Source organism: Pinus tabuliformis, chromosome 9 (assembly GCF_031772625.1).
Source record: "Pinus tabuliformis cultivar Carrire ecotype Pingquan chromosome 9, CPIR1, whole genome shotgun sequence".
Classification (NCBI taxonomy): Eukaryota; Viridiplantae; Streptophyta; class Pinopsida; order Pinales; family Pinaceae; genus Pinus; species Pinus tabuliformis.
In genome coordinates, this window is record NC_142307.1 from 1,195,513,072 (window position 1) to 1,195,801,429 (window position 288,358).

The window sequence follows — 288,358 nt, forward strand, 5'->3', positions numbered from 1 at the left end:
TCTTTTTACATTTGTACTGGTGTAGTCCTTTACCAGTACGCAGGCTGCAACCTGCAGAGAGCTACAACCCTCTCTCATTTTCTAGCTTCTCCTGGAAGGGAGCTACAACCCCCTTAGCTCTTGCACTAGCCAAGATACTAGTACGTAGGTGCTGGCCTACAGAAGGCTACAACCTTCTCTTTCTTTCAGGGACCACGTTTCATGAATTTTCAGACTGGATCCACAATTAGCATCAATCAAACATCAAGAGTTTCTGCATCAACCAATCACCTTTTCACCAATCAAAACTGAATCAAAATAAACACTTCTCTGACGACTGTACCCAGATCACAGTAACAGTAACCACACACCAAAACTGAACCCAAAACACTGCAGCAATAAACAGAAGCAGCAAGATCACAACTCAAAATATATATGCTACTTTAATGGCCTGAAACCTGTGTGCATACGCTTCTGCGTATGAAACAACCTGCGTATACGCTGTTTGCCTTCAATGAACCAGCTTATATACACGCCTTCGCTTCACTGAACCTGCGTACAGATCTATAAAGGATAATTCGCTCTTTCAGATATTCTAATTAACCTAGATTATCAGTTTTATAGATCAAGAAAGCGCCACATATAACAGATCAAAGTCATACAAAGATACTATCATTCAAGCTTAAAGATTATGATCCATCAATAGAACTTATCCTTCTCTTTGCGCTAAGGTTCCTCCTTCATTCAGATCCAGATCTGCACCATACCCAATTACCAGTATTCTAGATCTAGCACTTTATCAGATATTCAACAATAATTCTGATGATCCTTTGCCAAATGATCTCCTTCCTCTTTTATATTCTTAGGCCTTCCACAATACCACGGTCCAAAACCATAATAAACCAATGCCATAGACCTAATACTTGGGATCAACACGTCTGACGAGGTACCATGGTCCAAAACCATAGGTTCAAATACCAAGGACTAACTACCACAGACCAAAGGTAAGTTCTCCAACATATATGCGCTTTTCCTTGCATGAAATTGCGTGTATACACACACGTGCCTTTGAAACGTCTAACCCACGTGTATACGCGTCTTCGTCTAGATGAACCTGCGTATATGTCTTTTCCTTCATTCTGAAAGCCAAAACTGAGATCTGTTACCAAAGAGAGTTGCCATCAAGGACAACACCTGTGCCATAGCTCCAAACCCGTGCCATAATGCCAATAGCCAAAGGAATGTTTGGTGCTAAAACAGTTGCCAGTGTAGAAAGGACTACTGTTGAAACCACTGGCACTATAGTTTGAGGCTGTGTGGTCGACTCACTCTACCTTGACTGCACTGCTTTCTCCAATTCCTGCTCTGTTTCCTTTAGTTGCTCGTTTAACTTAAGGACCAAGTCCATAAGTTCTTCTTCATTTTTCTTCTCTATCACTTCAGCAGTCTGAGGGTGAATGAGTGGTGGCAACTTCAACTGTTTTCTAAGTGCAGCTATATCTTCATTCTTTTTCTTAATTAAGCTTTTTGTTGCCTTAACATCTTTTGGGTCATGACCCAACTCAATTACTAACTCTTCCAGTGATTTTATCCTATTATCTTTTGCCTATGAGGAGGCTTTCTCCAGCTGCAATTGGGCTGTAGTGTTGCTCAATGAATTTTGCAATCTATGAGCCATCATTGCTTTGCTGGTCAATGTTGAGTAGACCATCTCACCTGTTTGCTTGTGTAGTTCAATTTGATCAATAGGGTGGATGTCTTTAGCCATGACTTCAAAGTCAGTTTTGAGATAATCTGCCAAGGATTTTGGCTGCAGCACTGTGGGTTTTAGGAAACTCATTTGCATTTTTCCCTCTTTGATGTCAAAGGCTGACATCAATCTGGTTTGGTTTGTAGGGGCCATCTTTAAGTACTAAGCATAGGCTTGGGCCTTCATTTGCTCATTCTTTGTCTTGATTTCTTTAAACTTCCCCTTTATATCTATAATTTTCTTAGAAGAAGACCTGAGAGATGAAACTTCTATGCTCTGTTGTCTTTCTAGCTCTTGCCTATGTGAACTTGAGGGTGTCCCACCTGTTGGGAACGTTTTAAAACTATCTGTCCCTTCCTTTCTCATGCTCTCTGTAGTTTCTCCAATAAATTCCTCCTCTGAATATGGATTCAACCTTTGCCTCTTACCAAAGGGTTGATCTGGGGGTCTGCTAGAAGGGGTAGCTACATCCCTTTCTCTTTTCAAGTTCCTTTCCTCATTTAGAGGAGTTTGTAGCACTAGAGGATTTCCCATATTAGTTAGAGTTGGATGTGGCTGTGGTGGATCTAACTCTACAGATATTTCACGCTACTCTGATTTCTATGGTTGTTCTGTTGTTTCTGGTTGTTCTGATGTAGATGGACTTGGTTCCTGAGTTTGCCTCTGTGAAGGCTCTGCTGTGGGAGCACTAGATTCCTGGGCTAGCCTTTGGGAAGACTATGCATGCACCTGTATAAAGGAGTCTAGGTCAAGTCTCTTATCCAAATCTTTCATCACATTTTTAACTTCAACTTTATCACTATCTTGTTCTACCAATGTCCCTTCCCTCCATTCATTTAAATTGGCATATTGTTCTATTTCAGGAATGCTGTGATGGATGTAGGGTGATAACTTGTGTTTTATCCTTCTATCACAGATGAAACTGTGAGGGTCATAAGCCCAAGCAAAGCTCTTCTTTAAATGCATGTTCCTCTCTATGATTTCTTCTGCTTCTTGCCCTGCTTTTTTGTTGTTGTACACAAATGGGCCTAAGTCGTCTTTGATCCTTAGCTGGGCTTTCTTCTTTGCTTTCATGAAATGGATTTGATCAGAATTGATTAGTTTCCTGTAGTACTCCAGGGAAAATAATCTCATGGGGACATACTTGGGTAATTTGTAGGGAGGCAGTTCACACCCATAGACTCGAATCTCAGTATGATTCTGGTATAAGTATCAGTCACCTATCCTATACTGCTTTGACAACTGAAGGATTCTTTTGATATCATCACTGATTCTAGGGGGAGAACTTCCTGTCAACATGGTAGTTATAAGGTGGACAAACTGATCAATAAATCAATATATGAATAGGGAGAAGAGAATGAGTAATTAATAATAGAGGTCCAGAAAATCACTGACCTAGGGTTACCTTTTGTATCAAGCTTATGCACAGAGAAAGGGAATTTGTCAATTTGATAGTAAAGGAAGAGGTGATATAGGACTATAGAATACTTGAATACTCTCTCATTTTATAACCTCATGAATTGGTCATGGATTTTGTTAGCTATGAATGCAGCATAGTCATATTTGAAAGCAGGAGGCTGACCAGGGATGAAAATACTCATGAGAACTAGGGTCAATTCATCAACAAACTCACTAGTATTGAAACCCATAATGGCAACAATCATATTAACAATATCTTTGCCTATATCAGTGAAGAAACATGTTAGGTAGGGAGGGGGATCTTTGGGTATATGATCCTTATCCATGAAAGTATGGCAAATACAACTGAGTTCAAAACTAGACATTTTGGTGGATTTTTCTAGTAATTCTCCAATGGAAATGGGGGTGAAGTTCTGGCCGAGCTAAAGCTGTAACATTTAATTAATTGAATCAGCAGTAATGGTAAATAGGACTGACTGGTCAGGGGACATTACGACTCTGAGGTTAGGGTTATAATTGGCCTGGCATTGGTGGATAATGTCCAGGAAAATGTGCACAGAAGGGAATAGGTATTTTGGGAGATTTGATTCCTAAAGTCCTATGGTATCTGAATTGTTCATGTAATCGTCTCGGCATCGACAATATACTTTCAGGGGGCATTTATCAGGTTAAAGGTCCTTTATTTTGAACTCTTTATCTGCTAAGGGAAGGTAATCCAAGTCTTTATGGGGAGCATTGACTGGAGGTACATTGAGGGCCATGGGGGTTTCCATCCTAGTTCTTATGTTTTCAGGGACAAAACTGGGATTTTCAATGAAATTGTCAAAAACAGAGGTGTCTGGGAGTTTTAAACTAAGCTTAGCAACTCAAATATATTGAAAATTTTGGGTTTTAAAGCAATTTAGAGGATTTTTCAGTATATAACTGGGTTTCGAGGAGAAAGTCTAGTAAATACCTGTTTCTAGGCAACTGGAAAGGATGTTCACGTTCGTAGGATGCACATAGTGGACTGGAGCGGCGTTGAAGGGCAACGTTCAAGGTGGTTGACAGTTTGGGGATGAGCTGGTTCATTTGGATGTACTGCATGCATGCATGGAACTGTTCTGGATAAAGGACGAAGAATTGATTATAATCGTTTTTTATGCAAAGTCAATATTTTGGCAGGTTTAGTGATAAAGACAGGTGGCGTTATCTTGACGATGTGATGTTTTGTCATTGTGGGAGGCGGTAAGCAGGTTTCATTGCACCACTTATGAGAGGTTGGTGGTATTGAGGGACGGCCGCGCGATTCCACTAGTCAATTAACACATAACATCGGCGCTTTTGGGAAAACCGCTCATATCACGCGTTTAACGTCCGACCAAAAGGCCCGCGCGATATGAGCGATAGCCTTCAGATCTTATCAAACGGTGGTCAGGGGTGGGAAGTGACTAATAGTTTTTTTTTTAACAGAAACGGATATGATCTTTCATTGGCTGGGCGGCCTGAAGCCATGAAATCTGTTACAATAGGCTGGTGTATTTTCTACTTGGCTTTTCAGCCAGCAGACCCTGCCCTCTACTCTAATCACTTTCTTCTTTTTACACTTAGCAAAATGTGCTTCTACTACTAATTTCCCCAGATGGAAGATACATACAAACTGGTGAAGAAGGAGACGGAAAAACATTTCACTTTAGGGAATTGGGTCCCAAAGGGCTGTGTTATCTCTGAGAAGGGAGCCAATGTCTAGTAGGGCTGCCTTATTTGCCTCGCTGTCTACTTCTCTATTGTTTGTTCTCAAGACATGAAAAAAATTCAGATTCATAGTTTTTGTCAAGCCTTTGATCCTTGAGATTATTCTTGCAAGTTGTAGATCCGTTGAGATGGAATTGTTTGCCAGTGCTTGGATAATTACCTGGGAGTCTCCGAAAACATTAGCCTCCTTATAGCCCAGCTCTTTGAGGAATTTGGATCCTTGGTAAAGGGCCATTTCTTCTGCTTGGATGCTTGTAGTGTGGCCTAATCCCCAGGCAAATCGGTGGACAGTAGCTCCTTCTGGATTTATAATGATACCTCCGGCTCCCGCAATACCTGGGTTCCCTTTAGCAGCCCCATCAAAGAAGAGCGATGGTAGAATTTGGTTGGATAGCCAGGATTGGAATTCTTGTTCATTTTTCCTAATTTGTCAATCCTTTGGGGGAGGGGGAGAACTGTTTACTTTTGAGAATTTGAAGTTAAGAACCAAACCAAGCTCTATGTCTTGTTGGCTTAAGTTGGCATCATCCCCTTTGTCTTCCAGCCATTCTGCTAGCTGTCCTTTTGCTGCATTGGCCACTAATCTGAAATCCTGCTCTTTATTTCTAAAGATCCTTCGGTTGCTCTCTAGCCATACTTGCTAGCTGACAAATTTTGGCAAAGCGCTCCATGCAAATCTGACTATTTTATTTTTTGGAGGGGTGACCGGGGTAATTTTTCATCCAATTTGCAAATAGTTCAGGGACTGAAGAGGGAAAGTTGAACTTATGATTCCACGGGGCTAGGAGCTCCTGCCAGATAGAGGAAACGAATCTGCAATCAATCATGATATGAAGGGTAGTTTCAGGATTTTCCTTACATAAGGAGCATCTAGACGGCCCATGAAAGCCCCTTATCTGCAGCCTATCTTCAGTCAATATTTTCTGGTGGCAAAGGAGCCAGCAGAAGTGGTCCACCTTTGGGATTGAAGGAATTCTCCAGATATCATTCCAGGCAGCCGGATTGGGTGGCACATGAGGCTTCTCTAGGTATTTAGCATAGCCTTGAGAAACAGAATAACCTGAACGCTTTACTCCCCAACCTCTCACATCGTGCTTGTTTTTTAGAGTGGGAGAAAGCCCATGCAGGTGCGTGAATAGAGCGTTGAGGTCTGGGCAGAGTGGGATAGGAACAACGGGTTGTTTCCAACCAACCCACATGTTTTCCTCCCAAACCGAAAGATCCCACAGTGTTATTAAATTGGATTCTGCCATTGTTATTGGGAAAACTAGTGTCTATGCAGAGCTGCTAGTCCCACTAAGGCTGGTAGCTACCTTAGAAACAAACAAACTAAAAACTACTTTCATTTTCCTTTATGAGAAATAGATAAGAGAAGAATAAGGAGACCAACCTCTGTCTTGCGCTTGGTTCCTTGCTCGATTCCTCTCTCTTCTGGTAGGTCTTTGCCACTCGCTTCCTTGTCTACCCAGCTTCAAAGAGTACTTGTAGAATCAGAGCAACATAACACTTTTCAAGAACATAGATCTATTATCATAAACAATATAGGACTAGATGTATATTGACCACACAAATGCATAAATCATCAATCATACAAGAATATGGAGGAAAACTTGAATAGCTTTATTGATAATCAAGAAAGAGCAAAGAGGATTATAGCCGATTGTTCTGACCCAGCATCATCCTCTTCGCAAGAAAGCCCTTCTTCACCTCATGAAAAGCTTAGATCACCCAACACTATGATATTGCACCAGGAAACCAACAACACTTCCTTACAAGATACAAAATTCCACCCTCCTAGATCTCTGGGATGAGGGATCCATATATAGATGTTTGCAAGGGGAATGAGTCAGCTTTTGAGATTTGATTAGTGTCCTCTCTCTGATAGTTCTTGATTCCACTTGGAGATTTATGATCTCTTACTCATCCCTAGTCGAATGCAGAGAGGCAAGTGTCACAGGAGAAGTTTCTGGAAGATTCCATGCTTCTCCACCTTGCGGATTGACCCTGCCATTTGTCCACTCTTGCCCATCACACCCCATAGAAGGGTTTTTCAACATGCATCGCACCTACTGTGTGTATTCAGGTGGGATGCAACGCACTTTGAATATGGAGCAGGTGAAATGGTCCAGTTTTGACCAGTTTTGAGTAGTTTTTCATGGAGAACTTCTGCGAGATGCTGTAATCAGTTGACCTTGTTATTTTAGGGGTTGGAACAACACCTTTAGGGACTTAGGAGCCCTTGTTTTATGGACATTTATGCTTGGGGTTGTAGTGCCCAAAAATTTCTATAGCAGTCATCCAACGCTGTAACACAGGTTTGCGCAGAACTTCAGCCAGCGGAGGATTGTTAAGGATGCTATCGTTCCATATTTGGATACGCTTTCCATTGCTTGGAACCCAGAAAGCGTGATCACGGATCAGAGAGTTCGTTTTGTATATGAATTTGATGAAAAGAGTGTTAAATTTATTCTTGGGCTGGTCTAAGCATCGCGTTCTTGGTCCTCTGTAATATTTTCTCCATAGTGCAATTTGAACCCAGCCAGGATTTGGAGCTATGATCCTCCAAATTACTTTGGCGCCCATGGATATGTTCTGTGCATTGAGGTCTTTTAATTTCAAACCTCCATCCTGGAATGATCTGGAGAGAGTCTCCCAATTTATCAGCGAAAATCTTTTCTCGTTTTGCTTCCCTCCCTTCCATAAAAATGTTTTGATTAAGTCCTCCATCTTATTTATAATTCCTGAGGGTGCCAATAGGACTGAAAAGTTGAAAAGAGGTAAATTGCTGAGGACGGATTTTATGAGAACCGTCTTCCCTGCTAAATTTAGCCAAGAGGACCCCAAGCCTGTAATTTTTGTTTAAATTTATCTAACAGAGGCAGCTAGTCCTTGCCCAATGCCCTTGAGTGAAAGATGGGCAAGCCCAAGTACTTGAAAGAGGACCATGAAACAGAGATTGCAAATCCCAGGCAGCGAGCAATATATCTTACAGTAGAGGCGGGAATGTTCCAGCTGTATATGTGACATTTGGAGTCGTTTAGAGCACTACCTGAAATCTTACAGTATTTATCCAGGACTTCTTTGAACTTGGACGCTGAATGCATTGTTACTGTCCCCAGTAAAATGGTTTCATCCGCAAAAAGCACATGGTTGATGTTTTTGGCCCCTCTAACTATGCATAGGCCAGCTAATTCATGATCCTGTTGTTTGCGTTGAAGATAGAAGCTGAGAAAAGATGCTTGAAGTATAAAAAGGAGAGGGGACATGGGGCACCCCTGCCTCAGCCCTCTAGAGGATTTGAAGAAGTCAGCTGCCCTTCCATTTACCAGAGGGTCAATCCATGGCTCTGATATGCAGGCTCTAATCCATTTGATAAAGCTTGGGCCGAACCCCATCTTTTGCGTAACATCAAACAAAAACCTGTGTCTAACTCGGTCAAAAGCATTTGCAAGATCGAGTTTGACAACCATACCTTTCTCCTTGCGGTGGAGGCTGGAGTGGATCGCCTCTTGGACCAACACGAAGTTGTCCACCAATTGCCTGCGTTAGATAAACCTGCCTTGATTATCGGGGATGATTTTGGGGAGGATATTTTTCAGTCTGTTGGCTATCACTTTAGTTATGACTTTATATCCAATGTTACAAAAATAAATTGGGCGAAATCTGCTGAATGTATTTGCTCCTTTCTCTTTGGGGATGAGAGTGAGAAAGGCCGAGTTTGTACTGCCACCTATCTTTTGACAATCCTGAGATTTCTGTATCATTTTAAACAAATTTTTTTCCACGATCTGCCAACAAACCTAGAGGAACCTGGGTGTGAAACCATCAGGACCTGGAACTTTGTCCAGGTCCATTGAGAGCAGGGCTTCTTTAACTTCCTTTAGAGTGATTTTTTCTTCTAGAGACTTTTTCATTTTGGAGGAGATCTTGGGGGGGAATCTTGGGGGGGACAGCATCCAACCAGGCAACGTTGACATTGGCTCCAACATCTTCTCTGTACAACTGCTCAAAGTGGGCTGTTGCTGCCTTTTTTATGCTGATAAAATCCTTCAGTACTTGATTGGCTTCCTTTATCTCGCTGATGGAGTTGCGGCCTTTCCTCGCTTGGGCTTGCTTATGGAAGAATGAGGAATTTCTATCTCCAGATTTGAGCCAGAGGCTCCTAGATTTGAGCCTCCAGAATTCTTCCTCTGCCAAACAGGCCTTATGAAGACTTTGCTGAAGTTTGGCCTCCTTTTCCAGATCAGCCTTAGTAATTTCTGCTGTTTCAAAGTGCAGATGTTGTATTTCTAGCTCACTTTGGATTTTTTTCCTTTCCTCTGCCGGATTAGGTAGGGTTTTGGCCCAAGATTTTAGCATGATTTTAACTCTTCTAAGTTTTTCCTCCCATACAAAAAATGGCGATCCATTGACTAGCTTCTTCCAGCACTCTCTGATTTTTTCCATAAAGTCTTTTTCTTTGATCCATAGGGAGCTGAATTTGAGGGGATAGGACCCAAGTCCTTAGTAGTCATTAGTTCAAGGCTGATGGGTTTACGGTCTGATATGTTGTTGTGGAGGATACGCGATCTGGCTTCTAGACCAAGGAGAAGAAAGGAGATTTTCACTAGGAATCTGTCCAATCTTGCTGCTATATGCCCCAGCCCAACCCTCTTGTTTGTCCATGTGTATTTGCCGACTATTGGCTTGATATCTATCAGGTCCTAGTTTTGCATGAGGTCTTCTACCGTTTCTCTTGTCGGATCTCTGACTATACTGCCTCCTCTTTTTTCTAACGAAAGGAGGGTAAGGTTGAGGTCCCCGACTATGATAACATTTTCCAAATTTTCCTGCTCTGCCAGGCATTTGATGGAGTCTCAGCATGTTTGCTTTTCACCTGCATTGTTAGGGGCATATACATTGACCAGACTAATAATTTCCTTAGTTTCTAGATGCAACAACTTTAAAAGAATCCAATGAGTATTCAGGGATTCAGAGATAAGGGAGAACTTATTTGAATTCCAGAGCAATCCAAGTCCTCCAGATGCTCCACGGGCGGAGGTTGCATGCGCTCCATCTTTTTTCCAAAACTTTCTGCTTGCTTGGAGGAAGGTTGTATCCTCCAGCTTTGTCTCTTGGATGAGAAGAATGTCTGGGGCTTCCAACCTTATTAGGCTATTCATTGCTTCTTCTTTAGCTTTGGAGCCCATTCCCCTACAATTCCAAGAGACTATCTTCATCATTTACTTTTGCTGTGGTGAGCTCCTTTGGAGCTCTGGGTATGGTTCTTCTTTGTCTTCGGGGTTTTAGCTAGGAGTTTCTCTAGCATTGGTTGGCTGCCCTGAAGCTTTTCCTTATATGTTTCTTGCTCCCTTTTTTCTTTGGATGGCATTCGACCTCTTGTAGACCTTCTGGGGGTGGACTGGGACTCTCCTATTTCCCCTTCTTCCTCTGAGTCCTCGGACTCTTGGGTTTCCTCCTCATCTTCTGATGCCTTCCCTTTAGATCTCTCTGGTTCACTTTTAGATTTGGGCAGGGAGACTTCTTTCTCAACGTCGGTCTCCTGGGTGGTCATGTTTTTGGATCCCAGTATCTCAAATTTATTTCCTTGGATCTCTAAGGGTGCATGCTGAGCAGGGCCCAGTTGAGTGGCTCTGGGGTTAGTATTTGCAGTTTTCCTGTATGTCGTTTTGGATCTTTTAGCTCGATTCCATCCTTCTTCTTTCCCTTTTTCCTCTACCCCTTTGGACGGGAAATCTCTAGCGAAGTGTCCATATACTTGACACTTCCGACATTTGAACGACAGCTGCTCGTAGTCCAATTTCTGTACATGTGTCCAGGGACCAACCCTTATTTTGATGGCTTCTGGTAGTCTGACCTCCAGATCAACCTCCACACAGATTCTAGCATAGTCACATTGGTCCTTGTTGTTGGCCTTGTCTATGAACTTCCCAAGGGTGTTTCCGATGTGCTTCAGAGAATCCCAGTTCCAGCAATGGACTGGGAGGTTGGGGAGCCTTACCCAAACCGGGACTGTTGAAGGCACGTCTACCGCCGGATCGAAATCTGGTGTCCATTTATTTAGGTATAGCCCTTGAGGTCCCATGAAGTACAGGCCGTTTCTGAAGATTAGGTCCTTATCTTCTTTATATAAGAACTCAAATAGGAAGTATCCTCTTCCGAGGAAGTAAGACGTTACCTTATTCTTGATCAGGGGAGCCCAGTTTCTAGCAACCCAGCTCTCTGTTGTTTTTGGGGAGGGCCAGAGACCTGTAAACTCCCCGACCAGTGCACGATCTGCCAGCGACAAGGCTACTTGAATCGGCCCTTCAGGAGGTAGAGCGATCTCGGGAATGTCCTCCAGTCTTTTCACGAACTTGGCGGCTTCCACAGCTTTCTTCTTGGGTAGAGAAGCCAACAAGGCTTGAAGGCCTCAGCAGCAGATGGAGGGGGAGGGGAGGAAGGCCCATGAGGGGGGTCCGGATCCTCCATGATGAAGCAAATCCAAACCTAGCCGATTGCAGCCAGGTACCAAGCGAATGTCAATAAATCCCACAGCCCGAGGAAGAAAAATACCGCGATCCAGCTCGCAGGAGGTGGAGGGATGCAGTAGCGGGTTTGACTCCAAGGAGCCGAGGGGAGCCGAGGCGGGCACGAGCTCAGGGGCTAAGATCCGCTGGACGCGGATCTCACAGAGGCGGGGTCGAGGCGCAACAGCCAGCTCGCGCAGCTCTCTCAGCATAATCGATTGTTCAAAACACATTAAATGTTGTTTTTGGGAAGTGACTAATAGTTAATGGAGGGGGCTCGACGTTTGATTAAATACTTTAATTACATCGGGGACGATGTGATTGGTCGAAATTTGTTAATTAATCCTGATGATCAATTTACCCTTTATTTAGCATGGTGGGGGTTGGGGTTCTTAATTAGTCACATGTTGACTAATTAATCCCATTACCAAACATTATTAAGGTTATATTGCAACCATGGAGCGGGATATATAATTTATTGGGTTTGTAATAATAATACGGGTAAGGGGTAGTTTATTTTCGGGAGTTAAATAATAATATTAATTAGCGGTTAATATGATTTTGTAAGATATGAATTCATGCTAAGTTAAATTGTTTTTGAAAGCATTTTCATCATACACATTTAAGACTTAGGCTAAGTGAATATGAGGGTTTATATGGAGAATGTTTTAATTTCCCTAAGTAAAATAGGATTTTACTTAGGAAAAGCTTTATTAAGGGAATGAATGATTTTTTGGAGGCGTAAATGTTGATGAAGGGGATTTAAGTACTTTAGGTATTTCAAATTATTGGGTCGAGGGTCCCGTCCCTCCAAAAGTTAGAGAAATGCTCTGAGCCCCTCTAACTTGTTTATAGGTACCTTTAGCACTTGGGGGAAATTAGTGAATTTTTAGGGGAAAATGTAAGGAAGTTAACTAATTTGACTTTGTTTCCTTGATGTGTTGTCTCCAATGTGATTTGTGCTTTGTCCAGATGATGAAAGCAAAAGTTTTAAGCATTAAACTTAACCATTCATCACACATTTATTCTGCAACCATCATCTACTTACCCTACCTACTTAGCCTAGCATTTTTACTTCTTCATTAGGGTGCACTTAAACTGGCAAACCCTTTTCAAACTTTCTTTTCTTTTACATATTGATATCTATCTAAATCTATACTTATTACATCCAAGGGCCCAGATTAAACTGTTGAGCTCCTTTTATTCACTCTACCTATCTACTTATCTGCCAAGATTACAATGTTTGGTCAGATTTTTATTCTCTATCTCTATAACATGGAAATTAAAAACATGAAATAACCAAGATTGAACTATTTGGTTACCATGGATTGTGGCATAGGTGACAAGTTGCACACAATCTTTATTATGCATAAAGTAAATAGTAGTGGCATTTGGACTTGCACACTTCCATGGTCTTTTCTTTTTGTTTGGGTTCATTTTCTTTCATTTTTTTGACCTTTTCTTTATTCTTTCTGCCCTTTTATTCTTTTTCTATGGCATACCCTGTTTACATTTTTTAATTTTTATTTTTCAAAAATATGGAAAACCTTTGAAACAAGTAAAGGTATGAACATATTTCAGAGCTAAACCAAGTCAATCATGATATATGACACCTATTGGTATAGGGGCATAAAAAGATCGACGGCTAGGATTTAGTGCGAGCCTTTAACCATGATCAAAACAGACGTACACTCCTACCCCCGCTCTTCTGATAGATGTTGCTCCTGTGGCTTATTTTCCTGTGAGCTCCTATAACTTTGTTTATGCTCCTTCGCTGTTTTCTTCCTATCGGTTCTTCTTGGGCATAGATTACATGTGATACTTCTGATATGGCTCCTTCGATGTTTTCTTCTTTACTCCTTTGTTATCATTGTTGCTCTTTGTTCTTTCGATAACACTTACCCTTGGGCATATGTGATAACCTGCTTCTTTTGCTCTGATGACTTGCTTCTTTGATGGCTTTCGATAAACTCTTCATCTTACTCTTTGGCTTCTTGCTCTTGTTGCTTTACTGGATCTACTGCGTCATTTCCTCTTCAATTGCTGTTCAATTTACCTCCTGCTATTCAATTGCTATTCAATTTTTCAATTAACCTCCTGTTGTTCAATCCACTTGGGTCCTCCATCTTATCATATCATCATATATCAAACTTTCATCACTATGGTGAAGCCCTGGGTAATCATGTATCAATGGGAAATAAATGGGCAATCATGTATCAAAGAATTTTCCATCACAAACATTGCTATATTGAAATAAATGAAAACCTAGATTAACATCAAGAAGTAGAAATAATTAAATGTTTTTGAAAAATACAAAGAGATCAAGCATAGGAAAACTTGAGAGATGGTTTACTCCTCATTCACACTGACTGTAATAACTACTTCCAAATTGTAGGTATCTTTAAGTAATATTCAATCTCAGCTAAAACTTGAGAACATTTCTTCTTTCGCTAAGGATAATAGGATAAAATCCTTAGAATATCTAGTTATCAAAGCAGGGTATGATCCAAGCAACGTAACTGCAGTAGAAGAAATCACCAGAAAGAAGAATGCTGACATAACTTCTCTTAGAAAATAATTAAAATTGTAGTTACTAAAGATCCTCAAGCTAAGGAAATGGGAGAAGTTGAAAGTCAGAAAGAAAATATGATCATGCTCATCATGGAACAGAATGCTCAGATAAAGGAAATGGAAGCAGAGATGGACAAACTCATCAAGGAAAAAGAGAAGAATTCTCAACTTGCTTTGGTACCTCTTGATGCATTTCCTCTTTCATCAATAATTAAAACATGAATTTCTACATCCGTTATAACAGCAGGATAATCCACCTCTATAACACCCCCTACTTCAACTATATATGATTCTATCAAATTGGTCCAATCAATGGAATATGATTCAATACAAGGAGAAGAAATCAAAAAGCTGCGGGAGGATGTAAAGGTCGTATAAGAACAGAAAACCAGATATGAAAACTCTCTCTTAACAGAGATGCAGAAATTCGAGAGACTTACCCAAAGAATGCAATAGATAGATAAGGAATCTGCTATGGGTAATACCCTATCCCAGGTTAAGGAGAACATCTGGAAAAGGATAAATGAAGCCATGATAGAAATATGGCCATTTATACAGATCATATTTGATTAGAAGGAATTAATTAAGAAATATAGTGAAGCTATTGAACAAATCAAAGAGCATCTGGGTGATAAACCAAGTGAAGCTACATAGCTCATTAAGTTTCTCAATTCCAAAAACAGGCAAGAGATAAAAGAACTAGAGATCGAGGATAGGACTGAGACAATACTAGAGGTAGAAAAGCTGCTAACCAAAAGAAACTTAATCAGGCAGCTGGGAGAAAAATGTGAAGTTTTAGACATAGGTGTACAAAGGTTCTTCATTAAATTGGAAGCCCTCTAAAAAAATGGACTTCCCAGCTTACTAGTGATAAATGACAAGCTCGGTACATGGCTAGATTATAGCCAGAATTGATGACCATTTCTAAAAAGAGTACCAAGTTTATAGGTGTAAAAGGCAGCATAATAGGGAAAGAATTTCTAGTAGCATTGGCATATGATTTAGACATCTAGTATGAAATTAAGCACATCTTTATTTCTAAGCCAACTTTTGATAAATATACTGAAGTGGATGAGGTCTACAAAAAGTTACTTAAGATGTCTATTCTAAGTGAACAACGTTGGGATAAGTTGTGTGAGTTACTGGAGTAAAATATGATTTTATTTTTTCAACACAGGCCCAACAACACACCCAAATTTCGAGGGCTAGATATTCAGCAGTTCCACAAGGCTAGGGCCACAATTTGTTTTAGAGGTTCCTAAACTACATCCTGATCAGGTTTGACATGATATTTTGTAAATAAACTTATAAATACTTTTCTTTTTGAAGTATTAATGGTTGATTTTTGCATTCCATAAAGCTATTGTACTTTTTCCATTTGATGGGCTGATAAGTAATAAAAAGGACATTCTTCACAGGATTCATGTGTTGGACTATTTGGTGAAGTTCTTCTCTCACTGTCTATGTGTTTATTTCTTTGTTTCCATACTTATGTGTTCTTAAATCTGAATTATTTTATAGAAAGTTGATGAACATAATTTGTTGAATTGAAATGTTTTCTCCCTATATTAATTTAAAGAATTCTCTTTTGCTTAATTGAACCTATTTCTTTTCTTCTATTACATTTGATTTAAAATTAAAAGATCCAGTTAGTTAAGTTACCTTTCCCTATAAAACTCTTTTGAAAATTTGAGATAGATCCATGTTAAGTTTGTAGACTCCATAACCCAATAGAAGTTTCACGCATTTAATCAACCAACCAAATTTTAATATCAAACTCTGAACTCTCATAGCTATCCTAAAATAACAAATACAACAAATTTAAATTTGACAAAGAGATCCCTCTATGAGTTTAGGAAGGCTAGATCTTAAGATCCAAAGTGGTTTTGTGGTTACCTCTGTGGTTTCTTTCACAACCTCGAAAATTACAGAGTGATAACATAGTGGCAACCATACTAGGGATGAACAATTATTCATTTCATTTTTACAAGATTCACTTCTCTAGTTCATAAAACTTTATTTCAGGAAAAAGTGATGATCCAAATTTCAGAAATAAAGGATTAGAGTTTGTAAACTACGTAAAGAATCGAATGATGTCTCTCACATTTCAGATCTAGCTCCAAAAAGGGTTTACACTAGATCTCATCTTGATCCAGAACCTCCCAAAATTTTAGATGATCCTGAAAAGTTAATAAGGAAAATAAGTTTAGCTAAAATTCAAGGAAGTAATAGTCCCCATTCTAGAGAAAATTCTCTTCCAAAAAAGTTTGTTACCATACAGGATATTTAGTTTGACTTACCATTTGAACATAGTCTATTTAGGACCAAATCTGAAAGTTTTGTAGATCAAACAGTAATTGATAAATCATCACTCCAACCCTATAAATCTGTAGGTCCATCTGTTGAACTACATTTTTATCAGCAAATCCTACAAAACTTTGATAAGTTACAAGATCTTATATTAGTACTTGATCAAGTTGTACATCAAGCCTATATTCATCAATCTATTGAACTTTCTGCCCTTACTATTGCAACATCTTATTTTTCCTCCCAATTTGTTCATCCTACATCAATCAGTCCCACCCCTTCTATAATCTCCACTACTTCTCCAATAGTATCACAAGCATCAACCCAACCTATCCTAAGAAATCCTACATCTATACCTCCCATAAGACGACCTATTATTCAACCCAACATGGCTTCTCGTTATGCTCCCTTGGTCTTACCTGGGAAATTGCATCCTATGCCCTAAGATTATCAAACCAGAATTCCACATTTTTATGCCACTTGTGCTATGACTACAAAACAACATATAGATAAAATGGATGATTTCACTGATCTTCAGAAGGTGGAAGAAAATGATGTAAAGATGAGACATTTTTCCCAGAGTTTGGGTGGAGAGGTAAGAAAATGGTTTAAAAAATTAATAGCAGCTAGTATAGTTGATATTGATGCCTTTCATCAAACTTTCTTAAACAAGTGGGAAACCAAAAAGAATCATCTTCATATTCTGAATGAATATAAAAACTTAAAAAGAGGAACTAATGAGACTATGGAAGAATATTATGATAGGTTTAATAAAGTTTATAATGCAATTCCACCTTCTATTAAACCTCCCCTGGGCTTGGCCCTTATACATTTCCTTGATAGAGAGACCCTAATACCTTAGAGGAAATGCAAGCTAATGCCCTTAAAGTCGAGGCTAATTTGTTAGCCAAAAAAGAAAAATAAAAAACTAAAAGAAGGGTTACTATCAAAGAGGAACCTTCCTCCTCTTCTCCATCTGATTATAAAATAGATAGTCTACTTAGAACCATGGAGAAGATGATGGATAGGATAAGTATATCTGATAGGACTCCTCCTAGAGAAAACAAACCTACTCCCCAATTCATAAATCCAAAATTTAGAAGAAACCTAACCCTGATAAAAAAAAGGAACAAAAAGGTCCAGATCAGCAGGTTAGACCTCCTTTTCAAGTGAACTATATAGATGAGGAGGGAGAAATAACTGAAGACATGAATGATACTCAAATAAACTTAATGGGAGTAAATGACAATGATTCTACATTTCTTACTCAAGAGGAACACGACCTTTTTCTACTATCCCATGATGAAGTAGATATCGAGGAATCAGAAGAGTATAAGAAAGGTTTTGAAAATGCAATTATGGAAGTCCATTGACAATATAATATAAGGAGTAGGAAAGCACTTGATAATACTATTAAAAGGAATGCTAATAATCCCAATAAAAAGGTACATTATACACCTGCTAAGAAAAACCTTGACATTCTTGCTAAAAAGAATGTAGAGGATCCAACCCAAAATACATCTGATACTGTATTCAAAGCCACTCAAACTGATAATCCCTCTACTAGCAAGCAAAGAGATATTTCCCAAAAGGACTTGGTTGAAAAAACAAGATGCCATCAATTTCAACAAAACTCAAACATCATTCAGTATAGAACATGAATTGCAAAAGCTTAAAATATCCAATCCTCTAACACAACTTATGAAAAAAACTGCATACATATCACAAGTAATGAAAGACTTAAGTATATGAGAAGATACATATACATTCAATGTATCTAATGATCAACCAGAAGTATTGTTTGGGACTGAGGTCGATGGAAAAATCCAAGATGGAGATGTATTTCCTTTTTACATTAGCTTAAACATTCATTATAAAATTTTACATAACACAATGCTTGACTCAAGGGTCTCTTACAATCTCATGCCTAAGGTTATCATGGAAAATTGGGACTAGATATCACTAGACTATACAAGGATCTGTATTCGTTTGATTCAAGTAAAGTAAAATTCCTTGGGCTTATTAAGGATTTGTGTGTCAACTTAGTGCAAATACCAGCCAAGAGCTTGGTAATGGACATAGTTGTTGCTGACATACCCCCTAAATATGGCATGTTACTGTCTCGCTCATGGGGAGATAAACTCCAAGGAACCGTCCAAATGGATATGACCTATGCTACAATTCCACACGTTCTGGATCAATACGGATGCCATCCTTTGAGATAATGTGCCCAAGTAGTTTGCCTTCATCCATGGCAAACAAGCTCTTCTTAGGATTCAACGACACACCATATTTTCTGCACTTTTCAAAGACAATTTTCAAATGATACAAGCGTTCTTCATCTGATTTGGAAAACACGGTCAAATCATCAAGGTACACAACCAAGAAGACATCTTTCTCATTTGCGAAAGCCAAGTCCATTGCCCGCTGAAAAGTGGCACCCACATTCTTCAAACCGAAAGGCATTTTGGCGTAATGAAAGGTTCCCCATGGAGTGGTGAATGCTGTTTTGTCTCGGTCATCTTCATGGACTAAAATTTGGTTGTATCTGGAATAATCATCGAGTAGTGACATGCGAGATGCTCCAACTACTCGCTGAAGTATGTGATCCATTTTTGGCAGCGAATAATTATCCTTCAATGAAACTTTGTTGAGATTTCGAAAATCAATGCACAAACGAATCTCACCGGTCTTCTTTCGCACGGGCACCAAATTAGATATCCAATCAGAAAAATGGATGGGAACAATGATTCCTGATTTGTACAACCTATTTATCTCCTTCTCAATTGATGGCAACAATTTTGTATTAAGCCTTCTTAACTTCTGTCTGAAAGGTTTTTGATTAGGCTTAATAGGAATTGTGTGCTGAATTATATTGGTGTCATATGTTTTCAAATCAGAATAGTCCCAAGCAAACACATCGGCAAAAGATGATAAAAAACTGATATATTTGGCCTTTACCTTCGGTGGCAATGTTTTGGACAGCTTTACCATCTTTGGATTTTCAGCAGTTCCAATATTCACGTTTTCAACTCCCTTCTCTGTTGGATGCAATGTTGGTTTGCGGGCTACATCATCATGATCAAAGAGTTCTTCTAAAGGTATCAAACCTTTAGGAATCACATTATCCTTGAGCTTCAACACTTCCATTTGATTGATCTGCACATCATCTTTACCATAATCATGTTCTACATCAATTGAGGTATCTTTGAATTTACCTTTGTTTTGTAGAAAATCATTAATCTCCTCATCAGCTTGAAAAACTTGCCAATATCTCTAATTATCCGGGACTATCGGACGATGCTTCACATGGATTTCAAATTTATTGCTTGAGTTCATAGGAATCTTCAAATTACTTGCTGCCTTAGCAAGTGCATCAGCAATACTATTTTGAATACGAGGCACACACATCAAAGTGTAATCTGAAAACAACTTCAAAATGTCTAGAACAACATTCCGGTATGCCCGCATCCGAGGATGTTTTGCTTGATATTCACCTTTAACTTGCTTAATCACCAATTCGGAGTCGCCATATACAACAATCTTCTTAGCATTCAACTTTCTTAGGATCTTTAGGCCAGCAATCAAAGCCTCATACTCAGCTTCATTGTTTGAGCAATCAAAAGCAAGTTTATAAGAACATACCCGAACATTACTCGACACTTTGTTTGGAGCAGAAAAAGGACTGCGTGCCCAAATTCCAATCCCAGCACCATCATTTCCCACTGCACCATCGAAATCCATGGTCCATAGGCCATCTTCCTCTTCTTCTAAGTGCTCAAACTCTTTTTCCTCTGTTTTTGTTGCTTGCTGTCCATCATCTTTTTTTGATTGCTGAATGGTATTTACATGTTCTTGTCCTTCTCTCTTCAAAACTTCTCTAAAATTTTCTGCCATCTCTGGAATATCCTCTGCTACAATTAACTGACTATCAATATCATTGAAAATATCTGAATACAAAACAAAAGACTCTAGATCTGTATGTATATAATTAATTGGATGATTAATTGGTTTCTCCTTGCTTGTAATCATGTATTTCATTTTCTGTTCACGATAAAATTTTCTCATTTGGCCAAACATTGGAATCGTTGCATAGGAGAAATCAAGCTGCATAGTTCCTTTAATCTTTGCTCCCCAAGACCTTGAAAGAAGCATACCGAATCGGGGAGGAATGTTTGCCACAACAACATCCATCAAAATATTCTTAGCCGGAATTTGATCCAAACTGACAACCAAGTCTTTAATAAGCCCAATACATCTCACCCTGCTGGAATCAAATGAATACAGATCATGATATTTCCTTGTGATGTCCAAACCCAACTTCTCCATGATAGCTTTTGGCATAAGATTGTGGGAAGCGCCGGAATCAAACATAGCATTATGCAATACAAACTCATGCACTCTCAAACTGATATAAAAAGGAGGCACATCGATGTTTGGAGACTCACCATTCAATGCTGGTCCAAAAATCAGTTTGGGTTTATCATCTTCCACACTCACCATATCAAACATTGGATCAAAATTCAGAATTTTGGAAACCTGACCTCTATAACTATTGTTCCTCATCACCTCTGTCAAGGGAATGGATACCTTCAATTTAGAAATTTAATTTTCTAAACTAAAAGTGGAATTCTTCTCTACCTCTTTGGCTGGAACCTCTTTGTTCTCAACTTTATCTTTCGGTGCAATTGGCTGATTGACTCGTTCATTTGTTGGTGGAGATTTGTTAGGCATTGGATCAACAACTTCTTTGCCTTTATTTGGTGCAACCGGTGGCTTATTCTTAGATGCTGGACCTTCCTTTCTCTTTTGGATTGGATTGATGGGAACATTTCTATTTCTTAATGAATATTGACGTTACTGAGCGGACAAGGCATGCATATACCCTCTTTGATACTCATCTGACTCCTCTTCAAGAGCTGTGTCATTCGACAAGATAAAATCTGCGTCATGCTGTACAGCTGAATTTTCTGCATACTCATCATCTTCAGTGATAAATTTTGGCATATCATCAGGATTGAAGAAGTGATTTTCTTCTCCTATTACATGGTATTCATCATCAGATTCGGGACAAACAAAATTCTGCTGAAGGGGTGTCTTTACTTGCTGCTGTTGTGATGACGTTTCTTGTGCTCACTGCTCATGCTGTTTGATCCTGAATTGAGGTTGCTGCTGGCCACGAAAATTGGGATTCTGAATCTGCGGTTCAAGCTTATCAAGTGTCAACCTTTCAATCATATTTTCTACCTTGCAGAGCACTTGATCTGAGGTAGAGGCTTCTTATTTTATTGAGACTTTTTTCTCTGCTTTCAATCTAGCTCTCTTGTCATTCAAATTTGCCTCAACACTAACGACAATTTTCTGCATTTCTTCTAAGGTAGCTGGATCTTTCTCCCTTAATTGATAAGCCATGTCTGGATCAAAACCATCCGGGAACTTAAGCAAAGCTGATCTTATAGTTGGCTTTAAATCATCAGGAATTGCATTATAAACCACATTGAATCTAATACAATAGTCTTGAACAGACTCACCAGCATTTCTCTTGATCTTAGTATATTCAGAAGTGATTTGTAGAGGATCTTTCTTTACTTCCCAGTGTTCCAAAAATTGTCTTTTAAGCTCTTCTAATGTAGGAATACTTCTGGCCGGCAAAGCTCTGAACCATTTTCTTACCTCGCCACCGAAAGTCTGCACGAATAACCTCATGGTCACATTTTCTACATTGATCTCATGGAGATCGAAGAAATCCGTCATTTTATCCACATGTTGTTGAGCTATGATACCCTGAGGCGTGCCATCAAACAAAGGAATTTTGATCTGATAATCTACGGGCATGTCATTCAAAACTTGAGGTAGCACAAGAGGAGCAAACCGAGCAGCCATTGCTCTTGGTGGATTTGGTCTGGGGGATGTTGGAGGAGTGGGAGCAGCTGATGTGTGAGGTGTATGAGGAGGTGTATGCGGAGGTGAAGCAATTTTGGATGTAGAAGGAGTAGATGGAGGTGAATTTACAACAGACTTTTGATCAGCATTGTTAGGCTGCGGGGGAAGGGTGCAAATGAAAGGCAGCTCCGTGGGAACCCTTGAGCTAGATGGGGTTGCGACAGCTCCAAGAGTTGAAGATGTAGCTTCTAGGAAATCAATGATATTTGCAGCCTCAATATCAGTCTGGAGTTGTTTTAGAATGAAATTCTCAATGGACTTATTGGATTTTTCAATATCTAGAGCAGCGAGAAAGTCTGGATTTGGGACGATAGACTCAAGAGCGTTTTCAGACTTGGTTTTAAACAATGACAATTCAAACTTTTCATCAAAATAAAGCTCTTCAAGATACTAGAAAATTGCAGGGCAAGAATGAGATTTAAACACGGGAGTCACAGAGCTATCTTGGTGAGCAATTCTTGAAATCAAATTGGGATTGTCGTAGAAAGGGGAGGATTTGGATCTGGATTAGCTCTTGTATATCTCTTTGAAGCTAGCGTGTTATTTTCAAGAAATCAAAGGAACATAGACAACTTATTCAACCTTTCAGATTCTAAACTTATCATCCAAAGCTTAGAATTCTCAAATGTACTGGGGCGATTTACAGGTCAAGTGTCACAATTACAAGCTAGACCGGAGATTGACTGAAGCAGCGTTTATCTACTTGCGCTAATGTAAAGCAAAAGCGTTTCGAAGGCTACCTGGCATAACTTCAGGCTCCATCTGTAGCTTAGAAAACCAATGACATCAACAAGCAAACCATTTCTTCCCCAGTATGGTTGCCACTATGTTAGAGCCGAGATTTGTCTCAGGCTGAAAAGACAAGGTTCTAGGTCCACATCAAACCATGCTTAGCCTCGTAGCTAGCCCTACGAGGACAGGAGAGGGCTCTCTCCGGGTCAATCTTGGCAAAAGGTAATCGATGAGGCTCGAGATGACTAAATTTGCAACTGATCTTAGGCTAGATATTAAGTGCAGGGATTTGATTTGGTTTTTTGAGGGTTTTTTTTGAAAAAATGGGAAAGGCAAATTGGGCTCGAGGATGACGCACAGTTTCTGCAGAGTTCCGATTGGGGCAAGGAAGGCAATCATTTTGATGCTTTAAAGTGAGTGATATGGATAGATCAGACTGGTAAGGCGTTAAGGAAAGCAAGAAATTATCAAGAATTCTCCTTCAACAGATGAAAACATGAAAATTTAAACAAATTCAAAGGCAGAGCATAACAGTTATGGATTCTACCTTAATCACTCATTTGTTCAAATTAAGAAGAAGAAGAAAGAAAATGATACACATAAAACTAATGAACTTACAATTACCCAGAGAAGCACACCATCAAAACATAAAGCCACATGGATCCCAAATAGTGCTACAAAACCCTGGTCTTTCCTTTGCCAAAAATGCAGAAATGAATGTACAATAGAGTGCCAAACTTTTCCCAAGAGTCCAACCCTGAAAATGACTTAGAAATTACATGATATAGACTAACTCAACCCATTCCCTTGCCTCTAGGAGTCGAGCTCATCATTTTAGGAGATGTTTCAACCAATTCTAAACAAAGCACTAAAATCTAGGCAATCAAAACAACTTGCCTCTATAAGGTAGGAAACTGATTCATTCATTAAATTTTCACTTTTTGGTTAATGAATCCTCTAGAAAAATTACATAAGTGCCAAAATTACATCATATTTAGCTAATTACATCAAGATAGATCAAAAATAACATCACAAAGCAAAACTAGTCAAACTGGCCGAATTTCTGAGCTGGAAGGTGAAAAATTGGTCAAAAAACCTCTGTGCGCCATGCCAATTTTTGTATGTGTCACGCCACTTTGATGCTGATTTTGAGGCACTTGATGAAGTCCAAATTGAGCCCAAGTGTTCTTTTTGGAAAGCCCTACGTGTCTACTTTCCAACCCAAGTGGAATTTCTGAATTTGGTGCCCATTTTCCCCTCCAAAACCTCAATCTCCCAAGACTGCTTCCTGTGTGTGAAATTAGGGACAGAGAGGTCATTTTTAGGGTGTTTTTGACCTCCTAAGGACTCAAAACTTGCCCAAACTTCTTGGCCATGCACCAACAGTCATGATTTTTCATGAAAAATCCAAAAATATAAAGCTTTTTGCATTTGGAGCCTCCAATCATAAGTGCGCGCCACGTGGGGCGACGCACAGGGAGAAAAACCCTGTTTTTTGTACAAAAAATCACAAAAATACCAAAACTGCCCCAAATTTCTTGAAATTGGAGCTTCTTCATTAAGTGTTATGCTGGGATAAAGAGGCTTCGGCCAATATTTAAAGACGATCGAGCTCCCTTTGCCTCTTTTGCTTCCTTATTGCCTTCCTAAATTTTGCCCTCAAATTCCTGACTCGAGCCTTGCACACCATATTCCGTGCCCTATAGTGAAAAGCCACATGTCTTAGAAATGCATGGTCCTTATTGGCCTTGTCCAACAGCCTCTTTAAGTGCATGTTAACTCTCTCGAGATTGGCCTCCCGATCCTCATTAATCTCTTGCTCCAATGATGTGAGCTCAATTCTTCTCCTTTGTGCAGCTTGGCAATTCTCGCGGATGTTTTGTAGCTCCATGATTGCCTGCTGATCTTCAAGCTATTTGTTCCCCTACTCCAAGTATTTCATGGTCCACTTAGCCCTCTCCAAGTCAAGGGATAAGGCTTCGATCTCTGTTTGCTACTCCTGGATGATCTCTCTAAGTTTGGCGCTTTGTGGACCCATATCAGTATCATCATCATGAATGAGAATGAAGTCGGTCTCTCTTTCACCTGAAGGCCCCTCATCCTGCATTGGCCTCTTGCCTTTTTCCTATACCTATGATTCCGATGGAGGAAACGAGGCCCCTTCCACCCTGGGTGGAGATAACACTCGTTTTGCCGCTGCAAACAAATGTCTGGTGCCTCTCTGATATGTGATGAATACCGACACACTAGCGGTCTCATGGCGCTCATACTGATGAGAAGGTCCACCCTCATGCCTAACCTTTGATAATCCCCGTGAAGCTCTGAAGAAGTCACGAGAGATGAAATCATCCCAAGTGATGCCCTGTACTCCAAGCTGATGAACCACCAAAATCTTAATAAGAGCAAAATTATAGACACTGTTAAGTTGTTGCTGAGGGGTTTTGTGTTGTATAAAGGTGGTCACCCTCTCTATGTTTCGGCAAATAAAATACGGAATGTTCATCATCCGTACCCTGGTGAAATGCATGAGCAACCTGATGCGATAAGCATAAAGACGAGAGAACCGTCCCTCACAGCTGAAATATTTCATAATCAATCTCATTAGTGGAGCATATTCATCTTTCAGATATCGGAATGGGAACACTCTCTTGAGCTGCCTCAAGAAACTGGTTTTAATGTATGGCTCATAATGTTGTTGATCAATCTTCTGTTTCTTGTGCCATGGTTCACCAATGTTCGGTATACCGGTTGCTAATGAGACATACTTTGGTGTAAGCGTGAAGGTGACACCGGCTAAGGTAGCTTGATCTCCATGTAAGTGTAGCACAAACAGACGAGCTAGCTCATGATGAAATTGAACACTAGCCACCTTTTGACAAAACTCATAGCATGACTGATGCTGAAAACACTGCATAGCAAGAGGGAAGGCCTGCAATTCTGTAAGGGTGGTCGGTTCTTCCCTAACATGTCTGCCACTTTTATGAGGCCTCCGGGGTGCTTGTTCTTCCAAGGGCGAGTCACTTTGGGTTTCCACTTCATAGTCTGATGAATGCTCAGATGCCATGACTGCTGTGCAAAATACCTTGAAGATGCTGCTGTATATGAACTGTGCTTGGACTGCTCTTTAATAATGTATGAAATTGCTGTGTTGTAATGCAATATAGGTGGATTCTGCCACCAAGGGGAAACGACAAATACAACTAGGGAATGTTAGAAAGGGGAAAACAGTAGGGGATTAGGGAATATTGAAATAAATTTTATTAGGGAGAGGAGGAAAATCTCATGTATGGGAATAGGGCTTAGGGTTTGGGATTGTTCTATAGGGTTGGGAGATTTTAATAAGGGCTAGGGTTTTGGGGTTTTGGGATTTGAATGTAGGAAAGAAAATGTAGGATTGATGAGCTTAGTGGGTGGGGGGGGGGGGGGGTTGGAAATGATGAAACAAGGGAGAAATGGGGAAGGAGGAGAGTCCTTGGTGACAAATCAAAGATTTAAGAACCCACAACAAACTTCCTTTGAAGGCACTTTAGATGTAGGGTTTGGATTTTTGTTTCAACCTTTATCACCCATAAACCACCACCACTTATCACAAAATTTGATGCAACATCAAGAAGAAGGGCCTACCTGACAAATTCACGCAAGGAATGAGAAACTTGGACAAATTTGAAACAATTTCGGGCTTTGGACTGTATGCGCCGCGCCAAGAACCCAGTGCGCCGCACCCGTTCAGAATAACACTGGACGAAAACTCCCAGTGTGTCGCGCGCTTCCAATGCGCCGCGCCACCTGTTCTGTGCACTGCGCCGTTAGCTGCAAGCTATTTTGCCCCAAAACATACACTTGCTCACCCAATTCAGTTTGAAATTCTTTTCTTTGACCTTGGCATGCAAAATGACAATGATCTTCATGGAAAAAGCTTATAAAGACATTGAGTTGATTTTTGGTTCCTCAAAACCCATTTTTGTAATGTTTTTAAATTGGCACTTTTTCATAATTAATACAACTGTGACTTTTTGTTTCCTCGATTTTTTGGTTGAAATGATGAAATTCTTGGCAAATTTTTGCAGGAATAGCTGACATGTGATTTGGCAAAGGAAACTAGGGCTGCGCCTGAAGAATTCAAGAACTGAAAATTTTGGAAAATTATTACAAAAAACGAAATGTCGACTTGTCTTCAAAACAGAGTTTTGAAGAAAAGTCATAATCCATCCATATGACGATAAAAATCTTTGAAATAACAACTTATCAAGAACCTCCCTCTGGCCTGCTGGCTTTATTAGACTTTGTTGAAGACCAAATTGACTAACCCTAGACCTAATGACTAAAATGACTGTTATGACCTAGAAACTGAAACAGGACTGCAAATGACTTTTAAGACTTGATTTTGATGAACAGACCTGAGCCAGCAGTGCAAATCATGAGGGGGATGAATGACAAAATCCCTTCCGACATATTTATGGCATGCTCCTAACAGAATGCAACTGATCGAGCGAGATGGGACACCTAAAAATGAAATGCAAAAAGAGTTTTGATCTCTGACGGAGGGATGACCAAACCGACTCTAACATTGGCTCCAATGGGGATGGTAGCTCCTTGGAGGTGCCAAGAACGACAGATCTTTGGAAGAGCTAGGCAGTGCCTTCGTCCATTGGGCTATGGAGTCATTATTTCGACAAACAATACAAGACTCTGACTCAATTTATTTGAATGAAACTTGACTCAAAATGACTCGATAATAACACTAAAATGAATGAAAAACTGACTTGAAAAACTCAACTCAAAACTGAAAACTTTCTTTAGAATTATAGCGTTCACTTCGGGCCCCAGACTGAAGAAAAGGTCTCAGCACACACTTGGAGCGAAACTGAAATAAAATGGTATTTACAATGACAATGATGACAACAGAAATAACTCAAAAAAGGTACCGCTTGAGCAGCCAACCATTGACCGGCCCTCCTGGACAATCTTCCCCATTCATCTCCTTCAAAAGAAAGGCATTCTGACCCCGATATGCTGCAATCTTAAAAGGACCTTTCCAGAGATTTTCAAACTTACCGTGCTTGCCCTTTTCCTCATTCCTTGCATCCCACTTTAACACCACATCATCCAACTGAAATGTGTCCGCCTTTGCTTTTCTGTCATATATATTTTTAATTCTCTCCTGCAACTTGAATGTGTTTTGAAAAACATCCTCCCGTGTCTGCTGCAAGTGGATCATTTGATTTAGTCTTCTCTGCATTGGATCCTCTTCACTACCAGCCTCTTGAAGAAGTTTGACTACCGGAGCTGCAAGAGAGGTAGGGAACACTATATCAACTCCATAAACAAACTCAAAGGGGGACATACCAATGGATTTCTTCTAACTCACTCGATCTGCCCAAATTGCATGGACCAGCTTCTTATGCCAACTTTACTTAATTATTTCCAGCATCTTCTTAATGATATTAACCAAAGATTTGTTGGAAGACTCCGCCAATCCATTGCCTTGTGGATGACAGGCGGTTGAGTGTCCCAAAGTAATATGATATTTACAACAAAACTCAACCATCCCTTTTGACTTGAAAGCTATTGCGTTATCAGTGATTAACTTATTCAGGCAACCAAAACGAGACAAAATATTATTCTCAAGGAATGAAATTATTACCGCATCCGTAGCTTGCCTAGTGGGAATTGATTCGATCCATTTCGTGAAGTAATCTGTCGCTGTGAGGATCCATATATGCTGACCTGAAGAAGAAGGATGAATTTCACCAATGAAATCCAACCCCCACTACTGAAAAGGGGCACTCACCTCAATGGGCTTAAGCGGCAAAGGCTGTAATTTCTGCTTTCCCTAAAAAATCTGGCAGTTATGACAACTCTTAATAGTTTTGAACACATCAGCAAACAATGTCGGCCAATAGTATCCAGCCCTCAAGATTTTATTTGTCATTGTCTTCCAAAAAAGGTGACCGCCACAATCTCCTTTATGGAAATCCTCCATGATCTGCTTCACTTCTTCCTCCACCAAACAATTTAACAAAATGCCACTGGGATCTTTCCAATAAAGTGCATAATTCAAGATACAAAACTTAGCAGCATTTAACTTAAGAGTTCTAGCTTTGTTTCTAGCCAATCCTGGTGGCGCGGACAAATTCTAAAGGACATATATGATATCTGAATACCATGGAGAAAGAACAAACATTTCTGATACCTGAAGTGACGAACTTTCCTCATTTTCATCGGACATAGCAGCGATCAGATTTATGTCTAAGACGTGCATATTTGATTTAGCCATCAACTTCGCCAATCCCTGACCTTTAACAAGCTTTGTGGGCCTTATCTCCACATCATATTCCAGCAAAGCTGCTATCCACTTGCCACGTCTTCCTTCAGGATCTGTCTGGACCAAAACATCTTTGATAGCAGCGTTAGGAACATAAGCTAAAATATGAGAATGTAGAATGTAAACGCGAAAATCCTTTAGTGCTTTAACAAGTGCAAGGGCTTGCTTCTCAATAATATTGTATTTCAACGCAGCATCTCTTATAGTCCAACTGAAGAAAGAAATGGGTCTCTCATGCTCATCTTTTTTCTGCATTAACACAGCTGTCATAGTATGATCCGAAGCAAATGAAAACAATATAAAATCCTGAGTATAATCCGGGCTGATTAGAACCGGAGCTGAAGAAAGAGCCAATTTTACTAAATTGAACGATTTTATAGCCTCTTCCTTCCACGACACTTGGCTATCCTTCTTAAGCATGTTTGTAATCTCCCTAAGATGTTCAGCAAGATTAGGAACAAAGCGGCGCAGAAAATTCATCTTACCATTAAATGATTGAATCTTCTTCTTATTCCGGGGCAGGTCAATTTTCTGAATTGCTTCCACACGTGCTGGATGAATACGGATGCCATCCTTTGAGATAATGTGCCCAAGTAGTTTGCCTTCATCCATGGCAAGCAAGCTCTTCTTAGGATTGAACGACACACCATATTTTCTGCACTTTTCAAAGACAATTTTCAAATGATACAAGTGTTCTTCATATGATTTGGAAAACACGTCAAATCATCAAGGTACAAAACCAAGAAGACATCTTTCTCATTTGCGAAAGCCAAGTCCATTGCCTGCTGAAAAGTGGCACCCGCGTTCTTCAAACTGAAAGGCATTTTGGCGTAATGAAAGGTTCCCCACGGAGTGGTGAACGTTGTTTTGTCTCGGTCATCTTCATGGACTAAAATTTGGTTATATCCGGAATAACCATCGAGTAGTGACATGCGAGATGCTCCAACTACTCGCTGAAGTATGTGATCCATTTTTGGCAGCGGATAATTATCCTTCAATGAAACTTTGTTGAGATTTCGAAAATCAATGCACAAACGAATCTCACCGGTCTTCTTTCGCACGGGCACCAAATTAGATATCCAATTAGAAAAATGGATGGGAACAATGATTCCTGATTTGTACAACCTATTTATCTCCTTCTCAATTGATGGCAGCGATTTTGGATTAAGCCTTCTTAACTTCTGGAAAGGATTTTGATTAGGCTTAATAGGAATTGTGTGCTGAATTATATTGGTGTCATATGTTTTCAAATCAGAATGGTCCCAAGCAAACACATCGGCAAAAGATGATAACAAACTGATATATTTAGCCTTTACCTTTGGTGGCAATATTTTGGATAGCTTTACCATCTTTGGATTTTCAGCAGTTCCAATATTCACGTCTTCAACTCCCTTCTCTGTTGGCTGCAATGTTGGTTTGCGGGCTACATCATCATGATCAAAGAGTTCTTCTAAAGGTATCAAACCTTTAGGAATCACATTATCCTTGAGCTGCAACACTTCCATTTGATTGATCTACACATCATATTTACCATCATCATGTTCTACATCAATTGAGGTATCTTTGAATTTGCTTTTGTTTTGTAGAAAATCATTAATCTCCTCATCATCTTGAAAAACTTGCCAATATCTCTGATTGTCCGTGACAGTCGGACGATGCTTCACATGGATTTCAAATTTATTGCTTGAGTTCATAGGAATCTTCAAATTACTTGTTGCCTTAGCAAGTGCATCAACAATACTATTTTGAATATGAGGCACACACGTCAAAGTGTAATCTGAAAACAACTTCAAAATGTATAGAACAGCATTCCGGTATGCCCGCATCCGAGGATGTTTTGCTTGATATTCACCTTTAACTTGCTTAATCACCAATTTGGAGTTGCCATATACAACAATCCTCTTAGCATTCAGCTTTCTTAGGATCTTTAGGCCAGCAATCAAAGCCTCATACTCAGCTTCATTATTTGAGCAATCAAGAGCAAGTTTATAAGAACATACCCGAACATTACTCGACACTTTGTTTGGAGCAGAAAAAGGACTGCGTACCCAAATTCCAATCCCAGCACCATCATTTCCCACTGCGCCATCAAAATCCATGGTCCACAGGCCATCTTCCTCTTCTTCTAAGTGCTCAAACTCTTTTTCCTCTTTTTTTGCTGCGTGTTGTCCATAATCTTTTTCAGATTGCTGAACGGTATTTCCATGTTCTTGTCCTTCTCTCCTCAAAACTTCTCTGAAATTTTCTGCTATCTCTGGAATATCATCTGCTACAACTAACTGACTATCAATATCATTGAAACTAGCTGAATACAAAACAAAAGACTCTAGATTTGTATGTACATAATTAATCGGATGATTAATTGGTTTCTCCTTGCTTGTAATCATGTATTTCATTTTCTGTTCACGATACAATTTTCTCATTTGGCCAAAAACTGGAATCGTTGCATAGGAGAAATCAAGCTGCATAGTTCCTTTGATCTTTTCTCCCCAAGACCTTGAAAGAAGCATACCGAATCAGGGAGGAATGTCTGCCACAACAACATCCATCAAAATATTCTTAGCCGGAATTTGATCCAAACTGACCACCAAGTCTTTAATAAGCCCAATACATCTCACCCTGTTGGAATCAAATGAATATAGATCATGATATTTCCTTGTGATGTCCAAACCCAACTTCTCCATGACAGCTTTTGGCATAAGATTGTGGGAAGCGCTGGAATCAAACATAGCATTATGCAATACAAACTCATGCACTCTCAAACTGATATAAAAAGGAGGCACATCGTTGTCTGGAGACTCACCATTCAATGCTGGTCCAAAAATCAGTTCGAGTTTATCATCTTCCACACTCACCATATCAGACATTGGATCAAAATTCAGAATTTTGGAAACCTGACCTCTATAACTGTTGTTTCTCATCAGTTTTGTCAAGGGAATGGATACCTTCAATTTAGAAATTTCATTTTCTAAACTAAAAGTGGAAGTCTTCTCTACCTCTTTGGCTGGAACCTCTTTCTTCTCAGCTTTATCTTTCAGTACAATTGGCTGATTGACTCGTTCATTTGATGGTGGATATTTGTTAGGCATTGGATCAGCAACTCCTTTGCCTTTATTTGGTGCAATCGGTGACTCATTCTTAGATGCTGGACCTTCCTTTCTCTTTTGGATTGGATTGATGGGAACATTTCTGTTTCTTAATGAATACTAACGTTGCTGAGCGGACAAGGCATGCATATACCCTCTTTGATACTCATCCGACTCCCCTTCAAGAGCTGTGTCATTCGACAAGATAAAATCTGCATCATGTTGTACAGTTGAACTTTCTGCATACTCATCATCTTCAGTGATAAATATGGGCATATCATCAGGAGTAAAGAAGTGATTTTCTTCTCCTATTACATGGTCTTCATCATTAGATTCGGGACCAACAAAATTATGCTGAAGGGGTGTCTTTACTTGCATCTATTGTGATGTCGTTTCTTGTGCTCGCTGCTCACGTTGTTTGATCCTGAATTGAGGTTGCTGCTGGCCACAGAAATTGGGATTCTGAATCTGTGGTTCAGGCTTATCAAGTGTCAACCTTTCAATCATCTTTTCTACCTTGCAGAGCACTTGATCTGAGGTAGAGGCTTCTTCTTTTATTGAGACTTTTTTCTCTGCTTTCAATCTAGCTCTCTTGTCATTCAAATTTGCCTCAACACTAATGGCAATTTTCTGCATTTATTCTAAGGTAGCTGGATCTCTCTCCCTTAATTGATAAGCCATGTCCGGATCAAAACCATCCAGGAACTTAAGCAAAGATGATCTTATAGATGGATTTAAATCATCAGGAATTGCATTATAAACCGCATTGAATCTAATACAATAGTCTTGAACGGACTCACAAGCATTTCGCTTGATCTTGGTATATTCAGAAGTGATTTGCAGAGGATATTTCTTTACTTCCCAGCATTCCAAAAACTGTCTTTTAAGCTCTTCTAATGTAGGAATACTTCTGTCCGGCAAAGCTCTGAACCATTTTCTTACCTCGCCACCGAAAGTCTGCACGAAGAACCTCATGGTCACATTTTCTACATCGATCTCATGGAGATCGAAGAAATCCGTCATTTTATCCACATGTTGTTGAGCTGTGATACCCTGAGGCGTGCCATCAAACAAAGGAATTTTTCTCTGATAATCTGCAGCCATGTCATTCAAAACTTGAGGCAATGCAAGAGCAGCAAACCGAGCAGCCATTGCTCTTGGTGGATTTGGTCTGGGGGATGTTGGAGGAGTGGGAGCAGCTGATGTGTGAGGTGTATGAGGAGGTGTATGCGGAGGTGAAGCAATTTTGGATGTAGAAGGAGTAGATGGAGGTGAATTTACAACAGAATTTTGATCAACAATGTTTGGCTGCAGAGGAAGGGTGGGAATGAAAGGCGGCTCCGTGGGAACCCTTGAGCTAGATGGGGTTGTGACAGCTCCGAGAGTTGAAAATGTAACTTCTAGGAAATCAATGATATTTGCAGCCTCAATATCAATCTGGAGTTGTCTTAGAATGAAATTCTCAATGGACTTATTGGATTTTTCAATATCTAGAGTAACGAGAAAGTCCGGATTTGGGACAATAGACTCAAGAGTATTTTCAGACTTGGTTTTAAACAATGAAAATTCAAACTTTTAATCAAAATTAAGCTCTTCAAGATACTGGAAAATTGCAGGGCAAGAATGAGATTTAAACATGGGAGTCAGAGAGCTCTCTTGGCGAACAATTCTTGAAATCAAATTGGGATTATCGTAGAAAGGGGGAGGATTTGGATCTGGATTAGCTCTTGTATATCTCTTTGAAGCCAGCGTGTTATTTTTAAGAAATCAAAGGAACATAGACAACTTATTCAGCCTTTCAGATTCTAAAATTATCATCCAAAGCTTAGAATTCTCAAATGTACTGGGGCGATTTACAGGTCAAGTGTCACGATTACAAGCTAGACCGGAGATTGACTGAAGCAGCGTTTATCTACTTGCGCTAATGCAAAGCAAAAGCGTTTCGAAGGCTACCTGGCATAACTTCAGGCTCCGTCTGTAGCTTAGAAAACCAATGACATCAACAAGCAAACTATTTCTGCCCCAGTACGGTCGCCACTATGTTAGAGCCTAGATTTGTCTCAGGCTAAAAAGACAATGTTCTAGGTCCACATCAAACCACCCTCAGCCTCGTAGCTAGCCCTACGAGGACAGGAGAGGGTTCTCTCTCGGTCAATATCGGCAAAAGGTAATTGATGAGGCTCGAGATAACTAAATTTGCAACTGATCTTAGGCTAGGTATTAAGTTCAGGGATTTGATTTGGTTTTTTGAGGGTTTTTGTTGAAAAAATGGGAAAGGCAAATTGGGCTCGGGGGTGACGCACAGTTTCTGCAGAGTTCCGATTGGGGCAAGGAAGGAAATCATTTTGATGCTTTAAAGTGAGTGAGATGGATAGATCAGACTGGTAAGGCGCTAAGGAAAGCAAGAAATTCTCAAGAATTCTCCTTAAACAGATGAAAACATGAAAATTTAAACAAATTCAAAGGCAGAGCATAACAGTTATGGATTCTACCTTAATCACTCATTTGTTCAAATTCAGAAGAAGAAGCAAGAAAATGATACACATAAAACTAATGAACTTACAATTACCCAGAGAAGCACACCATCAAAACATAAAGCCACATGGATCCCAAATAGTGCTGCAAAACCCTGGTCTTTCCTTTGCCAAAAATGCAGAAATGAATGTACAGTAGAGTGCCAAACTTTTCCCAAGAGTCCAACCCTGAAAATGACTTAGAAATTACATGATATAGACTAACTCAACCCATTCCCTTGCCTCTAGGAGTCGAGCTCATCATTCTAGGAGATGTTTCAACCAATTCTAAACAAAGCACTAAAATCTAGGCAATCAAAACAACTTGCCTCTATAAGGTAGGAAACTGATTCATTCATTAAATTTTCACTTTTTGGTCAATGAATCCTCTAGAACAAGTAAATAAGTGCCAAAATTACATCATGTTTAGCCAATTACATCAAGATAGATCAAAAATAACATCACAAAGCAAAACTAGTCAAACTGGCCGAATTTCTGAGCTGGAAGGTGAAAAATTGGGCAAAAAACCTCTGTGCACTGCGCCACTTTGATGCTGATTTTGAGGCACTTGATGAAGTCCAAATTAAGCCCAAGTGTTCTTTTCGGAAATCCCTACCTGTCTACTTTCCAAACCAAGTGGAATTTCTGAATTTGGTGCCCATTTTCCCCTACAAAACCTCAATCTCCCAAGACTGCTTCCTGTGTGTGAAATTAGGGGCAGAGAGGTCATTTTTAGGGTGTTTTTGACCTCCTGAGGACTCAAAACTTGCCCAAACTTCTTGGCCATGCACCAACGGTCATGATTTTTCATGAAAAATCCAAAAATACAAAGTTTTTTTCATTTGGAGCCTCCAATCATAAGCGCGCGCCACGTGGCGCAGTGCATAGGGAGAAAAACCCTGTTTTTTGTACAAAAATTTACAAAAATACCAAAACTGCCCCAAATTTCTTGAAATTTGGGCTGGAGCTTCTTCATTAAGTGTTATGTTGGGCTAAAGAGGTTTCGGCCAATATCTGAAGACGATCGAGCTCCCTTTGCCTCTTTTGCTTCCTTATTGCCTTCCTCAATTTTGCCTTCAAATTCCTGATTTGGGCCTTGCACACCATATTCCGCGCCCTATAGTGAAAAGCCATTTGTCTCAGCAATGCATGGTCCTTATCAGCCTTGTCAATAGCCTCTCTAAGTGCATGTTAATTCTCTCGAGATTGGCCTCCAGATCCTCATTAATCTCTTGCTCCAATGATGTGAGCTCAATTCTTCTCCTTTGTGCAGCTTGGCGATTCTAGCGGATGTTTTGTAGCTCCATGATTGCCTGCTGATATTCAAGCTGTTTGTTCCTCTGCTCCAAGTATTTCATGGTCCACTTAGCCCTCTCTAAGTCAAGGGATAAGGCTTTGATCTCTGTTTTCTGCTCCTGGATGATCTCTCTAAGTTTGGCGCTTTGTGGACCCGTATCAGTATCATCATCATGAATGAGAATTAAGTCGGTCGCTCTTTTTCACCTGAAGGCCCCTCATCCTACATTGGCCTCTTTCCTTTGTCCTGTACCTATGATGCCGATGGAGGAAGCGAGGCCCCTTCCACCCCAGGTGGAGATAACACTTGCTTTACCGTTGGGAACAAATGTCTAGTGCCTCTCTGATATGTGATGAATACCGACACACTAGCAGTCTCATGGCGCTCATACTGATGAGAAGGTCCACCCTCATGCTTAACCTCTGATAATCCCTGTGAAGCTCTGAAGAAGTCACGAGAGATGAAATCATCCCAAGTGATGCCCTATACTCCAAGCTGATGAACCACCAAAATCTTAATAAGAGAAAAATGATAGACACTGTTAAGTTGTTGCTGAGGGGTTTTGTGCTATATAAAGGTGGTCATCTTCTCTATGTTCTGGCAAATGAAATACAGAATGTTCATCATCCGTACCCTAGTGAAATGCATGAGCAACCTGATGTGATAAGCATAAAGACGAGAGAACCGTCCCTCACAGCTGAAATATTTCATAATCAATCTCATTAGTGGAGCATATTCATCTTTCAGATATCAGAATGGGAACACTCTCTTGAGCTACCTCAAGAAACTGGTTTTAATTTATGGCTCATAATGCTGCCGGTCAATCTTCTGTTTCTTGTGCCATGGTTCACCAATGTTCGGTATACCGGTTGCTAATGAGATAGACTCTGGTGTAAGCGTGAAGGTGACACCGGCTAAGATAGCTTGATCTCCATGTAAGTGTAGCACGAACAGACGAGCTAGGTCATGATGAAATTGAACACTAGCCACCTTTTGACAAAACTCATAGCATGACTGATGCTGAAAACACTGCATAGCAAAAGGGCAGGCCTGCAATTCTGTAAGGGTGGTCAGTTCTTCCCTAACATGTCTGCCACCTTTATGAGGCCTCCGGGGTGCTTGTTCTTCCAAGGGTGAGTCACTTTGGGTTTCCACTTCATAGTTCGATGAATGCTTAGATGCCATGACTGCTGTGCAAAATACCTTGAAGATGCTGCTATATATGAACTGTGCTTGGACTGCTCTTTAATAATGTATGAAACTGCTGTGTTGTAATGTAATATAGTTGGATTCTGCCACCAAGGGGAAAAACAAATGCAACCAAGGAACGTTAGGAAGGGGAAAACAGTAGGGGATTAGGGAATATTGAAATAAATTTTATTAGGGAGAGGAGGGGAATTTCATGTATGGGAATAGGACTTAGGGTTTGGGATTGTTCTATAGGGTTGGGAGATTTTAATAAGGGCTAGGGTTTTGGGGTTTTTGGATTTGAATGTAGGAAAGAAAATGTAGGATTGATGAGCTTAGTGGAGGGGGGGGTTGGAAATGATGGAAAAAGGGAGAAATGGGGAAGGAGGAGAGTCCTTGGTGACAAATCAAAGATATAAGAACCCATAGCAAACTTCCTTTGAAGGCACTTTAGATGTAGGGTTTGGATTTTTGTTTCAACCTTTATCACCCATAAACCACCACCACTTATCACAAAATTTGACGCAACATCAAGAAGAAGGGCCTACTTGACAAATTCACGCAAGGAATGAGCAACTTGGACAAATTTGAAACAATTTCGGGCTTTGGACTGTATGCACCGCGCCAAGAACCTAGTGCACCACATGCTTCTAGTGTGCCGCGCCTGTTCAAAATAACACTGGACGAAAACTCCAAGTGCGCCGGGTGCTTCCAGTGCGTCGTGCCACCTGTTTTGTGCGCCATGCTGGTTAGCTGCAAGCTATTTCACCCCAAAACATACACTTGCTCACCCAATTCAGTTTGAAATGCTTTTCTTTGACCTTGGCATGCAAAATGACATTCATCTTCATGGAAAAAGCTTATAAAGACATTGATTTGATTTTTGGTTCCTCAAAACCCATTTTTGTAATGTTTTGAAATTGGCACTTTTTCATAATTAATACAACTGTGACTTTTTGTTTCCTCCTTGATTTTTTGGTTGAAATGATGGAATTCTTGGCAAATTTTTGTAGCAATAGCTAACATGTGATTTGGCAAAGGAGACCAGGGCTGCGCCTGAAGGATTCAAGAACTGAAAATTTTGGAAAATTATTACAAAAAACGAAATGTCGACTTGTCTTCAAAACAGAGTTTTGAAGAAAAGTCATAATCCATCCATATGACGATAAAAATCTTTGAAATAACAACTTATCAAGAACCTCCCTCTGGCTTGCTGGCTTTATTAGACTTTGTTGAAGACCAAATTGACTAACCCTAGACCTAATGACTAAAATGATTGTTATGACCTAGAAACTCAAACATGACTGCAAATGACTTTTAAGACTTGATTTTGATGAACATGCCTAAGCCAGTAGTGCAAAGCATGAGTGGGATGAATGAAAAAATCCCTTCCGACAGATTTATGGCATGCTCCTAATGGAATGCAACTGATCGAGCGAGATGGGACACCTAAAAATGAAATGCAAAAAGAGTTTTGATCTCTGATGGAGGGATGACCAGACCGACTCTAACAGTGCAAAAACTCAATGAGCAGGGGGAGCCACAATCAGTTATATTTTGTTCCTCCATTTTAAGAAGAATTTCAGAGGAATATTATTTCAAGGACTTCATAGATCAGTTAGTTTTTGCATCCATCTACTTGTTTCCTGATCAGTCATATGGAACCCAGGGTTAGTCAAGAAATCCAGAAGATATTACATCTCAGTGAGCAAGCAAAGACGGGTGACTAGTACTTGTACAATAATTACACCGAAATCAGATTATGTGTGTGTGAATTGCCACCATATAAGCTACCAAGATACCTTCTAATGAGGATTTTTTCCTTGGAGTACAATAGGAAAATGATCAATTTTGATGAAATTCATTTTGTTGCAGCCAAGAAAAAATCACAATTCAGGATAAAAATGCAGGTTGGGCCTTTTATCTGTAATTGTAGGACAACATGACATGAAGCAAACGAAATTCTAAAATAGATGAAATTTCCCCTAAGATTTACCTGGTCATATGACCCATTTCAAATAATTTCAAAGCTTAGGATGGAGTAGAAGACTACGCCATATATGCATACTTAGAGACTAGAACTTGAAAAATATATGAACCTTTCTCAGTGTGAATAAAACACTTTACAAGAGGCAGAGGAACAACTTCTGCATAGGAGCTCTTCACATACTCCTGTTCCTCAGGAAAAGACAGAGAAAATACCAAGAGAAGAGGACTCACCTTCAATCACAAAGGTCTCAGCCAAGGAGTTTAAGATTTATACAAAGAAAGCCAAGAAGAATCCTACAACATGGTTTGCAGAACAAGAAGAAGAACAAGGACCATCTACAATAGTTATAAAAGGTTCATTGTTTCAATCACATTCAGAGGATATATCTATAGGGTCCCCAACTTCATCATTTTCACAAGTCAATCCAGAAAACACTCCATCATCAAGAAATTGTCGAGAAGCAAAAAGAATTAAATATTTTTAAAAAATACAAAGAGATCAAGCAAAGAAATGAATCCCTCAAGCACAACACCTACACACAATTTTGGAAGAAAACTTCCACCACTCAGCATAGGCTCATGGCAGCGTTTAACACAGAGAAGGGAAGAATGCAGATGGAATTCTTGCAAGCACAAGTCCCCCATTCACAATAAGCAGCAGATTACAAGCAAACCAAATTTGCTTTTGAGGCAAAGGATGTCCATCCTTTGGACCAAATGGAGATGCATAGGCAATCTAGGGAGATAGTTTACTCCACATTCACATAGACTGCAATAACTGCTTCCAAATTACAGGTATCTTTAAGTAATATCCAATCTTAGCTAAAAATTGAGAATATTTCTTCTATGGCTAAGGATAATAGGATAAAATCCTTAGAAGATCTATTTATCAAAGTAGGGTATGATCCAAGAAACATAAAGGTAGTAGAGGAAATCATCAAAAACAAGAGTTCTGCCATAGCTTCTATCATAAAAAAATTAAAATTTCCAGCTACTGAAGATCCTCAAGCTAAGGAAATGGGAGAAGTTGAAATCCAGAAAGAAAATATGCTCATGCTCATCATGGAACAAAATGCTCAGATAAATGAAATGGAAGCAGAGATGGACAAACTCATCAAGGAAAAATAATAGAATTCTTAGCTCACTTTGGTACCTCTTGATGTAGTGCCTCTTGCATAATTAAAACATGCATTTCTACATCGGATACAATAACAAGAGCATCCACCTCTACAACACACCCTACTTCAACTATAGATGATTCTATCAAACATTTCCAATCAATGGAAAATATGTCAATACAAGGAGAAGAAATCAAAAAGCCGCGGGAGGATGTAAAGGTCCTACAAGAACAAAACACCAAATATGAAAACTCTCTCCTAACAGAGATGAAGAAATACCAGTGACTTACCCAAATAATGCAACAAATAGAGAGGGAAACTGCTATGGGTAATACCCTAGCCCAGGTTAAGCAGAAAATATGGAAAAGGATAAATGAAGCCATGATAGAAATCAGGCCATCTACACAGATCATATTTGAGCAGAAGGAATTAATTGAGAAATCTAGTCAAACTATTGAACAAATCAAAGAGTAGTTGGGTGATAAAACAAGTGAAGCTACAAAGCTCATTAAGTTCCTCAATTGCAAAAATAGGTAGGAGCTAGAAGATTTAACTAGAGATCAAGGACAAGACTGAGACAATACTAGAGGTAAAAAAGGTGCTAACCAAAAGAAACTTAATCAAGTAGATGGAAGAAAAATGTCAAGTTCTAGACATAGGTGTACAAAGGTTCTTCAACAAATTGGAAGTCCTCTATAAAAAGGGACTTCCCATCTTACTAGTGATAAATGAAAATCTCAATACATGGCCAGATTATAGCTAGAAATTGATGACCATTGCTATAGACAATACTAATTTTATAGGTGTAAAAGGTAGCATAACAGGGAAATCATTTCTAGAAGCACTGGCATATGATTTAGACATCCAGTATGAAACTAAGCACATCTTTATTTCTAAGCCAACTTTTTCCTAATATACTGAAGTGGATGAGGTATACAAAAATTTACTTAAGATGTCTATTCCAAGTGAACAACGTTGGGATAAATTGTGCGAGTTACTAGAGTAAAAGATGATTTTATTTTTTCAACACAGGCCCAACAGAGAAGCAGACATTCAAGGGCCAGATATTCAACAGTTCCACAAAGCTAGGGCTACCAATCTAAGAAGTTTTAATTTTCCTATATTTTGTAACAACTAGATAGAATTTGTTTTAGAAGTTCCTAAAATACATCTTGATCAGGTTTGACAAGATATTTTGTAAATAAACTTATAAATAATTTTCTTTTTGAAGTATTAAGGGTTGATCTTTGCATTCCATAAATCTATTGTACTTTTTTCATTTGATGGGTTGATCAATAATAAAAAGGACATTCTTCACAGGATTCATGTGTTGGACTATTTGGTGAAGTGATTCTCTCACTGTCTATGTGTTTATTTATTTGTTTCCATACTTATGTGTTCTTAAATCTAAATTATTTTACAGAAAGTTGATGAACAAAATTTGTTGAAAGATACACTCTAATTCTAGTTGTGGATAATTTAAATATTTTCTCCTGATATTAAGTTAAAGAATTATTAACTACTCTTTTTCTTAATTGAACCTATTTCTTTTCTTCTATTACATTTCATTTAAAACTAAAGGATATAGTTAGTTCAACTACCTTTCCCTGTGAAACTCCTTTGAAAATATGAGACAAATCCATGTTAAGTTTGTAGACTCCATAGCCCAATGAAAATTTCAGGCATTTAATCAACCAAACCAATTTTAAAATCAAACTCGAAACTTTCATAGCTAGCTAAAATCACAAATACAACAAAGTTAAATCTAACAGAGAGATCCCTCTTTGAGTTTAGGAAGGCTAGGTCCTAGGGTCCAAACTATTTTTGTGGCTACCTTTGTGGTTTCTTTCACAACCTCAGAAATTACAGAGTGATAACATAGTGGCGACCATACCGGGAATGAACAATTCTTCATTTCATTTTTACAAGATTCACTTCTATAGTTCATAAAACTTTATTTCAGGAAAAATTAATGATCCAAATTTCAAAAATAAAGGATTAGAGGTCGTAAACTATGTATATAATTGAGTGGTGTCTTTCACATTTTAGATCTGGCTCCAAAAAGGGTTTACACCAAATCTCATCCTGATCCAGAACCTCCCAAAATTTTAGATGATCCTGAAAAGTTAATGAGGATAAGATGTTTAGTTGAAAGTCAAGGAAGTAATAGTTCCCTTTCTAGGGAAAATTCTCTTCCAGAAAAGTTTTTTACCATACAGGATATTCAATTTTACCTACCATTTGAACATAGTTTATTTACAGCGAGATCTGAAAGTTTTGTAGATCAAACATTAATTTATAAATCTTTACTCCAACCCTATAAATCTGTAAGTCCATCTATTGAACTAGATTTTGACAAGAAAACCCTCCAAAACTCTGATAAGTTACAAGATCTTGTATCAGTACTTGATCAAGTTGTACATCAAGCCTATATTCAGCAATCTATTGAACTTTCTGCCCTCACTATTCCAACATCTTCTTTTTCCTCCCAATTTGTTCATCTTACATCAATCAGTCCCACCCCTTCTTTAATCTCCACTACTTCTCAAATAGTATCACAAACATCAACCCAACATATCCTAAGAACTCCTACATTTATACCTCCCATAAGACCACCTATTATTCAACCCAGCATGGCTTCTCATTATGCTCCCTTGGTCTTACCTGGGCAATTTCATCCTATGCCACAAGATTATCAAATTAGAATCCCTCAATTTGATGCCACTGGTGCTATCACTACACAATAACATATAGATAAAATGTATGATTTTGTTGATCTTCAGGAGGTCAATGAAAATGATGTAAAGGTGAGACTTTTTGCCCAGAGTTTGGGTGGAGAGGTAAGAAAATGGTTTAAAATTTTAATAGCAGCTAGTATAGATGATCTTGAAGCCTTTCATCAGACTTTCTTAAACAGGTGGGATGTAGAAATTTTGAATAATATGACACTTATTCACAGAGATTATCCCGATTATACACTATTGCGGAATACATGCATAATACATAACCTCCTCTGCGTTGATCATCAATTTTGCAGTATTAAAAACAATGAAACATCAATCGCATGCGCACATTAACATAGTATGTAACCCGGGGAAAGAATACAGCTGAAAACCCCACACTATATGTATATTATAATGATAGAGAACATGTAACAATACACAATACAATACTCCTCACAAGTACTCAGTACTATCTCCACCTGTTACACACAAATTGGCTCAGATCTGATGCCTCAAATCTCCTCCACTGTTTGCCTGCCTCCATTGCGCAATCCTACAAGAGAATCAATCACTTTGTGAAATCGAATTCCCTTGGTTATACTACGCAAGCCTCATGGGAAATCTCCATCCATGCATGTGCAAATCTCATGCACAACTATAGTCACAACTGATAGCAATCTCAACCTCTAACACCTGTCTCCACTGAACTATACATGCACTGAGTTAACTGATGTATTCTTTAGTTTCTTTATGAGTTAATAATTAGTGAATTAATTTAACGATTAATTCACATCACTCATCACTAGTCTATTTGCAGTTAGACTAAGTACAACTAGTTTAACCAAGTCAAACTGAACACAACTCCATCAACTCCACAATCAACTCCACCGAAACTCAACCACATGAGTTCTAACTGAAGTCCTGCATGAAATAGCTCAACTGAACCACAAGAAAAGTGTATTTCCTTATGACAGCTACATGTGCCACATCTGTAGCTCAAACTGAAGTGCTCCAAGAGGATAAGATAATGTTTATAGTCCAAATATTATTATGAGACAATAATATTCGACTGTTCTATTTTTAGCCTGGTAGTCTAAAAATAGAAACAACCCATATGTCGAAAAATAGAAGTCCATATATTTTTACCAACATGACCAATCATCCACAAATAGCATCCTGTAGCTCATATACCATGATCCATATGTCTAAAAATAGACATAGTCTAAAAATAGACTTTGCGCCAAAAATAGCCTGCAGGCCCACTTAGTGAAGGCGACTTCTTTCCACTAAGCTCCATCATCTTGTTGAATTTTCAACACTCCCTCTCAACAAGATATGGATTATCATCAACCCCTATCCTGCCTCGGTGGTATTTGAATTTCCTCCTGGTGAGCGCCTTTGTCAAGATATCAACATCCTGATCCTCCGTTGGAATGTATGAAAGTAACATGATTCTCCGCTACACACAATCTCTGATATGATGGTACCTGATGTCAATGTGCTTAGATCTATCATGAAATACTGGATTAGCCGAGAGTTTAATGCCACTCTGGTTATCACAGTAAATCAAAGTAGGCTCCAAGTATGAACCAAACAACCCGACCAGGATCTTCCTCATCCATATAGCCTCGCATGTAGCCAAACTTGCTGTCATATACTCGGCCTCTACTGAACTGAGTGCCACAGATCTCTGCTTCCTGCTGTACCAAGAAACTGTTGTCGACCTGATACTGAAGACCCCACTAGATGTGCTCTTTCTGTCTGTTGGGCTCCCTGCCCAATCTGCATTCGTGAAGCCACATAACTTCACCTCATCCTCCTGTCTGTACCACAATCCATATCTCGACGTGCCTTTAAGATAATGCAATACATGCTTGCCTGCCTTCCAGAAGAGCTTGTTTGGCTTAACCATAGCTTTTGAAAGCTGGTTAACAGCATAGCATATATCGGGTCGTGTATTGACCAGATACATAAGCGACCCCACCAACTGTCGATAAACAATGGCATCCACTACTTCCACCGAAGTAGCATCCTCCTTCCTCTAACCTCTAGGAAGAGGAGTATCAACAGGCTTGCAGCCATGCATGTTGAACTTCTCCAGTATCTCCCGAGCATACTTACCCTGAGAAACAAATAGTCCATCACTGCGCTGCCAGATTTCCAATCCCAGGAAATAATGAAGGAGGCCCAAGTCCTTCATCTCAAACTCCTTAGCAAGATCATCCTTGCATTAAAGTATCAACAGCTCATCACCTGTTAGAATCAAATCATCTACATAAAGTACAATGATAAGAAACTTACCGTCCACCACAATCTGGTATAGGTTAGGATCCGCCTCACTCTTGGAGAATCCAAGTCTGGTGAAATAACTATCTATCCATGTGTACCAAGCACGTGGTGCTTGTTTCAACCCATACAATGCTCTCTTGAGCCTGCACACATGCGACTCGCTGCTGAAGATCTCAAAACCTTATGGCTGATCTATGTACACCTCCTCCTCAATGACTCCGTTGAGGAACGCAGTCTTCACATCCATTTGATGAATGTGCCACCCCATCTGTGCTGAGAGAGCAAGAATCGTCAGTATGGAAGAATACCTTGCGACAGGTGCAAAGGTCTCCTCATAATCGATCCCCTCTATCTTTGAAAAGCCTCGGGCAACAAACCTTGCCATGTACTTCTCCACACTCCCATCAGCTGCCTACTTAACTTTGTAGATCCATCTCGAACCCACTAATGATTTCCCTTCCGGTATTGGGACAATCTCCCATGCACTGTTTCTGACAATCTAATCATACTCTTCCACCATGGCATCTACCCATGCAGGATCCTCCACAACTTCCTCAAAAGAGGATGGCTCAGTCACAACACATTTGCTCACAAGAGCCATGTACCTAGTGTACCGATCAGGTGACTGTCTCTGTCTACGTTGAGCTGTAGGTGGTACTACAACCTTCTCTGCATCTTGAGCCAGTCGCTCAGCTTCTGTCAAGCGCTTTCACCCTCTGATGGTTGGCACTGCATGAGTGGTCTCTTCCACTCCATGAACTTCGTCCTGTGGCTGATCCATGTCCTGAAGCTCATCCTTAGGAACTAATAGCTCCTCATCTACATGCAAGTGTGGCTCCCTCTCAAGCGAACACTTCATGGCTTTCTCCTCCTGAAATTTTATATCCCGTTGCACAACAGTCTTGCCATTGTCTGGCAAATACACACGATAGTTGTGGGGCGTATCAGTGTACCCCACAAATATCCCAACCTCTACGGTCGGCTCCAGCTTCTTCCTGGCATCCTTCGGCACATGCATGTAAACGTTAGAACCAAAAATCCTCAAATGAGAAATATCAGGTCTCTTACCAGAATAGGCCTCCTCGGGTGTACTCATGCCAAGTATCCTGTGAGGACAACGGTTCTGCACATATACTGTAGTATTGCATGCTTCCACCCACAAGTGAAGGGGTAGGCTCTGATCATGCAACATCGCCCGTGAAACACCCATGATCGTTCTATTCTTCCACTCAGCAACCCCGTTCTGCTGTGTGTTATGGGGAGCTATGAGCTCTCTTCGAATCCCTTCTGCACTGCAGAAATCCTTGAACTCGCCAGAGATGTATTCACCACCATTGTCACTCCTAAGAGCCTTCACCTTCTTCCCCGACTCCTTCTCAACCAGTGCTTTGAACTCACAGAACTTTGAGTATGTCTCGCTCTTCTTCTGCATGAAGAAGATCCAACACTTTCGAGAGAAATCATCAACAAAGATCACATAATACCTGCGCTTTGCTATCGAATCTACTGAGAAAGGTCCACACACATCTGTGTGAATTCTCTCAAGGATCGTCGTGGCATGACTATCCTTCTCGTGGAAGGTGGCTTTCACAAACTTTCCCAAATTACACTCCTTGCACTGATCTAACTGCGCAAGAGTGCCTTTAGGAAGCCCTGTAGTGATCTGCTGCAGTATCTTCAAGGCTCCATGGTGAAGGTGAACCAATCTCCTGTGCCACAGCTCGCCATCATCTTGGCTCACCAATCCTTCTACCTTGCATGCCATTGTTGCGTAGCCATCTACATGCAACTGATAAAGGTTCCTCACTCGAACCCCTATCTTCTGGGTTTCTCCAGTTGTCTTGCTGTGCAGGAAAGCCTTTCCCTCGCTGAAAACAACATCATATCCCTTGTCTTCTAACATCGCCACAGAGATAAGATTCTTCTTCAATCCTGGAACATGCATCACTTCCTTCAATACGAAGGGTTTACCAGACTCCCTCTCAAAGGAAATGGTACCGATACCGATCGCATCGTATCTACCATCATCGCCCATCTCGATGTGCACTCCAAGATCTTTCTCGTCCAGATTAGAAAACAAATCTCGATCTCCTGTCATGTGAAAAGACGCATCACTGTCCAAGAACCATACTGATCCCATCACACTTGATACCAAGCATGCGATCAATGAAAAGTCAAGCTCAAACTACGAGGCTAAGGCCTCTCCTGCTGCAGATCCAGCAGCTTGCTTATTTTTCTTCTTCTACGGACAATTAGTGGCATAGTGTCCGTGCTGGTGAAAGTGAAAGCACTTCACCTTGGACATGTCCTACTTCTTGCCTTTCACACTGGAATGAGAAGCTTTCTTGTTCTTCCCCTTCTTTGCTTTGGCAGCCAAAGTGAAATTTTCTTCATCAGTTGCCTTTGATGAAGATCCGTCCCTGGTATTTCGCCTAATCTCCTCCTGCACAAGATCTGACCAAAGTCCCTCCCATCCTGGCAATTTCTCCTGACCATTGACAGAGTCCTGATAGGAATGTCAACTCTTCGAAAGACCAAGGAGAGCCAAGCTCACCAAGTCCTCATCATCGACAGTCACCCCCACAGTTCCTAGCTCATCCTTGCACTGAGTGAACTTCATGAGATACTTGGGCATACTATCTCCTTTCTCACACTTAATGTTTCCGAGTTTATCCTTGAGCGCCAGCTTCCTATGATCGCTCTTACTTTGGAATATATCTGTCAACGCTTTCCACATCAAGTATGGAGAAGCCTTTCCATGCAGGCTGGACATAATGTGATCCTTCACGCCCTCCAATAGAATCCTTTGACACTTTGCTGTCTTCTTTTGCCAAGCATCAACTTGCGCGATATCAGTAGGCTTTGGGACCTCAGCCTCTATGAACTCTTTCAGCCCATTATCATCCAACACCACCTCCATCCTGTCCTTCCATGCAATATAGTTCGAGCTGCCCTCAAGAGCATACTCCAATCGCAATCAGTTGAAAGACATTGCAATGTTGACACCAAGAAAACACTGCTGCAAATTTGAATTCCACCAGCTCAAAACTCAACCGCCTCTGATCTAAAATTCGCGAGAACAAAGTATTTCTCGTACAAAGATTGACTGTATGGGCTTTTACCGGATATCTCACCTTCCAAAGGAAGGATGAATCCAGAGGCTACCTAGCCCGATTACAGACTCTGCCTGAAGAAATAAAATGTAAACACTTTCTAAAAAATAGATCTGATGATCAACTGCTCTGATACCATGTAGAAATTTTGAATAATATGAGACTTATTCATAGAGATTATCCCGATTATACAGTATTGTGGAATACATGCATAATACATAACCTCCTCTACGTTGATCATCAATTTTGCGGTATTAAAAACAATGAAACATCAATCGCATGCGCACATTAACATAGTATGTAACCCGGGGAAAGCATACAGCTGAAAACCCCAAACTATCTGTATATTATAATGATAGAGAACATGTAACAATACACAGTACAATACTCCTCACAAGTACTCAGTACTATCTCCACCTGTTACACACAAACTAGCTCAGATCTAATGCCTCAAATCTCCTCCACTGTTTGCCTGCCTCCACTGCGCAATCCTGCAAGAGAATCAATCACTCTGTGAAAACGAATTCCCTTGGTTATACTACGCAAGCCTCATGGGAAATCTCCATCCATGCATGTGCAAATCTCATGCACAACTATAGTCACAACTGATAGCAATCTCAACCTCTAACACCTGTCTCCACTGAACTGTACATGCACTGAGTTAACTGATGTATTCTTTAGTTGTTTTATGAGTTAATAATTAGTGAATTAATTTAACAATTAAGTCACATCACTCATCACTAGTCTATTTGCAGTTAGACTAAGTACAACTAGTTTAACCAAGTTAAACTGAACACAACTCCATCAACTCCACAATCAACTCCACCGAAACTCAACCACATGAGTTCTAACTGAAGTCCTGCATGCAATAACTCAACTGACCCACAAGAAAAGCATATTTCCTTCTGACAGCTGCATGTGCCACATCTGTAGCTCAAACTGAAGTGCTCCAAGAGGATAAGATAATGTTTATAGTCCAAATATTATTATGAGACAATAATATTTGATTGTTCTATTTTTAGCCTGGCAATCTAAAAATAGAAACCACCCATATATCTAAAAATAGAAGTACATCTATTTTTACCAATATGACCAATCATCCACAAATAGCATCTTGCAACTCATAGACCATGATCCATATGTCTAAAAATAGACATAGTCTTAAAATAGACTTTGCGCCAAAAATAGCCTGCGGGCCCACTTAGTGAAGGCGACTTCTTTCCACTAAGCTCCATCATCTTGTTGCATTCTCAACATGGGAAACCAAAAAGAATCCTCTTTAGATTTTGAATGAATATAAAAACTTAAAAAGAAGACCTAATGAGACTATGGAAGAATATTGTGATAGGTTTAATAAAGTTTATAATGCAATTCCACCTTCTATTAAACTTCCCCCAGCTTGGCCCTTATACATTTCCCTAAAGGTCCATTTCAACAAGTTAGACCTCCTTTTCAAGAGAACTATATAACTGAGGAGGGAGAAATAGTTGAAGACATGAATGATACTCAAATCAACTTAATGGGAGTAAACGACATGATTCTACATTTCTTTCTCAAGAGGAATAAGACCTTTTTCTACTATCCCATGATGAAGTAGATCCCGAGGAATCAGAAGAGTATAAGAAAGGTTTTGAAAATGAAATTATGGATATCCATAGGAAATATAATCTAAGGAGTAGAAAACACTTGATAATCCTATTAAAAGGAATGCTGATACTCCCAATAAAAAGGTCGCTAATACACCTACTAAGAAAAACCTTGACATTCTTGCTAAAAAGAATGTAGAGGCTCCAGCCCAAAAGACATCTGATACTGTATTCAAAGCCACTAAAAACTGATAATCCCTCTACTAGCCAGAAAAGAGATATTTCCCAAAAGGACTTGGTTGAAAAACAAGATGCCATCAATTTAAACAAAACTCAAACATCATTCAATATAGAACATGAATTAGCAAAGCTTAAAATATCCATTCCTCTAACAAAACTTATGAACAAAAATGCATACAAATCACAGGTAATGAAAGCCTTAAGTATAGGAGAAGATATAGATACAGTCAATGTATCTGATGATCAACCAAAAATATTGTTTGGGCCTGAAGTCAATGGAAAACTCCAAGATGGAGATGTACCTCCTTTTTACATTAGCTTAAACATTCATGATAAAATTTTACATACGCAATGCTTGACTCAAGGGCCTATCACAATCTCATGCCTAAGGTTATCATGGAAAAATTGGGACTAGATATCACTAGATGATACAGGATCTGTATTCATTTGATTCAAGTAAAGTAAAATTCCTTGGGCTTATTAAGGATTTGTGTGTCAACTTAATGAAAAGACCAACTAAGAGCTTGGTAATGGACATAGTTGTTGCTGACATACCCCCTAAATATGGCATGTTACTGTCTCGCCCATGGGGATCTAAACTCCAAGGAACCGTCCAAATGGATATGATCTATGCTACAATTCCAATGTTTGTTCAGAACATGAGACTATACAGGGAAACACTTATGAAATTTGTGGTTACCAGTCAGGATAAACCCCACAATTATCCCTTATATTAAGTCCATTCAGGCCTTGATTCTTTTATTTTGTATAATAATGGAAATATAGATGAACAAATTGCCAATGCAAAAACTGAGTTGTGTCATATTGAGGAATGCAAAATGGATATCAGAGAACATGATAAACAAGATGAACCTTTATGTAATTTAAGTTTTGATGGGGCTATTAGTAAAGAAGGATCAGGGGAAGGCGTATGGCTTTCAAATTCATGAACTCGTCACTCAGAAGGCCATTCATATAAGCTAAAATTCCGTTGTACTAACAACATAGCTAAATATGAAGCCTTAATTTTAGGGTTACAACTTTTAAAGAAGCTAGGTTCTAAGAGAATTTCAATTCATGGAGACTCTGAACTAATAATAAAACAAATTAAAGGGGAATACACTGCTAAACACCCAAGGTTGAGGGCCTATAGGAATGTTGTTTTGGATTTTCTTGCATCTCTTATTGAGTATAGTCTATTTATGGTCCCTAAAGGTCAAAACATCCTAGCTGATGGTATTGCTACTTCAACTAGTACTTGTAAAATGCCATATCGTCCTAGTCACCAATATACTATTGAAGTAAAGAAAAAACCTATTGTACCAAACAATATTAGATACTAGAAAGTTTTTGGAAATGATGCACAGATTGAAAGTTTTTTACAATCAAAAGATGAGTTTGAGTGTGCTAATATAGATACAGAAGTTGACTTAGAAGATAGTGTACATAACGGTGTGACTAAATTAGAGTTGAAAGAAATAGATCAAGAAAAAGAAGAATAAAAAATTTTACAATTGAAAGACAATGTTTTGCCTAGAGTATTAGCCCTCTTAGAGGATTTGTTTGACTTTAATGATGTAGCCAAAAAACCTAAAATCAAACCTACTGGAGCTAAAGCTGAAGAATATAACATTGGAATTGAACAAGAACCCAAGATGATTAAATTATCAAAATCTATACCCCCAATAGAAAAGCAAAAGTACATAAGCTTGTTCAAAGAGTTCATAGATGTGTTTGCATGGAGTTATGAAGATTTGAAATCCTATGACACCAACATTATACAACATAAGATTCCCTTAAAAGAAGACCACAAGCCTTTTAAGCAGAAACTAAGGAGAATCAACCCAATGCTCATGCCTTTAATTGAAAGGAGGTCAAAAGAATGTATGATGCCAAGATCATAGTGCCATTGATATTCTAAATGGGTATCAAATTTAGTTCCAACTAGGAATAAGACTGGAGAAATTAGACTTTGTATTGATTCCCAAAATCTTAATAAAGCCTCCCTGAAGGATAACTACCCTTTGCCTAAAATGGATCACATTTTTTAGAATGTGGTTGGATCTAGTAGAATTTATCTTTTAGATGTATTTTTTGGTTACAATCAAGTCCTAGTACATCTCGAAGGCCAAGAAAAGGCAACAGTTACTACACCTTGGGGCACTTTCATGTATGTAAAGATGTCTTTTGGTCTTATGAATGTTGGTGCTAATTTTCAAAGGGAAATGGACTTTACCTTTGGAGATGAAATGGGCCGATTTATAGTCATATATCTTGATGATATCATTTTTTTTGAAAACAAATGAGGAATATTTGCTCCACTTAAGAAGGGTCTTTGAAAAGTGTAGGAGATTTGGTATTTTCGTGAACCCAAAGAAAACATTGTTTGGCTTAAAGGAAGGAAAACTACTAGGACATATCATTTCAAAAGAGGGAATCAAAATAGATCCTAACAAAATTGAAGCTATATTAAAAATAAATCCCCCTATAGATGTAACGTAAGTCTAATCTTTCATCAGCCAAATAAATTTTTTGAGGAGAATTATTACTAATCTAGCAGAGCTTCTATGAAATATAACAAACATGTTGAGAAAAGATACAGAATTAAAGTGTAACATTGAGGCTAAACAATCATTTGATAAATTAAAACAAGCTTTAACCCAAGATCCTGTGTTGATCAACCCTGATTTTACAAAAGATTTTCTCATTTTCTCATTTGCTTCTGAGCATACTATTGTTGCAGTTCTCTTACAGAAAAATAATGAAGGACATGAACAACCTATTGCTTTCTTTAGTAAAGCCTTAAGAGATGCTGCATTAAAGTACAATATCATGAAAAAACAGGATTTTGCTATGGTAAAATCAATAAAAGATTTTAGAGTTTATTTCCTCCACTCACATATAATTGCCTTTGTTCCAAATGCTGTGGTAAAAGACATACTAACCCAAAATGATCATGATGGGAAAAGAGGTAAATAGATTGCCATTATCTTAGAATATGACATTGAAATCAAACCTACCAAACTCATTAAAGGTCAGGGATTAGTTAAATTGATGGTTGAATCTAATTTACATGCTTTGGATATAAATTTTCTAACTATACTCAACGGACCAGAAGAGCAGCCAACTCCACAAGTAGCAGAGGCTTTTGCTACCTATCCCTATTATGCATACCTTATTTTTGTTTGACATGATCTATAAGCTTCTCCTAGTCTGACCAAAACTGAATCTATATTTCTTAAACTCAAAGCCATGAAATTTTTCATTTTAGATAATAATTTGTATTGGAAAGATACTGGGGGAGATTTACTAAATTTCTTGTTGAAAGATGAAGCTGATAAAGTGATGCAGGAATTTCATGAAGGAGATTGTGGTGGACACCTATACTGGAAGACCACTACCAACAAGATCCTAAGAGTCGGTTTTTACTAGCAAACTTTATTGGCTGATGTCCAAAAGAAAGTCACCCCATGTCACCTATGCCAGATATTTGAAGGCAAAAGGAAGCTACTTCCTTTACCCTTAAAGCCCATATCAGCTGAAACTCCTTTTCAGCAATGGGGTCTAGATTTCATAGGAGGAATTCACCCTTCCTCCTTGGCTCAACATAAATTGATTCTTACAACCACTGATTATTTTACCAAATGGATTGAAGCTATACCTACTAGTCAAGCCTTTGATGCAGTAATCGTTAAATTCCTGGAGAATAATATTCTTTCAAGATTTGGATGTCCTAGGAAAATCATTACAGATAATGCAACAACATTCAAATCAAAGAGGATGGTCAAATTTTGCAACAAATATTAAATAAATTTGGGAGACTCTACAACCTATTACCCCCAGGGAAATGGACAAGCAAAATATTCCAACAAAAGTCTAGTTAATATTATCAAAAAATTGTTATAAGATAACAGGAAATCATGACATAAGAAGCTAGTAAACGCATTATGGGCAGACAAACTTACTACTAAGAAATCAATTGGCATGTCTCCATACCAATTAGTTTATGGGATGGATGTCATTTTTCCAACTTCATTAGGTATTGTTGTTTTGAAAACGATGCAAGAATTTCATGTGGAACCGAATGACCTACAAAGAAGAATAAATCAAACAATTCAACTGTAGCAGTCAAGAGAGGAAGTTCACAATAAGACTCAATTGGTCCAGGAAAATATTAAGAAGATATATGACACAAGGACTAAGATCGATGATTTTTAGATAGGCAACCATGTTTTGAAATGGGATTCAAGAAGATAAGAAAAGGGTAAGCGTGGAAAATTTGATAATTTATAGACAAGACCTTACATAATCCATGCTTACATGGGAAATAATGCATTTTTTCTGAAGGACATGGAGGAACATAGCTACCTGGTGGACATATTAATGGTAGAATGTTGAAACATTATGTTTTCCAGGAATAGAATCACTTGTTATCAACATCATTGTAGATACCATTTTCTTTGTACTATTTTGTTTGGGGTATCTCATGTCAGAAAGTTGAAGCCCGTGGAGAAGGCCCTGAGATTTTTGTCATTTTTTCCACCATAACTACAACAAGAAAAAAAATTAGATGCAGTAAAACACTGAAGAAGAGGATTCAAGGCTACTAGTCTACAATTCTTGACACCTCACAAGGAGAGTGTCATCCCCAGCTGGAGCCATTGTTAGGGTCCTATGATTCATAGGATCAAATGATGATTGAATGTTTTCTTTCAGTATATCCAATTGTAAATAATATTGTATATTGCAAATGATTTCCAAAAAATATATATAAATAAAAAAAAAATGAAAAGAGGGTATATATAAAAAATGGAATAGAAAAAATAAAAAAAAAATGGATGAAAAGAACCCCATAAAAAATAGAACTGAAAGTGGTGCAAATTGAAATGCCACTACGAGATAAATACTTTTATTTTCTACAATAAACTGATTGTTGTGTGTAGTTTGTTTAAAATGCCACAACTTTGAGTCATTGTTTAGGTCATACAGTGTAATCATGATCAAACAAGTTTCAATTTATGTTAATTAGATTAGAGAATAAAATTAGCCAAAGTGTGTAATCTTGGCTAAAATAGTTAGGTCTATTAAGTGAATAAATTGATCCAACAATTTAATCTGGATCAATGAATTAGTAGGGTTAGGCTGCAGTTAGATTAGATGAGTTTCCCTTTTTTTTTTAAAGAAAAGAAAATAAAACAGGGGTCAACACTTCTAAATTCACCCTTTGTCAGTCAAAATTAACCCCAGCCTAGAGGAAAATGGAAATCAAAGGGATTGAAATAAACAAAATTAATGTTTCGGGTTGTCTTATGCTTGACACAAAATATATTTTATCCAAAGTTTGAAGTTCACATTATAAAGTCACAAGCGAAAAAAAGGCTTGTCAGGGAGTGTTAACCTACGTCAAGATCGAAACCACAAATTGTCGTCGTCAATCAGATCAACGAATTTCAAGGCCTTTCGGACCCCCCCCCCCCCCCCCCCCCACCTCGTCTATCTTTATCGGCGGAGGGGGGGGGGGGGGGGTAAAAAAAGTGGTTTCCCCATCTGGCCCCACACCTCCGTTTCACCCCCTCATTCTTTCGCACCCCCCACCATACCGCGTACCCCCCCCCCCCCCCCCCCCCCCCCCATAAAAACCACCTCACCATCGTTCCTTCATGCCAACATTCCTCGCGCCTATTCTACCACTCCCTCCAAGACACATGTCCCCCTATCCCCTAACCATTAAACATTTATTATTTCTCCTAAATTATTGTTAATCCCTCTAACATCCCCTTGCATGCAACAAACACATTCCCAACCATAAAAACATCATAATTTACTGCATTTTTCCCTTCATCGTCGCTCATCTTTGCGGGTATTAAAATTCACAATTTACTCATCAGTCTGACTGAATACGAGTAGAGGGCTACCAATGTCCATATCATCTTCACCATAACCAATAGACTTTCATATTCAGGGTGTTTTTTTTTTTTTCTCAGTCAATTCCCTCCACTGCCTTATCTTTCTGTTCCTTAGATTTCTTGATATGGCTCCTAAAATTTAGACTGCCACCAGTGCTAAAAACCCCATGACCCCTCCACCCATTGACCTAGATCACCTTCCCCTGGTTGACAAATATTATAAGATCTCAGAGCCAAAGTGCGAATTTGATTTTTTCTAGTTGCATAATTGGTTCAAAGATCTTCATCTTAACCAAAGTGATGAAATCTGCCTCTGGGAATCAAATCTACTCCTCTACATGTTTCCCCAAACACACTATTTTCCTGAATTTATCCTCAAGTGCAGAGCTAACTACATACCTAATCAAAGAGCCATAATATCCTCCACTGGTGAAGTTTTGTTTGCAATTACCCCTCAGTCCATCCAACAGATAATGCACATTCCTCAAAATAGTGCATCCACTCCTTTTTCAATAGAAATCTTAAATGAACTATACCAAAAGCTAGATTTCTCCCGAAGGGCTAGGATTGTTGAGATTTTCCTCCCTGAAGATACACAATCACCTAAGAAAAACCTTCCCTATCCTTCTTCAATGTTTCCAGAAATATCCAAGCAAATCATATCAATGCTTTCATATTTATTAGGTTACTATTCTGATGAATGGGTAGATGAACCCATCTTAGGTTTTCTGTCCATATTTTCCACTGAAGAAAATCCCTTAGTTGTGTTTGATTTTAGCCAATTTCTTGCTGATAGGATCCATGAACAATTCCTTAAACTCCAAACTGAAGGAATGTTCAGATATGCTTATGTTTTAATGTACATATTTTTATTTTTCCAAGCAGACAAATTCCCATTTGCAGTGCAGAAACTCAATGAGCAGGGGGAGCCACAATCAATTATATTTTGGACCTCCATTTTAAGAAGAAATTCAGAGGAATATGCTTTCAAGGACTTCATAGATCAGTTTGTGCATCCAACTACTTGTTTGTTGATCAGTCATACAGAACCCAGGGTTAGTCAAGAAATTTAGAAGATCTTACATCTCAGTGAGAAAGCAAAGATAGGTCACTGGTACTTGTACCAGAATTATACCGAAATTAGAGTATATGGGTGTGAATTTCCACCTTATAAGCTACCCAGATACCTTCTAATGAGGATTTTTTCCTTGCAGTACATTAATCAAATGATCAATTCTGATGAAATTCATTTTGTTGCAGCCAAGAAAAAATCACGATTCAAGATAAAACACGAGTTGGGCCTTTTATCTGGAATAGCAGGATAGCAGGGTAGGAAACAGAAGAAATTCTAAAACAAATGAAATTTCCCATAAGCTTTACCTGGTCATATGACCCATTTAAAATAATTTCAAAGCTTAGGATGGAGCATAATAATACACCATATGTGCATACTTAGAGACTAGAAATTGAAAAATATATGAACCTAACTTAGTGGGAAGAAAACAATTTACAAGAGGCAGAGGAACAACTTCTGCAGAGGACCACTTCACATACTCCCGTTCCTCAGGAAAAGGCAGGGAAAAGACCAAGAGAAGAGGGCTCATCTTCAGTCACATAGGTGTCAGCCAAGGAGTTTAAGATTTATACAAAGAAAGCCAAGAATAATCCTACAACAAGGTTTGCAGAACAAGAAGAAGAACAAGGACCATCTACAATAGTTCTGAAAGGTCCATTGTTTCAATCACATTCAGAGGATATATCTAAAGGGTCCCCAACTTAATCATTTTCACGAGTCAATCCAGAAAACACTCCAACATCAGAAATTGTCCAGAAGAAAAAAGAATTAAATATTTTCGAAAAATACAAAGAGATCAAGCAAAGAAATGAAGCCCTCAAGCAACAACTACACACAGTTTTGGAAGCAAACTTCCACCACTTAGCATAGGATCATGTCAGCATTCGACATAGAAAAGGGAAGAATGTAGATGGAATTCTTGCAAACACAGGTCCCCATCTACAATCAACAACAAATTACAAGCAACCACATTTGAGTTTGAGGCAAAGGATGCCCATCCTTTGGACCAGATGGACATGCATAGGAAAAATGGAGAGATGGTTTACTCCACATTCACACAGACTGCAATAATTGCTTCCAAATTGCAGGTATCTTTAAGTAATATTCAATCTCAGCTAAAACTTGAGAATATTTCTTCTTTGGATAAGGATAATAGGATAAAATCCTTAGAAGATATAGTTATCAAAGTAGGGTATGATCCAAGCAACATAAAGGCAGTAGAAGAAATCATCAGAAAGAAGAATGCTAACATAGCTTCTCTCATAAAACAATTAAAATTGCCAGCTACTGAAGATCCTCAAGCTAAGGAAATGGGAGAAGTTGAAAGTCAGAAAGAAAATATGCTCATGCTCATCATGGAACAAAATGCTCAGATAAAGGAAATGGAAGCAGAGATGGACAAACTCATTAAGGAAAAAGAGCAGAATTTTCAACTCGCTTTGGTACCTCTTGATATAGTGCCTCTTGCATCAATAATCAAAACAAGCATTTCTAGCATCCACCTCTACAACACCCCCTACTTCAACTACAAATGATTCTATCAAACTGGTCCAATCAATGGAAAATATGTCAATACAAGGAGAAGAAATCAAAAATCTGCGGGAGGATGTAAAGGTCCTACAAGAACAGAACACTAGATATGAAAACTCTCTCCTAATAGAGATGTAGAAATCCCAGAGACTTACCCAAAGAATGCAACAGATAGAGAAGAAAACTGCTATGGGTAATACCCTAGCCCAGGTTAAGGAGAACATCTGGAAAAGGATAAATGAAGCCATGATAGAAATTTGGCCATCTATACAGGTCATATTTGAGCAGAAGGAATTAATTGAGAAATCTAGTGAAGCTATTAAACACATCAAAGAGAAGTTGGGTGATAAACCAAGTGAAGCTATAGAGCTCATTAAGTTCTGCAATTAAAAAAAAAGGCAGGAGCTAGAAGAACTATAGATCGAGGCCAGGACTGAGACATACTAAAGGTAAAAAAAGGTGCTAATCAAAAGAAACTTAATCAGGGAGTTGAAGAAAAATGTCAAGTTCTGGACATAGGTGTACATAGGTTCTTCAACAAATTGGAAGTCCTCTACAAAAAGGGACTTCCCAACTTACTAGTGATAAATGAAAAGCTCAGTACATGGCCAAATTATAGTCATAAATTGATGACCATTGTTAAAGACAATACCAAGTTTACAGGTGTAAAAGGAAACATAACAGGGAAAACATTTATAGAAGAACTGACATATGATTTAGACATCCAGTATGAAATTAAGCACATCTTTATTTCTAAGCCAACTTTTGCCAAATATACTGAAGTGGACGAGGTCTACAGAAAGTTACTTAAGATTTTATTCCAAGCGAAAAATGTTGGGATAAATTGTGTGACTTATTGGAATAAAAGATGATTTATTTTTTCAACATAGGGAAAACAACGCAACAAAAATTTGAGGGCCAAATATTCAGTGGTTCCACCAAGCTAGGGCCACCAGTCGAAGCAGTTTTAATTTTCCTATATTTTGTAACAATTAGATAGAATTTATTTTAGAAGTTCCTAAAATACATCCTGATGAGGTTTGACAGGATATTTTGTAAATAAACTTATAAATACTTCTCTTTTTGAAGTATTAAGGGTTGATTTTTGCATTCCAAAAATCTATTGTACTTTTTCCATTTGATGGGTTGATCAGTAATAAAAAGGACATTCTTCACAGGATTCATGTGTTGGACTATTTGGTGAAGTTCTTATCTCATTGTCTATGTGTTTATTCTTTGTTTCCATACCTATGTGTTCTTAAATCTAAATTATTTTGCAAAAAGAGTATGAACATGATCTGTTGAAAGATACACTCTGATCCTAGCTCTAGATAATTTAAATGTTTTCTCTTGATATTACGTTAAAGAATTATTAACTTCTCTTTTACTTAATTGAACCTATTTCTTTTCTTCTATTACATTTCATTTAAAACTAAAGGATCCAATTAGTTCAACTACCCAGCCTTGTGAAACTCCATTGAAAATATGAGACAAATCCACGTTAAGTTTGTAGACTCCATAGCCCAATGGAAGTTTCAGGAATTTAATAAACCAAACCAATTTTAAAATCAAACTATGAACTCTCATAGCTAGACTAAAATCACAAATACAACAAAGTTAAATCTGATAGAGAGATCCCACTCTGAGTTTAGGAAGGCTAGATCCTAAGCTCTAAAGTGGTTTTGTGGTTACCTTTGTGGTTTCTTTCACAACCTCGGAAATTACAGAGTGATAACAGATTGGAGTAGTGTTGTGAGGAGATTGTTTTGCAGAGTGTGGTGTATTTGGAGGTTGGAGATTTTATTTTGTTTGAGATTTGATGATACGTTGTTATAGTGCTCATGTTGAGCAGTTCTTGGTTCCAGTCTAAAACATTTTGAAACGAGAACCAAATAGAGGAGGGGAGTTGGTGGACTCAAGTGAAATCAATATAAGTGAGCAGTTTTCTCAATCCAATGGTGGTTGGATAGTTCAACAGAAACTGGGTGAGGCTCGTTGGTCATGGTGGCTTCCAACAGACCAGAATCTGTAGAGTCGATTGATAGTTCAGGAGTAACTAGGCGAGGATCGTTGATCGTGGTGGCCTTCAACAGATGGTAGTCTATAGATCCACATGAGAAAGAGTCTCCATTTGATGGTAGCCATGTATATCTCTATGTAAAGAATTTTATTGACTAATAGAATATTTGAGCAACGCAACAACAACATTTGGTTTTTTTCCCTGGAGAGGATTTTCCACCAGAAATATTTGTGTCCATTGTGTTGATTTCTTTAACGGTTTCTGGTTTATGTTTATGCTCTAATTTATGATTATGTGTTTTATTTTATGCATGGTTAAAGAATAACTAATTGGATATATTTTTTATAAGTTCCTTCACTATCTATTCACCACCCCAACTTAGTAGTCATCTAGTTTCCAACACGAATCAATATTGTCATTTTCACGGGCTAGGGCATAAATGGAAACATTTTGTTTTCGGAAGCAATATTGTCATTTTTGTGGGCCAGGGCATAAGTTCAATAACTATTTTAGTTAGTTTCTAGCTGCATCCTCACAATATCTTATCTTCCAATGCAATATCTTCTCAAAGAAACTAAGCACTTGATACTCCCTTATGTTAGAGAAACATTTCATGTTATGATACAAAAAATTTGAAATAATTTTTGAATCCAACATGTTAGAGCAAAATACTAAATCAACTTCACATTCATAACAAGCCATTAACAAGAAAATCTTATGAAAAACGATTTAGTTTATCTGATAATGGTTTGAGGTTGTTCTCAAATCACAACTAGACCAAATATTGCTTCAAAGGGAAACTAGAGCTGGTAACCTTAGAGATTGAATCACTTATGGCAATGCGGGTGAATTACATCTTGCTACAACTCTTTCAATCTCATTTGACAAGCCACCTCCAAAAGAAATCTTTTGAGGATACTCTCTTCCATTGACTATTGACAAATCATCAACATCATTATCATATCTACCATAGAGGTGGGCCATCGATGAACATGTAATCCATTGGTCTAAAGCCATCCACCTAGTTGCAAATGGAGAATCTCCACTTTGAAGCCATCCAGGGGATCATCATACCAACACTCCAATGCATCTTAAGCTTCTTCATCTAAAGTAGAAGGTAGAATTTTCGATATAGGTTGTGTTGAATATAATTTTCTACATCAAGTGGAAGGTTGATTGTCCCATCTAGTCAGGGATTGGATATTCAAATTTCATTGCAAAAAACGTCGTTATATGGGTGGGAAGTTTGAGACTCCAGATAAATTATTAAAGTTGTCTTTTCAGTTTATATTTGAAATATTTTATTAATTTTATCTAAAATAGAAAGTCAATTTTTACAGTTAATATTTGTAAATAGGTTAATTTTCCATGTTTTTTCAAAAACAAAATTACTAATTTCCATTTTTTCTGAAATTGATTAGCCCAAATTTTATAATATAAAATTATTTTATCTTAAAAATCATCAATATTTTTTGAGACTATATAAAATTATTTTTTTTAAACAGACAGGTATTTTTTTTATTCAAAATATGGGTTTATGTGGCCAAAACCACTTTTAGAACAGTTCAACAAAACTGACATCATTTTGAGCATCTATTTCCAAATCCCAATACATCCATACACTTTCTTCCTTCTAAATGCCTTAACTACTATAACAAAACATTGAAATTTTCCACTAACTCAAAAGAAGAGACCCAAGATACAAACAAAACAAAAATGCATAAAACAAGCATTAATCAAGGTTGGACTTCCCCACTTCCTCTTGTTCCTCCTTGCCCCGACTGCTCGACCCTACTCCTGCATCTCCTTCTCCTTCCAGATTTTGTAGTTGGAAGATGACATCTTCAAGCAACCCTCTAATGATTTCATGTACCTCACTAAAAATACTATCGTTGATCAATTCCAAGTTGGAGGTCAACAAATCAGTCTCCAATTTCACAATCTTCCTTTCCAATGATGCTTCCACACTTGCGAACCTTGCATTGATACGCTCAGCATTTGCTTCTCGGCCTTTTCTAGAAGCTCAACGTGATAGGTAATAAGATCGAACTTACCCTTAAGAAATTTTAACAAGAACTCAGTATCCCTCTTCCATCAGTCCAATTCATCCTCGGGAAGTTTCTCGATCTACGGCTTCCTCGACTCCATAGCTATATCCTTCCAACCCAAACTTCTTTCAAATTGACGCTCTACACTTGCCACAATATATGGATCATAGGGAGACTGAATTCTCTTATAAACACCCATGTCTTCCTTCTCCTAATTCACCTCTTCTTGTGCCATGATCGTCTGGAGATTCTCGATCTACATTCCCATTAAATAAGCTTGTTTCCCGATGGATCTACCAAACCATCGTTGTAGTAAATTCACCGATGATAGATATGTTTTCCATCATTTCACCATTAATTTGGCTGAGCAATTTACAGTTTAATTTCCTTCTTGAGATGACAGGTTCGATGCTCTCTCCATGAACTTAAGTATTACCTTATGCATGAGGACTGAGGGGATGGTCTTGGGATTTGAGGGAGCACCATGCATTGAAGGCTCGCATTCCTCGACCCATCTGTCCTACCAACCTTCACGGGATCTCACATCATCCACCCCTCAGCAAAATTGAGGGGAGAATTAATAACATTGTCCAACATTCTCTTATGATATGGGAATGTGACCTATTTCCCTCCCACCCATCTCACACTTCCCATCACCTAATGATACCCCACAATTCGCCATTTCATCAGTGCCCACATTGAGATGACACAAGATATGGAACAATTCATATTATTCAATTTTTTTCAGTTGATATTTTATCCTTGAATCAATGGAATATTTTGGATCGTTTTAATTTGCGTTATTGTTAGTTTCTACTCTTAAACCCCATGCATAATTTATTTCGGCTTGTTAATCGGGGCTAGAAAGTACCCCTCTCGCTCCTATCGCCCGTGAGACTATATCAAATTATTAAAAACAAAAATATTATTACAAAAATATCACTAAATAATTTTCATTTTAAAATCTACTTAAAAATTCAACAAACGTTCTAAACTTTGAAAAAAAAATTCCATCTATAAAATTTTCAAATTTTCCATACAACCAACTAACTTCTTCCATTAATTTTTGATTTATTACATTGACTACTTTTACCGTTTTAAAGAATGGAATTATTTTATTTACTTTGTATCACTAGTGTAATAGGCCACCTTATACTGACTTGTGTGGCCCTGAAAAAGGAGCATGTCATGCCAACATGGTTGGAATTTGGATGATTTTTTACTCGTCAAATTTTTTTTTTTAACGTTTTGCATCTTTATGCTGCCCGTGAAGAAATGTTATGTTTAAAATTTTTCCCTTCAAGAGTGATGATTTGAAAATAAATTAACCCTTCACCAATAAAGGTTTGATTAAAAAATTGTTGTTACTTTATTCAACCAGTGCTACATGTAATTAGGGCAAGTTTTATACTAATAGAATTAGGCATCAATGAAGGAAAAGGCTAATTTGTCAAAGAACAAAACTATGTCCAAGCATATATTTAATTGCGCTTCAGATGTTACATCCTAGCATGAATTCAGTGCAATGGAAATCTATAAGTTCAAACCCCCTTTACATAAGATTCAACATGGTTGGAATAGTATATTGATTCAATTTTTAAAAACAACTGGATTAGACTTGAGATCAATCATTGCAAGGGAAAATGCTATAAAAAACAAGATCTAAATCATGGAATATTATTATTAAGACTGAAAAATTACTGTCACTAAATCCTCCCAGCTTGAAACATTAATAGATTTAACAACTTCCTCATTTATTCGTAACTGTTCCATAAAGCAATGCTTATCAATGAATTTGCTATGGAAAATTTAACAACTTTATAATTTATCCTATTCATTCATAAACTAATCCATAAGACCATGCTTACTAATAAATGTGTTGTAGCAATGATTCAAGTTCTTAATAAATATATTGTATCAATGATTAAATTAGTGCACTAATTTAATGTTTAAACCCTTGATATGTTTGATGAAGATTACATGTGTTAAGAGTCGTCACATTGATACTCGTTGACAGACACTTTTCCAGTCTCACAACCTGGGCTCCTTTGGGGACTTCCACTAACATATCATGTTGCAGATGTCCAGATGTTATTTACTCCACAAAACCTTTGGTTCACTAGTTTCGGTAAGGAGTTTCGCCCTACAAGGACCGTGCCTTTGAGGTCCTTGGGCTTAAGAGCCAACTCAAACTTCCCATTTGGAAGAAGACCTGCAAGAAAGCAAAATAGAAAAATGTCAATCAGGGATGAAACGAACACATATAAAGCTTTACAAAGCTAATAAAATTTATCAAATAAGAAGTTTATCATCACTAGTGACAAAGACCCATAGCTGAAAAAGCAACTGCAACAGACATAAAAAGTGGCAGATCGAAACCCCCGAAGCTCCATATTTTCGAGTCTAGCTAGATAGTTTGGCTACATAAAAAGTGACAGATCGAAACCCCCAGAACTCCACATTTTCGAGTCTAGCTAGACAGTTTGGCTACAAGGGGTAGACTATCTGAGCACTCATAGTCTTATAGTGCCTGATCTTCTGATCGAGTTTTATTTATACATGAAGATTCAGAATAAGGCAGGGGGTCGAAATCTGTGGGGATACTTGGGAAAACTATTTGAGCACTCAGTCTTACAGTGCCCGATCTTCTGATTGAGTATTATTTATACATGAAGAGGATTTGAAGTCTATGGGGATACCTGTTCTCCATGGCTATGAATATGTCTAGCACGTCGCCACTCGAATGATCTGCTCCATATTTGAATGTGTATCTCTAACGTGGTTATTCATTTTAATTTGAAATACAAGTGATCGAACTTCCTTGAAATTTACAGCACAAATCAGATTTGTTTCGACGTTTTCATGGTACACAAGGCTCACATGGTGATGGGACTCGGTGACACTACGATAGGATGTTGCATTGTAAATGTGTTAGCTTCCTACGATTTTTTCTCAAACTTATATGACTTTGGAGCTAAGAAATGGTTTGCAGAACACAAATTTGAAGGAACCATGTTATGGAGTCCGTTGCATTAACTGATAACCGTCATAAAGGCGATAACTTTAGCCATGGAAAAACCTAGGGAAGTTTTCAACCAGCTATTAGCACATATTTTTAGAATTGTCTTTAGTCTGATTTTTTGGAGTTTTCGGTAACCGAATCTGATGGAAAATTTTGAGGTGAAATCTTGATTTGTCTTATTTAAACTAGTTTTTTGAGTGTATATATGGATTCAGCACCCTGAAATACTTGATAGGGTACTTCCATTGCAAAAGATTACCTATCAAGCTTGTAATTTCAATAGATTTCTACGGGATTTTAGAGAAAGTAGACCCGAAGAGCTTCCAAAAAATCTCACTAAAGACAACTCCCATATCTTTTCATTCGAGTTAACTTGGTTATATGGAAATTCTTATGGTGAAAAAAAGTGGGGAGATGGAATTCCAAAACCAAACAACAATCCATCACAGAAAAAAATAAATGTCACGGACGGTGATGGTTTTGATTGAAAGAAAAAACGACTATGCCACAACTTTCCTCACATTGAGTAATTTTGTCATGTCATCATACTACGAAGAAGGATAACCTTCCAAAAATATTTTGAGATCTTTCTACAAGGGATAATCGATATATATTTAGTAATAATTTCCTAGGCTTTCCTGGCATTTACACGACATTTTCTGATGGTGGAACGATACCACATTTATTGTGGACGACCATTCAACCACCACATATCTTGTCTTCCCACATTTTTTGAAATTCTCCAAACTTTGTTTATATCTCTACCTCGAATTCTAATTCTCTCAATCTTTTAATATTTCACAAACTATGAATTGTACAAGATCTTGGTGCATATGAAAAGATTTGTGCATGCTCCTTAAATTTCTATGCATTCTACCGGTATCACATGGATCAAATTCTCTATATGTCCAGAGTCACGGAGAGCCATAAAGTGTAGGTTCACCTTCTGTCATCGTCCTCCATGCACTTATGACTGATGGGAAGCTTGACGTGCAACTTCAATGTCAGCCTGCAACACATTGAAAATTTGGAATGGAGTTGTTTATAATGCGATTTTTTGGAGATTCCGGTGACGGAATCCGGCAGAAGAAATTGAGGTTAAATCTTGATTTGTTGCAGTTAAAATGGTTTTTTAACTGCATATTTGGATTCAGCACCTGGAAAACCCCTGGAACGCTTTGATTGTGCAGAAACTAGCTATCAAACTTGCAATTCCAGTAAATTGCTACCGGATTTTGAACGGAAAAACCCACCGAAAAGACTTCCAAAAAATCGCATTATAGACAACTGCATTTGGAATACCAAACACTTCCGCATCGATATGGGTGCCAGTGCAATGTCCAGTTGGTGGTGTCTTTATGTCGATTGAAATAAAGTATTAATGACATTTTCAAAAAAAGGTCAAAAAACGTCACAAGAAACCGTTACTTAAATATTTTAAACGTATTTGACAAATAAAATGGCCGTCAAATTCCAACCCGGAGACGCCAGTGTCGTATTTTCCAAATCACATCCCAATGGCCCTGAGACGCCAGTGTCGTATTTTCCAAATCACATCCCAATGGATGGATATTTGCTCCTGTTAAAATATTCAAAGCACGTTAGCCCTAAAAATACGGGTCAAATCGAATTAATTCAAATGTCATTCCCTGTGATGGGAGGTGCCGAGATTCATGGACTTCCATATTATGGATTCAACGATTGACCTTGAGAAAAGTTCAATAAAGTGGGAATAAGAAAATATTCAAAGCACGTTAGCCCTAAAAATATGGGTCAAATCGAATTAAGTCAAATGTCATTCCCTGTGATGGGAGGTGCCGAGATTCATGGACTTCCATATTATGATTCAACGATTGATCTTGAGAAAAGTTCAAGAAAGTGGGAATAAGAAATAAAGGGAAAAAGTAGTGTAGAAATTTTTGGAAAATATAATTATAATTATCAAAATTTAGGATTTTGGTGCCTAGGAGTTTTTGATGGTGTTGAATCTATTTCAATTATTAAAAAACAATTTTTTAATTTTTTTATGGATTCTAATGAAAATCTAATTTTACCAATTGTGGTCTTTATAGACAATGTCTAAAAAAAGTGGATGTTTTATTAATTTTTATTGGAGTTTCTATAATGCGACTTTTTGAGATTCCGGTGACGGAATCCGGCGGAAGAAATTGAGATGAAATCATGATTTGTTGCAGTTAAAATGGTTTTTTAACTGCATATTCGGATTCAGCACCTAAAAAAGGCTTTCATTGTGCAGAAACTAGTTATCAAACTTCGATTTCAATAAATCACTGCGGGATTTTCAAAAAAATTGCCGGAAAGGCTTTCAAAAAGTTTAAAGATACGGCATTTTTATTTTTGATTTGGTTATAAATTTTAGTAAAATTGTGATTTTTTAAAAATTTAAAAACTATTTTTTTTAATATATATAACATCTTAAATTGCTGGGACATTTCAATTGTATAAACTATATATAACTGATTTACATTTAGAATAAACTTTTATCAAATTTTAAATATAATTAACTCGGAAAAATGTTTCAAGAAAACTTAAAATATAAATTACACTTTGTCTTTAATTGGTCATAATACTCGTTTATTAAATATAATTAACTCGGAAAAATGTTTCAAGAAAACTTAAAATATAAATTACACTTTGTCTTTAATTGGTCATAATACTCGTTTAATATAATTAACTAAAAAAATGTTTCAAGAAAACTTAAAATATAAATTACACTTTGTGGTAAATTGGTCATAATACTCATTCTGCATTAAGAAAGAAGATAGATTAGGTCATTCGTATATTAAATGATAGGTAAAATTTAATGATTTTATTCGACAAATTTAAATATTATTTAATCATTAATATAGGAAAAAAAAGCATATAAATACATTTGAAATCGCATTAAGTTGAAATAAGCAACAATATATAATTGCGAACTGACATTTGGAAAAAAAGTAAGATACAAGGATGGGAACATTCCAAGAAGTTTAGAGAAAATTTGGAGGAAAGAAATTAAAAATAAGAAAGGAACAATACAAATATATAAAATGCATTGATTAAATATGATTAGGAATATTTTGATGAATGAATACATAATGATACACATATTATACACATATTTTGTTAGGGACGTTGTTTTGAAAATTTTTAATGGTGTCACAGAATAAGGACTATTGGATTTTAAGTTAGATTTGGAGAGATTGAAAGTATAATTAAAAAATAAATGCATGTGAATATTAAAAAGCAATAACAAAGAAATCACCAACTAATAAAGGCGTAGTTTAACTTATAGACGAAATAACATTTTTCACTGAAATTTGATGATACAATTTCAAGCAAGAATGTGATTTTTTTTTTTTTTTTTTCGTTTAAAATACATTTTTGAATGGATAAATGGATTCACACCCTGAAAAATCCCTAGGGAACTCGAATTATATAGGTTAAACAACTTAAACTGTTTAAAATACATTTTTGAATGGATAAATGGATTCACACCCTGAAAAATCCCTAAGGAACTCGAATTATATAGGTTAAACAACTTAAACTAAAGTTTTTAAAAATCCCTGCCAGATTTTAGTTAAAATTAACTAGAAAAAATTTCGTGAAAAAGGTCATTTTGTTTATAGTTAGACTACACCATTAATAAATGGAGACAAAGAAGAAACCAAACCATCCAAGGGGAAAAAATAACATCCCCAAATTCTGAAAGCATGTAATAAAGAGTAGTGATTGGTATGACGTACTGAAATCCTTATTCAATATATGGGCATATGGCACAACTAGTGCAACCATTATTTGTTCTCATACAACATCAACATCCATGTCCCTATTATTATGTGTTCTCTTTCTCTTCTCTCAATTAATAAATTATGAAAACATCTACAAGAATAATATTGCAAGCAAAATGCCTTCCTACATGCCATCTCCGGTTCAAGACAAGATCCACATCCCAGAAAAGCATCAAAATATGCTTCAACATGAGTCTAGATCATATCACAATCATATATAGAATGAAGTTACAACCATGTGAATATTTAGATTAGATTATTCTAAATCAAGGTACATGAACTCCACTTATGGGTTAGGTCACATTGAATCTGCTTGAAGGAATAGTAAAAGAAATGAGACTATTAACAATGCCTTATTCCTCATATGGAGGGATTCATGGCTTCAAACACTATGTGCTTTACTTTCCTTAGAGTGTGGGGATCTATCGTCATGTTTATAAAAATGGGATTTTTGTAAGAAGAGAGCATTGCGAAGAAGAGTTGTTGATTGAAATTGAAATAAGAAGTACTAATTGAAAGTATAAAATGTGTGAGTATACACATTAGCTAGAGAAGATGGTTAGTTGTGAGAAATGAATATTTTGTTGTGGTGTTTGTTGTTTTAAGTCATGTCATGTAGCGTAATTTCGATGTGAGTTTAAAAATAAGTGTTAAAAGGTTTGTCATAGTTTTTGTGGCTAATGATCTAGAAGATATGCTTTATAGTTGGAAAATTTGTAAATTGACTCTAATGTATTGAGTAATTAAAACAAAAATGCACCAAACATGTAACACACCCAACCCCTAATATGATATTTGGTTTTTGGGGTGTCATTAGACTCAATATTCAAGGTACATTATGAAAATGGGGTTATCTAAAAATACTCTTTCTTCCATCACCTCAAATCACAATTTCCATACCACAATTGTCTTCTGTTCATCGAGAGCTTTTTAATATTGTAAATTTTATCTCAATCCAAGCTACAAGCACAAAGTTGTGCCCCTTTAAGGGCCATGTCATCATTTGTACATCCTCATGGCTACCACGTGGCTTCCTTGACCATCTGTTGGTCCACATTGATCCACGTCTCCAAGCCCACATGGCATATCAAGCCTGCTATATCAATGAATTTCCATAATTCGCACTAGTCCATTCCTCAAATGTTCTAATATCCTAGTATACTTAATGCCTCAGTGCACACAATATGCCAATATGGCCGATATGGCCATGACACATTTGATATGTTGATATGGTTAATCACAGATATGAATAATATGGCCAATATTAAAATATGGCATAGGCCTTTTTCTGCTCTGGTATGGAAATATAATGGCCTAACTTATTAATATGTCGATATAGTTGTGGTTTCAACACAGAAAACTGGGGACGACAAAAATTCTATAGAGGGAAACCCCTCGTAAAACACTGATGGGTCGTTAAACTAGTGGCCCAACCATATTTCCACCTCATCGCTCTACCAACCAATCATAACTTGCGATGCGGTGCCAGATGACCTGTCCACTACCACATGGCACTCCTAATGTGTTCCATGTGTCACTTATTTTTTGCATTGTTGGAATTCCAAAAAGGTTGTATTTGGGTGACATGTGTCACCCACATGGCATGCCACATCACCAATCATGATTTCATTGTGATGTTATCCCTCCAGGGCTCCACACTTTGAATCCAATATCTTAAGAGCGTTAGTTGACAACCCCTAGTAGACAAGAATAGGTCGTCATTTGACAATTGATGCGCAAGCCACAACATATCAGAAATTTCTCCACAACGTACATTATGAAACCTCCAAGGCTTGATATCTTGGTAAGCACCTTCTTGTGACTGACATGCACTCTTAGGTTCCACTAGCCCATGTGACCAGGGGCTAAGGCTACGACCTTTCCAAACTCCAAACTTCTAATGCTCTGTCATTTTTACCAAGTAATCCCATCCTCGAAGTTTCAAGGGATTTTGTACCAAATTCATCTCCATAATTACAACAATTTTCAACCACCTTCAACTAATGCCCATCATCTTTGACCAGGTTTCCATCACACAATAGATCAATACAACCATTACCATTAGGGCTAGCTTTTCCCAGTTATGAACATACAACACATAGTATACACATTCATTGAAGATTTACCATTCAACTTTTAAGCAAGTTGGGTCAATTTCTCAGTTCACTATACTTATTCAACATAACATTGTAATGGACTTAAGCATTTTATTTGTACACATACATAATGAATCCAACACAACATTTAAACATAAATCATTAAATAATATTAAATTTCATGTACAAAGAAGGAAGATAAATTTATTTGTTCCACTTAATTTTGTTGGAAATTGAACAATGGAATGCCACTCTCCACCCAACTATAAGAAATACAAATTCAATGTCTAAGGGATGCTTCACTCAAGTTATTACACCAAAGAGAAATTCAGTGATAGAGAATGAAGGTCAATCTCCTTCACTGGTTGGGAAATAAGGATGCCATCTCTCAAGCACTAAGTTTGGACTTAATACAAAAAGATATGGCCACTAAGTTTTGCACAGCACAAAGGGAGACCCCTTCACTATAATACCCCTACGTAGTTTTGATGATGTAAATACATGTGCTTTTGACTCTTAGGATAGTGATCCAAATACTTTTGACACTTGGGTTGGTGAGCTAAACGATATATTATATAACCTGTGTGCCCATGTAGTTGCATTAGATATTGATGTGTTGTTTTTGGCTAAGTGGTCAGGGGAGACACGATGTAAATAATGTAAATTTGTACATATTTATATATATATTAATTGCATAAGGCTAGTTGTGGATCCCACTCCACAGAAAGAGTATGGGGGCACGACTCCAGGAAAAAATAAATAGTTGGGCTTGTTTTGGTGAAAAGTGCACCCCAAGACCAACATGGCTTTGGAAAGTGCCACATGGTGAGATAAGACCATACAAATAAAAAGAAGTGTAATTTTTGTCGTGATTCATTCATTCAACCATTCATGGTTGGATGGAGAGAAAAATTATTTTTGTGACTAAGGAGTTAGGAATCCTGGGGTTGGACTTTATAAGTAGCTTAGGTGTGATTATTCAGTTAATCATACCAATGGGATGCATACAAATTTTATGCGAGCTCTAGTGGCCCTAAGAGGTTGGTGGCTTCAAGGGTTTGCTGGCCCTGATTATGGCTTGGTGCCATGGGTTTTTGGTGGGGAAATTGATTCAAACATAGTCATAGAGTCCTGGTTTGGGCTTTGGCATTGACTAATGTGTTTAATTTAGTTCGGTTTTTCGACACTTGGACTTTGGAAGGTAGTAGGGCTCCTAGAGTTGCAGGCTGAGATTGTTCTAGCCAACCATAAGTTTCCCTAGAAGGTGGGCACCGCCGAGGGACTCCAGTTGCACCTTTTGGGTGTCGGTTGGGGGGCCATGAGCCTATGGCTAGAGACTAAGTTTGTTGGTGTTGGTGTGATGGCCAAGGTTTTATTGTTTGTTGTACAATTGTTGCCTAGAGTTGTTGCCTCAACCGACGAGAGTGACCTATGGTTGAGCTTATGACCCACATGGTCTTGGGCTAGGTAGAACATGGAGAGCCCGTAGGCATTCGACTAATGAAATAAGTATTTGAATTCTTGTACATAGTTGTTTATGCATGTGTTGTGTTAAATTAATGTTCTCATGTTCAAACCCTGGCTTTAAGAAATATGGCAGTTTGTTATTGATGCCAATTGTTTATGTTGTTATTTAATCATGTTGTTTTAATCAATCACGTTGCATGTGATATTTAATCATGGTGTATGTGATATTTAATGCTTTCACGACATGTAGTACTGCACTTCATGATATTTATAATTTCTAGACATAGGTTAAAATTTATGGCAGAATTAAGCATGTACTTTTCCGCAAATAATTTCAGATAAATTAATGGTGTATATGGTATTGGTTGAGTGGTGTTGCTCAACTGGGATCTGGGGGGTATCAGAGCCCAATTTCAACACTGGATCTGAATTGCACCAATTTGGAAACATTGGAAAAATTGCATATTACTTATCAACTCTTTGACAAAATTCTAGTGATAAGAATTATAAAAATTCACCTAAGGAACAAAGTACAAGTGCTAAGAAAGGCACACAAATGATTAATTTGGTTTAATTATAGGATAAAATCAGAAGACATTGATTAGTTTTACCTAAAAGAGCCCAAATTCATGTTCAAGGCATCACCACCATTAAAAATGGGGTTTAATTTCTGTTTAAATATTAATTTTTAATAAATAATTATTCTTAAATATTTATATATAAAAATATAGCCATTATAAAAAAATTGTTTATCGAAATGAGGGCAGAGTTCCAATAATGGAACCCATGTCTCCCTCGTCGAGTTTAGTTAAATGGGGTTTTATTTGTAATCATTTTAAATGAATAATCTTTATTTTCTTTTATATATGTATATATCTATATATATATCTATATATGTATATATCTATATGTATATATCTATATGTATATATATATATATATATATATATATATATATATATATATATATATATATATATATATATATATATAAAATCCATTGCATAAATTAAAAAGGGAGAATGTGAATGGATATGATTTGAGTGGTAATCCATTGGAGTGTAATTTTTACGGGCTCACATCTATCTCTTAATGATTGGTCGGTCTTGCGTGTGGTTTGTGGGGTCGGTTTCATTACATTTTAAATTTTCAATTTAATTGTTGTATTATGTAGCCTCATAAGGCATGCAATAGAGAGATAAAGGTGGTAGGCCCCAAACACACACATATATAACACATTTTTAACATGTGTGGTGTCGTCGGAATCAAAGGCCTTCAGGATAAAAGGGAGATGAAAGGTCACAGGTTGCATGTGAGGAGGAAAATGAAGGAAAATAATGAAAAATAAAGAAAATAGAGACCTCACTCATAAAATGGCTTCTAAGGATGAGTCGGTAACCTTTTTCTAGTTTAGTTTTCAATCTTTCTCATTATTCTCTCTCTCTCATACTCTTGGAGACTTAGAGTTTTCTTGGAACACTCTTGGTGGGTGTGGCATACTTGGATTCTTGGAGTAAGAAGGAAAATGAAGAGCAAGAAAGCGCAATAAGGCATCAGGGTCAACAGCTACATCATATTTGCTTGTAGGTACCGAGTTGAATGCATGTTTCCTTCACTAGTTTGGCATGCATGTGGTTTCTTGGTTGTGATATGTCATTAGCATGGAGGATTGCTTGGATTGATAGTGGATGATCAGGTGCTCATGTCCTAAGTGTCGTAAAATGCTCAAAATTTAAAGTGCTTAGAACTGGTTCAAAGTTGAATGACTGGAAAGTGCTCGTCTTCCCGATTCCGGCACCGCAAACGGTTCGAAAAACGGTCGTCGTATGAGGAAGTTATGGCAAAAAGAAGAATTTGTCCATAACATTAGAAATTTTAATTTTTCAAAAAAAAATAAAAAAGGAATATTCCATCGGGCACGAAATCCAAGGCAACCACCAAACATTAAATGTAACTGCAGTTAAGTTGGCGGAATTTTGGCAGGAGCGCCAAATTTGGCGGACCCGCCATAATTGGCGGAGCTATCTGGAGTTAACTAAAGTTAGCTGGAGTTTTTCTAGGGGCAAACTGGAGAAACTTTAAATGGCCATAAATTTGGCTAGGAAAGTCGGTTTTGGACGATTTATTTATTTATTTATTTATTTATTTTTTTTTTTTTTTTTCAGTATTTTCGACCTTCTGAAGCCATTGGTGCAGGTCTTACAGCCTTCTGAGGTCATTTGCAGAGGTTTTGGAGCCGTGAAAGTTCTAGGAGTCACTAGAGCCCAGTTTTGTGAAGACTGTATAGGGTTGCAGGTATCCATTGGAGGTGATCCAATAGTCAATCCTGAAGGATTCAAGTGTTCTGAATCCATTTTTATCATCTATTTCTCCTGTAGATGCTTCTATTCAGCTGTATTTTCAATTTGAGCATTTAATAAAAACAAGGACAAGCCCGGTTCGGAGCTTTGGACCCAGCAGACGTAGCCCTGGAGGGGGTGAACTGCTTTATCAACTTGTTTTGCATTTGTGGTTGATTTATTTTGCAGATCAAATTCGTTTTAATGTGTTAAACAGTAAAAGGAAATAACTCTGCTATGCTTAAATGGGTCATGAACAACTGAAAATTTCATGTGTTTTCTTTCTGCAAGACATGGAAATCTTTTAAACATGTTTAATTCTGAATTGAATACCTTGCAAACAAATTTCAAGTAGTTTCAAATTCAGATCAAGTTGGTATCAGAGCTCAGGGTTTTTGTGCAAAGATCTTCTAACTGTCTTGCAAAGTATTGATGCTTACCAGGTTGAAACTTAAAAGAGGGGAAGGACAGTTGACTAGAGAACGAGAGAATCCTCAGTCAAGGAAGGCCAGAGAGCCATCACCTCCATCTTCAATTTCACCCTCAAGAGTCTCAGTAGAAGCTTCAAGGATGTCTGAACATGAAGGAGAAATTCCTACAGAGACAGATCCAAGAGAAGAAGAAAGAGTCTTCAAAAAGGCTTTCTTGGACCTCACTGAAATGGTGAGGATATTGTACCAAGAAAGAAATGAGAAATTGGCTGGAGAAGGGTCCAAACATCCACATGAAGGAGAGGGCTCTTCAGGAGGTAAGAAGGATGATGATCATTCCAAGAAAGGACATGGAGGAAATGGTGATCCACCACCCCCATCTTCACCTTCTTCCTCTTCATCCTCGTCTTCTTCTGTTCATAAGCATAGATCCTCTGGAAAAAGTCCTTTTTTGAAGCTTGATGTAAAATTTGAATTACCTATGTTTAATGGTGAAGTGAATGCAGAAAAGTTTGACAACTGGATTAGGCAGTTGGAAGTTTACTTGAGGATCCAGAATATGCATGATGATGCCACAAAGATTCAGTTGGCTTCTTTGAGAATGAATGGAGCAGCATTGGTCTGGTGGGAGGCCAAGACTAAAGAGGAGATCAAGAAATTTGGTAAGGTCACCTTAACATGGCCTGAATTTCTGTTAGCCATTAAAAAATAGTTTTATCCTCTTGCTCACATGTAGAAAGCCATTATGAATTGGCAAAATTTCAGACAGCTTAAGGGTCAGAGTGTCCAAGATTACACCCAAGAATTCAGGAGAAGAGCTCTCTTGTTAGGGGTAGATTTACAGACCCAAGAAACCTTGCTGAAATATATTGGTGGCTTGCATAGCTACCTTAGACACACCATCTTGATGTTTAACCCTACTAGCCTGGACGAGGTTTGTGTCCAAGCTACCCATTTAGAGGCAAGGGGAAAAAACACATTTGAAGAGGGTAGAAACAAGCCCCCCAAGGGGAAAAACAAAGAGAAAACCTCCAAGGGAAAGGGCAAAAAGAATGCATCTGTCAAACAAGAGAGTGAGAAAGTGATTTGTAAACACTGTTCTAAACCAGGCCATGAGGAGAAAAACTGTTGGAAATTATATCCTGAAAAAAGACCTCAATTTAACAAATCCAAAGGGAAACAGAAAACAACTGCTACTACATCTACACCACAAGATTTAGGGGAAGATTCAGGTGATGAAACCAAAATTGCAGCCATGGGTTTGAAAAACTTGAAGGGAAAAGAAATTGAAACTCAAGCCAGCACTAGTACCTCAAACTGCCATGTACAAGCTCCTAATGAGGAAGAAAGAATTGAACTGTTTCATGTGAGGGTGATTTCAAAACATACTAAAATTGACACACTTTTTGATAGTGGGTCACAAGCAAACCTTATATCAGAGGACTTGGTCAAGCAGCTTAAACTTGAGACCGTTCCACATCCGAAGCCATATCCACTTGGACGGATTTGCAAGGATGCAAATTTACAACTTTCAAGAAAGTTCACATTGCGCTTTGCAATTACTGCACATTTTATTGACACAGTTGAACTTGATGTGGTACCTTTTGATATAACAGGAATTGTTTTGGGAATTCCTTACTTGTTTGACAGGAAAGCTATCTTTCATCGCCATGAAAACAAATATCATCTGTTCAAAGATGGCAAGGAGTTCATTGTTAGAGCTCATCGCAAGAAGACAAATATAGCAATGGTGAATGCAGGACAGGTAAAAAGGCTGGTCAATTCAAGTAAGAATTTTGTTCTTCTTATGATTAAGCCCAAGGTTGATGTGAATCATGAGTCATTTGACAATTGTGATCCAAAACTTAAATCAGATCTGTATGATGTAGTTGATGCTTATCATGAGATGTTTCAGGAGCCTACAGGTTTGCCTCCTAAGAGGGAGATTCAGCATGAAATCCATTTGCATCCAGATTGTCCTCTTCCGAACATAGGCATGTACCGCATGTCTATTATGGAGAATGCTGAAATAAAGAAGCAAATCAAGGACTTGTTGGACAAGGGTTTTATAAGGCCAAGTACTTCACCATGTGGGTCACCGATTATATTGATTCCAAAGAAAGATGGCACTTGGCGTATGTGTGTTGATTTCAGGGCCTTGAACAAGATAACGACAAACAATCGTTACCCACTCCCAAGGATAGATGATTTGCTAGACCAGCTGAAAGATGCTCGATATTTCACTAAGCTAGACTTGCGCAGTGGATATCATCAAGTAAGAATTGAAGAAAGTGACATTTGGAAGACAGCCTTTAAAACCAAACAAGGACTCTTTGAGTGGCTTGTGATGCCGTTTGGTTTGTGCAATGCACCTGCAACTTTCATGCGGGTAATGGATGATGTCTTGCGTCCTTTTCTTGATGATTTCGTTATTGTCTACTTAGATGACATCTTAATTTTCAGCAAGTCTAGAGAAGATCATGTCATGCATGTTAGAAAAGTACTTGATGTTTTGAAGAAGAATCAGTTATTTCTTAAAATGTCAAAATGTGAATTTGGAAAGACTTCTTTGGTTTATTTGGGACACATAGTAGGAGGAGGTGCTTTGAGAATTGATCCTGCTAAGATTGAGGCTATTGTGAAGTGGCCTACTCCCAAATCCATAACAGAGGTAAGAAGTTTTTTGGGTGCAGCTCAATATTGGAGGAAGTTTATCTCTAACTTCTCTTCTATAGCAGCTCCTATGCATGCAGTGACAAGTGTGAAGCATGCTTTCCAATGGGGAGGCAAGCAGCAAAAAACTTTCGAATCTTTAAAAGAGAAGATTAGTTCAGCTCCAGTACTTGCATTACCAGATTTGAGACAGCCATTTGAGATACAAACTGATGCTAGTGATTATGCTATGGGTGCAGTTCTTCTACAGCATGGTAAGCGTATTGCTTTTCATTCTGAAACTTTTAATGGTGTTGTTGTAAATTATCCTACATATGATAAGGAGTTGTATGCGTTGGTACAAAGCATCAAAAAGTGGAAACACTACTTGATGGGCAAAGAAACTGTTATACATACCGACCATCAGCCCTTACAGTACTTGCAATCACAAAGCAAGTTACAACAGTCACGACACTTCAGATGGATGGGCTTCTTGCAACAGTTCCATTTGGTAATAAGGTATAAGAAAGGTACTTTGAATAAGGTTGCTGATATGCTTTCAAGGCCTATTATTGGTGTTGTTACTTTACTTAAGAATGCTTCCATTGTACATGATAGTTACATAGAACAATATGCATCTGATGATGACTTTAAAGATGTGTATGCTAACTTGAGTAAAGGGAATCATGTAGAGGAAAATGACTATCACATGCATAACAATTTGCTGTTTCATTTGGGCAAGTTGTGTATACCACGGGGGGAGAGGATAAATGTCATAAGAGAAGCTCATTCTTCTCTTATTGCTGGCCATTTTGGTGTGAGCAAAACAGTTGCACATCTACAGAGGTATTGCTATTGGCCTCGCATGGTAGATTTTGTTTCAAGGTTCATAAGAGGTTTTTTATTATGTGCTACAAGCAAGCCTAACAACAGGAAGCTTGGTTTGTATACTCCTTTGCCGGTACCTTCTAGACCATGGGAGAGCATCTCTATGAATTTTGTAAGAGGTTTGCCAAAATCTCGAAAGCAGCATGATTATTTATATGTAGTAGTTGATCGTTTCAGCAAAATGTGTATACTTATGCCTTGTAAGAAAACTATAACTGCTGAACAAACTGCTGAATTATTTTTTCATCATGTATGGATTCACTTTGGTTTGCCTACTTCCATTATTAGTGACATGGATTCCAGATTTGTGGGGAATTTTTGGTCCAACCTATGGGAGATGATGGACACAAAGTTGAAGAGAAGTACTGCTTTCCATCTGTGAACAGAACCATTGTGCACCTCTTGAGAGGTTATTGCAGCAAGCATCCCAAGCTTTGGGATGAACATTTGCACTACATACAACATGCTTACAATCGTGCCAAGCACTCTTCCACAAACACCTCACTGTTTGAAGCTTGTTTTGGTTACTTGCCAAAATCACCTCTTGATTTCATTCTTGAGAAAGATGTTGCCATTGAGGGACATAGTGACATTGACAAAGCTCGTTCATTCATTGAAAGAATTCAGAAAATACATCAGCAAATTCAAGAACAGCTTGAGAAGAGTCAAGGCAAGTACAAGGAAAGACACGACAAGCATAGAGTCGATCACAAGTTTCAAGAAGGAGATGAGGTATGGCTGTACATTAGTAAGGAAAGGATGCAAGGAGAAGGTAAAAAGCTGAATCCTATTCGTTATGGTCCATTCAAAATCCTCAAGAAGGTTGGAAATAATGCTTTTCAATTAGATTTGCCTTCCTACATGCAAATGTATTCTATTATCAATGTGGAGAACTTACGTTTGTATGAACCTCCTTTGATTGCTGATCATGAAAGTGTTGTTCAGCTGCCATCTATAAAAGATTTCTCACCAGAATTCTTAGATGAGCTGAAAGAAGATACAATCCTTGACAGAAGGACACGCACTTCAAGAAGGGGCAGTGTAGATTATGTTCGGGTTGGTTTCAAAGGCAGCAAACCGAACAAGGCAAAGTGGATGGAGGTGGACAGAGTGAGAGAGCTGTACCCTCACCTCTTTAACAGGTAGTTGAAGGCTTTTGGGGTCCAAAAGCTTCCCAATGGGGAGGCGTGATCAGGTGCTCATGTTCTAAGTGTCGTAAAATGCTCAAAATTTAAAGTGATTAGAACTGGTTCAAAGTTGAATGACTGGAAAGTGCTCGTCTTCCCTATTCCGGCGCCGCAAACGGTTCGAAAAACGGTCACCGTATGAGGAATTTATGGCAAAAAGAAGAATTTGTCCATAACATTAAAAAAATTAATTTTTCAAAAAAAAATTAAAAAAGGAATATTCCGCTGGGCATGAAATCTGAGGCAACCACCAAACATTAAATGTAACTGCAGTTAAGTTGGCAGAATTTTGGCAGGAGCGCCAAATTTGGCGGACCCGCCATAATTGGCGGAGCTATCTGGAGTTAACTAAAGTTAGCTGGAGTTTTTCTAGGGGCAAACTGGAGAAACTTTAATTGGCCATAACTTTGGCTAGGAAAGTCGGTTTTAGACGATTTTTTTTTTTTTTTTTTGGTATTTTCGACCTTCTGAAGCCATTTTTGCAGGTCTTACAACCATCTGAGGTCATTTGCAGAGGTTTTGGATTCGTGAAAGTTCTAGGAGCCACTAGGGCCCAGTTTTGTGAAGACTGTATAGGGTTGCAGGTATCCATTGGAGGTGATCCAATAGTCAATCTTGAAGGATTCAAGTGTTCTGAATCCATTTTTATCATCTATTTCTCCTGTAGATGCTTCTATTCAGCTGTATTTTCAATTTGAGCATTTAATAAAAACAAGGACAAGCCCGGTTGGGAGCTTTGGACCCAACAGACGTAGCCCTGGAGGGGGTGAACTGCTTTATCAACTTGTTTTGCATTTGTGGTTGATTTATTTTGTAGATCAAATTCATTTTAATGTGTTAAACAGTAAAAGGAAATAACTCTGCTATGCTTAAATGGGTCATGAACAGCTGAAAATTTCATGTGTTTTCTTTCTGCAAGACATGGAAATCTTTTAAACATGTTTAATTCTGAATTGAATACCTTGCAAACAAATTTCAAGCAGTTTCAAATTCAGATCAATGGATTTCCTAGCCTTTCCATTTCTTGGATAACCATGGTGATTGTGGGCTTACTTTCATTTTTTGTTTTTGGTTGGTTCTCATGTTTCCTTAGCTTGGGTTGAGTTACTAGTTCCTGGAGCCTTAGTGGGACAAACGCTCTAGAGCCCTGTAACAACTTGGGTTGAGTTACTAGTCCTGTAGCCTTGGTTGGAAAAATGATCTGGAGTTCTTGGTGGGTTGAGTTACTAGTCCTCAAGCCTTGGTTGGACAAACAATTTGGAGCCTAACGATAATTGTGGGTTAGTTACTAGTCCTACAGCCTTGGTTGGAAAAAATGCTCTAGAGCCCTGGATGGTTGGGATAGAGACCGATCCGATGATGGTTTTTTGATGTTTGACCATGAGGTGGAATCACTGTTTGATGGATTGATGTGGATGGCCTCTCGAAGCCCTATATGGTTTTTGATTGATGTGTTTTATGAGGTCCCACATTCATGCTTGGAATATGGCACAAGGGTGAATGGATGAAGAGAGATTTGCCTCAACCATTCTACGGTCGGGTGGAATGTGGAAGTCCCATACCAGGTTTAGATTTTGCATCATTAATGAAAGGTTATTTATCCTGGTATTTCTATGAGTATTATGGTGGATTATATGCGGTGTATATGGTTGTGGTTTCATTGATATTTATGTCCCTATTATGCTGGTTATGTATATGTGTTAAAATTGGCAATTAGGGCAAAACTTCATGTGGGTCATCTTATTCATGGCTAATAATATTTTTATTAGATTCCTCTCATCAAGAGGTGTAGGATTGATATAAATATCATCCGATTCCGATAAGTATTCATGGAGATATGAATTTATTTTGATTATGGAATTATTATCAAGCCAACCTACAACTCATGTAGGCTCAGACGCCCAACAGTCGCATCTATTCAAACACCATCATTGTGTATAAATACAGGAGGACTTTTCCTCATTTGGACTCACTCATCTCATCACATATTTCTCTCTCTACTACGCAGAAAAGAGTCTCTTCTCTACTGCGCAGAAAAGGGTCTCTCCCTCACACATGTGAAGCCAGAAGCTGCTGAAACTGAAGCTGCAACTGCAGAAGTAAAGATTGGCCTACGTGGACTAGAATATATCATCATCTGAACTGCACTGTAGGTTCATCTGAACCCCCTCTAAAGGCTACAAATTTTGGTGGTGGAATCAAGTCAATCTGACGGACGGTTTGCAAGATATCGACTTCCCTAGTTTGAAGTTGGAAGCTGCCGAAACTAAAACTGCAACTACAGAAGTAAAGTTTGACCTGCATGGACTAGAAGATCTCCTCATCTGAACTACTCTATAGGTTAATTTGAACCTCCTCTAGAAGCCGCAACTTTTTGTGGTGGAATCAAGCCGATCCGACAATCGGTTTATGAGATATCGTCTGCCCTAGTTTGATGATGAAGCCAAGTCTAATGCTGATGCTGCTGATCTAGGGTTTGCTACTGCTGATATGAATCAGATTTATTGTACTATTTCTCTTTGCTGAATTATTGAAGATAAAAGAATATTTGATCAAAGGTTTTCCCCACACATTGTGGGGTTTGTCCTTGGCTAGCCGCCACATCTTTTGTCTCTTGTCTTGGCTTGTTTTCTGTCAATCGTTTAATGTTCTATCTGCACTTTACTTTATGTACATGTGATTGCTAATCTATGGAATATAATAAGGAAAAGAAGTAAATTGTTATAAGCATAGAACATACCATAAATTGACAATATGTTTTATGATAGCATCCATGTGTGGCTCTCATCATGTTTTTACTTGTAAATGAATGATCAATGTATCTATGACCTAATGGATGGAATGGCAATTGATGTGTTGAGGCATCAATGGTTGTTAGCAAATCTCAGCTAAGTATGAGACCCCTATGCTCAAAACTGTTAATTACACCTGCAGATTACACATTTGTAATATGTTTGAAGAAATGATTGGAATATGTCACGAGGGTGAATGACTGAAGAGAGGTTTGGCTCAACCATTCTACAGTCAAGTGGAACATGCAAGTCCCATCCCGGGATTGGATTTTGCATCGTTAATGATAAGTTATTTCTCCTGGTATTTCTATGAGTATAATGGTGGATTATATGTGGTGTATATGGTTGTGGTTTCATTGATATTTCTATCCCTATTATGTTGGTTATGTATATGTTTTATGACAACATTCATGTGTGGCTCTCATCATGTTTTTACTTGTAATTTAATGATCAATGTATCTATGACCTAATGTGTGGAATGGTAGTTGATGTGTTGAGGCATCAATGGTTCTTGGTGATTCTCAGCTAAGTATGAGACCCCTATGCTCAGAACGAGTATTTACTTTAGTATTGTCATTTCCATGTTATTTTACTGATCAGAAGAGATGGTTCAATTCTAGGCAGTGACTTGGGATCTGGGCTTGAAAAAGTGACCCAAATCCCAGAGTTGCTAGCATAGCACTGAAATTTTTGGTCTTTGGTCATTGGCAGACAAGCCTGTGAGAGCGAGTTTGCGTTTCTGGTCACCCTCATGCATATAGCATGGGAGCAACTGAGGCTTAAGTTGTCCAAAAGTTCAGTGGGATCCCAAGGTAAGTTTTCTAAAGTATTGGATTGGTTCCTGAAATTCCTGTAGCTGATTATTAATGTCTGTATGGTGTGTTTCCGTCAGTTCCACTTCCTTAACATGTTGAGAATGCAACAAGATGATGGAGCTTAGTGGAAAGGAGTCGCCTTCACTAAGTGGGCCCACAGGCAAATTATGGTGCAAAGTCTATTTTTAGACATATGGATCATGGTCTATGAGTTGCAGGATGTTGTTTATGGATGATTGGTCATGTTGGGAAAAATAGATGGACTTCTATTTCTGGTTCACAACGGAGTGATCAAAGTCTATTTTTAGACTGCCAGGCTAAAAATAGAAAAGTCAAATATTATTGTCTCATAATAATATTTAGACTATAAACTTTATCTTATCCTCTTGGAGCACTTCAGTTTGAGCTACAAATGTGGCATATGCAGCTGTCAGAAGGAAATACGCTTTTCTTGTGGGTCAGTTGAGCTATTGCATGCAGGACTTCAATTAGAACTCATGTGGTTGAGTTTGGTGGAGTTGATTGTGGAGTTGATGGAGTTGTGTTCAGTTTGACTTGGTTAAACTAGTTGTAATTAGTCTAACTGCAAATAGACTAGTGATGAGTTGTGTGAATTAATTATTAACTCATAAAGAAACTAAAGAATACATCAGTTAACTCAGTTGCATGTCAGTGAATGTACAGTTCAGTGGAGACAAGTGTTAGAGGTTGAGATTGCTATCAATTGTGACTATAGTTGTGCATGAGATCTTGCACAATCAATGGATTGAGTATGCCCATGAGGATTGCGCAGTATATGCCCAGTGAAATAGCCCGTGCTCACGTGATTTTCAGTGTGAGTGATTTTCTCTTGGTATTGTGCAATAGAGGCAGGCAAAGCAGCGGTGGAGATTTGAACCTATAACTTGTTCGGATCTGAGCTAGTTTTGTGTGTAACAGGTGGAGATAGTGCTGGATACTTGAGAGGAGTATTGTACTATGTATTGTTACATGTTCTCAATCATTAATATATAGATAGTGTGGGGTTTTCAGCTGTAAGCTTTCCCCGGGTGACATACTGTGTTAATGTGTGCATGCGATTGTTGTTTCATTGTTTTTAATGCTGCTAAATTGATGATCAACGTAGAGGAGATTATGTATTGTGCATGTATTCCACAATAGTGTATAATCAGGATAATCTTTGTGAATAAGTGTTTATTATTCAAAATTTCTACATGGTATCAGAGCTGTTGATCATCAGATCTACTATTCAGGAAGTGTTTACATTCTATTTCTTCAGGCAGAGTCTGTAATCGGGCCAGGTAGTCTCTGGATTCATCCTTCCCTTTGAAGGTGAGATATCCAGTAAAAGCCCATACAGTCAATCTCTGTGTGAGAAATACTTTGTTCTCACGAATCTTAAATCAGAGGCGGTTGAGTTTGGAGCTGGTGGAATTCGAATTTGCAGCAGTGTTTTCTTGGTATCAACGTGGCAATGTCTTTCAACGGATTGCGATTGGAGTATGCTCTTGAGGGCAGCTCAAACTATATTGCATGGAAGGACAGGATGGAGGCAGTGTTGGATGATAATGGGCTGAAGGATTTCATATAGGCTGATGTCCCAAAGCCTACTGATGCTACTCAAGTTGATGCTTGGCAAAAGAAGACAACAAAGTGTTGAAGGATTCTGTTGGAGGGCGTGAAGGATCACATTGTGTCTAGCCTGCATGGAAAGGCTTCTCGATACTTGATGTGGAAACCATTGATAGATCTATTCCAAAGCAAGAGCGATCAGAGGAAGTTGGCGCTCAAGGATAAACTCAGAAACATCAAATGTGATAAGGGAGACAGTATGCCCAAGTATCTCACAAAGTTCACTCAGTGCAGGGATGAGCTGGGAAGTGTGGGGGTGACTGTCGATGATGAGGACTTGGTGAGCTTTGCTCTCCTTGGTCTTCCGAAGAGTTGGAATTCCTATCAGGACTTTGTCAATGGTCAGGAGAAATTTCCAGGATGGGAGAGACTTTGGTAAGATCTTGTGCAGGAGGAGATCAGGCGGAATACCAGGGACGGATCTTCATCAAAGGGACCTGATGAAGAAAATTGCGCTTTGGCTACCAAAGCAAAGAAAGGGAAGAGCAAGAAAGCTTCTCAGTCTGGTGCGAAAGGCAAGAAGCAGGACATGTCCAAGGTGAAGCGTTTTCACTGTCACCAGCACGGACATTATGCCACTAATTGTCCGCAGAATAAGAAGAACAAGCAAGATGATGGATCTGCAGCAGGAGAGGCTCTAGCCTTGCAGTTTGAGCTTGATTTTTCATTGATCGCATGCTTGGTTTCAAGTGTGATGGGATTGGTGTGGTTCTTGGACAGTGGTGCGTCTTTTCAAATGACAGGAGATCGAGATTTGTTTTCTGATCTGGAGGACAAAGATCTTAGTGCACATCGAGATGGGCGATGATGGTAGATACAGTGTGACCGGTATCGGTACCATTTCCTTTGAGAGGGAGTCTGGTAAACCCTTTGTATTGAAGGAAGTGATGCATGTTCCAAGATTGAAGAAGAATCTTATCTCTGTGGCGATGTTAGAAGACAAGGGATATGATGTTGTTTTCAGCAAGGGAAAGGCCTTCCTACGCAGCAAGACAACTGGAGAAACCCGGAAGATAGGGGTTCGAGTGAGGAACCTTTATCAATTGCATGTAGATGGATGCGCAGCAATGGCATGCAAGGCAGAAGGATTGGTGAGCCGGGATGATGGCGAGCTGTGGCACAGGAGATTGGGTCACCTTCGCCATGGAGCCTTGAAGATACTGTAGCAGATCACTACGGGGCTTCCTAAAGGAACTCTTGCGTAGTCAGATCAGTGCAAGGGGTGTACTTTGGGAAAGTTTGTGAAAGCCACCTTTCACGAGAAGGATAGTCGTGCCACGATGATCCTTGAGAGAATTCACAAAAACGTGCGTGGACCTTTCTTAGTAGCTTCGACAGCAAAACACAGGTATTATGTGATCTTTGTTGATGATTTCTCTCGTAAGTGCTGGATCTTTTTCATGCAGAAGAAGAATGAGATATACTCAAAGTTCTATGAGTTCAAAGCACTGGTTGAGAAGGAGTCGAGGAAGAAGGTGAAGGCTCTTAGGAGCAATAATGGTGGTGAATACATCTCTGGTGAGTTCAAGGATTTCTGCAGTGCAGAAGGGATTCGAAGAGAGCTCATAGCTCCCCATAACCCATAGCAGAACGGGGTTGTTGAGCGGAAGAACAGAACGATCGTGGGTGCTACACGGGCAATGTTGCATGATCAGGGCCTACCCCTTCACTTGTGGGTGGAAGCATGCAATACAACAATTTATGTGTAGAACCGTTGTCCTCATAGGATACTTGGCATGAGTACACCTGAGGAGGCTTATTCTGGTAAGAAGCCTGATCTTTCTCGTTTGAGGATTTTTGGTGCTAACATTTACATGCATGTGATGAAGGATGCCAGGAAGAAGTTGGAGTCGACCGCAGAGGTTGGCATATTTGTGGGGCACACTGATATGCCCCACAACTATCGTGTGTATTTGCTAGACAGTGGTAAAACTGTTGTGCGATGGGATATAAACTTTCAGGAGGAGAAAGTCATAAAGTGTTCACTTGAGAGGGAGCCACACTTGCATGCAGATGAGGAGCTATTAGTTCCTAAGGATGAGCTTCAGGACGTGCATTAGCCACAGGACGAGGTTCATGGAGTGGAAGAGACCACTCATGCAGCGCCAACCATCAGAGGGGGAAAGCGCTTGACAGAAGCTGAGCGACTGGCTCAAGATGCAGAGAAAGTTGTAGGACCACCTACAGCCCAACGCAGGCAGAGACAGTCACCTGATCGTACACTGGATACATGGCTCTTATGAGAAAATGTGTTGTGACTGAGCCATCCTCTTTCGAGGAAGTTGTGGAGGATCCCGCATGGGTAGACGCCATGGTGGAAGAGTATGATTCGATTGTCAGAAACAGTGCATGGGAGATTGTTCCTAGACCGGAAGGGAAATCAGTGGTGGGTTCGATATGGATCTACAAAGTTAAGCAGGCAGCTGACGGGAGTGTGGAGAAGTACAAGGCAAGATTTGTTGCCCGACGCTTTTCACAGATAGAGGGGATCGATTATGAGGAGACCTTTGCACCTATCGCAAGATATTCTTCCATACAGACGATTGTTGCTCTCTTAGTGCAGATGGGATGGAACATTCATCAGATGGATGTGAAGGCTGTGTTCCTCAATGGAGTCATTGAGGAGGAGGTGTACATAGAACAGCCCGAAGGGTTTGAGATCTTTAGCAGCGAGTTGCATGTGTGTAGGCTCAAGAGAGCGCTGTATGGGTTGAAACAAGCACCACGTGCTTGGTACACACGGATAGACAGTTATTTCACTGGACTTGGATTCTCCAAGAGTGAGGCGGATCCTAACCTATACCAGATTGTGGTGGAGGGTAAGTTGCTTATCATTGTACTTTATGAAGATGATTTGATTCTAACGGGTGATGAGCTGTTGATACTTTCATGTAAGGATGATCTTGCTAAGGAGTTTGAGATGAAGGACTTGGGCCTCCTTCATTATTTCCTGGAATTGGAAATTTGGCAGTGCAGTGATGGACTATTTGTTTCTTAGGGTAAGTATGCTCGGGAGATACTGGAGAAGTTCAACATGCATGGCTGCAAGCCTGTTGATACTCCTCTTCCTGGAGGTTGGAGGAATGAGGATGCCACTTCAGCAGAAGAAGTGGATGCCATTGTTTATCGAACGTTGTTGGGGTCGCTTATGTATTTGGTCAATACACAACCCGATATATGCTATGCTGTTAACCATCTTTCACAAGCTATGGTTAAGCCTACCAAGCTCTTCTGGAAGGCAGGCAAGCATGTATTGCATTATTTGAGAGGCACATCGGGATATGGATTGTGGTACAAATAGGAGGATGAGGTGAAGCTATGTGGCTTCACGGATGCAGATTGGGCAGGGAGCCCAATGGACAGAAAGAGCACATCAGGAGGGATCTTCAGTATCGGGTCGATAGCAGTTTCTTGGTACAACAGTAAGCAGAGATCCATGGCACTCAGTTCAGCAGAGGCCAAGTATATGGCAGCAAGTTTGGCTGCATGCGAGGCTAAATGGATGAGGAAGATTATGGTCGGTTTGTTCGGTTCTCACTTGGAGCCTACTATGATTTACTATGATAACCAGAGTTGCATTAAACTCTCGGTTAATCCTGTATTTCATGATAGATCTAATCACATTGACATCAGGTACCATCATATCAGAGATTGTGTGCAGTGGAGAATCATGTTACTTTCATACATTCCAACAGAGGATCAGGATGCTGATATCTTGACGAAAGTGCTCACCAGGAGAAAATTTGAATACCACCGAGGCAGGATAGGGGTTGCTGATAATCCATATCTTGTTGATAGGGATTGTTGAGAATGCAACAAGATGATGGAGCTTAGCGGAAAGCAGTTTCCTTCACTAAGTGGACCCGCAGGCAAATTATGGCACAAAGTCTATTTTTAGACATATGGATCATGGTCTATGAGTTGCAGGATGTTGTTTATGGATGATTGGTCATGTTGGGAAAAATAGATGGACTTCTATTTCTGGTTCACAACGGAGTGATCAAAGTCTATTTTTAGACTACCAGGCTAAAAATAGAAAAGTCAAATATTATTGTCTCATAATAATATTTAGACTATAAACTTTATCTTATCCTCTTGGAGCACTTCAATTTAAGCTACAGATGTGGCACATGCAGCTGTCAAAAGGAAATACGCTTTTCTTGTGGGTCAGTTGAGCTATTGCATGCAAGACTTCAGTTAGAACTCATGTGGTTGAGTTTGGTGGAGTTGATTGTGGAGTTGATGGAGTTGTGTTTAGTTTGACTTGGTTAAACTAGTTGTAATTAGTCTAACTGCAAATAGACTAGTGATGAGTTGTGTGAATTAATTATTAACTCATAAAGCAACTAAAGAATACATCAGTTAACTCAGTTGCATGTCAGTGCATGTACAGTTCAGTGGAGACAGGTGTTAGAGGTTGAGATTGCTATTAGTTGTGACTATAGTTGTGCATGAGATCTTGCACAATCAATGGATTGAGTATGCCCATGAGGATTGCGTAGTATATGCCCAGTGAAATAGCCTGTGCTCACGTGATTTTCAGTGTGAGTGATTTTCACTTGGTATTGTGCAATAGAGGCAGGCAAAGCAACGGTGGAGATTTGAACCTGTGACTTGTTCGGATCTGAGCTAGTTTTGTGTGTAACAGGTGGAGATAGTGTTGGATACTTGAGAGGAGTATTGTACTATGTATTGTTACATGTTCTCAATCATTAATATACAGATAGTGTGGGGTTTTCAGCTGTAAGATTTCCCCGGGTTACATACTGTGTTAATGTGTGCATGTGATTGATGTTTCATTGTTTTTAATGCTGCTAAATTGATTATCAACATAGAGGAGATTACGTATTGTGCATGTATTCCGCAATAGTGTATAATCAGGATAATCTCTGTGAATAAGTGTTTATTATTCAAAATTTCTACATAACATGATTTAGGAGGTTGAATCATATCATAGTGGCCTCTCGTCGCATGTTTATCCCAACTAGATGGTTGCTTGGGTAGATGTGGGAGGAGGGTGTTACAAAGTGGTATCAGAGCATGGTTCACCCCTTGAACTGGATGGGCTATGTGTTGGTCATGCATGCATGTTAGTTGCATGTGTGTCTCTCACCCTTGCATTCCATGTGCTTGTTGCATTTGCATGATGTTGTTCATGGTTGTAGTGATGTCGTCAAGTGAAACTTGATGTTTTGTTGAGGAATGCATCGTCGTGAGTGTATGATTGGTTACATGTTGATTTATGTCGCTTACATGTATCGTTGTAGTATGCTTGGTTACATTCTTTGTTGATTACTTACATTCTTGTTTGCTTGGTTGCATGTACCATTCTTACAGGTTTGATTTCAAGTATTGTTCATTCATTTTTGATCATACATGTTTATGCATATGTGTGGATGGTTATGCATCGCTTATGCATGTTCATGTTTGCATGTGGTCAAGTGTACAGTGATGTAGTGGTGGTTGTCATGCATGAGGTCGTGGTGTGTTGTTGTTGAGGTCATGCATTGATGATTGGACCCTAGCTAGAATGACGGTTGCATGGTCATATGCTTATGTTTTATATTTTGATATGATGTCATGATTATGTTATACATGTATCACGTTGATTTGTTGATCTTGTAGACAAGGTATCCTCCCCGAGCTATACTAAGGTACGTTGGTTTATTGTGCTTTGGTGTAGCTAACATGATACACCTTGCAGGAAGAAATATCAAATGGCTAAGAAGATGGCTAACTACAAAGACTCTCCCTATGAATCCAAAGAGCAGTATGGTGTTGGGAACTCTTTTGATTTGGCAGTTACACTGAGAATCTTAAAGGAAGTAATAAGGAGTTGTAAGGTCGATAATGACAAAATCATGCAGGCACAAGAGAAACAAGCAAAGGTAAATGCAGTAATACTTCAAATTTTGTCAGATTTTCAGTGACGGGAACAACGTCAGATCAGCTATGAGAAGGAGGATAGAACCTGTTAGCGCTTGAAATTTCACCTCAGGCTGAGAAAGGCAAACTCCAAGGCAACATCAAACCACTTAGCCTCGTAGCTAGCCCTACGGGGCAGGAGAGGGCTCTCTCCGGTATATCTCGACAAAGATCTTCAAAGGGTGGAGATAACCAATAAATAACACTGATTTTAGGCTAGTAAACTGATAAAAGGTTTGATTTTTAGATTTTTAGGATTTTGGTGGAAAATCGGGGAAAGGCAATTTTGGGTGCGGGGATTGGACACAGTTTTCGCAGGGGGCTCTTTGGGGCAAGATAGGAGACTGTATTGATGCCTTTGAAAGAGTTGGATGGATGAGAATGACTGGTGAGGAGCTAAGGAGAGCAAGCAATCACCTTGAATTCCCCTTAAACAGATGAAAACATTGATATTAAGCAAACTTAAAAGCAGAGCATGGCAATCATGAATTCTACTTTAACACTTCATTTGCCTAATTTGCAGAAGGAAAAGTAAGAAGATGATTCACATAACAAACTTACAAGTACAAAGAGAAACACACCATCAATACATGTAACCACAGGAATCCCAAAAAGGACTGCAAAACCCTGGTCTTTCTTCCTTTGCCAAAATTGCAGAGATACAATGAGTAATACAATCTAAGCTTATCCCTCAAGAGTCCAACCATGAAAATGACCAAGAAAGTACATAATATAGGCAATCTAAAATATTTCCTTGCCTCTAGGAGTCGAGCTCACTATCCTAGGAGCTGTTTCAACCAATTCCAAACTGAGCACTAGAATCTAGGCAGTCAAAACAACTTGCCTCTATAAGCTAGGAAACCAATTCATTCATTAAATTTTTGCCTATTTCATGAATGAATCTTATAGAAGAGATAAATAAGTGTCAAAGTATCATAAAATTACATCATTTACATCAAGGAGGATCAAAACCCACTCCAAAAAGTCAAACCTAGTCAAAACTGCGTTTTGCTGAGCTGTAGGTGCATTTCTGTGAAAATAGCCTGATGCGTAGCGCCCTGAATCTCAACGCGTAACACGCCTTTGGGCCTGATTTTGAGGCACTTCCCGGAGTCCAAATGAGGCAAAAGTGGGCTTGTTGGAAAGGTCTGGATGTCTACTTTGCAACCCAAGTGGAATTTCTGAATTTGGTGACCATTTGCCCCTCCCAAATTGCAATCTTCCAAGACTGCTTCCTGTGTGTCAAAAAGGTGGCAGAAAGTCATTTTTTGCTTGTTTTTTGACCTTCTGGAGGCTCAAAACTTGATGGAATCTCTTGGGAATTGCTGAGAAAGTGTATTTTTGCATGAAAAGTCCAAAAATGATTAGTTTTCATGAAATGGAGTTGCCCATCTTCAGGGTAGCGCGCGGCGCGCTACGCGTTGAGGGCAAAAACCTGTGTTTGGCACAAAAAAATCACAATTGACAAAATTTTCTCCAAATTTCTTGAAATTTGGGCTGGGAGTCCCCAATCAAGTACCATGCTCATTAAAAAAGGCTTTGGCCAAAATTTGGAGTGGATCGGGCCTTTCCGTCGTTTTAGTGCCTTGGCCAACCTCCTTGGATCTGGCAATTGTATTTTTGACATTTCTCTAAAACCATGACACCTGTGCAAAAAGTGAAGGAAGTTTTTCTTCTGTGGCATGTTGTGGACAAAAACCTCTCTCAGTTTTCCAAAATTCATCTTTTATTTCTCTTAAACATCTTTTGAGTGAAACTTATCCCGATGTGTGAAACAAGGAATTTTGTCGAAATGAAGCGAAATGAAGGGGATAGGGGGCTTCTAAATTCTTGAGGAAATTTTGGGGAGTAGGAAGGGATGTTAGGAAGTAGGGGAAAGTGGAATCTCAGAGATTGAGTGAGGGGAAGGGGTCCAAAAGGGAAAAACACAGGCCCAACCTAGAAAATTGCCAGGTTGTAGCAAGAAACTAGGGTTTGTGCGAAAAATGAGGAATTTGGCGGATCTAAGGGATGGGAAGCATTTAATAAGGTACTTTAAGGATAAGGGAAGGTGTATGAACATCAGGATACAAGTTTTTCCGATGATTTGATCGTCCAAGAGAAATTGCCTTCAAAACCCTAGGAGAGGGAAATGACCTTACCTAGGCGCAACTAAAGCATGAACAAGGTGTAAAATGACTCATTAGACACTGAGATGATAATGAAAACCCTGTGAATGATGATAGACTCAGCTGAATAGTGACATAGATTTGCATTTGGGAAACTTTGAAAAGAGTGAGAGCAAACCCTAGACCTAATGCCTAGTGACCAAATTTTGCTTGAAGACTCACTGAAATGACAAAATTTGACCTTGACACTTCAAAATCACTTTGTAAGAGCACGTTTGATCACTAGAGGAAGGCTGGAAAGACTGACACTAACAGAACCAATGAGTCATATGGTAGTTAGTCACATGGTTGTCACAAATATAGATGACACAAATAGGGATGAAATATTGGTGGACACTCTAGATAGGAGACATAATAGACACAGGTATGATTCTAGTTGTGATTCAGATAGGCATCATGATCGTCATCGTCATCATCCTTACAAGAGCAGTGATAGGGGATATTTTCTAGATGAGTTTAATAAAAAAAAGCAACCAAAAATTGATAGATAGATGAAGAAACCACATGATGTAGAGGCATGGTTGCTTGGCATGAGGAAATTCTTCAGGTTGCGTGACTATTCATAAAACATGAAAGCTAGAGTGGCTATATTCAGTCTCAAAGGTAAAGAAGCCATTTGGTGGGAAGATGTGAAGAATGTCATATGTATTCATAAGGAAGATTTGACTTGGAGTGAGTTCGAGCGGCTATTCAAGAAGAAGTATTTGTCATAAAGATACTCTGATGACATGGCGAAGGAATTTTATGAGCTAAAGATGGGATCTATGACAGATGATGAGTACACTAGAAAGTTCTTAGAGTTACCGAGGTATGTGCCTTATCTCACAGAGGAAAAGGCCACGATTCAAAGGTTCATTAGTGGTTTACCGGTTGCATTTAAAGATATAATTGAGTTCGATGAGCCTAGATCATTTGAGGAGTACATTCAGAAGCTAAGGCATTGCTATGAACAATTGAAGCGCAGAATCGAGACTAAGCCATACTAGAGAGGTAATGCAAATAAAAAATGCAAATGGGACATAAAGAGAGCAAGGCCTTAGGATATAGGTAACAAGGAGAATTTCGCACCACCTAAGAGGTTCAATGCATCAGACAGAGGATAGGGACACTGATCTAGAACAGAATAAGGAGCTCGTTCATTGTTAGACTTGTGGAGGAGATCATCACAGGTGAGACTATCCACAGTACCAGAGTGGTAGGTATAAGATATAAAGTGCACAAGAGGCACAAACTATTGGAGATGTTGTTCAGAGTATTCCATGATCTATGCAACATTGGATAAAAAGCAGGCAGACCACCAGTCATCTATCATTGAAATGGACAGTAAATATTTGCAATCAAGTTATTTCTATTTTAATTGACCCTAGATCTAATTATAAATATGTTAATCCTAACTTGGTGGATAAGTGTGGTTTGAGCAAGGAATTGCATGCAGAGTCTTGGTTCGTGTAGTTGGCTACAAGTACAAAGAAACAAGTTCATCATTAGGTAAGAGCTTGTGCATTTGACTTGAATGGTATGCCTAGCGCAACACATTTGAATGTATTACCATTGGATTCATACATTATTTTGTTGAGAATGGATTGGTTGTATCTTCATAGAAACAAGGTGGATTTTTATGATAAATTCGTTGAGTGTTTTGATGAAAATGGAGAACCAAGAGTCTTACAAGGTAAGAAGAAAACTGCATCAGTTAGGATGGTGACATCTATGCAAGAAAAATGTAGCCGCCCGAAAGGGTGTAAGTTATCCGCAATGCAAATTTCTACTGATAAGGGTAAGGAAGTTGAGGATATAAATTTGTTGAGTAGGTACCCATTTTTACAATAGTTCAAGAATGTATTTCTTGAGGACATTATAGATTTTCCACCTTATAGGGAGGTAGACTTTTCTATTCAGTTAGTGCTAGGGGAAACTCCAACATCAAAAGTGCCTTACAAGATGAGCACACCTAGGTTGGTTAAGTTAAATTTGCAACTGAAGGAAATGTTGGACAAGGGGTACATTAGGCCAAGTGTATCACTATGGGGTGCACCAGTATTGTTTGTGAAGAAGAAAGATGGAACACTAAGATTATGCATTGACTACAGGTAGTTGAACAAAGTGACCATTAAGAACATGTTTCTATTACCGAGGATTGATGACTTGTTTGATCAGTTGAAGGGAGTAGTAGCGGTCTCAAAGATTGATTTGAGATCTGGATATCATCAGGTATGCATCAAATAGGAAGACATTTACAAGACCACTTTCTAGACCAAGTACAGGCATTATGAGTTTCTCATTGTTCCATTTGGCTTAACTAATGCTCCAACTACATTTATCTATTTGATGAATAGTGTGTTTTGTCCATATTTGGATAAGTTTTTTATTGTGTTCATTGATGATATACTAGTATATTATAAAAATGAGGAAGAGCATGCCGAACATTTAGCAACAGTGTTGCGGTTGTTGAAAGAGCATCAGTTGTATGCTAAGCTTAGCAAGCTTAGTTTCTTTCAAACTGAGGTACAATACTTGGGGCATGTTGTATCCAAGGCGAGCATTGCAGTAGATCCAGAGAAGATAAGAGCCATCATGGAGAGGGTAGCTCTAAAGAGTGTGGATGAGGTGATATCTTTCATGGGTTTGGTAGGCTACTATAGGAGATTCATCAGGAACTTCTCACAGATTGCTTATCCTATCACATCATTGCAAAGGAAAGGTAAGAAGTTCGAATGGAATGAGGAGTGTAAGGCTAGATTTTAGCAACTCAAGTAGTTGTTGACACATGCACTAGTGCTATAGATTGTAGATCCAGACAAAGAATTTGTGGTGTTCATAGATGCTTGCAAGAGAGGAATTGGTGGAGTCCTTATGCAGGATGGATAGGTGGTATGTTATGAGTCCCCAAAACTAAACGAGCACGAGAAAAACTATCCAACACATAAGTTGGAGTTAGCAACGATCATACATGCATTGAAGATGTGGAGACACTATCTTCTTGGTAGGAGATTTGTACTTATGAGTGATCATATTGGATTGAGGTATTTGTTTGACCAACTGAATCTGAACGCCAGGAAGGCTATATGGTTGGCCATGATCAATGAGTTTGATTTTGAGATCTGATATATCAAAGGTAAAGAGAAAAAAGTGGCTAATGATCTTAGCAGGGGAATATAGGTAAATTACTTAGCAACTATGAGCTCCTATGGGACAGATTTACAAGGTAGGATCTTGCAGGTAGGTTAGTAGGATGTTAGATATATGGATATTGTGTACAGGTTGCAACAGAGCATAGGTACAGGTACATGTACATGTGATAGTACAAGTTCAGGTACAGGTGATGGTACAGGTATAGGTGCAGGTGCACAAGATATGGATTATTGTCTTACGGAAGATGGAATGGTCAGGTCTTGAGACAAGTTATATGTGCCAAATAGCAATGATCTCAAGAAGGTTATCTTGAGCGAGTTTCATGTGAAACCATATTCAGGTCACCCAGGTTATCAGAAGACATTAACTGCAGTGAAGAAATTTTATTATTGGCTGAATTTGAAGAGGGATGTAACAGAGTTTGTGGCTAGATGGTTTGATTTTCCCCGAGTGAAAGAAGAATGTAAGAATCCAAGTGGATTGCTACAAACAATTGCGATTCCAAAATGGAAATGGGAGGTCATTTCCATGGGCTTCATCACAAGGTTACCAATGACAATGAGACAACATGATTCCATCATGGTTATTATGGACAGGTTGACAAAGGTTGCACACTTCATTCTGGTTAAGTCTACATTCTCAGCTAGCGATGTAGCACAGGTATTCATCAAAGATGTGGTCAGATTGCATGGTGTTCCAAAGAAGATTGTGTTAGACAGGGATGTGAAGTTCACTTCCAAGTTTTGGAAGGAATTGTTTGCAGGTTTGGGCACAAATTTGGCCTTCAATACGACTTATCATCCACAGACAGATGGACAAATAAAGAGGGTCAACAAGATATTGGAGGACATGTTGAGGATGTATGTGATGCATCAACAACGAAAATGGGAAGAGTATCTCCCCTTGGTAGAGTTCACGTACAACAATGGGTATCAGGAATCATTGAGAATGAGTCCTTTTGAGGCATTGTATGGGCAGAGTTGTAACACTCCCATTAGTTGGAGTGATCTGGTTAGCAGGGTGTTGATTGGACCAGATATGTTGGTAGACATGGAACAAGAAATGTAGGTTATAAAGAGGAATATAAAGGGAGCATATGATAGGCAGAAGAGCTATGCAGATTAGAAAAGGTTCTTCAAGGAGTTCCAGGTTGGGGAACATGTGTACTTGCGCATCAAACCAAAGAAGAGTTGATTGTGTATTGGATCATGTGCCAAGATGGCACCACAATTTTGTGGACCCTTCAATATCATTGAGAGGATTGGGCCAGTAGCCTAACAACTTGCACTTCCTCCGATAGTGAAAGTCCACGATGTATTCCATGTATCTTTGCTTAAGAAGTATGTTAAGGATGTTGATCATGTGATTGACTGGTCTATATTGTAGGGGGAACCAGATGGAGAATTCCAACCGGAGCCTCAATGTATATTATAGAAAAAGGTGTTGATGCTATGGAACCAAGAAATCAAGCAAGTTAAAGTGAAGTGGAAGTACTTTGGGCCCAATAAAGATACATGGTAGATGGCAGATCATATGCGGGCTATGTCTCCTTCATTGTTTTCCAATTGAGGAAAAGCAGTTTTCGCTTGATGTTTTGGTATATGATTTGGTATGTGTTTTGGTATATGTTTTGATGATGTTGGTTTATGTACATATGTATATGGACGCAAATACTGCCACAAACTCTGTTATAAATCTCCACTATGTGGTATGTTATTAGGATGTCATGTTATTATGTTGGTTTGCTTTTCTGTAGGATGATCATTGTAAATACTACATTGAGCTAAGTTTTGAGGCTCCATTGGCAGTACATGTTTTTATACAACATTTTTGTGGTTATAGGTGTTGTTGAACACTGAGGAGGGTGTTCCCCCAAGGGGGAGGGTTCTATAACAACCCTGGTGAAAATTTCGTGCAATAACAGTAAATAAAGGCAAAATAATAACCACGGATAATGGGGCGCTTATTGCAAGCTGAATGTTGGGCAGAATCCTAGTGATGGGTATCACTTGTGATTATTTATGACTAAGGAAATTGGCAAAGGCAATGGATAAGGCTTGGGAAAGGCAAAATAAAAATTTTGGCACAATTATTTATGAAAATAATGGAAATTAGGAGAAAAGGGTGGTGAAAGGTCACAGGTTGCATGTGAGGAAGAAAATGAAGGAAAATAATGGAAAATGAAGAAAATAGAGGCCTCATTCATAAAAAGGCTTTTGAGGATCAGTTGGTAACCCTTTGTGAGTTCAGTTTTGGAGCTCTCTCATTATTCTCTCTCTCTCTCTCACTCTTGGAGACTAAGAGTTTTCTTGGAGCACTCTTGGTGGGTGTGGCATACTTGGATTCTTGGAGTAAGAAGGCAAAGGAAGAGCAGGAAAGCACAAGAAGGAATTAGGATTAACAACTACATCATATTTTCGTGCAAGTACTAAGTTGCATGTATGTTTCCTTCACTAGTTCCATATGCATGTGGTTTCTTGGTTGTGATCTTTCATTGGCATGGAGGATTGCCTGGATTGAGAGTGGATTTCCTAGCCTTTCCATTTATTGCATAGCCATGGTGATTGTGGGTTTACTTTCATTTTTTGTTTCGGTTGTTTCTCATGTTTCCTTAGCCTAGGTTAAGTTATTATTTCCTGGAGCCTTGACCCTCTGGATCCATGTAACAACTTGGTTTGAGTTACTAGTCCCATAGCCTTGGTTGAAGAAAAACTCTGGAGCCCTTGGTGGGTTGACTTACTAGTCCTGGAGCCTTGGTTGGACAAACACTTTGGAGCCCGGCGAGAGTTGTGGGTTGAGTTACTAGTCCTGGAACCTTGGTTGAAACAAATGCTCTGGAGCCCTGGATGGCTGGGATAGAGATTGATCCGATGATGGTTTTGTGATGTCCAACCATGAGGTGGAATCATTGTTTCATTGGTTGAGGTGGATGGCCTCTAGAAGCCCTGGATAATTTTTTATTGATGTGTTCTATGAGATCCCATATTCATGCTTGGAATATGGCACGAGGGTGAATGACTGAAGAAAGATTTGGCTCAGCCATTCTACGGTCAGGTGGAACATGCAAGTCCCATCCTAGCTTTGGATTTTGCATCGTTAATGAAAGGTTATTTCTCTTCGTATTTCTATGAGTATTATGGTGGATTAGATGCGGTGTATATGGTTGTGGTTTCATTGATATTTTTGTCCCCATTATGTTAGCTATGTATATGTTTTAGGAAAGTAGTCATGTGTGACTCTCATCATGTTTTTACTTCTAATTGAATGATCAAAGTATCTATGACCTAATGGATGGAATGGCAGTTGATTTGTTGAGCATCAATGGTTCTTAACAATTCTTAGCTAAGTATGAGACCCCTATGCTCAGACTTGTTAATTACACCTACAGATTACACATTTGCAATATGTTTGACGAAATGTTTGTCGTGCCTAGTAGGGGTCCAGTCAAGGTCTTGAACAAGTATTTACTTTAGTACTTTCATTTCCATACTATTTTACTGATCTGAAGAGATTGTTCAATTCTGGGTAGTGACCTAGGCTCTAGGCCTGAAAAAGTGGCCCAAATCTTGGAGTTACTGGCATAGCCTTGATAGTTTTGGTCTTTGGTCACTGGCAAGCAAATCTATGGGAGAAACTTTGGATTTATGGTCACCCTCATGCTTCTAACATGGGATCAATTGAGGCTTAAGTTGTCTAAAATTTAAGTGGGACCCCAAGGTAAGTTGTCTAAAGTATTAGATTGGTTCCTGAAGGTCCTGTAGCTAATGATTAATGTCTGTATGGTGTGTTTCCATCTGTTCCACTTCCTTAATGTGACTTAGGAGGTCGAATCATATCATAGTGACCTCTTGTCGCATGTTTACCATGATTAGCTGGTTTCTTGGGTAGATGTGGGAGGAGGGTGTTACATATATATATATATATATATATATATACTATATATATATATATATATATATATATATATATATATTTGGACATTTGGGGGATTTTGGTAAAAAATAAGTTAGCATGTCGGCCACAAGGAGAAAGAAGCGCGAAAATCTAGTTTGCCTCCAATAAAGAACTAGGGAAAACCTGAGCCAAGCAGAGAATCACAAGGAGTAGGAGAAAGAGTTTGTATGAAAAAGTACAATTAGTTACCATATGGGAGTAATGGGCTTGAACTAAGTGTGGATACAGTGATAGGGCTATGATAGGAAATAGAAATTGCTTTTTCCAGCTATGGAGGAATTAAAGAAAATCACTTGAACTTTAGAGGGCCATAATTTTCAACCTATAAATCAAAATTTGGCATATGGTCAGTCGTTCGAGAGGTAATTTTGAGAAAATTGTAACTATCCACCCAGAAATTAGAATTAAAGCTTAAATTTATGGAAAATTTTAAAGAAAAGCTATAGGAGTTTTAGATGTAAAAATGGCCTAGTGGGATGCAAACTTTCAAAGGGAACATCTTTTAGCTCGAGCATCAAAATAAGGAAAATAAATAGCAAGTAGAAAGTTATCGATAGGGAGCACATTCTCGTAAACCCAAGATTATGAACTTAGTGAGAAATTTGGGCAAAACTTGTAGGAAATCTATAGGTAAATTTTCAAAAAAAAAAAATAAAAAATAAAAAAAATAAATAAATAAATAACAAATAAATAAATAAATAAATAAAAATAAAAATAAAAATAAATAAATAAATAAATAAATAAATAAATAATAATAATAATAAATAAATAAATAATGGAAGATAGGAGTCCAGAAGATGCCCAAGGGCCTTATCATGAAAAGGAAGCGATCAGTACTATGAACATAAGCATGAGTAATGTTGAAACAAAATTTAATGGTCATGAAGTGGACCAACCTGAGGGTAGGGATTTGGAAGAAATTTTGAAGAGTTTCAAATTGGAAGTGCTCAATGAAAAAGATGATAATGAGAAGCTGATATAGGAGCAAAAACAGATTAACAACCAAATTTTGCAAAGTTTAAATGAAATTTTAGAGAGAATTGAGCCAACAAACTGATTCCAGGCTAACAAATGAAAATTATGTTGGGTTTAAGGAGAGAGGGGTTGGAATTTCAAGGCATTCAAGGAGTGATTCTCATTGGCACTATTGCTCAACAAGGAGGACAAGCAAAATGGCTTACTCTATTTTTGAATTTGACAGTCTCCCTAGAGTCTCCCCAGTTAAGAGGACAAGGAGAGAAAATGACAAGGAAAATCTACAAGGGGAGTTGAAGAAAATCAAAGCTCCCACATTTAATGGAGAGAATAGGAAAGGAGAATAGGTTGAGGCCTGGTTGCTGGAGATGAGAAAATATCTTCAGTTGTATAATTAATCGTCTAACGTGGAGGCCAGAATCACCATATACCATTTGAAGGGCAAGGCCAACCTATCGCGAGAGAAACTTAAAGTAGTGAAGCATCAATATGAAACGAAAATCACATGGAAGAAATTCAAAGAATATTTCTAAAGAAAATATTTATTAGAATAATATTATGAACAGAGAATGTAAGAATTCTTCGAACTTTAGTTGGGAGGCATGAACGTGGAGGAGTATGGTTAGAAATTCACTAAGCTATTGAGATATGTTTATTTCATCAGAGATGAAAAGGTTAAAATAAAAAGATACATCAGTGGACAACCACCCTTTTATGCTGGTAAGCTGAAATATGATGAACCTAAAACCATAGAGGAAACCATGAGAGAGGAAAAGCAAATTTATGAACATACTAAAAATAGAATAGCCTTGCAGAGATCTTGGGGCCGCAAGAAGAAGAATTTTACGGAGCAGAGGAAAAAGGGTTTAAACCCTGACCATTTAAGAACAATTCCCAGGTAGGTAGCCAACAATACCAGCTTTTAAGGAGCCACAAGGGGGTGATTATTCAAGAAAGAAGCTTCAACTCCCACCTATTAAACGCTGGGGTTAAAAAAGGGATCATAGGTACAAATATTGTCCTCAAAAGGTAGAAAATATTAGGATTGTGCAAAATATACAATCAGAACCTATTATGGAATATTTGGACAGGGGTGTGCCAGAATTTATGAGTGTTTGATAAAAGTCAAGCAGAGCACAAAGCTCATATGATTGAGGTTGAAGGTAAGCTTAATAATCATCCCATAACTATTTTTATTGACTCAGGGGCTAGTCATAGTTATATTGACTTGAAATTGGTTGAAAACCTTGATTTAAAAAATAAAACTAATCATTCCAAAGCATGGTTAGTACAACTAGCTATAGGTGTGAAGAAGAGAATTACATAACAGTCAAAGAATGCCCAAGTGATATGAATGGGCTAAATACAAAATACGATTTAAATGTAAATTCGTTGGGGTCTTATGATTGTCTAAATGGCATGGACTGCTGGAGAAGCACCATGCAATCCTTGATTGCTACAACAAATCTTATATTTGTATTGATGACGAGGGATGGCCAAGATAGTTCTAAGGAATTCATAGGCATATTTCTATTAGATAAATATTGGCTATGTAGTTAAAGAAGAGTTTTAAGAGAGGATGTTAGATCCTTACAACTCATATGTGTAGGTTTTAACCTTGTACAGGGTTAAAACCTACATTTGGTATCAGAGTTGTTTTGGCTTCAAGGGGAAACCTTTGCTGCTAAGGGGTTTTGCTCGGGCATGTGGTAGACCCTATTCAGTGGGAGGTCTGTGGGATTGATTATTGCAGTGAAAGAAGATGGTGAGCAGTGGAAAGATAGAGATCGATAAATTTAATGGTCAGATTTTTGAGTTGTGAAAGCTCAAGATGGAGGATGTGATGGTAGATAAAGATAAGTGGATCGCAGTATTTCTAGGTACTAAACCAACAACAATGTCAGCAGAAGACTGGGCGAAGCTAGATCGAAAGGAAAAGATCATAATACGATTGTGTATCTCAGATTCAATATTGTTGAATGTATCAGGGGAAGGTACAATGAAGGATTTGTGGGTCAAGTTAGAGAATTTGTACCAATCTAAGTCTCTGGTGAACAAATTGTTCCTGCGGAAAAAGTTGTGTAATGCGAGGATGAAGGATGGAGACTCGATGACAAAGAATCTAAATGACTTTAATATTGTGGTAAGCCAGTTGTTATCTATTGATATAAAACTTTCATATGAAGATAAGTGCATCAATTTGTTGTGTTCTCTACCAAATTCATGGGATAGTCTAGGTGTTTCTATAGGTAGCAATACAATTACCTTGAAGTTTGGTGAAATAGTCTCATCTTTGTTGTCGTATGAGATGAGACGAAAAAATATGGAGAGCCAGAATGGAGATGCCTTGTCTGTACGATGACGGTACCAGAATAGAAACAAAAATATGGAGAGCCAGAATAGAGATGTCTTCTCTATACAAGGACGGTCCCAGAATAGAAACAAAAATATGTCATTGAGTGGGAGATCTAAATATAGATGGAGATAAAAATCTCCAGGAAAACCTATAAAGGTATGTTGGAAATGGGGAAAGGAAGGGCACTTCAAAAATGAATGTAGATATAAAGCTCCTGAGAAAGGAAAGGGATTTGATGATGCTCCTTCTGTAGAGGCAAAATCCACCTCAGATGAAGGTGGGGATGTGTACTTGGATTCTTCTTCAAGTACACAGGTAGATCATGAGGCATGGTTGATTGACTCAAGTGCATCCTTTCACTTCACTCCCCTTAGGGAGTGGTTCTACGAGTATGAGAAATTTGATGGTGGTGATGTCTTCTTATGGGATGATAGGAAGGCTAGAATCATCGAACACAAAAAAGTCAAGCTGAAGTTGCAAGGTGGGAGGATTAGAACATCTCTGGGTGTTCTGCATATTCCTACATTGGCCAAAAATCTGATTTTTGTAAGAAATATGGATGATGCAAGTGTAAAAATAGTGCTCAAGAAAGATAATTGCAAGATGGTTCAGGGAGCATTGGTATTGATGCAGGGAGTTCGGATTGGATCTTTGTACAAGCTTCTGGGTAGTATTTTTATTGATGGGTGCAACAGTTTTGTGGTTCCTGAAACTAGAGCAGAAAATCTAGTGGCCTTTGGAGAAAAGACCATGCTATGGCATCAAAGGCTTGAACATATTGGAGTGAAGGGCCTTCGAATACTTCATGGTAACGGTATGGTAGAAGGTATGTCTAATTGATCTTTGGATTTCGATTTCTGTGAACATTGTGTATATGGGAAGCAGAATCAGGTGAGTTTCCCCTCTGGTGCTAAGAGGGTGAAAGGGATATTAGAGCTTATGCACAGTGATGTGTTTGGACCTGTGTCGATTCCATCACTAGGTAAGTTTGTTTACTATGTATCATTTATAGATGGATTCTCAAGGAATACATTGATATATTTCCTCATGAAGAAATATGAAGTCTTTGACAGGTTTAAATAATTTAAGGCTATGGTGGAAAACTAGATAGAGAAAAATATAAAGGTGTTGAGAACAGATAATGGTGGAGAGTTCTGCAAGAAAGAATTTGAAGAGTTCTATAAGAAGTGTGGCATAGTACGATAGAAGACTACTCCCTAAACACCTTAGCAAAATGGATTTGTTGAAATAATGAACAAGATGTTTATGGAAAAGGAAAGAAGCATGCTCAGTGGTGTCAGGTTAGGACAATAATTCTGGGTAGAGGGGGCGGAGATTGCATGTTACCTGGTTAATATATCACCTTCATTAGCGTTGGAGGATAAGACTACACATGACGTATGGACTGGTAAGAAACCATCTCTTTCACATTTGAGGGCATTTGTCTATGATGCATATGTACATGTTCCAAAGGAGAAAAGAACCAAGTTGGATAGTAAATTTGAAAGGTGCATCTTTATTGGGTATAAGGATGATTTAAAAGGTTATAAGATTTGGAACCCAAAAACAAGGAATATTGTGTACAACCAAGTTGTGGAGTTTAGAGAGGTGAAACGTGTTATTAAACATGAAGTCCTACCAAAGGAACCTGAGAAGATAGAGTTTGAGCTAAAGGAGGAACAATCAGACTCTAAAACAGAACAAGAATTAGAAGATGAAGAGCACCAAACTCCAACTATGAGCAGATTAGTTCAAGAAAGAAGGCGACTAGAAAGGTATATTCCATCTATTTTCTGTTAAAATTTTGCTTTATCTCTTACTGATGATGATCTAATAACTGTCTGGGAGGAAGTAGATTCAGAGGATGAAAAATTTGAAAAGAGGCCATGGTTGATGAAATGACATCTTTGGAAAAAAATGAAGTTTGGGATTTGGTGGAGTTGCCGGTTGGAAGGAAAACCATTGGAAGCAAATGGGTGTTTAAGAAGAAGATGAACACAAAAGGCAAGGTGGAGAAATACAAAGCTCAGTTGGTAGCAAAAGGTTATTCCCAGGTGTCGAGAATTGATTTTGGTGATATTTTTTCTCTTGTTGCCAAGGTAGCTTCCATTAGATTACTTTTTTTTGTTGCTGCTGCTTTTGATTTTGAGATAGAACAAATGGATGTGAAGAAAACATTTTTTCACGGGGATATGGAAGAAGAGATCTACACGAAGCAACCTAAAGGATTTGAAATGAAGGGAAAAAAATGACTAGTATGCACACTAAAAAAGTCTTGTATGGGTTAAAACAATCACCAAGTATATGGTATTAGAAATTTGATACATATATAGGGAATTGGCTTCACCAGAAGCAAAGCGGATCATTTTGTGTATTTAAATTAATTGGTGATCGTGTTATTTATCTAGTCTTGTATGTGGATGATATGTTGCTAATTGGAAATGACAAATAAATTATCCAGGATTTGAAGACCCAATCATCCTCCAAATTTGACATGAAGGATTTGTTGAAGAATCTAGGGAAATTCTGTGTATTTTGATTCTTCTTGACTTGATAACAATTTGTGGCGTCTTTTTACTTTTCTTATTAGCTTAATCTTCTTCTTCTTATTAATTCATGTGTGTGTACTTCATCAAACTACTATCAAAAACATAAGAATAAGAACACAAGACATTGGCTCTCTGCCAGGGCCAAAACCTCTCATCTCTTGAGAGGAAACCCCTTTAGTAAGTTTCTCTTATTGAAGCTTCTTATTGATCAATGCCAAACCCTAGACCCCTGACTAGAATATCCTCCAAGCACAAGTCAAGTCCTTCCTCCTTCCTGCACTTCGTTTCCCCAACACTTTGTCATTTTTCCTTCTCGCACTTTGTTCCCTGGCACTTCGTCCTCCTTCTTCAAGTACTTCGTTCTTCTTTCAACTTGTTGATAGTCCTTAGTATACTAGCTCTAGAAGAGACTCCAATATTTGATCCTTAGTGAGATCCTTCACCAAGAGGATACCTTCTTTCTCTTGACCCAATCAAGCTTCTTCTTGATGTATAGTGTAGACTTGATATAGTGGTACTGCAACCCTAGTTTCTCACACGTGTGGGAGGTTTCCCTTATGATTTTAGCTCCTTTCTCATTCACTTGAGAGACCTCTTCTTCTCTTGAGTATGAGGCCATATAGGCCTAAGTTACTAGCCCAAACAAGGAGGAATATATAACTATGATATTTCTGTTGTTATGTCCGCAAACTTCCCTTCTTTTCTCGCATGTGTGACTGTGTTTCTTCCTTAGAACAACCCTATAAACTTCAAGTTGTGTCTCTCCTTCTTCGCTGCACTAGAGGCTCCTTGTACTTTGACTTTATTTACCATTTTTTGGTGTTTCTTCTTCGTTGATTTCAAAGGTAGATTGTGTTATCCTTAGAGGAGTGGACAACCTCTATATATAGAGAATTGTCCCTCCTTTAGGCCGACTTGAGGCCAACTAGAGGAAAGTAGGCCAACTTGACATATCTAATTCGGATTGCTTCTTTGTAGGTGTCGTTGCATGGAGGAGTCTTTTTTACTTTGCTTGGAGGTATTCTCTTGACTCTAATACATAAAAATACATGTAACATGCCCTTAAAGTCTTCAACATTTTCTTTTGACCATTTGACTTACCTATAACACTTTAACATGTGCTATACCTATTTAAATGAGCAAGAAACCCATTAACATATATTATAAAAATAATATTTCTTTTCTTGAATAAATACAAATATAAAAAGTATATGTATGAAGACAGAACCTAGTTACATTTCCTTCAACAGGATCTTAGTGCTGCAAACTATATTTTGGGCAAGGAAATTAAATGAGGTTAGGAAAAAAGGAATATCTAGTTAAACCAAAGGAAGTATGTCAAGACAATACTGCAAAGGTTTAATATGCAGGATAGTAAACCGATGAAGGTTCCTATTCCTGTAGGTATAAAATTATATGCTGAAAAATATCCCAAGACACAAGAAGAGGAAAAGGACATGTATTGTGTTCCATATGCAAGTGCAGTCGGTAGTTTGATGTATGCAATGGTCTGTACTATACTAGACATTGCACATGCAATGGGAGTATTGAGAAAATTTATGTCGAAACCAATAAAGGAGCATTTGACAACAGTGAAGCGAGTTTTCAAGTATTTGCATGGCACTAGTGATTATGGTCTGTGCTACCAAGGAAGACCAAGATTGGATAAATATTTTGACATCCATGACTTTGTTGATGCAAACTAGGCTAGAGATATGGATCAGAGAAGATCTATAAGTGGGTATGTGTTTAACCTATTTGGAGGTGGAGTTAGTTGGATGAGAAAAAGGAAGTCTCTAGTGGGTCTTTCAACTACAGAGGCTTAATACATGGCAGCCACTCATGCAAGCAAGGAAGAAGTTTGGTTGGAGAGATTGTGTTCAAGTATGGGGCTCGTACAACGAGCTATAATGAGAGGCTGCGATAGCCAAAATTCAATTTTCTTGGCAAATAACCATGCTTATCATTCAAAGACAAAGCACATTGATTTTTAGTATCACTTTGTGAGGGATATGGTTGAGGACAAAATGGTGTTGCTCATAAAGGTGGACACTTTGAAGAATGATGCAGATGCATTGACAAAGTCAGTGAGCATGAGAAGTTTTCTTGGTGTAAAGAAACAATGGGTGTTGCAGGGCTGGACAATAGATTAAGCTCTCTTGTGACCTCCTGTGTGGAAAAGAAAACAAGTGGGAGAATGCTGGGTGTGTGTTAAATTCTTTCCATGACTAGTCGCAAGTGTAGGGGAGGCGATAGCCTACCCTATTCATTGCACCGAGCACAACAGGGGGTGCGTTGCCCCCCGAGTTGGGGGGTTTCAGGGGGGAGGTATCCCCCTGCATAAAGTTTTTGGCAGCGCCCTGGGAATTTTTTTTTGTACCCTATATTAGGTGGGCGGACCTACCTATGGTTTTGTGCATGGTTTTTGCACTTGGTTTTCTACCCATGGTATTTTGTAGATCCAGTAAGTGTTAGAAAATTATATATTATGGAGAAATGGAACACATAAAATATTGCAGAAATATAAACACAGAAAACACACAAAACAAGAGAGACACATATATACGTGGTTCACCCAGTTTGGGCTACGTCCACACCGAACAGCCAGTCCTTCCTTTATATTATCCAACAAAATGAAGACACACAACCTACAACAAATCCGCTGTAATATCCTCTGTTTTCTCTCACAGTCTCACCTCTCTGTTTCTCGCTCACAGAATAAACATCTATATCTCAGCCTCAAATACAAAATGCCCTCATACAAGAGAGGGGTTTCCTTCTAGGGCAAAAAACCCTAAACTAAACATAAGTTCTACCGTCAGATCATCTACCTAATGAACGGTCCAGATTAACTAGAAATTACTATACTTTTACAAGGCAATTTTACATTTGTTTTTAGCTTCGGGGGCGCTGCCCCTGAGCCCCCGCCGGGGGACCGCTGGCCCCCAAACCCCCCAACCGGGGGGGATCGGCCCCCCCGTACCCCCGCGGGGGGGACAAGTCCCCCCCGCACCCCTCCGCATGGAGGGGTGTACAAACTTCCTGGGGTATACATCCGGCTGAAACAAAGACCTCTGAATAATCATGCTCCACACACAACAATTTCCCACTTGGAGAATGATTGTAGAAACCCCACCACTGCTTCATTTGCTAGACAATGACTCCTCTTTGGACCTGGATGTTTCTCATCTTCATCGTCATCCTTGAAGACCAATTGAAACTGAGCATATTCTCAGTTTCTCCCTGGTTACAACTTTTGTTAGCATATCTACAGGATTCTGGCTAGTGTGTATCTTTTCCAGCTTCAACTCTCCATCTTCCAACACTGATCGTATGAAATGTTACTTGAGCTGTATGTGTTTAGTCCTGGAATGAAATGCTGAGTTCTTTGCAAGATGAATGGCACTTTGGCTATCACTGTATAACGTGCCCTTATCATGCTCCTTACCCAATTCACCCATAAACCTTTGTAACCAAATCATTTCTTTACTAGCCTCTGTAGCAGCAACATACTCTGCTTCTGTTGTTGAAAGTGCAACAACACTTTGGATTTTTGAAACCCAACTAACAGCTGTTCCTCCAACAGTAAATACATATCCTGTAGTGCTCCTCCTGTTATCTCTGTCACTTGCCATATCTGCATCAACGTATCCCTGTAGAGAAATGTTTGCACCACCAAAGCATAATGCTTGATTTGTGGTACCTTTCAAATATCTGAGAATCCATTTCACTGCCATCCAATGTTCCTTTCCGGGATTGTTCATGTACCTGCTTACAACTCCCACTGCATGTGCAATATCAGGCCTTGTGCAGACCATTGCATACATTAAGCTTCTAACTGCTGATGCATATGGAACTTAGACATATAATCCATGTCTTCTTGGGTCTTTGGGCACATTTCCTTGATAAGTTTGAAATGGCTAGCAAAAGGTGCACTAACTGGTTTTGCATTGTGCATGTTAAATCTTTTCAACACCTTTTGTATGTACTCATTCTGAGACAATGTTAATTTACGATTTTTCCTGTCTCTAGTTATTCTCATACCAAGGATTTGTTTTGCAGCTCCCAAATCCTTCATTGCAAATGAATTTGCCAATTTTCTTTTGAGCACATGTATTTCCTGCATGTTAGATCCTGCAACAAGCATGTCATTTACATACAATAACAATATAATATAGCTGCCATCATTTTGCGTTTTCAAATAAACACAATGATCAGAGTGACATCTAGTATAACCTTGTTCAGACATAAACTTGTCAAATTTTAGATACCACTGCCTTGGAGCCTGTTTTAAGCCATACAAGCTCTTCTTCAACCTGCACACTAGTTTCTCATTCCCTTTCACCTCATATCCTTGTGGCTGCTGCATATATATCTCTTCCTCTAAATCCCCATGGAGAAAGGCTGCCTTTACATCTAATTGCTCAAGATGCAAATCTTCAGCTGCTACAAGACTTTAAATAGTTTTGATTGAAGTCATTTTAACAACAGGAGAAAATATTTCATCAAAATCAATACCTTTCTTCTATGCAAACCCCTTCACCACAAGTCTAGCTTTGTACCTATGTTTTCCTCCATCTTCTTCCTTCAGCCGGTAAACCCATTTATTCTTCAATGTAGTTTTTCCTGCAGGCAACCTGACTAAGTCCCAAGTCCAGTTATGCATTAAGGAGTCCATCTCTTCTTCCATGTCTACCTCCCACTTCTTCCTGCTTTCAACCAGCATTGCTTCTTCATAACATTCGGGTTCACCAAAATTAGTCAACAATAAATAATATAATGAAGGAGAGTATCGTTCAGGGGGTCTACTTATCCTGGTAGATCTTCTAACACCACTTTCAGGTGTTTGGGGTGCATGTTGCTATTGTGGTGGTTGTTGTTGCTGATTATTATTATTTTCAAGCACCTTTACATTTTCAGTGATTTCATCAAGAACTGCGTATTCCTTGTTTTCTTTTTCTTGTTTCTTTTCCTGCAACTGATTCTTATACAAGACCTTTTCATTGAATATTACATCTCTGCTCCTAATGATTTTGTGATTTTCATAATCATATAAGCGATAACCAAAATCATTAACACCATATCCAATAAAGGTACATTTCTTTGACTTTGCCTCAAGCTTTGTTCTATTTTCTTTATCAATATGGACAAAGGCCTCACAACCAAAAGGCTTTAAAAAAGAGTAGTTTACCTTTTTACCTGTCCATGCTTCCTCCGGAACACCACCATCCAAGGAACTTGAAGGCCCTCTGTTTATTAGATAAACAACAGTATCTACAGCATCTGCCCAAAACTGTAAAGGCAATCCTGCATGCAATCTCATGCACCTTGCACGCTCCATGATTGTTCTATTCATCCTTTTTGACACACTATTTTCTTGTGGTGTTCTTGGAACTGTCTTCTCTCTGTGAATTCCATGCTCTGAACAGTACCTATCAAACTCTTTGCTGCAATATTCACCTCCATTGTCTGATCTACGACACTTCAATTTCTTTCCTGTCTCAATCTCAACCAAAGCTTTCCATTTCTTGAAAGTATCAAATACATCAGATTTATTCTTAATACAATAAATCCAAGTTTTTCTAGTTGCATCATCAATAAAAGTAACATAATAACGAGAGCCATCGAGAGATGATACCTGAGCAGGTCCCCATACATCTGTATGCACAAGCTCTAATTTTTCATTCTTCTTTTCTTTCCCAATTCTGAGAAATCTGACTCTCTTCTGTTTTCCATAAATGCAATTCTCACAGAAGTCCAAATCAACATTCTTCAAACCCGGAAACAAATTCCTTGAGTGAAGAATCTTCATCCCCTTTTCACTCATGTGTCCGAGCCTATGATGCCATAATGCTGCATCTACTCCTTTGGAAGTTAAAGCATTAACAGAGTTAGAAATACCATTGCATAAATACAATGTACCAACCTTTTCGCCTTTTGCTATTACCAGGGCTCCTTTGGTTACCTTCCAAGTTTTATCTGTGAAAGTTGTCACACAACCTTCACCGCCTAACTGCCCTGTTGAAATCAGATTTTTCTTTAGATCTGGAACATGCCTTACCTCCTTTAGTAGCCATTGGTTTCCATTCTGTTGTTTTACAAGAACCTTACCCATTCCAACGATTTTACAGGGTTTATCATCACCCATACGAACTTTTCCAAAATCTCCTTGAACATAGTCATGAAAGTATTTCTTATCAAGTGTGGCACGGAATGAAGCCCCTGAATCTACCACCCAGGAATCAGTAATATTTTCGAAAGAAAGAATCGAAGCATCTTGTAACACCTCACCTGTCACATTTGCTTCATGATTGTTTTCTTGTTGTGCATCTCCTTCTTTTCCCTTCCAAGATCTACAGTCTTTCTTTAGGTGTCCTTTCTTTCCACATTTCCAGCACACTATCCCCGATCTGGACTTGGATCTGCCTTTCCTTGATTTACTGCGATATCCTGAGCTCTTTCCTCTTTCCATTTTTCTTCCTCTAGACTTTGCACTCAAAGCATTTCCCGATGTCTCACCGGAGCTTTTCCGTCGCATTTCCTCGCTACGGATAGCACCGACAACATCATCAATATTTAAAGTACTAGATCCAGAAACGGAGTTACTAATGGCCATTACCAAACCATTCCAACTTTCTGGTAATGAGCACAAGAATAACAGAGCTCTAACTTCATCATCAAAGTTTACCCCTACAGAACTTAACTGACTTGTAACTGTATTAAAATCATTTAAATGGTTTGCAACAGATCCACCTTCCAACATATTCATATTAAATAACCGTTTCATAAGAAATACCTTGTTTGAGGCCGAGGGTTTTTCATATAGTTTCGACAATGTCCACATCAAACCCTCTGTCGTGGTTTCCTTTGAAATGTTGAAGGCGACTAACGCAGCAAGGCACAACCGTATTGTTCCGAGTGCCTTTCTATCGAGAGGGTTCCATTCTTCGTCTTTCATACCCGTCGGCATCTTTGTTTTTCCGCCCAATGGTCGGTATAGATCTTTCTGATACAGATAATCTTCCATCTGCATCTTCCACAGCGAGAAGTTTTGGCCGTTAAATTTCTCAACCCTAAACTTACCATCTTTCGCCATTGCTCCCACTCAAACCAGGAACCCTTATTTCCTGCGAGTTTATCAGCCAAATAGACCTTCGGCTTTGATACCAGTTGTTAGAAAATTATATATTACGGAGCAATGGAACACATAAAATATTGCAGAAATATAAACACAGAAAACACACAAAACAAGAGAGACACAGATATACGTGGTTCACCCAGTTTGGGCTACGTCCACCCCGAACAGCCAGTCCTTCCTTTCTATTATCCAGCAAAATGAAGAGACACAACCTACAACAAATCCGTTGTAATATCCTCTATTTTCTCTCACAGTCTCACCTCTCTGTTTCTCGCTCACAGAATACACATCTATATCTCAGCCTCAAATAAAAAATGCCCTCATACAAGAGAGGGGTTTCCTTCTAGGGAAAAAAAACCTAAACTAAACATAAGTTCTACCGTCAGATCATCTGCCTAATGAATGGTCCAGATTAACTAGAAATTACTATACTTTTACAAGGCAATTTTACATTTGTTTTTAGCTTCGGGGGCGCTGCCCCTGAGCCCCCGTCGGGGGACCGCTGGCCCCCGAACCCCCCAACAGGGGGGGATCGGTCCCCCCGGACCGCCGTGAGGGGGACAAGTCCCCCCCGCACTCCCCCACGTGGAGGGGTGTACAAACTTCCTGGGGTATACATCCGGCTGAAACAAAGACCTCTAAACAATCATGCTCCACACACAACAGTAAGAGGAACTACAATTATGTTCTAATCCAGGGTTAATAGATTGGGGCTTATGAATGCTTCAACATGTATATATATATATATATTGTAACATTGAAAGGAACATAATGAAAAATCAATTTGGTAGTCCTGATTTTGGGATCTAGAGGAAAAGATATGTGTATTTGTTTTGTGTTTCTTGCCATTGTATATTTTTTTTGTAAGAATTTGTTTGAAGGTAATTTCTGTACAGGGTTAAAACCTAAAATATGAAGGAAATGGATATGGAAAAAAAATTGATTTAGAAAACTACTAAGTGCTACAACAATTTGTTGATGTTTTTGCATAGATATCATATTACCTCTAAGGAGGGATATTGATTTTTCTATTGATCTAGTGCCAAGTTTGGTTATAGTGTCTAAGATACCATATAGAATGAGTACCCCTGAACTTAAAGAATTGTATATGCAGTTGGAACAATTATTGAAGAAAGGTTATATACACCTCAGTGTATCACGGTGGAGCTTCTCCGGTTCATTTTGTTAAAAATAAAGATGATACACAGTATCTGTGTATTGATTTTTGGTAATTAAATAAAGTTACTATTAAAAATAAACACCCATTTCCGAGAATTGATGATCTGTTCGATGAGCTCCGTACAATTTTTTTTTATTTCTAAAATTGATTTAAGATTGAAATATCACAACTTGAGAATCAAAGAATAAGGTATTAGTAAAAAATCATTCTGAACTAATTAGAGACACTATGAGTTCGTAGTGGTGCCTTTCGGATTATCTAAAGCACTGGGGATTTTTATGTGTTTAATGAATGGTGTCTTCAAAGAGTATCTTCATAAATTTGTCATTGTTTTTCTCGATGATAGTCTGATATATTTTAAATTTGAGGAGGATAATCAACAACATTTGAGATTCTTACAAGTACTCAAGGAGCATCAAATGTTAATATGAGTAAGTGCTCATTTTACTAGAAGCAAATCCATTACTTGGGTCACATTATTTCAGAAGATGGAAGAGTTGTGGCCCCTAAGAAAATTAATGCTATCATAGAATGGCCATTATCGAACAATGTTACTGAAGTAAGGTCTTTTATGGGCCTAGATGGGTATTACCAGAGATTCATTGAAGGGTTTTCCGATATAGAAAATCTGATTACTTCAATGCAAAAGAAAGGTGTAAAGTTTGAATGGTCACTTGAGTGTGAAGCGTATTTTCAACATCTAAAAGATTTACTAACTAGAGGTCCAATATTAAAAATTTCCATTCCGAATGTAGATTTTCTGGTATGTACTCATGCATGCAAAGAAGGATTGGGAGGTGTGTTCATGCAAAATGGGTAAGTAATTTGCTACGAGTCGAGAAAATTAAAAGAGCACGAGAAAAATAATGCTGCCCATGATTTGGAGATTGTAGCTATTATTCATGCACTTAAAATGTAGAGAAATTATCTCATGGGTCGAAAATTTAAATTACAAATTGATCATTATTGGCTATGACATTTATTTGAACAACCAAATATAAATGCCTAGAAAATCAGGTGGCTAGAATTGCTGGCTGAATATGATTTCAAAATGAAAAACATTAAGGGAAAATAAAATCTGGTGGCTCATGCACTTATTTGGAGAGTGCACATTATGCATGCCATGACAATCAACAATTTCAAGATAGATTTAATGAGCAAAATTTTGCAATCTGGAAATTCAAATCAACAATATGTATAAATTGAAAATAACCTACGACAAAACAATGCACATCTAAGGTACAAAAATTACGAGATGGGAAGGGACAAAATTATTTTATTTAAAGGCTGAGTCTATGTACTAAATGTACCAACAATAAAGGAAATAATTTTTTAGGAAATGCACAAGGTACCATATGCTGGTCATCTACGGTACCAGAAAGCTCTTAAAACAAATAAGTAGCAATTTTTTTGGTTGGGTTTAAAGAAGGAAGTGGCTAATTACATAGTTGGTTGTCTAGAATTCCAAAAGGTTAAGGATAAGCAATAGCAACCAACTCGTTTGTTTCAACCAATTCCCATTCCTGAGTGGAAGTGGGAGGTAGTATCAATTGATTTTATTACTCTTTTTTCTAGAACAACAAGAGGGAATGACTCTATAATGGTGGTGGTGGACAAACTCACCAAGGCTACCCTTTTTATTCCAGTAAATTCTATATATAAAATGACTAATATTGCAGATATTTACATGCAAGAAATTACCAAACTTCATAGGGTGCCTAAGGCAATAATTTCATATATAGATCCAAGACACTGGTCTACGATGATTTATCTGTCAACGAAGTCGAAACCCCACAGACTGTCGAGGCACTTCAGCTCGAGCTGATGATTATGTCAGATCCTCGCTGTCCTGAGGTTGGTTTCACTTATAGTCAGCAAATTTTTGAAACACTCAAGGCTCCGCATCACTCTCTACTTTGCATTGAAGATCAACCAAACATCAAGATTTCGATTCCTCCACTCAAACTACACGACCCCATCGCTCATGCATTGGAGGAATCTTACACAACAAGAACACATGCACAACGTAAGTGGTCTACCTCTCTCATGTTTACTCGCATGTCACAGTCAAGAGAATTCATGCACTCAACATCTACATGCAATGTAGCACAACACCATGGAAACTCCACAGAATGCATGTCATGCGCTTTCACTCATTTTCGTTATGTGGACGCTTTTAAACTCGAAGTGTGTTTGTCTTCATTGTTACATTTTTCTTGTTTGTTGGTTTGCAAAACTGTCTTGTTCGTGAACCATGCCTTCACCAACATGGATCAACCAATGCGCCAATGGCTGGATTGGAAGTATCACTTCACGTGAGATGGCCCATGCACCGTTAGCTTAGGAGTAGGAGTAGTGTTTTCTTTCAGTCGATTTGCTTGCATGCTTGTTTGCTTGCTTGCTTTGTTGGTTTGTTTTTTTGCTTGCTTGTTTTATTACTCACTTTGCTTTCACTTTTTCTTCTACTTCTACTTTGCTTTGTTGTTTATTTTCTTGTTTTGTTTGTAGGTTAGATTCGCATGAAACCATGTATGACTCTTGAAACAAGCTGGGTAAAGGACAAGAGGACTTGTACAACTATCAAAATTTGGTTATCTATTGTACATTATCTTATGTAAGAACTTGTTTTCCTCAGTCTATGATACATCAATGGAAATTACGTACTGTTCAAAGTAAACCTTGGTGAAAACACAACGCTTGCGCACTAACTAGTATCAACTACTCTAGTCAGTTGTTTTTGGGTTAAACCTTGTCAGCCTAGTCAAGTAGAGTAAGGTGAGGGGGAAAACCTTAACATGCACGTTAGAGGTATAATAAACTACTTCTCTATAGGAACAACCTCTTCCACTATCAATAAGTCAGGATCCCTCTTCCGCCTCTGAAATGAATAAGTGCTATGGACAGTTACGAAGATGAAAAATGAAAAAACTAAAAAGTTAAAAAGTTTGAAAAAAATGAAAAATGAATAAGGCGAAAGAAGAGAAAGGCTTCCTGGGTAGAGAGGTGATGCAAGTGACTATGCCAGGGTACTGACTAGGCTTGCTGGCAGCAGATCCATGCTTGTGTTCCTATGTGACTACATCGGGGTACTGTTTAGGCCTGCTAGCAGCGGACCAATACCAAAGATGAAACTATGACTCTGACGACTATATTGCTTATGCTCCAATATATCCCTCAACCCCAATCGAAAAAATTGTGTTCACTTGGCTTGGAATGTGTGTCAATCGACCAAGAGCATGGAAAATGCTACATCCTACAATCAAGCAAGTGTGGAAACCAAGATGAAATGAGAACTGAACAATACTTCTGGAGTTGTTAGACTTGTTTTTCATGAACAAGGTCCATTCAGAGAGCTGGAGTTCCACTAGTGTGTCGCAAAGTGTTGTATTGGCTACAACCACCCTCCAAAATTTTGCCTTAGTTTCATTTTGGAGCCTCCCTACCAACCTTTCATAGAAACATGTCTTGTTTCGTCAAGTACACAAGCTTCAATGATTTTCTTGTAGAGAGACAACCTATCGATCGAACCTCGATGCATTCCCCTCACAGGTTGTTTGTCTAGACTTGGTCCAGCAGCAAGTTGAGCAACTCCTTCAAGAATTTGTGCAAATATGGAGGGAAACCATCCTTCCCTCCAGAAATTACGAAATCCTGGCTGGCAGCCTGTTGGGCCCCAGAATTGCACAATTCTGCTAAGCAAGCTTCACTCAGAAAATTGCGTAATCCTTCCCAGCTCAGCTGCTCAGCCCAGAATTTGCGCAAATCTAGGCAGAAGTCAGCTGCTCAGCCCTGAATTTGCACAAATTTGGGTATCAGTCAGGTGCTCTGCCTAGAAATTGTGTAAACCTCCTGAGCAGTTAGCCCAACTCCTAGCCAAAAATGTGCATTTTCTCCCAGTAGTTGAGAAACCTCTTTCATGTGCAGCTGAGTTGACCAGTTCCCTCTGGGACTAAGCAAAAAAGACTTGCATGCATGGGCTACTTCTCCCAAGGCAACATGCAGAGGCATCCCTTGTTTTAGGGATCTATTTTTGGCAGTTGGAGGTTACATGCAACGATCATTTCAGAAACCTCCCACCAAGTGTCGTTTTCCCTAGATTTGTGGCATGTGTGTCACAACCTCAATTTTATCAAAACTCATCAACTGGACCCTATAGAGCTCATTCCTCACATCAACCTTGCAACTATGACATCCCACATCGCACCAAGGAGCTATAGGCACATTCAGCTTAGTTGTTTTGGGGTAAACCCACTTTCCATATCTTGTGTTTCATGTCTGGCACTTTTTGTGTTTCGGAGCACTGTCTACTTGATTTTAGTGAGCGCTTGCTATGGTTTTGATACATACTAGCTTTTACTAGCACTGTTTCAGTTTTCATTAATATCTTACTGTTGTTGCATGCATGAAACTGTTTTTCACGAGCAGTCGCCAATTCGGCGACTCGCCTCACCCACATGCATGTTCTTCCATTTTCTGAATTTTTCATTCACCATTTGCATGCATGATCATTCTCTTATGCTTACACTCAATATCTCCATGCATTCGCTTTCACATTTGTGTTCAATTTCCCGTTGACGAGTCTGGGTAGCCTCAGCTCAGACTCTGCCTCACCAAGACAACATTGCGCAATCCTAGGAGGGAAGGCTTTGTCTTCCTCTCTACAAATGTGCATTTCTACCTAGGAGCTGTTCTCCAAGCTTGATTTGCGCAAATCTGTGGGACAATGACTACTGGCTCAGAGAATTGCGCGTTGCAGTCATTGAGCCTGCAACCATTGCCAGCTGAGATTGTGCATTTCCTAATTCCAACAGTCAGCAGCCAGACTGAACTATGCATTGCATAGTTCCAGTAGTCATTTAGCCTCTCAGTAGCCCAGACTATGCCTTGCATAGTTTTGGCACTCAATCTCCTGACCTCTCGGCGGAAATTGCATGATTTTCATGATCAATCACATAGGTACGTTGCAAGTCAGTTCTCAAGTTCGTTTTGGTTTTTGACTAACAAATTTATTGCCATGAGTGTTTCCATGTCTCCAGGTATCATAGGTGTTCATCTACCTCTCAGTAGCACATGTACAATGGTTTCCAGGAGAGTAGAGTTGAAGACACCGTTCATAGCACACTTGGGGATGTAGTCGATCAAGTGTCTATGAGCTTGCCTACTCACGAAGATATCAAGAAGTTCATAGGAAAGGACATCAAGATGTGATGTTCGTAGCATCACAATGAGAAGCATCATGAATGGCAGTTGAAGGCATCATACCGGATGCAACAAATGCAAGAGGAAGGTTGTTGACAACACGAAGGTGGAACAAAGTTACAAGCTCAAGCGGATCCACTGATGATGAAAGTAACTTTGGAGACTCGGGATATGAGGTGACAGAGCGACATGAAGATAGCACAAAGACAAAGAATGAAACAAAGAAGTTTCATGTGCTAAAGCAGCAACTCAAGGAAGAACATGAGCTGCACATACAAGCGAATGAGTTGCAGTAGGAACATGAACAACAAGGGATGCAACATGCACTCACGGATGAAACTGCACATGCATAATTTATAGATCCATCCCAAAAATTGGCATGGAGCAGACATGGTGAGCAGTGTTGTTAATCGCATGCAAGGGATTCAGCAGCATGCATGTCATTATGCGCACACATGTGATCCAACCATTCAACACACTCACCAAGGCGAAGACAAGAAGTAAGTCCAACCGGAGTTGAGCATGTAATTGATAGTTGATGTGCATGACCACCAGCACACATTGGAAGATCAGCACAGACACTATGCATCAGTGTGTTTCCGGTTTGTCCGCACCTAAGAAGAGTAGACGAGTTAGATGAAGGAGCCACACCAATGCACCCGGATGCAATGGAAGCAAGAGTTCTCTTTAGCAAGATGTCACCATGGACTGCATGCACACCATCACAGACGACTAAGCTTGGTATCAGCTCACCAACTTCACCATCATAACCATGTCAAAGAGTTGGTCTCACCACAACGGACCAAGTGTCAGTGATGTCATGCATGGCTTCCTCAAGCCATTTTGTCTCACATGAGCACATGTGCATTGTAATGTAGCGTCTTGTCAAGTTGAAGTTCAAGTGTCGATAGTTGGATGTAACAATCATAGAGTAGATGAAGATTAATGAGGGTAGATGAACTGTCACAAAGGGGAATGTCAAGGGTCACCCCACCCTTTGCTATAAATAGAACCTCATAACTTATTGTAAAGTCTTTTGGTTAGCCAAGCTTCGATAGGAGTATCTTAGAGAAATCTTGGACAGTATTGTAACGAACCTTGGCTTCTCCACTGTGCAGAGCTAGTACATCTCTTTGGAGGAGCAGGTTGTTGTGGCTGTAACGTTCCGTTGTCAGAACTAGTGGTTAGACATGGATGTATTGTATGTCTGGAACTTACACTTAATATAACAGAGCCACCACGTTTCATGCATATGTTGTATTGTATTCTATACTATCTGGTCTACTCTAAATGATATATGTATTTGTTTGCTTACACATGCATGTATGGACTATTCTGTATAAGTATGTATGAATCTTTCTGAAATTTTTTGTTGGTTTAACCATCACTTTGGACTGCTTGCTAACTTGCTTTCTAGCTTGTGATGCATCTTCACTTGTGAGTTCCCTTCCAGGCCGTGTACTATTAAAGGTTTCCAAGGGGCGTACTCACCTCACCTTCAGTGTGTTAGAACCTCTCAAGAACCTTCCTTGGCTTGCTGCAGCTGTCACACCCTTGCTACCAATAGGGACATCTTACTTGCCTCTGTGCGAAATCCTGGTCAAGGAATTACCGTACGACCCACTGCTGGGACTCCTACACCAAATGGTCTGAAGTCTAATTAGGACTTCTTACCGGGGAGATCCCCTTACATGTTGGCGGGTCCAACACCATCAACACATACAATAATGGGTATCAGACATCCTTGAAAGTGAGCTTGTTTGAGTCCTTGTATGGTAGAAAATGTCATACTCTTGTGAGTTGTAGTAACCTAGTGGATGGAATCATAGTTGGTCCAGAGTTGCTGAAGGATATGGAGGAACAGGTGGCTAAAATCAAATTAAATTTGAAAGGTTCCCAGGATAGGCTAAAAAGATATGCGAACAAGAACAAGAGAAACGGGGAATTTAAAGTTAGTGAACACATATTTTTGAAAGTGAAGTTGAAGAAGAGCTCAATAAAATTGGACAATTATGCGAAGTTGGTAGCTAGATATTGTGGGCCATTTAAGGTCATAGAGAGGATCAACCTAGTTGCATATAAGCTTTCATTGCCTGCATATTTTCATATTCATGATGTCTTTGGTGTTTCATTGCTTAATAAATATGTTCCTAGCACTAATCATGTTATTGATTGGAAAATGTTTCAAGTGGAACCCAAGGGAGACTTCTAGGTTCAACCGATGCAGATTTTGGACAACAAGGTAAAAGTGTTTCAGAATCGAGTCATCAGTATGGTAAAGGTGTAGTGGATTGTGCTTAGTCTTGAGGATGCGACTTGGGCTTAAGAATAGACCATGATAGTAGAATCCCGTTACCTTTTTTACTAATAAGGCTTGAATATATTTGTATATGTGATGCACCGAGGAAAATGCATAAAATAAGGGTGGGAGGAATGTAATACCCCTACATGTTTTTGATGATGTAAATACATGTGATTTTGAATCTTAGGCTAGTGAGCCGAATGATATATTATCTCTCTTCCATGCCGATGTAGTTGTATTAGATATTGACGTGTTTGTTTTGTTTAAGTGGCTGGGGGAGCCACAATGTAAATAATGTAAATTTGTACACACACACACACACACACACACACACACACACATATAATAAGGCTAGCTATGAAGCCCACTCCACTAAAAGAGTATGGGGGGCATAATTACAAGAAAAAAGCAATGGTTGGGCTTGTTTTGGTGAAAAATGCACCCCTGAGCCCACATGGATTTGGAAAGTGCCACATGGTGAAATAAGGCCATGCACTAGATAAAAATAAGTGTATTTTTTTGTTGTGATTCATTCATTCAATCATTCACGCTTGGATGGAGAGAAAAATTATTCTGGTGACTAAAGAGTCAGGTTGTCCTTGAGTTGGACTATAGAACTGACTTTGGTGTGGTTACTCTGTTAACCATACCAATGTAATGCACCTGGATTTTATGTGAGCCCTAGTGGCTACAAGAGCTTAGTGTCTTCGAAGGTTTGTTGGCCCTAATTATGGCTTGGTACCATGAAGTTCTAGTAGGGAACTCGGTTTAGAGATAGTCAGAGAGTCTTGGTTTGGGATCTGGCACCAACTAAGGGGTTTTTTTTAGTTTAGATGTTCAACACTTGGAAACAGGAAGGTAGCAGGGATCCTGGATTTGCAAGCTAAGGCTATTCTAGCCATTTGTAAGTCACCCTAGAAGGTGGGAACTACCAAAATAACTCAAGGCATGCCACTTGGGTGTTGATCAGGGGAACATGATCCTGTGGCTGGAGACTGAGGTTATTGGTGTTGGTGCCATGGCCAAGGTTTTATTGTTTTTTGTATAACTATTTCTTAGATTTGTTGCTTCAACTCAGGGGTGACATGTGGTTGATATTATGAACCACACAGTCTAAGGCTGGGTGAAATGTGGAGATCCCATAGTTAGTCGAATCCTTATTATCGGATAAGTATTCAAATTCTTGTACATAGTTGTTTATGCATATGTTGTTTTAAATTAATGCTCTTATGTTCAAACGCTAGCTTCAAGAAATCTGACACTATGTTGTTGATGTCAATTATTTCCATTATTTTATTTAATCACACCATATGCGATATTTAATGCTTGCACGACATGTAGTATTTCACTTCATGATATTTATAATTGCTAAGCACAGGTTAAAATTTATGGTAGAATTAAGCATGTATGCTTTCATAGATAATTCAAAATAAATTAATGGTGTATGCAATACTGGTTGAGTGGTTTTTTCTGACTGGGGATCAGACATTACATTCACCAATTTCTATGGTTCTCTTAGTGATCCTCCCTATTTACAATGCTTCATGTGCATATACACATCAAGATAATAGAGTTCTTATCTGCAACCCAACTCAAGAAGAGGGATTATACCAATGGTTTCCACATCAATCACCAATCACACATGGATTATGTAGTCTAGTTTTTGAAAACACAGGTTTATGGGTTACAAATTCACAAATATCTAGGTTACACACAATTTGGGTCTCTCCTCTCAATGCCAATACTCTCTCTTTAATTCTAAAGCTCAAAACTAACAACATTCTCCACCACGAGCATTGCTTCACATAACATGGATTTTGATCTGTAAATTGTCATGGATATTCCACTCGACAATTAGTCAAAATAGATATGATCAAAGTATATTCAAAAATATGAAATTCTACACTATTACAATTTTATTTCCTTAAGAAGTTTGGATTTGTAGATTACTTCTAATAGCGCATGCATGTAAATTAAAAACTACGCAGAAAATAGAGAATGGACAAATAAAATCTCACAAACACATTTGACACAAGATATGACTTATAAAACCTTTTTGGGAGAAAAACCCAACTGGAACGTGAGGCCACTCTACTCTCTTCCTTTCAATGGGAATATAGCTAAAACTACAAAGAATTATGGTCTATGGCCTGTGCGCTACTGCAATGCACAAACCCTCTCTGTGTTCTCTATCTCCTATCCTTCTTGGCTATTTTTGCTCAACTATGGAACAAGTACACTTGAAAGAATTTAACCCATTTTCCTCCTAGTGGCCTAGTTATAACACAACCCGATAGCCTACTAGTGGTTAGGTTTGATTACCTCAACTCTTAAACAGAGTTACAATATAGAATATTCTAGAGTTTTCTACATCATAATCACGTGGCTAGCCCATTTTTCATGAATAATGGGGGTTGACGTGGCATCTTCTTGAATTATGGTGGTGAAAATAGGAAGGTCAACTTCTTAGTGGCATAAATTTTTCATAATGACTCCTATAGAAGTGATTATTATGTCGTTGGAAAAGTCTCTATGTATAGAATAGGAAAAAAGGTGTTATTCTAAAGCGACAAAGTTTTACCCCCAAAAAATGTCGTTTGATGCCTCAAATTTCTTTCAGAAGGTTTCAAATTTGCCAAACCGGTGCTCGTAGATAAAATTTGTCTTGAGAGTTGATTACTCCACTTTTTCCACTTTGAAAGCATCGAGATGGATGAATCTGGATCTCACCTCCACATTTTGGGAGGATTTAGGTCCCTAAAAAATTCTACTGAATGAGGTGAGGAAATTTTTCCTCCACCTTCTCTTTGGTGTACTATTTAGCTTTGCCTAGAAGTTGTCCTTTCAACCCAATATGCCAAAAGTCATGCTGCCCCTGTCTTGTAGTTTTGTACCTATTTTTCAAACTATATCTTCTGTCAAATTTTCCTGAGCATATGGTTCCAAATCCTCCCTAGAAGGTAGGATCTGTTCCTCTTCCTAATCTAGCATGGAAGGCTCACAAAGTTTCAGATTCTCTACATTAACTAAGTAAATGCACATGTATGGTTTTAAATTGAGTTGATAGGAATTATCACCAACCTTTTCTAGTATATTGAAGCGACCATACCTCAGAGACTTAATTTTCTTACGAGGCCCCTGTAGTCTCTCCTTGTTCAACTGTAATGATACTCTTTCTCCCACCTTGAACGATTTCTTTGTTCTATGTTGATCATGCCTTGCCTTATATTTCTCTTGTGACTTTGCAATGTCTCTTGTACCTATATATGAATATGCCTGATCATCTCTATAAATTTTTCATCCCTCAAGGCATCTCCTGTAAGATTTTCCCTCACTCCTCCTTACTGCCCATATGCAATGTCTAAATGTGAAGGCGATAAATATCCCAAAAAGTTTAAAATGGGGACTTGCCTATAGAATTGTGGATTGCTCTATTGTAATAATGTTGTAGATATACATTTTCATCCTAGGTCCTCAGATGCTTCTAGTTGTATCCCCACAAAAGTTGCACCAAAGGCCTGTTGACTACTTATTTATGCCTATTTGTCTGCAGATGAAATCTTGTGGATATCTTCAACTTTGTGTCCATGTTCTCACACAATGTAGTCTAGAATGCATTGAGAAAACTTGTGTCCCTATCTAAAATGATGCTCCTTGGTATCCCAAAGTGCACCAAAATCTATCCAATTAACAAGTTTTTTGCTTCTTTCCCACTAATGTTATCTTTACAGGTAATCAGAATACACATCTTGTTAAACCTTATCAACTACCACAAACAGATAGTCATATCCCTTCCTGGTTGTTACTAAACCTCCCATAAAGTCCACATAAATGTTTTCCCAAGGCTGAGTGGGTACAGGTAAGGGATGATATAGATGATGTTTCTGGTTGCTAAGCTTGGTCGTACAACAAAGCATGCATCCTCTTATGAACCTAACTACTTTCTCTTGTATCTTGGGCTAGTACACATACCTTTGCAAGTTGGACATGGTCTTCCCTACACCAAAGTGCCCTGCAACCTTAGAGGTGTGAGTCTTTCTAATTTGTTGTAATCACTCACCTTTATGAACACATAGCTTATCCAGCCTATAGATTAACCCATATGGAAGATGGTAGTCAATGGTGTTTTCACCATTTTGCACATGAATTTGACTCTGCAACTACTGAAACACCTCCTCAAAGTCCTCATCTTCTTAATATGCCTCTCTGTATGCATCATGTGTGAATGGCTGCATGTGCATAAGAGTTCCCAAAGTTGTGATATTCAGTTTGTGTGGACTTGAAAGCATGCCAACGAACTTGTTTGTGTCACCCTTCTAATACTTAATCACTAAATGAAATTGTTTTAGAAACCCAATCCATTTGTAATGCATGGTATATTGTGGCTTGCATGTACTATAGTGACTGGTTATTTGTGTGGATTATTGTCTCCTTTCCCATTATATAGTGCTTCCACTTCTTTAGAACTTACACTAGGGAATAAATCTCCTTTTCATAGGTAGGTTAGTTAATAACTTCCCATGAAATACTTCAAAATGGTATCATACATGCGTCCTCCCTCCATCAAGGCTGCTCCCATAACATACCCACTAGTATCTGTCCCCACTTCAAAGCATTGTTGCAAGTTTGGTAATGCCAGAACTAGTGCTTGATTGATATTCTTCTTTAGCTCTCCTTTGCTGACCATTTCCTCACTGGAAATTCTTGCCTCTTTCTTTTATGGCGTGGAGCAGTGTTGCTACTGCTAAAAATGAGGCTATGAATTTCCTTAGGTATTGTGTTTCCCCAATTGAACTCCTAACCTCAGAAACATTAATAGGAACCAACCATTTCATGATTTCCTCCATATTGGTAGGATCTATCTTTAAGTCTCCTCTACCTATTACATTCCCCAGATACACCAAAGACTTCTTTGGAAACTCACACTTCTTGATAATTGCTAGCAATTGGTGCTTCTTTAATGTCTCCACCACCCGCGTCAAATGTGAGATGTGCTCCTCCTAGGTAGCATTATATTACAATATATCATCCAAATAAACAACAACAAATAAATATATAAAAGAGAACAATACATCATTCATTAATCTCATAAACGTAGCCGGTGCATTGCTTAGACCAAATGGCATGACTAACCACTCGTACAAACCTTGTCTAGTTTTGAAGGCAATATTCTAGGTATCTTATTCTCTGACTCAAAACTAGTGATATCCATACTTTATGTCTAGCTTGGTGAAGTATTTTGGATGTTGTAATTAATCCAATAGATCATCTATCTTGGGCAGAGGGTACTTGTTCTTGAGTGTGATTTTGTTCAATGCCTTGTAATCTATACACATCCACCAAGTCCCATCCATCTTTGGAACAATGATGGTGGGTGACCCACATGGTGTTGTACTCAGTCAAATGACAACCTATTCCAGTAGTTGTTGCAATTGTTTCTTCACCTCACTTTCTTTTATAACAATTCCCTTATACAACATGATTCTTTGCAATGGGGAGTTCAATAATAGTTGGATCTCGTGCTTCACTTCCCTCTTTTTTGGTAACCCTTTAAAACATCCATGTATTCATATAACAACTCTTCCCATTATTGTTTCTATTTCTTAGTACACTCCTCTAGGGATGCCTTACATCTCACTGACTCTTCTACACACTGATTTTATCTTAAATAAAACAAAACATAATTCTCTGGAATTGATCATTTTCTTGGCTTCACTAGCACTTTCAAGGCAAAACTTTTGACTTTCCTCTATACGCATTGATGATGAACTATTTTCCATCCTTAACAAGATGATACTAGTTGGATCTCCACATGAATATTGTATCTCGCATATACATGTAGGGACTCCCAAACACAACTCCAGGTACATCAAGGGGAACCACATCTAGTTCTACTTCATCAAAAAAATCATCACTAATGACAAATATATGTTTGCAATGTTTTATTACCTTTAGCTCTAGATCCTTATTTACCTAATCCAATGGATATGGGCTTGGATGATCACGAACTTCCAACCCTAGCTACTTGACTAGATTTGTTGCAATTAGAGTCACCTTCAATCCTGAGTCAAACAAAGCACCAATCATGGTATTCTTGACCCATATCTTTATATGGAAGAGTTTGGTCATTTATTTTTCTTATTTTTGTTGAAGGCTACTTAGATCCACCTCCTTCTATAGTGATATACAAATGATCATCTCATCCACTTCCGAGTTGCTTTCAACTTGGTTTCTTGAACCAGTGGCCATGAGATTCTTCTTCATATTGTATTTCTTTTTATTCTTCAGGTTAAGATTTAGATGAAAATTCCAACACTTCTCCTCTATATGTTCATCAATGTTGCAGTGGTTTTAGTGGTTTCTAGGACGTTTGCACTGATATGTCATGGTTTCCATCTTTATATTTTTTCCCCTTATTTGCTTGTTCTTCCCCTCCTTAGAAGAATTTTGTTGCTCCTTCTTCTTTGATCCATTTGATTTGCCTTTCCTCAGGCCTATTTTTCCTAGGTATTGTGCATGTACACAAGCTTCGTCCACTGATCTAGTCTTGAACATCATCACTTTCTCCCACATATGGTGGTGCAGACCCCCAAGTATTTAAGGATTACAGCTGGGTTCTTTGGGGAGATACCTAAAATTATAACCATCTTTCTGAATTCTGTGGTATACTCATACACACTTTTCCTCTGCTTTTTCCTGAAGTAGTGCCACCGGATCCATTGGTCCTCTTCATACCCAATAGGGTAAAACTTTGACTTTATGAGGGTTTTGAATTCCTCCCACTTAGTCATTGGGGGTTCTCCCTCCAAGATCAATCTCTCTATTAGGGTCCTATAATTTATAGGATAAATTGATGATTATATGTTGATTTTCTATTATGAGATGTTGTAAATAATTATTTCATTTTGCAAATTATTTTCAAAAGTTAAAAAAAAGAAGAAGAAGAGAAAACTGAAAAAATATGATAAAAAGAAAAAGAGGAAAAAAAAAAAGAAAAAATAAATAGGGGATTAAAAATATATATGTGAAAAATAAAAGAAAGAAAGTAAAAATTAGAAAAATAAAAAAATTAGGCCCTTGTAGTGAAAAAAAAAATAAAATTTGCTTTTAAATTTCCAAAAATGTCAAATTTATAAAGTTATAAACCTTGGTTATTATGTTTTATTTTATTATTATGTATTTGGTATGTAATAAAACGATAAGATTGATTTGTCGTATGTGACTAAATATTGCGCTGGAGTCAACGACTTGGATTAACTCCGCCAAGATCTATGACGGAGGGATGATTTAGTTAACACGGGGGGGAAGTGGTTTCCAATGAAACCCCTTGGGGTAACGTGGCATCGCCTGGGGAATTTCAGGGGGATGCCCTCTTGATAACGTTTAACGCCTCCACCCCCCGAAATACCTCTACTCCATATCCCTGTTGGCATTATGATACATATGTTGTACTTGATGGAAACCCACTCATCTCAGATAATAAATTATAGTGTAGAGAAAAGTTCACGCACTTGTATGCAGAGAAAAGTTTATTTCATGTAGAGAAAAGTTCACACACTTTTATGCAGAGAAAAGTTTATTTCATGTAGAGAAAAGTTCATGCACTTTTATGCAGAGAAAAGTTTATTTCATGTAGAGAAAAAGTTCACGCACTTTCATGTGAGGAAAAGCGCGTATATGTTGGAGAACTTACCTTTGGTCCATGGTAGTTAGCCCTTGGTATTTGAACCTATGAGGAAAAGCGCGTATATGTTGGAGAAGTTACGTTTGGTCCATGGTAGTTAGTCCTTGGTATTTGAACCTATGAGGAAAAGCGCGTATATGTTGGAGAACTTACCTTTGGTCCATGGTAGTTAGTCCTTGGTATTTGAACCTATGGTTTTGGACCATGGTACTTCGTCAAAAGTGTTGATCTCACGTACTTTCATGGTTGGTTCATGGTATTAGTCCAACAGTTTTTTGATCCTATGGTTTTGGCCCGTGGTATTGTGAAAGGCCTAAGCCTATATAAAGCAAAGGAGATCACTTGGCTAATTCATCCTTGCAAATCGGATATCTTAAGATCTGAAATATTGGGTTATTGTTTTAAAAGTTTGATCTATGAAAGTGAAGTTGAAAGCGAATCTGTGAAGGGTGATCTCTCGAGCGTTGCAGCTGCGGAAGTGCGGAGGCGCCACAGAAGGCACAGTGCGGAGGCGCCACAGAAGGCGCAGTGCGAAGACACCACAGAGGCGCCACAGAAGGCGCAGTGTGGAGGCGCCACAGAAGACGCACTGCGGAGACGCCACAGAGGTGACACAGAAGGCGCAGTGCGGAGGCGCCACAGAAGACGCAGTGCGGAGACACCACAGAGGCGCCATAGAAGGCGCAGTGCGGAGACGCCATAGAAGGCGCAGTGCGGAGACGCCACAGAGGCGCCACAGAAGGCGCAGTGCGGAGACGCCACAGAAGGCGCAGTGCGGAGGCACCACAGAAGGCGCAGTGCGGAGACGCCACAGAAGGCGCAGTGCGGAGACGCCATAGAAGGCGCAGTGCAGAGGCGCCACAGAAGGCGCAGTGTGGAGGCGCCACAGAAGGCGCAGGTGCGGTGGTCGCGGCGCCACAGAAGGCGCAGTTTGAAAATTTATGAAAAGTGGTCCTTGAAAGAAAAGAAGTAGGGGGTTGTAGCTCCCTTCCAGGAGAGACTGGAAAACGAGAGAGAGTTGTAGCTCTCTGCAGGTTGTAGCCTACGTACTGGTAAAGGACTGCACCAGTACAAAACCATTGTAAAAGGAGTTTCTAATTTGAAAGAAGATAGAGACATATTGCAGCAGGTGGTTTTCACCCACATTGGGTTTCCACCTTACATCTTGTGTTCTTTGGTGTGACTATCTGTTTTCTTTGTTCATGCTCATTATTTTATGGTACTGACATGCAAAAATAATTCAAGGAATAAATAAGGAAGATTTATTAAAAGAAATTGATAATACTGATTCACCCCCCCCCCTCTCAGTATTATTTCCAACAATTGGTATCAGAGCAGGTCCTTCAGAGAAGCTTGATCGCTTGAAGGAAGATCATTCATCATGAGCAACTATGAGAGGGAAGCATCAATCAGGCCACCAATTTTTGATGGGAAAAACTTCAATTATTGGAAGGGAGGTCCATCAGACAGAAGAGAAGCTGATTTCAAGGTGTCGTGCAAAGAAGATTATTATGAAGCAAGTCACGTGCCAGAAGAAGAATCAAATTTTGTCAGAAATCTTCAAAGGGGTTCTGGAAGATTCAGAGGTAAGTTACCTTTTAAATGCTTTGCTTGTGGAAGAGTAGGTCATTATGCTGCAAAATGTCCTTATAAGGATAAAGGAAAGGAACCTTCTAGATGGAACAAGAAACAAAGGGCAAATAAGAAAAGTTACTACACTCATGAAGATAGTGATGGTCTATCAAATAGTGATGAAGATGAACGAGGTAATGACTATAAACTGTTAATGGCATTTGAAGATGATGATTATATGGATGCTATAGATGTGGATAGCCTTTATGAAGAAATTACTAGACTCAAGAGATGTGTAGAAGAAAAGAATATGATCATTGATACTCTACAATTTCAAATTGATGAAAAGGAAAAACATCTTGAAAAATTAGAAGGTGAAATTGTTGGTCTTAGAAAAGAAATTGAGAAAACAAAAGCTATTAATCTTAAGTTTGTCAAAGGATCTGAAACTTTGGATGAGATTATCAATGTACAACGTTCTCCACTAAACAAGACAGGTCTGGGCTATAATGGAGGAACTTCTCAAGCATCCACCTCAAAAAGTTATCTTGATGCAGCAAGAAGGAATGAGCAAAAGCACAATGAAGACCATCAGGTAAAGCAGGGACGAATTGCAAACAGAGACTATCAGGGGCAATCCATCTTAAGGATGAACAAAAGCTACAACCAGCCACAGGTAAAATCTTCTCTATTTGGTTCAAGAATGGATGACAATAGAAATTACAATCATTTGGCCGGAAGATTTGATAACCGCAGAAGTTTCTTCAATGGACAATGCTTTTCTTGCCATAACTTTGGTCACAAGGTAGCTCAATGTGTTGCATATAAAACAATCATGACTAGAGAAGCTCAAAAACAAAGAAGTATGATCGAGATTACAAAAAGGACCTATAACAACTTTTCGGTTCTTGAAAATGAAGTTGAATGTTCTATTTGCAATAATTTTGGTCATGAAGATTCTGAATGCAGGAGCAGGTTTCAACAGACAAAGGAACAAGCATCAAACACCAAAACATGGATAATAAAGGAACCACAAACAGAAAGATGTGGGATAGCATTTTATGCAGAGGGACAGGAAAATCTATGGTACATTGACAGTGGATGTTCGAAGCATATGACAGGTGATAAAGAAAAACTTGAGTCATTTTCTGCTCTTGAAAAAGGAAAGAAAGTTTCTTTTGGAAATGATACTCCTGCAACTAGAAAAGGAAAAGGCATTGCTCAGTTAAAAGAAAAGGTCAAGGCTGGAAATGTTTTGTATGTTGATGGATTGAAACATAATCTTCTAAGTGTCAGCCAGATGTGTGATCAAGGAACCGAGGTGATATTTAGATCAAACGGATGTCGTGTTCATGATCTTGATACAGGTGAAACAGTGATCAAAGGTAGAAGAACTCCAAATAATCTATACATATTTGAAGAAGGACAACAACAATGCTATCTAAGCAAGGATGATGAACACTAGTTATGGCATCGGAGGTTGGGGCATCTAAGCTTTTCACAATTAAGGAAAGCATGCAAATATCAAGCAGTTCGCGACCTTCCAGATATCAAAATTCCAGACAACACCATATGCAAATCATGTCAGTTTGGAAAGCAAACCAGAACTAACTTTCCAGAGAAGGAAGGATCAGCTAGCATGCCTCTTGAGCTAGTACATACAGATACATGTGGTCCATTTAGGAAAAGGACACCTCGAGGAGAAGAATACTTGATATTATTCATTGACGATTTCTCCAGGTTTGTCTGGTTAGGACTTATGAAGCACAAAGATGAAGCATTCGAAAAATTCAAATCCTTCAAAGCCTTGGTTGAAAATGAATCAGGATACAAAATTAAGTGCCTCAGATCCGACAGAGGTGGGGAGTTTACCTCAAATGAATTTTTCGATTTCTGTGAAGAACATTGGATAAGAAGAGAATTCTCTACAGCTAGAACTTTTCAGCAAAATGGAGTTGTGGAAAGAATGAACAGAACAGTCCAACAAATGGCTCGTGCTATGCTTGATGAGTCGGGAACTCCCGCAACTTTTTGGGGTGAAGTTGCACATGCTGCGGTTGTTATTCTCAACAAAACAAATGTCCAGGTGAACAGCACTCAAACCCCTCATGAGCTCTGGTGTGGTGAGACTCCTTCGGTAAAGCACTTAAAAATCTTTGGGAGCAAATGTTATATTAAGAACACTGATGAGCAACTTGTCAAACTTGAACCTAGAGCAGATGAAGGCATTCTTCTTGGTTACTCTCCACATAGCAAAGCATAAAAATGCTACAATAAAAGACTTGGCAGAATTGTTGACAGCATTGATGTAGTGGTTGATGAGAAGGGATACATTCCTAGGCAAGTACATCATGAAGACATCTAAGAAGATGAAGGCTACCCTCAAAGACAGAATGATGAAGAAGAAGAACCTCAAGAAGAACCAGAGGAGCAGACAAGAATAGAAGAAAAGACTCCATCCAGATATGTTCAGAAGAATCATCCAGAATCTCAGATTGTGGGACAGAAAGAAGCAGGTGTACAAACAAGACGAACAGTTGCAGAAGCTTCAAGCTATTTGGCATTACTCTACTCCACTGAACCACAAAATGTGAAAGAGGCATGCAAAGATGAATGTTGGGTGAAAGCAATGGATGAAGAACTTGAGCAGATCGAAAAGAACAACACTTGGGAGCTGGTTCCTAGACCAAAGGATAAGAATGTTATCGGAACAAAATGGGTCTTCAAAAATAAATTGAATGAAAATGGAGAAGTAATTAGAAACAAGGCCAGACTTGTTTGTAAAGGGTATGCGCAACAAGAATGAATAGACTTTGAAGAAACCTTTGCTCTGGTTGCAAGACTTGAGGCCATCAGAATGTTCCTTGCTCTCTCAAGCTTTCAAAACTTCAAAGTATTTCAAATGGACATGAAATCAACCTTTCTGAATGGAGACTTGGAAGAAGAAGTATACATCGAGCAGCCAGATGGGTTCATTCTTGGAAATGATCCAAATCTTGTATGCAGATTGAAAAAGGCTCTCTATGGTCTCAAACAAGCTCCAAGGGCTTGGTACTATCGTTTGGACAAATATCTTCATCAACAAGGTTTTTTAAAAGGATCAGCAGATAGCAATCTTTATATAAAAGTTGAAAATAACAAATTGCTAATACTTGTTGTGTATGTAGATGACATTATCTTTGGCAGCAATGAAGAAGCTATGAGTCAAAGCTTTGCCTTGGTGATGCAGAAAGAATTCGAAATGTCCTTGCTGGGAGAATTGACATATTTTCTTGGTTTGCAAATCCAACAAAAAGAAGGAGGGATCTTTTTGTCTCAAACCAAGTATCTCAAACAGATTTTGAAGAAATATGGCATGGAAGATGCAAAACCAGTATGTACACCTATGGTCACAGGATGTAGCCTCAATGCAAATGATGAATCTGTAGCAGTGCATCAACCAACCTACAGATCTATGATTGGAAGTTTACTTTATTTGACAGGTACCCGACCGGATATCATGCATGCAGTTGGAATAGTTGGAAGATTTCAGGCAAATCCAAAGGAAACTCATCATCAGGTAGTAAAGAGAATCTTCAAATATCTTCAAGGGACTCAAAACTATGGCTTATGGTATCCTAGAGATATAGATCTCACACTTCATGCTTATACAGATGTAGATTGGGCCGGAAGCGTGGATGACAGGAAAAGCACAAGTGGTGGTGCATTCTTTACGGGTTCCAGATTAGTATCTTGGTTCAGCAAGAAACAGAGTTCGATTGCCTTGTCTACAGCTGAAGTAGAATATGTTGCTGCTGCATCTTGCTGCACTCAACTCCTTTGGATGATGCAGACCTTGCAGGATTTTCAAATCACTTGTACACCACCCATCTCCATCTTATGTGATAATACAAGTGCAATCAGAATTTCAAAGAACCCAGTCATGCATTCAAAAACCAAGCATATACCAATTAAGTATCACTTTCTCCGGGAACAAGTGCTTGAACAAAAGGTCAAGTTGGAGTATGTTCCTTCTAAGGAATAGGTTGCTGATATACTCACCAAACCATTGCCTAGGGAGACCTTTGAATACCTCAGGCAAAAGCTGGGGGTTGTTCATGCATCATCTTGTTATTGAATCTCTTCTGATTGTTGGTTGTACTCAAGGTTCATCTGAAGTATATGCGTACATGTGCTGCGTTGCGGATTGGTCAAAGATCAAATGGCACAGGTTCAGGGGGAGCATATCATGCATTGTTGGCATTATGGAGGAAGTACAGAATGAGATCATGGATGCTGGTCTGAATATTTTTGCAATACGTCTCTATCTCTTTCATGGTCATGGATTATGGTTCTTCTTTGAAGATCTGGTTTATAGTCAGGGGGAGCATGTTCTTAGGGGGAGCATAACCCTTTGCCCTTGATGTCAAAGGGGGAGAGTGATTGGTTGTTGTTGCCATCAAGTCCAAGGGGGGAGATTGTTGGCATTATGATACATATGTTGTACTTGATGGCAACCCACTCATCTCAGATAATAAATTATAGTGTAGAGAAAAGTTCACGCACTTATATGCAGAGAAAAGTTTATTTCATGTAGAGAAAAGTTCACACACTTTTATGCAGAGAAAAGTTTATTTCATGTAGAGAAAAGTTCACGCACTTTTATGCAGAGAAAAGTTTATTTCATGTAGAGAAAAAATTCACGCACTTTCATGTGAGGAAAAGCGCGTATATGTTGGAGAACTTACCTTTGGTCCATGGTAGTTAGCCCTTGGTATTTGAACCTATGAGGAAAAGCGCGTATATGTTGGAGAACTTACCTTTGGTCCATGGTAGTTAGTCCTTGGTATTTGAACCTATGAGGAAAAGCGCGTATATGTTGGAGAACTTACCTTTGGTCCATGGTAGTTAGTCCTTGGTATTTGAACCTATGGTTTTGGACCATGGTACTTCGTCAAAAGTGTTGATCTCACGTGCTTTCATGGTTTGTTCATGGTATTAGTCCAACATTTTTTTGATCCTATGGTTTTGGCCCGTGGTATTGTGAAAGGCCTAAGCCTATATAAAGCAAAGGAGATCACTTGGCTAATTCATCCTTGCAAATCGAATATCTTAAGATCTGAAATATTGGGTTATTGTTTTAAAAGTTTGATCTATGAAAGTGAAGTTGAAAGCGAATCTGTGAAGGGTGATCTCTCGAGCGTTGCAGCTGCGGAAGTGCGGAGGCGCCATAGAAGGCACAGTGCGGAGGCGCCACAGAAGGCGCAGTGCGAAGACGCCACAGAAGGCACAGTGCGGAGGTGCCACAGAAGACGCAGTGCGGAGACGCCATAGAGGCGCCACAGAAGGCGCAGTGCGGAGGCGCCACAGAAGACGTAGTGCGGAGACGCCACAGAAGGCGCAGTGCGGAGACGCCACAGAGGCGCCACAGAAGGCGCAGTGCGGAGACGCCACAGAAGGCGCAGTGCGGAGACGCCACAGAGGTGCCACAGAAGGCGCAGTGCGGAGGCGCCATAGAAGGCGCAGTGTGGAGGCGCCACAGAAGGCGCAGTGCGGAGACGCCACAGAGGCGCCACAGAAGGTGCAGTGCGGAGACGCCACAGAAGGCGTAGTGCAGAGGCGCCACAGAAGGCGTAGTGCGGAGGCACCACAGAAGGCGCAGGTGCGGTGGTCGCAGCGCCACAAAAGGCGCAGTTTGAAAATTTATGAAAAGTGGTCCTTGAAAGAAAAGAAGTAGGGGGTTGTAGCTCCCTTCTAAGAGAGACTGGAAAACGAGAGAGAGTTGTAGCTCTCTGCAGGTTGCAGCCTGCGTACTGGTAAAGGACTGCACCAGTACAAAACCATTGTAAAAGGAGTTTCTAATTTGAAAGAAGATAGAGACATATTGTAGCAGGTGGTTTTCACCCACATTGGGTTTCCACCTTACATCTTGTGTTCTTTGGTGTGACTATCTGTTTCTTTGTTCATGATCATTATTTTATGGTACTGACATGCAAAAATAATTCAAGGAATAAATCAGGAAGATTTATTAAAAGAACTTGATAATACTGATTCACCCCCCCCTCTCAGTATTATTTCCAACAATCCCACCAAGGGCCCGTCACCTTCACCATTTGTCATCTCCTCAACCACTCATCTCCCACCAAAAACCTGTCAAAAACCTTCATCAAGTGCTTTAGATGTTTTTTATCAGATTTAGAAAAAATAGTTATGTCATCAAGATAAATGACTAAAAATTTATTTACCTAACCCACAAAAGCTACATCCATAGCTCTCTGAAAGGTTGCTCCAGCATTGTTTAAGCCAAATGGCATTCTAGCATACATGAATGTACCCCAGGGTGTAGTAAAGGTTGTCTTCTCTCTGTCTGTTGTATCAAAATTTACCTTATTATAGCCTGAAAAACCATCAAGCATAGAAAATCTTTGTGATCCTGAAACCATTTGAAGTAACTGATCCATTTTGGGCAAAGTATAGTTATCCTTTAATGATGCTTTGTTCAAATTTCTAAAGTCCACACCGAGTCTAATTTCTCCATTCTTCTTTCTAACAGGAACTAAATTTGCAACCCAATTAGATTATCTAAGAGGGAGAATGATATGGGCATCTAGCATTTTCTTAATTTCCTTTTCTACATTTGATAAAAGAGCCGTATTGATCCTCCTAAGTTTCTGTTGATAAGGAAGTGCTTCTGGTTTTAAAGGAATCTTATGCTGTATTAATGAAGTACCATAGGTTTTTAGATCAGCATAGGTCCATGTAAAAACATCCTTATAATTTTGAAGTAACTTAAGATATTGAGCTTTGATCTCAGGATCTAGAGATGCAAAGATTTTGATGTTTTTAATGTCATCATTTGTTCCAATATTAATTTCTTCTATGTCATCTTGTGAAGAAATGGACTGAGGGTTTTGGAGGACATCATTTTGATCAAATAATTTTTCTAAAGGAATGAGGCCTTTGGGAATAAAATTGTTAGACAATTGAATAATGTCATGATCAACAATTTTTGAATTGAAATTTGAAGTATCATTTTCATTTATTTTCGTTATATCTTCATCAATTTGTAGAACTGAAAATTCATCTATAACTTGCAAAAAAGATTTCAAATGTTCATCATCTTCAAATATCTACCAATGTTTTAGATTGTTTGGGATGGATGGTCTGTACTTGACTTGTATTTGATAGAGTACATTGGTCCGATCAAGAATTTTAAATGAACTAGCAGAAACAGCTAAGGCACCTGCATGAATATTCTAATTTCTTGGAATATAAGTCAAATTAAAAGCATCAAAGAAGTTTTCAACTGAATCCCAAACTTCATTTCGATAAGACCTAAGTCTAGGATGCTTAGTCTGGCAAATATTTCTCACCTATTTGACAATAAGTCCTGAATCAATAAAAACACTTAAGTTTTGAACCTCTAAGCTTTTGGCTAATTGCAGTCCCAAAAGGAAAGCTTCATATTTAGCCACATTATTTGTAACTTTTAAATCAAGTTTGCATGATTGGGTGATATTTTCTTTTTCTGGTGAAATTAAAACTACCCCAACTCTTGCTCCATCTTTTGTACAAGAACCATCAAAAAATAGTTTCCATACATCAATTTGATTTGGTACAAGACTTTCAATTATGTCTTCTAGTTTAACTTGAGTTTCATGAATTTGGTTTGAAGAGAGTTGAAAGCAACCAAAATCCTGATCAATTGCATAAATGGGATGGTTCCTTGGCTAGTCTGTTTTGCAAATAGTGTGCACAAATCTTACCTCTCTATATAACCTTAAATGTTCTCCCCCATAAACTGGAATAGTGTCATAAGACATATCGATCTGAAGAGTTCCCCCTAATTTGGCACAACAAGACCTAGAAAGGAGCATTCCAAATTTGGGAGGAATATCTGTGACAACTATATCAAGCACTACACTTTTCACTAGAATTTGGGCAAGGGTGACTACTAAATCCTTAATCAATCCTAAGCAGGGCACCCTTTTAGAACCAAAGGTGTATAAGTCATGATAAGATCTAGTTATGTCAATTTTCAAATGGTCCATGATAGTTTTTGGCATGAGGTTATGTGATGCTCCAGAATCAAGCATACAATTATATAACATGGAATCATTTGTCTTAAGAGTTACATAGAAAGGAGGCACTATTTCATCTATCATATCTGAGCTAGGACCAAAGACAACTGCTGGTTTTTCATCTTGCAGACTAATGATATCACTTTCAGCATCAACCGAGGTGTTTTGTATCCATTTGGAGACTTGATTTTTATACCCAGGGTTTTTGGAAAGTTCTGAAAGTGGAATTGGGATTTTAACTCTTTCTAACTCTTTTTCAACATTAAATGTAGTCAAAGAATTTTTATCATTTTGAGCAGTATCAGTTGACTGATTTAATGGTCGAATAACAGTTGTTTGAGTTTCAACAGCTTTGGTATGAGGTTCAATTATTGGAGTCTCCTTAGGAGGTCTTCTAGGGTCGGGTCTAGGCCTAAGATCATATCTCTTGTTCAACTCTACAATTAAAAATTCAAAGAAGGCATGGTATTTAGAAACCTGTGAGGATTCTTGATCTTCTTGAACTTGATTTTGTTGTGAGAGAAGAATAATAACTGTTTGATTAGAAGAAGTATCCATGTTATTGATATCTACAGTAATAGTCATAGCATTTTCATCAGGTTGCTGGTCACCTATCAGTAAAGGAGTGGGAACTTGCTGATCATTACTAGGTCTCTGAAGAATTTGTAATTGTGGATTCCTTTTATACTGACCTTGATTTTGATTTTGGGGTCTAGTAACTGTTTGTTGAACTGTCCTAGGTTGAGTCTCAATCTTGGAAATTCTATTAGATAGATTTCTAAGAAGAGAATTTATTTCATCTATTTTAGAATCTTCAGTTTTAGTCTTAGAAGAACTAGAGGAACTAGAGGCTTCTTGAATATATTTGAGTTTTCTTTGGGCCTTTTCCTCTTTAGCTTTCAAGGAAGTCGAAGCAACCCTATTTTCTTCCACCTCTATAGCATTTGTTTTCATATCTTCAAGAGTTCTTGAAGTTCTCTCTCTTAGCATTACAAAAAATCATCCTCAAAGGCTTTAGAAAACCTAGACTTAGCTGCTGCTACAGGGGGTTTACAATCAGGGGACATCTTATGATAAAGTTTATTGAACCTTTTGATAAGATCTGATACAGGTTCACCAAAGTTTCTTTTAATTTCTTCAAACTCAGCCAAAAAGTAAAAAGGATCTTTCTTTACACCCCATTGATTTTTAAATATGTTTGTAAGCTCTTCCCAATTTCTAATGGAATTTACAGGTAACTGCCTAAACCAGATTCTTACATTTCCTTCAAGTGACTATAAAAACAATCTCATGTAAAAAATTTCTTGTTCAATATTCATGTTGTCTACAAAGTCTACAAAAGCTTGAAGATGGTCCTCAGCTGATGGACCAGTTTCTCCATTATACCTGGGAAAGTTTTTCAAGTACCCAGTTGGGAATGTATCGAGGTTAGCAGGTAAGACTAAAGCTGCATATCTAGCCTATACAATAGGTTAGAATTCCATATTAGAAGGTGGTGTATGAGGTGTTTGTGTGGATGAAGAAGAGGTAGAAGAAGGTAATTGAGGGGGTGTGTGACTATGTGGAGGTGAAGAAGGAGGGGATCTCCTGAATAACTTTAAAGGAGTCTTAAGAACTAAATTTGGGACTTGTGAATGAATACCCTCTTTTGTTTCAAAGAGTGGATTTGAATATATAGAGAGGGTCTCTTCAGGTAGCTCAGAAGTAAAAGCTTTAGGTTGTTTAGTATTGGAAGGAAATGAATAAGTGGTAGGGGATATGAAATCTGTGGGTTTTTATTCAGGTAAATGAACAACCAAGTTAGACTCAGTTTTAGGTGATCCTGGTGGTAGTTTGGGTTCTTGATGCATTTCAAAAGAATGAATGAGGAAAGATGAATCTAAATCAACTCCCTTATCTAATAGTTTAGAAACCCTAGGAGGTATTTGTGTCAAATCAGGATTGGATGCAATATTACTAAAAGAATCAAATGATACTGACTCTTCAGACTGGAAGGCTGAACAGGAAGAAGAATATGTTTGATGTCTCCTTTTAGAACTAGCTTTTATCATAATTTTTTCAGGATCTGGTAGAGGATTAACTAAGTCAGATACCGAATGAGATCTGGTGTGCTTAAAAGGAGTTACTTTGGGCTAGTGGAGTCGCCAAGTGAAGGATTTTAACCTTTTTAGACCTTTAATCACCTTAAAGGAATAGAATGAATATCGTTTCCCCAAGAAAACTTAATGGAATTCGAATCCCTGGCAACGACGCCAGATTGATGTTGTACCTCTGAGTTGATAATTGCCAGCTATCAAGCCAGAGCATCTAAGATAATTGTTTTGGGGTTTTTGTTTTAATTTGGAGGACCAATGAATGAAGCAGATGTAACACTGTAATGCCTAACCTTTTGAATAATATTAATATCAAAGCAAATGGCTGCTATAAAATTTCACACAGTGAAATAGCTTGTATAGTAATGAGCAGAAACAAAAAAATAATATGATTATCACAATCTTCAAATAGAAAATTAAATAATCATAAGTATGAAAACCTCTGACCTACGTTCAGAATGTTCAAGAGAATATATTATGCTTACAAAATATGTTGATGATTTATTGATTCAGAGGGAAGTAATTAAACAGACAGTTCATTAATCCATTCTCTTTATAGATTGAAACACAATTATTCCTACCTGGTTATCTCTGTAAGACATAAGAATATGAATAAAAACATAATGATTGTTACTGGAAAAACTTACAGGAAACACAAACTGTGTAAAACAGAATTCAGAATCCTTTGCTTTGTATTAATGTTCCAGAAAATTCAAGTACATCAAGTGTTTAGAAATGCTTCATCAAGGGTGCAGCCTTTCTTCAAGGATGCCACTCTTCTTCAAGGGTGCAACCTTACTTCAAGAGTGCAACCTTTCTTCAATGGTCAACCCATAATAACTCATGAAGAGAGCTATTTATACAAAAATAGAACTAAGAAAATATCCTAAACTATTTTTACAAAAATATATTATTATGAAATCAAAATAAAGACTGCTAGTTGATCTAGCGCTATTTTGATGTTGTGTTGTTGGTGACTATCACTGAAAAAAATTGAAAATTGTTGGAGCTGGCTGATTGTTCCTCCAAAAGTTGAATGTTCTTTGATTTTCATGCTGGATGTCATTTCACTTATGACCTTTCATCTGTTTTTCTTTATCTACCTCCTCTATTTTAACATTTACTGTGCAAATTGTTTGTTTAAACATTTATTGTGTAAATGTTTCCTTCTGCTCTGTCTTTGGTTTAAACCTAATTTCTGTTTGTACAGGAAAATAATTTGAATTCATTTCTCGAGAATCTGGAACAAACAGGTTTTTAAATCAGTATCAAACTGTTTATCTGAACTTCTAGCCTTCTGCTAATCACCTACAAAATACTACAATTGTCAAGAAAAACACAGGCTAACAGGGAGGGCCGCAATGGCTTTAGGGAACAGGATAGTGTATGGATAGAGTCCTAGCAATGTTTGGAAGGTAATCAGAGGCCCAATTTGGTTACAAAGGCTCAGGGTGGTGCAGGCAGGGTTAACCAAGTTTCACTGAAAAACGAGCGAAAAGAGTGAAAATGAGGTTTTTTGCATTTAAATGGTTAACAATTAACTTTGGTGCGAAAATTCATAATTGTGAACAATGAGTGGTTTTGGCCTATGCGGGTAGGTGCTTTCGTTGCTCATCGCACCACTTTTGGTCGTGGGCTAGTTTTTCTCTAATGGCACGCAAGTTAACGTAGAGCTGCCACGCAACCACAAGGGGCCTAAGCAAAACCACAAATCTCACATGCTCTCAGGCAGGTAAAGGTCAGAGATCGGGAGCACGTGATATAGATGCGCATCATTAGATCTGGGGGTGAAATATCTAACGGCTATCGCGCGATAAAGCTGCATGGAGGGCAATTGGTGGAGATTAGCGGGGGCTGGGGAATATTCACAAATGATTTGTAATTAACTTATTAAATAAAGCGGTGATTAAACATATCGCGATGGGTTTAGGAGTGGGACCAGAGTTAACCGCGACGGGGTTTATTTAACCCTACAAAGGGTGGTGGGTTAAATGGGTTTAGTCAGGAAAAAATGAATTTGTGGAGTTTTGTTAAGTAATGCGGGTTTTAATAAAACTTTTAGGATAAAGGGTTTTAAGGGTTAAAAGGGTTTTTGTCGGGAAAACATGAAGGTAGAGTTAAAGATAAATAAAGCGGAGGGAGGAATAAAAAAATAGGACAAGGGGGGTTTTATGGGTTTTTAGGGAATTTACAAGAGGAAAGTGATTTTTTCAAAGGGGAATGGGTTTCACACTAGGAAAAAGGGGTTTCTGGGTAGGAAATGAATTTTAGAGGGTAATTTGCTAGGAAAATGTGTGAAACTAAAGGGCAAAGATGAGAATGAAAGGAAAAGGGTATTTTAACAAGAAATTATGGGATAATGGGGAAATTAGTATGTAGTGGGGGATGAAATGAAATGAGAGGAAGTTAATCAAATCAACCAGTGAACATCCCTTTCACTTTCATAACTACTCTTGCACACTGAAACACGTGATCAAGCATGATAAATATGCTTATGATTCAATCAACTTTGTACTTCTGTGACCTTTCTTCTACCTACCCTTTACTTATCCTAACATTTTTTCTTCTCTTAATTGGGTGCATTTAGGCTAGCAGACCATTTTCTTTCCTTTTTCTTTTGAAAATAAAACTATCTAATTCTAACCTTATAACATCCAAGGGCTCAAATTAAATTGATGAGCTCCTTATTATTCTCAACCTAACTACTGATCTGCCAATATTAAACAGTTTGGCTAGATCTTTATTCTCTAACTATAAACATGAAATTTAAAGCATGAACTAGTCAAGATTAAACTATTTGACTATCATGGGTTGTGGCATTTATGACAAGCTGCACACAACCATTATTTTGCATAATAAAGTAAAAAGTAGTGGCACTTGGACTTCCACACTTTCATGATTTGTTTTTTGCTTTTTTCTTTTCTCTCTAACCTAACATTTTATTTTTGCCTTCATTTTTTAGGGCATCTATTCTAACATTTTCTTTGATATGGACATATTTATCAAAATATTTCCTCACATTTTTATTTAGTATTCTTTTTCTCCATATCCTAGCTTAACATTTTTTTGAAAAATATTTTCATTTTTTGGACTAATTTATTCTAACTTATCAAAACCAAAAAATGCTACAACACCACTGCAGGAACTCTTAGTCAAAAAAGGACTCCTATCAGTATGACATAAACTCATGCATGATGATAATGAACATCCCACTAACATGGCATAAAAGGGATTTCAACGCAATCATACATGGCGACACATGAGTGTCTCATCAACATAACAACAGAGGGATCTCAAATAGAACATGATGAATCATGACAACAAGTACATCCCAAGAATCATTCCACGTCACATCAAACAGGAATCATGGGACAAGTAAGAAAATAAGATCCCACATCAAACATCAAACAAGGATCTGTGTGGCACAATGCATCTCATAGAAAAAATAAGTACATGAATGCACTACATATACCTGACATCCTGGGGCCATCTGAAGAAAAGGATGTCAAACTGCTGAAGTTGGCCATACCATCAATTGTGCTGCGTCGAATCTCATGGAATGACTGCTCACACGTTGAATGCTCACACCTGTACTCCACTTTGGAAAGTGGCCGAAAAAAGAAATGAGCAAATGGAAAATCTGAATGTACGATCAGATTTGTGGCATCGAATAGTGCAAAATCGACTGTCAAATTTCTAAATTTTGAGAAAGTGAACAGCTGGGGCTTAAGGAATCTTTTAGATTCCCCTAGATTCCTTAAAGATTCCCTCCTTCGGGTCATTTGAAGATCTGCTACTCAGATCAAGAAACTGACTGCACCATCAAGTTTGTGTCGCTGAGAGGTGTAAGATCGACATAAAATTTGTCCAATTTGGGCACTGCAAAAATTTCACCCTCTTGAGAATTTCGCTCAATCATGGTTCCACCTGTAATAAATTAATTAAAAAATTATGCCTCGATTTTGGTGCGTGATCTTGGCTCCTCCATGCTGGGCACACTGAACAAATGATAGGTTCATATATAAATGTTTGGGCAGACTTTTCAAAAATGTCGTTTAGGTGGATTGGTTAGAAATTTCGAGTAATAAGGAGGAGGTCGGGTGGTCAAACCTCGACCCCTCCATATTAACACACATTTTGTTTCTTAAAAACCGCAAAATATAATTTTTGTTGGGGTTTGGGTCTGCATTGGGCGGCCTGCCCCATAACCTTCGCAGATACGTTGGATGGTGTATTTAATGGTTTGTTGTGTTAATGTTTGGGCGTCGTACAAAATGGTGGTTGGTACATGGGTTATGGAGGAGTATTGGTGTGGGTGCCCGAGTTGTGGGTCGACCATTTCATCCGAGCGGGTTCAAGCCCCACTGCCCATGGCTTAACACATGTCAAATGGGTGTGGCGTGGGCCAAGTCCAACAGAGGTTGGGGTGTGGGAGGGTTCGGCGGGGTAATGGTTGCCGACCTGATTTACAATTAAATTTGATTTGGTGGTTGGTTGGGGGTCAGCGGGGATCATGGCCCGTCGACCCAAAATTTATTTAAAATTTGTTTTGTAATATAGTTTGGGGATAGCGGGGGTGGTGGCCCGCCACCTCATTTATATATATATTTTTTATTAAATAGAACATATTTTTCAAATTTGTCTAATATATGGGATATTAGACAAATTAACAATCCAACAAATTCACCCACTTTCAGGAGCTAGGTTTCATGCCTCGGGGTCAGTCAAATTGTAGGACACTTAAACCTGGCCCAAAGTCCAACTATGACCAAAACTTTGACTGATTCGTTCTCCCTCATACGAGCTCAGATTGACGAACCGTTGACACCACTGCGATAACATTCTGATCACTTTTAGTTTTGAGATTTCATAAGCCCTATTTGTCTTGTGTGTGTCCCTAGAGCCTCCTAGATCAATCCTCCCCATTGAGGAGCTTTTGGTCCTCCAAAAGCATGAAAAATAATTTACAACTTCTTTGTACCTTGTCTGCATCACAAGCATCCTAAAAGGTCCTGCTTCCATCTCCTTCACCTTTGTTCTTTGGAACCTTAAGCAATGAGCCGACACTTGCAACCTCTAGTACATTGTTTTGCAAATAACATGCTTGACTTTCATGACCAACTAATGACCCAAGCATCCCACACTTTAGGTTTTAATCCCGTATAGAAATTACCTGCATACAAATTCTAAAACACATAAAATAAACAATGTGAGAGCATAACACATAAAACACATATACACAGAGATTTTTCCCTGGATCCCAAAACCGGGACTACCAGCTTGATTTTTCATTATATTCCTTTCAATGTTACAATACATATTTATACATGCCAAAGCATCCAATACCATGGAATGAAAACCATTGCATCCAAAACCATGGACATAAAACCATAGGTAGGTTCGCCCAACCTAATATAGTGTTCAAAAAAAAAATCCTGGGGCGCTACCCCAGACCTTGTAGAGGGGGGCTACCCCCCTCCCCTTGTGACCCCCCCACTACACAATCGGCACAAAAAAGTGGGGGCTCCAGCCCCCCTCTAACCCCCCGGTTCACTATGTAGGTTAGTCGTGGAAAGAATATAACACAACCCAACACACACTTACCACGAGTTCATAACACATACTCGATGGTCAAGTTTACATCAAAATGGAAACAATACCCCAGCTACGAAAACAAGGCCAACATATCATTGTTGCTTCAACAAGTGATGGAAAACACATCATCATTGCAACACATGATTTACAAAAATAAGGCCAAACATTATTGTTTCCTTGACAAGTGATGGAAACACGACATCACTTTCACAGCTTATCATGGAACTCAAAATAAGACCAGACATCAATGTTGCTTAACAAGTGATGGAAACACGTCATCACTTTTACATTTTGAAATGCAACAAACGATTTACAAAAGCATGACCATGATAAGCTAACATATTTAGAAAACATTTCTCACTTATCAAGGTGAATGGGTTGCCTCCTTGTGGCTTATTCATTGGTCGAACAACCATTTCATTTGGTTCATGCACCGACACTTTGTCTTTAAGGCGTTGCTCTTGATGGAACCTCCAACAAGTGGCTCTTTGATGGCCATTTCTTTTGCAATTACTGCAATAGGTCTTCTTCCTCTAGATCTACTTAACATGCTTCTTTACCTGCCGTTGAGGGGGTCTTTCATGCCTACTCCTTTTGGGTGCTGCTATTCTTTTCCAACACTTAGAAAATGTATGGTTATGTAATCCACAAAAGGTACATGTTTTTTGATGCCATGTTTTATGTCCATCATTAACAACATGATTATAATCGAAATGAACATTCGAATGTCGAGAGTGGTTATACCTTTCCTTGTTGTTTTTGGTGTAAGTATGGAGATGAGAGCTTTCCTGAGCTCTTTCCCTGCCATGGGCACTACCATGGGACGATGGGGATGTGTTCCCATCATTCTCTTTCCTCGACGATTTCAACGATGTCTCGGAAGAATCTGACACCTTTGAGCATTCTCCCTCGATGTATCTCAAGCCTGCAAATTGAGGTCTATGCACAACCTCCAATGCTTGAGTTATGCCTTGGGTATTAACACCAAGTTCTTTTTCCTCATTGTGCCTCGTCTTGGTAAGGAGCCTCATGTTTGTCCCTGTAATTTGGATCTCCAAATCTCCAATAGAAATCATACTATGTGAAGATGAAACTGAAAGGAAATCAACATCTTTTACCTCCTCTGTCGATTTGGAAAGAACTGATGAGGGTTTCTCATCATCTGTTGTTGGTAGTTCACTAGTTGTCTCGTCGCATTCCCCAACTTCCTTATGACATATCCAAGTCCTATCTGACGAGGTAATTCCTCCACTTTGATGGGGTTGACAATGCCTTGGCCATTAATTCCCAAGCCTTTTCCTTCATACCCCATTTTCTTCAACAGTTTGGAGCCAATTCTTTTGGTATAATTTTCAGAAACAACAAAATCATCATCAGGACACATACATGAATTCATAGAATTACATTTTACCTCACATGGGTCACGCTACAAATTTTCCAAGGCCTCACCCTTTTCTTGCAGCGGTCCTAGAAAACTATGTTTCTCCCCTTTCTCTTTATGTAGAAGCATCTTCAATTCTGCGTTCTCTATTTGAAGATTCTGGTTTTTGTGCTTCAGTTCTTCCAGGGCCTCTTCCATGGCTTGCAACTGAAGTTGTAATCGCTCCTTTTCCTCTGTATCTTTTTGTAGAGTTTCATACATTATTTCCACCCTTTGGGAAATTTTGAGCATGGTCTCATACATCACCTTTTCATCCTCTGTCACTACACATTCCATTGTTCATGCTTGCAATTCACATCCACACAAAGACCGCTCTGATATCAAACTTGATCCGAGTTGACTGAACTCCCAAATTTAACCAAGATCTTTTGCTTTCATGATGTAATTAGAATTGTAATTAAAATGTCATAAAGGAGCATAAATGTATGTTGTAAAGAAGAAGGAACGTGACAATCATCGGCAACATAAAATAACAAGACATTGATAACGAAGTTCGTCCAGGAGGGACTACCTCTCCGGGTCCTGATGTCAAGATGGTGTAGGCGACTGCATTAAGTGCTATCAATAATGATGATGTACATAAGAGGTGACATCACTATAATACAAGGAAAATTCCCTCACACAAGAGTGGCTCCAAAGAGATGTTATGTTGCAGGAACTCTCAGTCAAAAAAGGACTCCTATCAGTATGACATAAACTCATGCATGATGATAATGAACATCCCGCCAACATGGCATAAAAGGGATTTCAACACAATCATACATGGCGACACATGAGTATCCCATAAACATAACGACAAAGGGATCTCAAATAGAACATGACAAATCATGACGACAAGTACATCCCACGAATGATTCCGCGTCACATCAAGCAAGAATCATGGGAGAAATAAGAAAACAAGATCCCACATCAAACATCAAACGGGGATCTGTGCGGCACAATGCATCTCATAGCAAAAAGAAGTGCATGAACACACTACATATACATCACATCCTAGGGCCATATGAAGAAAAGGATGTCAAACTGCTGAAGTTGGCCGTACCATCAATCTCGCTGCATCAAATCTCATGGAATGACTGCTCACACGTTGAATCTTGACACCTGCACTCCACTTTGGAAAGTGGCCGAAAAAGGAAATGAGCAAATGGAAAATCTGAATGTACCATCAGATTTGCGGCATCGAATAGTGCAAAATCGATTGTCAAGTTTCTAAATTATGAGAAAGTGAACATCTGGGGCTTAAGGAATCTTTTAGATTCCCCTTAGATTCCTTAAAGATTCCCTCCTCTAGGTCATCTAAAGATCTGCGACTCAGATTAGGAAACTGACCGCGCCATCAGGTTCGTGTCACTGAGAGGTGTAAGATCGACATAAAATTTGTCCAATTTTGACATTGCAAAAATTTCACCCTCTTGAGAATTTCGCTCAATCATGGTTCCACTTGCAAAAAATTAATTAAAAAATTATGGCTCGATTTCCATGCGCGCTCTTGGCTCCTCCATGTTGGGCGCACTCAACAAATGATAGGTTCATATATAAATGTTTGGCGGACTTTTCAAAAACGTTGTTTAGGTGGATTGGTTAGAAATACCGAGTAATAAGGAGGAGGTTGGGTGGTCAAAACTCGTCCCCTCCATATTAATACACCTTTTATTTTTTAAAAACCAAAAAATATATTTTTTTGTTGGGGTTCGGGTCCGCATTGGGTGGCTCACCCCATAACCTCCACAGATACATTAGATGGCGTATTTAATGGTTTTTTGTGTTAATGTTTGGGTGTTGTATAAAATGGTGGTTGGTACATGGGTTATGGAGGAGTATTGTTGTGGGTGCCCAAGTGGTGGGCGGGTTCGAACCCCACTGCCCATGGCTTAACACATGTCAAGTGGATGTGGCGTGGGCCAGGTCCACCAGAGGTGGCCCGCCCCACCATCACATAATACATTTCCATTGGTTTTGGTTGGGGTGTGGGAGGGTTCGGCGAGGTAATGGCCGCCAACCCGATTTACAATTAAAATCTGATTTGGTGGTTGGTTGGGGGTCGGTGAGGGTCATGGCCCATCAACCCAAAATTTATTTAAAATTTGTTTTGTAATATAGTTTGGGGGTGGCGGCTCGCCACCTCATATATATATATATATATCTATATATATATATATATATATATATATATATATATATATATATATATATATATATATATATATATATATATATATATATATATATATATTATTAAATATAACATATTTTTCAAATTTGTCTAATATAGGGGATATTAGACAAATTAACGATCCAACAAATTTGCCCACTTTCAGGAGCTAGGTTTCATACCTCGGGGTTAGTCAAATTGTAGGACACTTAAACCTGGCCCACAGTCCAACTATGGCCAAAACTTTGATTGGCTCATTCTCCCTCATATGATCTCGGATTGACGAACTGTTTGCACCACTGCAATCAGGACGACAAGATCTACAATCTGGTCCTAGTTCAATAACATTCTGATAACTTTTATTTTTGAGCTTTCATAAGCCCTCTTTGTCCTATGTGTGTCTCTGGAGCCTCCTAGATCATTGAAACTGTATAAAAAACCAGTAGAGGCCATCATTCGTTCATTTCAGCACAACATTGATCCTGCAGGACAAAATTCAAGTTGTCACCAACTGCCAACCTTCAACCACAACTTCCTTTACCATAGTCGAAAAAGTTCACCCGGGTAATCGTGTTCTTCAAATTTCTTCCTATCAAGCCTTTTTTTGAGATTTTTCTTCCGCCTCCTGTATTTCTTTTCCCAAGATTTCAACCTGTAAAGGAAAGGGAAAGGTTACAGAGCCAAATCCCATCATTCCCCCTGTCCCAGATTTTGAAAAATCTCCTTTGATAGACACCCTATATAAAATTACCGAGACCCAGTCTGAATTTGACATTTACAAACTTCATAACTAGGCAAAACAAAATTCATGGATAAAAGTGATGACCTTATCATTTGGGAATCCTCTCTCCCTTAGTTGTCTTCCCTAAAACTCACTTTTTCCTTGAATTTTCTTTCTGGTGCCATCTCCTATATTTACCAAGCCAAAACGATGTCATTTCCCATAATAATGAAGCCATTTTCTCCATTTCCCCTGAAAGTATCTTCCAGGCCCTGCAAATTGAATACCAGGCCTCCCATCATCCTTTCTTAGTTGATGTCCTGATGGAATTATATAAAAAATTGACTTTCCCTCAGAGAGCACAAATTTTTGAATGTTTCCTTCCATAAAATGCTGAATTACTCCGGACCAATCCCCCACATCCAGTCTCAATCTTCCCATAATTGTCCAAATAGTAATTTCTCTGCTAACCTTAGTGTTTGGGTATCATAATGATCAGTGGGTAGATGAGATAGTTCTAGGATTTTTATCAATTTTTGTAGTTGGAAAAAAACCATCAATTCTTTTCAACTACAGTTAGTTTCTATCTAATTCAATCCATGATCAGTTTGTAAATTTCAAAGCAGAAGGTTTTTTTAAGTATCAACCAGTTTTGGTTTACCTTATGCTATTTTATCAGTTAGATAAGTTCAGATTTCCTTTACAAAAGACAGATAATGAAGGCAATCCTTGGTCAGTGATTCAATAGACTTCTCTGGTTAGAAATAACTCAGAGGAGTATTCTTATACTGATTTTGTTGATAAATTTATATATACCTCACTATGTTTGCTTAGCAGTGATCTGATCCCAAGGATTTCACCAGAGATAAAGAAGTTTTTGCACTTGTCAGAGTAATCTAAAGTTTGAGATTGGTATTTATACCAATATTACACTGAAATTAGAGTATATGGATTAGAGCTACCTCCTTACAGGTTGCCAGTGTTTTTACCAGTCATAATATTTGCATTAGAATACACTAAGAAAATGCTAAAAATGGATGAGTTGTATTTTGTCTCCTATAGAAAGAAAGCGCGGTTCAAGCTAAAGGTTCATATAGGTCCCTATATTGTCAACTCCAGAGCTGCAACAAAGGAGGTGGAAACTATTTTAAGTCAAATTAAATTCAAGACTAATTTTTCTTGGTCTTATGATCCTGTAGGCATCATCTGAAAGCTTAGATTGGAGCATAAAAGTACTTCCTATGATCATAGACCAAGGCCCAAAATTGAACAGTATGCTAACCAAGAGGAATGGAGAGAGGGAACTTTGCAAGAAGCTCAAGAAAATTTGGTTAATAAATCATCCATGCAAACACCTATTCCCAAGGTGAAGGAGGCCAAAAGGGGGAGAGAGTACATGTCCAGTTTTGATTATGAAACACAAGTGAAAAATTTGTTGTTTTTAAAAGGAAAGAGAAGGACCCAAGCACTACTAAAAAATCAGACCCTCAAGTTGATCCTCCGGTGAATACTATCTTATATGAATCTATAGAAGAAAGAGATACACAACAGTAGGCCACAATAGTTTTATTAGGAACTCCTGTCACTCCTCTTCCTCAAATAGAAGAAACAGTTCAGTCACCTACTGTAGAAACAACAGTCCAGTCTCCAATATCATCTAGTTCTCAAATTTCCACTTAGCAGAGCATATTTTCAAGGTACAGGGAGATAAAGTTGAAGAATGAAGCTTTGAAAGCTTCAACCTACTCAGAATTTTGGAAGCAGATAGCTAAAACACAACACAAATTGCTCTCTGCATTCGAATCAGAAAAAGGACAGTTCCAGATGGTCTTCATGGAACCTTTAGTGCCAACTCGCAGGAGTGTTGAATACTACAAAGCCTCCATTTTCTCAATTGATACCAAGAATATACATGAAATCGATCAAATAGATTTACACAAGCAATCAGGGGATCTGATATTTCAACAATTACCAGTTCGACCATGGATTCTTCCAAACTACAGTCATCTTTGAACAACGTGCATTCCTAGTTGAAGATTGAGAAGATGTCCTCATTTGCTAAATATAACATAATCAAATCTCTAGAAGATTTGATAATAAAACTTGGACATGACCCTGCTGATATCAAGGCAGCATAAGATCTCATAAAGAACAAAGATGCATATATTCAAGCATTAAGGGAGAAACCGAAGCTACCCTCCATAGAACATCCTCAAGCTAAAGAAGTTGATAATACAAAAATGGGGAAGGAAAAATTGTTTACCATAGTTGTTGAGAAAAATGCACATATACAAAAGATGGAGCAAGACATGGAAGCATTGTTAAAAGAAAAAGAACAGTGGGAAGCAATAGGAGCATCTACATCAGTCACATGTACATCAACAGAAACTTCAACAAAGGCAACATCTTCAGTTTCTACAGTAGAGCTTCCCAGAGCTTTGGAATAATTTTCATCAGTTCAGGCCAAGAAAGAGAAATTATCAGTAGCATTAACTCGGATGGAGGAGAATAAAATTAAACTGACAATGCATATTTGACATAAATGCAGAAAAACTACAAGCAAATTCAAAAATATGAGGACTAGTATTTTGTCATTCAAATGTTGGAAGAGGCCAAGAACATCATTTGGCAGAATATAAATTCCAATATAATAGATATTTTGCCTTCAATTAAAATAACTTTTGAGTAGGAGGAACTCATACAAAGAGTTAAGAAAACAATATAGGACACTAAAGTAGATTTGGAGCACAGACCTGAAGAGGCACAAAATATTATCAAAATTTTAAACTCCAAAACCAAGGATGAACTAGAAGACCTGAACATTCCAGATAGGAAAACAACAGTGAGGGAACTTAAGAGGGTCTTAACAAAAAATAACTTGATGATACAACTGGAGAACAAATGAAAATACCTTGAGTTGCAAGTCAAGAGGTTCAACAAAAAATTCACACTACTGTAGGAAAAGGTTTACCTACTCTGAGAAATTCTAATGGAAAATTGATTCCATTAGAAAACTACCAGGAACAACTGTGTAACATAGCTACTGATGCTTCAAAGTTTGTAAAGGCCAAAGGAGTTATAAGTGGAGAAGCATTCATACAGGGCATACAGTTTGATTTGAATATTCAACATGAAATCCATCACCTTTTTTTCAATAAGCCAACTTTTGACACTTACACCGAAGTGGATGAAAGGTTCAGAAACATGGTAAACTTTTCTATCCCAAGTGAAGAAAGGTGGGACCGGTTGCTAGAATTGATCGAGTAAAGGATAACTGAAGCCCACAAATTTTGGCAGCAGAGGAACAACATTTGCAGCAAAATAGCCATAGTCATCAATAGATTCCTTCAAAGCCTCAACAAAGCAGTGAATTTTAGCATATTTTCCCTATTTTTCTTCTTCTATTTTCTGAAATATCTGTGTCTCTAACAAATATTATCTTGTAAATATATTTTATTTTGAAGTCCGATGTGAGATGTAATATTTTTTCTATAAATATTTAGAAATAGGACTTAGAAAAGGTTGGAACTTGTATGAAGAAAGAAGACATTTTGATGTAAGTTGTGCATGTATTGAAGTGATAAATTTCAATAATATAGAAAGTTTGTTCTAGGGTTCCCGTGTCAAGAAATTGGTGACGTTCCTTCTCATGTGAAATTGTTATTTTTTTAGTTTCCCATATGTTTTTGTGTCTCTATTGTTTCAAGAAGATAAAGGGTCGAATTTGTTTAAGTACACTTTTCTCTAGCTTGTAAACAATATTAATGTTTTCAATCTGATGTTAAGTATAGAATTCATCTTAGCATGCTCTATATTTAATTGAATCTAAATCGTATTCACCCTATTCACCCCACCAAATACTTTTAGAGATCCAAAATCTTTCATATCCCTCCTTGTTACAGCTTCTCTATCATTTTTGTATTTGATCACCTGAAGACTTGTGACTCCATGCCCAATGGGTTTTCCCTGCAATTTTCAACCAAATCTTTGAAATACCAACCTCAAAACTCAATAAATAGCCTAATACCTTAAGAAAACATCTAAATCAGATAGATATATCCCTCTCTGAAGCTGGAAGGGTTAGATCCCAGTTTTGCAAGTGGTTTTTTGGTTACCACTGGGTTTCTCTCCACAAACTAGGGAAATTACGGAGTGATAACACTCTCAGTATGGCCTTCCCACCAAGTTAGGCATGGCCCTCTAATTTCGGTTGCACAATGAAATCTTATACTCTTCCTCAATTTGGTCGACACTGAAATACAGTTCCAGTTGTTGCAACCAGCGATTTAACTTCAAAGCACCGAGAATAGCTTGATATAGACCTTCTCTTCCATTTTCAACAGGGACAGTGAATTATTCACAACACTGAAACTAGGTTGATTTTTTTCAGGTCCTTTCTTTGACTAGTTCTCCTTTTCTTCCTGGTATCCTGATATTCCCTCTGATTTTTCTTATGGATTAGAACCCCCATCTTCTTTGAATATCCTAATCAGATTTCTCAGTGTTGCCATCTTCTTTGAATATACTAATCTTGTATCTGCAGCTTGTTTTTCCAACTGCAAAAACCTCTCCTCTGCAGGATCACGAGGGTTATTCATAGATTCATCAACCATGATTAGGGTTTTATGACTTTCCCCCAAGCCAATCTATATCCCCTACAAATTTCCACAATATACTCAAACCTGCTCTTATACCAATATAATCTATAAACTGCTATGGAGATTCCACTAGACAGTTCGCCCTAGTAGATCAAATAAAATTATACTAAAAAATATGAAATTCTACATTATTACAGTTTTATTTCCTTTCAATTTTAGGATTTGTAGATTAGTGTTAATAGTCCATGCATTTGAATTAAAAATTATGCTAAAACTAGAGAATGCCATATGACCTAGGAAACCCTTTTGGGAGAAAAACCCAACAGCAAGGTGAGGCCACTTTGCTCTCTTTCTGTGAATGGAAATATGGTTGCGACCACAAATATATATGGCGTATGGCTTCTGGGATACTACAATCCATAAATATTCTCTGTATTCTCTATCTCCTATCCATCTTGGCTATTTGTTCTCAACAATGGAACAAATCCACTCGAAAGAATGGAACTTCTTTTCCTCCTAATGGCCCTGTTATAACACAACCCAATAGCCTACTAGTGATTAGGTTGGACTACCTCAACTCTTAACCAAAGTTACAATATAGACTCTTCTATAGTCTTCGACGTCATAATCACATGGCTAACCCCTTTCCAATGAATAATAAGGGCTGACATGGTGGTTGGAAAATGAAAAGTGGCAGCTATTAATTCAATTTTATTTAACCTTAATACTTGCTTATGGAATTTATTATTCTTTTTGTGTTTATTTATTAGATCTTCTTCATCAAACAAATATCCAGAGAAAATAATAAATGCAGTGAACACATAAATTAGGCTCCAAGCCAGGGAAAACCCCATAAAATCTTCTCTTCTTATAGAATTTGCTTCAAATGAGACAACAAAGACTAAAACCCTAGACTAATTTATCCTCCAAAACCAAGTCATCACTTCACTATATCACAATTCAATCTTAAACTAACCAGCTTCTAGCTGCAACTTTGACCTTGCAATTTCATCCAGCAACTTCGTCTTGCACCTTAGACCTGCAAAAACCATAATCCAACAATGAAACAATTCTTCATGGGACCTTCCTTTGAGCAAGACAACATATTCCAAGGTCCACGAAGTCAAAACGAGATACTCTCTCTTATAACACTCGTTCCTGCAACTTGATCTTCTTGCAATTTGGACCTGTAGTTTCGACCTCTTTTGTAGCTGCAGAAACCTTAGTTCTTTGCACATGTGGGAGAGATAGAGCCCAAAAAAAAATTCCTTGACTTCTTGTCTTCTAGACCTTCACTCTTCCTTCCTTGCCTCTATTAGCCTTAAATCAAACCTTTTCTTGAGAGATCGAACTTGTGGTGGAGTTCCAAATGAGGTCAAACTGCACCTTTATATAGTGTTTTCAAGGGGTTGAATTCTCTCATTTAGGACGACTTGAAGCTTCCAGGGCCTACTTGTACTTTGGAGGTTTCCAGGAATTTCTAGAATCAAAACAAATTCTTTTATAAGAAATTTTTTCCTAGGAGGGTCTTATAAACATGATGTTGACTTTCTTGACTCGACAATAAATCCTATGACTTAACAAACCCTAGAAGCATGAAGAACATACTTTTATCTAGAATACCATCAATAAAGAGAATGAAATCCATGCTTTTAAATAATAACTTTTTATTTTCTTCTTTTCTTTGTTACATAGGATACATATTGAAATGAGTATGACAACAATTATGAAGACCAAAACTAGTTACATGTACAACACTACCTCTTAACTAGGGAGGTATTCATAATTGTACCACTAGTACAATGTCATTCTCAAACTGAAGAGTTCTCGTAAGAAGATTCAAATTGATAATCCAAATTATAAGCATAAAAAATATAACCAACACTATCACTTCAATCATTTTCTTCCATGCTAGGATATTTGATGAGCCAATGAGCTTATTGCTTTCCTTGCAAAAAGAAACCATATGCCTTGTAGATTTAGACCCAGAGTATAAATATGATATTTACTTTATGATCAAGAGTCTTCCATTTTATGATGATGCCTCCAACTATCTTGAGGTTTTCAAGATATTCAAAGGGAATTGAATGATGGCTTTCAAAAGTGATGACACCAAAATCCTTTGATGCTTCCTTTAGGGAGGTCTTCCAATGAGTCTTCAACTAGATCCTTTGCTCAAGAGAGAATAAAAGCATTCCTGTAGTCTTCTTCTTCAAGATTTATTCTGATGAAAGCCTTCTTCTAGATCAATAGGTCTTCCTTTTTCCCTCATCAAACCCTTCTTGTGTCCACAAGATGATCCTTCCAATTGCCTTCTTGTTCACATTAGCTCTGATACCATGTTGGAAAATGCAAAGTGACAACTATTAATTCAATTTTCCTTAACCTTAATACTTTCTTTTGAACTTTGTTATTATTATTGTGTTTATTTATTATATCATCTTCCTAAAGCAAATATCAAGAGAAAAATAATAAATAAAATGGACACAAAAATTGGGCTCCAAGCCAGGGCGAAACCTCTATAAGGGGAAAACCCAAAAATTCTCCTCTTCTTATAGAATCTACTTCAAATGAGACAACAAACACCCAAACCCTAGATCAAGTCCTCCCCCATGTACCAAGTCATCTCTTCACTATATCACAACTCAATCATGTACTAACAAACTTCTAATTGCAACTTAGAAACTACAATTTTTTCCAACAACTTCGTCATGTACCTTCGATCTGTATAAAATCGAGCAACAAAAGAGTTCTTCAAGGGACCTTCCTTTGTGTAAGACAATATCTTCCAAGGTCAATGAAGTCAAAACAAGATACTCTCTCTTCCAAAAACTCATTCCTGCAACTTGATCTTCCTGCAATTCGAACTTGCAATTTTGGCTTCTTTTGTAGCTGCAAAAACCCTAGTTCTTTGCACATGTGAGAGAGATAGAGCTCAAAAAAAAAAAATCCTTGACTTCTTTCCTCCTAGACCTTTTTTCCTCCTCCCTTGCCTCCATTAACCTGATATCAAACCTTTTATTGAGAGATCGAACTTGTGGTGAAGTGAGTTCCAAATGAGGTCAAACTTCTCCTTTAGATAACCTTTTCAAGGGGTCGAAATCCCTCCTTTAGGCTGACTTGAAGCTACCAAGGCCGACTTGTACTTTGGAGGTTTCTAGGAATTTCTAGACTCGAAATAAATTATTTTACAAGATATATTTTTCTCGAAAGGGTCTTATAAACATGATGTTGACTTTCTTGACTGATGACAATAAATCTTGTGACCAAACAAACCCTAGAAGCATGAAGAACATGCTTTTACCTAGAAGACCATCAATAAAGAGCGTGAAACCATGCTTTTAAATAATAACTTTTTATTTTCTTCTTATTTTTGTTACATAAGATACATATTGGTATGAGTATGACAACAATTATGAAAATCAAAACGAGTTACATTTCCACTAGTGGCATCCTCTCGAATTATGGTGGTGAAAACAAGAAAGTCAACTTCTAAGTGGCATAACTTTCGCATATGGACTTCGATTGACGTGATTCTTACGATGTTGCAAAAGGTATTCATGTGTAGAATTGGAAAAAAGGGTGATATGATAAATAATAAAAAATTTACCCCCAAAAAACATCATGTGATTCCTAAAATGCTCTCAAAAGGTTTCTGGCCCCAATTTGCCAAACTAGGTCCCGCCAATAAAATTGGTCCTGAGAGTTGATTCCTATAATTTTTCCACTCTAAAAAAGTTGAGGTTGATTGAAAAAAATATAATGATCCAATATAGATCACACCTCCCTATTTTAGGAGGCTTTTTGTCCCCAAAATCTTCTACTGAATGAGGTGAGGAAATTTTTCCTCCACCTTTTCTTTGGTGTACCATTTAGATTTGCCTGGAAGTTGTCCTTTCAGCCTAATATGCCAAAGGTCACGTTGCCCCTGTCTTGTATTTTTATACCTCTTATGAAAAAATATATCCTTTTTCAACTTTTCATGAGCATCTCATGTCAAATCCTCCACAAAAGGTAGGATTTGTTCCTCTTCCTATGCTAGCATGGAAGGCTCATAGAGTTTCTGATTCTCTACATTCACAACTGAGTAAATGCGCATGTATGGTGGTAAACTGAGTCAATATGAATTATCACCCACATTTTCTAGTGTCTTGAAGGGACCATACCTCAAAGCCTTGATTTTCTTACCAAGCCCCTATAGCCTCTGCTTGTTCAATTGTAGCCATAATTCGTCTCCCACATTGAATGATTTCTTTATTCTATGTTGATCATGCTTGGCCTTATATTTCTCTTGTGACTTTTGTAGTGTGTCTTGTACCTATATATGAATCTACCCGATCTTCTCTATAAAATTTTCAGCCCTCCTCCTTACTACCCATATGCAATGTATAAAGGTGAAGGCGACAAATATCCAAAACAAGTTTAAAATGGGGACTTTCTGTAGAAGTGTGGACTTCTCTATTGTAAGAATTATATAGATATATATATATATATATATATATATATATATATATATATATATATATATATATATATCATTCTTACAATAGAGAAGTCCTATATATATATACCATATTTTCGTCCCAGGTCTTTGAATGCTTCTAGTTGTATCCCCTCAAATGCTGCACCAAAGTTATGTTGAGTACTTTTGTCTAATCATATGTTTGTAGATGGAATGTTGTGGATCTCTTGAACTTTGTGTCCATCTTATCCCAGAATGTAGTCCATAATGCACTAAGAAATCTTGTGACCCTATTTGAAACAATTCTCCTTAGTATCCAAAGTGCACCCAGACCTGTCCAAAGAACAAGTTTACTGCTTCTTTTCCACTTATGGTCATTTTACAAGGCATTAGAACACACATCTTGTTGAACATGTCAACTACCACGAATAGGCAGTCATGTGCCTTCCTAGTTGTTGCTAAACCTACCAAAAGGTCGATGGAAATGATTTCCCAATAATGAGTGGGTACAGGTAAGAGATGATATAGACATTGTTTCATTTTGCTAGGATTTCTGGTACAACAATGCATGCATCCTCTTATGAACCTAGCTACCCACTCTTGTATCTTGGGCCAATACACATACCTTTGTATGTTGGCCATGGTGTTCCCTAAACCAAAGTTCCCTACAACATTGGAAGTGTTAGCCTCCCTAATCAACTATAATTTCTCACCTTTAGGAACACATAACTTATCTAATATGTAGAGTAACCTACCTTTGATATGGCACTCAATGGTGTTATCGTCACCGTGCACATGAGTCTTACTCTACAACTGTTGAAAGACCTCCTTGAAGTCCTCATCCTATGAATATGCCTCTATATATGCATCATGGGTGCATGGATCCATGTGCATAAGAGTTCCCAAATCTATGATATTTGGTGTGGGTGGTATTTAAAGCATGTCAGCCAACTTGTTTATGCTACCCTTCTTGTACTTAATCACTAAATGAAAATGTTGTAGAAACCCAATACGTTTGTAATGCATGGTTCGTTGTAGCTTACTCTGGGCCTGCAGATATTGTAGCAGTTGGTGATCTATGTGGATTACTGTCTCCTTTACCATCAAATTGTGCTTCCAATTCTTCACAACTTGCACTAGGACATAGAGCTCTTTGTTTTAGGTAGGGTAGTTAAGAACTTCCCCATGAAATAATTTAGAATGGTAACATATAGGCCTTACTCCCTACATCAACATTGTGATAACCCCAGACTTGAAACTTTTATTATGAATTTGTATATATGGTTAAGTGTGATTGTGTTCTTACTTTAGAAGACTTATATGAAAATACTTTATCAATATGATAAGCAAGTAAAAGGTGAATGTAAATTTTATATTTATAATATATTCAATCAAATAAATATTTGGAAATTGATGCTTTAGTTACACTTGGCTAAAAGAGTTATGTCTACAAGTTAAATTGTTGTTATTGATTACCACTCATTAAGTCCTAGGAATTTAATCTAAATTATTAAATTATAAATTATCATGGGAGTAATTGATCATTAACTTCCCTAAAAGACATGAAGTTGTCTTGGAAAGTGGGGAAGTGGAGGTCATAAATAAGCTAGTAACTACTTGCCACCTGTTGGGTGAGGTGGAGGTAGTTACCAACTACCAACTAAATGGTAGAGAGTGTAATCCACTTTTGGTCCCTTGTTGAGAGTAGGAATCACGCAAAGGCAATATGGTGACAAAGAAAAAAAGGACAAAGTGAAGGAGATTGAAAACTGGAAGACAAAATGGGGGGGGGGGGTGTACTTTTGAAAAGTGTCGCAGGCTAGTAGGAGCTAGTGAATTATTGTAATAATTTCAAGGCTTAAACATTTCAAATCGGTGTCCTAACTTTTTCCTATCAAAACATTTCCTTATGAATTGTGATAGTAAATAAAGCATGCACTTAAGTCTGTGTAGATGTATATTTTAACATCTAGAATTAAAATGTTATGTACAACTAGTTGTATATGAAATATTTTGGTAAAGCATAGAAAGTAAATATATGTAAAACAATTATGTAGTATAGAAAATAGCGTGAGGTAAGTTTCTGCAAAAAATGCTTCTGTAAATTTTAGATATTTTATTTGAATTTTACACGTTCATTACAGGTACATAAAATTTTAGCTTGTTAGATAATTGGACAGAGAGAAGAATTTAGAGAAGCATAAATATGTGTGTGTATATAATGTCAATATAGTATAATATTATTGTAATATACAATAGTGTTTAGACTTGAAGAATTCTGGATTTAATAAGATAATCCATGACTACGTACGTATATATGTAATTATATGTATAAATATTTTCATCTACATGTTGAATGAGAACATGAGTAGAAGCATTCCAAGATTTGAAAAAACAAATAAAACAAGTAAATGAATAATATTTACAGGAGGATGATATTATACTACTATGAACCTATCATAAATGTCGTGTATTCAATTGGAAAATATCACTGATATCAATGAATGCTAAGTAACATATAGAAAGTCTTGAAGACTGAACAATCAAAATCTAAATAGGAAAATAAGAGAGGAATACAACTATAAAATTAAGAACTGGAAAATATTGTTAAATGAAAGATATAAAAATAGCCAGACATTTGAAAAACATAAACATATTTTGTATACTAATAAGGAGAAATAACTGCCATAATGGTAGTAAATATCGAAAATGACCTCAGTACATGTCAAATGATAATATTTTTGGGTCTAATAAAACCTTTAATTTACAATAGATGTCCAGTCTTATAAACCTATAGTTTTAATCCTCTAGAAAGGAAAACCAAATTATGAAACCCAAACAAATTGAAAATAGATGGCAGGAAGACTATTTTTGATCTCGAACTTAATAGTCACAAACAAGAAGACATGGGATGAAGGTATAGAAATATTAGACCTGGTAAGACAGTTGAATGTTTTGTAAATATTGATAAACATTGAAGCAAAAAGGCTTGGGAGTTTGGTAATATAATTACATGCATTCAGATGAGAGGAAGAATAATATGTGTTAATATGTATGAGTAAGAGTGCTACTTATGAAAAAAGGTGAAAATTGAGAGAAAATAGTACCTGAATTACCTCGAAATTAACACTTGTCCTGTTGGAAAATGTAACTAGCTCTAGTCTTCATAATTGTCATTGTACTCATGTCAATATGCATATCTTATGTTACAAGAAAAAGAATAAAGAAAAATATTATTTTTTTAAGCATGTGTTTCATGCTTCATTTTATTGGTCAACTAGGTCAAGCATGCATTCATGCTCCTAGTGTTTGTCATGTCAAAATAATATTTTTCTTGAGTCAAGAGAGTCCTTATCAATTGTATAAGACCCTATTAGGCAATTTGTAACATGTAAAGTATATAAATTATGAGTCTATAAAGTATTATGAACCTCCAAGCACAAGTTGACCCTACTAGTAACAAGTCAGCCTAGAAGAGGCTATTTGACCACAAGAGAAGCATATATATAGAAGGGACTTAAATCTATTTGAGACGCACATCTGCATTTTGATCTCAAGAAATAAAAAGGAAGACAAGAAGGAGTGATGACATAAAAGAAGGAATCATCTCAAGAAGAACACCAAAATATGATTTTGTGACTATCTTTCTCTCACATGTGCGAAGGATCTAGGGTTTCTAGTGCTACGACAAGGCCAAAATTACAGACCTAATTGTAGGTCTGAAATTTTGTTGCAGGAAGGATAAGACTTGAATCCAAAAGTATCTAAGAAAAGACACAAGATATAACAAAGGAAGGAGACCTAAAATCTAACCTCTTCTACCCACATGAGTGGTGCTAGGGTTTATGCAAAAGGGCCTAAAGTTGCAGTACAAGGTTGCAGATCCAATCTAGAGGCCAAAGTTGAATCTTGAAGCAATTTGAAGGGAATTTGATCCTTGTTAGCTCAATTGATATTTATCTATTTGGAGAATATTATTGGAGGGATAAATTGGTGCTTGGAGGAGGACTTGGTCTAAGGTTTTGGGTCTTGGTTTCTCATTTGAAGCAGATTCTATAACAAGAGAATAAATTCTTTCTAGGTTTCCCCTTGAAGGGGTTTTTCCCTGGCTTGGAGCCTAATTCTTGTGTCCATTTTCTTTATCATTTTTACTCTTGATAATTGTTTGATGAAAGGATCTAATAAAGAAGCATAAAGAAGATAACTAAAGTTCACAAGAAATTGTTAAGGTTAAGGAGACTTGAATTAATAAACCCTACTGCATTCTCCAACATGGTATTAGAGCTAAGGTGAAGAAAGAGAAGGCAACTAGAATATCATCTTGTTGATATAAGAAGGAATTTCTCATCATGGGGATTCGTTTGCAAAAGGACACATGGAAAGAAGAATAGTACCTATTGAATATCGCTATATCAAGCTATCATTAAAGACATCATCATCTTAAGAAGGATCAAGCTCTCACTGAAGGAAGGAAGGATAATATTTTGTTGAAGATTCTCTAGTGCATCATCTTGAAGAAAAAGAAGCATCAAGGAATATTGGGATCATTATTATCTCATCTGAAGACACTATTGTTGAAGGAGAGAAACAAGCTAGTTGGATCAACAAACTTACTAGCATGGAAGAGGAGGATTGACTTAGTACTCAGAAAATCAAGTCATGGAATATGTCCTTGGTGAAGTGGTTGTACTAGACAAAGAGAATACTCAAGAGTTAGCAAAATACAAGAAGGGAGAAGTGAGGGCATAAATTATCCTTGTTGAATCTATTAAGGATAACCTTGTTCCCTTTGTTTCTAATTTGAATACATCCAAGGGTGTGTATGATAAGTTGGTAAAGTTGTACTCTATAACTACATCAGGTCAAAACATTTCCTTGAGGAATCACCTATATATAACAAGGAAGTCAAAGGATGAAGACATGGAAACTTCAAAAATAAGTGACTCATTGCAAGGGCTTGGGGAAATTGTTTCTGATTTTGAAATGACTATTTGTGTACTAAATGCTTCGCCACCTGATTGTATTAATTTTGCAATCAGTATATACTCTTAGAAAGATACTACACCTTTTGATGATTATGGGCTCAATGTATCTTGGAAGAATCTAAGATCAAGGAAAATTATGACATTGAATCAAATGAAATGTCTCAATCCTTTATTGCAATGTCCAAGAAGAAGAAGAAAGGGAAGTTTGGAAATTCCAAAGGAAATCCAAACATGTCCAAGATTCAATCCTTTGGATTCAATGAGTATGGACACTTTAAGAGGGATTCTCCAAACAATATGAACAACAAAAGAAAGGAAAGAAGTGAATCTCACATAGTTGAAGAAAAGGGAGAACCTGAGAAGAAGCCAAAAGGAGAAGATCCCAAGGATATTTACTATTGAAGGAAGCTCCATCCTAGCAGGTCATTTATGCAATTTGTCTATATCTCATTAAGTATAAAGTAGAGTAGCATGCATTATTTCATTCTTCGGAAGAGTCTTAGTTTTTATAAAAGCATGAAATCATAAATAGAAAAATATGATAGTAGAGAAATTAGAGTCCACACAATAAATTTGCTTTGGGAAGTATCACCTAGCTTAAACATAATGAGAATATTGGGACCACATTGCATATTATAGTTCATCCAAACATTTTCTAACATAATGTTAGAGGTAGTCATTTTGCTAAGATAGATCATCAAGGTCCTATAAGAACCATAATTTTGGCAGGTTATTGGAATAAGCATTATGACAGGTATATATCCCATCTATTATGGAAATAATACTCGAAGGGTGAAGGAATGTAAATGGTCAAGTTGCAATCTTTCTTGGGAAAATAAAAATATCTTCAACATGTATAAGAAGCAGCCTCATTCAAGAAAGGATCACTAGATGGTTAGATGGATGCAAAGGTATGCATATTTTAAGTAACTCTTATCTAGGGTAGCCTGGTAGGGTTCATATCTACATGAATCATGAAAGAAGAGTTGGTTATGAATGTGCTAGGTAAGTCTTCAATGTGATTACTTGATGCTTGAAAGAAGAAAATTGACATGCTTTAGAGTGGCTAGAGATCAAGATTATTTCACAAGATAACATGATAATATTGATCAACATTAAGTATAGTCTCCAGAATAAAGAAAGGGAGTTAACAATGATAACTCCAAGGAAGATATTGTAGCTTGGTAATCAAGTTCGATCCATGGGCACCAAGATTAAGATGAATGCATGGAGAAATATTCGAGATGGATCACGCGAAAGGATGTTGATATAAGAAGAAAGTAGAATCCAAAGAGGATGTCATAATGAGGTAATTATGATATTAATGTTTTGGTATTGGTTATTTGGTTAACATATAGTTTTGCTACCTAGAAGGATATTACAAAAATGCTTGATCATAGTTGAGGCAAGTTTAAATGTTGGTGTTAAACTCAATTCAAAAATCATATGGAATGAGTGAATGATTTTAGTAATACCTAAAGTATTATGTAGTCAATATGTTTATATTATCATATTGGGATTGATAGGAAGAGTATAAGAAGATAACTTGATGTTCACTTTCATGTTTGGAGGGATCTATGATTAACTATATTTTGATAGGATCAATATAATGCCTTCATTAATGATATCTAAAGGAAAGTGATATGAAAGGTTGATGGTTTGAATCTTGTCACAACATTAAAGGAAGAAGATGGCTCCACAACATCTAGGAATAAAGAAGCTGAATATGATTAGATACAAAGGAAAGAAGGATCCATGCAACTATTACTTAAAAATCTCCATGAAAAACTGGTAGCTAATACACTTATGAAGACAAGCTAGAAACCTTTCAGTTATGACTTCCCAATTGAAAGAAAGTGAAAGAATTTCCTCTGTGATTTAGAGGGATTAAGAAGTCTCCTTGAATAATTGAATATGCGAAAGAATATATTCCATAATCAAGTGGGAATGAGATATCCTCCCTAGTTGAGAGGGAGTGATGATGGACATTTCATTCTATTCTATCATGTGTCATGCATTGTTGGCTTGAGGGGGCTTGGACCCAGGTTCATGGTTAGTTGCGCTAACCAACAAACCCTACACTACCGGCCCTTTTTGCAACAACCCGCTTAGCGCAGGCTACAGTCTCACCCGAGGCAGTGTTGGGGGATGCTAGAACGAGGTTTTTGCATCCAGAAGGCTATGTGATGTGGGGTTGAGGTGTTTCTTCAGTTTAAGGCCTGATATGACCTTCACGAACCCTTATCCTCAAAATCCCCAAACTTAAAGTAATTTCCAATTAAACAGAGTTATGAGCTTCACCTAAGGGTATAATCATATATAAAATAACATATAACAGTAGATCCAGATCTTCACGGTGTAATTAAGACAATAATACAGATAAATAGGATTCAACTGATTATAAATACAGAAAACACATAAGTATACAATTCCGAAACAGAATTTCCTCAAATACTCTTTATTATTCCATATCTTCAATACATATACTTTCAGACCTTGTGCACATAACTGTAGGGGCCTACACACTCAGTTTTGGACTTCCTAATGTCTCCACACACATAGTAGCAAGAGCCTTCCCCTTCGCCAAAATAAAAAGGATTACAGACTCTAAAGAAAAGTATCCTTCATGACCTCACATATTTTCTTCTACATTTAGACAAGCTAAGACACCCCTTTATATAGTTTTTCCTATTACAATACCATGGTCCACAAACTATGGGTAGAGCTCAAAACAATACAAAAAATAAGGGGCTTTGACCTTCGTAAAACCCCTTGACTCCTATTGACCTACGCATTGTGCGCTCCGCTCCTTAAAATGTGAAGGCTTTTACAAAACTTAGTCAAAATTTGGACCTAGGGGACCCTGTCCCAATAGGCCCCCAACACAAAGATATGACTTGTCGTCGAGTCACTCCGCTGGTACGCTCTGTATCTTAGATTTCAAGCTGATGAATGAAGACTTCATTGGTTGAAGCGCCTCCATGCATTGGGTTGTTTCCTATCGAACTTCTTCGACCAAATTTTCTGTAGTTAGTCCTTCTGCTGTTAAGTTGATTTTCCGTTGCATTTTCAGCATACTTTTGAGCTTGCCTTTCATAGTCTATGAGAGCGTCCCTGCCTCTTCTTCCCAAGGCTACAACTACATAGTGATAATATGCATATTCTTCCATATCTCCTCGATCTATGCTTGTAGGGATGTCCCTTCTTTCAACTAGGTGAACCATTGCACAAGTGCTAAGGTGCATTTCATTGCCTTGATCTCATCATACTGCAGTTTCTTATCCCGAAGGGCTACTTAAATATTTTTCACCTATGGGTCCTCATGTAGTGAGGCCCACATTTCTAGTGTTTCTTCGAATAGTTGGCTACAGTCCTAGACTGCAGCGTTGAGCTTTTCCATGTTTGTTCTGATGGAATCCTCACACTACTCTTGGATCTCAGGTAGTGTGGTGGGTTGTAGCTTCAATTGAAGCTCAGTAATTTTCATTTGCAGATCAAAACGAACCTTATCGACTTGCTCCTTCGACTCTTTGAATACATCTACCAGCTGCTACACTTTTTCTTCTAAAGCGGCCTCAAACAAAATTTGGAGCTCTAGAAGCTCACTGCATACTATGGAAATGTCATGCTCCAGTTGCGTCCTTCACACAGCTACCTCATCACAATCTTGGAGAGATTTGTGCTTTTCATTGTACATATGCTGACTAGTGATCTTTGCATCTTTGATCACCATGAGAGCCTATTTCTCTCACACCTTAATTTCATCTGCTACACCCTGGTGTAGCTCGTGCAATGTGTGCAGAGAGAGTGTCGCGAGGTTAATATTCACATTCTTAAGTGGTTGCGCACTCTCCCTATCTTCGACATTATGCAAGTGTAAAGATCCATCAGGTAGGGGTACATCGCAGAGCTCCCAAGTGAGTACCAACTGCACACTTCCTGATGTAATTGGTTCCACACTCGCTTGAGATTGGCTCACTTGAACCTAGCTCGCCTGAACCTGCAATTCTTTGAGGCCCTTTTAGACCTTTTCCAGCATGTTTTTGTACTATTCCTTAATTTTTCCCCAAATCTCTTCTGTCACAACTCGGACGATGTCTCCAATTTCATCGAGGTGCCCCTCATTAAGGACCATGGCCTCCACGCCAGCGGACTTATCAGATTTCTGCTTTTTACGGCCCCTCCCACACTAGTCTTCTTTTGTCACTTGAGAATAAATGGAGAATAAACATCCTCCAGGTCTACATAGGGGTCTTCGCCACCCTTATTAGGTTCTTCTATGTGTTATTTGTCTTCTTCCTCGTGCTCTAGTTTCTACACAGTATTACTTTCTACATCGATGGTCACCTTCTTTTGGCACATCTTTACTAGTACCTGTTGTGCCTTCTACAAATTCTATTGGAATGAGTCAATTAGTCGGCCACTGAAGGACTAGTTGGCTGATATCTTCTTTGGTGACTATAAATGACAACGTCCTCCATGTCTTTGTCAAATCACGCCTCGCGTGGATATACAAATGGTGGAAATCGGCCTTGTGATGCACCAATATTCCTTGACTCGATGATAATCTTGGCTTCTGACTGATCACCGTTTTCAAATCCATTTCGAATAACATCCAGAACATCTTATTTTTTGTAATGTGGGCAGGGTCCTTTGTTGCCCACAACGAGGCAAATCTAGCAGCCTCGCACAACTCAGAATCCTTAGTGGGGAATTGTGAATCATCTAATGTCCTCCAAGCTATTAGCACAATCAATAATAAGAGCCATGTGTAGTGGAATGCTTTTCCCTTCTCCTACGCTTCGCGAAAATCTTAGAGGAATTCTTAGCATAGATAGCCTGCCCAATTGAATTGAACCCCCTTGTTGCACTACGCATCCAAGGATACTACTGGTGTCAACACTTCATCTGCACAACACTTCCTCATGATCTTTCCTTCTAATATCTATGCAGAAAACCACACATATTCATCTGTGATTGAACTGATGGCATATCACCTATACTTCTTGATCAACCTGAAGTTACTCTTCATCTGGTCTTCCAAGCTTTTCTCAAGTGACTTCGCCAAAAAACTCATCTGCAAGGTTTGCGCCTTGATAGGGCAACGTTGTGATTCTTCGTATCAACATGTCATCAATTGGGATGGTATCTCCTAGCCATAGGCACCCATCATGAACCAGCACCAACAACTGCCGCACACAAAGTGTTATTGTTGCTTTGGACAAAATGTGGGACATACAACATGTTCAACAATCATGTGTGTTAGCGCTTGAAATTTCACCTCAGGCTGAGAAAGGTAAACTTCAAGGCAACATCAAACCACTTAGCCTCATAGCTAGCCCTATGGGGCAGGAGAGGGCTCTCCCAGGTCTATCTCGGTAGGGATCTTCAACGGGCGAGATAACCAATGAGGAAAAACTAGTTTAGGCTAGTAAGCTGATAAAAGGTTTGATTTGGGATTTTTAGGGTTTTGGTGGAAAGTTGGGGAAAGGCAATTTTGGGTGTGGGGATTGGACACAGTTTTTGCAGGGGGTTCTTTGGGGCAAGGTAGGAGACTGTATTGATGCCTTTGAATTAAGTGAATGGATAGGAATGACCGGTGAGGAGCTAAAGAGAGCAAGAAACCTTCAAGGGTTCTCTTTAGACAGATGAAAACATAAATATTAAGCAAACTTAAAAGCAGAGCATGGCAATCATGAATTCTACTTTAACACTTCATTTGCCTAATTTGCAGAAGGAAAATTAAGAAGATGAATCACATAAAAAACTTACAAGTACAAAGAGAAACAAACCATCAATACATGTAACCACAGGAATCCCAAAAAGGACTGCAAAACCCTGGGCTTTCTTCCTTTGCCAAAATTGCAGAGATACAATGAGTAATACAATAGAAGCTTTCTCCCTCAAGAGTCCAACCATGAAAATGACCAAGAAAGTACATAATATAGGCAATCTAACATCTTTCCTTGCCTCTAGGGGTCGAGCTCACTATCCTAGGAGTTGTTTCAACCAATTCTAAACTGAGCACTGAAAACTAGGCAGTCAAAACAACTTGCCTCTATAAGCTAGGAAACCAATTCATTCATTAAATTTTTGCTATTTCATGAATGAATCTTCTAGAATAGGTAAATAAGTGTCATGTCAACATGAAAATACATTAATTACATCAAAGAGGGTGAAAAAACCCATCACAAGTCAAAACTGGTCAAAGTTGGGCGAATTCCTGAGCTGTAGATGAAAAATTGGCAAACTTTCCCAACAGGTCGCGCCCTGATCCTGAATAGGTCGCGCTACTTTGGAGCTGCTTTTGAGGCACTTCCAAGTGTCCAAATGAGGCAAAAGTTGGTTTTTTGGAAATTTCTGGATGTCTACTTTCCAACCCAAGTGGAATTTCTGAATTTGGTGGCCATTTGCCCCTCCAAAATGGCAATCTCCCAAAACTGCTTCCTGTGTGTCAAAAAGGTGGCAGAAAGTCATTTTTTGCTTGTTTTTTGACTTTCTGGAGGCCCAAAACTTGGTGAAATTTCTTGGAAATTGCTGAGCAGGTGTATCTTTGCATGAAAAATCCAAAAATGCTGAGTTTTCCCAAAAAGGAGTTGCCCAACGAAAAGTTCGCGCGCGGCGCGCGACTCGTAGGTGGAGAAAACCTGTTTTTTGCCAAAAAAAATCACAAATGACCAAAAATGCTCAAAATTTTTTGAAATTTGTGCTGAAGTTAAGTCATTTAGTATCATGCTCCTTCAAGGAAGCCTCAGCCAAGATGTGGAGGGGATCAGGCCTTTTCCTTCATTTTAGTGCCTTGGTCAACCTCCTTGGATCTGGCAATTGTATTTTTGACATTTCTCTAAAACCATGACACCTGTGCAAAAAGTGAAGGAGGTTTTTCTTCCTTGGCCTGTTGTGGAAAAAAATTCTCTCAGTTTTCCAAAATTCATCTTTGATTGCTCTGAAACAGCTTTTGAGTGAAACTGATCCCGATGTGTGAAACAAGGAATTTCGTGGAAATGAAGCGAAATGAAGGGGATAGGGGGCTTCTAAATTCTTGGGGAAATTTTTGGGAGTGGGGAGGGATGTTAGGAAGCAGGGGAAAGTGGAATTGCAGAGATTGAGCAAGGGGAAGGGGTCCAAAAGGGAAAAACACAGGCCAAACCTAGAAAATTGCCAAGTTGTAGCTAGAAACTAGGGTTTGTGCGAAAATGAGGAATTTGGCGGATCTAAGGGATGGGAAGCATTTAATAAGGTACTTTAAGGATAGGGGAAGGTGTATGAACATCAAGATACAAGTTTTGCTAATGATTTGACCATCCAAGAGAAATTAGCTTTCAAAACCCTAGGAGAGGGAAATGACCTTGCCTAGGTGCAACTGAAGCATGAACAAGATGTAAAATGACTCATTAGACACTGACATAATAATGAAAACCCTATGAATGATGATAAACTCAGCTGAATGGTGACATGGACCAACATTTGGACAACTTTTAGAAGGAGTGAAAGAAAACCCTAGACCTAATGCCTAGTGACCAAATTTTGCTTGAAAACTCTTTGAAATGACAAAATTTAACCTTGACACTCTGAGACCACTTTGTAAGAGCATATTTGATCACTGGAGGAAGGCTAGAAAGACTGACACTAACATTGGCTCCACTGGGGATGGTAGCTCCTTGGAGGTGCCAAGAACCGCAGATCTCTGTAAGAGCTAGACAGTGCCTTTATCCATTGGGCGATGGAGTCATTATTTCGGCAAACGACACAAGACTTTGACTCATTTATTGACTGAAACCTGACTCAAGCCGACACAATTATGAAACCTACATGACTGAAAACTGACTCACAAATGACTCATGACTAACTTAACTAAAACAAGAACTTACAAAGCTTATTGAAGAGCAACAGTCCATCAAGATTTGAAATCATGATGACAACCACCTGTGTTTCTTACAAGACAATATACATCAAACTATATCAAAATGCCAATGCAACCAATCAAGAAGATGGCTTCTTGACTGATTCTTCCTATCAGAACTTCTGGTCAACAATACAAACCTATCACTGGGCATCCAAAAACATAGTTGACCATGGCTGCAACAACACACTGTAATAAACACTTTCACTTCTGGCTGCAACAAACTTGCTAGAGGATCGTAAAAAACATGAATATTTGCCATTGCCACCTCCTACTGAAAGATCAAGGTGTCCTTTGTTTCAAATTCTGATCTGCCTTCATCATGTGCTTCAGTAAAAGTATGCTCATGAGCTTCAAAAAACTCTAAACAAATGGATGGGCAGATCTCTTCTTGGAAAAGCATTTCAGCACATGAAACATATGAAGAATCTGAAAGGTAATCCTGTATGCTATGATCTTCGGTAGTCTGACAATATGGTAGGTCATCTTCATATGATATGACAGCCGGATTATCATCTTTGTGAAGGAAAACATTATCTGTTTGCTGATCTACAAGACAATCATCTTCTTCAACAGAGGAATAAGTTTCCCCAACACTTTCCTGACTATGTGTGCATTGCAAATCTGCTGTAGCTTCGGCTGTAACAAGACCTTTCAAAAGATGATCTATCTCCTCTTCAGACAAAGGAGACAATGCCTTTTGTTCTTTTCTGCTTAAACAGTAATTATCTTCATATGATAGGGCACTCAAACTATCATTTATTACTGAGCTATTGAAAGGAGATTCATCACTTACTTGTACAAAGATCTCACCTTGTTGTTCATGAACATCTGAATCCAAAACTCTGTCTATGATCTCAACAGTAGAGCTCTCTTTGATGGGCTTTAGCACAAGATATTCCTGGTCATCATAATCTAAATGTTGTTCTGAAGTAGTTGTCCTAACATTATCACATTCTGCAATCTGGTCTTCTTCTGTGGGCAGATCTGAAACAAGCTCTTCTCTTTCATCATATTCCACTATATGACCATCTTCAGCCTGCTGATCTTGATTCTGCTGCAAAATGTCCTGATCATCTTGATGGGAATTCTCTAAGTTTTCTTTATGCTGCTGAAATGGATTTTCGTACAGGGCCTCCATGATCTCAACGTCCATAAAATTATCATCTTCATAATATTTTTCAAGGCTTTCAATAAAAGTTGAAGCATGTTTGCAACAGTCATGAACTAAATTTAATGATGGATAAGATGCTTGATATCTTTCAATAAACAAGGCATGAAAATCCTTTAAACAGTAAATACAGGCCTGCGGCAAATTTTCATACCAGGATTGAGTTGCACCTTCCAGATTGGCCAGGAATATCTTCATCAAGCAATCTTCAGGAAAATCCACCTTCAACTTGCGAATATGCATATGAAATCTAACTAGATGTAAAGTAGCATCCTTCTTACCATCATCATTAAATATAGGCAGATTCCTTGACCAATCTACCTTTGGAATTTTATTTGGAAAACCAGGGATGTGATCTCGGCTCAAGGGAGCATATCTTCTTGTGATTCGGTCCATCTTGAAAATCTCACAGCTACTGATCTCTCTGCAGTGAAGTCACCATGAAGCATTGATCTCTGGAGTTTTTAGTGAAGGAGTCGCTAGTGAATGATTTCACCCTTGTCAGTGTCTGATCGTTGTCCACTATCAACAATCAGATCTGAACTTGATACATGTACTGGGGTAAAATGCAAATGAAGTGTTGTATTCACAAGCTCACGGAGATGGACTGAAGCAGCGTTTATCTACTTCCGCTTATGCAAAGCAAAAGCGTTTCGAAGGCTACCTGGCATAACTTCAGGTTCCGTCTAAGACTTATGAAACCAACACTTCAATCAACAAACAATTTGTCCTCCCCAGTATGGTCGCCAATATGTTAGCGCTTGAAATTTCACCTCAGGCTGAGAAAGGTAAACTTCAAGGCAACATCAAACCACTTAGCCTCGTAGCTAGCCCTACGGGGCAGGAGAGGGCTCTCTCCGGTCTATCTCGGTAGGGATCTTCAACAGGCGAGATAACCAATGAGGAAACACTGATTTTAGGCTAGTAAACTGATAAAAGGTTTGATTTGGGATTTTTAGGGTTTTGGTGGAAAGTTGGGGAAAGGCAATTTTGGGTGCGGGGATTGGACACAGTTTTTGCAGGGGGTTCTTTGGGGCAAGGTAGGAGACTGTACTGATGCCTTTGAATTAAGTGAATGGATAGGAATGACCGGTGAGGAGCTAAAGAGAGCAAGAAACCTTCAAGGGTTCTCTTTAGATAGATGAAAACATAAATATTAAGCAAACTTAAAAGCAGAGCATGGCAATCATGAATTCTACTTTAACACTTCATTTGCCTAATTTGCAGAAGGAAAAGTAAGAAGATGAATCACATAACAAACTTACAAGTACAAAGAGAAACACACCATCAATACATGTAACCACAGGAATCCCAAAAAGGACTGCAAAACCCTGGTATTTCTTCCTTTGCCAAAATTGCAGAGATACAATGAGTAATACAATAGAAGCTTTCTCCCTCAAGAGTCCAGCCATGAAAATGACCAAGAAAGTACATAATATAGGCAATCTAACATCTTTCCTTGCCTCTAGGGGTCGAGCTCACTATCCTAGGAGTTGTTTCAACCAATTCTAAACTGAGCACTGAAAACTAGGCAGTCAAAACAACTTGCCTCTATAAGCTAGGAAACCAATTCATTCATTAAATTTTTGCTATTTCATGAATGAATCTTCTAGAATAGGTAAATAAGTGTCATGTCAACATGAAAATACATTAATTACATCAAAGAGGGTGAAAAATCCCATCACAAGTCAAAACTGGTCAAAGTTGGGCGAATTCCTGAGCTGTAGATGAAAAATTGGCAAACTTTCCCAACAGGTCGCGCCTTGATCCTGAACAGGTCGTGCTACTTTGGAGCTACTTTTGAGGCACTTCTAGGTGTCTAAATGAGGAAAAAGTGGGCTTGTTGGAAAGGTCTGGATGTCTACTTTCCAACCCAAGTGGAATTTCTAAATTTGGTGGCCATTTGCCCCTCCCAAATTGAAATCTCCCAAGACTGCTTCCTGTGTGTCAAAAAGGTGGCAGAAAGTCATTTTTTGCTTGTTTTTTTACTTTCTGGAGGCCCAAAACTTGGTGAAATTTCTTGGAAATTTCTGAGAAGGTGTATCTTTGCATGAAAAATCCAAAAATGCTGAGTTTTCCCAAAAAGAAGTTGCCCAACGAAAAGGTCGCGCGCCGCAAGGTCGCGCGCGGCGCGCGACCTATTGGTGGAGAAAACCTGTTTTTTGCCAAAAAAAATCACAAATGACCAAAAATGCTCAAAATTTTTTGAAATTTGTGCTGAAGTTAATTCATTTAGTATCATGCTCCTTCAAGGAAGCCTCAGCCAAGATGTGGAGGGGATCGGGCCTTTTCCTTCGTTTTAGTGCCTTGGCCAACCTCCTTGGATCTGGGAATTGTATTTTTGACATTTCTCTAAAACCATGACACCTGTGCAAAAAGTGAAGGAGGCTTTTCTTCCTTGGCCTGTTGTAGACAAAAACCTCTCTCAGTTTTCCAAAATTCATCTTTGATTTCTCTGAAACATCTTTTGAGTGAAATTGATCTCGATGTGTGAAACAAGGAATTTCGTGGAAACGAAGCGAAATGAAGGGGATAGGGGGCTTATAAATTCTTGGGGAAATTTTTGGGAGTGGGGAGGGATGTTAGGAAGCATGGGAAAGTGGAATCTCAGAGATTGAGCGTGGGGAAGGGGTCCAAAAGGGAAAAACACAGGCCAAACCTAGAAAATTGCCAGGTTGTAGCTAGAAACTAGGGTTTGTGCGAAAATGAGGAATTTGGCGGATCTAAGGGATGGGAAGCATTTAATAAGGTACTTTAAGGATAGGGGAAGGTGTATGAACATCAGGATACAAGTTTTGCTAATGATTTGACCATCCAAGAGAAATTAGCTTTCAAAACCCTAGGAGAGGGAAATGACCTTGCCTAGGTGCAACTGAAGCATGAACAAGATGTAAAATGACTCATTAGACACTGACATAATAATGAAAACCCTATGAATGATGATAAACTCAGCTGAATGGTGACATGGACCAACATTTGGACAACTTTTAGAAGGAGTGAAAGCAAACCCTAGACCTAATGCCTAGTGACCAAATTTTGCTTGAAAACTCTTTGAAATGACAAAATTTAACCTTGACACTCTGAGACCACTTTGTAAGAGCATATTTGATCACTGGAGGAAGGCTGGAAAGACTAAAACTAACAATGTGCGTGCAATACCGGCCACCCATTTCATTGGTTGAAGTCTTGTGAGGCCCACCTCCTCATAGTACACCGCCTTCACATACTTGTTGGGTTCTACCTATGGAAATTTCTCACAGTCGCTCAAATCCCAATCTTCCATGCGGAGCTGGGGTACCCTTGCCAATAATTCACCTTCAATAGGAACTTCCTCCGATAGAAATGGTGTGAATATCTTAAAGTTGATAGTGTCTAGATCCTTAGCCACTTTTGAGGTTGGCTTCCACTGTGACATATACAATGACAATCGAGAAATTAGCTATGCTACTTCTGCATTGATATCCTCAAGCCCTTCATTCAACTCTTATTCATCCAAGTCTTGTAGCTCCATTGGTTGTTTCTTTTTTACCATTTTCTCTTTCATTCTCATCTCTGTGGGGATTTATCATGGCGACTGTCTTACTGGTGCCTTTTATGGTTTCTTCTGCTTTTTATCTCCTTCCATGAAGGTAGTAGGCTTTGGCCTCGAAAACCTGGGCATTGTAGTGTGAACTAGCTGTGTTGCAGTCATGATGTTCCCTGCTCCTCTTTTCAAAAAATCTTGTTTAACTTCCTCCCAACTCAGGTAACCAAACATGCAAAAACACACTCAGCTCTTTAAGTGCAAAAACTCACGGCAAACTCTCAAGAATCAAAGTGTCCAAATGTGGAGTGGGGTGCGATATTTATAACCCATTTCAAATTCACATTGTGCATTCCCCCTTAGATCTTCCTCGTAAATGTGAATTTGGCAGTAGATATTTATAGATATGCTCCTTAAAATCATTTCCCTTTTTACTTTTAATGGAAAAATAGTTGTCAAATCAATTGTAGTTGTTTCAATGGTCACTTTAGGGGCAGGCTGCGCAGGACCCCTCCTTATGGTGCAGCTACGTCGTCGCAGCTTCCACCTACGCCATCTTCCTAATCATCGCGCAAGCCTCCTTGTTCGATTGAATTTTTCCTTAGCATAGTAGTTTATAGTCTTGTGCTCTATTTCAATTGCCAGAAGCACTAATACTTTCATGTTGTCATGTAGTCATTGCGCAGGGGCAGGATTGTCCCTGTAGACTTTCAATATGCTCCCATTAATCCCGCCAGGAAACACTTCCCCATGTAGCTTCGCGAGCTGAACTGCGCCACCATCCGAAATATCCTTAATCACGTACAGTCCTAGCCAATGCATCTGAAACTTCCCTGGAAATTTAGTAAACTTGCTATCATACATAAGGACCAAATATCCATTCTTAAATGCACGCTACTTAATGTGACGATCATGCCACACATTTTCTCTAGCTTTCTACACATGCTCATGAAAGCCATCCAAAAATAAGTCTTCCTCTAACGCAAGAAGTTGAGCTAGGCGTTCCCCCATTACGTCGTGATCTTCCATCTCAATTACTGTTGCGAACCTAAGGTTGGGCACTATATATTCCATTGGTGCCATTGCTTCTTGTCCATAAACTAGTCGAAATGGTGTTTTCCCAGTCAATTTCTTATAGGTCGTCATATATCCCATAGAACCGCTGGTATGCGCACATCCCAATCAATCCTATTAACATTGCAGACCTTTGTTAGGGAATTCTCCAAGATCTTGTTGAAAGCTTTGATAGTTCCTTTCACCTGGGGATGATACGGTGTACTCTTATGATGGTACATCTGTAATTCTTATGTTAAAGCTGCAATTGTCTCATTCAAGAAGTGTCAACCTTTTTCACTCAGAATATTTGAGCATTTAAACCTTGACATAATAAATTTCAATATAAACTTTGCAACAGTTTCTGCAATGCAATTCTTTACAGGCTATGCCTCGGCCCACTTTGTTAAGTAATCTGTCGTAGTGATAATATAACATGCTCCTATCTTCTTCCCTGGCAGGTGAATAGGTCCAATGAAGTCAATTGCCCATTTATCAAATGCTTGTAGCGTGACTTGTGGATTTAGCGACAGTTCATCCCTTCACAATGGCCTCCCGGTCCTTTGACACACATCGCACACACTACAATACTCCTTAGAATCTTTATTTACAGTAGGCCACCATAATCATGTTCGTAGAATACTCTGTCTTTCATATTCATGCACATATCAGCATAGAACTTCATTCAATCCCATCTTATATAAGTGTCCTGCAATCATGGAAAAATATGCAGCCCTGACAACTAATTCCTTCTTTTACTGCGTCGTATAACCTTCAAGAGTTATGTCGGTAGATAAAAATGAATAATGTTTGCAAAGTGCTCATCCGCAACTCTGACAGTAAAGAGTTGTGCTTCAGGTAGCCCTTGATCAATATTAGTGGGCTCTTCACCATTCTCAATCCGAGAGAGGTGATCCGATCCAACATTCAATCTCCCAGGCTTAACTATCACTTCAAAATCATACTGTTGGAAAAGAAGCAACCATCTATAAATTCCCCCCCCCCCCAACATAGGCTTATTGACCAGGCACTTCAAAGAAGAATGATCTGTGTACATTTTAAAGTGTGCACCTAGCAGGTACTGCCTGAATTTTTGTAGTACATAAACCATGTCCAATCCTTCTCTTTGTGGTTGAATAGTTCTTCTCTACCTTAGATATTTTTTGACTGGTGAAGGAAATCAAGTGATCAATATCTCCTGATCCTGGTTAACTTAAGATAGATCCCAATGCTATACAATATGCATCCACATGCACATGAAATTTCTTCTTCCAATCTAGTAATACTAGGATTGGTGGCGTAACCGTCTTTTCCTTAAGAATTTCCAAGCTCTTCTAACAGTCGTCATCCCAGCAGAACGTAGCATCCTTCTTTAAAAAATTCTCCATGGGCGCAGTGATCTGCACATACACCTTGATAAACTTCTTGTAGTACCTTCTATGACCCAAAGTCGCACGTAGCTGCTTTATGTTCATAGGGGGGGATCCAAATTGATAATTACAACAATCTTAGTAGGGTCTACCATCCATCCCTGCTTATAGACAACCTGTCCCAAAAGTATTCCATAAGGTACACAAAAAATGCATTTCTTCAAATTCAAGGAAATCTGATACTTTCTACATGTGTCAAACATCAGGTGCAGACTATAGACCTGCTTCTTGACTAGCCCAAACACTATCCAATCGTCGAAGCAGACTTCCAAAAATTTATGAATGAATTCCTTGAACATTGTGACTACCACCCTTGAAAAACATCGCAGGAGCATTTTCTAGTTCGAAAGGCATGACTGTATATTGAAAAGACCCCCATTCTGTAGCAAAGGTAGTCTTGCTTCTATCTTTTGGCGTAATCTTAATTTGGTGATATCGTGAAAACCCATCTGTGAATAAATAAGCTTCCTTCCCACCAACATTTTCTAGAATTTCATCTATAAAAGGCATAGGAAATGGATCATGTACACATGCATCATTTAACTTCCGCAGATCTACGCAGATCCTAATATAACCCTTTGTTTTCTTGTCCTAGACCACCATATCACTAACCCATTCTAATCCTTCTACGGGCTCAATTATTCCTGCCACGAGAATCTTATCGAGTTCTTCTCTTACCTTTTCCTTGTATTTGGGATTCAACCAATATGGGCACTACTTAACCAGCTTCGCATATGGTTTTAGATTGATCTTCATCATAGCCAAATCTCCTACTATCCCCTTCAAGTAAGAGAACTTAGTTGAAAATAAATCCTGATATTCGTGTAATAATTCAACGACCTTATCCTCTATGTCTTCATGCCAATAGTCGCCAATGTTTGCGAATTTCGGTTCTACTTCTAAGCCAACATTTACCTATTTTGTGCACACCGATTATGAGATATCAGGGATCTTCGCATCAGGTCCCACAACTTCGCACAGTCCCTCTGAATCAAGGATATTAATATTTTACAAATCCTCATTGCCTTCTTACGTAGTAACATTGTAACATTCCAAATAATTTTGTATCTGCATACTCTAGTCAAGTTGTATCCAAGTGATAGGCTCTATGGGTGTTAGGAATATTGCTACTTTAATCTCCTAAAGCGCTTCATCAATGCATTCGAACCTCTCTTAAAAAATGAATGTTTGCAAGAAACTCTCCATCATTTCATCCCAATCAGCAGTCCCATGTCACATCTCCGTCTCTAAATACCAGTTCCTTAGGATAACATCCAAGGTATGAATAAATATATGCACCCATTCTAGTTGAGGTACCTCATCCCACACCTTAGTTTATCGAGCCATATGTTCATGCAAATCATCCTTTCTTGTGTACTTTTCAGTGTGTTGGGTGTTTGCGTAGCCAAATCTTAATCGCATCATTCTACGATATTCCTTCTAGTGAAGAAAATTATCTTTGTGCGTACCCCACCATCTTGCAGGCATTGCTCTCAACACTAGATCTAAGGTCTAGAACCGATGCTCCTCTAATACGTCCCTTTCAAAATGGTCAAGAAATATATTGACATCATCCAAGCCATCATAATAAGGCAACTTATGTACCTCAGTATATATACAATGTAGTGACTTTATAAGCCGATTACATCAAAACATAGAGACCTCATGCAACTGATTATGCTAGTTTTCTAACTCTTCATCTGAATCTACTTGGTAGAAAATGTCCTTCTCCCAGCTGATCCTTCCATCTGCAATGGGATTGATCCAATCTTCATTTCACGTAGTTAGCTTATATATGTGCTCAATGTATTTGTCTTCATAATAATCATGGACTAGTTTTGTGTATCACGCACCTTCTGATGGATCCAAAGGAACAATCACTCAGAGATCATTATTCTTAAATACCATGCTTCACTTCTTTAAATTAATGATTACGTTCATGTCAAAGGCCCAATCAATCCCAAGCAACACCGGGTATGGATTACTGTCATCTACTATCTCAATAACTTCAAAATCTGCCACTGCACTTGCGCCTTCAATATCTACAGTTACTCCATGCAAGTGACCCATTGGAATTATCTTTTGCTGGTTCGCCATGCGTAGTTTGTTGGAAATAATACTGAGAGGGGGGGGGGTGAATCAGTATTATCAGATCAGTAAAACCTTTCCAATTTCATACTCAGAAACATATACGCTACTTCAATTAAGTGAACCCGTGTGTACACGCTACTGTGTCTAAAGCAACTAGCGTATATCCAGAGATCTTATAATTCAGTTATCTTAATCTTCAGTAAATGCATCAGAACATTATTAAGCATATTAACAGTAAACAGGTGCAGTATAACAGAACAGAACATCACACAAGAGCCACACACATGAACACCATGATATAAGTTGGAAACCGAATGTGGGTGAAAACCACCTGCTGCAATTCGTCTCTTTCTTCTTTAATAAGAAACTTCTTTTACAATGTACTGGTGCAGTCCTTTACCAGTACGCAGGCTACAACCTGCAGAGGGCTACAACCCTCTCTCGTTTTCCAACTACTTTTGGAAGGGAGCTACAACCCCCTCAGCTCTTGTACTAGCCGATCTATTTACTAGTACGTAGGTGCTGACCCTACAACCTTCAGGGACCACGTTTCATCAATTTTCAGACTGGATCCAAGAGTACAAAACAAACATTACTGCAATACAATCATCAACTTATACTTGCATCATAATTCATTAAACAACCCAATACTGAATCACTGAAACCCTGTCATCAAGAACACAGAACCCAAACCAGAGCCCAGAACTCTGCAACAACCACCAAAATTAGCAGCAACCTGAAATATCAAATCTTATTATGCATACGCTACTTCACTGTACCAAAACCGCGTGTATACGCGCTTTCTCCAAAGGCAACCCGCGTGCAGATCTAGAAATAATTACTTATGTCTTCGCTGTCAGATCCGACCCTTGCCAAGTGTCCCGAACAGATAAACAGTAATACCAGATCTTCTCACTTTGTCAGACACACCTTACTTCCTTCCACTTGCCTAATGATCTTCTCCTTATATAGCCTTAGGCCCTTTACAATACCACGGTCCAAAACCATAGTAACCCAATACCATCAGCTTCAAAACTAGGGATCAACACGTTCGTCGAGACATCAAGGTCCAAAACCATAGGCACAACTTCCAAGGAATAACCGTCGTGGACCAAAGATAAGTTTTCCACATACACGCGCTTTTACTGAAGCCAACCAGCGTGTACATGCGACTTGATATATAGAGAACCTGCGTATACGCGACTTGGTATATAGTGAACCTGCTTGTATACGCGACTTGGGCTTAACGAACCTGCGTATATGAACTTTCTTGGCATGCTGTACTAAGATCTGTCCTCTGATTAAGTTGCCATCACCTGTACCAACCTCTGAGCACCTGTACCAACCTCTGAGTGAGTTGCCATCAAGGACAACACTTGAATCATAATGCCAACATAGTTAAATTGGTGACCATTGTAACTTAGGCTTCCCCATATGTTCCCAAGTTTTCTTTGGAATTACGTTAGAATCAGAGCCCAAGTCTAGGATTACTTGGTCCATTTTGAAATCACCAATTTGCGTTGTCAACCGCATCTCCCTACCAGTTCTCTTCTTGCTTCGGTTCACCTTATTGACTGTGCATTGTTCTGGTAATGACTTATCCTTGCTGGCATAGTTATATATCAGATCTTGTAGTCCTTCAACTTCCTTCTAATCCCAAAATAATTTCATGCAGGTCTAGAGAAACGATTTTAACACCATGGGATCTGAATCCTGCATCGCAGTAACTTCTTTAGATTTCTCCTTTCATGGGACTAAAGAAATTTGATTCTTAGACGTAGAAGCACCCAGATCCATAAAAAAAATTCTTGCCTCCATGAATGTCTCTTTTCTTTATGTAAATCAAACCTAACATTGTTCTCACCAACTCTTCAAAACCAGAGATCCAATACTGATTGTTTGCCTTCAGACCTTGTCTTCACCAATGGCTATACTGCTTCACGTGACTATGTTGATATTGGGTCATCTTCGCGCAGCTCGGATGTCATCATCTGAATATTTTGTGTCCTCTGTTGGTTCTTCTTCTATTGCATCTTCTCTATTAATACTGAGCAACCTTCTATAACATGATCAAATTGTCGACATTATTGACAAGAAGGGTGAGTTGGATTCTAATAGTCACACACAAAGTGTCTCGGTTCTCCATAATTGTAGCAAATGATCTGGCCCCGACCTCTTCCAGCTCCTTCTCCTTGTCCTCTTCCCCATCCTTGGAATCCTCCATGAGCCGCAGGTGAGCCTTGATCATTCTGCGCACGGTTTTCAGCCTGCATTCTATACATCGGAGTCCTCTCCATCATCAATTCATAGATTCGACAATTCCTTTCATCATGACCAGCTAATTTACAAAAGTTACAAAAGAGTTTCTTTGGAGACTATACAAACTTTTTTAATATAGAACAATTATCTGTTGAATGATATCCTAACACTTGGGAGATGTTACGCCAGACACTTGCACCGATACTTGATCCACCGGAAGATTTTGGCTTTAGCAGGTTGGGACCCCTCGCATCTATATAATCTCGGAATACAGGACACTGATCTTTATGATGAGCTTTAGTCTTGCACTTTGTGCACCAAACTTTAGAATGGGTTTCCAATTTAACCTCCTTTCCCTTCTTCAAATCTTGCAACTCCATATGCAGGCTTGCTAACTGCGACTAGATCCGTTGAAATCCTATATATGTGTCTTGGATTGGCGAATATTCTAGCTTCATCATGATCTCCAATGCTTCAGCCTGAGACCCAATATTCTGCTGAGATAACGACAATCTTAAGTGAGGTAATAACATAGCTATGTACTAGTCCCTATGTTGTTCATCTGAAATCTAAAGATTAGCTTGGCTCAGTAAACACTTCAGTTGTTGATCTATATCCCATGCAGACTCGTTAACCCTCTGCTTGATCTCATTTATTTTTGTCATACATTGACCTTGCGTCTTCGGCTTCCTAAATTATGCATTCATCGCATCCTTCGTGTCAGCTAACGAAGTAGCCAAATGAGTCGTACTATATCTGATATACCAAGTAAGCACTATGTCTTGTAGCGCTACAATGAGTTGTGCTTTCTTCATGTCATCATCGTTGACCTATTTCACTTTCCACACAACTTCTTTGACGAACAAAAAATAATCAGAGTCCTCTATCCCTGACCCCTAAATATAGGCATTTTCATTCTATTCTCCATACTGAATAGTGGAGGTGGAGGTGGAGGTGGAGGCAGAGGTGTATGAGGTGGAGGTGGAGTGGATGGATGTGGAATTCCATAAGTATCCTGATCTAGTAACTACGTCGCACCTCTAAGCGTACTAGGGCTACTTCTTTCTTCTTCACTTTCAAACTCTCTCAATAAAGGACTATATTCACTCCCGACAAATTTTTCTAGATATACTCTGAATCGCTTTCCACTCTACGTAGATCTAGTCTGACCTCTCTTAAACATTAATGTAAAGGCATAGCCCATTTTTCGCACAACAACATTTTAATCCAGGCCTTTAGCGATTTCAGGTACTTACCTCTCGGGCCTTTGAAGAATAGATGTTTAGCTTCTCTATGAGACACGGATGTATCAATTGCGAATACAGTGATGAAACCACCCAAGATACTATCAATCCAGTAGTCAACAACCCTTACAACCTTATAATCATATCCTTCAAGATGTTTGACTAATTCTGGAATCCACACAATAGGATTGACGTGCTTCCAAGTAGGTTCACTATCATCTAATTTGGACAACCACTCATGCAATTTGCAAGGGAACATAGAAAATAAAACTTTGTGCACTTCTGTAGAGATATATCTATAACCACTTTTCTTCTGACAAACAGGGATTCTAATTCTCCTGAGCTGCAAACTCATGCAACTTCCAATCTATCCACCTCTCGATTTATTTCTTATTTGGTATCCAGAGATGCCACATTACACATCCCTCAGATAGATGTCGGTCCCGACAACAGAACCATTTTTTGGCTTGACGGGGCTTGGACCCAGGTTCAGAGTTAGTTGCACTAACTAGCGAACCCTACACTACCGGCCCTTTTGGGAACAACCTGCTTATCGCAGGCTACAGTCTCACCTGAAAAAGTATTGGGGGATGCTAGAACCAGGTTTCTACATCTAGAAGGCTATGTGATGTGGGGTTGAGGCATTTCTTCAACTTAAGGCTTGATCTGACATTCGCGAACCCTTATCCTAAAAATCCCCAAACTTAAATTAATTTCCAACTAAACATAGTTATGAGCTTCACCTAAGGGTCTAATCATGCATAAAATAACATATAACATTAAATCCAGATCTTTGTGGTGTAATTAAGACAATAATACAGATAAATGGCATTCAACTGAGCATAAATATAGAAAAAACATAAGTTTATAGTTTGAACACAGAATTGCCACAAATACTCTTTATTATTCCATATCTTCAATACATATACTTTCAGACCCTGCGCACACAGCTAGGGACTTACCAAGGTCTCTGCACACACAGCAACATAAGCCTTCCCCTTCACCCAAATACAGAATATTACAGACTCTAAAGACAAGTATCCTTTATGACCTCACATATTTTCTTCTATATTTAGACAAGCTAAGACACCCCTTTATATACTTTTTTCAATTACAATACCATGTTCTACAAACCATGGGCAGAGCTCAAAACAATACAAAAACTAAGGGGCTTTGACCTTCCTAAAACCCCTTGACTCCTAGTGACCTGTGCGCTGCACGAGCCTCTCCTTAAAATACAGAAGCTTTTACAAAACTTAGTCAAAATCATGCACTAGGCCAAGATGAACAATTGTATGTCTTAGTGAAGGCCATGATAGGGAGAATGGAGGATTAGATAAGCATATTAGATTTCCTTGAGGATATAAAATCTAAGATAGGAAGTGGATCGACACTCTTTGAGGATTGGACAAGTATCCAAGATAAGAGTGGTCGAAGAGGGCCAATATTCCTTGAGGATTGGGAATCCAAGATAAGAATAGTCCTAAAAGGACATACCTAGTGAAAATGTGAATGGGGTATGTACCTTAAAGAGGTAGTGTGGTATCTCACATAAATACTCCCAATGTTATGTTCTGATATAAGAAGAGCTTTCCAGGTTAAGGCCTTACTATGTTGACAATGTTGGTCATGATGTTGATGCTCAAAGATGGCTTACCAATCCAACTTGTCTTATGAGAACTTTTTAGTTCGAGAATATCCTGGTACTGATTGTACCATTATGAATACCTCCCTAGTTAAGAGGGAGTGATAGAAAATGTTACTAGTTTCAATCTTCATAATTTTCATTGTACTCATGCCAATATGTATATCTTATGTTACGAGAAAAATAAGAAAGAAAAATATTATCTTTTAAGCATGGTTTTCATGCTTCATTTTATTGGTCATCTAGGTCAAGCATGCATTTCTTTCTCCTAGGGTTTGTCATGTCAAAAGAATATTTTTCTTGAGTCAAGAGAGTCCTTGTTAGTTGTATAAGACCCTATTTGGAAATATGTAACATGTAAATAATATAAATTATGAGTCTAGAAATTCTTATGAACCTCCAAGCATAAGTCGGGCCTGCCAGTAACAAATCAGCCTAGAAGAGGCTATTCAACCAGAAGAGAAGCATATATATACAAGGGAATTCAACCTATTTGAGACACACATCTACAATTCGATCTCAAGGAAGAAAAAGGAAGACAAGAAGGATCAAATACCTAGAAGAAGGAAGCATCTCAAGAATAACACCAAAATATTATTTTATGAATATCTTTCTCTCACACATGTGAAGGATATAGGGTTTTTAGTGTTGCTACAAGGCCGAAATTACAAACCTAATTACAACTCCAAAATTTTATTCCAAGAAGGACAAGACTTGGAGCCCAAAGTCTATAAGAAAAGAAGCAAGCTATAATGAAGGAAGGAGACCTAAAATATGACCTCTTCTACCCACACAAGTGATACTAGGGTTTCTACAGAAAGGTTGAAAGTTGTAGTACGAGATTGCATATCTGAGCTAGAAGTCGAAGTTGAAGCTTGAGGCAGGTTGAAGGCAATTTGATCCTTGTTGACTTGGTAGATCTTTCATATATTTGGAGAATATTCTTATAGGGTTGAATTTTTTTTGGAGGACTTGGTCTAGGGTTTTAGGTCTTGGTTTTCTCATTTGAAGCATATTCTATAAGAAGAGGAGATTATTGCTCTATAATATTTGAACTGTATACATACAGGCAAATATTTGAAACATAGGTTATATGTAATACAACTCTAAGTGCTAAATTTGTAAGAGTAAGGTTTTTCTCCATGCCTAGAACACATTAAAACCTTACTGACAAAGAACTTGAAGGAATCCATAGCCAAAGAACAAATGTTAATGAACCAAATAAAAACCCTGCGCTCAAATGAATATACCAATGTTAAAATTTGTCGAATAAAGATTATATAGGAGTTAAAAGGGAAAAAATTGTAATTTGGTTCAAGAATAAATAATTGCATAAAACAAAGAAGCCTTACCTTGAATTAGAAACCCCGGAAGTCGAGGAATAAATTTCGGGTTTAATTTTTGAGACCTGAGAATCAAAGTTGTGGAATCGGAAGAAGTCTCATAGCTTGCAGAGCTCTGTCTATGCAATTCGAAAATGAATTAATGAATTGTGGGAATGAAGACCTAGGGTAGTCATTGAAATAAAAATAATACCCCTAATCAACTAACACCATATAGTCGTTGATGATAGGGTTGAGTTCATCATCAAGTTAACACAATAATAAATCAACTCATTGAATTTTGTTAATTAGCCAAGTTTTTGAATGTTCTTGAAGGCCTTTGTGGTAATATACCACATGTAAGACTCGTGCTAACATTGTATAATCTGATCTGAATGGTTGGAATGTATAGATTTAGTAAGGAATAAATATATGTGGTGATAACATATGTTCACACACAATGTTATTCATACATTATATATGTATCGTTATCGAACTAACCCAAAACAAAATGAAGACATGAGTTTAAAGGTATACAAACACAATTTTAGAAAAGGAAACAAAGTAAGAAAGGAAACAATCTCAAGGGTATTATTAAAATAATAAAGGAATTTTGGAGAGAGGTTTAAATTACATATATATTATATGTTTAAAATGGTATATATAAGGCGTTAGGGAAACAATTTTCATTTTGTAATATAAAAAAATATGACCTTTTAAAGTACATTGTTTTAGAAATCATTCTTAAGTTCATGAATCTTGAAAGTGTTCCATTTTCTTCATGGATTTGAATGGTGTGTTTCCAGGAAATAAATGATATTCTAAAGAGGTGCGAAGCAGAGACAACTCAGACAAGGGAGTGTATTATGAGGGAGAAGGAGAAACTAAAGGTTGGCACATTATCATAATCGTGACTGAAATAATTTTGGTATTTGTATTTGCTGACTCAGTAGATATTCTGGAGTTCCTGTTGTTGTTTTATTGGAGCATTCCAATTGTTTTGCGTTGTCGAGTTCTCAAGCAGACCGAATGCTTCAGGAGGAAAAACAAAATTCTAAGCAATTCTGGAGTTCCTATTGTTGTTTTATTAGAGCATTCCAATTGTTTGGCTTTATCGAGTTTTCAGGAAGAAAAACAAAATTATGAGCAAAGAATTTCAAAAGTACAAGAATATTTGTCCCACTGTTTACAAGAAGTTCGAATGGAACATGAATCATTAGTAAGTTTTTCTTTCAAGGTTGTGAGTGGTCACTGATAATTTTAAATACTACTTGAAACATTGTGTGCTGATTTAAATATTTGCACAGCTAGGGCTGGTTGAATGAAGCCTGTGAGCTGTTGGGAAAAATAGTTAGGATGTGTCCTGATGATTATACTTGTACCATCTTTATAGATGAATTTTGTAAGAAAACTAGGTATTTACATAGCATACATTTCTATGGAACTGAACTAGGAGTTTTTGTTTTCAACAGTAAGCTAATTGAAGTTTATTGTTTTCAGTAGTAAGCTAATTTAACTTTATAAAATCTCCAGATATATGATTCCTTCTAACAAAGCCCTGCAACTGCAACAAAATTATTGTTTTTAGTAGTAAGCTAACAAAAATTATTAATTGAAGTTTATAAAATCTCCAAATTTATGATTCCTTCTAATAAAGTCCTGAAAAAAAACTGCAACAAAGAAGAAGACATGTAGATTACCTATGAAGGCATTGATAGTAGTGGGCACAGTGTAAATCAATTGGTGCACAGTGGGTAGTCCTGCAACTGCAACAAAATTGCAACAAAGAAGAAGATAAGTAGATTACCTATGAAGGCATTGATAGCAATGGGCACAGTGTAAATCATTTGGTGAAAATTAGGCATATTGTAAGCTTAAGGCTGTTGAAATTGTGTGGACTTGATATCGATTACCTTGATTTCTTGTTCGTAGAGGAACAAAAAACTAAGAACCCCAGCCGTGTCTAGTTGGATCTGTTCTGGTGCTCTTTCTAGAGCAAAAGTCCCTTGCAGGCTATGGTACACAACACAACATTACCTTGCCTTCAGATGTGCCTTTCCTAAGTAAAATTCCCTTGCAAGCTACAGTACACAACAGAACATTACCTTGCCTTTAGATGTGTCGTTGAAACACCACACAACGTATGGTCATCTGGTTTTCGACACCGCAACAACATGCATTCACCGCAGTGTATGATCGTCTGGTTTTCAACACCGCAACAACAACCTGGAAACCTCGATCACATTTAATGACTTTATCTCAACTCTCCTATAATAACACAGTGTTTCATCATTTCATAGCATTTATTACACAAAACTATTGCCAACATTAGTTGGACACTTTTGAAAAAGTAATGAAATAAAGGAATATAACCTATGGTTTTGGCCTCCCTGCCTCAGGAAGAGGCCAAATAAGATGGTGAAAATGATTTTAGTAGGAAAAATATATCAAGAGCGGAAAAACTTTGGATTATTCAAAATTGTAACCAGGTCAAACTAATATTAGTACTCGCATTATGATTACTATAGTCCCTTCCTTGTCTGTGGCAAGGACTAGAAAAGATAATTTATGGTGTTTTCATTAGGAACAATATATGGTTAGAATACAATATCTAACTATACAAAATGAAAAAAAAAAAATCACGAAGTCAAGTGTTCATGGTTGTAAATTTTATTAGAACAAAAAGGAAATTAGTGATACAAAGTATACAGTGTCTCTTGAAAAATATATTCATGTAATAATGTAAAAGGATTAGGATTGGAGATAATCAAACTCATAAACGAACAAGATTTAATAGGTAAAGGAAGAACATAGAGATAAGGTAATTTCTTATCATAATGACTCAATGAAATTGTATGTGAAGTTGTGATTGGAAAGAATTGGTATTTGTAAATGAAAGACATAGAAGACAAAAAATATGCATATTTAAAAAAAATAGTGCGTTAATGAGGTTCATTACAAAGATCGCTCCCATAACATACCCACTTGCATCTATCTCCACTTCAAAGGGTTGTTGAAAATTTGGTAATGCCATAATTGGTTCCTAACTAATCTTCTTCTTTATCTCCTCAAAATCCCTCTGTTGGCCCTTTCTCCACTGGAAATTTTTGCAACTTTATGTTATGGCATGGAGCGATGTTGTTACCGCTAAAGCTAAGGATATTAATTTCCTCAAGCACTGTGTTGCCCCAACGAAACTCCTAATCTTAGAAACATTAGTAGGCACTAAAAATTTCATGATGACCTCCATCTTGGAAGGATCAATCCTCAACTCTCCTCCACCTATCACATACCCCAGATATACTAAAGATTGTTGTGAAAACTCACACTTCTTGATATTTTCTTGTAGTTGGTGCTTCTTTAATGTCTCCAACACTTGCATCAAATGTTATATGTTCTCCTTCCAAGTAGCACAATATACCAGTATATCATCCAAATAAATAATAACACGTGAATTTAAAAAAGAGCGTAGTACATCATTCATCAATCTCATAAACGTAGTTAATGCCTTGCATAGGACAAATGGCATGAATAACCACTCATACAAACCTTTCCTAGTTTTGTTCCAAGTGTCTTCTTCTTTGACTTAAACCTAGTGATCATACTTTAAGTCCATCTTGGTGAAGTATTTTGGTTGTTGTAATTGATCAAATACGTCATCTATCATGGGCAGGGGGTACCTGTTCTTGAGTGTGATTCTGTTTAGTGCCCTGTAATCTATGCACATCCACAAAGTCCCATCCTTATTTGGCGCAATGATGATGGGTTACCCACATGGCGATGTGCTTGGTCAAATGACACCCTATTCTAGTGGTTGTTGCAATTGTTTCTTCACCTCACTTGCTTGTATAACATACTAAATATACAAGCCAATGTTTAGGAATGTAGATTTTGGCAATAACTAGATCTCATGCTCCACTTCCCTCTTAGGTATTAACCCTTTAGGCTCCTGGAACACATCCTTGTATGCCTGTAGAAACTCTTCCATTTGTTGTTTCTATTTTTTAGTACACCCCTCCAAGGATGCCTTGCCTCTTTTTGACTCTTGACTGGTTTTCCCTTAAAAACAACAAAACATACTTCCTGATGGAGCTAATCAATTTCTTGGCTTGGTTGGCACTTACAAACCAAATTTTTTTATTTTCCTCTATCTTCGTTGATGGTGAATTATTTTCCCTAGTTAACAAGCTAGTACTGGTTGGCTCTCTACATGAATATTGCATCTCACATGAACATATAGGGATTCATAAACAAAACTCCACATACATCAAAAGGAACCACATCTAGTTTTAGTTCATCAATAAAATGAGCACTGATGGCAAATCTAATTTTGCATTGTTTTGTTACCTTCATCTCGACATCCTTAGTTAACCATCCCAATGGATATGGTCTTGGATGATCACGAAATTACAACCCCAACTACTTGACCAGCTCTATTGCAATGAGATTCACCTGCTATCTTGAGTCAAACAAAGCATCAATATTGGTCTTCTTGACCTGTATCTTTATATTGAAGAATTTGGTAATTTATTTCTCTTCCTATTTCTAAAGTCTACTTGTAATCACCTCCTTCTGCACTGATGTATAGATGATCTTCTCATACACATATGAGTTTTTTTCAACTTGGTTGCTTGATTCAATGGCCATGAGATTATTCTTCTTATTGTCTTTTTCTTTTCTTTGGGTTAAGCTCTATATGCAACTTCCAACACTTCTCCTCTGTATGGTCGTCAATGTTGTAGTAGTTGCATTAGTTGTTGGGATCTTTTCAATGATGTGTCTTGGTTGTCACATTTTTTACTTTCCCTCTCTTTGCTTCTTCTTCCCCTCCTTAGAAGCATTATGTTGCTCCTTCTGCTTTGATCTACTTGATTTCCCTTTCTCCTGGCCTATGTTTTCTAGGTATTGTGCTTGTACACAAGTCTCATCCACTAATATGGGCTTGAAAAACATCACTTGCTCCTAGAGATGGAAATGTAGACCCCTCAAATATTTGAGGATTACATCTGGGTTCTTTAGTGAGATACCCAACATTATAGCCATCTTTCTAAAATTTGCAGTATACTCCTGCACACTTTGCCACTGCTTTTGCCTGAAGTAGTGCCACCAGATCCATTATTCCTCTTCATACCCATAGGGGTTTTGAATTTATCCCACTTAGTCACTAGAGGTTCTCCTTCCAACCTCATGATCTTAGTGTGGCTTTCCCACCAAGTCAGGGCATGGCCCTCTAATTTCTGTCGTGCAAATGACATATTTTGTTCTTCCTGAATTTGATGGTCATTGAAATACACTTCTAATTATCGCAACCATTGGTTTAGCTTCAAAGTGTCATTCTCTTCATGGTATGACTTGATATTGACCTTTTCTTCCATTTTTAATAGGTACTATGAATGATACACAACACTCGAATTGGTTTGATATTTTTTAGGTCCTTTCTTCAACTGTTTCTCCTTTTCTTCCTGATCTCTTGATTTCCTGATATCTTGATCTCTCGTCTGATTTATCCTCTGCATTAGAACCCCCATTTTCTTAGACTATCCCAAGCTTATTGCTCAGGGTCGTCATAAGGATATTTACATTGAAATTTTATATCGGAGACTTGTTGTTCCAACTGTAAAAACCTCTCCTCTACAAGATCAAGAGGGTTATTCACATATTAGTTGGCCATGATTAGGGTTTTACGAATTTTGGCCCAACCAATCTAGATACCCTACAAATCTCCACAATATACCAAAAGAAACCTTCTCTGATACCTATATGATCCATAAAATTCCATCGATATTCCAATGGACAATTCATCACAACATATCTCATAAAATTATATTAAAAATACGAAATTCTACACTATTATACTTTTATTTCCTGTAGATTTATGGATCTATAGATTATTATTAATATTGCATGCATACAAATTAAAAATTATGTAGAAAATAGAGCACGATGAAATAAAATCTCACAAACACATTTGACACATGATATGACCTGGGAAACATTTCGGGAGAAAGGCCCAGTTGGAAAGTGAGGCTGCTCCGCTCTCTTTCTCTGAATTGAAATATGGTTGCGACTACAAAAAATTATGGCTTGTGGCCCGTGGGCTACTATAATATACAAATACTCTCTGTGTTATTTATCTCCTATCCCTCTTGGTTATTTTTACTCAACTATGGAACAAATGAACTTGAAAGAATGGAACCCCTTTTCTTCCTAGTGGCTAGATTATAACACAACTCAATAGAGTACTAGTGGTTAGGTTTGACTACCTCAACTCTTAACCAGAGTTACAATATAGAATCTTCTAGAGTATTCTACATCATAATAATTTGGATAGGCCCTTTTCCATGAATAATGGGGGCTGACATGGCATCCTCTCAAATTATGGTGGTGAAAATAGGAAGGTCAACTTATGAGTGACATACTTTTCGCTTACAGATTTTGGTTCTCGCAATTCTTACACCATTAGAAAGGTCTATATGATTTGATAGTAAAAGATGGTGCTACGATAAAGTGACAGAGTTTTACCCCCAAAAAATGTTGTTTTATGCCTCAAAATTCTCCTACAAGGTTTTAGACCCCAATTTGCCAAACTGGGTCCTGCTAGTAAAAATGCTCCTGAGAACTAATTCCTCCACTTTTTACACTCTAAAAGCATTGAGATGGATGAAAAATAATATAGTGATCCAATCAGAATCACACCTCCCCATTTTGGGAGGCTTTTGGTTCCCAAAATATTCTACTAAATTAGGTGAGTAAATTTTTCCTCCACCTTCTCTTTAGTGTACCTTTTAGCTTTTCCTGGAAGTTGTCCTTTAAACCCAATATGCCAAAGGTCATGCTGCCCTTGTCTTATAGTTTTGGACCTCTTCTACAAAACTATATCTTCTATCAGCTCTTTCTGAGCATCTGGTTCCAAATCCTCCACATAAAGTAGAATTTTTTCCTCTTCCTGATCTAACATAGAAGGCTCATAGAGTTTCAGATTGTCTACATTCATGACTGAGTAATTGTGCATGTATCATGGTAAAATTGATTCGATAGGCATTATCACCCACCTTTTCTAGTATCTCGAAGGGGCTATACCTCAAAGACTTGATTTTCTTACCAAACCCCTATAGCCCCTCCTTGTTAAACTATAGACATACTATGTCTCCCACCTTGAATGGTTTCTTTATTCTATGATGATCAGGCCTAGCCTTATATTTCTCTTGTGACTTTTATAGTGTCCCTTATACCTATATATGGATTTTCCTGTTCTTCTTTATAATGTTTTCAATCCTCAAGGAATCTCCTGTAAGATCTTCCCTCACTCCTCCTTGTTGCTCATATGCAATGTCTAAAGGTGAAGGTGAAAAATATCCAAAACAAGTTTCAAATGGGGACTTTCCTATAGAAGTGTGGACTTCTCTATTTGTAAGAATGTTGTATATATACCTATTGATGGTGTTGGATACCACTAACATACAGGGGATTTCCCTGATATGAGGTCCCAATTAGTCACACCTTTTGGTGTAGGATTCCCATCCGGAATACAGACCGACTTCCATTTAATTAAAGATATGCCTTGGCTTAAGCAGTTAGCATGAGAGAGAAGAGCACATGTGATTTTGAATGAGCAAGAGAGGGTTCCTTGTGGAAGGTTCAATTTTCAATGTATCGAGTTTCTTTCACTATGAGAGAGATAAAGTGAGTCTCTAAAAGAAAATTAATAATACTAATCTAATGGATGAGGAAGAATCATTGAACATAAAGCGAAATAGTTCACATAAATGGCACAATCGTTAAATCATTACAACACATTTCAAATAAGTTGACACCAAAGTCACTAAAATAGTTCAATTACTCTAGTACATGTGAAAGCCAACATGAATTGAAAACATTAGAATAACAGTCTTAAAACATCCACAATCCATGCATGAAAATGTGTTTACCATAAGAATTCAAGTATTAAGAAAAAGTTCTAAGATACATAAGAACAATGAACACCACTAGCTCCAATAGTGGAATGTTAGAGCCACTACTTTCTCCCCAAAAGTACTATCTCTATCTCTCTTATTCCTATCGGAGAAACCAAGGTTAAAATTCCTTTGCATGAGTAATGCAGATCCTTTTATAACTTGAGGCATAACTTTCCATATCATCATGGCTCTAGACTTTCCAACTTCTAATGACCTTTGGACTTATAAGACCTTTGGACTTCCAAATAACTTTTGGAATTACATATGACTTATGATATTATATTTATTTTGGATTTCTATACATGGCTCTTTTTTCCATACATGACTCTTGGACTTCCACTTATTTGTATTTGTTGATTCCCATCAATAGGTATATCTTGAAGTTAATTTTTATATCCTCCAACCTTAAAACTATCATTTTCTAATATTAATTCACATTTTTGGTTATAATACGCTGTGTAAGAAGAGTAAAAGGTGTTTTTCATAGTATGTGGCTTTATGTGATTAAAGTGCAGGAAAAAGGAAGCAATTTTTAGGTATTTACTATGTAGGGGCTTAATGAAGAAAACTAAGAGGGAATCTAGGGAGGCTTGTCCACCTCCTTAAATCTCTAACTTGGCTTGATATCACCAAATCATCACTCACAATCTCGAACTCACTGATAATTGAGTAATTCCAAGTGCATGAGAAGCTCAAGGAGGACAAGATCCACAATTTTTGTGATCGAGGAGGGAATCACTATTTTCAAGGGAGCTGCTATCAGCTACCCTTTTGTATAACTAAATGAGTTGAAAGGATCATTAGGATTCAAATTTTTGAGTCAGCTAGGAGTAGCTATTGAGCCCAGGGCTTGACATTATCATTGTTAAATTTCATGTGATGTATGAGACTACTATTTTCTCATAATGAGAATTTGGTTATCAAGTTGCATTTGAGCTAGTTTTAGAGGGCTGAAACCCTTGGGTTTGGGCCCAAACCAGAGGCTTTTCTCCTTCTTATGTATTTCTTTATTGTACTTAGTTTAAATCATTTCATGTTTTTCTTCCATTACAATAGATTTTAAGCTATAAAAACATGTGATTACAAGCTTCCCTACCACCTCTCTTGTGGGAGAATGGTTGGAAGAATTTACAATATTAGTCTAAAAACATTTTGTCTATGATTTCTTGGAAATAAATAGATGTTAAATTCCTTATTAATATTTAATTTCCACAACTTAGGAGTTAGTTCAGTGATCAGAATAGTGTTGTGGCATAGGATAGATGTTATTCAAATTCACCTCATCTTTTCCATCATGGTTTATATCACTAAGTTAATGATCAATAGATGCATGCATATGTTTAGTTTCAGGGTTGTGTTGATATACATGGGAGGGAACCTCTTTCATCTCCACTTGGAATTCTCCTTATTCTCCTTCCACCCTCCAACTCTGCTCCCAAAAATTTGTTTCCACAGTCACTCTGTTTAGACAATTAATGACACTATGGGAATTCATCTTGGTGCAAGACAGACCTTTGAAAGGGTTTGGGCTTGGATAGGAGGCTTCCCAAAACTTAATTCACCCCCTCCTACCTTCATCCACCTCTTCATGCCTTCACGACACCATATCCACCCTAAAATGGCTCTCAGAACCCCTCTTGTAGCAATACAAAACCTCCTGTAGCAGCACCTGTAGCGAGTCTGTAGCACCATTTTCCTCCACCTTTTATGCTCCCAACTTCAGCCTTTACTAAGTCAAGATGAATAATGAACCCAAATTATGATTTTATTATCAACAGAAGCTCCTAGACCACTCCAACCACCTCTTTCCCTCACTCTAAAACATAGTATAATTAACATTTTTCATGCACAAGCATGATACAAGTTAGATTTATGATTTTCAAGCAAATGTGAAGTAGACCAATTATACATGAAAATAGGTTATTGATTTGATTAATTATGAAAGATAGTGTATCTTTACTTCTCCAGGTATATTATCCATTTCTCTTTCATGTAATGTTAATTAGAATCTACAAGTTGAACATATGGCATTTCATTTTCATAGCTAAGAATCAGTTTTCAATTGTGCTTTCACTATAGTTGAGTTTGAGGAATGGTATCTGAACACCTTGATATAATGTCATGATTGAGGGTGGAATGAGTAGAACCTAACCTATTTTTCATTAAGAACTGTCATCTCTAAGTTTTTACGAACCCCAGGTTGATAATTTGAGTTGAGGAGCCCCGGGGAGTTGTAACACTCTTGCTGCTGATCTGGAATTTAACCAGGACAAAGAATTAAAGGTATTACAGACTCATGTGCATGGATGTGCCTATATTATTTTATGCAACGGATCGATAAGATTGCGAAATACATAGACACTGAAGCAGTTTAGAGAAAACATAACAGGCAAACATGTAAACACAACAAGTTTAATAAGGAGTTCACCCAATACTCTTGGGCTACGTCTCCCGGTCCAACCTTCAGTGGTGGCCTCTCTATTATGTTTTCAAAGCAGAGTTTCTTTACAACAGTGAGCTTAATTTGAGTCTCACTCAATAGATATGAATCAGTAGGATTTGAGTACACAGACTCTCCTTACTGGTACTTGACCTCTACTGGTCATAGTAGTATGAGCCTAATCTAAAACTCATACATGACAGGCCTATGCCAAGGAGCTCGCTTGAACCTCTCAATATTTCTCTAGAGTACACAGACTCTCTGACTCTCTCTGGCTCTGTCTGGCTCGATGTTGCCCTTAGGTCAGCTCGACTTCTTCTCTCTGCTCTTAACTAACTCTCCTTCCTGCTTTTTTGCTTCTCTGCTTCTCTGCTTCTCTGCTTCTCTACTTCTCTGCTTTTCTGCTTCTCTAATTCTCTACTTCTTTGCTTTTCTGTCAGTTCATTTCCACTTCCTGACGTTCTGGTTTTCTTGCCTCTATCCGTTCGAACTCCCATGTTCTGCGTAATCATCACTGTGTAATGCTTCACAGGGAGGTGGCCACCTATTCTACAATGGGTGAGTGTGTTAAGTTCCTTGGACACATTTGAACGGTTGTTATTTCCATTTGCTCCAAGATGCCCGCAAAACACAAATCTTCTGCCAACTCATCATCCACGTCGGACTTCAAATCTCGTGTAATCTTGCTTTACAACCTTGTCAAATCCGGTCATTTATCGGGACACGCCTACGTCGTCGATCTCGGCCCCCCAGATCCTACGGTCATCGTTCATATCGGGTGGGTAAGTAGCATGACATTTACCCATCCAATGTGAGTGGTTTTCTCTCTCCTCCACTGGTCGCGTGTAACTCAATGTGTGGCATCGGGTGGGACTTGACCAAAACTGCTTACCGCCTCGAGGCCTTCCGATATCCTATCGGTTTTTCGGAATTAATGGAACTGAATTTGTTACTTTTCCGCATTACATAGCCATTTCAGGTCTGGGCATTTCAGGGCTTTCCTTCACTAAGGGGGATTCCACGTAATTAGCGCTTTAGTGCTAATCGCATATCAGAAATTACCCCTGTTTCTTGAATTAGCCTCTGGTTTTGCCAATTTGTGCTAGCACGCGTTACCATGGGCCAACGGTCTGCATGCTCGACCGAGGGTCCTCGTTGCTCAAAAATTTTATTTTTAAGCATCAATCAAGTGAGGGTATTGATTCCTCACTTGCCCAATTTCTATCCATTTCGCATTGCTTGGCTTTAAACCTTTGAGTCCAATCCTCAGGTACTCAACATCCCCTCTGCGCGTAGTTCTCACCTTCCTATCCAGAACTATATCTTCCTGCAATTCATTAAGATATTCAAGTAACAAATCATCAATAGAATGCAACTGACTCTGCTCTTCGGGATCTTCAATCAATGAAGGTTCAAATAGTCTCAAGTTGTCTGCATTAACAACTGAGTAGATGTGCATGTAAGCTGGTAAATCAAGGCGAAAAGCATTCTCACCAATTTTCTCAAGTATCTTGAAAGGTCCATACCTTATTGGCTTCAGCTTCTTACCTTCACCTTTCATTCTGTCTTTGCTGATGTATAGCCAGACTTGATCACCAACTTGGAAACTATGCTCCATCCGATGCTTGTCATACCTTACCTTGTACTTGTATTGGCTCTTTTCCAACTGTTCTTGTACTGCCTGGTGAATCTCTTGGATTTGTTTGATGAACTTAGTTGCCTTGTCCACATCACTGTGTCCATCAACCGCTATGTCTTTACCAAAGACAAAATCCAAGGGAGACCTTGGTGTGAAACCAAAACAGGTCTTAAAAGGAGATCTCTGTGTAGAAGAATGTTTAGCTTGGTTGTAAGCATGCTACACATAACATAAATGTTCATCCCAAAGCCTAGGATGCTTGCTGCAATAGCCTCTGAGCAACTGGATCATTGTCCTGTTGACTACTTCTGTTTGGCCATCTATTTGCGGATGAAAAGTTGTGCTCTTCTTCAGCCTGGTGTCCATCAATTCCCACAAACTTGACCAAAATTTCCCAACAAATCGGGTATCTCGATCAGATATAATGGAAGTGGGTAATCAAAAATGAACCCATACATGCTGAAAGAACAACTTTGTAGTTTGTTCATCTGTAATCTGTTTGTTACAAAGTATTAAAATACACATTTTGCTGAACCTATCCACAACAACATATAAATAGTCACGACCTTTTCTAGATTTAGGCAGTCCTCCAACAAAGTCCATGGAAACATTTTCCCAAGGATGAGAAGGAATTGGTAGTGGAGTGTACAAACCTAGTTTTCTGTTGTTGGGCTTGCTTTTAGCACACATGGTACACCCTCTTACATATCTAGAAACTGTCTCATTCATTTTTGGCCAATAACAGAATCTTTGTAGTTGTGCAACTATTTTACTTACACCAAAGTGACTGATATTAGAGAAGTGTGTGCCTCTCGAATTACCTTTACTCTTTCTGTTTGAGGAATGCATAACTTTCCCAAATGATACAAGAGTTGCTCCTTAACATGATAATCCAATTCTTCTACTTGTTTGTCATGACTTAAAGTTGCATATATATCTTTAAAATCTATATCTTGAGCATATTGTTCAATGTAGCTTTCATGCAATACTGAATTATGATTAAGTATAGTGGATGCATTTATGATTGGTCTGGACAATAGATCTACAACTTTATTATGTATGCCCTTTTTATATCTGATGACAAGATGAAACTATTGTCGAAAACCCATCCACCTATAGTGTCTTGATTGTTGCAACTTATTTTGTGAGTGTAAATATTGAAGTGGCTGATGGTCAGTATGTATAACTGTCTCTTTGCCCATTAAATATTGTTTCCACTTTTTCACACTCTGTACTAATGCATACAAATGTTTATCATATGTGGGATGATTAACTGCTGCAGAATTAAATGTCTCAAAATGATAACATATGGGTTTATCGTGCTGCATCAACACTACTCCCATGGCATATTCACTGGCATCCATTTCAATCTCAAATGGTCTTTGAAGATCGGGTAGTGCTAGTACTGGTGCTATACTAATCTTTTCTTTCAAGGTGTCGAAGGCTTTCTGTTGTTTGCCTCCCCACTAAAACACCTTGTTCAATCTTGTTAAAGCATGTAAGGGAGCTGCAATTAAGGAAAAGTTAGAAATAAACTTTCTCCAATACCGTGTTGCTCCTAAGAAGCTTCTAACTTCTGTAGCAGATTTGGGTTTAGGCCAGTTTACAATGACTGCAACCTTAGAGGGATCTATCTTCAATTCACCACCCCCTACAATATGACCCAAATAATTCAAAGATGTTTTTCCAAATTCACATTTTGAGAGCTTAACATAAAGATTTTCTTTCTTCAAAACATCTAGAGTCTACTTAATATGCTTTAAATGTTCTTCCCATGTTTTACTGAATATACAAACGTCATCCAAATATACAATGACAAAATCATCAAGAAAAGGTCTGAGTACATCATTCATTACTCTCATTAAAGTAGCAGGAGCATTAGTTAAGCCAAAAGGCATAACCAACCACTCATACAATCCCTGCTTTGCTTTGAAAGCAGTATTCCATGCATCTTTCTCTGCAACTTTGACCTGATGATAGCCACTATGTAAGTCCAACTTGGAAAAATAAGCAGCTTCCTTTAATTGATCCAATAGATCATCTATGCGAGGAAGGGGATGACAATTTTTTATCGTTATCTTATTCAGTGCTCGGTAATCAATGCACATTCTCCATGAGCCATATTTCTTTCTCACCAAGACAATTGGAGACCCACATGGTGATGTGCTAGGTCTGATGAACCCCTTGTCAAGTAACTCCTGTACCTGCTTCTTGATTTCTGCATTCTCTAAAGCAGACAACCTTTTATACCTGTGGCTACGATTGTTGTTTCATCTCTTGAGTCTAACCCCAAATCCTTTTGAATAGCTGCAACAGTCTTCTTCTTCTTGCCCTCATACTTCTTGGGTTTCAGCTCTAGATGCAGAATCCAGTAGTGTTCATCATCATGCCCATCCTTCTTACAGTGAGTGCATGAAGACTTGGTCTTTTGTACAGTATTGGCCTTCCTCTCTTTCCATTTCTGTTTTCTTTTCTCCTGATTCTTGCTTGCAGTGGGTTTTGATGATCCCCCAACTTATGGGTTCACATTCTTTCCTCTAGCCTCTAGATGTGTAGCTTGAACATATACCTCATCTATGCTAGTGGGATTAAACATGAGAATTGTGTGTCTTAAGTGGTTGTGTAGACCACCTATATACTTCAACAGAGTTTTAGGTGAGTCTAAAGAAATTCCTAGAATCAAAGCTCTTTTCCTAAATTCTTGAGTGTAACTTTGTACTCTTTGCCCTTTCAATTGGCAAAGAGTTTGCTAGCTCATCATGGCTTGCTACATATAGGCTAGTGGATAGAATTTCTTTTTAATTGCAGAAACAGTTTTTGCTCCAGAAAGAAAGAATCTTACCATGCTTCTTCATGTTAGCTTGTGTCCTGCCTTCCCACCATACCAAGGTAGTGCCTCCAAGGCATAGGCTGGCCAGCTGAATCTTACTAATGTCTGAATCAATGCTCTTCACTCTACAATAAACATCAATCTGTCTAATCCAATTATCCATCTTCTCTACATTCAACTCTCCATAATATATTGGCAAATCAAATTTAACATCTAATTTAATCAAAGATGTCTTCTTTTTGTTTTCAAGGCTACTAGGAGGAGTGGGAAGTTTTTCTTCTTTCCCTTTGCCTTTAGAGTGGTCATGGAGGAGAGATTCTTCTGCTCCTTTATCTCTTTTGGAGTTTGATGCATCTTCCTCTCTACCTTTCTTAAATTCTCTATAAATTTCCTATACCATGGCTCTCATGGTCATGAAACTATCCATGAACTGAGGGTCTGATTCCAGGGGACTTTCTTCTAACATTATCCTCTTAGGATAGACTCTTCCAATTTCAGGGTTAGTTTCAACCAACTCTCCTTTTCCTAATTTAAGCTTTGATCTAGTTAGCATTCAACAACAAAATCCAGCACAATCTTGTCTAACCTTAGTAACCTAGAGCTCTGATACCACTTGATCTGGAATTTATCTAGGAAAAAGAATTAAAGGTATTACAAACTCATGTGCATGGATGTGCCTATGTTATTTTATGCAACGGATTGATAATATTACGAAATACACAAACACTGAAGCAGTTTAGAGAAAACATAACAGGCAAACATGTAAACACAACAAGTTTAATAAGGAGTTCACCTAATACTCCTAGGCTACGTCTCCCGGTCCAGCCTTCAGTGGTGGCCTCTCTATTATGTTTTCAAAGCAGAGTTTCTTTACAACAGTGAGCTCAATTTAAGTCTCACTCAACAAATATGAATCAATAGGATTTGAGTACACAAACTCTCCTTACTGGTACTTGACCTCTACTGGTCACAGTAGTATGAGCCCAATCTAAAACTCATACATGACAGGCCTATGCCAAGGAGCTCGCTTGAACCTCTCAATATTTCTCTAGAGTACACAGACTCTCTGACTCTCTCTAGCTCTTTTTGGCTCGATGTTGCCCTCACGTCAACTCGGCTTCTTCTCTCTGCTCTTAACTAACTCTCCTTCCTGCTTCTCTGCTTATCTGTCGGTTCATTTCCACTTCCCGACGTTCTAGTTTTCCTACCTCTATCCGTTTGAACTCCACTGTTCTGCGTCATCATCACTGTGTAATGCTTCACAGGGAGGTGGCCACCTGTTCTACAATGGGTGAGTGTGTCAGGTTCCTTGGACACATTTGAACAGTCGTTATTTCCATTTGCTCCAAGATGCTGGAAAAACACAAATCTTCCGCCAACTCATCATCCACGTCGGACTTCAAATCCCATGTAATCTTGCTTTACAACCTTGTCAAATCTGGTCATTTATTGGGACGTGCCTTTGCCGTTGATTTTGGCCCCCCATATCCTACGGTTGTCGTTCATATTAGGTGGGTAAGTAGCATGACGTTTACCTGTCCGATGTGAGCGGTTTTCTCTCTCCTCCACCGGACACATGTCACTCAGTGTGTGGCATCAAGCGAGACTCGACCAAAATTGCTTACCACCTCGAGGCCTTCTGATATCCTGCCAGTTTTGCAGAATCCACGAAACCAAATTTGTTACTTTTCCACACTACATAGCCATTTTGGGTCTGGGCATTTTGGGGCTTTCCTTCATGGAGGGTGACGCCCTGCGATACATGATTAGCGCTTTAGTGCTAATCGCATATTAGAAACTACCCCCATTTCTTGAATTAGCCTCTAGTTTTTCCAATTTGCGCCAGTGCACGTTACCATGGGCCAATGGTCTGTGCGCTCAACTAAGGGTCCTCGTTGCTCCGCACTGATCACAATTGCAACTGTCACGAGGATTCCTTCTGATAGCTTGATCTTTCTAATACTTGAATCTGTTTGGCATAATTTGAACGAGTTTATGGAAACTTAGAGAGTGTTTAGGATCCAATTCGGATCAGCTACAATAACAGGGCTCACCAATATTTACAATAATTACATGATTACATCATAAATTCCATATCATCATGTGATGAGGACATGAAAATTCACTTTCATTGATGATTGGGACTCATAGTGACTAATGACTTGGGTTTTCTTCAATCGGTGACATGAATGCCACTTGTGTCTTTGCTTTTGCATCCAACTTTCGATTGTTGATGTCTTCACCCTCCAAAGGGTCTTTGATCTTATGGAGTCTTTAGGGTGCTTTGATCATCAAGACTTCAATGTGTTATTTTTTCTTTAATGTTTCCTTTTTCTTCCTTCTTTGCTCAATCTTCTTCATTCATGCTTTCCATGTTGTTCCTGAAATACCTGTAATTTCTATGACACATGGAAAGCAACCATCAACCTAAAAAATCTCCTATTCTAACATGTTTCAACCAAAATTTTTGTTTATGTCTTAATAGTGCACTTGCGAGGAGAAAGGAGAGTTTCTGGGTGCAAGGGTGCACTTTGAAAGGCTGAAGGGTTGATGAGAGGGAGCTTCAAAGCTTCGGGATGCACTCATGTGCTAAAGAGAAGAGAGAGGAACTCAAGAGAGAGCGAAGGGCGCATGTCCAAAGGATGAAGAATGAGACTTTAGGCTTCCCAAGTGTGTTGTGCGCTCAAGGGAGACAAGGAGGGAATAGGGTGCAGAGCTGAAGGCTTAAGGGAAAAAATTTAGGGCTTCAGGGTGCACTCATGTACTCAAGAAGGCAGGGGAGGGTGCATGGCACAATGTTGAAGGATGAAAGATGAAGTTTTAGGGCTTCAGAGTGTGCTCATGTGCTCAAAAGGTCCAAGGAGTGTGTAGGTCACATTGTTGAAGGTTGAAGGGCTCATCTTCGAGCCTTTTGGTGTGATCATGTGCTCAAGGAGGGCATAATCCTTCAACTCAGAGAAGTGTGATCAAAGGAAGACTTAGTTCTTTAGCACGTGGTTTAGAACAAGAAAGGGGGAAGATGATTTAGGAGTGCGCTATGCGCTCTTGGAGGGCACAGGGTGCACTTTCAAACAATGAAGGATTCTTGATCGAGTCTTAAGAGTGCACTCATGCACTCGTTTTCTTAATGGGTTTGCTTTACAACCAAAATTTTTCAAAAGTCTGGAAATTAGAATAAGGGGTGAACACAATGAGTTTTAAACATGAAATCATGTGCGACACATAGAAACTCATTTCACTAGTTTCAATCCCACTTCTTCACCCCTTTGAGCATCACCCGATGCAATGAGTGCTAAGTGAACTATTCAAAAATCATGAGAAATTAGTCAGTTATGACTACCTCTCATGGAAACAGTCATACATGAATGACTTACTTAACCTAGTTGAATCCCAAAATGATATCTAATATAATGCACTGCGTAAACCCCCTAATACTTACATAGAAACTCATTAAGAAAATTTAGAAAAGCTTGAGTAATGATAAATAGACATCAAAATGACATTTTACAAACATCCCCCAAGTACAAAAAACAAAGTGTGTGCAATTGTGACCAAAAGTGTCATTTTACAGCAAGCAAAGGTGTTATGACCATGAAATACACTAACTATATCCTAAATAATGCGACAACACATCACGATGATAAAGAAAACTTGGAGCATATAGAGTGACTTGAAGTGACACTTGATGACCAAGGCGACACTAGATATGATAGTGAAGTAGGCTCCAAAATTTGAATGTTGTGAAAATTTGGAGGGTGTTGTAGCAGCAACAACACTTGGCGACACACTGGGTGAGCTTCAATTTCTTTGTTTAGGAATGGTTTTTTAGTTAAAAGGTATTCATAAATTATATTTCCTTGACTTCCCCCTTTTAACTTGGTTATATACATAGTACCTCACTCTCTTTCACTTGGTTCATCACACAAAATATATGCCATATCACAATTGTTTCAATCCAGGAAATGGTAATATGCGCAGTGAGTTTATGATATCCAGAGTATGAGTTTTCATCTCTAGGGTTGCTTCGCTGAAAACAAGCTTGTACAGTACCCTAGTGAAGTCACTTTAGGATAAAAAAATGTTTCTTTGTCGCCAGCAAGCCTGGACAGTACCCCAATGAAGTCACTTGCTTCACCTCCCTGTGTAGGAATCCTTTATTTTCTTTCACGCTTTATTTATTTATTTAATAGGACTGTGCTTCGACACTTATTATTTTAATAGGTGGAAGAGGGATCCAAACTTTTTGAGATCAGGAGGTTTCCCCTTCAGATAAGTATCTTTAGAACATCTAATATTGGTTTTCTCACTTTAGATTTTCCCAAGTTGAGGAATTTGGATACTATAATAGGTGTAGATATAATAGGTTCCCTCAAGGCTTTTCTTTTGGTTGTATCATATTTTCCATTTGGACCTAGCTTAACCTATGGCATCTTCCCAAACAAAGAATAATAACAAATAGATAGCCAAGCGTTGTGGTTGTCACATTTCTTCTTTATTCCACCATGAAGTCCTTCTGAGCCATGAACTTTTCACACAAGGTCTTATTTATGTACAATGAACAAGATAGAAAACAAGACAAGACTTGACTAACGTGACACACATATGAATGACACTGGTGAAAAAGAAAATAAAAGGACAAACTATAGAGGAAGTGCAACTGAGAGCTACTATTGGAAATAGTGCTTCAAATCTCAAACATTTACGTGAAGGGGGTCAATCCTCCCATCTAAATATTTTAGCTTGAAGGTATTACGACCAAGCTTCTCTTTAATGGTGAATGGACCGATCCATAGAGGTTAGAACTTCATGTGTTTTCCTTTCTCTTTGTGGGATTTATCCCACTTCAGTACTAAGTCACCCACATTGAAAATTTTAGTCCCTATGGATTTCTTGTCGAGCCAACACTCACCATGGTTTTGATGTATGACAAATATTTCTTTGTCTTTGAGCCTTTATTCCTAAAGTTTGAGAAAGGTATCTATCCTACTTTGAACTAGAAGGCAAGGTCTAACATGGGACTCTTGGGAGAGTTGCAAGGAAAGGAGATACAGGTTTGGGGGGAAGATAACTTCTTTACCATAAACCAAAAGGTATGGTGATATTTTGAGGGAAGGATTAGGAGTTACACGGTCAACCCATGATGCATTTGTCAAAGCATTGTGCCAGTTCCTTTACTCAAAGAAAATGGTTTTCTTGATTATGCAGATAATATTTGTATTTGTTGATTCACCCTATGGGTAATAGTTGGATGCATGCTTTAATAAAATACCATTTTCCAATGCGAATTCATAAAGTCTCAACGAATAAAAATAGATCATATTATAAAATACAAGAGATGTTGGAATGCCAAACCTAGTTATAATATTTTACTTGAAGAAGTGGATGACTTCTTGGTCGTTTAGCTGTCTTAAGGGAATTGTTATTGTGCACCAAGTAAAATAATATATCATTTTTAGAATGTATCGGTGTTGCTTCGACAAATATGCGAATATTTCTTCGATAACATCTAGCCCACACTATTGGAATGGTTCCTTGACTAAAATTGGTAGCAGTGGGGCGGATGACTTCTGGTGTCGACTAACGCATCTCTAAAAATCTGAGCACTTTCGGACATAAGCGTGAGCATATTTGAATAAAGTGGGCCAATAATAACCAACCCTCATTACTTTATGCGTTGTTGTATCACCTGCATAGTGACCACCTGTCAGTCTATCATGTAAATATTTTGTTTACATGATAGGTACATTGGCGAGGTGTCGTACTCTAGAAATTAGCGTATGTCCAAATACCATGGCATTGTTGATTTTATCTGGGGAACATGTTCAATATTATACATCTCTATTTCCTACTCCCAACCTGAAATATCTTGCTTGGGAGCATCTATTTCTTTGATTGCAAGTTGACAAAGACCATGATCCTTAATGGTATGAACTGTTTTAAACTTGAGAGATCATATTCTTGTAAGCAGCTCATCCAATTTTCCCTCTTCTCACCTAGATCTTGTTGCAAGAAAAGTTTTTTGACCGCTGGATGAGGCACAAATATGATAGTGTGAGTTTTAAGAAGATCGGTCCTAAATTATTTTACTTCCTTATATACAACATATACATGTTTATCAATGGCAAGATAATTCATCTTTTACCCCTGTAAGCCAACACTCATGAAAGAGATAGGTCATTCATTTCCTTCAAAATCCTTTTGAGTCAGTACGACCACAATAGATGAATTTGAAGAAAAAGTATAAAGCAAGAAATCTTTGCCATAATCGGGACTAAATAATGCAAGTGCATTGGTGATAGCCTATTTAATTTGAGCGAAAGCATCCTTTTACCATTTTTCCCATTTATAAGTCACATCTTTCTTAACCATCTCTTGTAATGGTTTAATTATTTGAGCATAGTTAGAGATGAACTTTCATAGCAAATTAATCTTCCCTAAGAAAGATTTCATAGCCTTCTTATTTACTGGGAATATGATCTAAGTAATAGATTTGACCCTTTCGGGATCAATTGTAATTCCACTCTTTGTAATGATGTGTCCTAAGAGAGTTTCTTCTGACACACCAAATATGATTTTCTTTGAATTGAGAGAAATCCCATATTTGCGACACTACTCAAATATTTGCTTCAGATGGTGTACATGATCTGATATTCTTTTGGAGAAATGGGTAACATCATCCAAATAAACAACTACACTTTGGCCAATCAGGCTACGGAAAGTGATGTCCATCACTCTTTGAAATGTAGCACCAGCATTGATAAGCTCGAATGGCATACGCTTAAAGGTGAATGTTCCCCACTTGGTCCTGAAGGTAGTTTTAAGACGATCTGGTTTTGCTACTAGCACTTGATTGTAACTAGAAAAAACATCTAGTAGCGAGAACATCTCAGACCCATATACTATTTGGAGGATTTGTTCCATGGATGGCACTGGGTAATTATATTTATCAAACTCCCGGTTGACATTACGAAAATCAACACATAACCTTATCTCACCGAACTTCTTTCTGATTAGGACCAAATTCAAAACCCAAGTGGAATGTCTAACTTTGAAAATGATCCAAGCATCCATCAATTTCCTCAATTCCTTTTGGATTAGGGGTTCCATGATAGGATGGAATTTCCTTAACTTTTGTTGAAAAGGTTTCACCCCTTCTCTGATGGGAATGACATGCTAGATAATATGAGTATCATATGTCTTTAATTCATCATATTTCCATGCAAACACATCACGGTACTGTTTAAATAAGTGGATGAATGATTTTTGTTCTTGTGGAGAACAACATGTACCGATGTTTACATACTTTATATCTTCTCGAGTTCCCAGATTGACTTGCTCAGATGACAACTTTGAGCTCTAAGTCTTAGTATTGACTAGTCCTCTAAATCATTTTTTCAAGTCATATAATTTTTCCAAGGACACTACACCTTTAGGCATAGTATTACCTTTCATTGCATTAGATGCCTCTTGCAAATCCTTGTCGTGCTCATTCTCTTTTATGAAAACATCTTTAAACAAGTCTGCATTCACCATAAAATGTAGTATTTGTTGGTTGTCATTGAAAAAATGAAAATTAGTGACATTATCAGGCACAAATGGTTTATATATAATCTCTATATAAAAACCATTCGTCAATGGTGACATTCTAGCGGATGCATTTGCTAATGCATCTGTTGTAGCATTTCTAAGCCTAGGAACATAAATGATATTAAAATTTGTAAAATAATTAATCAATCACCACATATCCTACTGGTAGTTCTTAAGTTTGATGAAACATAGTGGATAGTGTCCCGTACCTGACGAGTGACTATTTCTGAGTCACCAATTACCTTAAGCAACTCTACCTTCAAATTTATGTCTTTCTTTAGTCCAAGCACGAGTGCTTCATATTTTGCAATATTATTCGTACACTCGAACTCCAAAGGTAATCGTAGGATGTGCTTCTTATTGCATAGGTCTACGAGTATGCCATCAACTCCAGAGCCATCCAGTGTCTTTGAACCATCAAAGTATAAAGTCAAAATACCATTAGCTACTAAACTGCTTCCTATACTATTAATATTATTATTATGTACATCTATGTTACAGGATTCATTAGGATCAATCGGAGTATAAGCGATGAGCTCCGAATTTGTATCAGGTGGGATTGGTGATGGTTGTGCTTGATAACACCTATGATTAGTTTCCAAGAAATAATTTCCATAAACTAAATCAGCAAAAGCAGCAAGCTCATTATGACCCTCATGTGGTGTCACAGTGTATTTCATGTATGATTCACTCTCTACTAAAATTTGGTTGTTTATGCCCTTATATGGAAGCTATAAATGTGACCAATCTGTAAAAAAAATACCCTTCTAATTTACTAGACCAGTCTTTACTCAGGAGTACTCCATAGGATTTTGGAATGTCCACAATTACAATATTTATACATTGGTGTACTCGGTGATAATATGATAATCAAATAAGAACATTCTTGAGTTCACCGATAGCTTAGACAAGGGATTTGTCTAGCTGAATTATTCGTGCATCAGTTTTATCCCATCTAGCATTAAATTTCTTAGCGACGGATAATGGAATTACATTAACAGATGCACCCGAATCAACTAAATAATTATGGACATTGAAATTAAAAATTTCAAAGGCTAACAAAAATGGAGGGAAAATATTGTTAACATCTAATGTTACAGTGTTAACTACAAATTCAAGAGTTCTAGAAGATTTACCAGACACCTTTAAATATGATAAGTCTTTATCACTTGATGAAGGCTGTGAAAAGGCTTGGACAAGTAGTTCATGTTGGCTTGTTATCTTCGTGAGCTAAAAAATGGAAATGTTAGCACAAACTCGCTTAAAATATTCAATAATATGATAATCAATCATTTCACTTTTAGTAGACAGTGCTGAAGTGTCTGGAGGAGTGGCTTTGTTTGACACTTCCAAAGTAATGGATTTGTTTTTTCTACTGGAGGAAGTGTTCTTAGAAGCAGTATTAATTCCACACTTACTTTGTGCATTCTGAGCAGGATGATTCGGTGGTGATATCATTATGTTAGATCTAAGACTTTTGTGATCCATAATGTAGAAATAAGTCTTTCGGATTAATCACATTGTTAGGATTTGGTCGACGTTTCGAACCAACTAATGTGGTTCATCCTCAGGACAAGGTGAGAAATCCATTGATCAGAAGGAATAAATAGTAAGGATGCAACATTGCCTAGAGTTAGCTGTTAAAAATTAGTTGTTGGTGAATTAGTTAGTAGGTAAAGAAAATAATTATTTTGGAATTAGTGGTAAGGAGTTAATTTATTAAAATATTCTATATTTAGTTAAAAATAGTTGTTAAGGAATAATTAAATATAAAATATTGTATTTCAATATTATCGATTTATGTAAAGTAATTATTTAGTAATAGTTTATATCATCTTATTTGTTATGGGTTGACTTATTCATATTAGAAAACTAGCTGTTAGGAATTTAAAATATTTAATTCCAATATAATTCAATAATTATTAATAATATCAATTACTATATTAAGATTATTTAATAATAATATTAGGTTTATATTATCTGATAGAGGGACACTTAAATCCCTCAAAAAGGTAGCCATGATAAATTAAAACAAACCAGAGTCAAAGGTTAACTAAAAAAATAATACTAGATATTTTATATTGTTATGCAAACAGATTTAAAAAAATAGGGATCAAGACAAAAACTATTGTTAAAAAAAATAGATAAATTTTGATAATAATAAATATAAAAATAGAGATCAAGGCAGAAACTAGAAGAAAATAAACCAAAAAGAAAAGAGGAGGAGAAAGGATAAAAAAAGGATGATGAGTTATGATGAGAGAGTTGGAATCTAGCTCTTACTCAATTTCCAACCATCATCCCTATGAAGATTTATGGCATGCCTTTAGATCTCAATCGCCTCCCTAATGTTCCTGTGGTAGAAATGATCTATATTAGCGATAACTTTGGATTCTTCAATGCAGACATGGTGCTTCGATTTTTCTGCATGTTCAGCTAAGGCTGATGAGTAGGAGTGATTCTGTTTAATGTATGTTGCATGCTCATTCATCCTTTCTTTAATAGATATACATGTTTCTCCAATGTAGGGGATACCACGGGAGTAGGGAACAAGGTAGACCCATTTTGAGTCTTTAGGGTCAATAGGGTCTTTAACAGAACTAAGAGAATTCTTAATGGTATTGAGAGGATTGAATGTAGAAGAGACATTAATCATCTTAAGGATATGGGAAATCCTGTCTATGGTTCCTTGGATATACGGAAGATGAACCTTAGAGATAGGTTCGTCACAAGTAGGTTTAACTCTAAGCACTTTGTAGGCTTTGAGATCTGCTATACCCATTATTTCTGAAAACTTCAAGAAGATTGGATTTCTCCTATTCAAGGTGGCTATCATCAGAGATTCTTAGAGCACGGGTAGCAAGAGTGCTGAGAACCCCAAATTTCTGAGCCAGGAAATGATGAGAACTGGCATGGAGATACTATTCTGTGTGAGTCTTTTTCTGAAAGACTTGGTGACAAATGGAACCATCATCCATCCTCGAAAGGAGAATGTCGAGAAAGGGAAGGCGACCATCCACCTCAACTTCCATCGTGAACTTGATGGAGTCAGATAGAGAATTAAGGTGGTTAAGAAACAGGTCGAGTTTCTCCCGACCATGAGGCCAGATGACACAGGTATCATCAACAAACCTATTCCACTTTTTAGGGCGAAATTGAGCAGTGGCTAAGGCCCTGGTCTCAAAATCTTCCATAAACAAGTTAGCGATGATAGGGGAAAGAGGGGAGCCCATCGCAACACCGCAAGTTTTCTCATAGAACTCACCTTGGAAACTAAAGAAAGTTGAGGTGAGGCAGAGGCCAACTAACTTGGCAGTGTCTTTGTCAATTATGCGATTTATGATATCAATGGCTTATTGTATGGGGATTTTGGTGTATAAGGAAACAACGTAAAAACTAACCAACAAATCTCTTGGTTCCAATTTGATATCTCTCCACTCTTGAACAAAGGAAGTAGAGTCTTTAACAAAAGAATCAGTGCACCCAACAAGAGGTTTAAGCTTCTAAGCTAAGAATTTAGCAAGAAGATAGGTAGGACCGCATATCATGTTGACAATAGGTCACAAGGGGGCCCCAGATTTATGAAACTTCGGTAGGCCATAGATTCTAGGGGTAAGGGGATTTCTCTCAATGAGCTTCTGGGAAAGAGGATTAAGAGATGGATCTGACTTAATAGCGGCTGCTACCTCCTTAGAAACAATCATTTGGCCCTCATTTTCCATCAAATTTTGCTTATTAAAATACACCTAATTTCCATCATTTTCAACCACATATTGGTAGAACATCAAATAAAAAGTAAAGGTTCGACATGGAAGGAATTTTTAACCCAACATCAGATTGAAGAACAAAGAGAAGAGAAGAAATTTGAACCAATACAAAAGACAAGAAGCATAATGAATTCTCCCTTGAACATGAGGACTAGGTCCAAGAAACAACAAGACAGTATCATGATTGAGAAGGAAAAATATTTTCTGATGCAGGAGTATCTGGACTTAGCTAGCAATGTGAAAGTTTGTTCACATGTTGTGGCTAAACAAGTTGAATTTCACTGACCTGAGGGATCAAAAGTCACTTTTTACTAATAGGGTTGGGTCTCTCAAGAAATGAGTTGTATTTCATTATTGTAATAATTAGAAATTGTCTTATTTTAGATCCAAAGATAAGCTGTTAGCATATGTGTGTGATAGATCTGCAAAATAGAGATTTCATTGTTAGATTGTTAAAATATAAGATTGAGTTGTTAAGCATGGGATTCCATTGATAAAAAGGAGAAAAATTTAATGTAGAAGGATTGGCAGAGATGAGAGAGAATTGAGTGAAGCAAGATTCAAGTGATAGAGCGAGGATTTCCATATGGAAACATGGGTCTTTTAAATCATTGTAATCGAGCCAAAGGGCCGAGACTCTGTAACATTGATAGTATTGATAAATTGATGCCGTGTGGGATTTTATATATCTATATATATATATATAGATATATATATATATATATATATATATATATATATATATATATATATATATATATATATATATATATATATATATATATATATATATATATATATATATATATATATATATATATATGTATATATATATATATATATCGATTCTGTGTGAACTTTCATTTTACTTCTGTTTATTTGTATTCGGGATAGAGTCAAATATTTCTCTATTTTTATGATTTGTGATATAAAACTCAGAGTTCAACGGGACTCGCAGTCCTTAGTGTTAATAACAGTGTTGAAGCCTGCTTAAATCCCAGCCATTGATCTAAGTTCCAACCAATGGTGCGAAACCCCGCTGACCATTGGATCATCCCATATCGCATTGCATATTTGTTTACAAAGGGGAGGACCTCAAGCCTTGAGCATTGGAAACCTGCGATATGTGATGGAAGATATGACCATTGACTATATTGCAATGCAACGTTTAAGATGTATGAACTAAGTCCTAATCACTGCCATTGCGATTTCGATATAACATGGAACGTCAAATCAAAGGTGAGGTGATCTACAGTGTACCATCGAGCGGCTCTATTAAATAAAGAAAAGATTTGTTGTCGGTGTTAGTGTCATTATTTGCATACTCCATCAGGGATCAAATCTGCTCTTTACATTGTCATTTTAGGGGTCCCATACTGAAAATTTTGCATCATTCCATTAGGTAATGTCAAACTGATCCTTTGATGGTTGTCTTCTCTTCAAAAATTCCAATTTTCCCTCATAGAGTATACTTTTTGACCTTCTTCAGGTTGTCTTCATTTATGGTTTCATGGTCAATCTGCAGTCATCATTTCATTAGGTCATAGGGCATGATTTCATTAGGTCTTAGGGTTTCATCACCAAGGTCAAGAGCCTGATTTTAAAGTGTAAATAAAGGGCAGCAAGGGCATGAGGATGATCGATAAATCAAGCATGATGGCTTATAGGTCATAGCCACTGAATAAGTATCTTTTCACCTAATGTAATTTTCACCTCAAAAACATGTTTTTGAGGTGAAAACGGAGTATTTTAAGTTTATTTGTACTTCATATGTAATTTTAATTCATTATGTGTAATGATTGATCTCAACTGCAATAGAGCATCTCTCTTTGTTGTAAGACAAAGAAACACTACAAAAATCAAGTCAAATTGAGCATTTATCCACCTGCAAAGACACAAAGAGGAAAAAGGCATTAAAACAGAGTTTTGAAGAAGGACAAGAAACATTAGAAAAGTGGGTTTTTCAAGTGAAAAATCAAAATCTACTCCTATTTAAGCCCTCACATTTCATTTTCAAAATTCATTATCTTCATTTGCCAAGCAAGGAATCAAAGAGTGAGAAAAAAGGGCAAGCTTGAGTGAGTTTGAGTGAAGGAAACTTGGTGTTTCGCTTTTGGAAGACTGGCGCTACGCTTCTGGGTGAGACAGGTTGGCGCTGCTCTTTTGGAGACCAACGTCATGCTTTTGACCTAGTGCTATGCTTTTGACCGATTTTCCCAGTGCAAATTTACACAGGCACTACGCTTTTGGCCTGGCGCTACGCTTCTGAGCGTTGGCACTGCGCTTTTGGCAAGAGAGCCTAAAAACCCCCAAACCCTCAACGAAACTCCAAAATTTCTCTTGCCCTCCATCATACAAGTAAGTGGACATCCCTAACCTTGGTTTTGATTTGCAAATCTAAATTATAAGCATCATTTTCCATGTTTAATAATAAACCCTAAAATCTCCCTAATGATGCCTAAACCCTAAATCCTCATTGTTCATCCTAGCATCTAATCCTACAGCTCTACATTCTCCTATCCCTATTCCCCTATCACTTTACCCCTTTTTCCCTTTACCCCTATTCCATATCATTCCCATTAATTTTTCCCTCTTCCCCAAGAGAAAAATTCTCAAGCAAATAAGCCCTCCCTCTCATTTCCTACTCCTCCATTCATTTCACAGTCACAAACTCATCTCACATCCCCTCATTCCTAAAAACACTTTCACTCATTCCCTTCATACACCTCAACCTTGCAAACATGGACCAAGAAGACCGAGACTATGAGGAGGAGAACACAGGCAATGATACTTCAGCAGATAGAGCCAGACAACCAAGAAAACCACACAAGGGAGGTAGGATTATCAGAGAAGAGCCATCAAACCTTAGGGAATTGCAAGCCTCTGAGTTGGATGTCACATGTTTCAGATACCTTGGATGCTATGAATTCTGTGAACAGGTAGAGAGAGTTCAATATCACCCGGAGATCACTAGACTTTTTGCATCCCATATTCAGGATAACAGGGTGACTCTTGTTGGTGTAACTTTCACCATTTCATCTTCCATCATTTAGATGCCACCAGGAGTCCTAATGTAGGGGCAAAGTGGTTCAAGGGCCAGGACCTAGATGAGTATTACTATGAGCCTTATATCAAACCCCGATATAGAAATGAGGTGAAGAGACTATTTCCTTTTAGATTTCTTGAGAACAAGTATGTCCCCATGATGAAAATCATCATGAAGTATTTCACTTGTGAGGGAAGATTCTCCAGGCTGTACACTTATCACATCAGGCTCCTCATGCATTTTACGAGGGTGAGGATGTTAAACCTCCCTTACTACTTGTTCAGGAGTATTGAGAAGATGGCTTATATTGTCCAAAGGAAGCCATACCCTCAGCAGATGAGCAGTCTTTATCATTACTCCCTAATCAAGGTCATTGTGCTTCATCATCTCAGTCTCCTTAACATCTCTTGGGAGACCTTTATTTCTCATGATATCTTCAAGGGTCCTCAAATTCCTCCACCAGTGTCTCAAGAAGCAGGAGGACCTTCTAACCAAGTGAAAACAAATGAGGAGGCCAAGGAGACAAGAACTACTAAGGTGCCCATTTACATGACATATCAGAGGGGCACAAGGAAACTATCTGCAGCTGATAGGCAAGTGTTTTCTCCACGAGATGTGGAAGGGACCTTGCCTTATTCATTAGCCCATAGGCAAATGCTAGCTCCACAGGATGTGGAAGGGGATTTGCCTTCTTCATTGACATAGCAGGTATAGGTGTAGCAGCTGCACAAAGGGAAGGAAAATATATTAGAGCAAAGTCTTGATGATGAGGAGGAAAGGGATTTTGACTTGACTAAGCATGATGAGCCGAAGCAGTGTTATACTCGTCATGGAGTTGAAATCATTGACTTAGAGGCTCAGGACGAAGAAACCATCAAAGACATCATCATATGGGAAAGGGAAGCTTAGGTACAAGCTTTGGCAGGGGCCAAATATGTCATTACATACTTGGAGTAAGAAAGCAAACAATTGAGTGACAAACAAGTCTTCATGGAGCTAGAAATGCTCAAGTTGAAACGACAAAGTGGCAAAGAGACACAAGTCACTTTGACTCCTATTGAGCAGGAGAATGAAGATGATAGGGAAACTTGGCTTGAAAGAGTCAACTTGCACCTTTAGAAGCTACTACAAAAGGCCAACATAGACAATCAGATGATCAGACACATGGCCTATCATTACAGGACCCGAAACAAGATTTGCAATATGAGGGTCAAGAGAATGAAAACTAGGCTAAGGCGGGCCTTGAAAGGCAAAAAGGAGGATGATAAACTTGGGATGCTAGTTGAAGCTTCCTTGTCTCATCATATCACATGATGATGGTGCTTCTCACCAATTTTGGGTAAATTTGGAGCAAACTTTGTCATTTGCAAATTTTGAATTTAATACACAGAAAAACTGCCTAGAAGCGGCGTTTCACTTTTCCTAGGGGCACCCAATGAAGGAAGAGTTTGAATTTTTGGATTCAGAGCAATGAGGACATTCACTCTGGCAAGTTTCAAAGTTTTTGGGGCAAAACTAGTCCACCAAAAGGTCAAAAACACCCTAAAAATTACTTTTCTGCCACTTTTTGGACACACAGAAGCTGTCTTGGGAGAATCACGTTTTGAGGGGTCAACTGAGATTTAAATTTAGCAATTCTAGGTTTTTTGGAAATTAGACTTGAACACCTTTCCAATGAGCTATCATGGGCTCAATTTTGACCCCGAGAAGGCCTCCAAACGGTACCTGAAAGTTGCACTACGCTTTTGGCCAGTGGCGCTGCGCTTTTGGAAGTTTTGCTCAGGGTTGTTATTTTTCTAGTTTTTTTTACTGTAATCATGGATTCTCTCTCATGGTGGATGATTTACCATTTTAAATGATGACTTGGCATGTAATTCTAATAGATAAATAGTAATAGAGGGTGGATTCATTGCTTTAGGAGTTAGTTTGAGCTCAATGAATCAATTTTTCACTTTTAAAGGCAAGTTGTTGATGATGCCTATATTCTTGTTTCTTGTTTAGTATTAGTTAGATTAGCTCCTCATCTTAGGGATTCAACCCCTGAGGATGGGAGGAGGTTGAAATCATGTCTATATCTTCTTCTTCTTTCTCATTATAAAGGGTTGGACTCAGCTGGATGCTCAGACCTTGATTGTACACCTTTTGTAAGCAGTTTGGCAGGAGATTAATAAGAATTGCAGCTATTTTTATGGGATCCATGTGGTATGAGTTTTAGTACAGTTTCTTCTTATGTGATCATATTTTAATGTGTTTTATGTATTCCATTCATCATTTCATTGCTTCTAGTTGAATGTTTTCAAGTTGATAGGTAGAATTCATTATATCAGTGCTTTGCCTTGGGAAACCATTCATCATTTCATGTTTTCTACACTCTAGGAATGATCCATGGTTTTCACATGCCCTTATTAGCTTCTCACCAGTCTAAAACATCTCATCCCATCAAACCCTAGAGTGATAAATCCTATGCCTACCTTGCCCCATTGAACACCTTGCAATTCTGACCTAGTTTCCTAGACCTAAACTGTCTAGCTCCTCCTGATCCGGCAAAACCCCTTCAAGATCCAATCAAAACTTTGTGCTACTATACCTAGTCTAAAATCCCTTTCCTGATCCAGTCATCTTGGCTAAGATCCTTACGAAGAGAGCCCTCTACCGGCCTAGTAGGGCTAGCTACTTGGCTATGCGTGGTTTGTGGTTACCCTGGCATTGCCTTTCTTCAACCTGAGGTTCAATCCAAGTGATAACAGTCAGGATTATATTAAGGAAATCAAAGCAAAGAAGCATAAGGCCTAATTATAAAGGGAAAGTAAAATGTGGGGCTGATTTTTGAGATTTCTTGAAACAATTGATTCCTGCGTCATTTGTGGTATCAGAGCACAGAGAGATTAAGGTTGATTGCAATAAACATGCCATCGAGGACAAAATGGTAAGTAAGATGAAAGCCAAATTTATGCCTAAATATTATTAGTTAAATATTTTTAAACAGTTGCATAATTTAAGGCAAAAAGGAATGTATGTTAAAGAATATACAAAAGAGTTTTATATATTGAGTATTAGAGCAGGACATGCAGAAGATGACATGGAGAAGGTAGCCAGATATATCAATGGCTTACGATGTGACATACAAGACAAGATCATCTTGTTAAGTCTGAAGACTATTGAGGATGCCTATCAAGCAAGTTTGAAGGTAGAGGAGAAGATGTTGAGAAAATAGAATCAGAGGAATAGAGGAAGAAGCTCAGTAAGAGGTAGAGGAACTACCAAACCAAGGGGACAGCAACATCAGCATGAAGCAGGCAGTTCAAGTAGAAAACCACCACAGAGAGGGGATTTTAATAGAGTAAGATTTATGCCCAAAGGAAGGGGACGAGAAAGAGATATTCGGTGCTACACATGTGGAGAATGGGGACATGTGTCATGGGACTGTCCTCATAATAAACCAGCAAGTCAGAGGAATGTGAATATGGCTGAGGCAAAGCTAGAAACACCTCCACTTATGGAAAAGGAAGAACCCCCTGAAGTAGGAGAATCCATGTTTTTGAGAAGGACATTGCTTAAGACAAAGAAAGAGATTGAAGAACCAACACAGAGGGATAATTTATTTAGAACTTCCTGTAAATCAAAAGGTAAGTGCTGTAAAGTAATAATTGATAATGGAAGCATTGATAACCTTGTTTCTACAGAGATGGTAGACAAGATCGGACTAGCAAATACAGTGCATCCTACTCCTTACAAAGTGTCATGGTTGCAGAAAGGACATTAGATTATTGTGACAGAACAATGCAAGGTTGAAATACATATTGGTACGTATAAGGATGTAATATTATGCGATGTAATGCCAATGGATGTGTTATCACTTAGAACTAAAAATTGATACATGTAATTTTCTATCCTAGCTCGATGACAAAGGTCTGTGTTAGTTTAATTTCAAATTTTTTATTTTTAATTTTCTTCCCGTAGGTTTTGGAGTTTTTAAAAGAGTTTTTAACTCAAGTTGTTCTCAACTCCTATTGGTTCCCCTCTACCCATCATTGTTCTATAGCCACCTCTTGTCTTATGTGAGTCACCGTGTCTTTCCGTAATTTCGCAGCGCTATTCCAATTCGCCAGTTTCGCAGCGCAATCATAACTAGGCAGTTTCGCAGTGCTTCATGATTAGCCAGTTTCGCAGCGCATCATCAAAATTTAAACTGACCGTGCTGCGAAATCATGGATTCGTACTTTTCACAACAAATCTTTCCCGAAATATCAAATCCATTAGGTGAGTCATAGACCATGTCCTCTCATGTCAGCTCATGCACCTCTCTTTACCACTCATTGCTATCACCACCACTAGATCTGTTGATATGCACAAGTTATTACTCCCAAGAAATTTTATCGTGCATAAACCATAATGATGGCCGTAAGTCCTGCATGAATGACAAATCTGCAAGATTGTATCTTGAAAGGTTTTGAATGGAAGAATTTAAAATTCAAGTGAATGTTTAATATTCAAGCGAGGCTGATAATCAAGCGAGGCTGAATTCAAAAAAGAAGCTGAATCACAATTCCAACCGGAGCTGGTAGTCTTTGTGTGCGAAGATTTGGAAGAATCCATGGAGAAAAAAGAGCACAGATCCGGTAAACCTCTAAGGACTGAACCTGAAGGCATGGATATAACGCTAAGAAATGAAGAGGTGAAGAAAGCGTTTAAAAAGGCCGGGTGCTGGAACTTTTGCAAAAAGTTACAAGGAGGACATGCACAGGTAACTAAGGAATTTGCACTTAACTTCACGGGTTTGAATTCAAAGGTAGCTATGTTAGAAGTGCAGGTTTCTCCAGAAGTGATATCTGTTGTGACAGAGATCCCAAGAGGACAAGAGGAATGGTTCAAAAATTTCAAATTTGACATGAATCTTTGCAATGAGTTTTTGAAGGATGATTATGTAAATGAAGATTTAAGTAGGGGAGTGCCCAGGAATTATGTCAAAGAACATTATGCTCTCTTACTCACCTGCATACAAAAATATTTGACTTGTGAAGGAAGGTATAACAAGGTTTATTCTTACCATTTCAAACTACTCTTGCATTTCACCGGGAAGGTCTCCATAGACTTACCGTTTTATCTTTTCCGTAGTTTGAGTAAGATGTGTGATAAGGTACAGCTGAGGAAAGAGGATTCTGAAACCTCTTTGTTTCATCATGGTTTGATCAAATTACTGGTTTTAGATGCGCTTCAAAAGATAGACAGGGATTGGAATGCATTCATTTTTATGGCTGGTTTCAAAATCCAGACTGGCCTCACTCCCCAACCTGCCAGGGATTTTACAATAGCTTAGCTTCAAACAGAAGCAAGAGCTAAAAGAATTACAAAGTCACAAGTAAGATCACAAGTAAGAAAACCAGTGAAGCCACTCATCATCCAAGATCAAGCTCAGCAATCAACTAAGGAAAAGGCTCAGGGTAAAAAGAATGTACCTGAAACAAGCACATCTGAAGCAGTTTCAAGGGTAAGAACAAGAAGTCAAATAAATAAGGAAAAAGGTAAAGCTATAGCAGTTGAAGAAAGTCCAATGTCCAAGGCAAGTTTAAATGATTTATTGCAGGCTATTGAAATTGAGCAGTCTCTACCAGTTCAAATGGAATTGATGCAGTCAGAACAGGAAAGCACCAAGAAATCCAAGGCCTCAAAAAGGCTTAGATTTGATGAGCCAGCTGAAGAGTTCGTTTTTAAACCAAGAAGACCTATGACAAGGAGATTCCAGCAGGTACAGGAAGCACTTCCAAGAACAGAGGAAACAGGGGAAGAGATACAAAAAGATACGGGCAAAACAGTCATTGCATCTCAAGAAGATAATATAGCAGCCATACAGAGACAATTGGAATCAGCTAAGTATGAAATTGCTAAATTGAGGAAAGCCGCTAGAAAACATGCAGTGATACATGCAAAATATTATAAAACCCTATGGGAAGGGAATGTAGCTGTAGAAGCTCAGTTGAATTCAGTGGTAGATGGTCATTCACAGTTTCATACATGGACAGTACCAGCAATCAAAGAAGCCAAGTACATCAGAAGGATCAATATGCAACTGAGAGCTGAGAATAGGGCTATGAGGAAACAAATTGAAGATCTGAAGGCACAACTAAGTCAGCTACCTGCTAAATGAGTTTCCATGTCAAGTAAGATTTTGTTTTAAAATTTTGACAAATTCGCTTGATTTAATCTTCCTGAGGAAATATAAATCCCTGTTCGACATGTGGAAAGTTTAAGGGAGCTTTTGGCAATCAAATACTCGGTTAATAAAGGTCTCGGGTCAAAAAGCAAGTTGTTTTAAATAATTCAGCAGTTTCGTAGCGCGCTACGAAACTGCTGTAGGTGATGATTTTTGCGAAATTCAAGCAGTTTGAATCATGAACGGGAATTTTGAAAGGAAAACGTCTAAAGGGTATGCAAGACATCATCTGGAGCTGTCAACAGTCAATCAGGTCAAGACAGGTGGGTGCTTAAAAAGGTTGAAGAGTCAAATCCAATTTTAAATTTTTGGTGTAAAGCCCCTTTATCACTGTTCAAGATATATCAAATGGGTTGCCTGCAAGAAACTATGGCTTGCACACATGTTCATGGACAAAGCTTACCACACATCAAGAACGTGGCAGTTTTCCACATTTTGGGTAATTAAAGGCTAAAAGACATGCTTCTGTGCATTCGAATATAATGGGGAAAACTGAAGCCGAGAAGCAAGGGTAGTCTCCTAATATTTCTGAGCAGTTAAAAAGATTCAGCATCCAAGGTCAACATGGAGCATTAAACATCCATCACAGCCACCGCCAGAAGGGAACCAGATGTCAGAGAACGAAATCATCTTAATTAAAGCCATCATGCATGTAATATGGAGTTAGAGTCATAGTTGATTTAGATCTCTTAAAAAACTCCAGTCAGCACTTTGTTGTATTTATTAGTTAGTTAAATGGTTGATAGGTGTCATTAGAAGTAGTTTTTGAATTCCCCTCATGCTGGAGGAGGAATCTCGATCAGTTAGAATAAGAGTTCTATATATAGCTGAAACAGCAATGTAATCAGGGTTGGAAATTTTATGAACAAAGCTTGTATTTGGCTTATGTAAAGACTCACTTTCAGTAATATAATTTTGGTTTTACTTCTCAGGATTCATGAAGGATTTTTCATATTCAGAATGTGTGATGTTGTCTTCTTCTTAGTTTTGTTTACAGTGGTATGGATGTATAATCACTCAGAATTCACTGAATGTGCTCTAATTTCCTGTATGCATCTATAAACTGTGTGGTTCCTTATGAGTATATATTCTGAATATTCAAATGTTGAATGCCCTGACTTCCATGTAAGGTCAAGATCTTTGTTGTATTGAAGTGTTGTTGACTCCATAGGCCCAATGGATAGTTGTTTAGTATGTTTCCAGCATTCATATTTGTTATAGTTGTTTCACAAGAGTTAGCCATCTTATCTTAATCAAAATCATTAACCCATCTAGAGAGAGCCCTCTCAGGTTGAGGAGGCTAAGCCTCAGCCTAAAGTAGGTTTGAAATAGTTACTTGAAGTCTTCCTGGTCTGCAGCCTTCCAGGGCTTGATTTTGAGATAACAGGATGTATGCTATGTACTGTTGGGAAGACCGTGGTAGTTTGATCGGAAAGTTATTCATGATGGGAGGAGAAATAGTTATACTCTGGAGAAAGATGGAAATAAACATACATTGCTACCATCGAAGGATGACGCTGAAAAAGGAGCACCTAGAAATAGTGTTATGCTGATGAGCGAAACGGGGCTATTGCAAGAGATTGGAAAAGGTGAAGAAATGCATTTTGCTGTCATAGGGAGGCTGATGGTAATCTTAACTTCCAAAAACTTAGATGATTTACCTGAAGAAATCAAAACTTTATTAAATGATTTCACCGATATTATTGTGGATGAGTTTCAAAATTCATTGCCACCGATTAGGAGTATTAGTCATCATATTGATCGTTTGCCAAATAAAGCAGTGTACAGATTAACTCCTCAAGGGAATGGAGAAGTTGAAGACAAGTGCAAGAACTGATGGATAAGGTACTAATCAGAGAGAGTCTTAGTCCATGTGCTATACTAACAGTACTTAGTCCAAAGAAAGGAGGTGAATGGCGTATGTGCATAGATTCCAGAGCCATAAACAAGATCACAATCAAGTATAGATTTCCTTTGCCACGCATGGATGATTTAATGGATTGTTTGAGTGGGTCAAAGCATTTTACTAAAATAGATCTGAAGAGTGGATATCATCAAATAAGAATTTGAGAAGGAGATGAATGGAAGACTGCATTTAAAACAAACAAGGGGTTGTATGAGTGGTTAGTGATGCCTTTTGGAATCACTAATGCACCTAGCATGTTCATGAGATTGATGAATGAAGTCTTGAAGGAATATGCAGGCAAGTTTGTTATTGTTTATCTTGATGATATTCTAGTTTTAGTAAAAGTAAGGAAGAACATCTAGAGCATCTTAAATTGGTTTTAAGATCTCTACAGAAAGAGAAACTACTAATAAATCTGAAGAAATTTAGTTTCATGAAGGAAGAATTAATTTACTTGGGATTTGTAGTTTCTAAAGAGGGATTGAAAATGGATCAGGAGAAAGTCCAAGCAATTTGCAATTGGCCTATTCCCAGAAATATATTTGAGGTAAGAAGCTTCCATGGTCTTGCAAGTTTTTATATGAAGTTTATCAGAGGCTTTAGTCAGATTTGTGCACCAATTCTTGAAACAATTAAGGAGACCAATCAGTCGTTCAAGTGGACAAAAGCAGCAGACAGGAATTTTAAATTGTTGAAGAGGAAAATCATAGAGGAACCGATTTTAGCTTTCCCTGATTTTGAAAAAGTATTTCAAGTTGAAACAAATGCTAACAGAGTTGCATTTGGCGCAGTTCTAAGTCAGGAAAAAATACCGATAACATACTTCAGTGAGAAATTGAATGAAGAAAAGAAGAAGTATTCTTCTTACGATAAAGAGTTTTACGCTATTGGGAAAGCCTTGAAAAAATGGAGACATTATGTGTTGCCAAAGGAATTCATATTGTATTCGGACAATCATGCATTACAGTTCATAAATAACCAGCCGAAATTGAGCCAGAAAGATGCCAAGTGGGTAGAATTTTTGCAGAGCTTTACTTTTGTGATAAAGCACACAAGTGGTAAGTTGAATAAATTCATTGATGTGTTCAGCAGGGTAAGTTTTATTGTGCAATAATTCAAAGTTGGTGTTGTAGGATTTGAAGAAATGATTGAAATGTACAAATATGATGCAGATTTCAAAGATATCTATATAGCAATTCAAAATCCAATAGTTCATAACAGAATTCAATGGTTAGATTATCTCATCCAAGGAGGTTTATTGTTTAAAGGCAACAAGTTGTGTATTCCCAAATGTTCTATGAGGGAAAACATAATAAAGGAGAAACATAGTGGAGGATTATCTAGTCACTTTGGACAAGATAAAACCTTTGCTCAGGTGAATGGTTATTATTATTGGCCAAAAATGAAAACTAATGTTAAGAGATTTTTTGAGAAGTGCAGGATATGTCAGCATGCTAAAGGGAGAAGCCAGAATATAGGATTGTATCAGCCATTATCAATACCATACCAACCGTGGGATGCAGTTAGCATGGATTTTGTTTTGGGATTACTAAAAACTCAAAGAGGAAATGATTCCATTTATGTTGTGGTAGATAGATTTTCCAAGATGGCAAGATTACATGGATTGCCTGTAAGTAGTATGTCTGATAGAGATACAAAGTTTGTAGGACATTTCTAGAGTACTCTTTAGAAGAAACTAGGAGCTAAATTCAGTTTCAGTTCAGCATACCACCCTCAAACAAATGGATAGACCAAAGTAGTAAATAGGAGCTTGGGAAGCATATTGAGAAGTTTAGTGTATCAAAATCCTAAGAACTGGGATTTAGCACTAGCTCAGGCTGAATTTGCTTATAATGACACTCCAAACTGAAGTACTAGAATGAGTCCATTTCAGATTGTTTTTGGAATGAATCCAAGAGGTGTGTATGAGCTCAGAAATATGGGTAAACAGGAGACAAGAAGTGCAAAAGCTGAAGAGTTTGCAGAACAGATGCAAAGACTTCAAGAAGATGTCAAAGTCAGATTGCAGGAAAGCAGTGGTAAATACAAACAAAGAGTGGATATGAAAAGAAGAGAGAAAGAATTCCAAGTGGGAGATTTAGTGATGGTTTATTTGAGAAAATAAATATTTCCTGCTAAGACTTACAATAAACTGAAAATGAAAAAGATATGACCATGTAAAATTGTAAGAAAGTTTTCAGCTAATGCATATTAAATTGAATTGCCATAAGGGATTGGAATATCACCTATTTTCAATATTACAGATTAGTATCCATATAAAGGGGCAGAGACAGAGCTACAGGAGGAAACTACAGAAGATGAAGTTCAAACTTTGAACTGGGAAGAACAAATGCCAAAGGCCATTAATAAAGAAGTGGAACTTGTTTTGGAGAAAAGAGTATCCAAAAGAACCAAAGGACAGACTTATTTTCAATATCTAGTCAAATGGAAAGGACAGCCAGTGGAGGATGCTAGCTGGTTAACAACAATCAAGTTGCAGAAGTATGGGGTAAGCCTTGAAAGTCTGAGGGTTGATTTCTTTCTTCCCCGGGAGTCTGATGCAGGAGCATCTAGACTTAGCCAGCAATGTGAAAGTTTGTTCACATGTTGTATCTAAACAAGTTGAATTTCACTTACCTGAGGGGTCAAAAGTCAGTTTTTACCGAGAGGGTTGGGTCTCTCAAGAAATGAGTTGTATTTCATTATTGTAATAAGTAGAAATTGTCTTATTTTAGATCCAAAGATAAGTTGTTAGCATAGGTGTGTGATAGAGCTAGAAAATAGAGATTTTATTGTTAGATTGTTAAAATAGAAGATTGAGTTGTTAAGCACAGTTAGAGTGGGATTCGATTGATAAAAAGGAGAAAAATGTAATGTAGAATGATTGGCAGAGATGAGAGAGAATTGAGTGAAGCAAGAGTCAAGCAATAGAGCAAGGATTTCCATATGGAAACAAGGGTCTTTTAAATCGTTGTAATCAAGCCAAAGGGCCGAGACTCTGTAACATTGATAGTATTGATAAATTGATGTAGTGTGGGATTATATATATACATATATATATATATATATATGTAGATATATATCGATTATGTGTGAACTTTCATTTTACATTCTGTTTATTTGTATTCGGGACAGAGTCAAATATTTCTCTGTTTTTATGACTTGTGATAAAAAACTCAAAGTTCAACGGGACTCGTAGTCCTTAGTGTTAATAACAGTGTTGAATCCTGCTTAAATCCTAGTCATTGATCTAAGTTCCAACCAAAGGTGCGAAACCCCACCAACCGTTGGATCATCCCATATCGCATCACATATTTGTTTACAAAGGGGAGGACATCAGGCCTTGAGGAATTGCGATGTACGATCACCGATATATTGCATCGCAATAAAGCATTGGTGTGTGATAGGACCTCAGGCCGTAAGACAGTGTGACATGCAATTTCGATCCATCGCATCGCAATATTTCAGTTGAAAAAGGAATGGGCCTTGAGCATTGGAAACCTACAATATACGATGGAAGATGCGACCATTGACTATATTGCATCACAACGTTTCATATGTATGAACTGAGTCCTAAGCACTACCATTGCGATTGCGATATAACGTGGACCGTTAGATCAAAGGTTAGGTGATCTATGGTGTACCACCGAGTGGCTCTGTTAAATAAAGAAAAGATCTATTGTCTAGATTATATTACGGAAATCAAAGTAGAGAAGCGGAAGGCCTAATTATAAAGGGAAAGGAAAATGTGGGGCCGATTGTTGAGATTTCTTGAAACAATTGATTCCTGTGTCATTTTCTATCTATTCCTAGGAGGCCTGGAGGAAAAGCCAAGAAGAAATAAGTGTTAAGGGAAAGGAACCTGAAGTGCAAATTGTTGAACCTTCTCCCACTTCAAAAGAAATTGACGAAATCCTTGAGAGAATGTAAAAGGAAATATATGAGGAACCTTAGGAGAGGGATTTATAGTTTGACAATGTTGAGGTAGGAGCTATCTCATCACACTCATTTTTCAAAGATACAAAATAAGAGGAAAGAGAGTTGCACCTCAAGAAAATCAAAGAGTTAACAAGGAGTTTGAAGATAGCAAAATTTTAGAAAGACATTTGGAAAAGGAAAACAAGATGTACAGGAAAAACAGCAAAAAGATAATCAAAGACAATAAAGAGTTCACCGAAAAGGTTAACAAAATTGAAACTAAAAGGTCCCTCATAGCTTAACAGGCTTTTAGATGGTTGAAAGAGAAAAACACATGACAATATAAGTATGAAAGGCAGAAAGTCAAGACCATAATCTACAAGGAAGGGAAGTGTGAAGGCATTGATTATCTTTTACAGGTTGCTCAGGCAAAGGCTTTAGGACCAAAGTTAACAGATACATCAGCACTCAAAAGGTCAAAAAGGAGAAAGCAAGCATGAGGACATGCTTGCACATTAGCAAGGGGGAGATGTTGGCCCTCATTTTCCATCAAATTTTGCTTATTAAAATACACCTAATTTCCATAATTTTCAACTGCATACCATCCATATACACTTCATTTGACCAATTTATACATATTCAGGTATATAAATTATGTTTTTCACTTTTTAGATATTTTTGTAAAAATTGGGTTTTTAGTCTATTTTTGGACACAACTGAAAATTCCCGTAATGGCTCCATTGGAGTCATACTTGCAGGACACCTAGGCACAATATGAGCATAGATATAGAAAGCTTGGTAACCAAGAATGGACATGTACCTATTGTTTCGGTCAAATCGAGCTAAAATAGGCCCGGTCAACTCTGGTCAAACATGACCTGCTGTTCAGAAAATCCCTAAGAAATAGGCCAAATTTAGTATGTTTTGGGATTTTCCAAATTTTGTGTAACTGAATGGATGGATTCTACCAAGATATATGATATTAGGATAGATATGATTGTTAGATACATTTTATTCAAGTTTGTTTATTATTTTTCTATTTAAGCCAAGACTATTGAAGGCTTGGGTATGTAGAATTTTACGTAATCTGATTTTGAGACTCTTTGAAGACTGAAAGATAATTGAAGAGCCTGTTTTATTTCATTTTTTGTTCATGCTTGAGTGAGTAACTTATTATTCTGTAGATGAGATCTCTTCAAGTGTTCAAATCAAGGGTGGAGGGCCCCCACACCAAGCTAAGTGCACTTCTTGGTTAATTTAGCATAATTTTTATAAACTAGTTTTTGCTTCAGATTTCTTTAGATGTATGAAGATTTATTATGATTGTTGAACGAATCTTGATTTAATTCTAATCTGCATATGAAGGGAAAAACAAGAATTCAAGTCAATTTCTCCTTCTATTTGATTATGAGCTATAATTGAAATCCATTATCATTTCCTTGTTGAGTTATTTCTAAATTCTAGTTTCAATGCAATAGTAATAATGATGGAATAAGATTGTGAGGAATGAAAATCTGGACCTCCTTAGTTAGGAGCCACTTCTCTCTATATTTTGTGCATCATAAACTATTGTTAATCAGTTAATTTTTGTTTCTCTTCATGAAAGTAATATTGTAGGAAAGGATAACCTGGATCTCCTTAGTTAGGAGCCTATTTCCTCATTTATTGTATATTGAATCAGAAACTATTAAGTTAGATTTTATATTTTTAATATGCACTTCCATCAATATTTATATTTCATCTTCTAAAATTGACTGCAACTAAAATCCTTATACATTGGACATGCTTCTAAGCTTACAAGCCCGGATTGATAATTAAATACTTGTGTTAATTTTTCTAATAAATTGACCAAACACAGACTTAATGGGATTCTTCTTAAGCTTGATGTAACTCCCATTGTTGGATAGATGATCTAACATTTTGTGGACATAACATTCTTAGAAATTTCTCCTTCAATTTTTGTCTCATCACCTCATATTCATAAATGGGCCCTTTGCTCCTCAAACTATATCGATCATTCTATTTCTGAGGAGGGGCTTCGCTTTGTAGTGGTGCTTCAACACTCTTCTTGTCAGCATTGAAAATACAATCAAAAACATTATCTTCGTGTCCAACACTTCTACTTTCTTCCGCTGTTGCAGGTTCATTTGTTTCTTCTACCTTCCTAGATTGCTCATCTACTAATAAAGTATTAACAATGTGTGTGGCTAGAACATTCATGTCGTGGTTCCACTATGGGCATGTTTTCTCTGAATTTCATTCTTGGTGGAAAGAACAATAGTTATCCATGCCCATACTTTCAATATTAAACACAACATTCGAACTCTGGGTAGATTTAGTCAATTGATTTTTGTCGTTTTTATCTGAAATGGAAACACTTGGGAGGCTTAATATTGGTTGAAGTCTCGCTTGAACTTCTCTTTACTTATGAGACTTCATTAGTGAGTGCTTTTAATGTCTTGGTCAAGCTTTCAATATCTGCATAATCCTTTTCTTTATCCTTACTCGAAGAATGATGGGACTTATTTCCAGTGACCTTGGAATTCTTAGATTCATCATCGTTAGTAATGACTCCAATAACACGCACGTCTTTCTCCATGGTGATTGATTTTGAAAATTTTAGATCCAATGTCTCCTTTGAAACTCGTTTAAAAAAAGAGGAAATATTTTTGGGCAAGACAATTGTATAATAATCGATAGTGATAGAATCATGAGGCTGTGTGCCCGAGGTAAACCTGTTCAATATGTCGTTGAATTTTTTATTGAAGTCTTTGAATTTTTCCTTTCCCCCCATCTTGATGTTCTCGAGCTATTTTAATAACATGGCAGGAGTCTTGTCATCAACGAATTTCTCCAAAAATAATTTCTTAAAATCCCTCCAACCATGGACTGAATTAATAGGCAGACTATTGTACCATGTTGTTTCTCTACCTTCTAATGTAAAAGGAAAAAGACTACAAGCAACATCTTCGCACCGTACCTTTAATATCCATAGATGCATGTAGAAATTGTTGATATGATCTTTCGTTGTAGTATTTTTGTTTGGATCAAACATTGATAACAACTTCTCTCGATGTGTGGGCATTTTATGAAGGTTATCTATAAGAGAAATAGGCCCTTGGACCATCCAATCTAGGTCCTGATTAGCCATGTCTTCTTCTATATGTTCCTCCTCCTTTTCAGAATCTATCAAGCCTTCTCCTTCACTGTTTAAACCGTCGTTAAACTGAAAATCATCTCTCGATTGTTCTTCGCCATAAAGAACAATGTCTTCTTCATACTCTTCATGAATGGGTGAAGTGGTTATTGATAAAATGTGTCTTCTGAAGATTCGAATAAATCCTCAAGGGTGGAAAAATCCAAATCTTCTACTGATGAAATTAATGCACCGACATGAGTTGTTTCTTTCTTCTTAGGATGATGTGGAGGATTATGAGCAACAAGGAGTAAACTGATATATTTTCCAACCAACGAGTTATAGGTTGAATCGCCTAGAGTTGCTCGTAGGTAACCTCATAATCCAACTTTGGACCAAGGTGAGAAGACCCTCCTACTTCGATAATAGGAGTTGGAATGGTTCTCAAAATGTTACTGCCCTGTCCAAAATATGAATGATTAGGACGTGTAGAGTTATCAACCATAAAAAATTGGTTACCCTCCTTCTAGCACCAGGATTTTGACGGTGTTCGATACAATCAACATATAGGGGACCTCCTTGATATGAGGTCCCAATTAGACCTCACACCATTTTGTGTAGGATTCCAATATGGAATATGATCCATTATCATTTACTTAAATATATATCTTGGCTTAAGTAGTTAGCATGAGAGAGAATTGCACATGTTCTTTTGAATAAGTAAGAGAGTGTGCCTTGTGGAATGTTCAATTGTTGATGTATCAAGGTTCTTTCACTGCGAGATAGAGAAAGTGAGTCTCTAAAAGAAAAGTAATAGTACTAATTTAATGGAGAAACATTCACATATAAGGAAGAACCATTGAATATCAAGCGAAATTGTTAACATAGATGCCACGATCGTTAAATAATTAGAACACATTTCCAATAATTTGAGAACCAAAGTCACCAAAATAATTTAATTAATGTAGTACATTAGAAAGCCAACATGAATCGCAAACATTAGAATAATAGTATTAAAACCTCCACAATCCATGCATGAAAATGTGTTGTCCAAAAGGCTTCAAGTATTAAGCAAAAGTTCCAAGATACATAAGTGCAATGAATACCACTAGCTCCAATTGTGGAGTGTTAGAGCCACTATTTGCTCCCCAAAAGTATTATCTCTATCTCTCTAATGCCTATGGGAGAAACCAAGGTTAAAATTCCTTTGCATGAGTAATGAGGATCCTTTTATAACTTGAGGCATGACTTCCCATATCCTCATGATTATTTACTTTCCAAATTCTAATGACCTTTGGACTTCTAATACCTTTGGAATTCCAATCGAGTTTTGGAATTACATATGAATCTTGGTATTACATGATTTTTGGAATTCTATACATGGTTATTTCATCCATACAAGACTCTTGGACATCAACTTCTTTGTCTTTACAATAATTACATGATTACATCATAACTTCCACATCATCATGTGATGAGGACATGATAAGTTATTATCATTGATGACTAGAACTCATAGTGACAGATGACATGGTCTTTCTTCAATGGATGACATGGCTACTATTGAGAATTCAATAGGGAAATGAACATGATAATTCTCTTTAACTTGATAATTGTTTGTGTTACATTTAACCTTATTAGCTTTGTTCCTTATTATTATATTGTGAGATACATCAAACAACTACCAAAACAATAAGAATAGTGACACAGTATATAGGTTGAAAGCCAAGGCCAAAACCCCTTCTCTTGAGGGGAAAACCCTTAAATATCTTGTCCTCTTATAGATCTTTGAAGATATGCATCCATTCTAACATACCATGCCCTTGGTTCTTACTTGAGGCCATATAATGCTTTCTTTAATCTGTAAACATATGCCTTTCTATCTTTAACTTCAAACCCCAAGGGTTGTTCTATATAGACTTCTTCATCTATTGTGCCATTCAGAAATTTAGACTTGACATCCATTTGGTGGATGTTCCATCCCATTGATGCTTCCAGAGAGACTAATGATCAAAATGTTGTATATCTTTTTGTTGGAGAAACTTTATCTTCATAGTCAATGCCTTCAAGTTGAGAGAAGTGCCTAGCCACAAATATTGCTTTATACTTATCTATACTTCCATCAATCGCATCTTTGATCTTATAGACCCATTTGGAAGTAACCACGGATTTATATTTGGGCCTAGGTATGATCTCCCAAACTCTATTCTTCATTATAGATTGATATTATTCATTCACGGCATCCTTCCATTCTTGATTGTTTACAACCTCTTCAAAAGTGGATGGTTCCACTTATATTAGTTTTGTCATGTATGCAGCATTCCCAGAATATCTTTTGGTTTTCTAAATGATCCTTTCACTACCTCATCACATTCTACATCAAGTAGAGTATATTTTAACCAATTTGGACTTTTTCTTTCTCAGGGATAACCACAGGTTGAACAAACTCACTAGGACCTTCTTCTTCATGGTGTGATTCTTCTTCTCCCTTATCCACTTCCTCCTCAAATACGGGAATTTCTTCATCATCAGAGTCTATGGAAAGTTCCTTTGATTTCTTGAAAGCTATGATTTCGTCAAATATGACAGCATGACTGACTTCTATGTGATTTCCATCTTTCATGTAGATCTTATAATATTTTGATGAGTTGTTGTACTCAAAAAATGTTCCCTTCATTCCTGAAGGATCCAACTACTTTATTTTGTCCTTGGGTATGTGGATATATACAAGACACCCAAATATCCATAGACGATCCACAGATGGCTCCTTTCTAGTGAACACTTCTTCTAGAGTTTTGTTGTCTAGATATCTGTGGGGACTTCAATTCTGAATGGAGACAATGGTCCTTGTGGCTTCTCCCCCATAGGAACTTAAGAAGATATTGATCGTGTAACATTTATTTTAAAATTTCTTCAATGGATCTATTCTTCCGTTCTGCAGCTCTATTTTGATCGGGATTGTATGGGATTATCAACTCCATCTTAATCCCAAACTCCTTACAAAATGCTAAAATCTCTTTGGATGTATATTCTCCTCTATTATCAAATATTAATATCTTGATTCCTTTTCCTGTAAGGTTCTCCACTTCATCCTTGAATTCTTGAAATTTTGAAAATACTTCATCCTTGGTTTTCATTAAGTAAACCTAGGTTTTTCTTGAAATATCATCAATGAATGTGATGTAATATTGATGACCTCCACGAGAATTAGGAGTCATAGGGCCACATACATTGGAATGAATGAAATCCAATATTTCTTTTGACCCTGAAGCACTGCTTCCAAATGGTCTCTTGGTATTCTTTCCCATTGCATGTCCCTTACAAACTCCTTCATGATCTTCCTTTAGATTCATAATTTCATCTACTATGGAACTTAGAGTTTGAAGGATTTGAAATGTAGATGACCAAATATTCTATGGGAGAGTTCACATGGGCTAATTTCAATGTGAACTAAGGCCTGGGCCACATGAGAGATTAGTCTATAAAGTATTCCTTCTCCAATTCCAATGAATTTAGCTTGATATATACTTGATTCTTTACTCCATACAACGACCTTACCATCAATGAAAGCCACTCTATCACCCTTTTATTCTAGACTTGAAATGGAAAGTAAATTCTTGTGCAAACCTGGGACAAATAGAATGTTGTTGAGGTGAACGTTGCTTCCATCTTCTAGATTTATGGAGTTTGCTCCAATACCTTTCATGGGATAGCTCTTGTTATCAACAAGTTCCATGAAAAAGTGTATTTTCCTTTTGATAAGGTCTTCAATTTATTGGAGTGGCCAGTCATGTGCCTTGATGCACCACTATCAATTACAAAAATGTCTTCATCTTGGAATGTTCTAGAGAGAGCCGAGAAGAGACCATCCTTTTCTTTGATTGATACCTTCTTTGTATAAAATAAGAAACTCCATGCTTGCTTGATACGTTTCTTGAGATGGCTTGCAATATTCTTGTTGAACTTCTTCATTGTAGAGGAGATCTTCATGATGCCCTTAGATGACCTTAGCTCTAATACCATGTTGAGATTTCAATAGGGAAGTGAATATGATAATTATCTTTAACTTGATAATTGTTTTTTTTTTACCTTTTACCTTATTATTATATTTTGAGATACATCAAACAACTACCTAAACAATAAGAATAGTGACATAGAATATAGGCTGCAAGGCAGGGCCAAAACCCCTCCTCTTGAGGGGAAAACCCTTAAATCTCTTCTCTTATTACGGATCCTTCAATTGACAAATACCATGACCTAGAAACTTAGACAAATACCCTCCAATATTAAGATCAACTCGGCCTCCTTTTGCATTATCTTCGACCTCCTATTTCTGATCCGAAATTCTGTCTCCCAACAACTGTTGCTTCTCATCAATAAGACTTCGATCTTCTTCGTATGGCCTCCTTTCCTCTTCTCTTGCCTTTACTTGAATCCTAGGGCTAGTGAGACACCCTAATACCCCTTCACTTTAACTCTTTTATCTCTTGTCTCCAATATCAAACCAAATATGTCGCTAGTGAAAAAACCTAGCTTCAACTTTCACGTGGGAGAGAGAGAGAGACTTAACCCAAGCACTTTGACTTCCTTTTCTTCCTCTTCATCCTTCTTCTTCGACCTATTTATCCTTCTTCTTCGCATAGAAAAGTATGTGAGTGTGTGTGTCTAATGGAGGATGATTTCCTCTCTATATATAGGCTTCTCCAAGGGTAGACATGACTCTTCATGTAGGCTGACTTGGTAGCTTCTAGGCCGACTTGATCTTGGAGGGAATTTCAACACTTTAAAGACAATTTTTTTTCCTTTACATGATACAATGTGCCCATAGGGTCTTCAATATATGACAATGAACCTTAAACCCTAGAAGCACTCAATGGGTGCTTGATCTATAAAAAAAAAAGGACTTGAGCATGAAACCCATGCTTCAGTAATAATTTCTTTTCATTTTATATTTTACAAGAATACATTTCATACTTATGAAGACTGAACCTAGTTACACATTTTCAATAGCTACCACTCATGTATTTTCTCTGGCATGCAACTTCCAATCATTTGATGTCTTCACCCTCCAAAGGGTATTTGACATTATGGAGTCTTCAGGGTGCTTCAATCGTCCAGACTTCAATGTGTTCTTTTTTATTTAATGCTTCATGTGGCTGCCTTATTTACCCAATATTATTCATGCATGCTTGCCATATTGTTCCTAAAATACATGTAATTGTGATCACTCATGGCAAGCGACCATCAACCTGAAAATATCCTATTCTAACACGTTTCATGCATATTTATGTTCATGTATTAATAGTGCACTTAGGAGGACAAAGGAGATATTCTAGGTGCAAGGGTGTACTTTGAAATGTTGAAGGGTTGATAGGAGGGAGATTCAGAATGCACTCATGCACTCAAGAGGAGAGAGGAACTTAAGGGAGAGCTAAGGGCACATGTACGAAGGATGAAGGATGAGGCTTTGGGCTTCCCAAGTGCATTGTGTGCTCAAGGGAGACAAGGAGGGCACATGGTGCAGAGCCAAAGGCTAAAGGGAAAGGAATCATAGTTTTAGGGTACGCTCATGCACTCAAGAAGGCAAAGGGAGGGAACAAGGTGCAGTTTTAAAGGACTAAGGAGGGTGCAAGGGGAATTGTTGAAGGATAAATGGGTTAGCTTCGGGTCTTCAGGGTGCGCTCATGCGCTCAAGGACGGTGTTTTCCTTCGAGTCAAAGAAGTGCGCTCAAAGGAAGACTTGGTTCTTTAGGCTACAGTTCGAAACAAGGAAGGAGAAAGATGCTTTAGCAATACTCTATGCTCTCTTAGAGGGTGCAAGTCGCACTTCTTAACAATGAAGGATTCCCAATAAAGTATTAAGAGTGTGCTCATGCGCTCCTTGCATTAATAAATTCGCTTTGCAAACAAAATTTATATAAGTCTGGAAAATAAAACAAGGGGTGAACATAATGATTTTTAGACATGAAATCATGTGTGATGCATACCAAATCATCAAGAAAACTTAGAAAAGATTTAGAAATGATAAATATACATCAAAAAACCACTTTAAACACATCCCCTAAGTACAACAAACAAATTGTGTGCAATTGCGAACAAAAGTGTCGTTTTACAACAAGCAAAGGTGTTACGACCATGAAATGTGCTAACGATATTCTAATCAATGCAATGACACATCAAGATAATAAATAACACTTAGAACATATATAATGACTTGAATTTACACTTGACAATTGAGGTGATGCTAGATAAGACAGTGAAGCAAGCTCCAAAATTTGAATGTAGTGAAATTTTGGAGGGTGTTGTAGTAGCGAAAACAATACCATAATTTTGTCCCAAGTATTCAAATGCTTTTGGTTGTATCCCCTTGGAATCTGCACCAAATTCTTGTTGACTAATTTTATCTTCCCATATGTCTGTGTATGAAATGTTGTAGATCTCTTCAGCTTTGTGTCCATGTTCTCCCACAATTTAGTCCATAATGAATTGAGAAATATTGTGTCCCTGTTTCCAACGATGCTCCTTGGTATAAAAAATTGCACCTAAACCTATCCAAAGAACAATTTTGTTACTTCTTAACCACTGATGGTATTTTTCTAGGGGCATCAAAAACACACATCTTGCTGAACCTATCACAAACAAGTCCCTTCTTGGTTGTTGGTAAACCTCCCACAAAGTCCATGGAAATTCTCTCCCAAGGACGAGTGGGTACAAATAAGGGATTATATACACTCTATTTTCTATTGCTAGGATTTTTGTTACAACAAATCATGCATCCTCTTATGAACCTAGCTACCTTCTCTTACATCTTGGGCCAATACACATACCTCTGCAAATTGGCCACAATATTCCCTACACCAAAGTGCCCTACAATCTTGGAGGTGTGAGCCTTTATAATCAATTGCAATCACTCACCTTTATGAACCCATATCTTATCCAACTTGTAGTGTAACCCATCCTAGATATGGCATTCAATGGTGTTATCGCAATCATACACATGACTCTATCACTGCAAGTGTTGAAACACCTCCTTGAAGTGATCATCCCCTAAGTATGCCTCTTTGTATGCATCATGGGTTAATGGCTCCTTATGCATAAGAGTTCCCAAAGTTGTGATATTTGATGTGTGTGTCCTTGAAAGCATGTCAGCAAAACTTTTTTTGTTGCCCTTCTTGTAATTTATCACTAAATGAAATTGTTATAGAAACCCCATCCATTTTTAATGCCTGGTATTGGAGGTATTGTAGCAACTAGTGATCTATTACCATCTCCTTTCCCATCATATAGTGCTTCCACCTATTCACAGTTTACACCAGGGAATAGAGCTCCTTATCGTAGTATGGTAGTTAATAACTTCACCATGGAATACCTCATAACCATATGTTTCAGGGAAAACTAGTGTCAATTTGAACTGCTAGTCCCACTAAGATGGGAAGCTATCTTAGAAACAAACAATGAAAGCCTTTTGAGAGTTCCTTTAAGTGTGATAGATTAGAGGGAAGAAAAGAGGACCAACATGGATCTTTGGCTTTGATCCTAGCTTGATTTCTCCTTCCCTTGATAGAATTTGCCACTTTTCTCCTACTTGTCCCGCTTCAAAGAGTACCTGTAGAGTCAAAGTAATAGAAAACCATCAAATCATCTCCATCTAAAACATCATAAACAATGCAAAATCAGAAACACATTGACCATACAATTGCATTCATAAACAATAAGATTCATAAAACATGATTATATGGAGGAAAACTCAAAAAAAATTATTAATAGTGAAGAAAGGATTACAACCCATCTGTCTGATCCAGCATCATCCTCCCAGTGTAGAAGCCCTCTTCACCTCATGAACAAGAAAATCACCCAACAATGCAATGTCTCTTCTCACAGATAAACCAATAGCACTTATAGATGTCTTGCAAGGGTGCGAGTCAGCTCTGGGTTTTTGATTAGTGTCATTCCACTGATAGTTCTTGGTTCCACTTGGAGATTTCATTGATCTCTTACTCATCCCTGGGCGAATTCAGAGAGGCAAGTGTCACAAGAGAAGTTTCTGGAAGATTCCATGATCATCCACTTGGCAAACTGTCTCTGCCATTTGTCTATTTTCACTCATCGCACCCCACAGAAGGCCATTTCAGTATGCATTGCACCTGGTCAGTGTGGCAGCCAGTATGCATCGCACCTTGAGCATGGAGCAGTCAGTATGGTCCAGTTTTGGCTAGTTCTTAGTAGTTTTTCAGGTGGAACTTCTGGGAAATGATGTAATCAGTTGACCATGATCCTTTAGGTTATGAAACAATACTTTTAGGGACTAAAGAGCCCTTAGTTTATGGACATATGAGTTTGGGGTTGCAGTGCCCAAATATGTCTATAACAGCTGCTCCCTAAAGCATGAGGTCATAAATCTTCTGATGTCGGGTGAAATGCTTTATCATGAGGATCCGAGATAATCGAACTGGAAGGTGACCTGCATAAGATACAATACAATACATCATCATCATATTATTTTCATGATCTAGCTAAGGCGGGCATTCCCATGCTCAGCTTTATAAATTCATTTTCATGTACATAGGACAGACAATTGTCCACTGTTGCAGACTGGTGATTCTTCGCATAAGGAGTCATCTTCTTTTGCTTAGATGACTATCTGTGTAGATTTTGTGCACATTTGATGTCTTTATGTCCCTGAATATATCACAGCCCGGATGGATGAAACTAGATTCGAGGTCTTCAAACTCGTTCAATCTTCGCCCGATTGTACAAGTCGATCCATGTGAAAATATGTTCTGAAGTCAAACATGGAAAGACATCGCCTGATTACCATCCAATAATGTAAGTTGTTAATAGATGCGAGAGGAATCACCGATAATGATGATGAACCTCAAGGTACTACAGTACAATTCATGTGGTTTGAATATATGAGTCGATGTCGAACACCACCCAAAATCTTTCAATCGAAGGTCATTGATGTAAACCTGTCGCAGGAAGTGAGAAAATTGCCATTGAGGCATGTAAGATTCAAAGTACTGAAAGGGTTGTTTCTAAGTCAACTTCTTGGATAATGAGCTGATGTCGACAAGAAGTGACTTGTCGTAGGAGGGACTTGATGTATCCCACATCTACGACGCGAAACTAAGCAAATGATTTGTTAGGAGGTGAAAATGATCTGATGATTAAGGTTTAGGAATGGCGGTCATGAAAAATGAAGGGTGGAGGTATTGCAGTGGATGAGGCGTTTGCTGGATGGTGAATTCTCTAAATGACTTCTCTTGAACATATTGGTGACATTGATATGGACTGGTAATGTTAACCCCATGGATGGTACGGAGGACCAATGGTGATAGTGAACGAAAAAACCCAACCCAACTCAATCATGGTGATGGAGTGAAAGTGTCATGTTCAAGAGTGACTTGCTACCAATAAAATTCTTCAAGTTTTCTTCCCTTTCTCCCCAGTCATTGCTAACCAGTACCTCTTTATTTTTGTCAAGATTGAGGAGGATAACATATGCTTGGTCTATAATTTTCCTTTCGGGAAAACCTGTCACTCTGTTTTTAGCAAGCCTAGCGTCAGTGAGACTCATTCTTGTCTGGGTGGACAAGTTTGTCGCTATTTTTTTAACAAGTTTAACGAAAAAGATAACTCGGTCCTTTTCATGTTTAGAGAGATGTTTAGAGAGTTTGAAAAGGGATGTAAATGAAACTCCAACAATCCTTTTTCGTGGCATAATCCCTTAAGTCCGAAAAAGTATAAAATAATACGAAAGGGATGACTTCTCGATTGTTTTAACAAGCCGAAAAAGACAAGCGCTTGATATTTTTGTTTGATAATCCCTCAGATCCAAAAATATTAAAATATATGGGAGGGATGGCGTTCCCTTTACTTTAAAAAGCTGGAAAGGCCAATGGCTCGAGAATATTTTTATATTTAACAAGTCTAAAAAGAGTTTAAAAGGGACTCGTTTTTTAGGAATGAGTGGTATTTTCGGGTAGCAACCAGTTCCAGGTAAGTTTGGAACTTCTCAAAACATGGCAGTGTGAAGAGGGTGGCAATCAAAATCACTTGTCGCAGCTGTTCCTCAAAAGGGTAAACAATCAGGTGGAAGCGTATGGTCAGCCAAATGAATGTAGGTGACGGTAGGAACACAACCAAGGTTCAAAAAGGCTGATAGCAAAGCGATCACAAAGGTTATTTACCAAAGGTGTTTCATTTTTTAATGAGCTTGAACTAGGAGAAACTATGCTCAGTAGCAGGTTTATTTTTTAACGAGCTTGAACCTTACGGGAACATTTCTCTTACCAGTCGTTTGAAAATGTCTCTTGTTAGATTTATTTTTTAATGAGCTTGAACACTACTATAACATGTGCTCATGGCCTTTTTATGCAGGCTAGAATGGCCGAACTACGAGGCTAAAGGGTTGAGAACCTACAAACTAATAAAATCAAAGGTCATATTTCACTTGCATACAAAGGTTTGCATGCCCCCAGGTGTTTCAATAAAAGGAGAGTTTCGAGGTTACCAAATGGAAGTCCCTGCGGTTAGGTAGGATTGTTTCTGTCGGCAGACAAAAACTCTTCCTTTGCTTTGTCCATCTAAATAGACAAAGGTGAATGGTGTGAGTTCCAAATCACATAACATACAAGGAAATAGGTGTTTCAGACTAATCACATAACCTAGACGGGAATGTTTCTTCAGTCCAATCATTATGACCTTTCAAGAAAATCTCTCTTTTCCTCTGGGTTCGCCTACCAAAGCAGACTAGGGTGCATGCCCCCTAAACTTCATCACACTCACTGAACTACTCGTTGTAATTAGGTGGATGGAATGAAGGTTGAAGAGACATTTTTTACGCGAAGAGACCATTTAGGGATGATGGTTGATTCATAGTTGTGTTTGAACCAGGAAATGAAAGCTGGTCGATAAGTTGCACCAGTCTGCCTTCATGTGGAAAACACATCACTCGAAAGAATGTGGAAACAATAGCTTCCATGCTATATATATAGTCACGTCCAAGGAGTAGATTGTAATCTAGTGGCCCTTGGACTACCATCACATTCAAATGAACGGTTTTCTTTCAGAAAGTCATTGGTAACTTTGGAAGGATCCCTAATGGTTGACTAGTTCCCTTGTTGAAGCCTGACAATTTTTTTTTTCAGGCAAAAGCGACGGCGAACCAAGTGCTTTCCAAGCAGTTGAGCAAAGGATACTCACCGAAGCCCCTTCATCTATGATAGTGCCAGACATGATCATTTTTTAAACTTGTACTATGATTCGGAATGGTACATTAGATGGAAGGCGGGGTTTTGCTAGTTGATTCCAATCAAAGAAAACGAGTAGACTGCTCGGAGGAGGTACTGGATAAATGTCCGGATAAATATCATGAACTAGGTGGTCTCTTCCTGTTGTAAAGGAATGGGTGGATTGCCCCCAAGTTCATTAGACTCTATCGACAAAAAGAATTTGAACGGTGTCGTTCTCATTCTCTTTGGAAACTGTATCATCCGAAGGTGAGCCTTCTGAAGGCAAGACTGGGTCAACTACCATCTCGACCAATTGAATTTGGTCCGGTGTGGACTCAGAAGGTTCACTTTCAATGATAGGCGATTTGATCGAAAATTGAGTTATGTCAATCGGGTTTTCAAATAGTGAAGGACTTGGTAAAAGTTTCCTGTATCCAGATAAGTCGTTGCAGTGAAGCAGAACGGTTATCCAAAATGCTTTTGGCTTTGTCCAGAAAAGGACAACAATGAATAGTATGATCACCAGCACATAACCTACATGGAAATATGACTTTTCCTTTCTGTCTATTGACTTCGTTTTCACTAGTTGATGGTGTGCTATCAACCTGACTGTTAGAAGTTGATGACACCGAATGGTGCAAACGGGGAGACCATTCTCTCAAGATCCGCGGGATGCAAGGGAAATCTCGATGGTAATGGCTCCCCTCGCAAATTGCACATGGAGATTTTGGTTTGGAAATTTTAGTGTGCAGATTTTCACCGAATGATTCATCGTTGCCCCCTTGTTTAGCTAGCTTCTTCTTCTTCTCCTTCCTTTTCTTTTTCTTCTCAACTACTTGGTTTTTAGTGTCACTAGTTTCACCAAGAGAAGAGGAAGAAGGGGAAGGAGAAACAAAAAAGGTAGAAGGTGAAGGGGTAACTTCAGTATCATCTGGTTTCTGATTAGATTGTTGAGGAATTTCGGTGTTTTTAACAACAGAGGTCAAGAAAAGCCATACCGGCAAGCCGATTGTGATTCCTGGAAGGGACAATGTAGCCATATATGGAGAACCAATATCCCCCCAAGAGGAGAAAGGACTAGGATTCCCTCCAAGAGGGATTCCTTAATTGGTGGATTCCATTATCTCAACCTCAGATCAATGAAGGAACAGGGATGTTATTCTAATTTAAATAAATTTTAAGACACTTTGACGTAACTTGCTTTTTCAATTTTTAAGAGTCGAGAAAAAGCTAAAGGTGACTCTAGTCGCCTTCGATTTTTAATGAGCCTGAAGTGACAAGTGCTCAGATGGACCTTTTCTTTTAAGGAGTCAAAAAGGAATGAAAGTGACTACTCTAGAAATCTAGACAAAGGGATTACCAAACCGATCGCAAAACTGCAAAATGCACCTTGGTGATAAATGGTAGAGAAATTACCAAGGGCTTATGTACGGCAGTTAATATTCTCAAATGTTGTGTTCAATGCATTACGATCGATAGGGCGACAGACATGGCTTCCTAAAGATAAAGGATATCAACCTATTGTGGTCTCCCAATATATACTCGACGGTACGAGGAGCACAAGTCCATACTAGCACTTGTCGTATCAAAGAGGAGGAATCACCCAACCTTCGATGAAAACGATAGTTACCAGGTTTTACGACGCCGGAACACATCTCTAGCCTAGACTTCTAGATGTGTTACGATAGGTTCCAAAGCGTTTTTATGTTCATTGAGATTTATTTTAGAGTTGATCTTGCTTAGAAGTTTGTCTTTCAAGGTTCACCGTGTGATGTAGATGTAAAATTCCTAAATATGCAATCTAAAATTATAAACAATCGTTTATTTTCTTTTAGCAATGAAAATCCTAGCTACAAAGGAAAGAAGATTATGATTTTTCTTTCAGTAGAGAGTATGGAGCACACAATAAATGCACTTTCCTAAATCAAATTTCGCATGCAATCAAAATGCAAATGCACATGCATGTATTTGTTTTCCACTTCCTTAATGTGTGAATGCCAAAAAGGAAAGCTAAGTACAGATCTGAACTATTTTCTTTTAAAGCGACATTTCTAACAATTTCTTTTCAAAACGAAAGGAAGACTAAGACGACACTTTTCGATTTTGAATTGAAAATTGTTTTCGACACTTCAAATACTAATAACTCAAATCAAGCACAATGACAAAAGTACAATCAACTATCTAGAAGAAGAAGACTTTACGACACTCTTCTTTTGATTCGAAATGACAATTACGACACTTGCATCAAAAATGACAATTCGATTAAGCTACTTTCGACAAAGGAAGACTGTAAATGATTCACAAATACACAAAAACATTTACAATTCCTAACTAATGGAGGCAAAAAAATGTTCCAGCAAGAAGATACTAATCATGAACAACAAAACTACTTAATAGAGCTGAAAACAAGGAGAAAAAAACAACTTTCAAAAAGAGATAGCAGTATCACTCAATCATCGCAGCTGCAACACAGGGAAACAGGGATGCATCTCACCTGCAACACAGGGAGGTGCGATGCATACAGGTTGCCTAGTTATAGACAATGCGATGGACCAGGGAGCGAAACTGAGCTTGGTTTTTGCTCAAAATTTGCAGCTAAGTTCAGTGATTTAGGCTGAGTTATGATGGACAGTAAAAACAAAGTATAGGGGTAAGATCTTATGAGGTTCTGAGCTACCACAAGGGCACTTAGAATGCTTGTAAGTCAGATGTTCAGTTCATAAACCAACCCGGAGATTGACTGAAGTAGCATTCATCTACTTCGCAATTGCATAGTGAAGGCGTTTCTAAGACTAGCTGGCCAACTTCAGGCTCTATCTATAGTTTATAAAGCAAACAATAAACAAACAAAATGAACTATTCAATCCCCAGCGGAGTCACCATTTTGTTTCGGGGAAAAATAGTGTCGATTCGAACTGCTAGTCCCACTAAGATGGGTAGCTATCTTAGAAACAAACAATGAAAGCCTTTCGACAGTTCCTTTAAGTGTGATAGATTAGAAGGAAGAAAAGAGGACCAACCTGGATCTTCCACTTTGATCCTAGCTTGATTTTTCCTTCCCTTGATAGGATTTGCCACTTTTCTCCTACTTGTCCCGCTTCAAAGAGTACCTGTAGATTCAAAGTAACAGAAAACCATCAAAGCATCTCCATATAAAACATCATAAGCAATGCGGAATCAGAAACACATTGACCATACAATTGCATTCATAAACAATAAGATTCATAAACACACGATTATATGGAGGAAAACTCAAAGAAATTTATTAATAGTGAAAGAGAGGATTACAACCCTGTTGTCTGATCCAGAATCATCCTCCCAGTGTATAATCCCTCTTCACCTCATGAACAAGCAAATCACCTAACAATGCAATGTCTCTTCTCACAGATAAACCAACAGCACTTCCTTACAAAATACAAAATTCCAGCCTCTAGATCTCTCAGATGAGGGATCCATTTATAGATGTCTTGCAAGGGTGTGAGTCAGCTCTGGGTTTTTGATTAGTGTCATTCCACTGATAGTTCTTGGTTCCACTTGGAGATTTCATTGATCTCTTACTCATCCCTTGGCGAATTCAGAGAGGCAAGTGTCACAAGAGAAGTTTCTGGAAGATTCCATGATCATCCACTTAGCAAACTGTCTCTGCCATTTGTCTATTCTCACTCATCGCACCCCACAGAAGGCCATTTCAGTATGCATCACACCTGTCCAGTGTGGCAGCCAATATGCATCGTACCTTGACCATGGAGCAGTCAGTATGGTCCAGTTTTGGCTAGTTCTTAGTAGTTTTTCAGGTGGAACTTCTGGGAAATGATGTAATCAGTTGACCATGATCCTTTAGGTTATGAAACAACACTTTTAGGGACTAAAGATCCCTTAGTTTATGGACATATGACTTTGGGGTTGCAGTGCCCAAATATGTCTATAACAGCGTAGCATACATGCCTTCCTCCCTGCAACAAGATCACTCCCATAGCATACCTTCTCGCATATGTCTCTCGTTCAAAGGGTTGTTGTAATTTTGGTATTGCCAGAACTCATGCTTGAATGAGCTTCTTCTTTAGCTCCTCAAAATCCCATTGTTTACCCTTTCCCCACTGGAAACTCTTGCCACTTGTTGCTATGGTGTGGAGCGGTGTTGTTATCGCTAAAAATGAGGCTATGAATTTCCCCAGGCATTGTGTTGCTCCAATGAAACTCCTAACCTTTGAAACATTAGTAGGCACCAACCATTTCATGGTGTCCTCCATCTTGGTAGGATCTATATTCAACTCTCATCCACCTATAACATACCCCATATACACCAAATATTGTTGTGCAAACTCACACTCCTTAAGGTTTTCTAGCAACTGGTGCTTCTTTAATGTCTCCAGCACCTGCATCAAACATGACATGTGCTCCTCCCAGGTAGCACTATTTACCAATATATCATTCAAAAAATAATAAAAAATGAATTTATAAAATGGTGCAGTACATCATTCATCAATCTCATAAATGTAGTTAGTGCATTGCATAGGCCAAATGGCATGGCTAACCACTCATACAAACCTTTCTTGCTTTGAAGGTGGTCTTCCAAGTATATTCTTCTCTAACTTGAGCCTGATGATATCCAAGCTTTAATTCCAACTTGGTGAAGTATTTTTCTTGATATAATTGATCTAGTAGATCATCCATCTTGGCCAGTGGGTCTGTTCTTGAGTGTGATTTTTTTCAACGCCCTGTAATCTATATACATATGCCAAGTCCCATCCATCTTTGGAAAAATGATGATTGGTGAACCACATGGTGATGTACTCAATCGAAAAATGCCTTGTTCTAGTAGTTGTTGCACTTGTTTCTTCACCTAACTTGATTCTATAACAAACTACCTATACAACCCAATGTTTGGCAATGGGGAGTCTGATAATAACTAGACCTCATGCTCCACTTCCCTCTTAGGTGGTAACCCATTAGGCTCTCGGAACACATCCTTGTATGCCTATAGAAAATCTCCCAGTTGTTGTTTCTATCTCTTAGTACATCCCTCCATGGATGCCTTGTCTCTTACTGACCCTTCTACAGATTGATTTTCTCTTAAAAATAACAAAACATACTTCTTGTTATAACTCTTCAATTTCTTGCCTTGGTTGGCACTTACTAACAAAAAATTGTACTTGTCTCTATGTGGGTTGATGGTGAATGATTTTCCATCCTTGACGAACCAATACTGGTTGTCTCTTTTCATGAATATAACATCTGACATGTACATGCAGGGACTCCCAAACACAACTCCACATACATCAAGGGGAACCACATATAGTTATACTTCATCAATAAAATCAACATTAATGACAAATCTAATTTTTCAGTATTTTGTTACCTTTAGATCTACATCCTTATTTACCCATCCTAATCGATATGGGCTTGGATGATCATGAAATTCCAGCCCAACTTCTTGAACATATCTCCTGCAATGATATTTGCCTGTGATTCTAAGTTAAACAAAGCATCAACCTTGGTCTTCTTGATCCGGACTTAAATAGGAACACAACAAATTACAGAGATCACCATAAACACAGATATGCAGCGGATATAATACTTCATTTCATTAATATAAAATACTGAAATATGCTTACAAACAGTAATGGAAATAAACTAGCTAGGGCGATGGTAGCTTATCCCTGAGAAGAGATGTGGTGGCTACATGCCTCTGAACTGTTACAATGAGGCTCGAAGGCCTATTTATTGTTGAGAAACAATGAAAAACCCTTAACATTCCAAAACCTAACCCTAGAAGATGAAACGCCAAACTGTGGGCCCCGTTTGGGTAAATTGGTACACCAACTTCCCGGGGTCGTAACTTTGGCATATGATCTCCGTTTGATGCGTACAATAGCTCGTTAGAAAGATCTATCCGAGCACTACCACTTTTGGAGGCAACATGGGTCCATGGACCCATGTTGCCCCAGATTTCCCAAAAAACGTCGTTTAGGGCCTCAAAACGGCTCCGGAAGTTCAGGACCCAAAAAACTGCTAAAAATAGTAAGTTGTGCTACAATTGAGGAAACTGAAAATGGTGAGATAAACAATGGTGGGGGTCCAAGTGGACTTGGCAGGTGGCCACCAATATCCACCTGGATCATTCCTCCCCCCTTAGGAAGCAATGGTCCCCATTGCGTTGAGTTCCTCCATGAGATGAGGAAACTTTTGTTGAACTTGTTCCCTGGTGAGCCACTTGCCCTGGTGAAGGAGTTGGCCTGCTTTGACAACTCGATATAGTTGGATATTATGTTGGCGAGTGTTCTTGATCTGTGTGTCCATGATCCGATCAGTTGCAGCTTGTTCCATGCAATCTGGATTTAATTCTGTGGGTGTGAGTTGTTCTGCAATGTCGGATGTGTCTAGCAATGGTGGAAAGTATGGCCGAAGGCGGTCCACATTGAACACTGGGTGCAGGCCAAGGAATGGGGGAATGCTGAGCTCAAATGCATTGTCTCCCATAGCCTTAGTAATGGTGTAAGGACCATATCGGAGTGGTCTCAGTTTCCGAGAGGCTCCAGTAAGGCGTTCCTTTTGCAAATGCAACCAGACTTTGTCGCCCACCTGAAACTTGTGTGGCACCCGATGTTGATCATGTCGCTGCTTGTACTTGGAATTTGTTTTCTCGAGAATTTCATGGACCTGCTGGAAAATATGTTGGATGCGCTCAATGAAGCTGGTGGCCTTATCTGTTTCGGACTGGACATGAGCTGAATTTATGTGAGTAGCTGTAAGTGGCATGGCCACATCAATGGGGCATTGTGGTTGGAATCCCAAACCCACCTGAAAAGGGCTATGGCCAGTGGAGCTGTGAAGAGCTCGGTTGTAGTTGTGTTGAACATAGGGGAGGCTCTCGTCCATGTGCGTGGATGCTTTGAGTTATACATGCGCAAAATGTGCACAATCATCCTATCGACAACCTCTGTTTGGCCATCAGTTTGAGGATGGAAGGCTGTGGACTTCGTGAGTTTGGTGTCCAGCATTGACCAGAGACTGGACCAAAATGTGCTGAGGAACCGACTGTCCCGATCTGAGATGATAGACTGTGGGATCCCAAAGTGCACCCACACTCGTTCAAAGAAGAGTTTAGCAGTGGCTTCTGCTGTGATATTCTTCTTGCAGGCCGCCATAATGGCCATCTTCGAGAACCTATTGACGACCACAAAAACACAGTCATTTCCATGCTTAGTGGAAGGAAGGCCTGACATGTAATCCATGGAGATGGATTCCCAAGGACGACTCAGGGTAGGCAACGGGGTATAGAGGCCGTGCTTCTTGATGGTCGGTTTGGCAATGGCACAGGCAGTACATGATCTGATGTACTTCCCAACATCCTATCGAAGATTCGGCCAATAGAAATAATTTTGCAGTACTGCCACTGCTTTCTCGACCCTGAAATGCCCAGCAGCCTAACTGTAGTGTGCTTCCCAAATCATCTTGGCACGCTCGCTTGAAGGAACACAAAGGTGACCCAAGTGGCATAACAGGGCATCCTGGAGGTGAAAATCTGGAACATGTGACCCTCCAAGAGTGTCTGGTATGTGTGGCTGAATTCTGCGTCACTTTTATAGAGAAGTGGCCAGTCAGAAGTCTCGTGCCCACAAGAGTTGAGCACGGTGGTTAACGCCATGATCGATGGTCGACTGAGGCAATCTGCAACATTATTGGTGCCACCCTTCTTATACTTGATATTCAAGTGGAACTGTTGCAGGTATGTAGACCACTTCTGATGGCGATCATTCTGCAATTTCCCTTGGGTCTGTATGAATTGCAGGGGTCGGTGGTTTTTGTGGATGACCGTTTCCTTCCCCAAAATGTAATGCTTCCATTGTCGCTAGGCCTGCACAATGGAATACATCTCTTTATCATAAGTGGGGTACTCCCGGACTGTGTCTGAAAGTGTTTCACTATGATATGCCACTGGATGTCCATGGTGAGTAAGGACTGCCCCAATAGCATAGTCAGAGGCGTCTGTCTCGACCTCAAATGGTTGTTGTAAATCTGGTAACGCAAGCACTGGTGCCGTGCAGAGGCGATCCTTCAACTTTATGAATGCCTTTTGTTGAGATTCAGACCAAAATAATTTTGCTTTCGCCCCTCCCTTGGTGACTTGACTCAAGGGCCAAGTAATATGAGAAAAACCCAACACGAACCTGCGGTAGAAGTTGGCAAGACCCAGAAATCTGCAAAGCTCTGTTAGAGTGGTTGGAGATGGCATTTCCCGAATGACTTTCATCTTGGCTGGATCCACATGCACCCCCTGTTCATCAATGATGTATCCCAGATACTGAACTTGGGTCATGCCAAAAGTGCATTTCTCCAAATTGGCACATAACTTGTGTTGCCGCAATGTTTGGAGAACCTGTCGGATGTGGTGGAGGTGCTCTTCCCAACTCTGGCTGAAGATCAGAATGTCATCCAAGTATACTACTACAAATGAGTTGGTGAATGGCCGCAACATGTCATCCATTAGCCTCATGAAGGTTATAGGAGCATTCGTCAATCCGAAAGGCATAACCAACCATTCGAAAAGGTCCTCCTTGTATTTGAAGGCAGTTTTCCACACATCAGAGGGTTCGATTGGTACCTGGTGATATTCTGACTTCAAATCGATCTTGCTGAAATATTTCGCCCCCTTTAGTTGGTCCATGAGGTCATCAATCTGAGGGATTGGGTACCTATTACGGACAGTGATCTTGTTCAGCGCCCGATAGTCAATACAGAGTCTCCACGTCCCATCCTTCTTCTGTACCAACACGATAGAGCTTCCACAAGGCGATAAACTCGGACGGATGTGACCTTTCTGCAGGAGCTCCTGAATTTGCCTCTTGATTTCATCGTTCTCTAGAACATAGCGCCGATAAATTGGTCCATTGGGTAGCGGTGCACCTGGGGTCAGATCGATGGAGTGCTTGACCTAACAATGCAGAGGAACCCCTGCGGGGGAGGTGAAGATGTCCTCGTACTCTTCCACGACCTTGTCCATCTGTAGTTGTCGTGCAGAGGGGCCCTGTCTGGAGACCGCGGCCACCATCTTCTTCTTTCCTTGAGGGCGTATCATCAGGAAAACAAATTTCTTGCCTTTGGAAATGAGCTTACTACATTGTTTTGCAGTAATCAAAGATATGGCGGTAGGTGGTGCTACCTCTAGTATCATGTACAACTTATTTCCCAATGTAATAATAACAGCACGGGGCCTTGATTCATACACAGCATGTCGCTTCCACAATTATGGTTGTCCTAATAATACATCACAAACTTCAAGGGGATAAATGTCACACAATACCTCATCCGTGAAGGGCTTTATGTTGTGTGGAAGGCGACACTGCTGGCTCACGCGAAGATCTCGTCCTTGGTGAAGCCACCCAATGGTGTACGGTTGTAGATACGCTGTGGTCGGTAAGCCCAACCGCTTCACGACCTCTGCCGAAATGAGGTTCTTTTGGCTCCCGCTATCAACAATGAACTGTATCGGGGAGCCCTTTACCCACATCTGGGAGTGGAAGAGACGCTCCTCCTCCTCTGGATCTTCGGGTTCATTTTTCTAGATCTTTGCAGTAGCGACGGTGGCGTTGGGATCCGCATCAATGATCTGCTTCCCTTTGTCATTCCCCTTATCGGGTTCTGACTCAGAGTCAGAACATGCATCTGATTCTAAAACCTTTAGCTCAGCCACCAGTGACTGCTTGGCCCGACACTCACTTGTGTTGTGAGTGGAGCTCTTATGGAACTCACACCATTTTCCCGTGTCCTTTTTCGGCTTCGTGGCGCTGTTCTTTGCTTGTAGCTTCGGCGGGTTGTCTTGGGCTGCCCTGCCTTGGCTTTGTCCTTTGTTCTATGGTTTAGGGGCACCTTTCCCCTACTTTGGATTTGCAGATCCAAAGTCTCGCTTCTTTTGTTTAAACTTATGCTCGACCTTGACGGCATATCGTTATGTTGTGCCGAGCGAGGAGATGTTCAGGAATTGTATTTCTTCCTGGATGTACTTGTGCAGGCAGCCACGGTATTTGAGTATCAAATGTTGCTCCAAATCCTTGATACCCAACTTTTTGTGAAGGGTATGGAAAAGATTGGTGAACTCTGGCACGTCTTGGTCCCTTCCCTGACGCAGCGTGGTCCACTTTATGTATTCGTACTCATAGCTTCCGACAGGGTAGTAATGCTCCTTGATGGCATCCCGGAATGAATTCCAGGTGGGTGTAGCTGAAAATAGTGAGCCAGTACTTTCATCCTTCTGCTCACAGTAGGTTTCCCACCAGTCCTTGACGTGGGGGGCTGCTTTGAGAAGAGTGAAAACAATCTTTTCCCGACTCGAAAATTCATGAACAGAAAAATAACCCTCTAGCAGATTTAACCATTTATCTACGGCATCTGCGTCTATCTGACCCTCGAATATGGGGATTTCAAAATTAACTTGTACCTTAAAGGGCGTGGCGTTTCCAGAGTATCTGCTAGAAGCCGATGCGTCGCTTCTGGGTAGCCGCTGAAGGATCTGGGCAAAGTTGTCCATCATTGCATTCCGTTGTCGCTCGAGGGCTTCTTCGAGCAAGATTTTGATAGGATCTCCTACCCCCTCATCTTTCTTCTCATCCGCCATGGGAGGCCGTCGGGATTTGCGAGGCTGGTCTTGCAAAGGTTCGACCAGTTCAAGCCCTAAATCCTTATATCCCGACCTTGTTGGGGACATGCAAAGAAAAACAGAGAAAAAAGCAGACCGCTCTGATACCACTGATCCGGACTTAAACAGGAACGCAACAAATTACAGAGATCACCATAAACACAGATATGCAGCGGAAATAATACTTCATTTCATTAATGTAAAATACTGAAATATGCTTACAAACAGTAATGGAAATAAACTAGCTATGGCGATGGTAGCTTATCTCTGAGAAGAGATGTGGTGGCTACATGCCTCTGAGCTGTGTTACAATGAGGCTCAAAGGCCTATTTATTGTTGAGAAACAATGAAAAACCCTTAACATTCCAAAACCTAACATTAGAAGATGAAACGCCAAACTGTGGGCCCCGTTTGGGTAAATTGGTACACCAACTTCCCAGGGTCGTAACTTTGGCATATGATCTCTGTTTGACGCGTACAATAGCTCGTTAGAAAGATCTATCCGAGCACTACCACTTTGGGAGTCAACATGATCCATGGACCCCTGTTGCCCCAGATTTCCCAAAAAACGTCGTTTAGGGCCTCAAAACGGCTCTGGAAGTTCAGGACCCGAAAAACTGCTAAAAATAGTAAGTTGTGCTACAATTAAGGAAACTGAAAATGCTGAGATAAAAAATGGTGGGGGTCCAGGTGGACTTGGCAGGTGGCCACCAATATCCACCTGGATCACTTCTTGACCTGTATATTTGTATGGAAGAGTTTGGTAATTTATTTTTCTTCCTGTTGTTGAAGGCTACTTATGTTCACCTCCTTCTGCATTGATGTACAAATGATCTTCTCAGCCACATCTGATTTTCTTTCAACTTGGTTGCTTGAATCAGTGGCCATGAGATTCTTCTTCTTATTGTCTTTATTTTTCTTCTTCGAGTTAAGATTTGGATGCAACTACCAACACTTCTCCTCTATATGGTTGTCAATGTTGCAGTGGTTGTAGTGGTTACTGGGATATTTTCACTGATGTTTTGTGGCTATTGTATTTCTATCTTTTCCCCCTTTCTGCTTCTTCTTCCCGTCCTTAGAAGCATTATGTGTCTCCTTCTATTTTGATCCAATTGATTTCCCTTTCTCCAGGATGATATTTTATAGGTATTGTGCATGTACACAAGCCTTAAGGTTTTCTCCCCATAATCTCAAGGTCTCTATGTGGCTTTCCCACCAAGTCACGGCATGGCCCTTTAATTTCAGTCACGAAAATGAAATCTTTTATTCTTCCTAAATCTGATGGACATTAAAGTACACTTCTACTTGTTGCATCCATTGATTTAGCTTCAAAGCATCAATCTTGCTATGGTGTGGCTTGATATTGACATTCACTTCCATTCTGAATAGGGAATGTGAATGATTTGTGACACTTGAACTGGGTTGATCTTTTTCAGGTCCTTTATTCCACTAGTTCTCATTTTCTTCTTTATCTCATGATCTCTTGGTCTCTCCTTTGATTTGTCCTCTGCATTAGAGCCCCCATCTTCTTTGAATATCCGAAGCTTATTGCTCAGGGATTCCATGAGGAGATTTACATTGTAACGCAAAACCTATCCTCTATAGGATCACAAGGGTTATTCATAGACTCATCCTCCATTATTAGGTTTTTATGAATTTTTTCCCGACCGATCTAAATCCCCTGCAAATATCCATAAAATACCGAAAAGAATCCTACTTTGGTACCAACATGATTCATAAATTGTTGTGGATATTCCATTAGATAATTCATCATAACATATCTAATAAAATTATATTCAAAAATATGAAATTCTACACTTATAGTTTATTTCCTTTAGATTTATGGATTAGTATATTACTGTAAATAGTGCATGCATGTGAATTACTTTTTTTGCAGAAAATAAAGAATGAAAAAATAAAGGCTTACAAACACATTTGACACACGATATGACCTGGGAAACCCTTTCGGGATAAAAGCCCAGTTGGAAAGTGAGGTTGCTCTGCTCTCTTTTGTCTGAATGGAAATATGGCTACGACTACAAAGAATTATGGCTTGTGGCCTACGGGCTACTAAAATTGATACATCCTCTTTATTTTCTCTATATCCTATCCCTCTTTGATATTTTTCTTAGCTATGTAACAAATTCACTCAAAAGAATGGAACCCCTTTTCCTCCTAGTGGTACGACTATAACACAACCTTATAGCATATTAGTGGTTATATTCGACTACCTCAACTCTTAACCAAAATTACAATATAGAATCTTCTAGAATATTTTGCATCATAATCACGTGGCTAGCCCATTTTCCATGAATAATGGGAGCTGATGTGGCATCCTCTCGAATTATGGTGGTGAAAATAGGAAGCTCAACTTCTGAGTGACATAACTTTCACATACAGACTCTGATTGATGTGATTCTTATGCCGTTGGAAAGTTATTTGTGTGTAGAATAAGTTAAAAAGGTGTAGTGCCAAAGAAACAAAGTTTTACCCCCCAAAAAATGTCATATTATACATAAAAATTCTCCCAGAAGGTTTTAGACCCCAATTTTCCAAACTGGGTCTCACTGGTAAAAATGGTCCTGAGATTTGATTCCTTCACTTTTTCCACTCTAAAAGCATCGAGATGGATGAAAAACAATATAATGGTATAATCTGGATTAGGTTTTGGGTTTTTTTCTCAAGCTAAAGTCAACAGGACTATCGTGAGGTATGTAACCGTTGCTTGGGTGACTCTAATACCTCCTCCCTAATCCCCTCATAACTGCTTTTGGAAGTTGTTAGCTCAACAAGAACATCATGGGGTAAGAAAATTAAATTTATGGAAGATTGGAAACTTTTCAATATCCCTTATAGAGTTCCTAAGCAAGCTATCCTTCCAGACATCAATATATGTGTAGGTTTGTCCTTCTTCTTGTGTTTTAGCAGTTTAAAATTAAATCATCAAAATATTTATGTTAAATAGTCTTGGTGATATATCCATGCTATATTTCTAACATTATCATCCTTTAATTACATTACAAAACTTGGGGATTAGAAAAAGGGATGTTACATTTCCCTCCCCATTAAAGGAACATTGTCCTCGATGTTCACACCCTCTTAGGTGTTATCTTCAACATTATTTCACTATTTCAAGTGTTTTTGTATTCATTGCAACAATTTACGGATTGTTATCTTTTAGCTGCACCATCATCCTTGATGTGTCCTCATCTGCATTTGCAACAAGATCCTCTTCATCCATTCTTCCCTCTTGTTGCACATCAGCATAATTTTCTTTTTCTTTTCCTTTCCATCTACTTCAACAATTATGCTTTCTTCATGATTTTGTTGTCAGGAAATTTAATTATGTTTTAAATTTTGATAAATTAAATTATCCATCCAGGTTCGTAAACTTACAAGTGCACGACACAATATATGCAAGGATTCAATTCTAGTTCTATCAAATGTAAATTGTCATGAAATGAAATTCTATGAAAGAAAGTAATTTGACATGAAATGAAATATTAATCTATGAAAGTGACAGAAATATATGCAAGGAAATCTAAACTAGGAAACCGATAGAAATCTTAATCTAGGAAAGGAATGCAAGTTTAATCTAGGAAAACAATTGAAAATTAATCTAGGAAAGCAATGGAATTTAATTTAGGAAAGCATTGGAAATTTAATCTAAGAAAACATTGGAAAATTAATCTATGAAAGCATGTAAATATTATCTATGAAAACATGGAAACTTAATCTATGAAAGCTTGTAACTATGATCTATGAAAGCATAGAAACTTAATATATTAAAGCATGGAAACTTAATTTATGAAAGCATGAAAAATTGGTCTATGAAAAACGAGTAAATTTAATCTATGAAAGCTTGTAAATTTATTCTAAAAAGCATCTTAAATATATTTCTATAAAATCATATAAACTTATTCCAGAAAGCATGTAAATCTAGTCTCTGAAAACAATTAAAATCTACTCTATGAAAGCCATTGAAATCTAGCCTATGAACAAAGAAAGGAAAGATTGTGCATGCTTGGTAAATGGGGCCCTCCAATGCTTCAATAAGCACACTAGAAGTTGAAAATTAGAACTTCATCATATATTAAGTGAAATAATATTAGAGCAATGAGTCCAAAGGAATGAAGTATAGCTACAAAGATATATCTTCAAGTATTATGATTACAAATTCTAAATTTATTCTCCCTTCATTCTCACTCAATGGAGAAAGAAATCCTATTTATACATGAGTTTTTTTGAGAAAGGATAAACAACTAATAAATTCAGATTCACTTTTCTCTCAAGTAGGTAACCAATTTGTTAAAATTATGAGATCATTATCTCTACAAATTCTCTCACAACTCTCTAATAGCTTTTATAGGAGACACTTATCAAAACTTCCATGATTCTTCTCCATGAAATGTGCTTGAATAATGATCATAGCTCTTCCTCAAATCTTCAAGAATTTGAAGAGGAAATTCGAATTTGAGGCTTAGTGGCCAAATATGACTTTGTTGGAATCTTCAAATATGCCTACAAACATCATAAAACTCATCCAACTTTTAGATATAAGTGAATACATGTTATTTTTTTAATATTTAACCATAAATTCACTCAAAATACTAAAATAAATGCTTTGGAAAATAATAAATCTAAACCCATGTATGATCATGAAAATGGTCTTAATGTAATAGTTATGGAGCTATGTGATATGGTAAATATTGAAGGAAAGTGGAAGACAAGAGAGTAAAAAAGATGAAATTTTGGAGAGTCAACATTCCCCCCCAATTGAAGATGTTGCATGTCCTCATGCAACTTTGCATTGATTCTCATGGATTGAAGTCATCCCATTTTTTGCAGTCTCTTTTCTATAGCCTTGAGGAGTGAAAGATTGGTCAACAAGTCATTTTGTGACTTGAGATATTTCTACAATCCTTGCATCTTTTGAAAAATATTCTTCAATTGTTTCTTTTTCTAAAGATATTGCTATTGTGGAGAATCTTATTTCTCTAAAATATATCTAAGTGGAAACTCTTGTGGTTCATTCTTGTGTGGCAACCACAAGTATTGCAAGTGTTGGTTCTTTTCTGACAATAGCTTTATTTTATTCCTATTCTTGCCGCAACAAAGAATACTTGAAAAAGCATTCAAAATGAAGACCTATTCATATACATATCAACCAATCCATGCTCATAATATGAATCATTTCAAAACATATATATCTTTGAACCAAAGAGAAACAACAGTCAGCTGGGAAAAACATGTTGGTCAACAATATAAGAGGTTATGGAATATGGAATTGACAAATGGTAATGAATATCGCCCCCCCACCCAACTGATGGTGTTTTCTATCATTTGAAAATGTGGAAAGAAATGTCACATGGGAAAATTTCCAAATGCATGTCTTTTAGCATGCAAGGAATTAATGATTAAAGATTGGAAAACAGCATTCCTTCACCTACCTGAAAAGTCAATAAGTTATGCATCTGTGAAATCTTGGTTGTTATTATTGGATCGTGGAATGTAAAGTGAAATAATTTGATATGCTTCTTCTTTTCTCTTGGTTGTATGAATAGTGGATGAAATTTGACATTGGAACCTTTGTGCTTTTTTAATGTTGGAACTAAGCTACTACTATCAAACTCTGAAACTGAATCTTGATTTATTGGGACGCTGCTGCAAGATGTTGTAATCATATAATCTTCATTCTTATCCGTATCGTGGCATAATTCTTATCTATGTGAATAAATTTGGTTGATGTCGAACATAGAAAGAAATTGTTGGATTGACAACCTTTAATGAATGTTGTTAACCAACACGTGACTACTCACCATTAATGTCAATGAGAGTCAATATTCCCAAATACATCTTACTAGGTCTTAATAAATGATTTTTAGTCGAGTCACCTAGAAGATTCGATAAACAGGGGAAATTGATGTATTCTCATTGTTTAATGGAGAGAAAACTTGACATTAAGGCATGTAAGCCTCAAGGTACTAAAAAGATCTCTAGACTCGAACCCAGATAATGTGTTGAGTCATTGGGTCAAGACTTGTTAGAAGGGAGGCCTTGATGAATCCCCCATTATCTAATGTGAGCATAAAGTAATGATTTAGAGGACCATAGATGAAATATTTGCACTATTAATCAAGCTTTATTTGGAAAAAGGAAGAGGAATATGAGGAAAATAAAAATTGTAAGTGAGTTGAAATACTTTATTCATGGGTTTGGGATGAATGAAAGTGAGTTAGAAAAGTATAAAACTTGCCAAGGGAAAATGCTTATGAAATCGTGATCTGGTAGAATGAAGATGAAACTATGGACTTCAACATGGATGGATTGTTAAGCTTAGAGAGAGGAAAATGAATGAGTAGCAATGGCATGACAGATGTGATCTGACATGGAATAAGCTTTACTTCTTCACAATTCCATTGAAACATGCTTCTTCTTAAAATAATTTGATCTTCAGAAATCACTTGTTCATAGATTAATCTTCTTTGATCATCCTAGAACCTACAAAAACCTAGCACTAATATGCAATAAAATATAATATTATCAAGGGAGAGAAGTGATCATTCTCTCTCATCTGATATATATGTAAAAAATTTACAAATAGTGCTAATAAAACAAATCCAAGGAAGATAAATAAAAATGAAATGCACTTTTTTGCCTGTCGGGAAGTGATGCATCTTCGACTACCTGTTAGTGTTTCGTTGATAACTTTTTCATTTAATGTTTGATTGGAGTGATTCAAAAACCATATTAAAGAAAATTCATATTCTAAACATGTTTTAATGATCTTATGATTTTTCAAAGTCTAATTGCTTTAAAAAATGACTAATTTTTTTATAGTTTCAAATGCTGATGAAAATGGAGCCATGATGTGAATCTCGTCAAGACATTTCGAACAATGCTCTAATCACCTGAAATAGACTTCGTATGAGAAAGTTCTGGCCATCTAAAATTTTGGGAAGCAATGAAAAAAATGTTGTGTAGGGGTGACATGTGGCAACATGCAATGAAAAAATGTTGTGTAGGGGTGACATGTGGCAACACGCAATGAAAAAAATGTTGTGTAGGGGTGCCATGTGGAAACACCAAAGAGTTCCATATGGATTGTAAGGACATTGACTAGGTAGATGACTAAGATGTTGATGTGGTAGCTGGGGTAGCAAGATGACGTGGTAGGTTACTGAAGTGGCAAGGTGACATAGTAGAGTGATGTGGCAAGCTGATTTGGCAGTGTGAAATGGCAAGGTGATGTGGCATTGTTAGCGTGGACCAATTATGGTTTGTCACATGGGCTGCCACATGGTAGCCTTATTTTGCCCAAAAATATTTCGCCACAATGTAATAAACTTTACAATATTTGAAATCTCAACCTCCACTCAATAAATCCCAAATCTTACCATTACACCAATAACATTACATGTGTTATAGAATGAAAAATAAGTGTTTTTAAATTTTAAAAATTTGACAACAAGAATGGATCAGTCATGTGGATGGATCCCGAGATTCTCATCCAAATAATAGAGCATAACATTCATTGCAGCACACCTGTGAATCATTTTTATGCCACATGGAAATTTTATTTTAAATCAAACTCTTATTTTTTTTCCCTAAAAACGAATTTGTAAACCATGCATTATACAATTTGAAGTTTAGCAATTAAGACAACACTCAAATCTCTAAGAGAATTTGTGTCACGGGTTTATGAATATATTTTTATATTGCTGGGAAAGAATCTCAGAGGACAAGGGGTGCGATCTCTTTGGTGAACAATTGCTTACTCTATGTGGGGCCTTTGATTTAGTCATTTGCAATGGCTTGACTAGATGGGAAAAGTCTGGTAATTTCACTTGCAATACTTACAATGGAGCAAGTGTAGTATATTATGTGATTTTATCGCATGGTTTGTGTGAGAAAATGGAGGAAGTCTTGATTGGAGATCAGCTGTGGGACTTAAAATCAGATCACAAGACAATTTATTTATGTTTCTCTTAGACAGGAAAGAAACAATTAGAGTCAAAAATTCAACATGTCCAGCAAAACCTCCCACATGGCAGAATTCTATTGACCCCAGAAAATTGTAATACCTCCAAAATGATGCTAGAGAGGCTCTTCAAGAAGGAGAAAATCACAATTCACAACCTTCATAGTCATGAATAAACACATTTAATTCAATGCGCACTTGCAAAGTGAAAAAGAGAAAAAAATAAGAAGTCTGAAACAAATTTCTTTCCAATTAATGCTTGGTTTTACAAGGAATGCAAAAAGGCAAGGAGAATGTGGAAATAGTCAAACAAGGATAACATAAATCTCAAAGCTTACAAGTAGTTATTAAGCAAGAAAAAGACCGATTTCATGGTTTCAAGGAGGGAAGAACTAATCTTCCTTGGGAAAAATAATCCCGAATTATTTTGGAGGGAGCTCCAACCGAAAAAGATACAAACTGGAAATATTATTACAGCTTCTAAATGGTTTGACTATGCAAGACAACTCTATGAGTAGGATCCCAAGGGTGACCCTCCCCCCTTGGTCAACACTGATACTGAACTCTTCACGATGTAAGAGGTAGAGATGGGTATCAAGAAGTTGGGTGTTGGAAAAGCAAAAGACTTAGCTGAACTCCAAGCAGAATATCTAAAGTGGGGCTCAAAAATTATTGCACCTCACATTACAACAATTTTCAACAACATCATACAACAGGAGCTCCCCACAGAGTGGAAAACTAGTATGGAAATACCTCTTTTCAAGAGCGGTGACATCAATAACCCCTCCAATTATAGGACCATCATGATAAACCCTTTGTTTGCAAAGCTATTTGGAAGCATGCTAGAAAACAAAATTAGCAAGTGGGAAAAAGAAAGAGATAAGCGTGCTAAATTGCATTTAGACCTAAAAATTCCATAGTTGGATCACTGTATAACTTTAAGGCACATCATTGAAAAAGTTTGGGAGAAAAAGGAAGAAGTCTTTTGTTGCTTTGTTGATTTCAGAAAAGTGTTTAACTCGGTTCCTAGGGATAAACTTTGGCACAGAATGGAGGAACTTGGGGTTCCTAAAAATTTGAGAGCAATTGTGCATAGGCTGTATGAAGAGGTGAAAGTCAAAATTAGAACTCAATGGACATTTCTGAAAGTTTTAGAAGCGATATTGAGGCAAGCAAGGTTGCCCACTATCTCCTACCCTTTTTGGTTTATATATCGACAAGCTTGAGAAGTGGTTAAATTCGCAGGGGGTGATGGTATCTATTTGGGAAAGTTTGTTATAAGGCTTCCTTTGTATGCAGATGACCTTATTCTGCTTGCGAAATTGGCTCTTGGTTTGCAAGAGCACTTACTATCCCTTGAGCATTTTTGTGGAAGTGTGGGGATGCAAGTCAATATCAACAAAACGAAAGTAGTGGTTTTCTCTAAGAAAAGAAAACATAACCAACATAAGTTCTACTTTGAAGGCAACATTCTGGAAGAAGTTGTGGATTACAAATATCTCGGAATTGACTTCAACAAAAATCTAAGATGGAATGGTTGTAGAAAGAAAATAACTTTGGGGGGTTGGAAAGCGTTTTATGCTTTTCAAAATAGGTGTAGAGAGGCAGAGTTATGGGACTGGAAAACTACTCAAACTCTTTTATGGGACTGGAAAACTACTCAAACTATATCCCTATAGTCGATACAGATTCTTATTGTTCCTTGTTTCTTGTTAACCGGAACAATATTCGATACCCAATCCGTTAACGGGATTGGATAAATGAAACCTGCTTTCAACGGCTTTTCGACTTCTGCTTTAATCGCAGCCGCTTTCCGAGGGTGAATCTGACGCAACCGTTGACGGACGGGTTTAGCATCCGGGTAGGTCTTTATTTCATGAACAACAATGGCAGGATCGATTCCCGGCATTTCCTCGTAAGACCAGGCAAACACATCGCGGAATTCTTGGAATAGGGCCTTGTAAGTTTGGATTTCATCTTCTGTACATGAGGCACCTATATGAATGTTTTCCTCAATTCCGGGCTTCATGAAATGTCAATGGGAATAGTGCAAGAAATATTCCCTAAATTCAACTCTGAATCAGAATGTTTCGTTGGATTCTGAGCGTCTTTGACATATTCAGCGGTAAAAATAGATGAAAAATCATTTTTAAAAGCATCATCCTCAGGTAAAAACGAAGATCTATGATGAAGATATTCCCATGGTAGATCGTCTACACTTAGGATTTCGCGAAGTTGCTCGTCAGATGACACGACTTCAGGAAATGCTATCCGTTCTGAGGTTGATGTGAAGAGTGATTCTTCACTGACCACATTCATTTGGTCGATTTGGGTTGAACGCGATTCGGTAAAAGACATGACGGCTTCATAAGCAATTTCATATGGACTCAAAGGCATAGCATCACCGAATGAGTCTATCTCAGATTCAGATGGGACAATCCAAGGATCGTCGTAAATAATGGTGTCTGATGTAATCATATGAATTGATGCAAATGAAGGGTCTGCATTGATTGGAGGGAAAGGAAAAGTTCCCAGTAAATCGGAATCTTTAACTAAACCTACGCCAACGTCCCTATAAGGGATTGTCGTCTTACCGACATGCTGGATACTCTCTGAAGAGGCTGGGTCGGATGAAAAGTATGTCAGCTGATCAATTGTCACGATCTTACCGTTATGCGGAAACTTTATTACTCTGAAGACCGATGAAACGACTGTTGTCATAGCATATGACCAACTTCGACCCAAAAGAAGGTTGTAGTCTAGAGGGGCATCAACCACCTCCACATCCAGACTAACGGTTTTACCTTCTACCCCTATAGGTAATTCCTGTAGAATACCAAACGGACGGAAGCCACGGCCATCAAAGCCTTAAGGATGGTCGGGGATTGGTTCAGCGAAGGAGAACCAAGCGATCTCCAACACTGAATCGACATAATACACGTAGAAGCTCCCTCATCAATCACAGTCCGATGAATACGCATGTTTTTGACTATCACTGGAATCTGGAAAGCCATTTGATGGGGTAGACACGGTGTACTATTTTCTAGATCGAAGATTATCAGATTTGGGTCCTGAACATCAACAGCTCCGATAGCCGACAAAGGTAATTTTCGTTGTGCTGGGCATGATTGCAGCACTTCTAAAGCTGACATTGCTGAGGGTGAAACAGCTAAGTCCTCAACAATGTTGTAATTATGGGCCGCTCTCGCATGTGGATTGAAAGCAGACCTTCGAAGTACACCCTTGGCGGGCGGTTTGATTACTAAGTCTGGGTTAGGTTTTTCGATCTGTAGTGGATCGGAACCAGGAGCTGAGGTTGATGGATTAGAATGAGAAGATTCTGCTTCCTTACCATCAACAGGACTCTTACTACCATAATCTTGCGACCGAGTCGCAATCCTCACATGAGACATCATCAAAATGGGTTCTTCACTGGCAGTCGAGGAAGAACCTATCATCTTACTCTCCTGCTTTGGAAATGGATCTTTTAACACAGCAGGAGTGGGAGAACCTTTGACTATTTTCACAACCTCGGCCCGATGAGGGCAATCTCTTGTAAAATGATCCTCTTCACAAATAAGACAAGGATATCGAGGTTTGCGCTTTTCATCATTGGTTTCCGACTTTTCTGTTTTCTCCTTCGGAGCCTTGTCTGCTTTAGCCTTCTTCTTTCCTTTCTTCTTTCCACCGTTTTTTGATTTGGCCGTAGATGACTCTACAGCGTGAATATCGGCGGAAAGTTCAGGAGAAGACTCTCCTGTCAGGGAATCAGGCAAAGTGATGATAGGAGTAGTAGAATTCTTGGATGACTTCTTCTTGCTCTTTGTGTTCACCGTACCAATCATACCATCAGCGGCATGAGATCCCGAAGGAGCAGCAGCGATTTGATTCGATTTTGGAAGATCTGGGATCTTCTCGTGTAACGTACCTGACTGAGTATAAACTAAGTCAAGGTACTGCGCCTGAGCAATGACTTGCTCCTCAGCAACTACTCCGGCCTTAGCTACATCTTCAGTAATCTTCGGTAATAATGATTTAACAAACCATTCAGCTAAGATTTGGTCCGGAATAAAAACTTTCACTAACCTCCTTCGACGTCTCCACTCATGAATGTGATCAGAAATATACGTGGACGTCGATTGTTTTAGTGAAGTTAATAACTCCGTGCCGTTATCGTATCTGACCGGCAACTGAAAGTGAGTTAAGAACGAGGTAGCTAACTGGCTAAAATTGTAAAAAGAGGCCCGTGGCAACTCAATGTACCACTTGGCCGCGAGACCGATGAGTGTACGCTGGAAAAGACGTAAGCGGATCGAATCATCCGAGATAGAATTTGAAGCACACCAGAGGTGGTAAGTCATCACATGATTGGACGGATCCTCTCCAGACTTACCTTCGAACTTGGGTATATCACTGGGCAACTTATTTGGCATTGGCGGCCAGAACGGAAGATATTGAATTGGATCATTCGTTAGGCGCGTCAAGTCTGGTAAATCCAAAGTTGCGATAAACGGTAATTGCCGGTTAGGATCTCTAAAACTCTGGGTCACAAGACCAGTCCCAGGAGGAGGATATCCAGGATAACTAGGAACAGGAGTCGCATTAGGGATATTATACCCTCCTGGAAAACCAGGATTAACCGGACCGTACTGGGGTTGCTGAGGTTGTTGATAAGTGTACCCAGGATACGGTTGATACTGGTAAACCGACTGCTGGACAGCTTGCCCATATTGGTACTGTCCCTGGTACGGTTGATGAACAAATTGAGGTTGAGTAGTGACAACCGTACTTATACCAGGCTGACCTGTAGGCATCTGGACCGTGGTTTGAATCGTAGATCCAGACAACGGTAAAGATGTCTGAGGAGTGGTTACAGAGACAGTAGAAACCGGAGCTGTCGATACTCCAGAAGTAAGTGCGGAAGATGTTGCGGTAGTTGCAGCAGCCGTTTGAGATGGAGTACTAGGTGCAATTGGCGACTGAGTAACTATCGAAGTTACAGAAGTTTGAACATTTGACTGGACAGGTTGCGGTTGCTGGGGTGGACCAGAAACTACGGGTTGTCCAGCTTGAGGTACCAACTGTATACTTGGCTGCAACACCTGTTGACCCTGTGATGGATCCCACACTATCATTCCGGGGTATTGACCCGTAACAGGTTGAGGATACTGAGATCCATAACCGGATTGAGGATAGGATTGATAATTGAAAGGTACAGTTCCCATACCTTGAACATATGACTGACCTTGAGGTGGTTGATAACCTTGACTCGAGTATTGACCTTGAGGTTGATAACCTTAGGGTAAATACTGATACTGGGGTTGACCTTGACCTTGAGGTTGATACCCTTGAGGTTGATACCCTTGGGGTTGATATCCTTGAGGTAAACATTGATACTGAGGTTGACCTTGGGGTACATATTGAGGCTGGGGTTGACCTTGAGGCATGTATTGCACCATAGGTACATACTGCCCTTGAGGTTGCCCCCCAGACACAATTTGCATACCTTGAGGTTGCCCCCCAGGGGTTAATTGGGGCTGCCCCCCAAGCGGTAATTGACCACCTTGAGGTTGAGAAACGGGAACTGAACCTGACATCATGTAAATGTCTCCTACACCCAATGGTTTATTACCATTGTTTCCAGCTAATAACCCTTGATCGACGGGTTGAGGAGATGCCCCCGCAAAGATACCAGAAGGACCGCCGTGTAAGAAAGATTCAGGAGTTTGAGTAAACACGGACGACTGACCAGACATATTTACAGGAGTATAAATACCTCCGGGTGGAAAAGGAGTACGAGGTGTAGAAAAACATATCCCTGAGTTGTCTAAATAATTGGTTAACGAAAGGTACCAAGTAGTACTTCTAGGAGGACTGTAAAAGATAGATTCACGCTCCCTGAGCTCAATAGTAAGTTGATCTTCAAGGTTAGAGACGCCTATTTCTTCCTCTGGAGCAAGTTCTTCAATAGCAATCAAACCAGTAGGAAGATTTTCGGTGATAACTCGTTCTACTCTTGGTGAATCTGGAACACTAGAAGTCGGAGTAACAGGTTCAGATATTTCAGGTTCTTCGCCTATATCACTAGTAGACGAAAAACTACCAGCAAGCTCAGAAACTGTAACAGCTTCGGGATTATAACCTGTCTCTAGACTTTGGTAATCTGGATGGACCACCAAGGAAGATTCTCCTTCTTCAGGTGAACCTACTCTACTGCCACTAGGAGGAGTTACAAGGACCTTCAATCCTTCGTACTGACCCGGGACGTCTTCAGGAGATCCACCCCGTGATCTACGGAGTTTCCTCAACAAATCTATTCCGGTAACAATCTCAGGTGACTTGCCCCGAAGTCTACGGGACTGTCTCAGTAATTCCGCCACAGCTAAAAACTTTTAACTACTACACACGAAAACAAAGTAAAATCTCAAATCAAACCACCTAGAGTCACTAAAGAACCAAACAAATTTGAATCACACGCCTAAAGAATCTAGGGCGTCAAACCAAGCACAAACAGTAGCCTTCCAGACCGAAAACGCTAGTTGGAGATGAAACCCAACATCGCCGGATTCAGTACAGAAGTGGCGGGTGGAACAGTTACCCCGGCAACCTGCTTAATGAATAAACCGGCACAAGTTCCTCCACTTTAACCGTCTCGAGTGAAGTGAACCCCCCGGAAAATCCAAGTGAGTCTAGCCGACGTCTGCTCCAGGTACAGTGGGATCTTCCCTCCACCGTCACCTCGGTAGAATCCTAAAGATAATGGTCACTAAGGTTACCAACCGCAACAAATGCACCTGGGGGAACAGTCTACACTCCGACAGCACGCAAGGGCAGAGTATCAAGCTCAATCCCCTTGCCGGCTCCTTGACAATAATCCAAGGTTTACCGACAAGTGACCCCTGGCTCCTCGACAATGGTTAATCCGAGGTTTACCGTTTGTAATACGTGCGTGTCTGGCGTCCTTCCCAACGAGGGAGGATTGATCCCCTCACTGGTTCGGACACGAGCTCGTGCTTCTCCTTTAAGAGGAGCTTTCCCAGAGTACAAATGAGACAATTGGATTTATTCTATCACAAGATAAGCTACTTGTTTGGTTTTGTTGTCTTGGAGAGTTAATTACTCTCCTACTCCAAGACACTAGCCTGATCTAAATTGGTGTTTCAGAGCCCTAGTAAATAAAAGTTACTAAGTTGATTTTACTTTAAGCGTTAATTTTATGGTTTTTTCTTAAAGACAAAAGGTAGCGGAAATGAAACCAATGGTGTGTAGACTCGACTCAAACCACTACAAAGATGCACCTAAGATGATTTACGCTACTTTTCTCTTTCAATGAAACTCCTAACTAAGAGAGTTGGAAAATGCAAATCTTAAAGAAAACAACTTTCTTAGTAAAGACAATCAATGAAACAATTCTCTTTATCTTTCCAAGCATACAAACATGACCACTCCTTACGTGCACGAAAATTTCTTTCTCTTTCAAAATACCTCAAAGCTACTTGAAACAAAACTTTTCAAAGGAGATGTTTTTGTATTTTCTCTTATTTAATAAAGCATACAAATCTATTTTAACGAAAATCAATCTCAAAATCTATAAAATCTATGAAAAATTGACTCACAAGCAAATCAAAAAGAAATTTACTCCAAAGCAAAACTAACGAGGCAAAAGCCTACAAAGATGATTCTAGGTTGTTTTACTTGACCACAATCAAGCCAAGGACCAGCTAATGCAGAATCAAAAGACCAGTCAAAACAAAACTCAAATCTTTTTGTTCTTTTTGTAAAATGGAATTCAATACTCAATCAACAAGTACTTCGAAATTTACCAAAGAGACAACTCAAAGGTAGGTTGCTCTCACAGGTAGACTTTATGACAGGTCCGACTCCTAAGAAAGTTGACAAAACCAGAGAGATCTAAAGCTTGACAACTTCTACCGCCAAAGTCACTACAGGACCTATTCAAAAATCAAACCCTAGGGCTTAAACTTCTATGAAATCCACTAAAACACTCAATGCTATCGAAACAAGTTCAGGTGAAGATCTTTGACAAGAGACTAATGGATCTAGGCAGTAAAAACTAAGAAAAAGCAAAATCTAAGAGGAAAAATGTAAAAAATGGAAATTTCTTAATTTTTAGCAGGGTACGCAGGCAACCTGTTAAGACAGGTGCGGGCCCGCTCTGTGCACACAGCAACAGTGCGTACAGGTACGCACTATGCAATACTCAGAGGGTGCGTACTACTGAAAAAACCAAGAAAAACTAAATTCAATCTAACCCTAAGCTAACCCACCCAAATACAAAGTCACAGAGCCAAAAACCAGAAAATAAATGACTTTTCTCAGATCAAAGTTGCATACAAAGGAAAAAACTTTCTCATCAAGTGAGTCCCCAGCGGAGTCGCCATTTTGTCAGGCGGAAAGAGTCGATAGTGCGGACACAACCAACCTCCCTAGGAGCCTAAGACTCTCTAGTGACAAACAAGACAAACAAGAGCAATCCTTCTCTAAACATGCATTTACTATATAAGAAATCAAGTGTTTAGATCCTACCTGTAATCCAACGCTGTTGTAGCAGTCCAGCCTCGCTGATCCGGATGAGCTCCTCCTTCACTTCGAAACCTGCATTCACTAACAATCAAACGATTAAATAGCACTTGATAATCTCATAAAATAAAACATGTTTAACACATAGACCAAGGAGTACATGAAACAACTCATAAATAACAAGTTATTGAGAAGAATGGACTCATTTGCATTAATAGGAAACAAAAGGAACAATTACAACCTGAGCCTTGGTGTTGTGCAAGTCCCTCCCAGGGTCCATCAAGAGTTCTCCTTTACTTTGACAAAGCTCACCCACTTCCAAATAGAACAAGCAAAGATGGCAATCTCTCCTCACAAGCTTCTAAATGGGAGTCCTAATTCCAGCAGCATCTACCCTTAGAAATGTTTAGCTTCCAACCTCTCCTCCTTCTGGCCCAATGCCTGTATTTATAGTGTTCAAGAGGAAGTTAATCAGGTCCACCATCAATGGGATAATCCCCTCTTTGGATGGGATAGCTCCCTTATTGATGGGATAAGTTCCTCTTTGGTAGGGGTACATGAACCATCTGGAGGCACTTCATACACGTCAAACATACTTCTAGAAGCCTCTAGAAATGACCACAAGTAACTTTTTTGGAGTAAAACTTGCGCCTTTTGACCTTTACAGGGGTATGCACCTGCCCCTTTACATACAGAGCGTACAAGTACGCAGTTTTTGTGAACATTAGGTGCGTATACGCAGGTAAGGCCGAGAGAATCTGCGTACCCAGAGATAAACACATTTACAAAGACTTTCTCTCTTTTTGGAGTTTGACATGGAGAGCAGAGGCATAAGACTTGCCCAGGAGGATAGCATGCCTGTTGATAGAGCCATACTAACTGTCAATAGCCATGGTGACATTTTTTAATGTAACAGATTGCCCCCTAAAGTGCGAAGCCTGTAGTAGATTAGGGTTTTGTATTATCTAGGAAGGGTGAAGCGCTTTATCATTTCAAGGATTATCTCGTGGAGAGCCTGGTCAGAACCTACAATTTTCAACACAAAATACATGTATAAGATTATATCATCGCTGAGGTAGGCATTCCCATACTCAGATCAAAACTTTAACTAACAGACTAACTACTCTGATACAGGAATGATCTTGCAGTACATCATAATCATAGACTTTTGTAGACACAGTATGGGTGCAGCCATCTGTTTATGATTAGTCTACTTAGATAATGAATACAAAACTCCTCGCAGCCTGGATGGTGGAAACTAGATCCAGGGTCTTCATTTCTACTTCCCGAATTGGTACGATTCTAACCATGCGAATAAATGAGTTGATGTCGAACATGGTAGAAACCACTTGATTACCAGTTGATGATGTAAACTGTTAACAAGTGTGAGAGAAACCACCAGTAATGTCAATGGTTCTCAAAGTACCCAGTACAATCCATGAGATGTGAATGAATGAGTTGATGTCGAACATTTCACGGAATCCTTCGATCGAAAGTCAATGATGTAAACTGACGTCAAAGGCGAGAAACCTGCCATTGATGCATGCAGACTTCAAGGTACTGACGATTTCTAAGTCATCTCTCTAGATAATGTGCTGATGTCGATAGAAAGCGACCCGTTGCAGGCAAGCCCACAACACGAAATCATTGTTCAAGTTGAAGAAATGTTGCTGTAAGGACTGACTCAGGGATGGTCAAATGGATGACAAGTATTTTGCAGATGAAAGTTTTGCTTGCAGACCTCTTGAACACATAACGACACAACAGATGGCTTGGTGACGAATGACTCAAAGTTAATCCCCGGAACCCGGCTGAAGGATTTCAATGTGGTTTGATCAACTGTGAGGTAAAGGATTTCCCAACCCAGGTGAATGAAAAGTGTCGTGTTCAAGAGTGGTAATAAGGTTTCTTCTGAGACAAAGGATAACAAATAGGCTCATTCTTCTCTCTTTTCCCCCACCATTTCTGGCAAGTACCTCTTTATTTTTTAACAAGCTTGAGGAGGATAACATATGCTTGATTATAAGCTCATCCTTCGGATGAGTCCAACCTAGTTTTGATTCGAACCCTAGGAAGGAGTGGTTCGTTCCTGTTTGTAATTGAACAGGTCCTTTACTGTGAAATTTTAACGAGCCCAGTATAGGAGAAACTCGGCGTTTTTCAATTTTAGAGAGTCTGAAAAACTTAAGAAAACTCCAGGTTGACCTTTTTCGTAAATTTGTGTCCCCCAAGCCCGAAAAAGTATAAAATAATACCTGGGAGAACCGCTTGATCTTGCGACCAAGGAGTACTTTCATGATTAGTGTCTCTGACCTGAAAAGTAAAAAGCGATCAAGGACACGTCGTTTTATCTCCGTATCGAGTTTGAAACGACAAAAACCCGGCAATCTTTTCCTGATTTTACGGTCAGAAAAGAGCTATAAGGGGACCGTCTTTTAATTATGTTTTAACGAGTGTAAAAGAAACGCTCGACAATCTTTTCATGTTTTAGGAGTCAGAAAAGAGCTTAAAAGATGACTCTGACGTGAAAAATGATAATTTACCCTAAAGTCCCTTTGTCCTGCACAGAAACAACACATTACTCATACCTGTTTAAGATGGGAAAAAATACATCGAAAGTATCCTTTCATGGTGAAAAATAAACAAATTTAGCATTTATTTATCCAAAAAACCTATAAAAAGACTTTTTACCATGTCATTTTACCATTTTACTGTTGAGGTTGAGAAAAGGGCTTTTGACAAGAAAACTTCCTGTGGTCGTTGCGGAGAATCCGACCGTCAGAATCGAACGCCGTTTCACCAGGTATTCTACAACACCCCTCTCTTAATTTCCATCCGTTTAGAATTCATTTTTAAGCTTTTATTTGATTTTTTAGGGGTCTTGGGGTTTCAAGATGCGCACTTCGGGGTACGCAGGTCATGCACTGCTGACCTGCGTACCCCGATATTTTCTCAATGGGAAAATTACGGGGTGTACGCACCCAGCCTTAAGGGCAGCTGCGTCCAGGCGCTCTGTTCCTAAAGGCCGGGGTGCGTACCCCGCAAAACGCAAATTGAAACCCTCATACCTCCAAAATAGACCAAAATTTTTAAATTTTATGGATCCTAACTGATGTTTTATGATGTGTAGGGAGCACATCATGCTTGATTGGCGCGAAAGAGAGTATGAGGACATTGATTTAGCCGCAATCAATCATCAACCCTCCATTGATGCTTTGAAGGCATGCGGACTATACAAATACTGGGCCATAGCTGGCATGAGGGCACAGGTGCCATTCTTAGAGTGGCTGGTCGAAAGGTGGAACGTCCAGGAACAATGCTTTTACATCGGAGAGCACCAGCTCGAGATAGAGCCCTCTGATATATATTTTCTCACTGGTTTGCCCAACAGGGGCGAGCAACTGACTCTCTCCGGGACTAGGCCGGGTGGCCAATCCCTTGCTAGCCTCCGGCTAGAGTGGTGCAACAATCAGAACCAGGAGAAAGGGATAGAAATCAAATATATATCCTTGCCTGAACTTATGGTAATTGCATTTACAGTTACCAGACTCTGCGGCGCAGCTGCCTTGCACATTGCCACTGGGTCCCAAATGCGGCTAGCGATAGATTGCTACCAAGGCACCATTTTCAACTGGTGCGAAGCTGTGTTGGCCAACATGAAGGCCCAACTAACTAGGGTAAAGACTGGGAAACTAAAGACCTTTGGGTATGGGCCTTTGGTTGTGAGCTTTGCCCTAGAGAGAGTTCCTATGTTGATCCCTCAGCAGCTTACTGTTCCAGTTGGGGCTCCTCGGGAGCCTAAGTTGACGAGATGGGTTACAGTGATGGCCCGGCATCCTGATGAGGGCACGACAGTGGTTCGATTTCCTGATGGTTACTTTCACTGGCTAGAGGGCCAGGTCTTTGCTATTCAAGACTTTCCTTATGCCGGAATGGATTTTCGGAATGATCCGGACATGGTTCTTCCACGGGGAGAACAGTGGGACGACAGAGGTATTTCATTTTTCACAAGTTTTTAAATTATGTATTTTTTTTTGTTTTTTATATATATCGTCTCAAACTGACAGTAAAAATGTTCAAAATGCAGATGTAGGCCCACGGCGTCCAGCCAATCTCCGGGCTTTTGAGAGGAGACATCCAGCTGTACCGGCACCGGCCCCACAAGATGCGGCCGCAGAGACGCTAGCTGAGTTGGAGCAGGATCTAGAGCGTCTGACGGTAGACATACCAGAGACGACCATAGATGATATTCCTATCAGACTGCAGCGTTACGTAGTCGCAGTCCCGGGGCCTTTTAGGAGATTTCTATGTAGGGTAGCCCATGCAGTGGTGTCTTACAGGGAGCATCACCAGTGACTGGATGGTCACCTTTTGTAGTCACATGTGACATTTTGACTTTTTTGTACTTATCATTTTGCCGATCATAAGGTGTTTTAAACCTATGATCGAAGACGATGTATATTTTTTGACACACTCCTATCTATATATATATCATTATTACCGGCTCATTTTGTTTAACATATGTGATGAAATGTTTTTAAATTTACTTGCATGATTATCGTAAATGTCTGTCCAACATTCGAGAAGCAATTGCATCTGCTAATGTATTCAAAGACCTTGGAATATGCTGATATTCAATGTAATCAAATTCACGTTCCAAGAGGCGCACTCTCAAAAACAATCTTAATAACACAGGATTTCTAATGGCATATACTCTATTAAGATGTAATACAACGAGTTCAGAATCTAACCTCACTATCAAACGTCGAATTCCAAATGAAATAGATTCAGACAATAATTCAACCACTGCACTGTATTCTGCAATGTTGTTCGTCGTTTGACCGAGGCTCACCCCATGCATAGAAACTAACTCGTCAGAGGGCGAATAGATAACCCAAGCTGTGGAAGAGATATTCCGTGTACTACGACAAGCACCATTGGCAAATCCAATGTACGTTTGGAGAGGCGTCGACATCTGCAATATCAAGAGTAAAACCAAGATAAGCCAGAATAACGACGAAAAACACACTTTCTAAGCTAAGCACACTATCTAAACTAACAAACATACTAGCTAGAAAGAAAACCTAACCTAACTAAAAATTCTCCATACCCACCATTTAAGCATAATACCTCTTTAGGTAAAGTCCATTTCTGGGTTTACCCAAAGAGTCCCCATCAAAATCTACCAGCTCATAGGCCCCTTTTGCTAGCTTTCGCTTTACAATGTAGGGTCCATGCCACATAGGAACGAATTTTCCAGCACATAGCTTATCGTTAGCTTGATCATATAATAGTACTAGGTCTCCCTCCGAAAAACTTCGAGGGGTCACATTTCTATCATACTGAGCTTTCATTTGCTTCGCGTGAGTCTCGATTGCTAATGCAGTGTCACGTCGAGTCTCATCTAACTGAGCTAAGTATAATAAACGTTTCTCCTCTTCGGAAGTAGCTAGGAGTAATTCGACAGCCATTTGAAGTGATGGGATTTCGCATTCAATGGGTAATACAGCTTCCAAGCCATAAACTAGCTGGAAAGGAGTGAACCCTGTTGAAGTTTTCACTGAAGTTCGGTATGCCCATAGCGCTGAAAATAACATGTTGTGCCAATTCGACCGATGAATACCAATGATTCGTCGGATCATGATAACCAAAACTTTGTTGATAGACTCAACCAAACCGTTGGCTTGCGGATAATAAGGAGTAGAGCTATCGTGGCGCAAACCAAGCTGGCTTGTAAGCTCAGTCATCATGATGTTTCGAAAATGGCTCCCATGGTCAGTGATGATTGCTTGTGGGACACCAAACCTAGTTATAATGTGATTGAATACGAAAACTGCAGCTGTTTTGCCGCTTGCGTCGAATGTAGGCATTGCCTCGGCCCATTTAGTAAAATAATCAACCGCGAGGATGATATACGCATGCCCCCGGCCGAGTGAGGGTTACAAGTAATAAAATCGATACCCCATTTGGCGAAAGGACCAACGGCAATTATAGGATGGAGAGGAGCAGGTGGTGCGCGCATCTTGCGATCAAACACTTGACAGTTGTGGCACTTTCGGACCGCAATGATACAATCTTTAAACATGGACGGCCAGAAATAGCCAGCGCGCAACACCTTCTGAGCTGTGGCATACCCAGACATATGACCACCACATGCTCCAGAGTGACAATCATTCAAAACCCTCTCAGCCTCTTCGTGAGTTAAACAACGTCGAAAAACTAAGTCTGCCCCCCGGCGATAAAGTGTATCTCCAATAATTTTGTATTGCTGGGATTGAAACCGAATTTTTCGACGTTCTGACTTTGAAGCTTCAGGCCGAAAGGTTTGGGTTTGGAGATAGATGATTATATCCCCGTACCACGGATCTAAAGTACTGATAAGAAACAAAGATTCGTCCGCAATGGACTCCTCTGCCACAGTTTCTGTGTCAGCACGCGGGAAATCACACATCAGTTCCGCAAAAACTAAGGATTTCTTAGACTTGGACTTCTCGAACTCCAAGTCGAACTCTTGCAGGATAACGATCCATTTAGAGTACTTGCCCCCTAGCAGTTGTTTTGTCAAAATATAAATCATAGGGTTGCAATCCGAAATAACTGTAGTTTTACGGAGAAGAATGTAGTGACGAAAACGCTGGACAGCTTGAACGGCTGCCAGGGCCAATTTCTCCACATGCGAATATTTTAGCTCAGTGGGGTTTAATGTCCTACTAAGATAATATATCACATGTTCCGCTCCGAATTCATCTTCTTGAACTAACACCATTCCAATAGTGGAATGCGAAGCTGCGAGGTATAAGAAGTAGTCCTGGTTGTAGTTGGGAGGATGCAACAACGGTGCATGGGTCAACGCGTGCTTAAGTGCATCAAAAGATTGTTGGGCAATCTCATCCCAAAAGAATTGAGCGTTCTGTTTCAACAACCGTGTAAAACCTTTAGTGACCTCGGCGTAATTTGGAATGAATCGGCGTAAAAAGTTTGCTTTCCCTTGCAAACTTTGGAGTTGGCGCAAACTCGAAGGAGGAGGCAATTTGATGATAGCTTCGACCTTCGAGGGATTGACGCGAATGCCGGCTTTTGAAACAACAAATCCCAGCATCGACCCGTTTCTATACAGAATACACACTTGTGGGGATTCAACCGAATACGATAATGCCTACACCTCATAAATATTGCTCGTAAGTGGACAAGGTGATCAGCTCGATGTAAAGAATGAGCAGGCAAATCATCGAGGTACGGTTGCACAATGTGCTTGATGTCATGAAATGCGTAAGACATCGCCCGTTGAAAAGTGGCTCTGGCATTCTTAAGTCCGAAAGGTAATTTGCAGTAAGCAAATGTCCCCCATGGACAGATGAATGCCGTTTTTGGTTGATCGTCAGGTAGAATATTGATTTGATTATAGCCCGAAAAACCATCCATAAAGGAAAACATTTCACTTCCGGCACAATCATCAATTATTTGATCGATATAAGGCGTAGGATAGTTGTCTTTTGGACAAGCTCGATTTATATCCCTATAGTCGATACAGATTCTTATTGTTCCTTGTTTCTTGTTAACCGGAACAATATTCGATACCCAATCCGTTAACGGGATTGGATAAATGAAACCTGCTTTCAACGGCTTTTCGACTTCTGCTTTAATCGCAGCCGCTTTCCGAGGGTGAATCTGACGCAACCGTTGACGGACGGGTTTAGCGTCCGGGTAGGTCTTTATTTCATGAACAACAATGGCAGGATCCATTCCGGCATTTCCTCGTAAGACCAGGCAAACACATCGCGGAATTCTTGGAATAGGGCCTTGTAAGTTTGGATTTCATCTTCTGTACATGAGGCACCTATATGAATGTTTTCCTCAATTCCGGGCTTCACTGAAATGTCAATGGGAATAGTGCGAGAAATATTCCCTAAATTCAACTCTGAATCAGAATGTTTCGTTGGATTCTGAGCGTCTTTGACATATTCAGCGGCAAAAATAGATGAAAAATCATTTTCAAAAGCATCATCCTCAGGTAAAAACGAAGATCTATGATGAAGATCTTGCCATGGTAGATCGTCTACACTTAGGATTTCGCGAAGTTGCTCGTCAGATGACACGACTTCGGGAAATGCTAGCCATTCTGAGGTTGATGTGAAGAGTGATTCTTCACTGACCACATTCATTTGGTCGATTTTGGTTGAACGCAAGTCGGTAAAAGACATGACGGCTTCATAAGCAATTTCATATGGACTCAAAGGCATAGCATCACCGAATGAGTCTATCTCAGATTCAGATGGGACAATCCAAGGATCGTCGTAAATAATGGTGTCTGATGTAATCATATGAATTGATGCAAATGAAGGGTCTGCGTTGATTGGAGGGAAAGGAAAAGTTCCCAGTAAATCGGAATCTTTAACTAAACCTACGCCAACGTCCCTATAAGGGATTGTCGTCTTACCGACATGCTGGATACTCTCTAAAGAGGCTGGGTCGGATGAAAAGTATGTCAGCTGATCAATTGTCACGATCTTACCGTTATGCGGAAACTTTATTACTCTGAAGACCGATGAAACGACTGTTGTCATAGCATATGACCAACTTCGACCCAAAAGAAGGTTGTAGTCTAGAGGGGCATCAACCACCTCCACATCCAGACTAACGGTTTTACCTTCTACCCCTATAGGTAATTCCTGTAGAATACCAAACGGACGGAAGCCACGGCCATCAAAGGCCTTAAGGATGGTCGGGGATTGGTTCAGCGAAGGAGAACCAAGCGATCTCCAACACTGAATCGACATAATACACGTAGAAGCTCCCTCATCAATCACAGTCCGATGAATAGGCCTGTTTTTGACTATCACTGGAATCTGGAAAGCCATTTGATGGGGTAGACACGGTGTACTATTTTCTAGATCGAAGATTATCAGATTTGGGTCCTGAACATCAACAGCTCCGACAGCCGACAAAAGTAATTTTCGTTGTGCTGGGCATGATTGCAGCACTTCTAAAGCCGACATTGCTGAGGGTGAAACAGCTAAGTCCTCAACAATGTTGTAATTCTGGGCCGCTCTCGCATGTGGATTGAAAGCAGACCTTCGAAGTACACCCTTGGCGGGCGGTTTGATTACTAAGTCTGGGTTAGGTTTTTCGATCTGTAGTGGATCGGAACCAGGAGCTGAGGTTGATGGATTAGAATGAGAAGATTCTGCTTCCTTACCATCAAGAGGACTCTTACTACCATAATCTTGCGATCGAGTCGCAATCCTCACATGAGACATCATCAAAATGGGTTCTTCACTGGCAGTCGAGGAAGAACCTATCATCTTACTCTCCTGCTTTGGAAATGGATCTTTTAACACAGCAGGAGTGGGAGAACCTTTGACTATTTTCACAACCTCGGCCCGATGAGGGCAATCTCTTGTAAAATGATCCTCTTCACAAATAAGACAAGGATATCGAGGTTTGCGCTTTTCATCATTGGTTTCCGACTTTTCTGTTTTCTCCTTCGGAGCCTTGTCTGCTTTAGCCTTCTTCTTTCCTTTCTTCTTTCCACCGTTTTTTTATTTGGCCGTAGATGACTCTACAGCGTGAATATCGGCGGAAAGTTCAGGAGAAGACTCTCCTGTCGGGGAATCAGGCAAAGTGATGATAGGAGTAGTAGAATTCTTGGATGACTTCTTCTTGCTCTTTGTGTTCACCGTACCAATCATACCATCAGCGGCATGAGATCCCGAAGGAGCAGCAGCGATTTGATTCGATTTTGGAAGATCTGGGATCTTCTCGTGTAACGTACCTGACTGAGTATAAACTAAGTCAAGGTACTGCGCCTGAGCAATGACTTGCTCCTCAGTAACTACTCCGGCCTTAGCTACATCTTCAGTAATCTTCGATAATAATGATTTAACAAACCATTCAGCTAAGATTTGGTCCGGAATAAAAACTTTCACTAACCTCCTTCGACGTCTCCACTCATGAATGTGATCAGAAATATACGTGGACGTCGATTGTTTTAGTGAAGTTAATAACTCCGTGCCGTTATCGTATCTGACCAGCAACTGAAAGTGAGTTAAGAACGAGGTAGCTAACTGGCTAAAATTGTAAAAAGAGGCCCGTGGCAACTCAATGTACCACTTGGCCGCGAGACCGATGAGTGTACGCTGGAAAAGACGTAAGCGGATCGAATCATCCGAGATAGAATTTGAAGCACACCAGAGGTGGTAAGTCATCACATGATTGGACAGATCCTCTCCAGACTTACCTTCGAACTTGGGTATATCACTGGGCAACTTATTTCGCATTGGCGGCCAGAACGGAAGATATTGAATTGGATCATTCGTTAGGCGCGTCAAGTCTGGTAAATCCAAAGTTGCGATAAACGGTAATTGCTGGTTAGGATCTCTAAAACTCTAGGTCACAAGACCAGTCCCAGGAGGAGGATATCCAGGATAACTAGGAACAAGAGTCGCATTAGGGATATTATACCCTCCTGGAAAACCAGGATTAACCGGACCGTACTGGGGTTGCTGAGGTTGTTGATAAGTGTACCCAGGATACGGTTGATACCGGTAAACCGGCTGCTGGACAGCTTGCCCATATTGGTACTGTCCCTGGTACGGTTGATGAACAAATTGAGGTTGAGTAGTGACAACCGTACTTATACCAGGCTGACCTGTAGGCATCTGGACCGTGGTTTGAATCGTAGATCCAGACAACGGTAAAGATGTCTGAGGAGTGGTTACAGAGACAGTAGAAACCGGAGCTGTCGATACTCCAGAAGTAAGTGCGGCAGATGTTGCGGTAGTTGCAGCAGCCGTTTGAGATGGAGTACTAGGTGCAATTGGCGGCTGAGTAACTATCAAAGTTACAGAAGTTTGAACATTTGACTGGACAGGTTGCGGTTGCTGGGGTGGACCAGAAACTACGGGTTGTCCAGCTTGAGGTACGAACTGTATACTTGGCTGCAACACCTGTTGACCCTGTGATGGATCCCACACTATCATTCCGGGGTATTGACCCGTAACAGGTTGAGGATACTAAGATCCATAACCGGATTGAGGATAGGATTGATAATTGAAAGGTACAGTTCCCATACCTTGAACATATGACTGACCTTGAGGTGGTTGATAACCTTGACTCGAGTATTGACCTTGAGGTTGATAACCTTAGGGTAAATACTGATACTGGGGTTGACCTTGACCTTGAGGTTGATACCCTTGAGGTTGATACCCTTGGGGTTGATATCCTTGAGGTAAATATTGATACTGAGGTTGACCTTGGGGTACATATTGAGGCTGGGGTTGACCTTGAGGCATGCATTGCACCATAGGTACATACTGCCCTTGAGGCTGCCCCCCAGACACAATTTGCGTACCTTGAGGTTGCCCCCCAGGGGTTAATTGGGGCTGCCCCCCAGGCGGTAATTGACCACCTTGAGGTTGAGAAACGGGAACTGAACCTGACATCATGTAAATGTCTCCTACACCCAATGGTTTATTACCATTGTTTCCAGCTAATAACCCTTGATCGACGGGTTGAGGAGATGCCCCCGCAAAGATACCAGAAGGACCGCCATGTAAGAAAGATTCAGGAGTTTGAGTAAACACGGATGACTGACCAGACATATTTACAGGAGTATAAATACCTCCTGGTGGAAAAGGAGTACGAGGTGTAGAAAAACCTATCCCTGAGTTGTCTAAATAATTGGTTAACGAAAGGTACCAAGTAGTACTTCTAGGAGGACTGTAAAAGATAGATTCACGCTCCCTGAGCTCAATAGTAAGTTGATCTTCAAGGTTAGAGACGCCTATTTCTTCCTCTGGAGCAAGTTCTTCAATAGCAATCAAACCAGTAGGAAGATTTTCGGTGATAACTCGTTCTACTCTTGGTGAATCTGGAACACTAGAAGTCGGAGTAACAGGTTCAGATATTTCAGGTTCTTCGCCTATATCACTAGTAGACGAAAAACTACCAGCAAGCTCAGAAACTGTAACAGCTTCGGGATTATAACCTGTCTCTAGACTTTGGTAATCTGGATGGACCACCAAGGAAGATTCTCCTTCTTCAGGTGAACCTACTCTACTGCCACTAGGAGGAGTTACAAGGACCTTCAATCCTTCGTACTGACCTGGGACGTCTTCAGGAGATCCACCCCGTGATCTACGGAGTTTCCTCAACAAATCTGTTCCGGTAACAATCTCAGGTGACTTGCCCCGAAGTCTACGGGACTGTCTCGGTAATTCCGCCACAGATAAAAACTTTTAACCACTACACACGAAAACAAAGTAAAATCTCAAATCAAACCACCTAGAGTCACTAAAGAACCAAACAAATTTGAATCACACGCCTAAAGAATCTAGGGCGTCAAACCAAGCACAAACAGTAGCCTTCCAGACCGAAAACGCTAGTTGGAGATGAAACCCAACATCGCCGGATTCAGTACAGAAGTGGCGGGTGGAACAGTTACCCCGGCAACCTGCTTAATGAATAGACCGGCACAAGTTCCTCCACTTTAACCGTCTCGAGTGAAGTGAACCCCCCGGAAAATCCAAGTGAGTCTAGCCGACGTCTGCTCCAAGTACAGTGGGATCTTCCCTCCACCGTCACCTCGGTAGAATCCTAAAGATAATGGTCACTAAGGTTACCAACCGCAACAAATGCACCTGGGGGAACAGTCTACACTCCGACAGCACGCAAGGGCAGAGTATCAAGCTCAATCCCCTTGCCAGCTCCTTGACAATAATCCAAGGTTTACCGACAAGTGACCCCTGGCTCCTCGACAATGGTTAATCCGAGGTTTACCGTTTGTAATACGTGCGTGTCTGGCGTCGTTCCCAACGAGGGAGGATTGATCCCCTCACTGGTTCGGACACGAGCTCGTGCTTCTCCTTTAAGAGGAGCTTTCCCAGAGTACAAATGAGACAATTGGATTTATTCTATCACAAGATAAGCTACTTGTTTGGTTTTGTTGTCTTGGAGAGTTAATTACTCTCCTACTCCAAGACACTAGCCTGATCTAAATTGGTGTTTCAGAGCCCTAGTAAATAAAAGTTACTAAGTTGATTTTACTTTAAGCGTTAATTTTATGGTTTTTTCTTAAAGACAAAAGGTAGCGGAAATGAAACCAATGGTGTGTAGACTCGACTCAAACCACTACAAAGATGCACCTAAGATGATTTACGCTACTTTTCTCTTTCAATGAAACTCCTAACTAAGAGAGTTGGAAAATGCAAATCTTAAAGAAAACAACTTTCTTAGTAAAGACAATCAATGAAACAATTCTCTTTATCTTTCCAAGCATACAAACATGACCACTCCTTACGTGCACGAAAATTTCTTTCTCTTTCAAAATACCTCAAAGCTACTTGAAACAAAACTTTTCAAAGGAGATGTTTTTGTATTTTCTCTTATTTAATAAAGCATACAAATCTATTTTAATGAAAATCAATCTCAAAATCTATAAAATCTATGAAAAATTGACTCACAAGCAAATCAAAAAGAAATTTACTCTAAAGCAAAACTAACGAGGCAAAATCCAACAAAGATGATTCTAGGTTGTTTTACTTGACCACAATCAAGCCAAGGACCAGCTAATGCAGAATCAAAAGACCAGTCAAAACAAAACTCAAATCTTTTTGTTCTTTTTGTAAAATGGAATTCAATACTCAATCAACAAGTACTTCGAAATTTGCCAAAGAGACAACTCAAAGGTAGGTTGCTCTCACAGGTAGACTTTATGACAGGTCCGACTCCTAAGAAAGTTGACAAAACCAGAGAGATCTAAGGCTTGACAACTTCTACCGCCAAAGTCACTACAGGACCTATTCAAAAATCAAACCCTAGGGCTTAAACTTCTATGAAATCCACTAAAACACTCAATGCTATCGAAACAAGTTCAGGTGAAGATCTTTGACAAGAGACTAATGGATCTGGGCAGTAAAAACTAAGAAAAAGCAAAATCTAAGAGGAAAAATGTAAAAAATGGAAATTTCTTAATTTTTAGCAGGGTACGCAGGCAACCTGTTAAGACAGGTGCGGGCCCGCTCTGTGCACACAGCAACAGTGCGTACAGGTACGCACTGTGCAATACTCAGAGGGTGCGTACTACTGAGAAAACCAAGAAAAACTAAATTCAATCTAACCCTAAGCTAACCCACCCAAATACAAAGTCACAGAGCCAAAAACCAGAAAATAAATGACTTTTCTCAGATCAAAGTTGCATACAAAGGAAAAAACTTTCTCATCAATGGAGTCCCCAGCGGAGTCGCCATTTTGTCAGGCGGAAAGAGTCGATAGTGCGGACACAACCAACCTCCTTAGGAGCCTAAGACTCTCTAGTGACAAACAAGAGCAATCCTTCTCTAAACATGCATTTACTATATAAGAAATCAAGTGTTTAGATCCTACCTGTAATCCAACGCTGTTGTAGCAGTCCAGCCTCGCTGATCCGGATGAGCTCCTCCTTCACATCGAAACCTGCATTCACTAACAATCAAACAATTAAATAGCACTTGATAATCTCATAAAATAAAACATGTTTAACACATAGACCAAGGAGTACATGAAACAACTCATAAATAACAAGTTATTGAGAAGAGTGGACTCATTTGCATTAATAGGAAACAAAAGGAACAATTACAACCTGAGCCTTGGTGTTGTGCAAGTCCCTCCCAGGGTCCATCAAGAGTTCTCCTTTACTTTGACAAAGCTCACCCACTTCCAAATAGAACAAGCAAAGATGGCAATCTCTCCTCACAAGCTTCTAAATGGGAGTCCTAATTCCAGCAGCATCTACCCTTAGAAATGTTTAGCTTCCAACCTCTCCTCCTTCTGGCCCAATGCCTGTATTTATAGTGCTCAAGAGGAAGTTAATCAGGTCCACCATCAATGGGATAATCCCCTCTTTGGATGGGATAGATCCCTTATTGATGGGATAAGTTCCTCTTTGGTAGGGGTACATGAACCATCTGGAGGCGCTTCATACACGTCAAACATACTTCTAGAAACCTCTAGAAATGACCACAAGTAACTTTTTTGGAGTAAAACTTGCGCCTTTTGACCTTTATAGGGGTACGCACCTGCCCCTTTACATACAGAGCGTACAAGTACGCAGTTTTTGTGAACATTAGGTGCGTATACGCAGGTAAGGCCGAGAGAATCTGCGTACCCATAGATAAACACATTTACAAAGACTTTCTCTCTTTTTGGAGTTTGACATGGAGAGCATAGGCATAAGACTTGCCCAGGAGGATAGCATGCCTGTTGATAGAGCCATACTAACTGTCAATAGCCATGGTGACATTTTTTAATGTAACACCCATGGGCTATCTTTAGCCTCGTGGATGTTAAAATAATTTATTTCCTTAGATATTATTTTTTCAGATTCTACTGTGTTAAGTAAGTCATTCATCTATGACCATTTCCATGGGAGGTAGTCATAACTAACTAATTTCTCATGATTTTTGAATAGTCCACCTAACACTCATTGCATCGGGTGATTCTCACAAGGGTGAAGAAGTGGGATTGAAACTAGTGAAATAAATCACATAGTGTCAATCATCACTTCAGAGGC